This window comes from Puma concolor, chromosome B2, assembly GCF_028749965.1.
Source record: "Puma concolor isolate L17-30 chromosome B2, mPumCon1.1.hap2, whole genome shotgun sequence".
NCBI lineage: Eukaryota > Metazoa > Chordata > Mammalia > Carnivora > Felidae > Puma > Puma concolor.
Window position 1 is genome coordinate 41,954,692 of NC_141671.1, and position 258,087 is coordinate 42,212,778.

The window sequence follows — 258,087 nt, forward strand, 5'->3', positions numbered from 1 at the left end:
GTGCGGTACTCGGTGCTAAGCTAGGGCTTCCCCTTTTCCCCACCTCCTTCGTTAAGCTCGACCCACTTTAGGGCGGGACCTCCCACTCAGCCAATTCTGGGAGACGAACCCTGGCGGTTTGTACTCTTCCTTTCCAATGAGAAAAAAAGGAAGCAGCTTGGCCCCAATAACCAATCCAAGGAGGCGGCGCCTGGTTGTCAGGCAGGTTTGTAAGAGTTTGGGCCAATTGGAGGCGCAGACACCGCTCGACCCGGGCGCAGCGCGCAGGCGGTGGCGAAGAGACGCCGAGCGGGCCGAGTGCGGCCGAGCAAAGCCGGAGCCGGAGCGGGGCCGCAGGAGCCGGGCTGGGTCCGGACGGGCCGAGATGCCCTATAAACTGAAGAAGGAGAAGGTGAGCGTGGCCCTTTTCTTCGCGCCTCCGCCTTGGGGCCTGCGCGGAGCACTGGGAGAGGCCGAGCCAGGCCCGGGACAGCCCCAGACTGACCCTCCCGTCCGGCCCCCGCAGGACTCCCGGGGCCAGCCCTCCGCCCCCGCCGCTAGCCGCACCCCCAGCCTGTGCCGCAGCTGGAAAAGCTCCCTCACCTTGCCTGGGATAGAGTCCCCCGCGTACACCTCCCTCCTTTCCTCCCCTCACCTACCCCCCGGCCCAGGGTAACCACCTCCCTCCAGATCTGCTCCACTCCCAGGTCACTCCCCTGCTTTTTCTTCCCGCCCCCACCCCACTCTCCCCACTCCCCACCCGGTTACCCGTTTGGGACAGCCCCTCATCTGAGACCGCACCTCCTTCCAGCCCACCTCCCCCCGCCCCCCATTGAGCGCAGCCCCTTCCCTTTTCTTACGCGCCGGGCCTGGGCCTGGGCCGGCCTTCTCCACCGTCCCCTACAGCCCCTTCTCCCTCCCCGCCAAGCACCTTGACCTAGAACTGCTCTGCTTTCTCTCTCCTCCACCAAATCTGGCCTAGGCCCCTCCCTCTAGTTCTTCCTTCACACACAAACTTGTAAGCCAGGACTGAGCCCTTCCTTCTGTTGATGGAACCTCAGAACGTCAATGTTGGAAGGGACCACTGAGCGCATTCAGCGTAATCCTTAGTGATACAGATGAGGAGACTGAGGCCCCGACAGGGGAAGGGACTTGGCCAAGGTCACACAGCCTGTTTGGAGGCCCAGCTGCAATATCAGGTCTCTTGACTTAAAGGCCTCCTTTGTACCAAAGCCCCCCTAACAGGCATCAACCGACTTGCAGTTTCATCCTAAATCAGTTACCTTTCCTAATCTGAGCAAGGTCCTCTCCTTTTCCTAATCTTAGGGTAACCTTTGCATTTTTCCAGTTTTGCAGTGCTGGATTCCTGCCTTTCCTGGGCTACACTATCCTCAAATTGGGAATCTGCCCTTACTATCAGATTAATTTTCCTTCTTACCCCAAAGGCCAGCCAACCCCTGGGCACCCTTGACTTTGTCATGGTGTCCTGATACAGGCTTGTTTCTTGATGTTGCCTTCTTTCACCTTCCTCTTCTATTTCCATATTGCCTTCTTGCCCCTGTTCTTCATCCCTGCCTTTCTCTACCTTCTATTTCCTGCTGTTGCTGAGGTCTGACTCAGAGGTGTGGTTCCTTTGAGGTACAGACTCACACAGAGGATGCTAGGATACCAGTTCCAGCCTCCCCCAGCTTCTCCTTTCCTGGGGCTGGCCCCTCGTGGTGGGGCTGGCTCTGGCCTGGTGCTCTGCTCAGCCACTTTATGACCCCAGAGGTGTCTTACTTTCATTTGCCCTCTGATTGGCTGGTTGCTGGGTTGCCATCTCTGACCTTATCAATTCAACTCTTTATCCTGGGGCTTTTGGAGATTTCCCAGGCAGCTCTGATTCTGGGTTGTCTCCATAACTTCACAGGGCCAGAGGTTCTGAGTGTAGGGTTGGTGATGGTGTACTAGGCACTGAACCTCCTGGGGTCCTGGGTTGGCAGGTTTGTGTTCCCCACCCAGGCCCTGTGTCCTTGGGGAGTGGGTCTGCTGAAGTGGTTTGGGCAGCTTAGCTGTGAATGATGCACACACAATTCAGCCACACCAGAGGCTAAGGGGGTTCCTTCAAGGAGCGTGGAGGGGCATGAAATTCAGGGGAAGCTGGTGAAGTCCCCACCCATCTGTAGTTTTTAGTCTGATACTAAAATGGGACAGACACTGTCCCATCTACAGTAAGCCTTCCTCTTCTAGGTGATTGAGAAGAAAAATTCTTAGACTTGCTGGAACCATAGATATTTGACCATAGTATTTGGCTGGGAAACAACATTGGAAGAATTGGGTTGCACAGAACCAGGCATCTCTGATTCCTTTCAAGGTTTAACTTTCTGCTTTTGATTTCCAGTTGCATTTGGCCTCCTTCAATGGTTAACAAGCCCTGAGGGAGAGGTCGGTGACAGTGTGACTGAGCTTTGCCCAGATGGGGTGGGGACAGAGAGGAGGATCTTTATTGCACATCCATCACCTCTCTCCTTTCTCCTTCATCTCTGCTGGTCCCAGTCTTGGCCATCCTTCACAACCTTCTCCCTGAAGCCTTTCCTGAACCCTCACTTCCCAGTGAGCTCTCCCCTCCTCGGGATTTGTGGAACACTTGATAGGTCACGTATGGTCCTTTTTGCTCCCTTGGACTGTAATTAATTGTGGATAAGTCTTTTCTTCCCCCTTGAGATAATAACTCCATTTTGGTTTGGCCTCTTCCTTGCACACAGTAGGCCCTCAATAGATGGGTGCTGAGTCAGTCCCTTGGGGGATTTGCTTCCCTCCTCTTCCCTCATGTTCTGATCTAGGACTGAATCTCTTTTAGGTTCCCAGGTGGCATGCCCCTGCTCCTTTCCACTTTCTTCTTGTTTTTAATAATAGTAATAACGGGCTAACATTGGGATTTTTATGTGCTGGACACTGTGCTAAAGGGAATTAGGTAGTGTGATTGTTGTCACTTAAAAGAGGAGGACTGAGGCTCAGAGAGGCTAGTTAACCTGCCTACAATTCCAGAGCTAGTAAGAGTTGGGCCCCAAACACAGTGTGGGCTCCAAACCCCGGTTCCAGGCCGCAAGTGACGGTTGGGCTGCACTGTGTTGTGTGCACTTGACCTGTTCTGCAGGAGCCGGGGAGCAAGAGTGGTGGGCGTGGTTTCCCCATGCCCCCACACACGCCCACATAACCAGGCAGCTGGGATTCTCACGGCACACTCCCTGTTAGGTATGCTTAAGTGCTGTAGGGCTGGCGGAGAAGGAGCTTGTGGTCAAGTAGAGAGATGTGACATGTATAAAGGTGGGTCAGCTTTGTCCATGAGGCCCACGTCCGAGGTATGTGCGGTCACCTCAGTGACTCCTGCCTGCGCCCCTCATCCTTTACCTCTACACGCCATGCTCTGAGCCACACTCCCTGGCCCTTTGGCAAGGGGTCGGTATGCCTGCCAGCCTGGTCAGTGGGCAGCTGGGAGAGTGCTCAGCCCAAAGGAGCGCCTTCCTGCTGGCTGACACCTGGAGCTGCTCCCCACCTGGGAAAGGCTCTCATCCTCCCTGCCCCCTCCTCCAGCCCACGCAGAGCTCTGTTCTCCCAGAAATCCTTGTGCCCCCATAGTCAGTGTGACTTAACACTTGTCACTGAAGGGGCGCAGTTGCCATCAAGTGTCAGAATCTCAGAGCCGAAAGTGACTTCCAAGGTCCTCTGACAGTCTTCATTTAGGGCTCAAACCCCTCCTGCCCGTGCATTAGAAGAGTCACGAATGCTCCTTTGCTTGAATGCTCTCAGGACTGGGGAGCTTGCACACAGCCGGTTTCTGTGCAGCTGCTTCAGGAGAAGATCCTTCCTATTCGGAGCCTCAGCCTGTCTTCCTGCCACTTCAGCCCATGCCTCTTGGGCTCCTGGATCCACATAGAGCAAGTTGCATCTTTAGTCCACATGGCAGCCCTTCATTTATTCGTAAAACCCCCTCCTGCTCGCCTACCGCTGGGACTCCTCCCCTCCATCATTAGCCATCCCAGCCTTGCAGCTGTTGCTCTCAGGACAGGCTTTTGAATCTACTCCCAGTATGGGTTGTATTTCGCCAGAAGAAAACCTAGGATTTGTCTTTGTCCCTCCCAAAGTCGGATGCTCACGACGGAACCAGATCCTCCTGAACAGCTCCATCAAGTGCCAAGCACAGGGACACTTCCATGTCCCCTCCCCATGCCAAGAGCTCTGCACTCCGTTTGCTAACTGGACAGAAGGTCATGGGGTGCTGGGGCAACCCTGGCACATGAAGGATTTGTGTGGAGCTTGCAATCAGACCTAAATCCCCAAGTCTTTTTCACATTTTCCCCATCCTGTCCCTGTGCAGTTGCTTTTTTTGGCCTGAGGCAGAGGAAGAGACGCCAGGCAGGCCAGGGCTCTGAGCCAGTGGCCCGGTTCCCAAGGGAGACTTCGGACTAGCGCTCATCCTTGTAGCAGTTCAGGGTCTTACCCCCATCCCTGTCCCCGTGCTTGTCCACCAAGGCACTCTTAGGGATAATTCCTATACCTGATCATGCCAATATCACCCTCTAGTCTGGATGTTATTTGTAATTTACAAAAAAAGGCCTCCAGGTCTTTGCAGATGGCCTTGGGGGAGAGTGGTGACTCTGTCTCCTCCAGCATGAGAACCTTAGGCACCCCCCCTGCCCGCTCTAGCCAGAAGCCAGACAGAATAGCTTGTTCCTTAAAGCTCCACACCCTGGTTCTTCCTTGACAGAGGCTCTCCGGGGCCCTTACTCATACAGCAGCCATGTGAGGGGACGGATCATTATTATCATGCTTCATTACTATGTCTTAGCAATGTCTTCCTCACCACATTCCAAACTCTTTGGAGGGACTCCCTTTGTGTATCCCAAGTCCTCCTCCCCTGGGCTAGGTACAGGGTAGATGCTCAGTGGTTCTGACTGATTACTTCCGTTGGACAGAGGATAATTACAACACAGACCTAAGCAGTCCAGATGAGGCCTCTCCCTTCTCCTGGCATCTGCTGACTACCTCCATCTTCCCCCTTCAGGAGACCCCCAAGCTTGCCAAAGGCACGACCAAGCCCAGCAGCTCGGGCAAGGATGGTGGCGGCGAGAGCGCCGAGGAGGTAATGAAAGTGGGCACGGCTCTAGTTACGGTGCAGGCACCAGCTTGAACTGCTCGACGGCTAGTGGGGTGAGGGATCCCAGGGGGCCAGATGTGATCCAGGCAGAAGGGAAGGGGCCTTCCACAGCCTGGGAGGAGCTTGGACAGCCCAGCCAGGTAGCTGCCTTCAGTCAGGCAGCCTGCCCCTTCGGCTGGTATAGAGCAACTACGCTCTGCAGTTCTTCAGACTCCCCAGCAATTCTTGTGAAAGTTATTTCTCTGTCTGCCAACCTTGCGTGGTAAGAATTCCTTTTTCCTTAGAATGAAAAGCTAGGGGTAGCAGGTGCTGGGGGGGAAGGGAAAAAGTACAAGGGTGCTCAGTGGGGAATGAGTGGCTTTGGCATGGCTTGGGGTGGGGAAGGGGTGGGAGTGGCTGGTGTCCTTGAGCCGGCCAGGGCTGGGCCCACTGCCCTTGGTTCTGATCCAATGGGAACCTGCTAAAGGACAGTGATGAGCAGAGGTCAGCACAGCTTGGAAGTCTAGGGCTGTAAAGCAATAAATGGCAAGCAGAGAGAGCACTGGAGGGTGGAGAGACTTAAGTCCAGAGTATGTCCAGGAGAGTTTGGGAGTGTGCTCAATGCGATGCTCAAGATGGTGGCCGGTCCTGTGAACATGTTGAGCAAGTAAGTACCCATCTTACTCAGAAACTGGTGATCCTTGGTTTCTCTGCTTTTTTGTTTGTTTGTTTGTTTGTTTATTTTGAGAGGGAGAGAGCGTGAGCGTGTGAGTGAGCGGGGGAGGGGCAGAGAGAGAGAGAGGGGGGGAGAGAGAATCCCAAGCAGGCTCCATGCGGTCAATGTGGAGGGGCTCAGTCTCATGAACCGTGAGATCATGACCTGAGCCAAAATCAAGAGCAGACACTTAACTGGCTGAGCCACCCAGGTGCCCCTCTGCTTCTTCTCTCCTGTTCTCAACTGTTTAGAGCCATAGAGGACAACAGGAAACATCTCTGTGATTATGGGCAGGGCTTGTGGATATGGGGGGGAGAAGAAATCGATTAGCAAGTATTGGAGTTAATCCTGGATTTAGACTTTTCTATGTACTTCTGGTCCCTGTCACCTCTAAAGAGATCTGAGCACTTCCCACACCCCTGACCTTCATTTTAGGCCTCATTTGAGTAATCAGAAGAAGCAGGGCAGGTGTTCCCCATTTTACAGACATGGGAGTTGAGGACCACAGAAGATGAATTCCTCCTTCCTTTGCCCTTAAACAGTAATTTGAACATGTCTCCAGGATAGACCTTATCACTTTTTGTTTAACTATTTTTCCAACGTGGGTTTCTCTCCACCAGACTGTGGACTCTGAGGGAGGGGAGCTGGGTATGCTGCTTGAAAGCAGCCGGCACCTTGTTTCTTCCCCACGTCTGTATGCTCATGTGTTTTGTTCTTTGGGTGGGGGGGGGGGGGAGGGGAGAAGGCAGGGCGGGCATTTTTATTTTTTATTTTTTTAAGTAATCTCTACGCCCAATGTGGGGCTTGAACTCACAACCCTCAGGTCAAGAGTCACCTGCTTCACCAACTGAGCCAGCCAGGTGCCCCTTATGCACTTGGTTCTTAATAACTCATCAGTCAGCGCTCCTGGGAAACACTCCCTCTGGGCCCAGTCTCCCCTTTAGGAATGGTGACATCTGTGGGACCCACAGGGAAGGTGGCTGGGAGCTGGCAAGTGACATTCAAAGCAGCAAGAGAGACATAGAAATGGGATTTAAAGGGACAGAAAGGAATAGTTAGGGGGCTGTTCTCATCTTTTGCCTAACTCCTACTTGTTCAGTTACTAGATAGATTGGATGTCTTGTCCTAAAAGCAGCCTTCCTTGACTGCCTCCCCCTCCCTCCCCACCAGGACATGGTCAGGGCTCCGGCTATTTGCTCTACTAGCTTCAGTACCGCCCCACAACAGCATTTACACGGCTGTAATTAAACAATTTGGTGTGAATTCATTGTTTATCCATTTTAACTTTTGTGTTATTAGCACGTGAGTGAGCTCCTTGAGGTTTCCCTTTGCTTCCCTTTGAGCCGCCCAAGGGCTTGGCACATTACAGGTGCCAGGATTTGAATGCATTAGTGGCTAAATAAGTAAACCTAAGTGTTGGAAGTAACCTTGGAGTCTAACCCTCTCCTTTCCCAGATAGGAAAATGAAAGCTCAAACAAGTTAGGAAATAGGCTGAGACCAACTGCTAGGATTTCTCCACTGTCTTTCTGGACACATCTATTTGAAAAAGGAGAGTGTTGAGTTCACCTGGGGCTCTGTTTTGTGAAATGGTGCTCAGGGCTTACCTGTACAAGGCAGATGCAGAAATGCTGCATGATTTTCCAGACATGTACCCATGTGGCCCCAGGCAGAGGGACGGTGGAAAAGTTGGGGGCCAGGCTATGAGGCTCAGGTCATCCAAAGCTGTTTGGCACAGTCCTTCCCTTGCTGTTTTTCTAGTCCAGAATTTGGGGCTATTCTAGCCAAATTTACCCTGTGTCATGCATTTGCCAGAGCCTTCCCAATTGATGTAATAATTCCGGCAGCCACCATTTAGTTTATTGAGCAGTTACTTGTGTGTTAGGTTCCTAGGGCAGCCATAACAAATGACCACAAACTAGGTGGCTTAAAATAACAGAGATTTATTCTCTTACAGTCCTAGAGGCCAGAAATCTGAAATCGAGGCATCAGTAGGCCATGTCCCTCTGAGGTTCTAGGGAAGAATCTCTTCTGTACCTCTCCCTAGATTCTGGTGGTTTTTAACAGTCCTCAGTGTTCCTTGGCTTATGGATGCATCACTCCAGTCTCCTCCTCCACCTTCACCTTCACATGGGGTTCTGCCCTGAGTGTCTCTGTGTTCACATTTTCTTCCTTCCTCTTTTTTTGTTTTTGTTTAATTTATTTTTGAGAGAGAGAGAGACAGAGTATGAGCGGGGGAGGGGCAGAGAGAAAGGGAGACAGAATCCGAAACAGGCTCCAGGTTCCGAGCTGTGAGCTGTCAGCTCGGAGCTGGACATGGGGCTTGAACTCGTGAGCCCTGAGATCATGACCTGAGCCGAAGTCAGATGCTTAACTCACTGAGCCACCCAGGCGCCCCGTGTCCACATTTTCTTCTTATGAAGACACTAGTCACATTGGATTTAGGGCCCACCCCAACTTGTTTATGTCTACAAAGACCCTATTTCCAAGTTACGTCACGTTCACAGATGTTGGGTTGACACTGTTCAACTTCCCAGGTGCTGTCTTAAGACCTTTGCTTGCATTTAACCTTTTAATCTCATTTAATCTTCACAACACTCCCCTGAGGTCATTCTGTTATCAGTCATCATCCCCATTTTACAGATGAAACTGAGGCTTAGTGACGTTAAATAGCTCTTACTCAGCTGGTAAACAGCAGAGCTGGAATTCAACCCAGTGTGCTGTGGCTCACGAGCCGATTCTGTGTGTTTTTGTTTTTGTTTTTTGTTTAGACTTCATTATTTATTTTTAAAGTAGACTTCACACCCAGCGTGGAGCCCAGTGTGGCCTTGAACTCACAACCCTGACTGACATCAAGACCTGAGCTGAGATCAAGAGTTGGGAGCTTAACCGACTGAACCACCCAGGCACCCCTCCTGTGTTCTTAATGACGTGATACCCTGTGTCTAAGATTCTGGAAGAGTCTTAGAACGGAAAGGAGCCTTGAGAGATTGGATAAGACTCACTGTTGACCTATCGCTGCAGGCAAGGGTCTTTCCTGCTCTGTCTCTGGAGACAGCAGTTCACTGCCCTGGACTCCACTCGGTGGTGTGCCCTGTCCTGAGTTCTGGGAGCAGGAACAGAGGGAGGAAGAAATTATCTCAGTCCCTCCATGTCAGCCTGTCCTCCCAGTAGCCAAAATTGTTGCCCTAAAAACATTCTTCTGTCTTATCAGCCCTCTACTTAAAAAGCTCTGTTGGGGGGCGCCTGGGTGGCGCAGTCGGTTAAGCGTCCGACTTCAGCCAGGTCACGATCTCGCGGCCCGTGAGTTCGAGCCCCGCGTCAGGCTCTGGGCTGATGGCTCAGAGCCTGGAGCCTGTTTCCGATTCTGTGTCTCCCTCTCTCTCTGCCCCTCCCCCGTTCATGCTCTGTCTCTCTCTGTCCCAAAAATAAATAAATAAAAAAAAAAAAAAAAAAAAAGCTCTGTTGGTTTGGGGCGCCTGGGTGGCTCAGTCCATTAAGTGTCCGACTCCGGCTTAGGTCATGATCTCATGTTTTGTGAGTTTGAGCCCTGCATCCGGCTCTGTGCTGACAGCTGAGAGCCTGAAGCCTGCTTCGGGTTCTGTGTCTCCCTCTCTCTGCCCCTCCCCCACTCATGCTCTGTCTCTCTCAAAAATAAATAAAACGTTAAAAAAATAAAAAGAAAAAGCTCTGTTGGCATCTCATTGCTTTTAAGTTAAAATTCAAATTCACACTCTGGACCCCTCTGAGGGGGCCCTGCCTTATTTTTCTAGCACCCATCCTGGTTTCTCGCTCTGCTGGACTTCCCATCTCCTGATACAAGCCCTTTTATAACTCTGGGTCCTTATTGATGAGATTCCATTGGCATGGACTACTTTATTTTTCTGCTTTGTTCCTTTTTTTTTTTTTTTAATGTTTATTTTTGAGAGAGAGACAGAGCGTGAGCGGGGGGAAAGGCAGAGAGAGAGGGAGACACAGAATCCGAAGCAGGCTGCAGGCTCCGAGCTGTCAGCACAGAGCCCGATGCGGGGCTCAAATCCACAAACTGTAAGATCATGACCTGAGCCGAAGTAGGAGGCTCGACCCACTGAGCCACCCTGGAGCCCCCCCGCCCCCCGCTGCTTTGTTCTTTTGCCCACTGAGCTCATGTTTGTCCTTTGAGAGCAAATCAAAAGTCACCTCTTCAGGAACAGCTTCACTCATTCTTCTGGCAGAGTTTGTGTTCCTGTATCCTTGGTGGCACTCTGTTTTTTCATTTCCCTGGTACCAAGAGCTGCCCGTGTGTTGGTCTCACCCACTGGACTGTGAGCTCTTTGAGGGCAGGGGCTACCCTTTAATCTCTAAGGCTTAGCATGATGGTCATTGAATAAATGCAGGAAGGAAATAATTTAGTTCAGCTAGATAGAGCTCTAGGTGTCAGGATAGGAGAGAATGCCTCTGCGATTTTTTGGGGTTTTAAACTAAAATGATCTTTATTTGACTAGGTGATTGATTATGCAAAAGCTGTGACATTGTGAGTTTTCCACTGTTTTACCTTTCATCTTTTTCTGACAACACTTTTTAAAAATTAAAAAATTTATTTAGAGAGGGAAATAGAAAGTGCATGTGCGAGCAGGGGAGGGGCAGAGAGATAAGGGGGAGAGAGGATCCCAAGCAGGCTGCACGCTGCCAGCGCAGAGCCCGACATGGGGCTTGAATCCATGAATGTGAGATCATGACCTGAGCTGAAAACAAGAGTTGGACGCTTAACTGACCCAGGTGCCCCAATACGTCTCTCTTTCTTTTCTTTTCTTTTCTTTTCTTTTCTTTTCTTTTCTTTTCTTTTCTTTTCTTTTCTTTCCTTTCCTTTCCTTTCCTTTCCTTTCCTTTCCTTTTCTTTCTTTCTTTCTTACTTTCTTTCTTTCTCTCTCTCTCTCTCTCTCTCTCTCTCTCTCTCTCTTTCTCTTTCTCTCTCTCTCTCTCTCTCTCTCTTTCTTTCTTTCTTTCAAGTTAGCTCTACACCCAATGTGGGACTTCAACTCAGGACCCTGAGATCAAGAGTCTCATGCTCTACCAACCGAACTAGCCAGGTGCCCCTTTACAATACTTTCTATAGTACTTAATTTATATTTCTTTTTTTTCTTTAATTTAATTTAATTTTTAAAAACATGTCTTGAGAGAGAGCTGGTGTGAGCGGGAGGAAGGGTGGAGAGAGAGAATTCCAAGTAACAATAACAGTGCAGGGCTCAATCCCATGAACCGTGAGATCATGACCTGAGCCCAAATCAAGAGTTGGATGCCCATTTGAGCCTCTCAGTCGCCCCCTTAATTTATATTTCTATCTCTTATTTTAGGTTTAAATATTTGGGTTTGATTATTAATGGTGATTGTGTTAGGACCAAATTGGACTAGGGTTGGTTCAGAATGGGCAAGTTTAGTTGCAGTCTCTTGAGTGCGAGTGTGGTGCATAAATTCCAAGTACCACTTGACTGCTGGAGGCCCAAATCTAGGAAGGCTTCTTGGAGGTGGGAGGAGAAGGCACTTCAGGCAGAGGAAATGGCCAGGTTGGCTGGGTTGCCTTCGGTCAGCGTTCACCAGTGATGGTGATAGTTGTGGAAGGTTCCTCAGGGGACTCACCTGCCTCCCACCTGCAGCCCAGGTCAGTAGAAAAGTTAAAAGCTGAAGCTTTTACTGGGTGCCTGGCTGGCTCAGTCGGGGGAGCATGTGACTCTTGATCTCGAGATTATAAATTCGAGCCCAAAGTTGGGTGTAGAGATTACTAAAAGATAAAATCTTTTAAAAAAATGATAAAAAAAAAAGGCTGAAGTTTTTAGAGGAAAGAGTTGGACATGAAGTGAGTCACTGGCATAGCCCCATGCCTCATGCTGACAAGCATGTTTCCTATTGAAGAGTGAATAGACCAGGGGATGCCTCATTGAGGCTTGGCAGCCAGGCGCTTTGCTGACTGGACCAGCTGTCTCTCAGATGCTTCTTGTGTGTGGGGCCTGGGAGCCAATGGTCCTTATAAAACCAGGTGGCCCAGTGGGGTGAGGTGGGACAAGCTAAGCTCAGCAGCTCTCCAGCCACCCCTGCCTTCAATGATGCATTCCTAGTGGAGAAGGGACCTCAGGCATCAACCTATTGGTTTTTATTTTTATTTTATTTTTTAATTTTTTTTAGAGAGAGCATGAGCAGGGGAGGAGCAGAAGGAGAGGGGGAGAGGGAATCCCAAGCAGGCTCCACGCCCAATACGGACTTGACATGGGGCTCGATCTCAGGACCGAGAGATCATGACCTGAGTCGAAATCCAGCTCAGCCACCCAGGTGCCCCTCTACTGGTTTTTAAACTTTGATTTTTAGCCATGTGACCCTCTGTTCTCTTAACCTGACTTGGAGAATAGATGGGAAACCACAGATTTGCCCATTTCTCTGTTAGCAGAGAAAATTGAGGCCTGGCTTCTCTCCTTCTGGGGCGAATGCCTCTTTCCCTAGACATCCCCTCAGTGTGCGGTTTGTGGAGGTGCAAAGTGTCTTTCTTATCTGGGACGATGGAGAAGGACATGCTCTTCCTCAGAGTTTTGTTCGTTAGCTGCCACTGAGCCCCTTGCCCTGGTATAACTAATGTTTCTCCCTCCTACTCTGCTCCTGACACCATATAGTGCTCTGTTCTGATGGTTCCGGGCTTGGGACAGGAAAGGTCTGGCCCCCTGTCAATCAACCAATCAAACCTTCATTGAATGCCTGTTAGGTGCCAGTGCTTGAGGGGACCCAGAACAGTACAAACCAGGGTCCTGGCTTTCAGGGGACTTGCTATCTAGTTGGACATGTGAACACACCGAGCCAAGAGGCATCACTGGGGATGATCACAGAGCCAGTGAAACAGACAAAGAAGAGGGTGGGGCTTAAACTGGATCTTGAAAGATGAAATGCTTTCTTGGGTTCCCCCGTTTTAGACCAAGGAAGATAATGGACCCATGGGAACATTTGAGGCATGCTAATTTCAGGAATTTCCAGGTTGCATTTTTAAAGTCTAGGGATGGGAAATAATCGTGATAACAGTAGAAGACACTTCTTACAAAGCACTTCTGTCAGCTATATAACGTTCACTTAAATCGTTATTACAAACTTATGAGCTAGGTACTATTGTCATCCCCACTTTACAGATGAGGAAATGGAGGTAGACAGACTAGTTGACTTTCTGGAGGTTACTTGGCTAATAAATGGCAGAGCAGGAGTCAAACCCAGGCAGTCTAGTGGGAGTCTGTGCTCGTGACCACCAAGCTCCACAGATAAGGATTTGGTTTTCCCCGCAACCGGGAAATGAAGGCACAGGGCAGGGGTGGGTCTGGTTCCCCACGCTTCTGCCTCTCTCTCCTATCCCTCACCAAGGTATGAGCCATCTGCCATGTGCAGGAAGAGAGACCCCAGGACACCTTGTACAGTCTAACCAGAATCACACCGGCTGAGTGCTGGTCATGGCAGGAGAGGTGTGTGGCGGCTAATCTTGCCCCATTTCCTTGTGCTCCCTTAGGTTAGTGTCTGGGGTGATCATTTCAGGTGGGGGAGAGGGCCAGATGGCCAAGAAGGTAATGAGCTACACTGGACCCACAGGCCAGCCCCAGGCTGGATGCAGTGTGTCTCTCCTCTCCTCTGATCCCCAGATAGGTCACAAGCTTGACATAGTTGTTTCTATAAAAAATTCAGAGCCTACAAAGCATAACATTTCTGTCTTCCTCCCTTCCCCCATCCCAGATGATTTCATATTCTCCCATTCTTTTTTTCTTTTTTTAATTTAATTATTTTGAGAGAGAGAGAGAGAGAGAGAGCACAAGCCGGGGAGGAGCAGAGAGAAAGGGAGAGAGAGAATCCCAAACAGACTCTGTGCCATCAGCACAGAGCCCGATGTGGGGCTTAAACTCACGAACTGTGAGATCATGACCTGAGCTGAAGTTAGCCACTTAACCCACTGAGCCACCCAGTCTCCTGTGGTGTGGGTACCCAGCTGGACATGGCCTCCGTCCTCTGATCCTGCTGCAGTCTCTGGGGGCAAGGGTTGTCCTGCGGCCCAGCTTCTCCCCTCTACCGGCAGGTGGTTACCTGACAGTACCTGTGGGTGGACAGCGTTGCAAACACCTGTGTGTATACTTCTGACAGTGACCTTCGTGGGGCCCCAACACCCGTGTCTGGGATGGAGTAAAGAGATAGCTTTAAAAAAATTAGCTGTGTTTCTCCCATTATATAAATGTGTCAGCTTGTAGAAAATCGAGAAAAGTAGAGAAAAGTCATCTGTCATTCTGCTACAATGGGAGACAGTCATAAAAACAGTGGTGGCTTGCTGTTGTTTTTTCCTTCTCTTCACTGGGCTTTGGGTTCTGTGCACGTGTTGTAATGTGGGTGAGCTCATTTTGCACATACAGTTTTGTGTTATCCTTATTTAACTTTGCATAGGAAGCAATTTTCTGTCATTACATAGTTTTAGGTTTTGTTTTATTTTGAAATTTATCAACATGACAACATGTACATTGTTCAGAAAGTCACACAGTAAGTACCCTTGGCCTTGTAATGAAAGGAGCAGCTCCCGCCTAGCCCCCTATTCTGTTGCTTTGTGGTGACCGCTTTCAACCCACCTTTCCTTGGAAATTGACTTCTGTGCTTCCAAATAAGAGTCTTTTTTTTTTTAAATTTTTTAATGTTTATTTATTTTTGAGAGAGACAGAGACAGAATGTGAGTGGGTTAGGGGCAGAGGGAGAGGGAGACACAGAACCCGAAGCAGGCTTCAGGCTCCCGAGCTGTCAGCACCAGAGCCCGACGCAGGGCTCGAACTCTGAGATCATGACCTGAGCTGAAGTCAGACACTCAACCGACTGAGCCACCCTGGCGCCCCAAGTCTTTTTTCTTTTTAATTTATTTACTTTAGAGAGAGAGCACAAACAGGGAAAAGGCAGAGAGAGAGGGAGACACAGAATCCGAGGCAGGCTTTAGGTTCTGAGCTGTCCGCATAGAGGCTGATGCGGGGCTGGAACCCATGAACATGAGATCATGACCTGAGCTGAAGTCAGACACTTAACCAACTGAGCCACCCAGGCGCCCCAATTAAGAGTCTTTTGCTGCTTTTTAAAAAATTCTTTTGTCAAAAAAAATTTTTTTTAATGTTTATTTATTTTTGAGAGAGGGAGAGAGAGAGTGCAAACTAGGGAGGGGCAGAGAGAGAGAGGGAGACAGAGAATCCGAAGCACGCTCCAGGCTCCGACCTGTCAGCACAGAGCCCGACGTGGGGCTCAAACTCGTGAACCATGAGATCATGACCTGAGCCCGAGTCGGACACTCAACTGACTGAGCCACCCAGGCGCCTCTAAAATTCTTTCATTTTTGAGCATTAGATATAATCTATTGACTTCCTACTATGGAAAAGTAAGGTCTTAGCATCTTATATCCAATATAGACCTTTCCCATCCTCCCAAAGTACTTATCACCAATTTTGGGTAACTTACTATGGCTGTGTAAATATTTTCTACAGTCGAACCATGTATGATTGCATGTAGTACATAGTTTTCATGAACATAATTTTAACTCCATGATTGATTGATTATTTATTTATTTATTTGCTGTTATAAATAGGGCACAAAGCCCTATATATATATTTATACATATATATACATATATATATGTATATATATATATAAAGTGTGCACAAAGTCTTTTGTATGTAGTATGGAGAATCCCAAGCAGGCTCCACGTTCAGAGCAGATCCTGGTGCAGGGACTCCATCTCATGACTGTGAGATCATGACCTGATTGGAAATCAAGAGTTGGATGCTTAACGTACTGAGCCACCCAGGCGCCCCTCTTTTAACTTTTGACCAAGAATGTGATGCATTCAGTGAAGTGGGAAAGTACGATAATCTCAAGTATGCTACCTAATGAATTTTTTTTTCTGCTTAATGAATTTTTACATATGTTTATGCTTCGAACCACCTGCCAGATCCAGTCAAGATATAGAACATTTCCATTACTCAGAAGATTCCTCAGATCCCTTCTCAATCAATCCCACACCCCTGCCAGCCCTGGCAAGATAGCCACTTTTCTGACATCCATCACCATCAATCCATCAATTAGATTTGCCTGTTCGTGAACTAGAACAAACATTTTGAAGGCTCTCGATGCACAGGCAGTGGGCACCATTTTGGGAGACACGGCTTCTTGACCACCCCCTTCTGGGGATAATAAACCTTAGTCATCTCTGACCCTGACTGGAGCTGCTCCAGGGTAGGAGATGGCTGCTTGGCTGCCCAGGCCTGTGCAGGCATGGATGGACTGCAGGATGGGCTGCGGCCCCGGGTGGGAGCTGTACCTTGGGGAGCAGACTTCAACAAATCACTTATTTGACTAGGCCCAGCCCCAGCCTCAGCCCCAGCCCCAGCCGCAGCCGCAGCCCCAGCCCCCATCGTCCAACAAGCGTCCCAGCAACAGCACACCGCCCCCAACGCAGCTCAGCAAAATCAAGTACTCTGGAGGGCCCCAGATTGTCAAGAAGGAGCGACGGCAAAGCTCCTCCCGCTTCAATCTCAGCAAGAACCGGGAGTTGCAGAAGCTTCCTGCCCTGAAAGGTACTTGGAAAAGGTCATGGGGGCTGGTGCACCAGGCCTAGGGGGCCACTGGGCATTGGCTGTATGGAGGTTTGGGAGTATTTGAGGGGGATGGAAGTTCTAGACAATGTGAGAGGGAGGTCCACCAGGGCTGGGGTGCCAGGGGAGCAGGATGGCAGCAGGATGGGGTAGGGGAAGGCCCTGTAAGGCAAGTAGCGCATGGCAGTGAAGGGCTAGGGAGGAGAGACTGACTGTTGCCTCCCCCTACAGATTCACCAACCCAGGAGCGGGAGGAGCTTTTTATCCAGAAGCTGCGCCAGTGCTGTGTCCTCTTTGACTTTGTATCAGATCCACTCAGTGACCTCAAATTCAAGGAGGTGAAGCGGGCAGGACTCAACGAAATGGTGGAGTACATCACCCATAGCCGTGATGTTGTCACTGAGGCCATTTACCCCGAGGCTGTCACCATGGTGGGCAAAGGGAAAAGGGGAAAGCAGGCAGGGACGGGGGCTGTGGAGAAGCCTGCATGGAGCTCTCACCTGGGTCCTCCCCCTCAGTTTTCAGTGAACCTCTTCCGGACGCTGCCACCTTCATCGAACCCCACCGGGGCCGAGTTTGACCCAGAAGAGGATGAGCCCACCCTGGAAGCTGCCTGGCCACATCTCCAGGTACCACAGTGAGGGGGCATGCTGGCCCTGGCTTCAGGGAATGGGGCACTCTGAGACAGCAAGGGGTATGTCTCAGTCCTTGGGGAATACCCCCTAAGTGGATGCTTATTGCTCCCGACAGCTCGTGTATGAGTTTTTCTTACGTTTCCTCGAGTCTCCTGATTTCCAGCCAAACATAGCCAAGAAGTATATCGACCAGAAGTTTGTCCTTGCTGTGAGTCCCTGAAGTTCCTGTCCTTTCCTCCTTCCAGCCCATGAACTCTAGCCCCACAGCTCCTCAGTGAGGTCCCCACCCTTTCTCCATCTGTTGAATATATGGGCTTTCAACTGTGTCTGCTGCAAAGGACTGGTGGTGGGGGAGGGATAAGCAAATCCCTCTGCTCTTAACAAGCTCCTAGCATAATTGAAGGAAATTAGCAAGAGTTACCTCTTCCCCATCAGTGGGGCATGCAGACACGCATACCCAGACATCACACTGGGGAAAGCTATGTAAAGGAATCACTCTGCTCTCCAGAGACTTGCCCCCATACCCCCCCCCCCCGCCCCCATCCAGAGAACCTCTGGGTGTCCCCTGGCTAGGAATCCATGTCACCCCAGCCCTGACCTTCCCAGGCTCCTGCCTCATTCACCACCTTTTCCTCCCACCTGCTCCCAGCTCCTGGACCTGTTTGACAGTGAGGATCCTCGAGAGCGGGACTTCCTCAAGACCATCTTGCATCGCATCTATGGCAAGTTTTTGGGGCTCCGGGCTTATATCCGTAGGCAGATCAACCACATCTTCTACAGGTGAGGCCGGGAGCCAGCTTAGGAGCATAGCAAGCCCTGCTAAGTTGGGATGGGAGAAGGGAGGTAGGGGGACTCTGCAGAGTGCTGGAGGAACATTGGGGATTGTCACGAGAGCCTTTCTTTCCTCCCTCAGGTTCATCTATGAGACAGAACATCACAACGGGATTGCTGAGCTCTTAGAGATCCTCGGCAGGTAAGCGGTGGGGTGGGGCACACGTGCCTGCAGAAGGTTGGAGGGACGGGAGCACTGAGCTTGGATGGCCCTTTGGTCCTAACAAACCTCCTATAACTCCTAGCATCATCAACGGCTTTGCCTTGCCCCTTAAGGAAGAGCACAAGATGTTCCTCATCCGTGTCCTGCTTCCCCTTCACAAGGTCAAGTCCCTGAGTGTCTATCACCCGCAGGTGAGCTGCCTTCCTCCTGATGATCCCTGACACTGGCAGCAGAGAAAAGAGAGGGAGGGGAAGATATTCCATCTGGGATGGGGGTGGCAGAAGGAGTGGGTGGGATAATTCCTCTTTACACCTCTTCTTCCATTCTGGGCTCTTGCTTCTGTCCCTGATCCCTCTGAGACCCGGACCCTACGCCTCACCTCCTTTCTACCTCAACCTTTTGCAGCTGGCTTACTGTGTGGTACAGTTCCTGGAGAAGGAGAGCAGTCTCACAGAGCCGGTAATTCCCCTTCCCAGCCCCAGGACACCTCTTCCTGTCAATTAAACTTCCCAGTCTGCCTATTGAATAATGCCATAAGCAGGTGCTCAGGAGGGATGTGGCCCAACAGGTGACATGGATTCCTCTCTGAAGGAAAAGTAAAACCTATATATAGGAAACAGAATCAGGCCAGTTAGCGGAGGCCACCTGAGCTGTGCCCATCAGGGTGGGGAGAGAGGCCAGGAAGGCTTCCTGTGGAAGCAGGCAGGTGTTGAGTGAGAATTTTATCCCCGTGTCCTCCTCTTCTCACAGGTGATTGTAGGACTCCTCAAGTTCTGGCCCAAAACCCACAGCCCCAAGGAGGTCATGTTCCTGAATGAGCTAGAGGAGATTCTAGATGTCATTGAACCTTCAGAGTTCAGCAAAGTGATGGAACCACTCTTCCGCCAGCTTGCCAAGTGTGTCTCCAGCCCTCATTTCCAGGTGAGACTCAGACCAGCATATCCCGTCTCCAGGCCTCCTAGAAACTGAGGAGGGTTTTCAGCAGAGTGAACCATACCCCTGCTGAGTCCCACCTGTCCCCACCAGGTGGCAGAGCGTGCTCTCTATTACTGGAACAATGAGTACATCATGAGCCTGATCAGTGACAATGCTGCCCGAGTCCTCCCCATCATGTTCCCTGCACTCTACAGGAACTCCAAGAGCCACTGGAACAAGTAGGCGGCTGGGGTAGGGCTGGGTGGTGGGGCTCTGGTTTGGGAACCTGTGAGGGGGTGGAAGAACTGAAGAGCCAGCGGTCTCATCGGGTCACTGAGCACAGGGGCTAGTGCCCACTGCACACTGACAGGCCCTTGAGGAACTGACCAGGGAGAAGACAGCAATGTGAGAGATGTCTGCAATACCTACAGTAGAGTGTGGCTTGTATCCTATCTTCTCCCCGTCAGAGATAGTCTGCAGCTTTGGAGACTTCATTCTGTGCTGTGAGAAGCTGATGTGATCTTTTTTAGCATTTGCTGAATCCCACTGTCGTAGAGACTTTCCAGCCAAAAGCAAGTGCACTGTGGTGCAGGTGCTGTCCGTTAAGCTGCTGGGAGGCCATTAGGATAGGCCAGGGCATAGAAGTAGTGTGAAGAAGGTAGGTCTTAGAGCACGGGGTGAGGCAAAGGAGGGACAAACAGACCAAGGCCTATAAAGAACCTGAAATGCCAATCTCAAGTCACGTGATTTGGCTAGAATGATAAGCTTACACTGCAGGGGTCTATGAAAGCTCTTAGCAGAGACCCCTCCTGGGAGAGAGCAAATTGGGGTCCTGGCACTGCCCTTAGTATAAGTAAGGCCTCCTGTACCTGATCCTTCTTCCCGGTGGCAGGACAATCCATGGACTGATCTACAATGCCCTAAAGCTGTTTATGGAGATGAATCAGAAGCTGTTTGATGACTGCACACAACAGTACAAGGCAGAGAAACAGAAGTGAGTATCTCTTGACTTGGGGGCTTCCATCTTCACCCCAGGTTCCCTCTGCTTCTCTTTCTTTTTTTATTTTTTTTTTTCTTCAATGTTTTTATTTATTTTTGGGACAGAGAGAGACAGAGCATGAACGGGGGAGGGGCAGAGAGAGAGGGAGACACAGAATCGGAAACAGGCTCCAGGCTCCGAGCCACCAGCCCAGAGCCCGACGTGGGGCTTGAACTCACGGACCGCGAGATCGTGACCTGGCTGAAGTCGGACGCTTAACCGACTGCGCCACCCAGGCGCCCCCTTCTGCTTCTCTTTCAAGCCCACCGCCTATCCCATCTTTGCTCCCTCAGGGGCCGGTTCCGAATGAAGGAAAGAGAAGAGATGTGGCAAAAGATCGAGGAGCTGGCCCGACTCAATCCCCAGGTGAGCTTTTCCTGCCGCTGCCCCGACCTGAGGGGCCCAGTTTGGCCTGGGGGAGGGTTTGTTTCAAGACAGGTCCACAGACTTCTGAAGCGGCTCTCACCACCTGCCCGTGCCTCCTCTCCTTCTCAGTATCCCATGTTCCGAGCTCCTCCACCACTGCCTCCTGTGTACTCGATGGAGACAGAGACCCCCACGGCAGAGGACATCCAACTTCTGAAGAGGACGGTGGAGACAGAGGCTGTGCAGGTGGGAAGGCATAGAGGGAATGGGGAGCAGAAATAAAAGCTCTGAAAGGGAGAGGAGACAGAAGCGGCAGATCCGAGGAATAAGGGGAGGAAGCCATAAAATTTATTGGGAATCGGTTACCATTCCTCGCCTTCTCTGTACCTACACGTAGATGCTAAAGGACATCAAGAAGGAGAAGGTACTGCTTCGGCGGAAGTCCGAGCTGCCCCAGGACGTGTATACCATCAAGGCGCTGGAGGCACACAAGCGGGCGGAAGAATTCCTAACTGCCAGCCAGGAGGCTCTCTGACCCCCTCACCGTCCTACCACAGGGCCACAGCCCACTCAGCCCTGGGACGCTGCCCTAGCCCTCCACCCTCTGCTCCCCACTGGCTGACTTGGGGCAAGGCAGTGCCTCTCTAGCTACTCTAGGGAGGGGATGTGGCACTTGAAGCAGGGGACCCCCCCCCCCCCAGAGTGGTCCCTTTTCTTCCCAAAATGTGTTCATGCCTCCCTGTGGCTAGTACAGACAGGCTGAGCACTGAGATCCTCAGTGCCCAGACAACTTGGGGATGCCTGTCCCCCTCCTCTCCAACCCCACAGCTACCTGAGGCTGCTCTGAGAAATACACACAGGAATACATATGCTCCTCTCCCCTTCCCTTAATCCTCATTTCAACTCCAGGTGTCTTTCCTGCATATAGGGAGCAGCAGGAGATTATTCTCACCAAAGTTATGTCAAGCCCCATTGGCCCCTGGAGTGAGTAGCTGGAGGGGAGCCAACCCCCAACAGGCACAATTAGGCCCCCAGCCCCAGCAGTGTGCAGGCTGATGGGGTTGAATTATTTTCTCTTATCCCCTGCCTGACCAAGACAACATGGGGAGGTCAGAAGGAGAAAAGCATACGCTATGGACCATAGGTGATGGAATATAGGGCCCAGATGGACCAAGAGAAGGGGGTGAACAAACACCCTACCCTGTGCCCCCTCTTTGGTGAGCAGCAGCCCTGGGATCACAGACATGGAAGGGACCACCCTGGGGCTGACTGCTTTCCTATGTTGTTGGTTCCCAAAGCTAGGAGGAAGCAGGGAGCAGTGCCCTAAGCATGGCTCCCCCAACACCTATTTATTTCCTTTGTGCTGATGCTGGGCAGGCCCCCACTTGTCCCTTTCAGACACCCTGAAGGGGCAAGGGGCTGAAGAGGGCCAGACCCAGGTTCCAGGGGCACAGGCAGTGCAGCTTTTGGCTGTGTACATAGGGTGCTTTATTCTCCACAGTGATACATGCTGAGATGGGTTGGGCTTGGGCCAATGTCCCCATATGTACAGAACTGAATAAAGTGGGTCTCTGAGAAGAAGTCTGATTTGCCTTGATGTGGAAAGGGAGATGGAGAATATGAAGATGGACATTACAACCAGGGATGTGTTCAGTCCTATGCTAGTTCTGGCCTGGAATGCAGGGAGATAAGGCAGCTCTCAGGGTAGTCACTTCCAGGCTGGGGTCGTCCCCTGCCGGGCTTGGAGGGCCTTCTGTACCACATCTTCCCACTGGGCATCTGATATCTCCCGAGCCCAGGCAGGAACCCCTGGCGCAGGCAGGCTTACTCCAGCCATTGTCCTTTTCACCAACTCCACATGTTCTGAAATCACAAAAAACAGGATAACAGAAACGATGGGACCAGCTCCACTCCCCATTCTTTGAATTAACCCATAACCCTTGGGCTACCAGGGAGGCCAAATCCATCTTGTTATTTCCAGGCAAGCCCACCTACAACCCAAGTCTAACACAATAGACTTTCACCTGGATTCTGAAGTCTGTAAAATCTTAGATGACAAACTGTTGTTTTAGGAACGGGGTGTTCCTCTATGACTTCCCTTTCTTTACTGGTTCTGACCAGTCCCTTTCCTCCAACATTATTCCAAAATGAAAGCATGCTCCCTTTACCCGGGTCCATGGGAATAGAGCTGTGGTTGCTCAATCCTGTGGCTCCTTCCTCCTCTTCATCCTCGCTCTCTAATGGCGGGTCTGGCAAATGAAGCCCCAGGGCCTAAAGAGCCAGAGAGAAGACAGTTCAGGTCCAGCACTTCAGGAATCCCAGCTTCACCTGGCCAGAACAGTGCCGCCTCCACCATACCTGGATCCGATCCTGAATATCAGCAACTACATCTTCTCCATCCCCCACCGGTGCCAGCTCCACCTCCTCTGGTTCAGGATCTTGGTTCAGGGGTTGGTAGGAGTAGCCAGCTGGGCCTGCCCCCGTTTCCTCCTGCTCTTCCTCAGGCTCCTCGCTGCTCCAATCCCCAGTGCCTTCCGTAGGGCCCTGGTGCGGCCCTAATTCCTCAGTCTGATTGGGGAAGATACGCTCGGGGCCCATGGTGTCTCTCCCTAGAACTACTGCTGCCATCCGGGCAGGGGCTGCAAGAACAGGGAGGGCGGGAGGGTAGGGATCGGATGAAATCAGGTCCACCTATAGCCACTCATCCAGTTCCTTGTGGTCTCTTGCGTCCGCAAACCATTTAACCGCTTCCAAGCTTCCTGCATCCCACCCTCTCCTGGGCACTCCACCATTTAAACCGACTCGTATCTTGAACCGAGGCCCACCGAACTTGCTCTGCCAATTCTTAAATAACAGCCCAACCCGAGACCATACCACTTCCCAAAAGACACTCCGTCCAGAACCCCGCCCGCCCCTACTCCCCTACTTGGGAACTCCGGATCGCCAAACGAGCTCCCCTAGACAGGGCGTACCCGCCCCCTTCTTCCCTCTCCAAAGGGTTCCCCTCTGTACCGCCTGACAAATGCCCTTCAGGCCCCAGGGGCTCCCCTCAAATGGCCCCAGCAGCGGCGTCCGCCACCCGCCCCCACCGATTCTCGGCGCCGGTGTTTCCGCGCGCCTCACCCGCTCAGAGCCCGCGGCTGAACCCGCACCTCCACTTCCGGCGGAGCAGGACGTACCGGGGCGCCTGGTCCTCCAGCCCCTCCCCGTGCTCATGATTGACGCGAACGAGAGACAAGCCGTACGCCTCTTGCCCCGCCTCCGCCATCTCCTGCTCCGACAACAAAGGACTACATTACCCAGTGATGCCCAGGGTTTTTTGGGTTTTTTTTTTTTTTTTTTTTTGACACATATATGCACAGGCGCACAACCTCCCTCGGCTCCTGGCCACTCCTCAGCCCCTCACGTCCCTCTGGAAACCCGTGGACTACAAGTCCCGGTAGGCTTCGGGCACTTAGCTCTGACTGCACGTGCGCACACGGCTGCCCGCCGGAAGGACCGAGTCTGGCTGTGTTTATCTCGTTGGGGAGCTAGCCGTCGGTTGGCGCGCAACGGGTTCTAGACTGCAGGCAGCGCGAGGATCCGCGGCCCCGCCCCGGCCCGGCCTGGCAGGTAGCCCGGGATGGGTTGAAGAACAAGGAAAATTGGAGGGGCTGGGGTCGCCCATACCTGGAGCTGGCGTCGTGGGGGAGGGGCCTGAGAGTGATGAGGTGGGGGTGGGGAGGGAACTAGGGGGATGATGGGAAAGGAGAGTGTTAATGGGGAAAGAAGGACTGGGGGAGGATGGTGAGGAAATGAGTGGGGGGGACCTGGTGGCTGGCAGAGGCACTGAAGGGAATTGGAAGGAAGACGGGCTATGAGGAGAACGGGGAAGCTGAGGATAATGTAAAAAAAGGAGGGGAGGGTCTGGCATTGTGGGGGAGGGGAGTGTTGGGATGACTGGAAGAAGACAGGGATAGCGTCATAGGCAGGGAGGAATATCCCTGGCCGAAAGGGGTCAGTGAATATTCGCCTTTTTCCCCTTAGTGGAAGAGGGAAAATGGAGGGCTGTCGGGGTGGAGCTTGGTGCGGTGGGAGAAGGAAAAAGGAGAAAACTGCAAAGCTCACAGATCAAGAAGGGCCAGAAATGGGGAGTGGACATTGCAAGAGACCAGGGAGGGGGATAGGTACATGAAGGGTATGCAGGAAGCTTGAGAATGCAGCAATGATCCAGGAGACCCAGAGACAAATGGGGCCCCTGAGACAGTAGGGGCTTATCTCCATGAGTTTGAGTTGTCATTGTGAAGCAGCTAAGAATCTGTCCACTTTTGGATGGAATTGCTTCTCTCTTCCCCTGTGAATTTTTTACCTTGACATAGCTGAAGGGGGGAGTAGAAGTTATGAGGGAAGACAAAAGACTCACATTCTTAAACTGTTCAACCTCCTATCTGTCCCCACAAGTCCAGATCCAAGATCTTTTGGATTGAGAACAGGAGTAATGAAGTGAGAGTGGTTTCCTGCCGGGGCTATTTCAGGTTTGGCAGGCTGGCTATTTAAAGCATGGGATGGGGGGTTGAGGGAGGTTGAAGGGGGAGGGGGGCTGGCAAGCCAGCTGAAAACCGTGTCTCTTTCTTATGAGGGGCCTCCCTTACTTGCTTTCTCTATGCCTGAGGTTCTGCCAGGTTCTTCGCTCTGCCAGGGCTTCTTGAGCAGGGAGCAGATGATCCACTCAAACCCAGCAGGTGCCTGCCAACGAAGGCAATACCCATTGGAGGAACATTTGTCTGACAGAGCCTTCAAATGTACCCATTATCACTAGGTTGGCAGGTCATGCTTGAGTCTATTTCTTATCCTGCCCAAGGGCTCCCCCACACCCCGCCCCTTCCTCTCTCTTTTCTAACACACACCCCTACCCCATTCCCCTTTCAGGGATCTAAGTGGGAGAAGAGCTGCTGAAACAGCTTGTTCTTTATTACAATAGCGGGGTTGGAGAAGTAGCAGGAGGGGAAAATTCCTCCTCTCCACCCCCACCCCCTCAGTCCCCAGCAGACACATACCTTTCTGGCTTAAGTTCCTAGTCTTGGCAGTATACCAGGCACAGCTGTTAAAGGAACTCCTCGTGCCTGTGAGGGGCCCTGGATGACCCTGATGACAACAGCTTAGCTTGACGAGAGCTCCCCTTGAGGGGCTTACCATCCGTGGAGCCCCCTGTCCTGGATCATTCCTACCCTATCCACTCTGCCCTGGATGGGGGGACTGTTTCACTCCAAAAGCCAAAAGCTTTTCTCCTTTGAAGCACCCATGCCAGCTTTCAATGGACCGATTGGGGTTGGCTGCACTATTAATAGCCCTGAGTATTTTGAGATCCCTTTCCCCACCTTAAAGAGCACAGATTCTTAGAGAGGTGGCAGTAAGCGGAGCAGAGCCAGAGAGACAAGAGAATGCACTGCCCTGGGAAGGGCAGACGGTGCTTGCAGCTTGTGCCAGGCCAGCGACACGGTGAAGCCTCCATGAGTAAGGGATGACCATGCTGAACCTTTGATCAGCAAATTCTGAGCTGTCAATCAGGTCAGAGCCGCCCCGCCCTTCACTGTGGGAGAACACAGGACCAGGGCTAGCTCCCTGACCTCTACCTGAGCTTTGGAAAGGTGGTGTGGGAGGGCCACCAGGGTGACGCTTGGAGGCAAGGGCTGGTCCTGGGCAGAGTCCTGGTGAGCCAGATAAAGACCTTGCCTGAGGAGCCCATGGCCATAACTTGTGTGCAGGTAGCAGAGGCAGCAGGCCGTGCCGGGGGGGCATGTTGCTGTAACCAGTGACCCAGGGGATGTTACGGTGGACAGTGCACCTGGAGGGCGGGCCCCGCAGGGTGAACCATGCTGCAGTGGCTGTTGGGCACCGGGTATACTCCTTCGGGGGTTACTGCTCTGGTGAAGACTATGAAACACTGCGGCAGATTGATGTGCACATTTTCAACGCAGGTAAGCTAATGCTGGGACCATCCCTGGGTACCCATGTCAGGGAGGGGAACGGGCAGCTGAATGAGGTTTGGTGGCAGTCCCCATGGCCAAAGGGGATGGGGGAATGAATGTCTGGTTTGGGAAAAGGTGAACAGCCTGGAAGGAGGTTTCCAGGGCTGAGCAGAACTGTGCCCACAGTGTCCTTGCGTTGGACAAAGCTGCCCCCAGTGAGGCCTGCCATCCGTGGGCAGGCTCCTGTGGTACCCTACATGCGGTATGGACACTCGACCGTCCTCATCGATGACATGGTCTTCCTTTGGGGCGGGCGGAATGACACCGAAGGAGCCTGCAATGTACTTTATGCCTTTGACGTCAGTGAGTATGGATCTCAGAGAGGCTCTGTTCTGCCAAATGATGCCTCCGGGGAATGGGCTGGGAAAGGTGTGGGCTGAGGGCATTCTAGAGTCTAGGAGGGAGTGGTGTCAGAGGTTGCTTACTGACCCAGCCTCTCCTCTCTTTCAGATACTCACAAGTGGTCCACACCGCGAGTGTCAGGAACAGTTCCTGGGGCCCGGGATGGACATTCAGCTTGTGTCCTGGGCAAAACCATGTACATTTTCGGGGGCTACGAGCAGCTGGTATGTCTGGGAGCAAACTAGAGCTTTAGGGTGAGAATAAGAAAAAGGGAAATTAAGGGTGGTGGAATGGGAGGCTTTGGCTTGTTTGCGGGTTTTGACGGGAGAGGCCAAGAGTCAGAGGGTCACCACGGATATCCTCTTTGATTCCTTTCTTCACTTCCTTTCTCTTCCCACTCAGGCGGACTGCTTTTCCAATGACATTCACAAGCTGGATACCAGTACCATGACATGGACCCTTATTTGTACAAAGGTCTGCCTTTTCTTCTTCCTCCCAGGTCCTTACTTTCAATTGAAGAAATCATAGGAAGCTCAGTGAGAGCAGATCCCCTCCTAGCCTCTGTGCTGACTCCCACTCTTTTATCTCTCTGCTCCTGTCCAGGGCAACCCTGCACGCTGGAGGGACTTTCACTCAGCTACAATGCTGGGCAGTCACATGTATGTCTTTGGGGGCCGTGCCGACCGCTTTGGGCCATTCCATTCCAACAATGAGATTTACTGCAACCGCATCCGTGTCTTTGACACCAGGACTGAGGCCTGGCTGGACTGTCCACCCACTCCAGTGCTGCCTGAGGGCCGCCGGAGCCACTCAGCCTGTGAGTGTCTGTCGGTCTCTGTGGGGGTCCCCTTTCCCACCTGTTGCCCTCACACTCTTCACGTTTCTCTTTCCTTCCAGTTGGTTATAATGGGGAGCTGTACATCTTTGGTGGCTATAATGCAAGGCTGAACCGGCATTTCCATGACCTCTGGAAGTTTAACCCTGGTACAGAGCGCTGCCTTTAAATTTTTTTTTTTTTTAATGTTTACTTATTTTTGAGAGAGAGAGAGAGTGTGAACTGGGGAGGGGCATAGAGAGAGGGAGACCCAGAATCCGAAGCAGGCTCCAGGCTCTGAGCTGTCAGCACAGACCCCGACGTGGGGCTAGAACTCACAAACCAAGAGATCATGACCTGAGCTGAAGTCACATGCTTAACCGACTGAGCCACCCAGGCGCCCCCAGAGCACTGCCTTTAAGGGGAGGGAGAACAAGGAGCAATTGGGGGAGGGGAAAAAATAATCCTAAGTAGGTGAGGGTGAGCATGGGGGTAGGGAGGATGTCTGGACTGGGCAGGTATTAAACCTCCATATAAACTTCTCTTCAGTGTCCTTTACCTGGAAAAAGATTGAACCGAAGGGGAAGGGGCCATGTCCCCGCCGGCGCCAGTGCTGCTGTATTGTTGGTGACAAGATTGTTCTCTTTGGGGGTACCAGGTTAGGAGGAAAGTGGGAGGGCTTGGGGAAGGGCCCAATCTGACTGCATGGGAGGCATTTGAGGAGGAGGGTCTCATGGGTAATCTTTCCTCCTTCCTTAATCTCTTTTTTGATCCCTATAGTCCATCTCCTGAGGAAGGCCTGGGAGATGAATTTGACCTCATAGATCATTCTGATTTACACATTTTGGACTTTAGTAAGTACACATATTTCCAGATATGTGTCCCTGTCTTTGGGTGGTGACATTGAGGAGTGGACCCTTTCCTTGGTTCTGAGCGTATCCCTCTCTCTGACTTCTCCTTCAAAGGCCCTAGTCTGAAGACTCTGTGTAAACTGGCCGTGATTCAGTATAACCTGGACCAGTCGTGTTTGCCCCATGACATCAGGTACAGTGAGTGGTTGGAAAGGAGGGATTGGTTGAGAGTGTGTGATCAGATGAACTTGTTTCTCAGTATAGAGGGGACAGAAGTTTTTGTTCTGCTGGAGATGTAATGTACTTGAGAGTGAGAGCAAAGGAGATACAGGATTATCAGCGGGGTAAATCATATGAAGAAAAAAAAAATCCGGTGTTTCGAACCAAGCTCAGAAGCATCACTTCCTAAGACCCGAGCCTGTATGGTTGTTTTTATTTTTTTTTAATTTTTTTTTTCAACGTTTATTTATTTTTGGGACAGAGAGAGACAGAGCATGAACGGGGGAGGGGCAGAGAGAGAGGGAGACACAGAATCGGAAACAGGCCCCAGGCTCTGAGCCATCAGCCCAGAGCCCGACGCGGGGCTCGAACTCACGGACTGCGAGATCGTGACCTGGCTGAAGTCGGACGCTTAACCGACTGCGCCACCCAGGCGCCCCTGTATGGTTGTTTTTAACATGCTGAGAAAGTTCAATTAAATCTTTGAAGTTAGCTGCAAAGTAAAGACAAGTATAGGAATCTTTGGATCACATTAGTTCCAGAGTTAAGGGAGGTCCTTCCTAGCTACTTCCCTTTGAATTCCATTCTTAGGTCCAAATCAAGCACCAAAAGTTATTTGGTATATACTTGTGTCCTTCAGGGTCATTATGGACACTTCCCTCTCCTGTATCAGTTCAGTTTAACTCTTACTTGCCTGGGGGAGGGGGGTGGTGGTGTTCAGTATTTGGTGACACGAAGTATACAAGGCTGAACTGATGGCTCATGGGCTTGCTCAGGATTGACACATGTGCAAGTATTTCATACCAAGTAGACTGTAGTGAGGGTCTTGGCATAAAGGGGGTACTTGGCAAATCTTTGTAGGATGACAGAATTGTCAAAAAGAAAGGGAGAAAAAAGGGATTTAATTTTAATGTGGTGGGAGGGCTGGGGAAGTCTGTACAAGCCTAGGAGAGGGGAGTCAGGGCCTTTAAAGGGTTGGGAGTTGAGAGTAAAAACAGGCATTCCTGGTTGGATCTGAGCAGAGGGGGAAAGGTAGGGTGGGAACTTTACTGAGGTGTGTATACAGATGGTTTTTTCCAGGAGTTGGGCATAAGCACACATATATAAACATAGATAGGAAGTCTACATGAGCTGGCAGGTGGATGAGTGGGTGATACCAGAGTTGGTGGTGGGTGGGGCCATGATTGTTAACAATCATGTCAAACAGTAAGGCTATAAGAAAGAGGTGGCTGTGGGTGGTTGAGCTTTAGGATGTTGAAGGGACTGGTGTGTTCATAGCTTTGTTTGAGCAATTCTGGGCTTGAGGGTGGAGGCTCCACTCTTCTGCCCTTTCTGCCTGTCATTGTTGGCCTTCCAGGTGGGAGCTGAATGCCATGACCACCAACAGCAATATCAGTCGCCCCATCGTCTCCTCCCATGGGTAGGAGAAAGTTGCTGCCGCCTCCCTTCCTGAGCCTGCTATTATCTTCACTGCCCATCCCCATCCCTCACCTGCCTGCCCCTTTGGTCCCTGGACTCGGTATACCTCTGCGTGGAGTTGTTGGACTAGAGGTGTTTCCTGTGCTGTGAACTCAGTGGGGAGCTGTAGGGGGGAGGGCTAGTTCCCTACCCCCTTGGGCCGAGGGCCCCTTCCCCTTGGTGCTCTGTCCCATACACCTCCTTCCAACTGCTCCTGGGCCTCTGCTCTGCCCCAGGCCAGCCAGGCTCTGTTGGGAAGTGAAGGGAATGGGGATTAGGGAGAAGCAAGCAGTGCCTGAGCCTCAGGAGCTTCCCCCACCCTTGTTTCCACCCCCTCCCCCTGCTTGAGTCAAGAGCATTGATTGGGAGCTGAGAGGAGTTGCAACTGTTGCCATGAAACCCTCATTCTCCCTGACCTGGGGAGGCGAGGACCAGCAGATAATCCCACCCTTCCCTGAGCTGTTGCTGTTCCCTGACGCTCCCAGCCAGCTCAGATTTTATAAAAATGGATTAAAAATCTCCAAACGTGTGATCTGTTTTTGTGGAATACGATGGGGGTGGATGGCAGAAGCTTGCGAAAGGACAGGGTGCTTCTCTGCCAGGTTCTGGCTTCTCTGCCAAGAGCAAAAGGAAACCAAATACCACCAAGGCCTGGCCCTGGCTTTTCTAGAACGCGGGGTCCAGCGCCATGTGACCAAAAGGTGGCGACGGCATACCGAGTGCGTGCATCCCGCCGGAGTATTCTGGCCACCACCGGCTTGCGCAGACGCGTCTCCCGGAGAAGCCGGAAGAGGCGGGGCGGGAGGCACAAGGGCGGAAGTGGCGCCATTCGCTCCCGGCGTGTCCCACAAGCCAATGCCGAGAGAGCGTTCTCGTATCGCGGTGGCCCTCGGGTCTCCCCGCAGGGCGAGTAGAGGCGAGGAGGATGGCGAGGGCGTGGGGCCCGGGGTCCTGCGGAAGGGTGAGGGCCTCGTGCCGGGCCGAGGGGCAGCGCGGGGCGGGGGGAAGGGTAGGTGGCGGCGCAGTGACCGTGAAACTGCCTAGTTCTCTGTAAGAGGCCACCGCGGGGAGCGCCGCCGACGAAATGGGACAGTGGGGTGTGAGGAGGCGCTTCCTGGGTTAGGACAGCCTGGGCAGTTTCTGAAAGGGAGGATGAGAGTTTTGCGCAGAGAGAAAACGCGTGTGTAAAAGTACAGTCTGGGGAGGCATTGGTTGCTGGGGGTTAGTAGGTCAGGATTGAACACATTTCGCAAATCTTTGTTGAGCATCTATCCTGTGCGGGCTGTTCTAGATGCCATTCTAGATGCTGTAGATACAGTAGTGAATAGAAGCCGTCAAAAACTCCTGTTCTGGGGTGACTGGCTGGCTCAGTCAGTAGAGCATGTGACTCTTGATCTGGGAGGTGTGGGTTCAAGCTCACATTGGGTGTATAGATAAGTTAAACATAAAATCTTAAAAATCGTGTTCTCATGGAACTTATCTTTCAGAAAGTATGACTAAAAAAAAGTAAATTAATACAGTAAAAGGTAAAGCAGAGGAATGTGTATTTTTAAGGGTGAATTTTGATATGTGAATTATACCTCAGTTTTTCAAAAAGATTATAATGGCTATGGAGAGAAAACAAGGGAGGGGTTGCAATTTTAGGTAGTTACAGTCACTGAGTAGGTGACATTTGAGCAACCGTTTGAAGGAGGTGAGGAAACAGTAAATACATCTGGATAAAGATTCCAAGCAGAGGCAACATCTAATGCAAAGGAACTGAGGCAGGATCATAGATCTTCTTGCTCAGTAAGTGCTAGACTAGTTGAGAGGAGTGGGAAAGAGATTATAGGACTCAAGATTAGAGACCAGGGGTGAGGTCACATGGGGGGTTTCAAACCACTATAAGGCCTGTAGCTTTTACTCTGATCAAGATGAAGCTATTAGGGAGTCTTGAGTTCTGAAGTGATGTGATCTGAAGCATGTGTGTATGGAAAAGGGGTAGGAATGAGATCAGCTTTGCATTTTAGATGCCCCTGTCCAGCCTGTCCAGCATAACTTTGGGAGGAGATGGAGGTTGGAAGACCAGTTAGGAGGCTAGAGCACTGGCTGAGGTGAGAGGTGCTGAGAGCACTGGCAGTGGTAACTGAGCAAGGAAGACATGCCCTGTGGGGAAGACCATGAAGGCAGGATTCAAAAGAAAATGAAAAAGAATGGACCGTGGCTTGGCCTACCCCCAACCGTACATTTGTATACCTTCCTTAGCAGGTAGTGGGAATGGTTGGGAAGTTAGGTGTCAGTGTAGCACTCTTGCAACCTGCGCTGCCTAAAGCCTGTTGTGATTGGCCTGATGGGGATATTGGAAAGGGTCAGTTACTTAAGGAATGAGGGTGGGATGATGTCTCTGCTGGGAGATGCTGTGCTGAGTTGTGTCCCCACCCCTCCTTCCACAGACACATCTGACATGTCATTTGAAGAGCTGTTGGAATTGCAGAACGAAGTGGGGACTAAGACATACAAACAGTTGGTAGCTGGAAACAATACTAAGAAGCCAAGTTCTAGACCACCTGTCCAAAATGCATGTGTTGCAGATAAGCACAGGTGAGGAGCAAGGCCTGCCCCAGGAATTTGAGAATACCTGGGACTTTGAGTGGGTGTCTGCATTCCTAGATGGGAGGCCTTTGATCAAGACTGGAGAGCCAGGGAGGGTGCCTGGGTGGCCCTTTCAGTTAAGGGGCCGACTTTGGCTCAGGTCATGACCTTGCAGTTTGTGAGTTCAAGCCCCACGTCAGGCTCTGTGCTGACAGGTTGGAACCTGGAGCCTGCTTCAGATTCTGTGTCTCCCTCTCTCTCTGCCCTACTCCCACTGGCACTCTGTCTCTCTCAAAAATAAACGTTAAAAACCAAACAACAACAAAAAACAACACTGGAGAGCCAGGGCATCTGGCTGGCTCAGCCAGTGGAGTGTGCACCTCTTTTTTTTTTTTTTTTTTAATGTTTTTATTTTTGAGAGAGAGAGACTGAGCACTCACAATTGGGGGAAGGGCAGAGAGAGAAAGAGAGGGACGGAGGATCCCAGGCAGGCTCCAGGCTGACAGCGGAGAGCCCATGTGGGGCTGAGACTCATGAACCGTGAGATCATGACCTGAGCTGAAGTCAGACATTCAACTGACTAAGCCACCCAGGTGCCCCTCTTGATCTTGGGGTTGTGAGTTTCAGCCCCACGTTGGGTATAAAGATTACTTAAAAATAAAATCTTTAAAAAAAACAAAAAAGGACTGGAGACCCTGGACATGTCTTTTAATTTCTCTGTAGGCCTCTGGAAATGTCAGCCAAGGTTCGGGTGCCATTTTTGCGTCAAGTTGTTCCAATCAGTAAGAAGGTGAGGAGGAAGCAGGAAGGGCTGTCTTAGTGAGGGGAGATTGAACAGTTCATTTATAGTCTCTCTGTTCTTTCCAAAGGTAGCCCGGGACCCCCGCTTTGACGATCTGTCAGGGGAATATAATCCTGAGGTGTTTGACAAAACGTATCAATTCCTGAATGACATCCGAGCCAAAGAGAAAGAGGTTTGGAACATTAGACCAGCTCATGGGGATTCCAGGGGTGGGAAACTCGGGTACAGGTTATTGAGTTGGGCAGAGGGGAACAGGGAACATAGTGGTGGGCAGATTTATTTCTCCTTAATTGATTTAACTCTTCCCAAATGTGCTTCTATTCAAATCTTGGCTCATTAGTTTACCAGCCGTGTGACCATTGGCAGGTTCCTTAACTTCTCACTTTTCTTTTTTTTTTTTTTAATTTTTTTTTTTTTAACATTTATTTATTTTTGAGACAGAGAGAGACAGAGCATGAACGAGGGAGGGACAGAGAGAGGGAGACACAGAATCTGAAACAGGCTCCAGGCTCTGAGCTGTCAGCACAGAGCCCGACGCGGGGCTCTAACCCACGGACCGTGAGATCATGACCTGAGCCGAAGTCGGCCGCTTAACCGACTGAGCCACCCAGGCGCCCCTCTCACTTTTCTAATCATAAAGAGATAATAAATAATTCATATCTCTTAGTGTTACTGCATTAACAAATGTGAACCTCTTAATATAATGCTTGGCACAACATTTTGGTTGACGTTTGCGGACTGCTAACCGTCATATTCATTTTATAATGTGGAGCTTGTGAAAAAGCAGTTGAAGAAGCACCGTTCAGGGCAAGAGCACGAGAAACTGCAGCAGCTGCTCCAGAGAATGGTGAGTGGGTCAGAATCGCAGGTGGGCGGGGAAAACAGTTCAGGGCACACGGGAGGTGGTTCACAGTCCCTCCTACTCACCCATCTCACCCACCTCGTCTTTGCTTCTCAGGAGCAGCAAGAACTGGCACAGCAGGAACGCAAGCGGCAGCAGGAGCTGCGCCTGGCCCTGAAGCAGGAGAGGCGGGCTCAGGCCCAGCAGGGCCATCGGCCATACTTCCTGAAGAAATGTAAGTGGGGCACAGCTGTCACAGGCTGGTTACAGGGACAGGCTTGGGTGGCCATAGAGGTAGCATGCTGTATTGGGGGTCCGTGAGCTCCCTAACGAAGTCATGAAGGCTGGATCCCATGGGAAGTTGGAGGAAAATAGAAATGGTAGGGAGGAGTTAATTTGTAACTATTCTTGTATCCCTAATTATAGATTATGGGCAAGGAGTGTTGCTTTTATCTCTCCCGCCTCCCCTACATATGCTGGGCCAGGCACATAGAAGGAGCTCATAGTTGGTTTAATGGAGAAAGCAGGGAATGGTAGAAAAAATCTGCTTGCTGCACACACCAGTGAACTCCAACCAAGTCATGTATCCCAGCATCGAGGTTGAGAAGTACAGACCTGGGGAAAGGAAAAGAGGAGTGCCTCCTCCCTTGCTTATCTGCTTTCTTTCTCTTTGTTCTCTAGCTGAGCAGCGCCAGTTGGTCCTAGCTGAGAAGTTCAAGGAGTTGAAACGTAGTAAGAAGTTAGAGAGCTTCTTGAGTCGAAAGAGGCGCCGAAATGCAGGCAAGGACCGGAGACATCTCCCTTTGAACAAAGAGTAATGAGGAACGGTTCTCAGCTCTGCCACTGCCCCAGTGAGAAACGGATCTATGGGGACAGACTTGGGCTTGGCCTCTTCTAGTTGTTTTTCATGAAAGGGCAAGGATCATAGCTGCCCTTGAGCTAGATTGGCTCAAAGATGACCAGAGGGCTCTTGGACAAGAAGAGCAGCCCAGCCTTCTGTCCTGGCACACTTTCTCTGCTTGGATCTGGTTCATCACGTCCTCATGTTCTCCCATCCTTGCTTTAAACCAGTGATCGTGGTGTAGAAGAAAAAGGGCCAGTGAGTGAGTGAGTGATCTTGAGGCTAGTGAAGGCTGTAAAGTCTGTTGATAGCTCCTAGTGCTGGGACTTTATGTAAGAGCCAAATTGTAAACATTCCTGTTATTCTTCTTTTTATTATTCTTTTTTGGTGGGTTTTTCGAGCGGCCTAGAACTACTGTTTCAGTGGGCCATCTGTGGGGGCTGGCAGCAAACTTAAGGCTCCCATAAAGTGGGAAATCAGACCAGAGACCCCTCCTACTTAAACCTCAAAGAAGACACGATCATTGAAAGGGTAAACCACTCTCACAGCTCACCTACGTAGTTTTGGTTTTGGATACAGAGGGAGAGAGGAGGTGAGGACAGAAAGTTTCCCCAGTAATGTAGAAGCACAGCTGGTTGTCGGTACTGTTTGGATCTACAGTTCCTACTCCCATGTGGACTAGAGAATCCTCAAGCTAATTAATGATTCAGTTTGAAGTGGTCTCAGGTTGGTAGTGCTTCCAGGCACCTGGCAGAAGCAAATGTAATCTTCACTTGGAGGGTTGTACTTGAAACTCAAGCCTCAAGGAGTTCCTTTAGATAAAATTTGAAGGAATGTGAGCTTTCAGTGAAAATACGAAGCACACAAGGGAAGAAATCACCATGAGCAAGAGTCATCGGGGACAATAGAAAACAGACTCAGACCAGCAAAGACAGATGTTAGAAATATAAAATACAAAACAAAATATCTTGCTTATATTTAAAGAGAGACTATGACTAAAGAAAAGAATATCTAAAAGGACCAAACTGGTTTGATAAAAAGTAGAGCTTTTAAAAATGAACAATATACTATTTGAAGTTAGAAACTTTAAGGTTGGGGTGCCTGGCTTGCTCAGTTGGTGGAGTGTGCGACCCTTGGTCTTGGTCTTGGGGTTGTGAATTTGAGCCCCACGTTGGGTGTAGAGATTACTTAAAAATCTTTAAAAAAAAAAAAAGAAAAGAAAGAAAGAAAGAAACTTTATGGGGCACCTGGGTGACTCGGTTAAGCATCTGACTCTTGACTTCGGCTCAGGTCATGATCTCATGGTTCGTGGAATGGAGCCCCATGTTGGACTCTATGCTGACAGTGCGGAGCCTACTTGGGATTCTCTCTCTCTCTCTCTCTCTCTCTCTCTCTCTCTCTCTCTCTCATGGTTCGTGGGATTGAGCCCCACTTTGGGCTCTATGCTGACAGTGCGGAGCCTGCTTAGGATTCTCTCTCTCTCTCTCTCTCTCTCTCTCTCTCTCTCTCATGAGCGTGCACTCTCCCTATCTTGCTGTCTCTCAAAATAAATAAACATTTAAAAAAGAAAGAAACTTTATGGTTAAGCAACAGATTAGACACATCTAAAAGGAGAATGAACCGGAAGTAGATTTGAGGTTACAAAGATGGAACACAGGGATACAGAGAAATAGAAACTGAGGAAAGGATTAAAATACATAGGAAGAACAAAACATGGAAGATAGATTAAGAAGGTATAATACATATAATCTGAAATCCAGAGAAGAGAATATTTTAAAGAGGCTGAGAATTTTCTAGAATTGAAATTTATAAGCAGTAAGATTCAGAAAGCCCTATTAATTCCAAGCAGGAAACAAATTGATGGCTGGCTCAGTCAGTAGAGCATGCAACTCTTGATCTTGCCCCACCTTGGGCATAGTTTTTTGTTTTTTGTTTTTTAATGTGATAAATCATGAAATTACTACGTTTTAAAGACTAACATCTAAAAAACAGTCATAAGGAAAAGGAAGAGAGGTAGAATTAGAAGCTAGGATATCTAATGCTTTATGCTTCTGGAATGGAGGAGTAGATGTAATTCTGATGACTGAACTATGAAATGAGCATAAAGTGTTTGTCCCCCAAGTGATTGTAAGCTGAGGGCTAAAGCTACCAGGATATTTTATCTTGCCCAGAGGGATCCAGTGCTCCAGGGTCCCTGATGCCACATAGATCAATCCTAAGAACAGATTCTGACAGATAAAAGAAAAAGACTATTGAACTATTGGGCTCAAAAAACACTAAGAAGGTAATAGAAAAGCTCAAAAAAAAAAAAAAAAATCTGGTTGGCAGCTAAGTCTGAGCAGTTAAAAAAGCACTCTAAATGCTATCTTGGAACGAGAGTGTTGTGAAGATGCCCCTGTTGCCACCAGTGGTATTCCACTTTCCTTCTTGTTTTGCTCTAGATTCAGAAATTCCTGGCAGAGGCATTTGATTAGCTAAACCTTGGTTATATGGCTGCAAGGGGAATGCTGGGAAAGCAAGTATCTGGTCTTTTATATGGTGAGGGGTGGGCTTTATCTTCAACTTCAATTTGTGTGAGGTTTCCAAGCATAAGAAGGGGGTTTAGGGGTGCCTGAGGGGCTCACTTGGTTAAGTGTCTGACTTTGGCTCAAGTTACAATCTCGTGGTTCATGAGTTCCAGCCCCGGAGCATTGGGCTCTCTGCTGTCCTTGCAGAGCCTGCTTCAGATCTTCTGTCTCCCCACTCTCTCTGTGCCCCTCCCCTGCTCGCTCACTCTCTCTCAAAAATAAATATTAAAAAAAAAAAAAAAAAGAGGGGGGTTCAGATGAAAGGTAGTCAAGAACATACCTGCATGTCCATCACAAGGCTGTATTGGCCCCACCACGCCTTCAGCCTGCTACTCTTCCCCTTCATCAAGGGCCCACAGGAGTCATTGGAGAGCTCTGAGCTTCAGCGATGGGTTAGTCGGTCTACTTGCTTTTTGATTTTTATTGGGAATATATTGAGTTGAGATATAATTGATATTACACACTTGACTTCCTCCACCCATTTAACTTGTACAATGTGATGGTTTTTAGTATATTCGGAGTTGTGTAACCATCCCAATTTTGTAACATTTTTGACACCCCAAAAAGAAACCCCATATCCTCTAGCAGACACTCCCCCATTTCTTCCCAGTCTCCCCAGCTCTAGGCAGCCACTAAACCACTTTCTGGCTCTAGATTTGCCTGTTTTGGAGCATTTCACATAAGTGGAATTAATATGTGATCCTTTATGTGCAAACCAGATCTGGGATAAAGAAATAGAGGCTATGAGAATGGTCTCACAAAAGGGTCAGGGTAGCAAACTTCTGTCCCAAGTCACGCAGGAAGTGTGTGCCTTGTAGGGATTGAAAGTCCTGAGGGCAGGGGAAGAGGCTTAGGTCTTTACTGGCCCAGTGCCTGTTGCCTGTCTTCTGCCTCATAGAAGAACATGGACCAACCAGGTGGTTCTGCTCTGAGAACCACCAACAGCATCATGGGGCCACCATACTGCAAAGTAAAGCAATCATGGGCCTTCTGTGGCTACCCTGTTTGCCCTCTTTTGCTGTCTTGTCCTGGGCATCCTTACTCTCCTGAGCCCTGGCCTGTTTCCCTTACAGATTCTATTCCAAATCTCAGTCCTGGGTGGCACACAGTTCCCTGTCTGGCCTCTGTGCCCTCTCTTACCACCTGACTCTTCCTCACTCCTCCCCACCTCCTTTCTTCTGTAGCCTTCTCCCTTATCTCTTGGCTGCAATAACCTTGGACTCAGGATGCCTGGGTCACTCCTTCCTCACTCCCTTAATCACCCCTGCCAGGATGCAGAACTTCACCCCTGGCACTGGGTTCCCTGGCCTGACCTGCCCTCCTCGTGTGGGTGGGGCCAGGGGAGTCCATTCTAGCAGCACAGAGCAAACCTCCGTGACAGTGGCCTGTTGCTGCTACTAGTGGGAGTCTGGCTTCGGCGACCATATGGCTCTGCATGACCAGAAGCTTGTGGGAGCTGCAGTTCCTCCTAGTTCTGCTTCCAGCCCAGATCCTGAAGCTTAGAGACAGAATACACTCTCAGGCTCCTGGGTACCTACAGTAGCCACAAACGTCCTTTGTCACTTTCACCCTGTCAGCCTTACCTAGGGAAGATGCCCTGTATTATCCTAACTGCTGGGTGTGGGAGCCAAGAGAGGGCCTCATTAGCATGTCAAATGCTCCCATACCTGGTGCTCATCAGAACCCAGAGTGACTCTGGTCCAATTCTACAAATGAAAGAAGATGGAGCCGTGCTTAACAGTCTGCCCAAGTTACAAGCCATCCAGTGCATGGCAAGGGGAACTCGGGTCTCCAACCTGCCAGGTGAAAACACTTCTGGCCACATACTGAGAAGGGGTTGGGGGGGGGGTCTATCCCTGTTCACTTAATTCCCCTCCTGAGAGGGGCTGCTAAGTCACACCTGACTCCCTCCACCTTTCTCCCCAGGCTGCCATCCTCACCCTAATAGTGACTCCTGGCATGGGACGACAGTGTCAGAGCCAGAGGGCTGGCTCCTTTCCCCTTTTAGCCAGGAAAGTCCCTGCTGCCCCTGTCAGATCCTTAGCAGTCACCACGCCAGCCATGTAACCAAACTCCTGCATTTTATTTCTGTAGAAAGCCCTGATCCCATCTCCAGGACTACCGGAAGGTAGAGAAGCTCTGGGTGCCTGTGCAGGAGGCATAAGGCACGCCCCGGGAGCGAATCTGCAGGGTATGGAAGGTGAGGGGTGGGTTGGGGCCCGAGGAGCCTGGGTTCAGGGACTCGGTGTGAGGCTCCATCACAGTCACAGGGACTGCATAGGACAGCGTCTGGGGCCGGTCATCATGGCGCCTCACTGTGCCCTTGCTCAGGAGGTGCAGGATGCAGGAGAGGACATCGGTACTGTTGCAGGCAGATCCCCTACCGAGGCTGCTGACCAAACCCCTGGGAGGACATGGGCCCTTCTGCCAAGCGTCCAGGACCTGGGAAGGAGAGGGAAGGGCGAACAGCAGGTTGGAGAGACCCAGCTCACTCCACCTCTAGCTTCCACTCCAGGCACAAGCCTCAGCCAGCGAGCTCTAAGGACATCAGGCACGCCCCAACCCCACCCCTTACACACGTACAGGCTCCGTAGTGAACCAGAGGCTTCAAACATGGACCCACCTCCCCCTGCTCCCGCCCACCCCCACCCGAAAGTTCCTTCCCCCACTGCCCAGCCCCACCAACCCGGCAGACAAGCTGGTCAATATGCAGCCCCTCATCCCCATGGGCCTTGAGGATTCGGACAACGAGGCAATTCAAAAGGTTCCGCCTCTTCTCCAAGTTCCGGCCCTCTTCATCCTCTGCTTTCAGGTATGTCTGAGGTGGGATGAGCCACACATTGCCCCTCCTTGGCCTGGGCTCCTCGCTGCCATCTCGAATCTTGAGCACCCCTGAAATAAGCACTGGTCTTCAGTGGGGGGCCCACAAGGAGGCTGAGAGCAGAGGCCCCTCTGCCCCAGGTACACACCTCCTGGGACATCCTTTTGCTCTTGAAGGTCCAGGGGGCCTCTTGAAGAGGTAAGAGGCCCAATCGCCTGATTGAGCATGTCTGGAGAGAGCCCGGAGAGTGCCAGCAGACTCTCCACAGAGACAGCCTTAAAGAAGAGGAGGGAAACATTCTAGTCTTCCCTAAGGGGTGGAGCAGAGAAGGTACAGGGAGGGAGGATAGGGAGTCGAGGTTTAGGGAGGAAGGGTGAGGGACAAGGTACAGAGAGCACAGATGCATAGAGGAGCAGGGCCACCTTCAGGTCATTGAGATACAGCAGCAGCCACATCTGCACGGTGGACACATGCAGGGTCTGGTCCCCAAACTGCAGCTCAGCCCGACCCAGCCATGTCCACTGCAGTCGCCTCTGAGGGCCCCGCTCCAGGGCAGGGTAACTCTGGCCTGAGAAGGATCAGGGAAAAAAGGAGTCAGGGCTGGTGAGGGGGTACTGTGGGTTGAGCTCTGCCCCTGCTAATGTCTGCAGAGTGTGTGTCCCAGTGTTTATGGATACCGTGGTTCCTGGTCTGAACTTCTAGAGCTTAGCCTTCCCCGTATCTGCCTCCTGGGTAAGCCTCAGGAATCCGGGAGCCCACTCTGTGCCTAGCCTTGTGCAAGGGGACTCCCATCAGTGACTTCCAGGAGTTCCCCATTTTTTTAAGGGAGACCAAAACCACAAAATGAGGAAGGACTGGGGCTCTCATCAAACTGGAATATCCACAAGAAATGAGTTCTCCCTGGTTAGTCTGGGAGCCCCCTGAGGGCAGTGTCTGAGTCTCTTCCCCCTCCTGTGTTGCTGCCCAGGCCAGGATCAGCCCCCAATGGGAAGCTTAGGTTATGGTGACTGACCAGGAGCCAGAGCCCTGCCAATGAGGGAGGTCCCTTCTGGTGACCTCAGGTGCGCTTGACTCCATCCTCCCCACCTCCCACTCTCTAAAGAGAGTCCTATGTCTGTTTTAAGCATGGAAAAGGCAACAGTCTGGGGATCTGGTGCTTGACAACCCCACCCCCTCACCCCAAACCTAAGCTCCTCACTTTCTTCACTGAGGCTCCTACCCCGGGGCCCAGCCCCACCCACAGGCCCTTTCCCTGAATCCCATCCTCTTCCAGCCATTCCCCCCCACCGGCCCCCGCCCGCCCTCTGCCCAGCTCCTCACTCTTGTTGTAGAAGTTGGAATATCGGTTCAAAGTGCCCCTGAGATAGGCCGGCAGGCAGGTTCTGGGGGTCAGCGTGTGGCAGATGGAGGCAGTGGGCCAGCAGCGTGGTGACAGGACCAGCACGGACACTTCTGGCATCGCCCCTTCATAGTAGAGATCCTCATCTTCCTCCTCGTCCTCCTCCTCTTCCCCTGCCACATCTGTGGCCGCTGCTGCCCCCGCTCCTTCTGCCTCCTCTGCCTTCTCTCTCTTGTGCTCCCTGTCACTGGCCTCGTGGCCCCCCTGCAGAAGAGACGGGGTTCCCGACAGCCGGTAGGCCTCCTCTGGTCTACTCCTCTCCTCTCTTCCTCCTACCTCCCCACGTGCTAATCCCTTTACCGCCATCCACCTGTATCTTCTTCTCAGTGTCCTCCAGCTTCAGGAGCTCCTGATCCAGCCGCTGGAGCTGGTAGACGTGGAACTGGCGCTGCAGCTCCTCGGACATGCTCAGGCTCCGCAGCATCTGCTGGGGGAGGCGGTTGGGGAAGCAGGGACCGATCTGCTCCAGCACGGCCCCCTCCAGCCAGCTCGAGCCCACGCCCAGGAGACGGTCTGCCATGTAGTGCCTGCGGTGTCACACACAGGCCAGGCCGAGCCTCAGTGTGGGCACTCGGCCTGGCCCAGCTGCCTGCGCCAGGACTCCAGCCTGCCCCAACCCCAGACTCCCAGGTGCTCCCCCGGCACCTGCCCCTGTCATCCGCTCCCCAGGTCCACACTCACTGGTAGTAATGCTCGAAGGTGGTGGCTATCTCCAGGCCAGAGAAAATTAGGACTGTCTCCAGGCATCGCTGCAGCTGCACTAGCATCTCCATCCCCCGGGCTCCGCCAATCCGACTGCCCTGGATCCGCTGGTCAATGTGCCGGGCAAACTGCTCACTCACCTGGGCAATGGGGAGGACACAGGAAAACCCTGAACGCGTGACTGGAGGAGGTGAGTGGGAGCAGAGAGGAAGGTCTGAGGAAGTAGATATGAACAGCTAAGCTGCCTCGTAAGTTGGTCAACACTTTTGCTAAACTTAAAAAAAAAATTTTTTTTTAATGTTTTATTTATTTTTGAGAGAGAGAGAGAGACAGAGTATGAGCAGGGGAGGGGCAGAGAGAGAGGGAGACACAGAATCCGAAGCAGGCTCCAGGCTCTGAGCTGTCAGCACAGATCTCAACATGGGGCTCGAACTCATGAACTGCAAGATCATGACCTGAGCTGAAGTCGGATGCTTAATCGACCGAGCCACCCAGACGCCCCACTTACCAAACTTTTATAAAATGGTTAACAGTTGTGCAAATTAATTAGGAAGTGTTTTTGCACACCGAACATGTCTAAAAATTAAACTAATGACAATAATTTACTGGGAGTTAATAATTTATGTGGACAAAGATGGTCACACTGCAGTGTTACTGATACAACAGAATGACCAGGAGCACCTCATGGAGTCACTGCTTCAGCTCCCCCTGCACTACTGTCGGCTTGCCAGGGTGCTTAGCCTGTCTTAGTGTGCTTAGTGTCTTAGTCTGCTTAAGTGTGCGCCTTCCCGAGAAGACAATAAACTTTGAGGACAGGGAACTTGCTCTTATCACAGTGCCTGACACATTTTAAGTACTTACTAAATATTTAAGGAATGCTGGAGTAAATTATAGTACATCCATTAGATGGAATTTATACAAAAATAAAAAATCATGATCTCATGGCTCGTAAGTTTGAGCCCCGTGTCGGGCTCTGTGCTGGCAGCCTGGAGCCTGCTTTCAGATTCTGTCTCTGTCTCTGTCTCTCTGCCCCTCCCCCGCTCACACTCTGTCTCTCTCTCAAAAATGAATAAATGTTAAAAAAAATTTTTTTAAATAAAAAATAAGGACAAATAGCAACTCTGAAATAAGGCTTTTAAGGTAACGGTCAAAAAACAACAGGCTAAAGCATTTTAGCTACTCGTGAGTAAACTTAAATCATGCACGCAGACTGAAGAAAGTACATCAAGATATGTTAGCACAGCATGCTTCAGGTCACTATGTGTTTCTTTCACTTTTTATTTAAATTTTTTAAATGTTTATTTTTGAGAGAGAGCGAGCAAGCAGGCGTGAGTGGGGGAGGGGCAGAGAGAAAGGGAGACATGGAATCTAAAGCAGGCTCCAAGCTCTGAGCTTTCAGCACAGAGCTGGACGCAGGGCTCGAACTCACAAACCCAAAGATCATGACCTGAGCCGAAGTCGGACGCTCAACCGACTGAGCCACCCAGGCGCCCCTCTCTGAATCTTTAAAACATGGTTATATACCCATACATGTTCCTTGCTGAATGGGAACGGAAGGGTGGTCGTTTTGAGAAGGTGGGGAATGGGGGGTTTGCAGGGAGAGGTCCAGGGCAGAGGCAAGGGCGGGAGGCTTACGTGGGCAGCTTTGAGAAATGAGAGCTTCAGCAAGGCACCAGCACAGCCGTTCTGCAGCGCCAGCAGGAAGGCTGCCCGTGGCCCAAACAGCTCCGAGCTCGACTTCTGCAGATTATGGAAGTGTTCACAGTAACGCGGTACAAAGTCACCATCCCGCCAGCGTGAGGTCAGAAAGTTGTTCACCTGGAGGAGAGCGGCTGCAGTGTGAAGGGACAGCCCAGCATGCCACCAGACAGTTGTACCCTCCCTCCCCGGCACCCGCCCCTGCCCACCTGCTCCTCCACCACGGCCCGCCAGCAGCGGGTCAGGTTTCTCACGATGCTGCTGGGAAGCCCCCGGGTAGCCAGGGAGCTCCAGTCATGGCTTCTGTTTCTGCCCTCTGTGGAGACAGGGGAGGGGGCAGAGGCAAGGTGGGAGCAGCCCCTCAGCTCAGCGTGAGCCCCAGGGCTGTTCCTGACCTCCTGCCACCCCAGAACGATGCTCCTGAGCGGGGGTGAAACAAACAGGTGAACAGGCTTAGTGGGTAGGGAGGGAAAGCGGGAGGAGGGACAGAAGGCCATCCTAACCGAGCTCCCACCTGAATCTCAGGTACTCACTGGGCCGGGGAGTGGCCACCGCTGGAGGGGGCGCCTCACAGGGCTCCACGTGCACCAGCAGGTGGGTGAGGCGGCGCACCCGTGAGGAGAAAGCAGCTGCGCGGCTCTGGGGATTGTGGGCAGCCTCCCGACACTCCAGGTACTGGTCCAGCAGCCAGCCCAGGGGGCTGATGCCATCCTCATCTGGAGATTGGGAAAAACAAGCCATGGTGGGCCATGTCTCTAGGGCAGGGGAAGAGGACGAAAGCACCAAGAAAGGGATTGGACAGAACATATGGGGTTGGCACAGGTAGCAAGGCCCACCTGTCCTTATGGTGTCAGCTGACACCTGGGAGATGTAGGAAAGGAGGTGGTTAGGAGAAGGGGGGCACTGGGCTACCAAACAAACATAGGTACCAAAAGGGCCAAGGGCATAATATAGGTGGCTCTGGGGCAGAACAAGAAGGGGCCGGTTAGTGGGGCCAGGGGTCGCAATGGTTACCAGGGGAGGTGATGTTCTGCACCAGGGGGCTGACCAGGGCCTCCCAGCAGGTCTTGCCCAGCGCTTGGGCGGCCTCATCGTCAGGGAGGAAGCGATCAGCAAAATTCTGCTCCTGACGCAGAGCCCCATTGAGCCTGGGGGTGAGGATGGGGGAGGCAGGTGTCAGAGGCTCAAGATGTAAGTTATCCTAGCATCTTCCCAGCCTAATGGTGGGGTAGCCCCTACCAACCAGACCAAATCCCCACCCAGTACTTTGAAGTTGTCCCATGTTAACAGACACATCCCACTCCCAATCCACCAAAGAAATCTTTCTTTCCTTCCCCAAACTGTAGAGCACGCCAGCCCCTTTCCCAAACATGTTAGCTCTCCATCTATACCTTCCACAGAAGGGCCAGGGCCACCCATAATAGTCTTACCTGCCACACACACACAGCCACACACACATGCTCGCACACACCTAGAACTCAGGTGCAGGAGGCTCCTGCGGTCCTCTGCTATGTCCTGGCTCCAAGCCTGTGCCCGAACCATGTAGAAGAGGCGTGTGTGACGACACAGCTGCTCCCGAAACACTGGCCAGAATGTGGGCTTAGGGCCTAGGACCTCCAACCCCCGAATGCGTGTGTCGATGCCGCCCTGCAATGTGCACATGCCTATTTTCACCTGCTCTGATCCTCCTCAGAGCGGGCTGGGGTCAGCCACACCTTTGGGCCTTATTCCTGGAGCTGCCCAGGGCCTAGCCTGGAGCTCTGGCTCACGATCTGCAACAGTTACACAACCCAGAGCTCTGTGTCCCCGGACCACACCCCATACTCCTGCCAAACCTGCTGGCAGCGCTTTATGCGGATCTGGATGATGGGCCAGAAGTGGGTCAGGTTCTCCAGGAGGATCACCCGGCTGGCTGAGGGCATCACGTTCACCTGGTTGGGGGCAGAGAGTGCTGTCACCTCCATGTGTGTGGATGGGAATGCTGAGGACACTCAAGCCTGCTCCTGTTCTGTCCTTCCCTTAGCCCGGGGGGGGGGGGGGGGGTAAGGGGTCCTGACAAAGGGGTCCCGATGCCATCCTCACTGCTCAGGGCCTGATGCCATTACATAGGCACAGGGAGAAAGGACTCTACATTCTAGGGGGTGCAAGACGGAAGAATTTAGGAGTTTAGGAGTCTGGGCAGGAGGGCGGACCCTGTGAAGGTGGTCTCATGGTATAGGGGTCCCTACCGAGTTGAGCTCTGTGTTAAGAGAGTTGGTGCTGTCGCCCCCAAACACCACCACCCTGGCCGGCATATAGCTCGAGTCTTCACTAGCCACCAGGAGAGTCAGCTGCCTGGGAGCAGGGAAAAGGAAACAATCAGAACTGGAACCAGTAGGGTCCTTGTAGACAGAGGCAAGGGGACTCTTTGGTCATGTTTGTGTTGGGCGGGGGGAGCAGTGCTTCCCCCAAACAAACAAAGGGAAGTCACAAAAAAAGTATATGTGTGTCGCTGAGCACATACATGGGGCCTGTTACCTGACGAGGATGCCCTGGTGCATGTGCAAGGTGATGTAGTGGGAGCCGGCGCTGCCATTGGACTCCCAATAGGTCTTGGGGTTTCGATCCGTCAGCTTGCTGGCCCGGTGCGGGTTGGAAGACACCTCCACCTTCTCCCAGCACTTGTCCTCCTTCATTTCCACGCTGGAGCCTGGGGGCAAGTGGGAAGGGGTGGCCGTCACAGCCTGGTAGGTGTGGAGGGAAAACAGGGGCGGAGGGGTGTGGAGTAACGTGGGGACAGGCACAGACCCTGGCACAGATATCTGAGGAACACGTCAAAGAAGGGGATGTTGATGGGTCGGTGGGTTCGTCTGTGGTCTTCGATCTGGCCCAACACCATCTGCAGCCGGAACATTGGAGAGAAGGGGTGCGGGGAGGAGGGAGGGCACACATGGAGGACACATGGGAACACATATGAAGGAAAGACCCAGCAGCAATGGGACTTCCTCCAGAACCCTGGCAGAGGCAGAGTGGGAGATGCGGAAGGTGGTGCAGAGAACAAATGCCCACAGGCTCATCAGACTCTCCTGTCTTTCCCAAATTCAGGAACACGGCCCCTTCCTCCGGTCCCACTCAGGTTTCATATTCTTACCCAGCTGCGAACCCACAGCCTCCCTCTGCCCTCTTTCCTGACCTGGATGCAGCCTCCCAGGATGTTGGTGGTGAGTTTCCGGTAGAGGTGGGCATGCTTCTCACACTTGAACACCATGTCCCGCAGCTCCTGAGCCAGATCCAGTTTTCCCAGGTGCTTTTCCAGTGCCTTGGAGATGGCATCTCGGGCTCCCAGCTGATTCAGCACCACGGCATAGTCCCTGCTCACAGAGGCCAGGCGGTGCAGGAAGAAGATGAGTTCCTGGAGCACCTGACATGGGGACAGGGTGGGTGCATAAAGGGCACAAGGCACAGGCCACAGGGCATCTTCAGTAGTATTTACTCTACACCCGCTGGGTGCCGGGGCAACTGCAGTGAAAAGACAGAGTGAGGAAGTAAAAAGGCAGGAAGCGGGGAGACACGAGGGCTGAGTGGAGTTAGAGAACCTAAGGCAAACAGATAAGGAAAAGCTAAGAGATGCTCTGCCATCCTGGGGTTCTCAACCACTGATTTTGTTGGCAATGGGTGCAGAGAGCTTCCCAGGTTCCCTTTTAGGCTGTGTCCCAAGAACCAGTTGTGGGGCTGCATTTTGAGATGCTCAGGCCCTAAGCACAGGCAGGGAGGGGGCACAGAGGGACACCCAATGAGCCTACCTCTGAAACGAAAACCTGGGTAACAGCCCAAAGGTGTGCACTGCAGACACCCACTGCCAAGCCTTGCAAGCCCAGGACCTCCCTGTGGCAGGAGACTCTGAGATGTGATGTCCTCTCTACCTCCTTCATCCACCTTATCCCCACAGGCCCAGCCAAACAGGAGGTACCGAGGCTTTTACTGTAATACAGACATAACCTTTTGTGTAAGAAAGGAGATGGCATGTAAGATCACACACTTGGGTTTGCTTATATTTGCATTTGCATAAGGATACACCAGAAGGACACATAAATTAATACAAATGGTAACCAATAAGGTACATACGGAGAAGCACTGGGAAAATTGGGTGGAAGTGAGAAGAGGTAGAAGTGGGAATTCTCAGTGTATACCTTGTTGTACTGTTTTGATTTGTGACCTGTATGAATGTATTACCTATCTGAAAAAATAAAATTCAGTTTTAAAAACAAATTCCAAACCAAGAGCGCAAAGGCTCCATTGTGCCCTCCCAAGCCTCGCCCAGGGAGGGGGTCTGCCTCATCAGAGGCTGCCCTACGCCCTCTCCCTCTAGCGTCTCCCCGGAGCAGGGCAGGGGTACCTCTCGGTCAGTGTCTGGTGACCGCAGGCAGGCCATGCAGGCATCCATGGCCTCATGCCAGGGGAGCAGCAGCGCCTCGGGGAAGTCCACCAGCTGCATCAGGATCCTGGGGAGCAGGCGGCAGCAGCAGAGAGATGTGTAGCCAGCCTCAAAGACCCCTTTGCCAAATGCCCCTCCCCACCCCCTCACCTCAGAACGGTCAGGTGCAGGGCCTTGTTGGCCGCTGGGGTGTCGAGGCCCCGCATCAGGGTGAGGAAGGGCTGGGGCTGCCTCTGCAGCTGCAGCAGGAGTGGCTTGATCTCCATCTCCCGAGGCCCCTCTGAGCTGAGGGCTCGCTCCAGGTCCAGGAAGATTCTGCCAGGCAGACCGCAGCCCTCCATCAGTCGCCTCAGAGGAGTGTCAGGACACTGAGTTGGGGGTTCTTTTCCTATGGGAAGATGGAAGTTACAAAGGTTGGCCATTGTCGGTGATGTTAGGATGAGAAAAGGACAGATTCATAATTCCTAGTGCCTCCTAAAAACGTTTTTTTTTTGGCCCCCCTAAAAGTTAGGTTTGGGGATCTTAGGGCATCTCTGAATGCATTTATAAGACAATTTTGTGACAGACGTTATGTTTTATATTCTTAAAATAGCAAAGGAGCTTCCTGTCTGCAAACAGCAGAGCATTTCCCTGTATCTAAAAGCATGCAATAATTTGGCTTTCTCTACACTAGAAAAAGTCCAATGTGGGGACTTTTTTTTTTTTTTTTTGGGAGAGAGAGAGAGGACAGGGGAAGGGCAGAGAGAGAATCTTAAGTAGGCTTCGCACTGGGCGTGGGGCTCGATCTCATGACTCTTGGATCATGACCTGAGTGGAAATCAAGAGTTGAACAACGAACCAACTGAGCCGCCCACAGGCGCCCCCAAACGTGGGGGCTTTTAAAGGCTCAAATCTCTTGCAATTTTCTGACTTTCCATCCTCCCTCACTCATTGGAGGGAGCGACTCTAAGCTTCAGATTCTTCCTAAGATGCCACCTGTTCCAGACGGGATTGCACAAAAACCGCACAGATGCCTCTCCTGGGCTAGCACTCTCCTAGAGCCAGTCTGCAGAGCTGCAGGGTCTTTTTGGCATCCCACCTTCCACTCTGGATGCATCTGCTGATTCCTGAGGCTGGGCCTGGGCTTCCGGCAGGGTTGGGTAAGCTGGCTGCCCTGCCAGGGCCTCAGGCCCATATTTCCTGTAGACACGGCAGTTGAGCAGGTCCCTGAGAGCGCTGTCATCGAGTCGCTGTGGCAGAGCCAGCAGTAGGTGCTGGGCCAACTCCATGGGCACAGCCAGCTCAGCCAGGATCTCGTCATCCAGAATCTGTCATCGGGGAGAAGCTCTCACTGTAGGTAGCCCTGCTGGCACAGAGGCTCCAGGGGCAGTTGGTAGGGGTGGGGATCTCTACACACATCCTCTCCTTGAGGAACCTCTCATGGCTGGCAGCTGCCTTTTCTCACACAGCTTGCCAATGCCTCTGAACATTCTAGATCTCTTCCCTGCAGCTCCTTACAACTGTGGACCTCCACTCCCCATCCTCAGCCTTCAAATGCTCTGTCACAGTCCAGCCCTTGCAGTGAGCCCTCCAACTTCTGGGTGTCCGGACTGGCTCTACCTCCCCATCCAGGTTCTCCTGAAGGATCTGGAGAACCTCCTGATGATCGGGTCCATCCAGCTTCTTGATGAAGAAGAGGAGCTCCCACCATTCCGCCTGGGTCAAGTGTTCACTTTCTTCAGCATCCTCATCCTCAGGCAGCACGTAGGGCACCGCATAGAGCTCTGTCATGGGCTTCCACCGCCAGGAGGGCAAGGCTGTGGCTACAGGTCACAGGGCACGGGGATGTCACTGCCCACCCAGCCAGACCACTGTTCCTTTGCTCAGCGCTGACCCTGTTTTCTCCCAGGGCTCACCTATACCCAGGGCTCCACTGGCCACAGCCCCATGGTTCTCATCAGCCTCAACCACATCTTCAATGTCTTCCTCAAAGCCCAGAATTTCCAGCATGTGCCAGTGTACCCAGTAGGTGCGGCCTGTCGACTCCCACAACACCTGGAGGATATGGGAAAAAAGAGAAGGGGAAGAGAAGGCTCACTCAACAACTGGCTGTGGCCCAATGATGAGGACATACAGCCCTCAGGCTGACCACCTGACCAGGTCTGGAACAACCTCCAAATAACAACGCTGGCATATGGAGAACATGAACACACACACAAAGGATGCCTTCTCCTCTGGGGATGGGCTCTGCTTCTCCTCCCACCCTATCCTTTGATGGCTCATGCTCCCCGCACTTCCTCCTGGCCTCACCTACTCTCTCCCTGACCCTGACCTTTAGGAAAGTCTTGCTATATCAATATGTTTCTTCCTGGGAGTGAGTCTTCCTGACCTGATAGCTCCCTCAACTCCAACTTTCTCAGCTCTCCAATGGCTCCCTTCTCAACTGTTGATCCCCTTTAACCATTCCAGTCCCCATGGGGGCTTTCTCAGTGGGTGGCCTGCCAGAGCCCCCTGCACAGAACCCCAGTTATACTTCCCCAGCTAAATCCCCAACAGTGTCCCACACGCACCCTCACTCACCTGCACGGGGGGCACGCCGTTGTTGCTCTGCCGGAACTCACCCTCGTCCCCAGCGCTGACCTCCTCGTAGTCATCCAGCATGCGAACTCGCATCCCGGCCTGCAGCGTCTCTCGCACGTACAAGGCATAAGTATTGCCACTTGCAAACTCAGAGCGAGGGCGGAACCTCCTTGACCTCCTAATGGAGGGCCGGACCCGGGCGGGTGGCAGCCCTGGGCCGGCCTCTGCCAGCTGGGGCTGGAAGATGGAGCACGAAGACCGTGCCGAGGGCCCCTGTTTGCTCGAGGCCCAGTCCCAGCGCATGGCCTGCACAAGCTCTGAGATGAGGGTGCCCATGGCCATGCTGAACTCCAGCTCCAGTCGACCCCTCTCCCCACTCAACTCCTCGGGAGCAGAGTTGTTCTGGGCTCCTGGTTCTGCAGCACTGTCATTCAGCTGGTCCAGAAGAGAAGTGACATGCAAATAGCGCTTCACCAGGGAGAAGAGAAGCCTTCCTGGGACCTGTAGGATGCAACCTTTGGCCTATGTCCACCTTGTCCCAGCTCTAGCTCCCCTTTCCACACCACCCTTCAAGGGTGGGTGCAAAGGTCTGGTCCCTAGATCTTGTCCACAGGCCCCCCCCCCACCTCCCCACAGAATACCTGTGGCAGCTGGATACCCTCAAAAGACATGGGGTGTTCAGAGAGTGTGGCCTGTGCAAACAGAGCTAGCAGAGCACAGCGGCTGTCAAAATCTAGGTGTTTCTCAATGGCTTCTTGCTGGCTCAGCGACAGAAGAATCTGGGTCCGGGTCCCTGAAACCCACACCCCAGTCAGTAACTGCTCCCTAACATTGCCCTTCCCAGGCATCCCTCCTAGATCCTCTACTGTCTTAGTCCGATCCCTTGTTGCCACACACAGGATCGATAGCTCTACCTACTTACCTACCTACCTACCTACCTATATCTGCAATATCTATATCTGTAATTGTCTAATAACTCTTTCTTGGCATAGAGATCCAATTAATAGGAGGTTCTTGAAGACTCAGTCCTCTTTCTTTTATTATTTTTTAGAGTAATCTCTACACCTAACATGGGGCTTGAACTCATGACCCCAAGATCAAGAGTACCGTGCTCCACTGACTGACCCAGCCAGGCATCCCCCCAGCTAGGCATCCTTCCTCTTCCTGCAGAGATGCCCCCACCACCTTCCTACCCCCTTTTCTCCCAACTCAAAGAGAAAGGCAACAGAATCATTCAGGCACTGATGAGGCAGAGGCTCTTGCCACAGTGTCCTGTGAGGCCCTGAGCTGACCTACCTTCCCCTTCCTTTCTCCCCACACTGCTTCTCACCAGCATCATGAGAGGCCAGGGCTTGTATCATCCGGCCCGCGCTCCAGCGAATCTGGTAATCAGGACTACTCAACATGTGCATGAGCAAGTCCAGGACCCTTGGGTCTTTGAATACACCAGTGAGGGGCTCGATGCTGGCGTAGGCGCTGAGTACGTGGACAGTGTGAAGCAAAGGAGCAGGAGGGATGGTGCCCACACACTCCTCCAGCTGCCGGAGGGCCCTCTGAATCAAAGACTTCACATCGGTTTCCATTTCCCCCAGCACAGATTTGTCCAGGGCCCCAGCTTCCCCTGCAATCTCCTGAGAAGGTCCGATGACCTGGCCGTCCTCGCCCAGCATCTTGTGGCAGTTGGCATAGATCTCGTCGTTGGACATCCACAGCAGGATGTGTTCGGCCTTGCAGTCCACTTGGCTAGAGCCCCCTTCCCCATCATCCCCACGCCTGAGGATGAGCCAGCGGATCTGGTACTCAGGATGCCCATCATGGCCCACCCGCTGGCGGATCAGCTCATCTGGATAGGCATGCAAGCCCGGCCCCAGGGGCACTCTGAATTCCCTGTAGCGGAGTTCCCCCACCATCCTGGCACCTGAGACACAGAAGGAAAAGAGAACAGTCATGCTAAAATGAGAGGGGGAGTTCCAAAAATCAAGGACATCCAGGAGTTGGGGAAGCAAGTGTGGCAACAGCTGTCAGGTTGGCTGGGGTAAAGAAGGGCCCAGGAGTTGCCTGCTGCAGGCTGGGTGGGGCCAGGCCTAAGCAGGGGAACACTAGGGTGTTTGTTCTAAGAACACAAAATTTGGTTGAAAGGAGGGTCGAAGGCCCTGCAGCCTGGAGTGGGTTGGTTTGGAGCAGTGGGAAGGGGACAGTGGGGGCAGGGGAGCCTTGCCATAATTAATCCCAAAGCACTGCCATAGGCAGCAGCCCTGAGAAGGGGATCCATGAAGCCCCGAGGGGTGTGTGTTGGGGAGTGGGGGTGGGGAGTGAGATCCCGAGTGTGTCTGGGAAGGGATGCTAGCTCCAATGGTTGAAGCGCAGGAGTGTGTCACAGAGGCAAGAGATTTGGTGGGGGAGAATTGGTGGGATGGGGGGGGCAAGGCGCGAGGGGCTGGGAGGAAAGCCTGGTGGGCTGCAGGCGCGCAGGACTGGAGACACTGGAGCAGCAAGGACGGTGGGGGCGACAGGAGATCCGGTGGGTTGAACGGCGGGAGGCTAGGTGGACCCTAGAAGCCGGGGGCCCGCGGCAAGGTGCGGGGGAGGGGGCTAGGCCAGATAAACGAGAATCCCACGGCACTGTGGAACTGGGGTGGGGGACGCGAAATCGGGTGCGCGCGCGGCTCGGTGGGCGAGAGTGCGGGGGAAAATCCAGGGTAGGGGCGGGGGGGCTCTGGCCACCTCAGAAGGCGATGGGGGTCCGGCGCGAGGCCTCTCCTTCGCTGAGCTAGGGACGCGGCGCAGACGATGGCGGCGATGCTGGCGGAGATTTGGGCCCCGCCTGGGCCCCCGAGGGGGGTCGAGGCGGAGAGGCGGGAGGGGGCGTGCCTCCGAAGGACAAGCGGGCAGGCAGGGGGCGTGGCGTGCAGGCACAGAGCACCTCGGGCGGCCACTGTCACCGCCCAGCGTGCAGGTCAGCGGCAGTCTGGGTAGGGCGGGGCAGGGCGGAGACGGGGCCCAGCCTGCGGCGCCGCCCGCCCAGTTCTGGGGGCTCCGCCGCCTGCCCGCCTGACCGGAGTCGTGGCTCATTTCCGCCAGACCCAGCGGAAAGCTAGGGGCCTTAGGAGAGCTCCGGGGCGGAGTCGTCAGTGCCACCTCGGCGACGCGCGGCACCTCCTCCTCCTCCGTGCCGCCCTTTCCTCTTCCTTTTCATTCCCCTTCCTTCCACCGGAAGTGCTCTCCCCGACTCCCGAAGTCAGAACAGGAGACCTTGGAGGTCATTTATTCTCCCCTCTACCATTACATAGAAAAAAACTGGCACAGGGTGGGGGTTGGGGGGGGGCGCGGCTGGAAATGAGCAGCTCCAGTCTTTGCCCCATATCGTCCTTTCTCCTCTCCCGTCCTTGTTTGCTCTGGTGTTTTTTTCCGGGTCTAGTATGTGCAATCCTCCCTCCCCCAAAAAACAGTAACTGCTAAAAATGAGGGGTGATTTTATTAGAATCCAGGGATCTCAGCTTTGGGCAGCAGCCGAGGGCAGCTTCACGTAACTCTTCATAGGGGGCAGTGGCCGAATCTTGCGGCCAGCCCAGCCCCCCTTGCGGTGCCACAGCCCGCTGGAAGGCCTCTTGCCTAGCCAGCGGTTCCGCCCAGCCTTGCCGATGACCCTTTTGTTATGATCAACGTTGGATACCCGGCCTACTGTTGCCATGCACGTTTCCAGAACCTGACAGAGAAAACAGATGGAGGAGAATGCATCATGGGGAAAGAGCCTGACATTGTCGACTGCATGACTCTGAGGCTTCTTACACTCACTGAGAGAAGGGAGAGGACAGGAGAAAACCACAGCATAATTGAACCTGACGGCAGGTCCTATGGTAGTTGAAAACAAGAGGCATTGTTCCCTGTCTATTACAGTGTCAAACTGACAGGACATGCCTAGTCACATGGCAGAAAAGGACACACCTAGCTCATGGTAGTTCCCAACATAAAACACCTGGGAACTATCCTGGACAAGAAGGGTACATTCCAAAACTTCCTCCTTTGCTGGTCCTCCCACCTGTACCCACACACACACACCTGCATCTGTCTCTTGGAAGGCAGCTGGATGATGGCCGTCCCATTCACCTTCCGTAGCAGCACACCACATGTCCCTGGGTAAGGGAGAAGGAGCTTTGCCACCCTCCAAAAAGGAAAAGGTAGGAGCAGATTTACAGGGGGACATACCCCATACCCTGCCCTTGCTTTGCCCTTTAGGAGCAGATACAATGAAGCAGGATGCATGCAATGTTTTAAGTCAAGACACATGCACCTCTCCATTCTCATTTTCCTTGTTTTTCCTTCTTTTTCTCTGCCAGTGGACCACATAAGAGTCCAAGGGTTCAGAGAATTGTGACCTCAGGTACTCTTTGGCCTTCCAAATTGTAAGACCCCCAAGCAGCTCATTTCCTCATACCTGCAGCTCGGATATACTGGGCCCCCCGGCCTGGCTCACTCTCCACGTTGTTGATGAGAGTCCCCACAGGCAAGGCCCCAAGAGGATGTGCATCCCCTTCCCGAGCAGCAACTAAAAGACATAATTTCATCAGCACCAGACCCCTTGCATCCTTTGAGCCCATACACGTCTGGTGGCCGTCTCTTACCTGCCATTCGGCCTATGTGATCAGAGTTCAGGATTATATCTCCAGCCTGCATGTTTTCTGTGGCAATGATCCAGCGTTTCCGGCTGCCCCCAGCAACCAGAGCTATGTCTGCTGATCTGTTCAGGGTGAGGGACATATGAGCAGATCATCTAGGCAGCCCTATATCTTCTGAAAAGCCACAGAACAGTCATTCAGCTACACTATCATCATCTCACATCCCAAACTTGCCTACAGGGATCATAGCGGACCACGATGACCTTCTCCTCAAAGGGTCCTGGCTTTGCTTCCAGCTCAGGCCGGAACCGCAGAAAATCAATCATGCGATAACGTTGCTTGTGGCCCCCGCCAATACCATGCACTTGGATTCGGCCTGTGGTCAGGAAAGTGCAGAGACATGAGCCAGGTCAGATGATCAGTTCCTAGCAGTGGGAACAGGCCCATTCTGGGCAGAGAGCAATGCTTCCCAACATTATGAGATGAGCAGAAAATGACAAAAAATTTGCATAGCAAATGGTAAACGGGGGTGGGGAAACACCTACATGGAACTTGATAAGAACATAATTATAAGATATTGAAATTACATAAAACTTCCAGACAAAATCTCTACAAATTATTGAATGCTAAAAGTTTATTGAGTGGTGTAAATAGTGCTCAGCTATTGTAAATTTTTTTCATTTTTTTTAATTTTTAAAAATAAAATATTTATTTATTTTTGAGGTGGGGGGGGCGATATGAGTGGGGGAGGGGCAGAGAGAGCCGGAGACACAGAATCCGAAGCAGGCTGCAGGCTCTGTGCTGTCAGCACAGGGCCCAATGCAGGGCTCGAACTCACAAGCCATGAGATCATGACCTGAGCCAAAGTTGGACACTTAACTGACTGAACCACCCAGGCACCCCATAAATTTTTGAAAGGCATGAAGAAAAATATAATTAACTTCATGTATATGTCTGGTTTTCTTTAATTACCTAGATAGTCTTTAGGAGCACAGACTACCTTCATGTTGCTTTGTGTTATACTCTTTGTTTCTTACACACCTACTACATGCAAAAGGAGTCCAATAAATTTTTGAATAAATAGGCCTAGGATCCTAACATGTTTTTCAATAAATTCCTCTGCTTTTCAATAAATAGACCTGGGATCCTAACATGTTTTTCCCCTTTAATGCTTAAATCCTTTTTCCCTTGGTCTCACCTGTGTGGTTTCGGCCCCCAGACTTCCTCATCTTCACTGGTGTGATGGTATACTTGGTACGACTCTTCCAGGACACAAAATTGGCACTAAGGGCCACAGATGTAAGCACTGGGCGGCAGAGGAGCAACAATGAGGAAGAGGGCAGCTGGAGGAGGGTACTGCTTGTCACCTAGAGATAAACAAATCTCTTTACCTTAAAAGGTAACTGAAGAAGCATCGGAGAACCAAGGGTAAAGGAATAGACCAAGTAGCCTACTTCCTTCTAAGAATGTCCCAGACCAGCTGTCCAAAAGCTCCACCCTTTACCCTTGTACAAATACCAGGGTGGAATGTTTATACAGGTGTATGTGTATTGATTATCTCTCCTCATTTGAGGTACTTCTTCAATGGAATATTCTCCCCCTTGGTGCATCTCCTTCCAAATTTGGCTCAAACCTCTCCTTCTGTGGGAAACTCTTCCTTCCCTAAACAACTCCCTTCTCCAAAGCTGGTAACTTTCCCATATCCATATGCCACCATCAGCACCAATGCCTTTTGCCCCTCTGAATTTATGTTTCTGGGAGTATTTCAGATGTGAATGGAGGGGAAGGGTCATTTCTGTCTTGTTCCCTGCTGTATCCCCAGCATTTCACAGAGTAGGTTGGTTTGGTTTTGATTTTTAGTATGCATCTGCCAAACTCTACCATCACCCAGAAAGGTCCAGAGGAACAAGACTTACAACTTCTCTTTTCTGTGACTCACCAATTGCCCACCAGGAACTTTGAGGATACCTTTACCTTAGCCTCCTAATATTGCTATCTTGCCCTGCATTCTCTGATCTCAGCAATAACTCCTCTTTAATGGTTTAAGAGACCAGGCTTTGAAGCCAGACTGTGTAGCTCCAACAGTTGATGTATGATTTTGGACTGCTGATCAATTTTCTCATACGTAAAATGGTAATGATAATTACCTTATACAGTGGTTGCAAGGAGTTATTTTTGAGAGAGAGGGAGAGTGCGCACAAGCAGGGGAGGGGCAGAGAGACAGAGATCCCAAGCGGGCTCCACGCTGTCAGCAGCGAGCCCCATGAGATCACGACCGGAGCCGAATTCGGATGCTTAACAGACTGAGCCACTCAGGCGCCCTAGGAGTTCATTTATTTAAAACATCTATTACTTATGCTTGGCTTATGACTGACACTCAACGTCAGTTATTATTGAAATCTGTACAGTTATCTGTAAGATACTTTCACCTCCAATATCTCGTCTGAGGAATTCCGTGACCCTGTGGAACAGCCACAATTAGAGAAGAGAAAGCTGAGGCTGAGCGTGACTTATCCAACGTCCCAGGCTGGCGTGACTCCTGACCAGACTCGCATTCTCCGTCTCCCATCCCAGGGTGCCCACTCCGGCGGCCCGAATAGGAACAGCCTCATTCCGAGATAGGGTGGATTACCTGGGCGGCCGGGAGCAGGCTCGAGCTGAGGGGGGCGACGGCCGGGGGCGTCAGGCTCAGTGAGCCCATAGCGCGAGTCAGTACCCTCAGGGCCATGACGATAGCCAAGCTCCGCGGGGTTCAGCACACCACCGTTTCTTTTAGCCAGGCCGCCTGGCGCCTTTAGATGACGCTAACAAATCCCTGTGCCGTCGCTCTCATGACGTAATGAGGTGGGCAGACAACCCGAGACCAAGGTGAATACACACCTCCTTTCCTCCATGCGCGTGGTCGAAGCCAATCCACGGGCGACCCTTAGGTCGCGTGACTGAGAAGCCCGCTCCGCCCCCGGGAGCCGTCAAAACAATTACCTCGAGCGGCAGCCATGATGAATTTAAAGGGGCAGTACCGGCAAGGGCGGCAGCCAGACCGACAGACTGCGGGTGAGTCCGTGAGGGTACCCCCGGGACTGAGGGTTGAGGTCCCGCTACTTCTTTTCCGCACTCCACGACAGATGAACAACCCCCCACCAGCAGATCTCACACAAGTCCAGACAGACTGAAAAACTCCGCCCCCCCCGCGATTCTTCCCGCCCCTCGGCGTCCAGACAGACAGACAGACGGCCTGCCCCGCCCCCTGCTCTACCGACGGACTCATCGACCTCGGGATTCTCAGGTCCATGGGTCCTCGCTCGTGACGCGGACCTCCGCCGCCCACCCGCACCTCTCCCCTGCGCCCCCGCCCATCTCATTCTGTCCCCACCCTGGGCCCCAGGGCAGGTCGACAGGCTGGGTCACTTCTCCGACCGCTTTCCCAGGCGGGGAGATCAACTCCCAGCGCAGTGTTTCCCTGTAACCCTGCAGCCGCTCTGTAGACCTGCCATTCTTCCCTGCATCATCAGGCGTCTGAGAGGCACCCTAAGGTGACTTCTCTCAGAGCCTGTTAGTAGGTGGTCATCACAGAGACAAAGCCATGAAAGTGAATGGGTCAGGAGTGACCAGGTCTTTCTCCTCACCCTTTCCCAGACACGCCCCTTGCCGCAGATCTCAGATCAAGTCCCACTCCCTTCTTGGGAGAAAATAGCTCCCCAGGCCTAGGGTGGGACGTTGGCTCCGGGAAGGAAGAGGGACACACTGGTCGCCTTTGAAGGCCTGTAGGTAGAGAGAGGGAGGGTGCTTGCCCTGAATAGGGCTCTGTGCCAGGTCCTCTGGGTGGCTGTGAGGTAGTGAGAGAAGGGGTGGGAACGCTGGAGTTCTGGACTTTGGGCAGGGCAGATCCTTGTGAGTCCCTGGCTACTGAAAGAGTTTCTTCCGGGCTCTGGCCTGAGCGCCACAGCTGAGGGCTCTGCTCTGTGTACCTACCGGTAAGAGGACTTCAAAGATGAGAAACAAGGCTCTTTTGAGGAAGTAGGAAAAGAGCCCGACACCTGGAGGGTGGGAAGTATGGGCTGAAGGCCTAGTGGGGAAAGAGGCAGAGTTTACCGGGTTTGGAGATGCTGGCCTTAGCTCTGTGGGTGGCGCAGTCTGAAGACCTGGAGCTTTCTGGGTCCCTCTCATCTGGGTCGTGCAATGAAGGTGCCTTTTTTCCCTCTTCTCTCTCTTCCCTGTAACTTTGAAACCTGTATAGTTTCTATTTTTTGAAACCTCTGCACCATTTTCTTTATATCTCCTGTTTGCTTTAACCCTGTTTCCTTTGCAGCTTTCTCCAGACACCCTCTGTGTTTCCTATAATGCCGTCTCTCATCTGATTCCTTTTCCTATTCCTGACCCAAGCTCTCTCTCCAACACTTCCTATTCTCTTCCTAATTTCTAAATCTGCCTGCTAGTTGTCAGTACTTTTGTTCCTTTCGTTGTCTTTCTTCGTTCAAATCGATTCCTCTCCCTCTCTCTTTCCCACCTTAGCTTTGTGTTTAGTGTTGTAGGCTCCTTTCCCACTTGATCACTCTCTCTCCAATTAAACCAGAAGGTCACCCATACTCTCTCTTGTCTCTTCCCTCTAACCAAGGTACTCAACCTCTCTTTCTCATCTTTACCCCCAATGAGCTCTGTTGTTTCTCCTCAGCCCAGGCAAGGTCCCCGTGGCCAAGATGTCAGGCCTGGTGTTGGGGCAGCGGGATGAGCCTGCGGGGCACAGGCTCAGCCAGGAGGAGATCCTGGGAAGTACCCGGCTGGTGAGCCAAGGGCTGGAGGCCCTACACAGTGAACATCAGGCTGTCCTGCAAAGTCTGTCCCATACCATCGAGTGTCTGCAGCAAGGAGGCCATGAAGAAGGACTGGTGCATGAGAAGGCTCGGCAGCTGCGACGTTCCATGGAGAACATCGAGCTGGGGCTGAGTGAGGCCCAGGTGAGAGGGAGGAGGTGGTGCCAAGTGGCCTTGGGGTCTGATTGGAGTTTTGGGGTCATTTAGGATCTCCTTGTCCTAGATGCTTGCCTTCATTCATTCAGTAAACATGTATTAAGTCCCTTCTTTGTGCCGGGCACAACTCTTCTGGGCACTGGAGACACATCACTGAACTCAACAGTCAAAAATCTTTGCCATCTCAGAGCTTACATTCTAGCTGGGGGAGGCAGACAATACACAAATAAGTAAATCGTTCTGTATGTCAGAGTGATAACTGCTAAGAAAGAGGGGTAAGAATAAAACAGAGAAGAGGGTTGGGGGATATGGAGAGAAGATACACCTTTAGATAGCATGGTCAAAGAAAGCCTTCCTGAAAAGGTGGCATTTGAGCAAAGATTTGAAGATAAGGGAATGAGTCATACAATAAATGGGGGAAAATCATCTTAAGCAGAGTGGACAGTACATACAAAGGTCCTAAACTGGGGCCTTCTCGACAAGTTCAATGAGGGACCAGTGTGGCTGCAGGAGAGTGGATGAGGTGAAGCAAAATAGAAATTGAAGTACCAGAGGTAGAATGGTTGGGAGAGAAAGGGACAGATCATGTGAAACTTGAAGGTCATCATAAGGACTTTGTTTTTACTTTGAATGAGATGAAAGCTATTGGAATATATTGAGCAGAGGAGTGATGTGGTCTAGCTTAACATTTTTTATTTATTTTTTTATTTATTTAGAGAGAGAGAGAAAGCATGCAAGTAGGGAAGGGGCAGAGAGAGTGAGAGAGAGAGAGAATCCCAAGCAGGCTCTGCACCACTAGGGCAAAGCCTGATATGGGACTTGAACTCACGAACTGTGAGATCATGACCCGAGTTGAAGTTGGACGCTTAACCGACTGAGCCACCCAAGTGTCCCAAGTCTAGCTTAACATTTAAAAGGTTCGGCTTGGGGCACCTGGGTGGTTCAGTCGGTTAAGCATTGACTCTTGATTTCAGGTCATGATCTCATGGTTTGTGAGATCTCCACTATCAGCACAGAGACTGTTTGGGAAATTCTCTCTCTGTCTCTCTCCCTCTCTCAAAATAAATAAAGCAATATTAAAAAAAATAAAAGGATCATCTGGCTGCTGGGTTGAGAACAGAGACTAAGTGAAAAGGGCAGAAACAGAGGCTTGTGAGGAGGCTATTGTCATCCAGATGGGAACTGATGGTGGCCTGGCCCAGGGTGGTGGCTATGGAGGTGGTGAGAGATTGGATTCAGGGTATATTTTGAGGGTAGAGCTATTGCTACTCAATCCTGCCTCCTGGCTCCTGCCAGTTTTGCTGCCTCCCAGTAGGCTCCCCTTCCACTTATCCCCGACATTCCGATCCAGAGTCGGCACTTACAGGATGTGTCCATCTAGGTGATGCTGGCTTTGGCCAGCCACCTGAGCACAGTGGAGTCGGAGAAACAGAAACTGCGGGCTCAGGTACGGCGGCTGTGTCAGGAGAACCAGTGGCTCCGGGACGAGCTGGCGGGCACCCAGCAGCGGCTGCAGCGTAGCGAACAGGCTGTGGCTCAGCTGGAGGAGGAAAAGAAGCACCTGGAGTTCCTGGGGCAGCTGCGACAGTATGACGAGGACGGACACACCGCGGTAAGCATGCACAGGCAAGGCTGGCTTCGGGGCAGACAGCTGGGAGTCACTATGGACCTGGGGGGCGGTTGCTCCATCTGGTGTAGGGGCCAACAGTGCTGCACAGCCTGCCCCCACCTGGCAGGATGCAGGTCCTGACACCAACTCCAGACAACAGCAAGGTGGAAACAGTATTCACTCATTCAATCGACATTTAATTACATGACAGCTATGTATGCCAGGCACTGTGTGCTCTGCTGGGGTGCAGCAGTGAACAAGGCAGACAGAGTTCTTGCTCTCACAGTTACAGGTTTGGGTGGGGGAAAGGCAGATAAGCACCTGGACAATTCCAATCCAGAATCCTAAGTGCTACAATGAGGGAAAGCATAGCAGAGTCAAGGAAGACCCTCCTAAAATTTGCTCTCAAAATGTGTGAAATTTAACCCTCACTCAACAGTCATTTATTTATCCTTCTGCCTTAGGCAGTGTGAGAGGATGTGTGTAAGGGAGATGTAAAGAACTATAAAAGAGGGGCGCCTGGATGGCTTAGTGGTGGTTAAGTGTCTGGCTTCAGCTCAGGTCATGATCTCAAGGTTCATGAGTTCAAGCCCCACATTGAGCTCTCTGAGGTTAGTGCAGAGCCTGCTTCAGATCCTCTGTTTCACTCTCTCTCTGTGCCACCCCTCCACCCCACCACACTCTCTCTTTCTCAAAAATAGACAAACATTAATAATTTAAAAAAAATTTATGTTTATTTATTTTTGAAGGAGAGAGAGAGACAGCACGAATGGGGGAGGGGCAGAGAGAGAGGGAGACACAGAATCCGAAGTCCGAAGCAGGCTCCAGGCTCTGAGCCATCAGTACAGACCCTGATGCAGGGCTTGAACTCACGAGCTATAAGATGATGACCTAAGCCGAAGTTGCACGCTTAACCAACTGAACCACCCAGGCGCCCCTAAATAAACACTTTTTAAAAAAAGATTGGAAAAAAAAGAACTGTAAGAGAGAGTTTCTGCCTTCTTAAGCCTGTAATATAGCTGTAGGGTCAAGGCTTACACATGAGAAAACGTATGTGACAACATAAAGGAGCAAATGCTCAGTGCTGGGTGAATGGTTGTCAGTATGGGAAGAATTCCAAGATTGGTTTGTGGGGGCTGGAATGGCCTGAGAAGGATTCACAGATGGGGTACAGGGATGGATAGGTAAGATTAAGGTTGGATTTTTTAGCTGAACAGGTTAGGAGTTGGGCTGGATTTTGATGGATGATGATGAGGGGGAGGGAGGAGCTTTCTAGACTAAGGTTGGGTATGTGTCATATATAAGACTCCAGGGCTAGAAAGCTGGCCTGTCCCAGGGAAGTAGGATGATTTGCAAGGGACAGACACATTGGTGAGTCTGGGTGGGAGGGTTGGAGGTGTTTGTACAAGGCTAACATGCCTGGTGGGGCAAAGCAAATTTGCCCATGTGGAAGTAGGTGAGACACTGACGGTTGAGCACTAAGTCCAGAGTGAGTGGTAGCAGTTGAAGGGCACAAGGCTGAGCTCGACCCTTTGAGTACGTGTCAATAAGATCAGACACACTCCCTGCCCTCAGGAAAGACAGGACAGACATATAATCAGTGTAAACACACAGGGATCAGCACTGGGCTATAATTACAAGAGTTGAGGAGGAGAGGGGTGGAGGCTAAAGAATGAGGATACTTAGAAAGCTCTTACTGTGAAGAAAGGAGATTTACAGACAAGAGCAGTATGAGATTGGCGGACAGATGCTGGCCTTCCCAGGGGCAGAGACATGAACAAGGGTCTTCTCACCTGTCAGTGATTTCATGGGTTAGAGAGGCCCTGAAGAGGCTGCTTGGGGATATCTTGGCCTAGACATGTTGCTTCTTCCCTTCCAGGAAGAGAAGGAGGGTGATGCCACCAAGGATTCCCTGGATGATCTCTTCCCCAATGAGGAGGAAGAAGACCCCAGCAATGGCTGTGAGTCTGCCTCTGGAGCTGGAGGGTGAAGGGGGGCAGCAGAGGGCTGGTCCCAGCTGTGGCCTGCCTTGCATACAGGATGCTCACCTTCCAGAAATAGTTTCTGCACTTTCCCTGGATATAGGGCAGGGACTGGGCTAGTGCTTTGATTTCCTCAGCCTCCCCATTATTCATCAACACTTAAACACTTCATGTGTACTGGGCACTATGGTAGGCACTAGGGATACCAAGTTGAGAGTGATGGAGTTCTCGCCAGTAAGGAGCTCATAGTCTAATGGGATAATGACCCTGGAGTCATGGAAGAGCATGAACTCCTCAAGGGAAAGAACCAGGTCTTATTTTTGTATCCCTGACACAGCCCCTGGCTTATCCTGGTTGAGTAAGTTTTTTCGAATGAATGAATTAGTGGGTGAACAAGTTGGTTTGTGAGGGACCCAGGTAGAAAGGAGTGGGCAAAGGAATAGCAGGTTGAGGTGGGTCTTAGGGGAAGGCCTGGTGAGGGGTGGGCACAGGCACGCAACAAGACATGGAGAGGACAGACGGCAAAGGGGAGAAGAAGAGTGCCCTGAGGAAGTCTCCTGTTCAATGTCTGCGATGGTTAGTGTCCCGTGGCCAGGGTGCCCAGCACAGCGGATATGAGATCCCGGCGAGGTTACGGACACTGCACAACTTGGTGATCCAGTATGCTGCCCAGGGTCGCTATGAGGTGGCTGTGCCTCTCTGCAAGCAGGCACTGGAGGACTTGGAGCGCACATCTGGCCGCGGCCACCCTGATGTCGCGACCATGCTCAACATCCTTGCTTTGGTGTATCGGTGAGTCCTGGCCTCTTCCTCTCCCAAATCAGCCTCCAGATTCACGTGTTGAGCCACCTTTGGCTCCCATTCCTCCTCTCCACAGGTACCTCTTCTCACTGCTGGGTCTCCTAAGTGACCCATTAGGGGCCTTCTCTTGCACCAGCACTCTTGTTCTTTCTGTACCTGAGCCCTTGACCTCAGAGACACTCATCTCTCAGGCTCTTTGCTTCTCCATTCTCTCCTTTGGGGAGGGTCTCTTTCCCTCTCTGTTTCCATCTCTTGCATCCGATAGCTTGTCTCCACTTGGTGTGGCAGTGTTCTGCATCCAAGGATAGGTGTGTTGGTGAGCTCTCGCTGCTTACCCCAGGCTTCCTGTCTCCTTGTGGGGGCCCCAATCCCTAAACGTACCTCCATATTCCTAAAGGGAAGGAAGGAAGAAGATGGCTTGGGTCAGAGTTCAGGGTAACCCCTTGTTACTTCTCTCCTCTTCCAGGGACCAGAATAAGTATAAGGAAGCTGCCCACCTGCTGAATGATGCCCTCAGCATCCGGGAGAGCACCCTGGGCCGGGACCACCCTGCAGTCAGTATTCCTTGTCCTCCTTGCTCCATGCTATTTTGGCTTCCCTTAGTTTGTTTATCTGTTGCCCTCAGCCCACTCACTAGGGGTGCTCAGGGAAGAGGCATGAGGGCTCCATTCTTCCAGGACTCTCTGCTAAGGCCAGTGGTTCTCAACTCTCTGAGACCCAATGACTTGATCTTTTTTTTTTTTAATTTTTTTAATGTTTATTTATTTTTGAGAGAGTGAGATAGAGTGTGAGCAGGGGAGGGGCAGAGAGAGGGGGAGATACAGAATCGGAAGCAGACTCCAGGCTCTGAGCCATCAGCACAGAGCCTGACGTGGGGCTCGAACCACAAACTGTGAGATCATGACCTGAGCCAAAGTCAGATGCTCAACAGACTGAGCCACCCAGGCGCCCCCCAATGACTCCATCTTATAACAAGTATTTTCCTGAAGCATAATTCATAGATGCTATAACTGACCTACACATACAATTCCAAAAAGTATTGAGTGAGATTGGGCCACATAGGGCTCTATGCGGAGCCTGCTTGGGATTCTCCCTTTCTCTCTCTCTGTCCCTCTCCCACATGTGCACATGTGCTCTTTCTCTCTCTCTCTCAAAAGAAAGAAATAAACTTAAAAAAAAATAGAATGAGGAAAGTAACTTACAATAAAATAATATATAGTATATGTCACAATGAAATGAAAATGTAACATGGTAACAGTTTTACTGAGTGCAACCATGCAAGAAAATATACTATATGATTTACCTATAATTTAATATAATGTATAACTTTAGATTTAGAAAACGTATAAGACCAGTAAGACATTTTATATAAGAAGTACTAAAAAAATGACAGAGCAGGGGTGCCTGGCTGGCTCAGTCAGAAAAGCATGCAACTCTTGATCTTGAGGCCTATGCCCCACATTGGGTGTAGAGATTACTAAAAACATAGATAAATAAAATTTTTAAAAAATAACAGAGCAGAAGTATTGGTGGGTACGAGACTAAGATCCAGTGTTAGACTAACAACAGGCCAGATTTATTCGTACCTGATAAGAAAAAGAGAGAAATAACCTTAAGTAGGGATAACATGCCAAGACAAATGATCAATTGTAACAGTGGAGAAAATGAGAAGGTATTTTTGCAAATGCGCTGTGTGAAAATAATTGCCTATGTTACAACATGTGATAGGCACAGATGATGTCACTCGGAAAACATAGCTCCTATCTTGGTATCTCGCTAAGTGTCAACAGCTTACAGCGTTTGACTGTCTGGGAGGACATTCCAAAGTTAACAGAGCTGTCCTACACGCGCTGAACATCCTTGGCTTCCCACAGATAATAGTGCCCCCAATCTTTATGGCAACCAAAAACCCTACAAAACCTCACCTACAGAAATATCTAAAAATCCCCCTAGAGGGCGATACCACTCCCAGAGAGGACCTCAGAACCTCCAGTTCAGTTGCTTCTCCCCGCTGTCGCCTCTGGCTAGGACAGCAGAGTCCAATTCTTTTGGGAGTTGTGCAGTGTGGGGCCCTGTGGTGTGGGAGGAGGAGGAACTCCAATGTTCCAGGTCCCTGAAAGCACCGATGCTGAGAGGACGGGCCTGTCTTCCTAGGTGGCTGCCACACTCAACAATCTGGCTGTGCTCTATGGCAAGAGGGGCAAATACAAGGAGGCGGAGCCACTGTGCCAACGTGCACTGGAGATTCGAGAAAAGGTGCCTGTGCTCGCTCACTGTTCCCTGCTGCGGTGACCCTTCCTCCATCATCTCTCTTCCAGATTACCCTCCTCAGTCACTCCTTTTCTCAACCCCCCATCTCTGCCTCTTCCCTCCTGTCATTTCCTCCCCCTTGCTCCCCACGTAGGCATGTGCACACACGGTTATACACCCCCCCCCCCCCACAGTCATTAGCCATCTTTCACTCCTTTACTCCCCTCCAGGTCCTAGGCACTGACCACCCAGATGTGGCAAAGCAGCTGAACAACCTGGCCCTGTTGTGCCAAAACCAGGGCAAGTACGAGGCCGTGGAGCGCTATTACCGGCGGGCACTGGCCATCTATGAGGGGCAGCTGGGGCCGGACAACCCTAACGTAGCCCGGACCAAGAACAACCTGGTGAGGGAGGAAGGGATGAAGTCCTTGGAGAGAGGGGAAGGGAGAGCACCATACTGTGGTACATGAACCTTGTCATCTTTGTGTGTCTGGGGCTGACTTTGGGCTGAGGGATCTGCCTCATTCCAGTGGGAAGGCGAAGTCCCCTAACCTCCTGGGAGTGGAATGAGAACACCCTTGACCCTGCAGCTAGAAAAGGAAGTGTGAAGAGGATCTCTGGGGAAGGTCATAAAGAGACCAAGAAGTGGAAATCCCTGAGCCCTGCTGAGACTTTGTCTCTGTCCTGTGTTTTTGCCTTTCTGCCTGCAGGCTTCCTGTTACTTGAAACAGGGCAAATATGCTGAGGCTGAGACGCTCTACAAAGAGATCCTGACCCGGGCCCACCTGCAGGAGTTTGGGTCTGTGGACGGTGAGTGGGTTGGCCCCGGGGAGAGGGGGAGCTGAAGGGTGGAAAAGAAATGCAGACCACAGGTGGGGGGTTAGGCCCTAGTGGTTCCCAGGCAGAGCCAAACCCCTTTAGTCCAGCTTTAGTCCAGCTGCTGGGTGTCTGGGTCCTGGCTCCCCCCCATACTGTCTAGCTCTGTTCTCTAACCTTACCACTCCATCCTGTGTACCCCTAGATGACCACAAGCCCATCTGGATGCATGCAGAGGAGCGGGAGGAAATGAGCAAAGTGAGTGCGGGGCCCATCCTGGGGAGCCCGAGGCTGCCAGGGCCTCTGGCTTACTCCTTGCACTAGCCCAGCGCCTGACTTACTTCCCACCTGAGCACCAGCCACAGATGCAGGGTGCCTTCCCCAGCCCAGCCTGCACCCGAGCTGCTTGCACCCCAGCATCCCTGTGCTTTCATCTCTGGCTTCCCCTCCCCTCTGTTCTGCAGAGCCGGCACCGAGAGGGCGGCACACCCTATACTGAGTACGGAGGCTGGTACAAGGCCTGCAAAGTGAGCAGGTGAGCTGCCACGGAGAAGCTGTCTTGGCCTCTGACACTCTCCATCCGAGACCTGATCCTGGCCTCTGGGGCCTTTTCCCTTCTTCCCTTTGACCTTCCCTTGGCCTGAGCTCCGCCCCTTCTCTCTCTCTCTCTCTCTCTCTCTCTCTCATTTCTTTTCTGAATCCATCTTTACTTCCTTCCCACAGCCCCACAGTAAACACCACTCTGAGAAACCTAGGAGCTCTGTACAGGCGCCAGGGAAAGCTGGAGGCAGCCGAGACCCTAGAAGAATGTGCCCTGCGCTCCCAGAAACAGGTCAGTGACCAGGAGGAGATAGGGGAAGGAGGTCCGGAAGGTAAGCCCTGGGGATGGGGGACCACTGACACTTCTTGTGAATCTCAGAAGATTAAGAGGAGAGGCTGAGGAGGAAGCCGAGGAAAGGAAGGTGAGACACTCTGTGGTTGTGGTTGTTTTTTAAGTGTGTTCTCACCCTTTCACCTGCCCTTTATAGTCAGGACTCCAACTTCGAGGTTCATATCACCAAATGGGACTATTGTGAGGGAAGCTGTGTGGGGCGCCTGGGTGGCTCAGTTGGTTGAGTGTCTAACTCTTGGTTTTGGCTCAGGTCATGATCTCACAGTTCATATGATCGAGCCCTGCATTGGGCTCTGTGTTGACAGCACAGAGTCTATTTGGGAAAAAAAGCAGACTTAGGAAAAAAAAAAAAAGGAAACCACGTCCTTTCACAATTTGAAGAATCTACTGAGGAGGGGCATAGGTGGTGTGAGTGAGGGAGTTGAGGTTGAGGGGAGCCCAAAGTCAGAGTTTCTCAAATTGTGCGTTGTGACTCATTAGTGTGTTTTTTAAAAAAATTTTTTAGTGTTTATTTTTGAGAATGAGAGAGACAGAGTGCAAGCAGGGGAGGGGCAGAGAGAGAGGGAGACACAGAATCTGAAGCAGGCTCCAGCCTCCAAGCTGTCAGCACAGAGCCCCAGGTGGGGCTTGAACTCACAGAGCGTGAGATCATGACCTGAGCTGATGTCGACCTGAGATCACAACTGACTGAGCCACCCAGGCACCCCTCATGTGTTTTTTTTCTTTTAAAGTTTATTTATTTATTTTGAGGGGGGGGGAGGGGCAGAGAGAGAAAGAGAATCCCAAGCAGGCTCTGCACTGTCAGCATGGAAACAAATGTGGGGTTTGAACCCATGAACCATGAGATCACGACCCAAGCCAAAATCAAGAGTCACTCAGTCAACTGAGCTACCCAGGTGCCCCTCATTAGTGGGTTTTGAAATCAATTCAGTGTGGGCCATAGTTAAAATACGTACGTATCTCTATGTAGGAATGCATTACAAAGAGAAAAGGTGAGTATCTTTCCAGTATGTGTATACTAGGACATCACAAGGGAAAATGTTTTCTTTATTGGGGCCAATGGTGAAAAAAGTTTGAAAGCCCCATCCTGAGTAGTTAAGGAGTTCAGAGTCCCAGCTCCTTCCTTTTCCTTCCAGGGTACTGACCCGATCAGTCAGACCAAGGTGGCTGAGCTACTTGGGGAAGGTGACAGTGGAAGGACCTCCCAGGAGGGCTCTGGGGGCAGTGTGAAATATGAAGGAGGTGAAGATGCTTCTGTGGCTGTGGAGTGGTCAGGGGTGAGTCTCATTATTGCCCCTTGATTTCTCCTGCTCCCTCCTGCTGGTGGTGGTGAGAGGCTCTGGGCCTGCCCATGTAGGACATGAGCACACGTTGTCCACATTCAAGTTCAGTTAACCAATCCCTTTCATGGGTATCTGCAAGCCATCTATGATGAGGCTCTTGTTTTCAATCACTAGGCTTTTGGGGGAGGCGGGATGCGTGCTGAATAAATGGCGGCAGTAGACTCAGAAGCCAGTCTGCATAGGATCTCCTTAGCTTCTGTTCCCCAACCCCTCTCTGCCAGGATGGCAGTGGGACCCTGCAGAGGAGTGGTTCTCTGGGCAAGATCCGGGATGTGCTTCGTAGAAGCAGTGAACTCCTGGTGAGGAAGCTCCAGGGGACTGAGCCTCGGCCCTCCAGGTACACAGAGAGACTGAGAAACGGTAAAGCAGGCCAGTAAGCCCTTGCCTCCAGCTCCTCTTGGCCCCTTGTCTCTGGAGAAGTGTCTTGAAGAGAAACATGGAGGAGGTCAATGGGATGGCCATGGAGAAAGAGTTTGGGAAAAATGGGTGCCCCAGTATTCGGGAAAAGTGTCTGAGGAGATGCTGGTTATGGATAAAGATAAGAGAGTGTGTATGCGTGTGTGTGTGGGGGGTGTCAAATGGTGGGGAGGCAGTGATTTGACATGTGTGGCAGTACCCAAGAGGCCCACAGTGTTAGGGCCACTAATGGGGAAGAGAAGAGGCCAAGAGGCCTCAGTTCTTTCTTTTTGCATTGTAGCAGCAACATGAAGCGGGCAGCCTCCTTAAATTATCTGAATCAACCCAGTGCAGCACCCCTCCAGGTGAGAGCAGCACTCGTGAGCATATTGGTGGATAAGCACGAAAGGGTAGCCATGGATCAAGGGAGCAGAAGTTAGAGAAGAGGAGAGAATCCTTTGGGGTGAAGACTCCAGCCAGGGAATTGGAGTTGGGCCGATGAGAATCAAGCAGACAGCTTGTAGAGGGTGGTGACCACCAAGGGACAGTTTGGGGCCAGAAATGGCAGCAAATAAATTAATCAGGAAAGGAACAGGAAGTGATGTCCTCTAAACTGGTACTTTGGAATTATTAATAATTCAAGAATGATTTGGGGATACTAATTGCTTTTCCTCCTGCAGCCACCATATTCTTCACCTTGGGGACTCACTAGCAGATGAGAAGGGAAAAAGAAAAAAAGTATTAAATTATCTACATTTGAGACAGCAATAATGACTTTTTTTTTTTTTTTTTTTTTTTTTGAGAGACAGAGAGAGACAGAGCACAGGTTGGGGAGGAACAGAGAGAGAGGGAGACACAGAATCTGAAGCAGGCTCCAGGCTCCGAGCCGTCAGCACAGAGCCCGATGCGGGGCTTGAACTCACAAGCAGTGAGATCATGACCTGAGCTGAAGTCGGACAGACGCCTAACTGACTGAGCCACTCAGGCACCCCAATAATGACATTTTAATGGGAAGAGACTATTTGTATCAACACATTCAAAGTATATGCTGATGTTCATGTGGCTCTTCCCAGTGTTTTCTCCACCAGATTGTGGCCTTTTTGAAAATCCTAGAAAAGGCTAAAACTAAACAGAGTCACGGAGCTTGGGACTGAGGTTACAGGCTCCGTCCTAGGTCTACAGATACACTGCAGCCATAAAATGGATAGACTCCAGGGGACAGTCTTTGTGAGGCTGAGGTCCCTGGGCTGATGGCATGGTGTTGTCTGTTTCAGGTCTCCCGGGGCCTCAGTGCCAGCACCACCGACCTCTCTTCAAGCAGCTGACATTCAACCCACCCACCAGGTCTGCTGGGTCTCCCCCCAGACAGCCCTCTCAGCATTCCCTATTGCTCCTGGCTCTTCCAGCCCCAAGGTGGGACAGTGAAGGGAGAGCAGTTAACCAGAAGATTGCTGCTGCCCTAGGGTCTTGGCTCCCTCCTCAGGAATCTGCCTCAGGAAGGACCCTCAGGACATCCTCTCCCCATAGTCCTCTAGAGTAGCTAGCTCTGAGGCCCCCAAGATGCATAAGGAGCAGGTATGCATCTCAGAGATGGAGCCTGCTGCTGGCTTTTCTGTCAGAGGGATGGGGCTGGCCAGCCAGGCTGCCTTGATCTGGCCTCTCTTGTTCCCTCTGCTGCCTCACTTCAGGTCCGTGTATTTCACTTTTCTTAAATAAAAGAATCAGGTAACCATTTTGCCACTTGAGTCCTGACCGAAGAGAGTATGGAGCAAGGGTTGTGTGGGGGCCCTTCACAGAAGGGCAACGGGCAGTGATGGATGGGGCAACACAAGAAGTGTTGATTCTTGGATCTCTCCTCTCTTCTCTTCCCTTGTTTGTATCCTCTCCAGCAGGGCCTGCAGGAAGGCATCTGGGGGATGGGGGAGGAGGCCCACAACCCAAGGAGAAGGTGCTATGGACTGGGTTGTCAGGGACATGTGGTGGCCATGTGGCAGGACCCTGGAGTCCTGGCGCCACTGCTCCGGGCCTGTGAGGCCCTCTGTGGCTGCCCCTCCTCCTCCCAGCTGCTTGGGGGAAGGGAGGTCTAAGCAGGCCTGGGGGGCCCTCCCGAGCCAGAGGGGGATGAAGCACTCACTATCCATCCCCTCTCAGCATATCCTGGAGGCCTGAGCAGCAGCTGGGGCCCATCTTCTAAAGCTTGACTCTTCCTGACCCGCCTCCTACACCCCTTGCTGCTTTCACAACAAAGAAAGAATGTGGGGGTGGTGGCGCTGGGGGTGGGGGGTGCCTGGAACAAGGGCTGCACTGGGCCTCCCCACAGCTGGAGACTTGGCCATGCCCTGCAGCCCAGACTGCCCGGAGATGGACTTGGGATAAATTTGTCAGTTTAACGGCCTTCAGCCAGGCTGAAGTCGAGCCTGTTTGTACCTTTGGGCTCAGATTGGTCCAGAGCCAAACCAGAACCCAGCCATGCACTGGTCCCTCACTTCTTCAGGGGTTCTGCAGTATCTCCGGGCTACCTTGCTTGGGGACATCAAAGACACCCTTCTGTTCTAGGTCTTCCTCAGGATTTCTGGTTGCTGAGAAGTGAGTCAGAGCCCACATTTCCCCACTCCTACCCAGAGAATTTGGGGGAACCGTTGGTCAGAGCCCCCAGGAAGGCCCAGAACTGACAATCCTCCCCAGGGGCCACAAAAGTCACTTTGGTTCTCTGAGTCCCTGCAGACTGAGCGGGCGGTAGGCACAGCCGACGCCCCCCTACCTCGTCAGGTCCCCCGCACTCCCCGGGGCCTCCCTTCTTCAGTCCCCCGTCCATCTCCAGACCCCTCCCCCAACTGCGAGCTCCTCCCCCGCCACGGCGGGGTGGGGGCGTCGAAGGGGCGGGGCGCCGCGCGGCGGCCGGCGGGGAGGGGGCGTCGCGGGGCGGGGCTTGGAGGCGGTGGCTGCGGCGGCGGCGCGCGAGGGTTCGGAGGTACCAGCAGCGCGCGGCTCCGGCTCGGGACGCTTCGGGCTCGGGCTCCGGCTGCGGCTACTGCAGCGGCGCCCGCGCTCCGGTGCGCTCCGCCTCCCGGGCCCGCCGCGGAGCGCAGTTCGCGCGCCCGCCGTGTGCCGGCCGGCTCCTCTCCCCGAACCCGCCGCCGCGATGGGAGCTGCGCCGGGAACCCCGAGCAGCCTCCGCCGGCTGCCTCTGCTCAGCGTCCTGCTGCTGCCGCTGCTGGGCGGTGAGTCGCGGCGAGCTGCGGGAGCGGGACGCGAGAAGCGCGGGAGCCCCGCGGGCAAAAGGGGACACCGGGGAGGTGGCTTTGGGTGGCTGGGCCAGGCAAGACACTCTGGAGTGGTGGCGAGGTCTCGGCGGCCGGTTTGGCTAACCCCCCACGGACTCGCTCGGGCCCCTCTCCCTTCGCGCCCGTGAGGACACGTTTCCAGCCGCCACAGAGTTTTCCCGGTCTGAGCGGAGAGTTTGCTCGGGAACTGCCGGGAGTTGCCGGCTCCCGGGCCCCGGTGGCGAGTTTCTTTTCGGGAGGGAAACGACTCCCTTCTACTTGGGGGGGCGCGATGAGGTGGCTGGCGGCGGGGGAGACGGAGTTCCCCCAGCAGTCTCAGCCTAGGTGAGGGGGGCCGGCCTGGGGCCGGATGCGGGACCGACCTGCGACGCGCAGAGCGCGGAGCTTTGTTACCTACGCCGGCCAGACGCTCCCGGCTTCCCTCCTCCAAGTTCCCGGGCCAGGCTGGGACTCCTGATGGCCCTGCTGGTGCTGGCGGAAGAAGGGGAGAATTAGAGGCCGCCCCGTCTCCTCCAGTTCCTGGGCCCGAGCCCTGAGCCCACTCCCAGCCGGGTCGAATCTGGGGAGCGGAGAGTCCGAGGCTGTCGCGGTGACTAATGTGTGAAGGCCGCTGCCAAAATCGGGCATGGCCGTCCTGCAAAGGTGCGGACGGGGTTTGTTCTGCTCCTTCCTGGATTTCCATCCTGTCTCTCCGCACCGAGAAAAGAAAATCTCTCATTCTACGGACAGAAAGGCAAAAAGAGTTCATTCTGCCCTTTCTTGGAGGGCCTCAGCGTTTTGATGAGGGTGTGGCCGGTATCTACAGGGCAGACAGGACCCGACACCCCCGCTCCCCCCCCCCCCCCCAGCCTTTATTTCCTGACTTGGTCACACCTGAGAGTCACCAATGAGGTGTTGAAGTGCTTTACAGGAAAGCACCAAGCTACCTGCACACCCCCAACGGCCTGGACTGGAAATATGTCCCCCACAACACACACACACACACACACACACACACACACATATTCTCCTCTCTCTCTCTCTCTCTCTCTCTCTCTCTCTCTCTCTCTCTTTAGTAATGATCCTGGCAGCAGCCCTTTCTGGAGGAACTCTGCCCAGGACACCTGGTCCTAGCTTATCACTTTCCTCTTTCTTGGAAGAGTGGCCATAGAGAGGGTGGGGGTAGAGAATAGCCTTTTCTGACATCTCCCTTGGCTTGCCAGCTGTTGAGAGGTTCTGGTGCTTATGGAATCAACATCTCCCCCACCCCTAGTTAAATGGAGAGGTAATTGTAACTCAAGACGGAGAGGTAGGAACAGGCTCCAGGGATTCGTAGGAGGTGTTTCTGGAGCTGCCCTGTGTTCCTTGTGATGTGTAGGGTGGTTATTGCTCATGGCAGAACCCACATCTGCTCCCAGAGGAAGTATGGAAGTTTTTTTGCTCAGCCAGGATCGGGGGCCCAGCCATATGGGTGAGCAGCTCCAGCTCCCAGGCTTCCTAGGTCGGTGGCTGGGTTTGGGTGTGTGCGTCGCCTGATTTGGCTGTCTTCCCTGCTGATGTTTAGAGTTCTGGAGTCAAGGGGAGATTCTGGTGGGGACTGGGCCCTTGTTCGTTCAACAAATGCTAAATTCCTAAATTCCTTGTGTGAGAAGATGACTCTGATGTTAATCGATGTTAATCCGGTGACGGGTGTTTAGCATAGAGGGGGGGTCTTGGGGGAAGTTAGGGCAGGCAGGCTGAGGGCTTGGGACTGGAGGTCTGGAATCTCCTCGGGGGGTGGGGAGATGTCTTGTGCTCAACAAAGGAACATTTTAATGAGAGCCTTAAATCAGTTCCACCAAGTGTGCCTTGGTGTGGAACCTGTCCATGTGCTGTAAACAATTTCAGCCGAGGCTAAGGCGCCTGCTGTCTTCTGGTGAAATCCGGGGACTCAACCCACCCCCAGACGGCATGACTTCAGGGGGCAACGATTTTTTAATAGATTATAGTAGATTTTTCCATCTTACTGTTTAACTATGTAATTAACTGGAGTTTTAGTGAGACCCTGCTGTTAATAAGGCCGGAGTGAGGGACCTACTCTGGCTAGGTTTGTGGATTAGACCATTTTGAAGTTTGGGCAATTATGCTGTAAATGGCTGAGTAGCTTTCCAAACTTTGAGATCCCTGTTGTGATAAATATGGCGGAGGGGGGAAGAGAGGGCTTGGTGTTGAAAATCTGGGAGTCTTATCACCAGCTGTTTGAGTGGTCAGTTGTGGTCACTACCTATCACCATTCCCATCTCCCCTCTCCGGGTTCTTCCTTCCAGGCTCTTGTGTCTTTTGGGCAGATTGAGTTGTCACATTCAGAGATAGGCTGTCCTGCGGATTCCTTGAGGCTCTGCAGCCTGTAATTCAGGCCTAGGAGTTGCTTTTATCAGTGATGGGTTTCCTCAGTTGTTGGGAAGTACCTGCTGTGGGAGGGCAAGGGTAGTCTGTGCACATCACTTGCTGAGGGATCTGATCACACTCCTGGCGTTCAGAGTGGGGCTGAATGGTGGAGAGAGCTGTGCAGGCTGTGTATTTGGCAAAACAGCAACTTGAAGTCTTTGACAGGCCTGGTGGCCCTGGGCAAATTTCTTGACCTCACAGTTTGCCTCCTCTGTAAAGGGACTTAACTTTCTGGAGTTGTGCAGAGGATTAAATGTCATGAAGTCTATACAGGGCCCCTTTCTTGTTCTTCCCTCTCCTGGGGTATGCTTCCCACATACCTTTCCAGCCTCACAAGTCACCCCCAACCAGAAACATTTTCCACCTACTGGACCTTCCATTCCAGCCCAGCTAGTCCATTTACCATCCCCTAAGACGTGTGGTTTCTCAGACCTTTCTTTCCTCTCAGGCCAGTCCTTGGTATGTGTTGCCTCCCCCATCTCTCTCTTGCCCGGCCCCACTTTCACTTTTGTCCCCAAAGCTGTCCCATTCTCCTGCCAGAAAGACGCCTGTAGAACTTTTGGACTCTGTCATTCTTAGGACATGTCCATATTTTTGTCCCATTTGAGTTTTAACTTTCTTTTGTTTGTTTATTTACTTTGAGAGAGAAAGGGAGAAAGCCATTAGGGAAAGGGCAGAGAGAGAGGGAGAGTGAGAGAATCCCAAGCAGGCTCTGCGCTGACAGCAGCGAGCCCATCGCGGGGCTCGAACTCATGACTCGTGAGATCGTGAACTGAGTTGAGGTGGGACGCTCAACTGACTGAGCCACCCAGGTGCCCCTCAAGTTTTAACTTTCTAAAGTGCCCCCCCCCTTGTCAAATTCTTTACAGTATCATTTAAAATGAGTCCTTTTCTAGGCTTATTAAAAATGAACCTTTTGGGTACAAGGCAGAGCAATCAAGGGCAGAAGTAAGCATCCCCTTTACCTCCGAGGTGTTGGGGGTCCTGTACCCTTTCCACCTTCTCTGGGTTGGGGCTGCCTGTTGTTCCTCCTTGTACCTGCTCTGCCAGGACTGAATCAAGGGGTCAGACCATTGTTCCCTGTTTCTGGGCTGTCCATTCTTTGTTGATGTGCTAGGGCTTCTGGCTTTCCCCAGACATTCTGGGCAGGGGCAACCACTTCTACATGTGAAGCTGGCCTGCCTCAGAGTCAAAAACTGGGAGCTGTCTAGGGGCCACTCAAAATAAGGCCCACAGAAAAGTGGCACCAACACTCCCTGGGAGCACAAGTCAGAATTCCAGTCTGCATTTAATAAGCTCCCCAAGGTGGGGCACCTGGGTGGCTCAGTCAGTTAAGCATCCGACTTCAGCTCAGGTCATGATCTCCTAATTCGCGGGTTTGAGCCCCTCTTCGGGCCCTGTGCTGACAGCTCAGAGCCTGGAGCCTGCTTTGGATTCTTTGTCTCCCTCTCTCTCTGCCTCTCCCCTTCTCTCTCTCTCTCTCTCTCTCTCTTTCTCAAATAAACATTAAAAAAAATTAAAAATAAGCTCCCCAAGGTGACTGTACCCCAAAGTTCCAGAAGCCCAGAAGCTTTCAAATTAGGGACCCCGAATCTTGAACAGTATTTGAACATTTACCTTAAATAACTTTTAATTCATGTGAACTCTGGTGTGACATGTGCACTTAAAAATTACCTCACCAAAAAAAGAAAAAAAAAATTACCTCACTTTGGGTTGAATTTGAGTTAGATTTTGTCAGGAAACCTGTCCATTAAACGTGTGACTCCAGAAGGTGTGCGGCGGTAAGTGTGATATTCAATTCCTCCTGGAGCCTCAGCTTTTCCTCGAGGAGCATATGTCTCATTTTATAATGAAAGTCAGCGGAGAGATTGGATTTGTTAGGCAGAAATTTCGTCGGTGGATGACTTTTCAGGAATACATTTGATTCATAAAGGGAGGCGGCGTCTCTGTTGGGCTTTGGCGATGGTTGTTGAATCTTTGGAAGACTTCATGTTTTGGAGTGAAGGGGTTAGTGTGTTTGTGTCTAAGCCAGTGGGGCTTCTGTGAGACTCATCTGGGATGGACGTTGGCCGGTTCCGACTCTAATATTTGAGCCAAGAGCAGTTTGGGGCCAGGGATTCAGTCTTCGGTGTTTTCCTGATGGAAGAAAGGGTCATGAAACAGGGCTGGGTGTCCTTGGCCTGCATCCCTCAGCCTCCTCTGCCCTTCCTAGCCTCAGTAGCATGCTTTTCTGCTCTGTGCCCCTGGCACTACCCGTGGCAGAGCCACATGGAGGGGTTACAGGTTCAGGGCCAGGCTTGCTGGGGGGCGGGGAGGGCGGGCTCTAGCCTTGCCTTCGAGCTGGCTGCCTGCCTCTCTTTTGGATTCCTGCTCTGGCCCCCCCATCGCCTGGTCCTTTTGTCCCCAAAGCTGCCATGGTGACTGGGTTAGAGTCCTGTCTTGGGGTTCTCTGAGTTCATCGCTGAGTGCACATGTGGCCCTGCTGAGCCCCTTGGCGCTTTGGTGGAGCTGGCACAGAAGCTGCTACAGCTAGTCAGTGGTTTGAGGAAGCCCTCTGCAGTGTGTCACTTTTTCCATCCTCTTCTCTGCGTTCAGGCCTTTTCCCTCCCAGTAATGCTACACAGGCGGCAGTGGGGCAGGGAGGAAGCTTTGCTGGAAGGGCTGACGCGCGCAGGCGCCTTTCCCCTCTTGCAGCTTGGATTGGGGTCACCAAGCTCCGGTGTCCCTTTGTGTGATGACACTGACTGAATACACAGGTGAGTGGAACGCAGTCTACTGGGTGTCCTGTGGATCCCAAGTTCCTGCCAGAAGCTTAGACCCCGATGAGCAAGGCTATGCAGTTGCTGGGTTAGGTGGGTATTCAATGGCTGGAAACTAGGTCTGGAGTTATGGGGGTAGGGACTGTGAATCACACGTTAGGAAGATGTAGATTTGTGGTCCAGAGACCACCAGGTAATACAGAAGGAGGGCAGGTAACCAGAGGACCTATTTAAACTTTGAGCTGTCTGGGCCTTACGGTCGACCTGGTCCTGGCTCAATTGCTGCCCATCCGAATCATCAGGGAAGGAGTCAGAAAAGGCATTTTCCTTCCTTATTTGTTAGATTCTGTTGTAATTTTTGAATAGCCAATCCAGGCATGGCTCACATCTCAAAAGGAAATGGCATCTTAAAATTGCTTCCCAGGAAAAGTAAAATAAAATTGTTTCCCAGGAGATTCTTACCTACATTCAGGTTTGAGAACCACTGGGTTGCCATAAGGAGTTTGTCCGTCCAAAGTGGAGGTGTGGTGATGAGAAAGGTTGGTATTGATATTGAGGGGCTTAGGATGGGGTCTGTTCCAAATGTATTTGAGTGTTTTCTGTGGGTGAAGCTGTCTCAGGTGGGGTGGGAGGCAGGAAGGAGACACGATAGAGAGATGTGAATCACGTCAACTGCAGTAAAAGACAACACTTGGTAAAATGCTGAATAGAAGACCATTCTAGAATGTGTAGGAGAGTAAGTCCATGATGCAGGCGCAAAAGGGTAGTAGAAGGGCTTCAGAGAAGAGAGAGCATTGAATTGCTAGTAGATGTAGGCTGTGGTGACCGATCAGAATGACAAAAAGGCATCGTACCAGGAGTCTGAAAACTTAGGTGGTTCTTGTCTAACATCACACACATCAATGTACGATAAAGGAAGAGAAGTGACATCTGTGGTCCTGTGACACCTGCTTTTCTATATTCTGGTCCAGGCTCAATTGCCGCCTAGCCACATGACCTCGAGCTGGTGAATTAACCTTTCCGAGACTCAGTTTCCTCATCTGCAAAGTACAAGTGCTGAGGAAGTTATGATGTAGTACTCCCACCGGAGGTGGTTGACCCAGGGGTGCAGTCCCTCTGGTCAGCTCTGATGTCTGTTCCCAGAGACTGTCCTGACCCTTTGTCTCCTCTTAATGTGTCAGCCTTTGTTTCCAGTCCTCGATCCCTAGCGTGGTTTGCAAGGCTCGACAAAGTTGCTCTTGACGGGCAGCTTTAGAAATGGTTTCCTCATTTGAGAGCACAGATTGTCTAAATGGGTCTCAGTATTCCAACAGCAGCTCAGAAATGTGAGCACGGCCACTTTGCATTTTCTGGTGGGAACTCTTCCCCCTCCGTCCTAGTACCAGATTCTCCCCAGGGTGCTCAGTGCTGGTGTGGGGTCACCATCTCCCTCGGCATGCTAATGTTCTTCTGGGGAGAGCGGAGTAAGCTGTGCTTCTTGCAGCTTAGGCAGACTTTTATAATACCCAAGGGAGGGGCTTTGGTCATCACAGAATGGCTGTGGGGTTTCCCCAGTCAGTTGCTCTGGGTCGCTTGGGTGAACTTCTACCAAATACCATGGGAGGTTCCCAAGGTACGATGTGGTCAGGGTTGGAGGGCTCTCCCCTGTGGGTGGTTAAGGAGGTCAGAGTAGGCAGTAGCATGCACTGCTTTCCCCCCAGGAGACACACTGGCTCTTTTTTGCCCCTTCTGGGGCGCCGTTGGTGAGGCAGTGAGGAGAATGATTGTTTCTTTGGGGCATGGATGGCTGAGATGTCCCAGCAGCTAGCTCATAGAGTGCCCTTGTGCAAATTAGAAATAGGCCCCTTTCTCCAAGTGAATGCAGCCCTGCATCAGGACGCAGGGCAGCCAAGTCAGGCTGTGTGCTGACAGCTCAGAGCCTGGAACCTGCTTTGGATTCTGTGTCTCCCTGTCTCTTGGCCCCTCCTCTGCTCACTCTCTGTGTCTTTCTGTCTCTCAAAAATGAATAAACATTAAAAAAAAAAAAAAGGACACAGGGCAGTATTTCGGTATTAACACCTTGGCTGGGCATCTTGAGCAGTGCACAACCTGAATAGTCATATGTGGCTGTCCCATTGGAATGAGTGGGTCTTTGCTTCTCAGCTGGTGGTCCAAGATGATTTTGGTGACCTCTAGTCTAATACTATGTTTTAGTTGAGCCATTTTCACTACTATTTGCCTCCCTTCTGTGGTGGTGGGGTGGGACACTGCTGCTCTCATCCCACACTGTAGGAGAAACCTGGGAGGTGGGGGCCCCAGTGCTGTACCCACTCCATATTATATGTCTGTAGCTGCTGGGGTCTTGGTCTGTTTCTAGGCTCCTCCCCTAACCCAAGGATTTTACTGCCTTGCACATGCAGGCTTCTAAAGCCTTATGTAATAATAAAGAAGGCTGGCTGAATCTTCAGGGAAGAGGGCCTGCTCAGGCCACATCTCATTAAGAAGTATCAGGCTTGCCTCTCTCCTGTGTCCTCTTTCCCTGGGCACACTGGGGGCCTCCAGTGGCTCCAGGTAAAGTGTGTAGGCTTGCCTGTTTTAGAGGAAATCCTGCAAGAGTGGTGGTATCACTTTAGTAGCAAAGATGGGTGTTGGTGGGCTCGAGTTCTGGGTACCTGGAGGTGTGAGGTGTACATTCCTCCTGAGGAGGGACTGGGAGGGAGACATGGGCCCTGCTCCCACATTTGCCACAGACTTCTCATGTGATGTTGGGCAAGTCCCACCTTCCGCTCTGGCCTCAACTTGAGGACACAAGACCTTGGAAGACCCTTAAGGTGGTTGTCTTTGGGGCTCACCCAGCGTTGCCATATACAACGTCCAGCTGTGTTTATTTTTTAAAAAAATTTTTTAATGTTTTATTTATTTTCGAGAGAGAGAGAGAGAGCGCGCGAGAACATGTAGGGGAGGGGCAGAAAGAGAGATAGGGAGACGCAGAATCGAAGCAGGCTCCATGCTCTGAGCTGTCAGCACAGAGCCTGATGTGGGGCTCGAACTCATGAACCATGAGATCATGACCTGAGTCGAAGTTGGACTTAAGTGACTGAGCCATCCAGGTGCCCCCAACTGTGTTTCTGTTACACGTTACACGCCCTCCTCCTCACCCTTGGTTTGAGAGAGAGGACTTTAAGGGCTGCATTTTGTTCTGGAGTCTCTAGTGCGTGCGCACAGATGTGTTTAGACTCGATCAACTGGTGATGTGGGCATTAGGGTTTAATTCTTGGATGTGAAGGGGAATGGAGAAGTTTGAGTAAATTTTGGAAAGGTTTGGGAAAGAATTCTTACGAAGGAAAAAAAAAAAGGAAGAGTTTTTATTTGAGTAAAAGAAGGCAGAAACTTACCTGGTTGGTCCTCAAAGTACTGGAGGGACTAGTGCCTTGGTGAGGAACACCTTTTCGTTTGTACAGAAGGGGGAACAACTGAAGGGAGGCTTTAAGCTGGAAGGAGGGGCTGGGTGTGCTTTGGGAGAGCCTCCTCTGTAATCCCAACAAGCGGACCTACCTTTGCAGTTGACAGAATGCTTTTGCTCACACTGATGTTTGATCCTGTTCCCAAGGCTCACAGGTATGCAGGATGAGGGTGGTTGTTTTTTTTTGTTTTTTGTTTTTTGTTTTTTTTGGTGGGGGGAGGCGGGGTAAAAGGATGGGAGGCATTTGACAGGGAAACTGAGGTACAAAGTATGATCCACTCAGGACTGCAGAGTTGGTAAACGGGAGAGCTGATTCTGTGCTCTCATATATCCTAGAGGCTATGAAGTGTTACACACACACATGCCTTGGAGTGGGGTGAACTCAGAGTGGGCTGAATGTGGGGGAGTGGATTTGGCAGGTGACATAACTGTCTGGGTGGGGTTTAGGAGCAGTCCTGTTAGAGGATCCGGAGCCTTTGCTCTTTCTGCGTAAGGAGTTGTATCAGTAACTTATGCATGCAGAGATCTTTTGGGCCACAGCATTCAAGATTGCCAATTTTTCTTGCTCTTATAAATTTTTGTTGTTGTTGTTCTTACAAAACAGCAAGGTTGAGGTTTTCAATGGCCCATTCAGAGGCTTGTGTACATGTTAAAGTTTTTAGTTATGGTCAGGCTATGTAATCTAGAAGTCCAGAACACCGTGCCCGAATCCCCACGATTTGAGCTTTTCTCATGAACCTCTGAGCCCTCATGAACCATCTCTTCCGCCTGGTGCTTCTGGAAGGTCACGGGCAGTTACAGGCCCTGGCTTGCAGGTGTATTGCCACATTCCAGACCAGTGTGCCTGCTGGGAGTTGCACACTAAGGTTACGCTGTGGTGGAGACCACGTAGGTGGTAACAGAGTCATCACTGCTGTGGATAATAGAGTTGCTGCCTCTAACTACTTTTGTACAGATGGATGAGCCCACACTTGGTGGTACAGGCCCTGGCACATAGTAGGGACATGATGGATGTAGGTTTCCCTTTCATGTTTGACTTTGGAGGCAGGTCTTTTAATTTTCAAGAGATTTCAGAATTGCTTGGACAATGACCAATGACAGTCGAGGAGATGTACGTTTTTTAGTGCCAGGTACATCTCCGTTTAGCTGAGCTGTGAACCGCTCTTGGCAATCCTGCTAAGTTTGTTCTTCTGCTTCTGAAATTCTAGGATTCCAACATGGGAACCTGTATCCTATCATTGAAGGGGACAAAGTGGTATTTGGCGTTCTGATTCTGTTGTAGCTCGTCTGTTCAAAAACAAGAGAAGGTTCCTTTAGGTCAGCAGGTCCTTAAAGAGGGGATGTGCTCGGATAGCATGTGAGATCCCAAGGTCATTTCCAGCTACCTGAAAAACAAAATTCACAAACAAAGAAAATGGTTGTCTTGTAGCCTTAGAGGGGGAAAAAACCAAACCAAAACAAAAAACCAGTAAGAAGTGCTGTTGGTCTCACAGCGCCAGCTACAAAGAGCAAACCATCCTATCTGTTTGGTTAATTTAGCAGATTAACCCGTTGTTAAACTGACCAATTTAGAAAATGCCCAACTTGCAAGCAGCTTTGTGCCTGTGATCCAGCCTGTGATCCGGCCTGTGATCTGAGCTCCTCCTCCACCGCAGGGGTCCGGGCCTCCTGCGGGAGGAGCTTCCAGGGGGAGGAGGGGCTGCTGGGCCCAGGAACAGCCCCGGGGGGCCTGGAGGAGGATCTCTGTCTGCTCCTTACCACTCCCCTCTTTCTGAAAACTCCTTAAAACAAAAGACTTTTTATTTAGTAAACACACACCCTGCCTCGTTGAAGTGTTTTGAGTTTGTTGGTGCAGTACAGGCTGAGGGGTGGCGAGTTTTACCTTCATTGTAAGGGGCTGGGGTGCTTCTCTGGCCTCGCATGCCTTTTTTTCCCTCTCTTTACCTTTGTTTCCGGGGCCATTTGAACAGGGTCTGAGAGGTCCTGCAGAGCTGGCCTGCTGTGTCTCTCTACTTGAGCCTCCCTGTGAGACTCACTTTCCCGGGCCCCCCTGGAGCTTTGCCGGCAACCCAGAAAGGAGGCAGGGGAGCTTGGGCCAGCTGGGGGCGGGCTTGGGTGGCACCCCTCTCTGTCCCCTTCCCACCCAGCCCAGATCAAAGGAGCCCTCCTCAGGGAGCGGGGAAATACCTCTCCCAATAGCCCCACCAGTGAGTAAACAGCCAGGGCCTCTTGTAGCTTTTGAAGCGGGGTGCTGCAGGCCCGGAGGAATGCAGAACATTTCATTTTAGGAGTGGACTTAGGTTTCCACTGCTTTCGGTATTTGCAAATTTGAAACAAATGCCCTCATTTAGCAGCAGGCAGGCTGGGCAGTAAACGGGGGCTGTTTAAGGGCGTTTATGGCGGTCACAGGTATTTGTGGGTAGAGGGACCCCAGCAGGTTTGGAAAAGGACAGAAGGTTTATGGTTAGGTGGGTTGTACAAAGACCTCAGCCAGGTCTCTGGTGGAGGGTTGTTGTTAGGTGGGCTTTGTCATAAAAAGCATTGCTGCCTCCTGCCCCCCCAGGAAGTATCTCTTTCTGGCAAACAAAGAGGGTTGGGATGGTGTTTATCCCCCTGAGGCTGATGCTAAGGGCCTTGTCCCTCTCCCCTCTAGTTTGGCTGCCAAAGTATCAGATTTCCAGTGAACCCTTCCTTCTTCCACCCCCGCAGCTTGAAAGGCTCATTAAATGTGCTTTATATATAACAAGTTGGCTGAGAGGTTCCCCCTCACTTCCAGCCAGTTTTGTGAGGAAGGAGCTAGGAAAACCTGTTTTCCTTTTGTTGTTGTTTCTGGAAGTAGATCTGTGAAGGAGCAATTGCAAAAAGACCCGGATTTTAGCAATCAGCCAAGCAAGTGTTACTTGCCTTTGATGGGACTGCTTAGCTGGGGATGGTCTGCCTGAAGCCTGCTGGGTGCCACCGCCCCCCTCCCCGGGAAATTCAGAAATTATTTAAGAACTGAGTTCTGGCTTCACAACTTGCTCCTGAGAGACCCTAGGTCTGTTCACCTCTTTGAGCCACAATTTCCCCTTTTGTAGGAGGATAAAGGTAATAATACCAATCCCATGAGGGTGCTTGTAAAAATTAGGTGAGATAGTACTGTCTTTCATCAAAACTCTAAGGTGCTTATTTTTCAGTTTCACATCTTTGAAACCGGATGGTAACACGATTGTGTGGTATTGTGTCCTAGTTTAACTGGGACCATTTCCTTTTCGTGTAACACAAAAAACCGTGCATCTTAATGTCAGTGGCATCTTTGAAATTCATGTGTATGTGAAGGACTTAGTCTGTCTTAGAGTGAATGCTCAATCAAAGATAGTTATAACGTGATGACAGTGATTTATTTACAGGGCTGCTTTTGTTTGCCACCCACCAGTAACTTTCAGTAGAAACTATTTTCCTTTTAGTCTGGCACATAAATAACAAATGATGCTTAAGGCATAAGGCATCATGCTAGGTTGTGTATGCGTGTGAGGGTGTGTGTGTGTATGTGTGGTGGGTACTATAAGTCCTTAGAAGGCAAGAGATGTCTAGAAAAGGAGGTGGATGTCCCTAGGAGGGCAAACAGTCTATTATGGAAAGAAAATGCCTCTCTGATGGTCGAGTCTCCATTTAAAAAGGCTGAGCTATTCCTGGGGGAGACTAGAGACTCACTCCAGGAACGGATTGTCTGGTAGGCAAGTTGAGACTGAACCAGAAGAGAGTAATTGACAAGGCAAGGGTGCAGAGAAGCACCAAAGAGGAGGACACAGTAAATGCCAGGCACTCAGAGGATGGAGACGTGAGTGGGGCAGGCAGGAGACAGACAGTGCTGGTAGCATTTTCTTCGCCTCCCAGGCTGCACAGTTGTGTGGGGTTGATCCAAGCTTTGTGGAGACAGCGCTGCTGTTCGTTCTGCTTTGTGCTACCCAGGCACTTACTCAGTGGCACCTTTTCCCTTCAGGATGGAAGTGGCCCAGAGGCTGAGGAGCTCATCCCTTGGTTTAGTTCTGGTTAATTTGATGGTAGCATGGATTAGGTGTGGGGTTGGGGTTTAGACTGTAGACAAAAAGAGAAAGATATGTCTGTTTTATACGTATTCGTGAATGTCAAGAGCAAACCCCCCCGCCCCCTTTTTAATAGATTGCTGTGTAGATTTGTGTTCCAAGCCTTCCAGATGTTCACTTCTCTAGGCTTAGCCATTCTACCTTATAGGGGTTTCAGAATGCATTCTTTTGGTGTTTTCTAGAAGTTTAACTCTTGGTAGCTGTGCCCAACTAGGAAAGGGGCTGGTTAATGGATCACTTTCGGGAGGCAAGAACTCAGAAGTCGCAGGGTCTAGGAGACCCAGCCCTTCTATGCGCTTTTTTTTTTTTTTCACTTCTGTTGGCTTCCTTTGGGAGTGTTTTGAAGAAGAATAAGCTATTGTAGCTGATGTGTCTTGAACAATCAGGAGGAATGGTGTTGAGGTTAAGAAAATTCCAGTGCTCTTTTCCTAAAAGCCTTTGATGTGCCCGTAAAGGCATTTTTGATGATAAAAACTTATTTGAGAGGCCCTTTGAAACTCAGTGTGAATTTTCTTCTGGGGAAGCCAATCTTCCCATCTTCTCTGTCCTGTGAGGATTGAGAGAGGCAGTGGTTCTTTTCAAACCAGGTCAACAAATACTTTGAAGCCTTTTTATATCCAAGGCACTCAGAGAGATACCTATGGGCCCTCAGTTGACCTGAGTTTAGCCAGTTGCCCAGTTTGGGTCTAACACTGCCCGTTCCTTATTTACATCCATGAGCAGAAGAGCCGAGGAGGACTTGGATGGACCTATTTGGGTCTCTTGCCAGCTGCTGGCCTTGGGGGTGATGGCTCTGGCAGCTGAATTAACAGCTGCTTGTTCTGGTCCAGGCGGCTGCCTCAGCCCTGGGGAGAGGTGTTGATTAGGCTGATGATCAGGCTGACCGGGCAGCAAATCCCCCTGAGCCCTAGGTTGGAAGTAAATGAGTTAAAAGTTGCTCTTAGACTCCTGACAACTAGTTTTCAGTTTTTGCAGCCAACAGAGAACTCTGAAAACAGGGTGTAAATTGGGTTATTTACACTGCCTCAGTTTTTGTTGCTTCCATGAAGTTGGTGAAGGAGGGCATGAATCCAAGTGAGCTTTTCAGGTTCTTGGTCGCCCAGTTTGGCAGGTACCTGGCATCAGGTGAAGAGGAGGTGTGGGGGTGGGCGTGTCAGGGTGTAATGCCCTTGAATGCAGGATGTGTGGTGACCGGACAAGCCTTTGAGGTGCCTGGGACCAGCCCCTTTCATTAGATCAAAGAAATACCTTTTGTTTTCCCCGCTCACACTTTCCTCTGCCCCGGAGCCAGAGTTGTAAAGAGGTGGAGTTGTGAGGGTCTGCATCTGGTTGCTGGGGTGGTGAGTGGAGTAGGGGGCAAAGGGGATGGGTCTTCCCTCATGCTGAGCACTTCCTGCCCTCTGCTCCCGCTGCCCTGGGTGTGCAGGGGTCTGCCTGGGCTAGCCTGGGCACCTCAGGCTCTGCTGGGCCACTGCCCGGTAAGGCCCTGCCTGAGCTGGGCTGTAAGCTGGTGAAACCAGCCACACAAAGACGGATTTCACTCCAGGCTAAGTGTTTTGTTGCTGAATCATTTGCATTCATTAAAAGTAGTGAAGGGCGAGTGATATTTAAGGCAACACGACGGGTTTGCTGGAGGCCTATGCCTTAGAACCTCATTAAGAATTCTTGGGGCGGGGGAGAGGATGGGTGCAGCTCATTCAAAGCTTACTTAACTTCTGGCTGCTTTGGGCATAGGCCAGCTACTAAAATATGAAAAATGTTTGCCCAGCAGCCCCCAGAGCTTGGCCACACTGCCCTGGCCAAAGAAAACACACACTTACAATTCATTATTTAGCCTCCTCCTGCGAGCTTGCTCGTGTCTCTTCCTCCCATGGGACCTTGCTGAGTAGGGGGCACAGGGGGGCGGGGAGTGCAGGAAGACTCCTACCTATTTTTAAGGGGAAGTTTGGCCGAAAGCAAGCACTGTCTATCTGCCCCCCCCCCCAGCCCGCCCTCCCTCCCCCCTCCCTTCCCTAGGTTATTTCTCTCATTCCCTACAGACAGATTTTAGGATGTTTCTGAGGATTTGCTATTTGAAACAGCACCGTCACAAATGTCCTTGTACCCACCTTTACCCTTATGCTTGTGTGTCTGTAGGATAAATTCCCAGAAGTGGAGCTGCTCTGTCAAAAGATATGGACATATCAAAGTGGCATGCAACATTTCGCATTTCTGTAATTTTTCTCAGGAGGGAGTTCATAGCTTTCATCAAGTTTCTGAATCACCACTGTGCAGTAGGCCTGTGAAAATCACACGGGGTAATGTGTGAAAACTGGTAAGCGTGGCTCAGGTGTGGAGCATTGCCAGGGGGAACCAGAGAATTTACTGGCTAGGCTGGGACATTATTAATAGCTATGCCAAGAGAGCCACGTAAGTCAAGGTTGTTCTAGGTAACTTGGGAGTGTGGTAGCCCATTGCCCACCCAGCTTCCCATTCCCTCATTTCTGAGGCCACATATGGCCTTTCTTCTACACCATGCTGCTCTAAATTACCCGCTCCTCTCTATTTTCCATTCTGTCAGATGTGTTCTGTGGCCCCCCCAGCTTGACAATGAGCTTAGTAGGGTGGCTGGAGTTTCTGTCGTCTGTTTTTCCCCAAGCCCAGTGACCCTATCCCAGATGGTTGCTCAAGAAGTTGGATTCTGCAGATCATAATCCTAGTCTTGGAAGCAGTTTCACTTTTCTGGACTCCATCTCTTCATCTGTAGGATGAGAATGATAATGTCCACCTCATATGGCTATGATGAGAAGGTCTTTGCTGTAAAGTCTGTGTGGGGGCGGGGGTGGGAGGGGTGTTGTGCTGTTGCCATTGTTTTGTGGCGGTGAGCTTCAGGGACACTTACAACTTCTCACTGACATATATTTGGGAGCCTTTAGGCTCTGCAAGCTGTCTGGTTTTTTTTCCCCCCGCCTCTCCCTTTGTTACTCTCCCCTTAATTGCTCTCCTATCTGTTCCCTTCCCTTCTATCCCATGCCCGTGGCTTAGTTCAGCCCTTGTCATTCCTCCCTTGGAAGACTGCTGGAGAAAAAGAAGTGATTTTTTTTGAAGGCAACCTCTCTCCCCCCTCTCAAAAACATCACGAAGATACGTACTTTATGCAATCTGAGATTAAAAAAAAAAAAAAAATCAGATGAGAAGCAACAGACCAAGATGAAAAGGAAGCCGACCAAGAAGGGTGAGGAAATAGGGGACTGGCTGAGATAACAAATAAGTACAAGGAAACAAAAATGCAATAGCAGAATTAAGTTCCCAGCGTAATCTTTAAAGGGCCTCATGGGCACTATGATTAACCTAATCAATGCCATGTTGTTGGTAGCTCTCAGAATTCAGAGGAAAAAGTATAGGGAGATGAAAATGATGACAAAAATAAAAAATGTGATAATTACAGAAATAGATTCAAGATGCTAAAAAACAATGAACAAGGGCACCTGGGTGATTCTGTTGGTTATGCATCTGACTCTTGATTTCGGCTCAGGTCATGATCTCATGGTTTGTGGGTTCGAGCCCCATGTTGGGCTCTGTGCTGACAGCTCAGAGCCTGCTTGGGATTCTCTCTCTCTCTGCCTCTCCCCCTTCTCTTTCTCAAAATAAATTTAAAAGTTTTAAAAAAGTTTCATGCTTTTTTTCCTGAGACAGACCTAAAATAGTGACAAAGTTTGTTTTCTTGTTCTTTTTCTAACTTGAGATGAATAGCCTAATTTATTTCATTATTTAGGAAATGATTTAAGATTATTAATTTTCTTCGAAACACAGCTTTGAAATTAATTTGAAATGAAAACGTGTAGAATTGATAAGTTAAGTCCTTGCCTGGAAAAAAACAAAACGAAACAGTAAAAAAAGCTTCAGCAAGTTCAATCAAGAAAAAGAAAAGGTCAATATTAGGTAAACCAAGAAAGGAAAAAGAGGCTTTAGCCTCATTCTTGGCTTTACAGCAATTTCTTGAGCACCTACTAGGCACCTGGTAGACACTGGGGACAGGCAGCAGGGAATGAGCTGGATCTCACTGTTCAGTGAAGAGGACGTACGGAAATGTGCAGTGATAATCACACCTGTGATCATCGCGATGGAAAGATTAAAAAAATTTATCATGGGTTACCATGCCATGCTAAGAAGTCTATGCGAGGAAAACAAAAATTACGGAATTTTATTCAGAAACCAATAGAATGACTAAATAGGCCAGTATCTATTGAAAACAATTGAAAGATAATAAAAACAGCTAAACAAAACCCAAAACTGTTATATCTGAAGGCGCTGACAGGAAATTTCAAAAATTGTGGAGGATGGGGCACCTGGCTGGCTCAGTTGCTATAGCATGTGACTCTTGATCTCGGGATCGTGAGTTCGAGTCCCACATTAGGTGTAGCAATTACTTTAAAATCTTTTTTTTTTTTTTTAAATGCTGAGGATATAGAGCCTTATGATGCAAAGATTGTCATCCAGCCAAGGAACAGATGGATGGTCACCCCCCACCTGTCACAACATTGATATAACCTTGCTTCTAAATGCTGACTGACAGTGCAGAAAAGAAAAGCAGACTACTCAGAGAAATATCGATGTAAAAGTAATATAAAATACTGTCAAATTGAATCTTATAATATGTTACAGGATAACATACTATAAACAACTAACCGATTTATTCCAAAAATGCATGGGTAATTTAATCAAACACAATTCATTAAAATAAGTCACACAGTGATGCAGTTGTGTCAATAGATTCAAAAGTGACATTAGATACAAATTAACAAGGGGTCTTGATTTTTTAAAAATTTATTGTATTTTAAAAGTTTATTGAGAGTGCTCGCTTCGGCAGCACATATACTAAAAGTTTATTGAGAGAGAAAAGCAGGGGAGGAGCAGAGAGAGAGACAGACAGACAGACGCAGTCACTGCAGAGCCCCACGTGGGGCATGATCTCACAGTTTGTGGGTTTGAGATCTGTATGAGGCTCTGCGCTGACAGCTCAGAACTTGCTTGGGATTCTCTCTTTCCTGCTCTCTCTCTCATTCTCTCAAAATAAATAAATAAATATAAAAAATTCAAACCGCAGTCAACATTATACTTAAAAATGAAACTGTAGGTGGGTGATGGGTATTGAAGAGGGCGTCTTTTGGGGTGAGCACTGGGTGTCATATGGAAACCATTTTGACAATAAATCTCATATTAAAAAAAAAATGAAACTGTAATGCTGTTCTCGTTAAAATAAAGAAGGCAGGGGTGCCTGGGTGGCTCAGTCGGTTAAGTGTCCAACTTCAGCTCAGGTCATGATCTTGTGGTTTGTGGGTTCAAGCCCCATGTAGGGCTCTGTGCTGATAGCTTGGAGTCTGGAGCCTGCTTTGGATTCTGTGTCTCCCTCTCTCTCTGCCCCTCCCCTGCTCACGCTCTGTCTCACTCTCTCTCTCAAAAATAAATAAACATTAAAAAAATTAAAAATAAAGAAGGCATTACACCAAAAAATAAAATCACTATTTTAACATTATTCTGGAAATTCTAGTTGAATTAATACTGTAAGAAATATGAAAGTCAAAATAAAGTTAATGTCTTTTGCAGATGGCATCATTTTTTTTAAGTAGGCTCCACACCCAACATGGGGCTCAAACTCATGACCCTGAGACCAAGAGTCACATGCTCTACCAACTGAGCCAGCCAACTGCCTTGATTTTTACATGTAAAGCTCAACTACCAACTGAGAACCATTAGAATCAACAAGAGAGTTGGCTCATTTGGCCAAATACAAAACTACACAAGACCCAGAAATTTTGCTACTTATCAGCAAGTAACCTTTTAGAAAATACAAAGAAAACAATCACACTAAAAAAATCAACAAAAATATAATGCTCCAGGCATAAAGCAATATCATGGAAACTATACGTTGATGGGGTCAGTAAATTTCATCTGTCTCCCCTCTGAATTTGGAACCAGTGGAGGCAGGGATGGGGAAGACAAGACAGACACAGGAATTGGACAGATGGAAATCAATGTATTATCTTTATTATTGATAAAGGCTAGGTTGAGGAACAAGATTTAAATCTGAAGAGGATAACCTTGTCTGATTCATCCCTGAATGTGTGTGTGTGTGTGTGTGTGTGTGTGTGTGTGTGCGTGCGCGCGTGTGTGCGTGTGTGTATGGTGTAGGCCTATACAAAATGTGTCTTCCCTGCAGGGGGCGGGTCCCCTAAGTGGGTGGGGGAGGAAGGGTTAGAGCCAACATGGAACAGGGCAGGGTTGGAGCCTAGAGCCTAAGTGAGTGGGGGAAGAAAGGAGCCTACCTGCCCAATCAGACTCCCTGAGGTTTATAGGAGTGGCGTACCACTGGCACCCTCTGTAATGCAATAGAGAGGAGTTATTCCTTCTTAAGTCTTCCTCCTTTTGCTCTCTGAAGTCACTGGAGCTTAAAGGCCCTGTCCCTATATGCCTGGGGATGTGAGCACCTGGGAGTGTGGCTCTTCCCTCCAGGGAATGGGCAAAGCTCTAGGTCAGTGATTCCTGCTTCCACTTCACTGACCACCCTACTCCTTTGTGGATCCTTCTAGGACACCTGGAGAGCGGGATAGATTTCTCCCTAGAAGGCTCTCAAATGGATCAAAACAGGATAGTATTTAAATGAATTCTGAGGAACTCTGTACCCAGGGGTGAAAATTCATTTCCTATCTATTTCCTAACCCAAATCATATGCAAACACCTTTTCTTCTGAGAATTTACCAGCTGAGAACAGGAACTTTTTTTTTTTAATGTTTATTCATTTTTGAGAGAGAGAGCATGAGCGGGAGAGGGGCTGAGAGAGGGAGACACAGAATCCGAAGCAGGCTCCAGTCTCTGAGCTGTAGCACAGAGCCTGACATGGGGCTCAAACCCACAGACCGCGAGATCATGACCTGAGCCGAAGTTGGATGCTTAACCGAAGGAGCCACCCAGGTGCCCTGAGAATAGCAACTTTCATTGCTTTGTTCACTGCTGTATTCCCAGCACTTAGAACAATGCCTGGCACGTGGTAGGCATTAAGTAACTTAATGCCCGTTCTTAGGAGGGAAAAGTATAACATGTAATGCAGGAAAGGCCTTATAGTCTTGATCTTATTGTTTATAAGTAAATAAGGAAAAAGGTAGACAACCAAGTTGAATAGGAAATGGACAATCAAAAATTCAGCCAACCAATAAATACATGAAAGATTGCCTTATCTTGTTAAGGATGAACTAAATGTCTCCAGTGAATTGCAGATTGCAACAAAGCATTATTTCATGTCTCTCAAATTGGCAAAGATTAATAAGTATCAGGGTGGTAAGGCTGCATAAATTGGCACAACCTTTAGAGTCATTTGTCATTTATCAAAAACTTGAAATTGTATTCTCTTTGGTCCAAGCTGGGCGGGGGTGGGGGGTGGGGGTGGGGGTGGGGGCTCTGTTTCTAGGAAGTATCCTGCAAGCACTCGCATTATCAGTGTGCTTAGGTGCCTGTACAGAGAAGTTTAGTTGGAGCATTGTTTGTAATGGCAAAATATTAAGCCATCTGAATGTTCATGATTAGGATGCTGGACAAATAGATCATGGGTCGTTGACACAGTGAAATAATACACAGTAGTTGAAATGAGTGAACTAGAACCCTTTAAACAGACATGGGAAGATATCTGTAACTGTAAGGCAAAAAAAGCAAGTTATAGAATAGCCGGTGTTAGGCATTGCATTATGTCCCCCCAAAGGTTATGTTCAAGTCCCAAGTCCCAGTATCTGTGAATTTGACCTTATTTGGAAATAGGTACTTTGCAGATGTAATCAAGCTAAGGTGAAGTCATTAAGGTAAATTCTAATCCCCTCTGACTGGAGATACCCTTATGAGAAGAGAAGAGACACGGAGACACACGAAGAGAGGAAAGACGGCCGTATGAAGGAGGCAGAGACTGGAGTGAAGTGTCTCTAAGCCGAGGAGCACCAAGGGTTGCCAGCAACAGCAGAAGCTAGGAGAGAGGCATGGAGTAGACTCTCCAGAGCCTCCAAGGAACCAATCTTGCCAACACCTTGTTTTCACCCCTCGGCCTCCAAAACCGTGAGAGAATAAACTGCTGTTTTAAGCCACCCGGTTGTGGTTATTTGGCACAGCAGCCCTAGGAAACAAATGAGACCGGTATGGCCATTATCCCATAATCATGCATTCTGTGGGTGCACCTGTTGCCCTGTCCATGACAAAGCGCTGCTTTAGTCCGTCTTGTACACTAACAACCACTTTCTCAGAAGCAGGAACCCACTAGCGTGGTGATTTTTTTTTTTTTTTTTTTTTTTTTTTTGGTCAGGGGATGGCATGAGCAGGGTAAATTTGTATCTCATCTCCTTTGCCGCCTCCTCCAGTCCTTGCCTGCTGTGTTCCTCCTCATTCGTCTCTGGTAATTCTGCATCCTGAATTACCCAGAGTTCTCTGACCACACTTTGTCTTTGTGTTTTAGTCTTGTTCTATTTGCCAAGCCCCATTCTTTGTTAAAAGTTTGATGAGCCTTCTTCCAGAATTCTTCTCACTCCCCTGTCCCCCCACTTTGAGTTAGAAAGCTTATGCATCCACCCCACCATGCTGTGGTGATAATGTGGTAAAGCCTTGATTATGGTAGGGTGTCCTTTGCAGCCAGATGACCTGAGATTTGAATCCTGCATTTGGCACTCACCTTGCTGCGTGACCTTGAGCAAGTTGTTTTACCACTCTGTGCCTCAGTTTCCCCATCTGTGCAACGGGGATCAAAGTATCTACTTTTACAACGGGCGGCTGTAAGCATTAACAAGCTAATATGGTTAAAGTGCCTGGCACATAGTAAGCGGTCAGTAGGTGTTAGCTATTACTGTAATTATATGTTTACTTGTCTGACTCCCCCACTAAACTGAGATACTTAAAGGCAGTAATTGTGTGTTTTTCTCTCTCATCCCCAGTGTCTTGCAGAGTACTTGGCACATGGTAGGCTCTTGATAAGTGTTTGTTGAATTAATAATGATAATTAACATAATTGCCTACGAGGATCCCATATTGGGCCTTGACCGTCTACTTATTCCACAACATGCCGGGATAATGGCGCTAAATATGGCTCAGTAAAACCAGCACAGATCAGTTGGTGTTTCCTGAGCACCTCCAACGGGGAAGGCACCTGCAGTGGAGGGGACAGATGAGTGTGAGGCCAGCCCTGTGCTCAGGGAGCTTAGAATCTAATGGGGAAGACAGGTGGTAAGCGCAGGAGATATTAAGTGACAATATGAGGTTGTAATAAGCATTTGTGAGAGCAATAGAAGACACAGGATGTACATTCACAGTTATTGTTTCACTTGGTGGCACGTTGTTATCTAACTTCCTCCTTGTTTTCCAAGTTCATCCTAGAAAGGTTCTTAAACGTTTTAATGATGAAACTTAGGTCTAGAGGTTGCATCAGGTTCAGATTCGATTTTTTTTTTCATGTGTACTTTCCTTAAATTTTTTTTTAATGTTTATTTATTTTTGAGAGAGACAGAGACAGAATGTGAGTGGGTTAGGGGCAGAGAGAGAGGGAGACACAGAATCTGAAGCAGGCTCCAGGCTCTGAGCTGTCAGCACAGAGCCCGACGTGGGGCTCGAACTCACGAGCCAAGAGATCATGACCTGAGCCGAAGTCGGGCGCTCAGCCAACTGAGCCACCCAGGCACCTGTCATGTGTACTTCCCTTAGTAGACACATAACATCTGGTTGTCTCTCTGGAATTAGCAGCCATCAATAATCATTGCTAGAGCCATTATTTCATTAGGGGTTGTAAAATGGTGATATTATATTTATCATCTGGAGACTGCTGTAAAAACAAACCTCCCCTCATTGACTGTTATCCTGAAGTATAGCTGTTCAGAAAGGGAAAATAAAGCTTGATGCTTAACCAGTTTTTAAAATAATGACTTGGTTTTCTAGCATCCTTCAGAGGTGATCAAGGGAAGGCTTTAGGCTTTTTTTTTTTTTTTAAGATTTTATTTCTGAGTAATCTCTATACCCAACGTGGGACTTGAACTTACAACCCTGAGATCAAGAGTTATATGCTCTACTGACTGAGCCAGCCAGCTGCCCAATTTGGGGCTTAAAAAAAATTTTTTTTTAATGTTTATTTATTTTTGAGAGAGAGAGAGCAAGCTGGGGAAGAGCAGAGAGAGAGAGAGGGAGACACAGAATCCGAAGCAGGATCTAGGCTCTGAGCTGTTAGCACAGAGCCTGATGTGGGGCTCCATCCCACGAACTGTGAGATCCTGACCTGAGCTGAAGTCGGACGCTTAACTGACTGAGCCACCCAGGTGCCCCTGGGCTTTTTTAAAAACGTCATTGAGGGGCCCCTGGGTGGCGCAGTCGGTTAAGCGTCCGACTTCAGCCAGGTCACGATCTCGCGGTCCGTGAGTTCGAGCCCCGCGTCGGGCTCTGGGCTGATGGCTCAGAGCCTGGAGCCTGTTTCCAATTCTGTGTCTCCCTCTCTCTCTGCCCCTCCCCTGTTCATGCTCTGTCTCTCTCTGTCCCAAAAATAAATAAACGTTGAAAAAAAAAAAATTAAAAAAAAAAAAAGTCATTGTGAAACATCATTATGAATTTTAAGTTATTCGGTGTGTGTAAGTCCATGTGGTTCTTACCCTTATGGTTGTTTAGACCCATCTTTGGCTGGTGGTGGGAGCCTCTTCAGGCGGGCCTTGAACTTTTTGATGTGACCTTACTAGTCTTTGCTCGTTCCCTTGTATGTGATGATGTTCCAGGCTTGTCTTGTGCATTTCCTGCCCTGGACCTGGAATCAGGCTTTTCTCCAAAGAGGAAGGGCATGAATTTTTTAAGATATTGGTCCAATTTCCGTAGAAGGGAATTATTATAATTTACACTCCCTTCAGCAAAGCATGAAGCCATTTTATCCATATACTTACTACTGTTGAGTGCTATTTTAAAAATCTTGGTGTTCGTTTGATGGGCAGAATAACTCGTTCTAATTGCATTTCTTAGATTCTTAGTGCATTGCAATGTTTTCTTATATTAATATTTGCTTTGAGAACTCTTTATGATTTTACCATGTTAGAATTTTAGTAGTTATTATAGTTGATTTGTAACTCTATATTTCAAGACCTCTTCTGTCAATTGCTGGAAATATTCCTAATTTGTTGTTTGCCGTTGAGAGTCATTTACAACTTCTATTTTATGTAGTCGAGTATTTTCATTTATAAAGCATAGAATTGTCCAGGCTTCTCTTGTTGGGGCCTTACGGGATCAGAAAGCTGAAGCCTAATAGTTATCGCCGGGCATTAGCTGGCGCATAAACATTGACTCTGCCTTCCTCACCTGACTGCAGTTGTGTTCCTTGAGGCCAGAGACCTGCCTCCTACCAAGATGGTCTGGATCGTTTCTCACCCTGACAGACTCGCTCCAATTCTTGTTCGTATTGAAGGTGCCTCTGATTTGAGCAGCTTTGGGAGGGGAGGCCATGAAACTCTAAGCCACTGCTGATCTGGTCACTGCCTGGATGCCCCTAGGGCAGTGGGCAAAACAATGCAAAGCCCCCAACAATTGGCAGCCACCTTGTGGTGCTTCACCCACTCAGGGCGACACCCCTTGAACCACAGAGCCCCACATGTTTGTATCCCGTGCCAAGGTGGCTCTGAGGCTCTGTCAGGCGGCAGTGGGACAAAGTTTCAGAGCTCAGGGTCTGTTCAGAGAGAATCGCTGCTCTCAAGATGGCAGAGATGGGGTGAGTGGCACTTGGCAAGTCCATGTGGCCTGTGTGAGGGATGCCAGCAAAGACCCTGCACCAGGTAGGAGATGTCTGGGATGGCCCGTAGATCCTAAAAGAGAAAAAAATAGCTCGAACTTAATAATGACAATAAATGACTGCTAAGAGTCCAGACTCACATAGTGCTTAACTTAATACGTGCTAGGCACTCTTCCAAACAAGCCAAATTTATTAACATGTGACTTTACTTTTCACAAGCCTGTGAGGTAGATACTGTTATTAGCACCATTTTACACAAAAGCGGAGGCACCGAGGGGGTCGACAACTTGGACAACTTGCCTGAGGTCATACGCTCGGTGAGTGGGAGAGTAGAAATTGAATGCAGGCAGCCTGGCTCCAGATTCTGAGCTCTGGCCCTATCCTCAGCCTGCCTGTATGTGGTAGGCCAGGGCCTTAACATTGTGTAGCTCTTCAGACATCCTGGAGGGCGCTGCATCTTTGTAAAGCCTTGCACGCCAAAGAGCAGCCAGCTCATTTTGCATATGGGGAAATGAAGGCCTGAAGAACACAGTGACTTTTTCAGAGCCAAGTCTAGGATGCAGGACCTTGAGCATTTGGTAGTTGACACTCGTTTGGCACCAAAGTCAAACTCTTTGAACCTTCTATGAACAGAATGGCCCTTAGACAGATACAAGCAAAGTGGTTGCCTTTTCCCTTTGAAAGAGGCCAAAATCTTTGCGGTCTGGTGAACATGGGAATTTTATGACTTTTCTGGGTATACCTCAGACCTTGCAGTGGGCTCTTGAGGGCTGTGTGGAGGCCTGCTCTTGGGATGTCATGGTCCGAACCCAGGCCTGGCCCCTTGTGGAGGTCAAATGCTTTGCCCTTGTGTGAGGAGCAGCACACAGAGTTCCAGAACCACCGGGACTGCTGGGTCAGGGGTTCTGGAAAGGTTGGGTAAAAATTGCCCTGCTGTCTTATTGCTCCTGGCCTAATGGCTCAGACCATTTTTAGATGTCAGGAAGTATAACAATATGGTACATTTATCTTGGTGAATAATGGATGAGCCCTGGGAAGGTACTGTGCTTTTCCTGGTGAATTATTTACCAGGAGCCTCTAATTTGAGGGCTCTCCATTATAAATGTCCTGAATATGGTATATAGACAGCCCCTCCTCCTACTCTCCCTCCCCCAGGTCTCCCACGTACAGGAGAGCTGTAACCTTTCGTGTCTAGTGATATATTGGGTAGCCCTGTGGCCGAGCTGGGGACTTGCTGAGTTTGGAGCCCCTGAGGCTGCTGGGAGGGGTGGGGAGGACCTCCCTACTAGAGACACAGGGACAGACCTGCCAAGGGAAGCTGGGGTAAATGTGGGGCTGGGCGCTGCTCTACAGGTGTGAGGAACCCTAGGTATGCCTACATGTGGGTATATTCGTGTGCTGTATGTCTTTGTTTTACTTGTCCCTTTCTCTGGACCTCTGTGACTGTTATTCTGTCTCTCAGTTTGTTTGTGTCCATGTCTCTCTACCTGTTGACTCTCCTCTTCTCCTCTCTCAGGGCCTGGGTCTCTCTCTCTCTCTCTCTCTTCTCTCTATGTCTCTTCCTCTCTAAGTCTGCCCATTGCCCTCTGTCTCTCTGTTAGTTGTTAGTCTCCCTCTGTCCATCTGTTTGTCTCTCTCTGTTTCCTTCCCTTTTTCTCTCTCTGTCAGTCTCCCTCCAGCCCCCTTCATCTCATCTCCCTGTCTCTCTCCATCAGTGTCTTCGTGCCTCCCCCTTTCCCTCTCTCCTGCTTCCCCTCCTCCCTCCCTCCCTCCCTCTCTCTCCCCCCCTTTTCCCATTCTTCCTCTCTTCTTCCCCCATTTTCCCCTCCCCCTCTGTCCCTCTCTGTTTTCCTCCGTCTCACTCACTCACTCTCTTGCTGTCTCTCTCTGTCTCGCTGTCTTGCTCTGTGACTTTAGAGGTCTGTAAGAGGCACCTCCTGGAATGGAGGGACAGCTAATTCCAGACTTAAGTGAAGCCAGATCTTGGTGCCTTCCAGACCCTGACTCAAAGATTGACAGAGTAGGCATGAAATAAACTTTAGGTCTTTGTCATTTTTTTGGCTATTCAATTCGGTTATTGCATCAGCCACCCTTAGGGGCTTTTTTTTTCTTCAGCTATTTGTGAGTGCTTTGTGTTTTATAATGTTTTCTCCCCAACAATCCCTAGGCTTTAAGCATCTGGTGATGAGTTGCAAGTTTTTGCTGCTTTTAAAAATAACTTACAAGGGATTGTTTCTATTATTCATCAGTTTGTGTTTTTTCATCTGTTGTTACTGATTTGGAGATCGAAATACTCATTTTGCCATCTTTCGCCAGAATGCCTTCTCTAAACAGCTGATTTTTTTAAATGACTCTTTTTTGGGTTATTTTCCTTAAAAAATAAGGGAGCAAATCACCAGCAGAGACTTGCAGTTAAGAGATTAAATGAAAGAGTAAAATTGTCTGTTAGAAAGTTTATATTTTAAGCAGTAAAATAAGGTTTATAAGGAGTCTAGGAAGTATGCTATGGTTTGATTCTAACTCAGCAGCTGGCCGGCCTTCCGCTTCGTACCCTGTCCATGGCTCCGCCTCACCTTGCGACACCAGGCCAGACCCCGTCACATCCGAGTAATATTTGAGCAATATGTTCATGGCTGCTGGATTTGGTCCTCACTACAAGATAGCCTTCCCGCCCAAGGTTTTCTCCAGCCATACATGCTACCAGAGGTGGGTAAGAGGAGAACTTTTGATGGCAGGGGCTGATCTGTCTTCACAAGGAGAGCAGTGGGCACTGTGGACAGACCTGCCCCCACACCTGTCACCAGCAGCCTGGACTCCAGGAGGGCACCCTTGCCTCCTCAAGCCAGTGGTTCTTTCAAGCGTGCTCCCTCAATCTGGATCCTTTGTGTCTCAGGTTGAAGCCTAAAGCCTAAAGCCTGCAGCATCCCTTTAGAGGACTCTCCCTCCCTGGAGAGAAGGGCTGGTTTCCAGAAACAGCTGTTGGCCGGACAGGTGGAGGAGGAAAAAAGAAAAGGCTGGGGGAGGGGCACTTCGAGGATGGTTTCTGCTTCTGACTCCTGAGCCCTGCCTTGTGCCCTGGCCCTGAGGGGACAGCCAGGCTGCCGTGGGTGTTGTCCAACAGGGTCTCCTGCAGGCTGCCTAGGGGCACATTCGTTTCCTGCACATGTGTTAGGCATCGCCGCGTGTCAACGGGTGTGTGGCAAATGCAGCCCACTGCCGCAGGCCCTGAGTGGCTCGTGCTTTCCACATCACACATAGCAAAGCGATTTCCTCACATTCCCCACTCTTGTCTGCTCCGGGAAGTGGTTTGCAGAGTGCTTCTAAATATAAAAAGTATGAGACCGACTCTTTTTCTTATCCCTTTGAAACCAGCTGAAAGTCCAGCCTCTTTAGTGATTTTTTGGGTTTATAGGGAGAAGAAAGGGAAGCAGGGGTATGTGTGTGTGTCACCAGGCTCTGAGGGCACCCAGCAGACAGTGGGACTAGGTGCAGTGATAGAGGCCAGGGTGCTGGAGGCACACAGGGAGGAGGAGGGTAGAGGCTTGAAGACCGATCTTCAAACTATGGACAGCTATGTTCAGCCACTTACTTGTTCAGAAAAAAAAATCTTCACTTCATCCCTCCCTGAACCCAACTGTATGTTTACCTATTGGGAGAACGGTAGGAAGGAGGTAGGAGATGACCACAGGGAAGGATCTTCAAAACACATTGCTAAATGGAAAAAAAGTAAGAAGCAGAGTGAGAGATAATGCAAGACCACTTACGTAAGTTAAAAATACCCGCCCTTGGGGCGCCTGGGTGGCGCAGTCGGTTAAGTGTCCAACTTCAGCCAGGTCACGATCTCACGGTCCGTGAGTTCGAGCCCCGCATCGGGCTCTGGGCTGATGGCTCAGAGCCTGGAGCCTGTTTCCGATTCTGTGTCTCCCTCTCTCTCTGCCCCTCCCCTGTTCATGCTCTGTCTCTCTCTGTCCCAAAAATAAATAAACGTTGAAAAAAAAAATTAAAAAAAAAAAATACCCGCCCTTGAAACAGCAATCACATTTTCCCAGAGCACATGGAGAGAAAAGGATTTACATTAAACACGATAGAATGGGTGGGGGAGGGTGTGGATCAAAAGGAATAAGTGAAAGAAGAGAAGCAGCCAGCGTGGCATCGTGGAAAAAAACGCAGGCAGACAGACGTAGGGGCAGGACAGATCTGGGGGTAGTTTAGACTCTGCCATTTACTGGGATAGGTTTGACTTCAGTTTCCTCCTCGGTACAATGAGGCTGACTCGTGTTAAGGATTCCCCCCCCCCTTTTTTTTTTTTTTTTGAGCTCATTTATTTTGAAAGAGAGTGTGTGCAAGTGGGGAAGGGGCAGAGAGAGAAAGAGAGAAGGAGAGACAGAATCCCAGTGCAGAGCCCAATGCAGGTCTCGAACTCCTGAACCTCGAGATCATGACCTGTAGCTGAAGTCAGATGCTTAACTGACTGAGCCACTGAGGCACCCCAAGGGCTCTTTAGATTAGAAATGAGCCTGTGCATGGGGCCAGCAAGAAGCACACAAAGGAGCTAAAGCAGTGATGTCTAATGGAGCTTTTTGTGGGGACAGAATGGTTTTATATCTGCACTGTTCAATACAGTGACCTCTAGCTACACGCAGCGCCTGAGCACTGGAAATGTGCCTGTTGCTGCAAAGGAAATTAATTTTCAATTTTGTTTCATTATAATTAAGTGACATTTAAATAGCCCCATGTGGCCAGTGGCTACCATATTGGACAGAGCAGGTCTAAGGGATATTTCAACTTCTTTAGGGGCAAGGAAGGATTTTCTTCGTTGAATGGAGTTGAGACCACTCTACCCAAAGGGCAGGGAATTGTGCCTCCCTTCCACAGGGAATTTGGGGTGAACTGCTGTTGGTCACTCTGGTTAGGTCTAAGATTTGTGCTCACTGCTTCATCAGCCTCCCAGGGCTGAGGCAGAGATGGGTAAAAAGAGCTCAAAAAACAGACTCACAGGGGCGCCCGGGTGGCTCAGTTGGTTAAGCCTCTGACTTCAGGTCAGGTCATGATCTCACAGTTCTTGGGTTCAAGCCCCGCGCTGGGCTCTGTGCTGACAGCTCAGAGCCTGGAACCTGCTTCGGATTCTGTGTCTCCCTCTCTGCCCCTCCCCTGCTCGTGCTCTGTCTCCCTCTGTCTCTCAAAGCTAAATAAATGTTTAAAACAAAAACAAAAAAGAAAACCGACTCACAGAGTTTTCTGAGCCTGCCTTGAAAATTAATATAAACTAAGGCTAGGTCTCACCAGTTGCAAGGCTGTAGTCCCCGGACTGTCACTTAGTTCACTCCCTGCCTCCACAAGAAAGATCACAGGATGCTCACCAGGCTTACCTGGGGCCATTCTTGCTGTGGTCCCCGAGTGCCCTCGCCACGACACCCGGGAGTCTAATGAATGGTTGTGGAGCCTGCCGCCAGAGGCTGGGCTCTCTGTCCCCTCTGGAGCCCTGAGTGCACTTGCTGAGCACCCCTGAAGTCTTCCTGGGACTGAGCCCTGGCTCATTTCCCAGTGCCCTGGTCCAGCAGCTCTGTCGCCTTGCCTGCAATGTATATTATTTCTGCAGGCCTCTGACTGGTGTCTTCAGGAGACACCTGGCTGCTGTCTCTCCTCTTTCCTTGGGGCTGAGAATACATCTGTCCCCAGGCACAGGGGGTGGAGAGAGCTCCTGATGCTCTCTGGTAGTTCTCCTTCTCCCTTTCCCTCTGCCATCCTGGCTCTCCCTCCCAGACCCCCCCCCCCCCCCATTTAGCAGGCCTTTGGACTCCCCAGAGATCACCTTATCTCCAAGGACATTTTAATCTGGGGTCCATGGTTCCCTAGAGCTTCTGGGGTTTTTTAGTTCCCTGAAACATACGCAGACTTTTGTGTGTCTGTACCTAATATGTATTTCATTTGACTATCATTGACTATCCCAGGAATCCAAAAGAATCACTAAAATTGGTTTCAAGGCTGCCATTTTCCAGGAGAGGAAACTGAGACTTGGGGAAGAAAATTAAGTTGGCCACGATTGGATAAAGGTAGATGTAGGACAAGATTTCAGGTTAGATAGACTCTTCAGTGACTTCATTCCCCTCTAAATGCTTGTGCGGTATTTATGGTGCCCAGGCACTGTGAGGGGGCACAGCCATATCCCGTTGGGCACGAATGTCTGCCCTCCCCTCAAGTGTACAGTCTAGCTTGGGGGTACAGCTCTCAGTCACAGCACAGATGGCAATATCAGGGGTGTCCCAGGCAGTGAGCTATCAGTGAGAGTGTGTGGCCAAGGCAGAGGCGGCATCTCTTGGGGAGCCCAGCCTTAGGAATGGGAGCTGCTTGTCAGAAGTGGTGCTGGGCCCCCGTTCTCAAGCCCCAGCTGCCTCCGACCTGCACACCTGCCATACACAGCATCTCTCATAATCCTCCTGGGCCCTGCCCTACCCTTATCTCCCTGGGCTTTGGGAGCTTGTGCTGGGGGCGGGGGGTGGGGGGTGGGGAGGGGACTCTGTGGAGTGAACCCTTTGTTTCTGTAGCTGCCTTTGAGGCTCTCTGCAGCGAATCCAGTGTGAGGTCTTGGGGGCTGTCCAGGGCATCCTCTTGTATTTTTAATTTTACAGATAATAAATCTGCCTGGGAGGGAGTACTGATTGGCTCGGGCTACTCTGCTTGTTAGTGGTTGTATGGAGACCAGAACCCAGGTCTCCCCACCCAGTGTTCCTTCAGCCTGAGCACATCACCTCATGTGGCTGGGTGTTTAATTTGTTGCTGCTTCCTTGAAGACATCACAGCCATTTAAGGGTTACCAAGGGTGAGAGAGGTGTCCCAGATATGGCCCTCCCAGCCCCAGCAGAAAACAGGCTAGTTCCAGGGACCAACAGTGTGGCCGCTGGCTGGGGAGCATTTTAAGCCTCATTTGTTGGTGTATTTGTCCCTCTGGCTCAGATGCCACATGATGCTGGACACAAGGACCTGCTTCTGCCATCAGAGGTTGATCTTCCCCCTCCAGGGCCTCCCAGAAGCTGGCAGGACAGGTCTGAGTTGTATTTTTCATCTAAGGTAGGCAAGTTGGCCTGTTAGGTTGTTTCTGCCCTAATCCCTGGTGATTGTGTTCTGTTCCTCTAATCCGGATGTGGGAGCCTCTCCAGACATTTACAGTTAAATCCCAGGATGGGAAAACTCAGCTGGGTCCCTGGCTCTGCTCCCTCCTACACTGTTCAGAACAGGGACTGTGATGGCTTGCAGAGGGCTGCAAGGCTCCTGTCCGTGAACCTAGGGTCTTTTGTAGACCCTGGAAAGACAGAAGCGGGTAGAAACTCTGTGCTCTGCCTCTGGGTCTCGGAATGCGCTATGATCGATTTTCAGTGACCCTCTAAATCCTTATTTTCCATCACAGAGTCTGGGTTGCTGGTGCTGCAACCACATACAGTATCTTGGTGGTACACTGGTGGTAGAGAAGGACATTCCAGATACCCAGATTCACAAATACCACTGTAGCATTCATGTTTCTGCTGGCCTGGGTGAGTGGGATCGGGGATAGGGTAACTGAGCTCGCTGTTCATCCAAGTGACTCACTCCTACAGCAGTTGACATTTGTTCTTCAAAAAAAAATTACAAATGTGTATGCGCTGTGGACCTCTGGAGTGGTTCCAGAGCAGGGGAGAGTATGCTAGTTAAATGCCGGATGGTCAAGTGTCTCCGGTACAGTGCATTGACCCCTTGGGGAGGAGGTGTGGTGCAGGGACTCTTGCTTGGTGCCCTTAGAGTTTCTGGATGGAAGGGACTTGTGAGGAGGGCTGTCCTTGTGGATGAGGGGACCTGGAGCTGCTCTGGTTCCTGGAGCATTTGTGGCTCTTGGATTGAGGGTTTCCTCTGCTGGCCTGTGTCCTAATGCTGTTTTCCAGACAGGGCACAGAGTGTTGTCAGCCTCTGCCTCACGGGTTTATGTGCCCTGACAGGAGCCACTTCAGCCTGGTCACTGGGAGCTACCTGGGAGTCCGGATGTCCCCCAGCAGGGACCTAGGCTCTGAAGCCAGAGACTCGGTCTTGGGTGTGGAGGAGTGGGCCACTTCTGTATGGCTGATTGGATTTGGGGGTGATCACTCATATGGTCACACACTGCTGTGCAAAATGCCCATGCCAGGGCCAACCAGGGTCTTGGTGTCACAGCCCGGTCCTGAGGCATCTGCCTGAAAGATGGAATTTTCTTTAGTAAGAGAGGACAGAGGTAGAATCAGCTGGTCAGGTTTGGCAGGTTCTGAGGCCTGTACAGGTCCTGGGGTGTATTTCCTAGGTCAGGAGGACCAGCCCCTGTGAGGTGGATAGTTGAGTGGCCCAGATGGATGCTTGGACCAAAGTAGCTGAAATTACTTCAGAGCAGAAAAACTTCCTGCTGCTCTCTGCTCTCCAGAAAAATCATGTTTACACATATGTGTGTGCACCCATGCACACTTGGACACACATGGATTTACTGGGCCCGGAGCCCAGAGAGCAGCAAGGAGGGCAGGCAGCAGACCAGACGCTTGCTGGGGGGTGGGGAGCAGAGTTGGTCTGCTGCCCACACAGCCTTTCTCTGGGGGCTGAGGCCAAGGCGCAGGCAGAGCGAGTGTCTGCATAGAGATGGCTGTTGGGGAGCCAAGGAAATGGCTTGGAAAATGTCCTTATTGGGTATTTGCAGTTCCAGCTTTGTTGGGGTCGGCACCTGGTGTGGGGCAGATGGTTCTGCCTGCTTGTTGTTGTTGGGGGGGGGTGGCTTTTGAGCCCTCTATGCCCAGCAGGGCAGCCTCATACCCTCATATGCTTCGTGCTGTGCTACGGTCTTTGTATAATGTGAACCCACTTAACTTCATGCAGCCTGAGTGGTAGGGGCGGGGTCTCCATTTCACAGCTCGGGGAAGCGGGCAGAGAGGCCAGGCTGAGGTGGCATGGCTGGGAGGGCAGGAGCGGGGCTGTTGGGCAGCGCTGAAGCGGGTAGCCTCAGGGGCCACGCTGGCCGTGTGTTCTGTGAGGGCCTGAGTAGGAGGCATGATGCGTGGTGTGGCTGGACGGTGAAAGAGAGGGTGGCTTGGGGAAGCCCAGGGCCAGTATGAGAAGGCCTTCCTCGGACCACAGCCCTGGGGGCATCCTCAAGTCAGAGGTGGTACAGGGACAGGAATGTGCGGGTGACTGTGCCACCTTGGGGGCAGGTACCATCCCAGTCCCCAAAAGCCTTCCACTCTCTGTCACTGCTGTCCTCCCTTTCATGTTGTTGGTGCCAGCCGAAGCTTCTGAAGAGTTCCTCACTTCCCAGCCTCTCCTTTCTCCTGGAGTCTGACATTTCTGCCAGGGACTCCTCAATCTGCCCCGGAGCCTCCTGCCCATTCCCCGACAGCCCTCCCCTCCGCCCGCGCCCCGCTCCCCAGCAACACAACAGACCAAGCTCTCATGCAAACTGTGCAGAATGGGCACACCTCCGACTGCCTTCTCAGCAAATGCGGGTGCCACGGCGCTGGGCCAGCCTCCCGATGGCAGCTCAGAGCAGGGGCTGGGGGCTTGGAGTGGCTTGGTGGCTGTTCTCCCTGCCTTTTATAACATCTAAAGTCTGCCCCAGCCAAGCACTAACCAGGACCTGCTGTGAGCTGACGTCAGGACAGAGGGCCCCGAGGGGCCAGCTTTGATGTTTCCCAGGCCCTGTCGTGGGGGCGCAGGAGGCTCTGAGTGGCAGTCTGGGAATGCAACATCTCTCACCACAGCTACAGAGCAGCCCTAGCCCCAGGAGGGGATGCTGGAGGCTGAGCTGGGGTCCCTCTGAGTCATGCCATCTTTTCTTCCAGCTCAGGTTTCTGTGGCCAGTGCTCTGTGGTTCCTGCAAGCCTGCGGCCCCTTTCCCTCCATCCCACCCCCACCTGGTTATTCCCCTCAAACTTGTCTGTTGTGGAGGTTCCTCCCCCATCCAGGGGCTGGGAGTGGTCCTGGGCCTCTCGAGGGGGAGCTTTCTAATGTTCTTAAAATGGGAGTCCTTGGGCAGGAAGGGTGATAATGGAAATAGTAACAGTAGCTACCATTCACCGGAGTAGCTCTGTCCGAGGCTTTTCACACGAATTACAGCATTTGTGACTCATGACAACCTCATGAGAGAGGCCGAGGGAGCTGAGGCATAGACCATCTGCGTTCCTTGCCCAAGGTCAAACACTAAGCATGATGGGCAGGATTTGAGCCAGACCTGTCTGATTCCACACCCTTAACTAATACTCCTCTGCATGGGTGAGGCTCCTCGATCCCCATGTTCTGGAGAAGCTGAGCGGGGAAGTGAGGACTCACCTGCACTTGGATGACAGGTGATCTCTCTTTGGCCTTTAACAAGCATCCTGGAGTTCTGGGTCAAGAGTCCCAAGAATTTGGTGAGTTGCATTTGCAGAGGTCCACCAGGGCATCAGTCTGAGTCTGCCCATCTGTATCATGAGAGGTGGTCCGGAAGTGTTCCAGATGCCTCCATGTTCACCAGCTCTTGCCCCACACTTCCTTTAAGGTGACCTCAGTCAGCCAGTTAGCCGAGTGCCTTTGTGTGTCTGGCATGGTCTGCAAGAGGGGTGTCTACCTCTCTACCTGGCCTCAGGAATGGAGGCCCATTGTGGGATCAGCTGTTTCCAGGGTTTGTTTTGAGTTCGTGGGTGGGGCTGGGAAGAATTTGGGGCTAGAAGCTGGCTTCCTTGGATCATGGTCAAATTAGCTGTTTGATTTTGAGCAAACAGCTTAATTTTTCTGGACCTCAGTTTACCTATCTGTTCTACAAAGGCGTTGTACCAAGTTGCCGGTGGGGGGGGGGTGGTGGATGGTGCACAGGGCCACGTTCCTGTGTGGTGATTAGAAGTGAATGGGGTGTTTGGGATGTTAGGGTAGCTGGGGGTACTTAGCAGTGCCCAGAGGACAGATTAGTTAACTTGCACAGTGGGTGGGACAACCCAGCATTGAGGGCAGTTATCACACCTAGAGAGCCAGCAGTGCCTGACTGAGCAGTAATGGGGTGCTCTGAGCACCTTCCAGCTCCCTGACTGTCCTGTGGGCTGGCATCTCTGGGAACATTGGTGGACCTCCTCATCTGGACCTCACTCTGAGAGATCCTGGACTTGTCTTAATGCTGACTTTAGGAGGACACTGGTTCTCATGGCCCTAAAGAGCCAAACTCCACCTTCAGGGACTTGAATCAGCAGTCTTTGGGCCACAGTCTCCATCGCTTTGGGAGGGGATGGCAGGACCCCCTCAGCCTCTTCTTGCCCTTACCAGGCTCAGTTTGATCAGAGGCAGAGGCTGCTTCTTCATGTAGCCGCCGCAGGTGGCCTATTTCTTCTTCCCGGAGGGGCTGCACGTCCTCTTCCATGTCGTCACCCACCCCTGGCAGGCGGGCTGGTGTTCCAGACCCAGTGGCTCAGGGCCTCTGCAGGGCACCCACGTGGGCCAGGAACAAAGCCCAGTGTGTTACTCCTGCTGTAGCCCTGCCACCTGCCCAGCCCTGCCCTCCGCCTCCTCGACCCATCTGCTCCTCAGCACAGGTTTCTCACTTTCCTTTGTTCCCACTGGCTATGGCTCCCCCTTAGTTTCTGGGGCCCCCCTTCCCTGTGGGTGCTCCTTCAGCCCCAGACAGAGCTGAAATGTTGTGGTGCAGGAGGGGGTTCAGATGAAAACTTGGAACCACTTGGCTTACCTCTCAACTTGGCATAGAAAAGTCAGCCCTGCCACACAGATTCTTAGAGATAGAGGGTAGGACGTGGGGGTGGCCCTGGCATGTCTTTGGCAATAGCTGCAGATCTAGGGAATATTGGCTTCTCCTGTGATGGGGCGAATTTTCCCAAGGAAGTCCATGGTGGGGGTGCAGGGGCATCTGGGTGGCTTAGTCAGTTAAGCGACCAACTCTTGATTTTGGCTTAGGTCAGTATCTTACGGTTTATGGGTTCGAGCCCTGAGTCAGGCTCAGCGCTGACAGTGCAGAGACTGCTTGGGATTTTCTCTCTCACACTGGTACTTTGTCCCTCTCCTACTCACATGCACACTCACTCTCTCAAAATAAATAAACTTAAAAAAAAAACAGTATAAAAAAAACCCAAAGAAGCCCCGGTGGACAGGGGGTGGGGTGGGGCTAAGGGCTACAGAGCACCTGTGGGTGGGATTCAAAGCCACCTCTGATGCGGAACACTCAGTGGGACTGTGAGTGGGAGTAATCCTTCCAAGATGCTCTTTGGGTCATGACTTAACTCTGCTCAACATCCTGGATTTTGAAGATTGATGGGGAGGGTTGCCTGCTAATGTCCCTTGCTCCTCTGCCCAGCATCAGGACCTGCAGGTCTGAACCTTCCTTTAGGGAGCCTCCCTGGTGTCCCCAGCCCTTGGAACTCCCTCTTCTTTCTGTGCTCTAGAGGCACTGACTACTCACACTGTTCATTGGGCACGAGCCTTGCCTTGTTGTGTATGATTGCGCTGTGCCCCCTACTGACTGGTGTGTCATGTCTTTGTATCCTGCAGAGCACACGGCACAATTGAAGAGTTTTTCAGTGGACACTTGGCACTTCCAGTCTCATGATCCTTCTCTCCTGCACTTACTGGCCACCTCCTGTGTGCATAGCCCCTTTCGTCCTGTGCACAGTGATGGGTGATCTGTGTTAGGACAGTGACTGTAGCTCCTCCTGACTGTACCTCTCTCATGTCCCCATCCGCAGGTGCCCAGGCAGTCATCGTCTTCATCAAGGAGCCTTCCTCCCAGGATGCACTGCAGGGGCGCCGGGCACTGCTCCGCTGTGAAGTCGAGACCCCAGGCCCAGTACACGTGTACTGGCTGCTGGATGGGGCCCCTGTCCAAGACACTGAGAGGCGTTTTGCCCAAGGCAGCAGCTTGAGCTTTGCAGCTGTGGACCGGCTGCAGGACTCTGGAGCCTTCCAGTGTGTGGCTCGGGATAATGCCACTGGAGAGGAGGCCCGCAGTGCCAACGCCTCCTTCAACATCAAATGTGAGAGCCAGGGCGCTGTGCTCACTCCCTATAGACCTTCAACTACTGAGCCCTGCAGGACCCCTCCTTTCCCTCAGCTTCTCCCGTTTCCAGTTAAATGGGGGCAGGCAGAGAGCAGTTGTGGTCAGTTCTTTGAGTGGATAAGAAAAGTTTTATTTTTTCCAGAAGATTTTTTTTCCTTCAAGTCTAGAACCCTTTATGTGTTGGATGCTTTTGCAAATGGCAAGGGCAGTGAGGGCCAGTGTGGCCAGGCATCAGAGTTGTCTGCCACAGACTGGATGGGCCCTCTGTTTCTGGCCCCTCACCCCACTCCGTCTGTAGCTGCAGCCTCGTCTTTGCAGGGCTTCCTTGCACTGTCTCTCATCTCCAGAGCCTGCAGGTTGTGTCCTTTTCTGCTTGTCTTCCTTCCCCTCTGCCTTCCCACACTTGCTCTGCTCTGCCCCTCACTCTGCAACCATGGCCTCTGCTACAGGGATTGAGACTGGTCCCGTGGTCCTGAAACATCCAGCCTCAGAAGCTGAGATCCAGCCACAGACCCAGGTCACACTGCGTTGTCACATTGATGGGCATCCTCGGTAAGGAGATGACTTTGAGGGTGGGGATGGAGAGGGTTATTCTAGACAAGTAGGGATATCTTCCCAAATCCTGGACTCTATTCATTCTATAACCACCCCTGCCCATATGCTGCCCCACACAAGCCCCTAGTGACCTGAGGAGAGGCGGCATTGTCCTGCGGAATGATCCTGGATTCTGGGAGCTGAGGGCTGTAGAATCTCAACCTGATTATGCCCCTGAATTGTTGTGTGCCTTGTGCAAGTCACTTCTCCTCCCAGGCCTCAGTTTCCCCATTTGCAAACTGAGGGGTCTAGCCTCTAGTCCTGTATTTTGTCCACTGGTCACCTGAGTACCCTCTGCCTCCCTGCTGCTGATCCCCTTGGCCTGCAGGCCTACCTACCAGTGGTTCCGAGATGGGAGCCCCCTCTCTGATGGTCAGAGCAATCACACGGTCAGCAGCAAGGAGCGAAACCTGACCCTCCGGCCGGCCAGCCCTGAGCATAGTGGCGTCTACTCCTGCTGTGCCCAAAATGCCTTTGGCCAGACCTGTAGCAGCCAGAACTTCACCTTGAGCATTGCTGGTGAGCCTGGGGTGGGGGTGGAGAGGGCGCAGCAGGGATGCGAGGGGCTTCCCCACTCTGTCTGCTCATGCACCTGTGCTTCTCCCACCCCAGACGAGAGCTTTGCCAGGGTAGTGCTGGCGCCTCGGGACATGGTAGTGGCGAGGAATGAAGAGGCCATGTTCCACTGTCAGTTCTCAGCCCAGCCACCCCCTAGCCTGCAGTGGGTCTTTGAAGATGAGACTCCTATCACTAACCGCAGTCGGTAAGGCAATTGGGAAGGGGCCTTCAGGTAAGGTGTTACAGGTTGTGTACTGTCCCAGTGCATTCTCTAAAAGAAAGTCATTAGTATTGCAGACATCCTAGATCTATATGTGTGTTACTTCGAATTTCCAGCAGATGGCAGTAGAATGTTTTGCTATTACAAAATGAGTCCAACAAAGGGAAGAGTCTCCGGGAAGGGCATCTTCTTCCCGTTTGCACCACGGCACTGTATGAGCTAGTGGTGGCTCCGTTCTCTTCTCTCCCCTCCTGCCTATATGGATCTTCTGGGATGGGGAGTAGAGACCCAGGGTTGGAGGGACACAGGGGACCTAGGTAACCATAGTCTGGATGGGAAGGTCCTGAATGGTAAGGATACCTTACCCCCCCCCCCAACACACACACACATGCACTTTTTGGAGGAAGCAGTCCCTTCCAGAATATGCTGGAAGGTCCAGCTCCTTTGTGGACTTTTGTCCTTACCCAGGCACTATGAGAGCGCAGAGCACCTTTGCAGTGCCGAGTGTGGCTGTGGTCCTAGGTGAGGGGCTTGGATCCCACCTAGCTTCAGCCCTGAGGAAATCATCAGTAGTTTTGATCTGGTGTGGCCCAGGGGCTTCTGACTACTCGGGCTGGGTGCCCTAGTGGCAGGCTTGTCTTAACCCTGCGGGAAGGTGGGCCTCTGTCTCTCCAGGTGCATGCTGTTGATGACTCACTGTCTCTCCCTGACACTGTTGCTCACCTTGCCACCCGGAGAGCTGAGTCTCCTGTAGGTGGAGCACACCCACACACACACGTGAGTGCACGCATGCACGTGTACACACACGTACACACACACACACACACACACACACACACACACACACACACGCAGAGCGGTGTAACATGTTGGCTTCCTTATCCCTGTCCTCTTCCTGGCTGATTCCTTCCTACATCTCTGACCATTGCAGCATGGGGTTCCATCTCATTCCCTTCCAGAAGGATGCCTATGGGGCCACTTCTTCCAAATAGCATTCTCTCCTCTTTGTAGTCCCCCACACCTCCGCAGAGCCACGGTGTTTGCCAACGGGTCCCTGCTGCTGACCCAGGTCCGGCCCCGCAACGCAGGGGTCTACCGCTGCATTGGCCAGGGGCAGAGGGGCCCTCCTGTCGTCCTTGAGGCCACGCTTCACCTGGCAGGTAGGTCCCCGGGTCTAGGGTGCTGAGGTGGGGGCCGCCTTCAACCTCGTTGGCACGTAGAGATTTAGGCTCCTGATTCCACCCAGAGTGCAGAGAGAGAAAGAGGATGCTGGGGGCAGGAAGAGGAGACGCAGTGTTTTAGGGGAGGGTTTGAGCTGGAAAGGGCCAAAAGCTTGCCCTGGGACCACATGAGGTACCCTGAGACCCACAGTAATCGGGTTGTTTGCCTCCTGCTCCCATCCCTGCAGAGATTGAAGACATGCCACCATTTGAGCCACGGGTGTTCACAGCTGGCAGCGAGGAGCGTGTGGCCTGCTTGCCCCCCCAGGGTCTGCCAGAGCCCAGTGTGTGGTGGGAGCATGCAGGAGTCCGGCTACCCACCCGTGGCAGGGTCTTCCAGGAGGGCCATGAGCTGGTGTTTGCCAGTACCACGGAGAGTGATGCTGGTGTCTACACCTGCCACGCAGCCAACCTGGCCGGGCAGCGGCGACAGGATGTCAACATCACTGTGGCCAGTGAGCATTTTGCCCTGAGGGGTGAGGCGAGGTGGAGGGGAGCCCAGGTCCCCTGAGGCCTTGCTCTCTGGGTGCGATGTACAGAGGCTTCCCTGGTGCTCACCTGTGGCCCTCTCAACTCTGGACCTTGCTTGCTTGGGATTCCGTTGGCTGCTGGGAGGTGACAGTGGAGAGCCAGGCACAGAAGTCGGGGTGACAGCCCACACAAAAAAACAACCCTTGGGCTGGAAAGGAGGAGCAAAGGATTGGGAGTCTAGAGACCCAGGTCCCACTCTTTCCCCTGTGCACAGAGCAGCGATGGGTAGCAAGCCACCTGCTTTGCCAGGGCTCAGGCTCCTCATCCATAAAATGGGATTGATAACCCACTACTTACCCTACAAGGTGGTCAGAAAGATCAGATGTACTTGCAGTCAGCTGATAGGTTGGCTGGTGGCTGGCTGGTCCCCGGTGGCTTCATTCGCATGTTTTGAAGTTGACGGAGGATATATCTACCAGAGTGCCTTGGTTGTCTCCCCCGTGGCGGCTCCAGCAGGCCAGCTCCAGCCTCTTCACATGGTGGCTGGGGTTCAAGAGGCCAGTAGTGGAACCTGGAAGACTTCTCAAGGCATCAGCTTAGCAGTTGCTCAGTGTTTCTTCCACCGTGTTCTGTGTTGGGCCAGGCAAGTCACCGGCCACATAGACTCTAGGCAGTAGAGAAATAGACTGTCTCTCTCTCTCTCTTTTTTTTAAGTTTACTTATTTATTTTGAGAGAGACAGTGCAATCAAGGGGGGCAGAGAGAGAGAGAGGGAGAGAGAGAGAGAATCCCAGGCAGGCTCTGCTCTGTCAGTGCAGAGCCCACGCGGGGCTTGAACCCACAAAACCGTGAGATCGTGACCTGAGCTGAAATAAAAAGTTGGACGCTCAACCAGCTGAGCTACCCAGGCGCCCCTAGACTGGCTCTTGGTGGGGAAAGTGGCAGCAACACATTACAAAGAAGCAAGGGATGGAAGAACTGTTTACAGTCATCTTTGCAAACAGTCTGCCACAAGTCAGACAGGAAGTCCTTATAGAGTTTTGAGTCGGAGCGTGACATTCTCAAAAAATCACTCTAGCCGTTCTGAGAATACCAGAATGTTAGGGGCAGGAGTCAAAACAGGGAGCCCAGTTAGTGGATGAATGTAATCATCCAGGGGCAGTGTTGAAGGGCCTGGAACAGAAGTGGTAGCAGTGGAGGTGAGAGAGATGGTCAAATTCAGGAGTTTCTGGAGCCAAAGTCGATAGGGTTTGTGTAGAATGGATGTGACGGGAGGCTGTGGAGAGGGAAGTCAAGGCTAGGTTTTGGCTTCTACTGTTGGCTGCATAGTGGCAATGTTGACCAAGACAGGGGAAACTGGGATGAGCAGGTTCTGGGGGAAATGATTTGTTCACTTTTGTACATAGAAAACCCAAGAGGCTTGTTGGATATCCAGTCAGAGATGGCAGTAGGCAGTTGGATTTGCAAGTCTGAAGCTTGTATGGGGGGAGGTCAGGAGTCAAGGTACAGGTTTGGGAATCATCAGCTCATATGGCATTGAAGGCCACAGATTGGCTGAGATCATTCAGGGGACAAGTATGGCTAAAACAGACCAGGGGGGCACCTGGGTAACTCAGAGAGTTAAGCGTCCCACTTTGGCTCAGGTCATGATCTCGCAGTCTGTGGGTTCGAGCCCCGCATCGGGCTCTGTGCTGACAGCTCAGAGCCTGGAGCCTGCTTCGGATTCTGTGTCTCCCTCTCTCTCTTCCCCTCCCCTGCTTGTTCTCTGTCTCTGTCTCTCTCTGAAAAATAAATAAACATTAAAAAAAATTTAGAACACACCAGGGATCCGAGGACCAGGCCTTGGAGTGTTCCAGTGTAATAAAAAGAGCAAGGGTGTTGGAGTCCTGTAGACCAGGGATTTGAATCCTATCTCTATCAGGTATTAGCACATCACTGTTACTTCTTTAAACCTCCGTCTTTTCAGCTGTAAAATGGGTATAGGAATACATACTGAGGGGATTTATTGTGACTGTTAACTAAGACGATGTTCAAAAGGTGCTGCCCATAGACCTTCCCTAAGGAGTAGTTGATGCAGTTTTCACCAGAGCAGGTGGGCTTCTGAGCTCAGGGTTGAGTGTGCTATTAGAGTTTTCAAGGATTGGATCCTTTGGTTGTGCAAACATGTTAACTGGTCTTCTGTTTTTTCCTTGTACCTCTAGCTGTGCCCACATGGCTAAAGAAGCCCCAAGACAGCCAGCTGGAGGAGGGCAAGCCAGGGTATTTGCATTGCCTGACCCAGGCCACACCAAAACCCACAGTCGTCTGGTATAGAAACCAGATGCTCATCTCAGAGGTGAGAACGCGGTTTGCTGCTGGTGGGAGAGGGCACTGTGGTCACCTGGCTAGCACTCCTTCCCCTGAAACTGCCCTCGGGGAGACGCTTGTGGGGCCGTGGGCAGAGTCATAGTCACATAATGCGTGCCGTAGGACTCGCGGTTCGAAGTCTCCAAGAACGGGACCCTGCGTATCAACAGCGTGGAGGTGTACGATGGAACGTGGTACCGCTGTGTGAGCAGCACCCCAGCTGGCAGCGTCGAGGCCCAAGCCCGTGTGCAAGTGCTGGGTGAGTGCACGTGAGTGAAGAGAGCTCCCGGCCCAGTGGGCAGGAGAGCAAAGGGGAAGGAAGGAGCAACAGGGGCTCGGATCTTCAGGCCTGCCCTGGCCTCTCCAGCTGCCTCAGTTCCAACTCTTTCCACTCACCCACCCTCCCTCTACTGACACAGAAAAACTCAAGTTCACACCGCCACCCCGGCCGCAGCAGTGCATGGAGTTTGACAAGGAGGCCACGGTGCCCTGCTCAGCCACAGGCCGAGAAAAGCCCACTATTAAATGGATACGGGCAGGTGGGTACCAGGTGGGCATGGGGTGGGGGCAGGTAGGACAGCCTACTGTCAGATGTGTGCATGTCTGAGGACCAGCCGAGAATCCAGCACCGTGCCAGGCATTGTGGGAAAAACCAGAAAAGTGGGACCAATTTTAGGCCAGTTAGGAAGAAAGGAGCCAGACACACCCGAGGTCGGGTTATGGCCTTAGACAAGTCCTCCTTCTCACTTTCAAAAGTGAGACTTTGTGTTACTTTGGGGCATAAAAGTAACAAGACAAGGGTCCCTTTAGAAAATTTCGGAGTGGGGGGTGCCTGGGTGGTTCAGTCATTTAAGCATCTGACTCTTGATTTTAGCTCAGGTCATGATCTCAAAGTTGTAGGATCAAGCCCCATGTTGGGCTCTGTGCCTAACGTGGAGCCCACTTAAGATTCTCTCTCTTCCTCTCCTTCTGCCCCTCCCCCACATGCATTCTCTCTAAAAAAACAAAAAAAAAAAAAGAAAAGAAAAAAAAATTTGGGAGGAAAAATGCAGGATCCCATCATCCATAATCTTTGGGTGTGTTCCCCTTTCTTTTTCTATGTGTATCTTTGTGTTTGTACATAGCAATTTTATTAAACATACAATTTTCACTTATTAAACTTACATGAGTAAGTTTTGCTCACTATAGAAAAAGAAGACCCACTTAATTATAGAATTTTATACCCTTTTTTACTTAATGTTATCAAGCATTTCCACATACTTATATACATAAACATTGGTTTTGATGATTGTAATAATATTCTGATGATTGGAATCACTGTAATTTACTTAAATATTCCCTAAACATTGGAGATTTGGGTTGTTAACCATCCTCCCTCTTCCCCTCTCTCCTTCTCTGTCTGCTTTCGCTCTCTGTCTTTTTATTGCTGCAATAAACATCTTTAAGCCAAAGTTTTTTCTGGATTTGGGTTTATTTCCTTTGGGAGAGATTCCCAGAAATGGAATAATTACGTATAAAAGGGTATGCACATTTTTGCAGCCCTTACCATGGATTGTTAAACTGTCAAAGGGCTGAACCAGCTTTTACATCTCCATGAGTAGTGTGAATGAGAGGGTAAGACTGTAGCTTTCGAGGAGGAAGTGGGCTCTCCCTGCTCAGGTGGTCTGGTGGAAGCTTTCTGTGGGAAGTGGGGTTCTAAGTGGATCTGAAGCCTGGATGGTGGCAAAGAGCAGGAAAGGGTTCTAGGAGTGAGAAGTGGCAAGCAGTGAGGATGAGAGCAGGGCAGAGTTGGGGCCCAATCAGAAGTCAATTTTGCAAAAGTGAAATGTTGTATAGGGCAGTGGAAGGAGGTAGCACTGAAAAATTGGGGAAGGAGTAAGTAACGGGGGCTTCCCAACGCCTGGTTCAGGAGTTTGGACTTTGTGGGTAGTCAGGAGCAATGGCATGATTTTGAGCGCATTGCCAGTCACCCACGTGACTCTGGCCAAGCCTGTGATTTTCCCTTTGTTGCAGATGGAAGCAGCCTCCCGGAGTGGGTGACAGACAATGCAGGCACCTTGCACTTCTCCAGGGTGACCCGTGATGACGCCGGCAACTACACTTGCATCGCCTCCAATGGGCTGCAGGGCCAGATCCGTGCCCATGTCCAGCTTACTGTGGCAGGTGCGACCGTGGCAGGGCCCTGGGGCTGGGACTGGCAGGCCCCATGGGGCAGCCCACACCCCACCAGCCCCATTGCTCACTGCTCCCTACACCTTTTTGGGCTCTTCCCATCTAGTTTTCATCACCTTCAAGGTGGAACCAGAGCGCACGACTGTGTACCAGGGCCACACAGCCCTGCTACGGTGTGAGGCCCAAGGAGACCCCAAGCCACTCATCCAGTGGAAGGGCAAAGACCGCATCCTGGATCCCACCAAGCTGGGACCTAGGTAGGGCCGTCTCCCTCCCCTACCTACTGCACCTCTCCTGCGGCCGGTCTGCCCAGGAGCTGGCGAGGTGTGCAGTGCTGTGGCTTCTCTCCTGGCAGAATGCACATCTTCCAGAATGGCTCCTTGGTGATCCATGACGTGGCCCCTGAGGACTCAGGCCGCTACACCTGCATCGCAGGCAACAGCTGCAACATCAAACACACGGAGGCTCCCCTCTATGTTGTGGGTATGTGCTGGGGAGGGATGTCCTGCACAGGAAGTTGTGGGGCCAGACTTCTTTCTCTTTATTTTCATTGTCATCCCCTGTATATGGAAGACACTTAAACCATTTTTGTGTTGGGGGCTGGGATTCAGTGGTGTCCCCTCCACCATGCCATGGCATAGTGTCAGCTTCCTTGCTTAGAGCTGGGCCGTTGTTGATTTCACATGCCGCAGCTGGTGTTTGTGTGTTTGTGTATGTGTGTGTGTGCGTGCACACACACGCAACTTGGGGAGAGGCATGGGGGTGGTACTCTTGTCCTAAAATGCTTCTTCCTAGGTCTCCTGCAGCAGCCGCACGTATATCTGGGTGGGCAGGGAGGGGAACAGGCCAGGGGACAGCAGGAAAGGGTTCCTTTGCTCTGGAGGCCCAGAGAGGATGATGTGTCAGGTAAAAGGTTCTGCCTAGAGTCAGGAACTCTTGGGGTTCAGATCTGGCCTCTCCTGCTAACCAGCTCTATGCCCTTAGAGGTGTTACTTCCTCTCTAGGGGCTTGTTTCTGTATCTGTAAGATGAGAGTGGTTTCAACAAGAAGTTCTTAAACTTTTGTGGTTTAGCGGCAGAACTGTTTTTCTAGACAAAATATTCTGTGGAACTTACATGGGAAATAGTGAAGTGATAAGGCCCGTTGGTAGAAACATTAGGTGTGAGGCAGGAGTCAGGGGATCTTGCATCGTCTCCCCCACAGCCCTCTCTCCCTCAGTTTCCCTAACGATTCCTGGCTTCTCTTTCACTGGAATAGAAGATCCTTTCCACAAACACATTTCTTTAAGAACTTGCTCTGTGTCAGGCAGTGTCTCAAACTAGAAATTCCCAAATGCTGCTCTTCAGGGCCTGGCTCAAGATGTCAAGTCACGTAGGAAGCTTATTAGCAATAGTGCAGGTTTGTGTTGACATCTTGACAGATGTGTTTTTTTTAATGTGTGTTCCTAGCCTCATGTTCAGATGCACACCAGCTTGGGAATCACTGGCCTCATGTCCTTCAGAACTCTTTATGACCTTGGTAGGGCCCAAGGACCCAGCCCTGGCTAAAGCCAGTGACAGTGGTGACCCCTCCTGGTTTTCTGGTTTGGCCAGACCATCGAGGTCGTGGGTTGTCTCTGCGTAGGGTGGGGAAGGGCTAGTCGAGAAGTAGGGCCGGGTTTGCTTCACAGGCCCCTGCCCAGACCCTTCTTTGTGTCTCTCAGACAAGCCGGTGCTGGAGGAGTCAGAGGGCCTGGGCAGCCCTCCCCCGTACAAGATGATCCAGACCATTGGGCTGTCCGTGGGCGCTGCTGTGGCCTACATCATTGCCGTGCTGGGTCTCATGTTCTACTGCAAGAAGCGTTGCAAGGCCAAGCGCCTTCAGAAGCAGCCCGAGGGCGAGGAGCCCGAGATGGAGTGCCTCAATGGTGAGGGGCGGTGGTGTGGAGGTGGTGCCAGTGTGCAGGTGCTGAGCGCCCTCCTGCGGCCACAGAGAGAGCTGCAGCGCTGGGCAGCCTGGGTCCTAGCCAAGCTGCCCCACCCCTAGCTGGAAGCCTGGAGTTGGCCCATTCCCAGGGCCTCGGTGTCTGAGCAACCTGGCTCAAGACTTCCTCACTGGAGCTTCCGGGCCAGCTTCTGTGTTTCCCTGCCTTCTCCGTGCACTACTAAACCGCAGATGCAATTAGTATACGCATTCATGTTTCTGTTGCACATCCTGTCTCCCAGTCTGTCTGTTTCCCTTCTCCTGGGTTTCCCCCATCAGTTTAGGTGTTCAGGAGCAGGGCCTGGGGCTCCCTCACTCTGATTTCCCCTTTGTGCCTGTTTAGGGCTTTGCATGGAGGAGGCCCTACGAAAGCAAAAACGCTTCTGTCAACATAGTGTCCAGGGACCAGTGGTTCAGATGAGACTTGTACCCTTTGTTCTGGTTCCGAGGTTGTGATCAGCTGCCTCAACACGTGGTTATGATTTAAGGGATGCCTGCTCGCCCCTTCCCCATCAGTTAGTTCATCAGTTGGACTGGCCTTTTTGTGTGGGACACCATGATTGGACCCACTCTGACGGAAGTGGAGGTTTGGGGGAGAGGAGTGAGGTCCCCATGGTGGCCAGAGTGGTCTCATCCTGATACCCCCTCCCCCTGCCCCCCCGCCCCCCCCGCCCCCCCATGCTCCTTCTCCTCAGGTGGGCCTTTGCAGAATGGGCAGCCCTCAGCGGAGATCCAAGAGGAAGTGGCCTTGACTAGCTTGGGCTCTGGCCCTGCGGCCACCAACAAACGCCATAGCACCAGTGATAAGATGCACTTCCCGAGGACGAGCCTACAGCCCATCACCACACTGGGTGCGTTGCCTTGGTCACAACTATCCTTGCTTCTGTCTTGAGGTTAGGTTAGGGCTGGCGGCTCTGAAGTCCCTAAAACTTAGGACATTGGAGCAGGGGGCGAGAGGCACAGGGGAGATAAGTGCAGTGTGTCCCCAGTGCCTGTACGTGCCTCACGTCCACAGTTGTGGTCATTCCTGTACATTAATTACTTGACATTTCCTTTAGATTAACTGATTTAAAACAAAAAAAAACTTAACAGGAGTTAGTTTTGTTCTAGGAGAAAATGTGAGAAATTACAGATCTGTGGGAGTTAAATTTTTTCTGAGTGTACATTAAAACATGTACCTGTTGACCTGTTTATCAAGAGCCACCTAAAATTCTCAGATGAGCCTTCCTTTGGAAAATGCTGGTTATGAATTCCACCCTTCATTTTACACATTTTACACAGTCTCATTGGAGACCGTGAAGCCCAGCGTGAGGTAGGGAGGGGTTTGCTCAGGGTCACGCGGCACAAGTAGGGCCAGCGCCCCATCCAGCCAGGTGGGGCACAGCAAAGGCTTCCCTCTGTGAGAGGCAAGGCACCTCCCCAAGTCAGAGGCTCCTCTGCTTGGGCGAAAGCAGCTGATGGATTCGGACCTGCACCCACAGGGAAAAGTGAGTTTGGAGAGGTGTTCCTGGCCAAGGCCCAGGGCTTGGAGGAGGGGGTGGCGGAGACCCTGGTGCTTGTGAAGAGCCTGCAGAGCCGGGACGAGCAGCAGCAGCTGGACTTCCGGAGGGAGTTCGAGATGTTTGGGAAGCTGAACCACGCCAACGTGGTGCGGCTCCTGGGGCTGTGCCGGGAGGCCGAACCCCACTACATGGTGCTGGAGTACGTGGACCTGGTACGCTGGGCTGCGGGGGGAGGGGACCTGGGAGTCTAGGGCTCTGGCTGGGGGTGGGGCACCACGGGAGCCTCCTCTCACCTGGTCTCCGTCTGCCTGCCCTTGCCTCCTTGAGACACTCAGCCTCCGGTCCCTGCCAGCTCTCTGACACCTGCCTGTCCATCTTTCCTGTCCTCCAGCCCCGTGCCTGGGGGTCTGGTCCCCGGTTCTTCCCAGCTTCTCCCTCTGTGCACCACATGGATGCATTCCAGGCCTTCTTCCTTGACTTGGGTTTTCTTTGGTTTGTCTTTTTTCCTTCTCTCCAGGGCTCATGACCCTTTAGGAATAAACTTAGCAGGACTGGTTTTCCTTCCTGGCATCCCGTACCATCTGGGGCACCGGTGTGAGCCCAGTTGCCAGACTTCTCTTCCCACCTTAGTTGCCATGTCCCATTATGCCTCTTACTGTGCATCCCTCCCCCCCGACCGATCTAAGCCTTATTCCCTTGGTCCTCAAGCTGCTGCTTGTCACACCCTCGCCCAGCTCACAGGAAGGGGAGGAGCAATTCTCTTTCCATTGGCAGCTGCTTATGAGTACTTTATGGATGTTTCTGCTGCTGCTGTTCCTTCCCTCCTCCCTATGTTTATCAGATAATAACCCCCTGGGGGACAGGGGTTCCCTCTCAGGTCTGTGAGGCTCCCTGAGGGCAGGGGCTTTGTCACCCACCTGTTTGCAGCTCCCCTGAGGGTAGGAATGGCAGTCCCCCAGTCTTTCTGACTGAGAGAGCTTCTAAGAGCCATTTTCTATATATTTTTAAATTCCCACTGGACTTCCTGCAAGGGAGTGGGGGTGGAGGTTGAGGTCAGGGCTTCTCACCTGCACAGGCAGGCACTCTGTGAGCACCTGCTTGGTTTGATGCTTTGGAGATAATAGTTGGCCTCTGACCTGACAGCGATGCTTGGCTTTTCCCTCAGGGAGACCTCAAACAATTCCTGAGGATTTCCCAGAGCAAGGATGAAAAACTGAAGTCACAGCCCCTCAGCACTAAGCAGAAGGTGAGGACAGGGCGGGAGAGGTCCCCAAGGGTGGGCCAGCATCATGGGCAGTCATCATAACAGAGGTGCCACTGACGGAATGCTCCCTGTGGACCAGGCAGGACTTTACATGTGTTATCTCTGTGATCACAACTGTCCTCTGAAACAGGTGTCATTTTGTAGATAAAGAACCTGGGGCTTGGAGAGGTTAAGTGACTTGTCCCAGATCACATGGCCACCAAATGCCTGTGTGTTGCTGTGGTGCGTTCATCTCGAAGGGCTGCTCTTGGCCCTTGCTGCTGGAGCAGTATGTCTGCCCCCTGCAGTGAACACTGAGCTGGAGGAGCCGCAAAGGGGACAGGCAGGGCAGGGTGTGGCCCCGAGAGTGTTTCATCAGCCTCTGAGTGTGGAAGTCTCTTCTGTGAAAGGGCTGCCCGTGTTTCACTCCCTGTGGTTTTCACACTCTCGCTCTCACTTGGGTTGTGGGCTCCCAGCCTTTCCTTCCTGTTCTCTTCCTGCCTTCTGGGCACAGATCCCTGGCTGGGGCCCCATGGTGGAGCAGACCTGGCTTGAAACAGTGAAGCAGGGAAAGCTTGCCTACTGCCCCCTGCCCTCCTCAGACGATACCTTGATACCTTCTGTGGCCCAGCTCTTCCTGCCCACAGCCTCCTTCCTTCCCCTCTGAAATGGATCCGCCTCCTTCCCTGGGACTGGGCATTCTGCTACTAAGCTGATGGCAAAGTCACCTCATAAACCAGTCACAGTGCAGGGCAGGTAGGCAGTGACTGCTAGGGCCCTCCCTCCCAGGTGACCATTCCTTGCCTTGTAGGTTGACCCAGGTCACAGATTCAGGGGCAAGAAAGAAAGGTATGGCTGGTTGATCTGTAAGGGGAATGGGACCCTGGCCACTCCTGGGGAAGTGGCTCTGCACCCTTCAGGCTGGCTTCCTCATAATTTGCCGAGGCCCACATAGGACAAGTGACCTGGCCCCAGGTCACCCAGAGCTGACCTCCTGATACCAGGCCCCTGTCTCCACCTCTCAAGCTGCAGGAACTGTCTCCAGTGGCTGTAGATGGAAAGCCACAGGACAGGATGTGCTATTCCGCCTAAGTAGGATGTCAGGGCCCCAGAGTTCACAAATCAGGACATGCAAGGAGCCAATGAGTCTTTACTGAGCCAGTCATGGCCCTAAGGGCCCTTGGGGCTGCAAAATTGAAACTGCCAGGCGTCCTTGGGGCATTTAGGATCTAGTAAGGGAGCTTGGGAAAATGAATATGGCATGTGCCTTACAGACTTCAGGTACTACACGGGAAGTGAATGACAGACATAAATTAAGAGACATCGAAGACATGCATCCTTTAGGTGGACAGACGGTGTGGTTAACAAAGAAGGTTTCCTGGTAGAAAAGTAACTTGAGTTCAGTTCTCAAGGAGAGGAAGTAGTTGAATGGCAGGAAGGGAATGGCTTCAGGAAAGAGGGGAGTCAGGTAGGTTTGTTTGGGATAGGGATGTAGGCAAGCGGACAGGAAGTCAGTTACCTCTGTCACATGACCTGAGGGACTCTCTTTGGTTGAAAGTCCTCACAGCCTGTGCTAAAGATCTGTCCCCCACTTTTCCTCCCTAGCATCTTAAATGTGATGGAGAGCTTTAATAAGTTGGGTTCCACACTCTTCAAGGACAATATTCTGCGTCGTATGGGAGATGGGTTTTGCGTAAAATAAAAATTGTAGGTTTCTTGACCATACCTCAGACCGAGAGAATAGGAATATCTGAGGATGGGGTCTGAGGACCTGCATTTTTCAAACAGGCTCTCCAGCAAATTCTTAAGCTCATTAAAGTTCAAGGAGTCCTGGTATATAGGATACTGGCTTTGAAATGTTTGTCAGGATTCCCTATAAGAAATGCATTTTAGGGGCGCCTGGGCGGTTCAGTCAGTTGTGCTTCTGACTCTTGGTTGTGGCTCAGGTCATGATCCCAGGGTCATGGAATCGAGCCCTGGGTTGGGCATTGGGCTCCGTGCTGAGTGTGGAACCTGCTTAAGATTCTCTCCCTCTTCCCTCTCTCCTGCTCGTGCACACGTGCACGTGCTCGCTCTCTAGCTCTCTCTCTTTCTCTCAAAAGAAAGAAATGCATTTTACATCATGCCCCAAATAGCATGCACACACATAGGGGCGCCTGGGTGGCTCAGCTGGTTAAGTGTCTGACTCTTGGTTTCAACTCAGATCATGATCTCATGCATGGTTCATGGGTTTGAGCCCTGCATCGGGCTCTGCACTGGCAGCTGGTATGGAGCCTGCTTGGGATTCTCTCTCTCTTTGCCCATCTCCCTTTCCCCACCTCAAAATAGATAAATTTTTTTTAAAAAGAACATACACACACAACTCAAGTTAAACTTTCCAAACATTGTATTTGATGCACTTGATATTTTCTATCCTATTTTTTTTAACCTACTAAATTGATTTTGAGACCCATGTGGGGCTTGATCAGTAGTTTGAAAAATACTGCTTTTTGGGGATTCCAGGAAAATGAAAATTTTTAAGAAAGGTATACTAAAACTTGTAGAGGGGCGCCTGGGTGGCGTAGTCGGTTAAGCGTCCGACTTCAGCCAGGTCACGATCTCGCGGTCCGTGAGTTCGAGCCCCGTGTCAGGCTCTGGGCTGATGGCTCAGAGCCTGGAGCCTGTTTCCGATTCTGTGTCTCCCTCTCTCTCTGCCCCTCCCCCGTTCATGCTCTGTCTCTCTCTGTCCCCCAAAAAATAAATAAACGTTGAAAAAAAATTTTTTTTAACTTGTAGACACTTTCTTGTGCTAATAATAATCTATTGAACCGCTGCATCACTTTATATTCCTAGGGTTCTAGGGGAATGGAAGGAGGAAGAGTTAAGTTTTTAAAGAGAGGTGGAATGGTAGGCAGGTGCTCCCACGTCCAGGTAGAATTGGAACGGGAGTGTCTAGTTGGTGTGGGGGGGGCTGGGGAGAACCCCAGGAGAATTTCAGGATATCAGTGAAGCACTGACAGAAATCAGACACGGGCCCTGAGTGTTGGCATAATTATAGGTAATGCTTGTTCGAGTAGCTGATGAGATGATGGAGATTTTGAAGTCAGGGAACTGTAACCTGTGACTTCTCTTTGGGTCCCTGCAGGCTAATGACAGGATGAGGAACAGGGTCGACTTAGCACACCTCGAGGACAACAGTATAGGCAATCAGATGCTGTAGCATGAGAATGGCACAATGCTGTCATGAAGAGTTAGCCAGAACCTGAGCAAGCCCTGAGACTGTCATGTTGGAAAGGAAGGAGTGGGTCTGGTCTTTACCAAAGAGCAGGCCTTTATAACAGTATTTGGAAATCAATCTTGTGGCCATCTGATGGCATCTTGCCCAGCAGTAAGGAAACACTTAATTGGCTTGGGCCTAACAGAATTCCCTTTTACTGTCCTCACTTAGCCAGCATTTCCAGAAGCACTGCCGCTCTGGAAAGATAGCAAGTTAGTCACCATGCCAAGTCCACTGTCTTGTGTTTCCCTTGACTAGTAGCAGATTATTTAGCTATTGAGCCAGATCAGAGAGAGCAGGCTGGGGGGAATGCTTAGTCTGATGAAGTCACATTACAGAAGGCTTTGTCCCTGGGCGCCTGGGTGGCTCAGTCAGTTAAGTGTCTGACTTCGGCTCAGGTCATGATCTCACAGTTCTTTTTTTAATTTATTTTTTTTAATGTTTATTTATTTTTGAGAGAGAGAGAGAGAGAGAGACAGTGCAAGTCAGGGAGGGGCAGAGAGAGAGGGAGACACAGAATCTGAAGCAGACTCCAGGCTCCAAGCTGACTCTCAGCACAGAGCCTGACGCAGGGCTCGAACCCACGAACTGTGAGATCATGACCTGAGCCAAAGTCGGACGTTCAACCGACTGAGCCACCCAGGTGCCTCTTTGATCTCACAGTTCTGCACTGACAGTGCGAAGCCTGCTTGGGATTCCCTCTCCCTCTCTCTGCCCCTCCCCCACTGTGCTTGCTCTCTCTAAGTAAGTAAGAAAGTAGAAACAAAAGCCTTTGTCCCGTACAGATAACCTGGCAAGGCTGGACAATGCCCTGCAGTTTTGAAGCCTGAGATAGAGTCTGGTTGTTAATGACACGACCACTTCAGTTGTCATCTTGCCCTTTTACCACCAGTGGCACTTGGGGCATTCTGAGGATGGCAGTCTGGGGGCAACTTTGGGAGTGTGTGGTGGCCTCTACTTTTCCTTGAAGACACAGGGGGGCTGTGCACCCAGGGGGGACTCCATCATCCTGGGGACCTGTTCACATGACTTCTTCAACTCTCCTTACTGGTTATACGTGTTTGGTTGACGCTATCTGGAGATTTTGTGTCTTTATTTTGTTAAGGGAAATACACCAAAAAGATGAGATTTTTCCCAACTCTTTTTTTTTTAATTTTTATTTTTTTTAGTGTTTATTTTTGAGAGAGAGGGAGCACGAGCAGGGGAGGTGGGGGGAGAGAGAGAGAGAGACAGACAGACAGACAGAGAGGCAGAGAGAGACAGACACAGAATCCAAAGCAGGCTCCAGGCTCTGAGCTGTCAGCATAGAGCCCGACACGAGGCTCGAACTCATGAAACGCGTGATCATGACTTGAGCCGAAGTCAGATGCTTAACTGATTGAGCCACCCAGGTACCCTGAGATTTTTCCCAGCTCTTGATGGTATCCCTGATTCAGCACCTCTGCATATGCAGTGTCAGCTAATATATTGGATATATAGATCAGTCCAGTCTGGTGCTGGTTTGAATCAGTGCTGTCTACCAAACTTCCTGCAGTGATGGAAATATTTTCTGTCTAGTGCTGTCCGACTCTAGTGAGTCGCTAACCTCACGTGGCCACTGAGCATTTATAATGTGGCGAGAGCTCCTGAGGAACTGAATTTTTAATTTTGTTAGGTTTTAACTAGCTTACATAATCACACAGGGCTAGGGGCTACTGTTTGGGGCAGCACAGGTTTAAACCATTTTTTCATTGTGTTTTTTCCTGATGTTAACAAAGTATAGTTTTATTTAACAGGTTCTATATTCCGTTTGCTTTTCCCCAAACCATTTCTTATGTGTGACTTTTAAATTTTTTGTTTTCTAAAATTGATTTAAGTAATCTTTATTTTAAAAAAAAATTTTTTTTTTCAACGTTTATTTAGTTTTGAGACAGAGAGAGACAGAGCATGAACAGGGGAGGGGCAGAGAGAGAGGGAGACACAGAATCGGAAACAGGCTCCAGGCTCTGAGCCATCAGCCCAGAACCTGGCGCGGGGCTCGAACTCCCAGACCGTGAGATCGTGACCTGGCTGAAGTCGGACGCTTAACCGACTGCACCACCCAGGCGCCCCTGATTTAAGTAATCTTTATACCCAACTTGGGGCTTGAACTCATGACCCCAAGATCAAGAGTCGCACGCTCTTCCCACGAAGCCAGCCAGGTGCCCCTAAATTAAAAAATTTTAATTGAAGTATAGTTGACATACTATGTTCGTTTTAGGTGTACAACCTAGTGTTGTTGTTATATACGTTGTATTTTATGTATTCTATTTTGTATTTGTATTTATGTATTTGTATGTGTATTTATATATTCTATTTTGCCATCCCCCCACCCCTCTCCCCTCTGGCAACCTCCAGTTTGTTCTCTGTATTTATGAGTCTGTTTTTCCTTCATTGTTGTTATTGTTGTTTGTTTGTTTTGTTTTTTAGACTCCACACATAAGTGAAGTCATATGGTATTTGTCTTTCTCTGTCTGACTTTTTCCACTGAACGTATCGCCCTCTAGGTCCATCCATGTTGTCACAAATGGCAAGATCCCATTGTTTTTTTTTTTTTTTTTTTTTAATTTTTTTTTTCTACGTTTTTATTTATTTTTGGGACAGAGAGAGACAGAGCATGAACGGGGGAGGGGCAGAGAGAGAGGGAGACACAGAATCGGAAACAGGCTGCAGGCTCTGAGCCGTCAACCCAGAGCCCGACGCGGGGCTCGAACTCACGGACCGCGAGATCGTGACCTGGCTGAAGTCGGACGCTCAACCGACTGCGCCACCCAGGCGCCCCGGCAAGATCCCATTCTTATGGCTGAATAATATTCAACTGTACATTTATGCCACCTCTTCTTTATTCGTTCATCTATCAGTGGACACTTAGGCTGCTTTCATTTTTGGCTGCTGCAAATAGTGCTGCAGTAAACATAGGGGTGCGTGTATTTCTTCAAATTAATGTTTTTGTTTCTTTAGGTAAATACCCACAAGTGGAATTACTGGATTGTATGGTACTTCTACTTTTAGTTGTTGTTTTTTTTTATTAGGATGTTTTAGGTTTTATTTATTTGTTTGTTTGTTTTAAGTAATCTTTATGCCCAATATGGGGCTTGAATTTACAACCCTAAGATCAAGAGTTGCATGCTCTGGGGGGCATCTCAGTGGCTCAGTTGTTTGGGCCTCTGGCTAAGGCCTGGGTTTGGCTGGGACTTCGGCTGAGGTCATGATCTCATGGTTCGTGGGTTCAACTCCCACGTCAGCCCCTGCGCTGGCAGTGTGGGACCTGCTTGGGATTCTCTCTTCCCCTCCCCCGCTCCCCCCCTCCCCCGGGCTCTCTCTCTGCCCCTCCCCCACTGCCCCCTCCCCGCTCTTTCTCTGCCCCTCCCCTGCTCGTGTGCTTGTTTTCTCTCTCTCTCTCTCTCTCTCTCTCTCTCTCTCTCTCAAATAAACTTAAAAAAAAAAAAAATGAGGGGCACCTGGGTGGCTTAGTCGGTTGAGCGTCCGACTTCGGCTCAGGTCATGATCTCACGGTCTGTGAGTTCGAGCCCCGCATCGGGCTCTGTGCTGTCAGCTCAGAGCCTGGAGCCTGCTTTTGATTCTGTGTCTCCCTCTCTCTCTGCCCCTCCCCTGCTCATGCTCCGTCTCTCTCTCTCTCTCTCTCTCTGTCAAAAATAAATAAACATTAAAAAAAAAATGAGTCGCCTGCTCTACCAACAGAGCCAACCAGGCGTCCCTATTTTTAGTTTTTTGAGGAACCTCTATACTATATTCCAGAATGGCTGCACTAATTTACATTCCCACCAACAGTGCATGAGGGTTCCTTTTTTCCCACACTCTTGCCAACACTTGTTATTTCTTGTCTTTTTGATACTAGCCGTTCTGATTGGTGTGAGGTAATATCTTGTGTGTTTTGTAGGATTTATTTGTTTATTTAGAGAGAGAGAATGAGAAAAGCACAAGTCGGGGAGAGGGGTAGAGGGGTAGAGAGAGAGAGAGAGAGATTGAAAGGGAGAATCCCAAGCAGGCTTCACATTTGGTGCAGAGCCCGGCACCGGGCTCAATCCCACGACCCTGGGATCACAACCCCAGCTGAAATCAAGAGTCAGACGCTCAACTGACTGAGCCACCCAAGTGCTCCTCATTGTGGTTTTGATTTGCATTTCTCTGATGATGAGTGATATGGAGCATCTTTTCATGTGTCTATTGGCCATCTGTATATAGACCATTGTTTTTAAAACTTTTGACTGAGACTTACAGTAGCAAATAGCACATTTGTATCACAAGCCAACACACGCATGTGTATGTACTTTTTTAATGAAAAAAGTTTTATGAATGATACTTACCTTTACTAAGTGTTATATATACTCTGATATTTTTCATTCCATTTAAAAATTTTTATTGCCCATTATGATTCACTCAATTGGTTTCATGACCTACTAATAGGTTGTCACTACAGTTAGCAAACCACCAGAGGAGGCAGTGGGGCCCACAGGGATGTCACTCACCAGTGCACACAGATTGAGATCTGTCTTTGGAGTGACCCCCTCTTGGTGCTTAGGCTTCGTCCTCTGCCGGCCTTTCTGTGACCTGGGAGTCAGGCCAGTGAGACCGCTTGGAGCCACAGGGATGCTAAAGGGTCAGTTTGTAGCCAGCACCCCACCCCTGGGCTTGCTGATGGGTAGACAGCCCTTCCCGTGCCCGCATTACCAGTGATATGAGCCAGGAGAGGCAGCTGTATTGTTGGGGAGAGAGCTGGGCTCTGGCATTAGACTGGGTACAGAGCCTTGCAGGGGACCACGGGTAAAGCTGAGGATGAGCCCCACACTACAGGGTGTACACTGGAGAGGCGGCTTGGCATACAGCAGGCGCTCAGCATGTTCCCGGGCCCTTCTCTCCGGCTCGGTGGTTTCCTTCTTGCACCAGCAGCCCCTCTACCGCTCCCATTCGCTTGTTTTCGTTTCCGAACTTCAGGAACATAGACGCTGATTGACCATGGTCTTTGGTTAAGACATACTGTCATCATTGGTCCACACACGGGCTGCTTTTACTTAGTGTTATTTTTCATTTGTGTGCATGTGTATGTGTGTATATGTTTGGTAAGTTTTGATATTTCAGACTTAAGAGGATAAGAATAGTTCAAGGAACCCCTACAAACCATTTGCCCAGGTTCAGCTATTTGCATTTTGCCCCATTTGCTTTATCAATCTCTTGCTATAGGTACGTGGATTTTTTTTTTTAAGTTTTTTTTCATGTTTATTTTTGAGAGAGATGGAGTGTGAATGGGAGAGGGGCAGAGAGAGAGGGAGACACAGAATCCGAAGCAGGCTCCAGGCTCAGAGCTGTCAGCACAGGCCTGACACGTGGCTCGAACCCACGAACTGTGAGATCATGACCTGAGCCGAAGTCGGACGCTTAACTGGCTGAGCCACCCAGGCGCCCCATACACGGATATTATTTTTATGTATTTTATGTATTTTTATGTATTTTTTTTCCTGAACAATTTGAAATAAGTGGCAGACTTTCGACCTTTTGCAGTCAGATACATGTAAAACGGTATCACCAGGCCGTGATTTTTATTTCCTTAATAAGATTGGTTACTGGCAGCATTCTTATCTTCATTTCTTCTGATTGTATTACATGGTAGGTGACTTCTCCCTTATGAATCCTGAGAGTGAGCCTGTATGCCAGGAGAAACACACAGCTGGCCAGTAACTTGTTAAATAAGCTCCCCCAGGGACCTCTTTTCATTTGTTTGCTTTGTTTTTATATACAAGGAAATGCTACAGGTCATACGCATCCCCAGTGGGTGCTCCCAGGGTTTGAATATAAGGTGACAGAGTGAAGGGGCCTTGGGACTTTACAAGCACTCCCCTGATACTCTGCTTTTTCCTGCTTGGCATGGGCCACCCTCTCCCTGGTGGTGGCAGCCTCCTGCAGGTACACTTCTCATCTCCTTTCTAGACTGCTCTCTCACCGGGACCCCTGCCCTGCTATGCCTGTTCTGTTCCACCAACACCCAGCTGTGTGTGGTGTCCAGTGCTCCACGTGCTCCATACTTGTCCAGTCCATCGATACATACTTTTTAAATGTTAATATAATTTAATTGTGATTCCATTTAATATGTTAAGTAATGTATTATATACAATAATGATAGTAATAGCAATAATAATAATACACATGACTTGACATTTTATTTATTTTAAATTTCTTTTTAATGTTTCTTTTTGAGAGAGAGAGAGAGACAGAGCATGAGTGGGGGAGGGGCAGAGAGAGAGGCAGACACAGAATCCGAAGCAGGCTCCAGGCTCCAAGCTGTCAGCACAGAGCTGACACAGGACTCGAACCCGTGAGCTGTGAGATCATGACCTGAGCCGAAGTCGGAAGTTCAACTGACTGAGCCACCCAGGCGCCCCCATGGCTCGACATTTTAAAAAGGAGATCAGCGAAAAATATCCCCAACTCTCTTATACTTTGGAAAATACTTTGGCATTATTTTGTAGAGCTAGAGATACTCCTAATCCGTGACCAGTGTCTCAGTATTTTAAATTTTTTTTTTTTTTCAACGTTTATTTATTTTTGGGACAGAGAGAGACAGAGCATGAACGGGGGAGGGGCAGAGAGAGAGGGGGACACAGAATCGGAAACAGGCTCCAGGCTCTGAGCCATCAGCCCAGAGCCTGACGCGGGGCTAGAACTCACGGACCGCGAGATTGTGACCTGGCTGAAGTCGGACGCTTAACCGACTGCGCCACCCAGGCGCCCCAATGTCTCAGTATTTTAAAGAAACTCAAGCATGTATACCCATCAGAACAATTATAGCAGCACTGTTGTTTTTAGAGAGAGACAGAGAAAGAGCACACACCTGAGCAGGGAAGGGGCAGAGGGAGAGGGAGAGCAAATCTTAAGCAGGCATCATGCTCAGCGCAGAGCCCGATGCGGGGCTCAATCTCGGGACCGTGAGATCATGAGCTGAGCCGAAATCAAGAGTTAGATGCTTAACCCACTGAGCCACCCAGATGTCCTGCAGCAGTTTTTAATAGCCAAAAACTGGAGAAAAACAAATATCCATTGGCAGTAGAATGAATTGTGGTGTATTTATGGTGAAAAAGGACTAAGTACAGTGATCCCCGCAAACAAACACACACAAAAACGGATGGATCTCACAATATTGAGTGAAAGAATCAAGACCCAAAAGTACTTCCAACTTTATCTGGTTCAGCGGGACTGAATTCTGTGGTTTAGGAATGAATGTATGTGTAAGTGGGAAAACTATATAAAGAACAGCCAAGAGATTATTATTGTAAAAGGCAGGATAGGGGTTACCTCTTGAGAGGGAGAATATATGATTAAAAAGGAGTCCTTGGGGTTTCTGGGATGCTAGCATGTCGGGTTTTGTTTTTGTTTTTACTTAGTGACAGTTACCTGAGTGTGAGTTTTTTTTTTTTTTTTTTTTTTATTTAAAAAAAAATTTTTTTTTCAACGTTTATTTATTTTTGGGACAGAGAGAGACAGAGCATGAATGGGGGAGGGTCAGAGAGAGGGAGACACAGAATCGGAAACAGGCTCCAGGCTCCGAGCCATCAGCCCAGAGCCTGACGCGGGGCTCGAACTCACGGACTGCGAGATCGTGACCTGGCTGAAGTCGGACGCCTAACCGACTGCGCCACCCAGGCGCCCCTGAGTGTGAGCTTTTTAATTTGTGGGAGTATATGTATATTTTATGAAGTTTTCTTATGCAATTCACAATTTAAAAATATTTAGATTGCCCGGCTTTTCTACTCTCTAGTCCCCAGCTCCTCTGCTTGGAGGCAGCCAGTCCCATGTGTATGTTCATTCACACACATGCACAGAAAACACACACACACGCATATTTCTTGTTTTGTTTGTTTTAAGCACAACTAGCAGAAATTATGTAATTTTGAAGTAAAAAAGGAACAACCCACAAACATGTAAGCTGTGATTACTGTCCAGTTATGTTTCACTCAACAGGTGGTTAATATGGATGTGTTCTCCCTGCCCCATGTGCCACTTAACCTAATCTAACAGCTGCTCTGTGCAGAGTGGTTCCAAGAGCTTAATTTCATTTAACGCAGTTCTTCTAACAGACCAGTGAGACAGGCGCTGTTATTATCCCCATTTTATAGAGAGGGAAATCGAGGCTGTTGCGTCTGTGCTTCAGGGCTCCCTACATGTCGCAGTGATGGCGTTGAGACCTCACCAAGGGTTGTGTCGGGGATGGTCGCCTTGATCTCTAGTCCTGGGCTGTTCTGACAGGCCCCTTTCTCGCTGCAGGTGTCACTGTGCACCCAGGTGGCCCTGGGCATGGAGCACCTGTCCAACAATCGCTTTGTGCACAAGGACCTGGCCGCTCGGAACTGCCTGGTCAGCGCCCAGAGACAGGTGAAGGTGTCGGCCCTGGGACTCAGCAAGGATGTGTACAACAGGTAGAAGGACACCGGTCGGGGTGGTGAGGGCCAGAGGGCAGGTGAGGCTTGGGGGTATGTGGGAAAGCGCTTAGTGTCTGCTTGATCCAAAGCTGGAGGGCTTGGGAGGGGACAGAGTTTCCCCATCCTTTCTCCAAAGGTGTAACAGGCTTCTTAGCCAGTGGGCCACAGGTCCCTGATGCTTGTAAGTTTTCTCTCTATAAAACATTATGAACCTTTTTTATAGCTTTATAACAGTTTATATGTAATTTCACTGTCTGTATGGTTCCCTCTGTAACTTCCTAAGTTCAGTAACTGCTATCTTGAAGCCTAAGACTTGGAGCTCAGCAGCCACAGCCAGAGATTGCTCTGGAATGTGCACTCACTCTATAGCCTCTCCAGGGAACTTCCCCCTGGCTCTGAGTCACCACAGTTCCGTCTGGCTGTTCCTTTAGTCGTGATTGGTTTATCACTAGTAAAGCTCTTAAACTTTTCTTTTCATGTAATATGTTGTTTTTCACATTTTCTTTTAAACAGAAAATGCATATGATTGTTAGCTTTTATTATTTATTTTTTAATTTTTAAAATAATGTTTATTTTTGAGAGAGAGAGAGAGAGACAGAGCATGAGTCGGGGGAGGGGCAGAGAGAGAGGGAGACACAGAATCCGAAGCAGGCTCCAGGCTGTTGGCACAGAGCCCGACGCAGGGCTTGAACCCACAAACCTTAAGATCACGGTCTGAGCCAAAGTCAGATACTTAACCGACTGAGCCGCCCAGGCACCCCCGATTGTTAGCTTTTAAAAACATTAACATTTAGGCAAATTTTGATTCTTAACCAAATTTTTACCCTCAGACCCCACGTGGATGCCTCCAAATTTCATCCAGCACACCCCCCATGCTTTGCATAAATGTTAACCAATTTCTCTGAGGGCCTTGCCTTGATGTAGAAAAATAGGGTTCTAGCCTGGGTATGAGACCCAGACGTGGGCTGAGGTTGGGATCCCAGGCCGTGTTCCCCATTCTACCCAGTGAGCCGGGGAGGCCCCACCCCACCCCTGTGTATGCTTCTTTCCCACAGTGAGTACTACCACTTCCGCCAGGCCTGGGTGCCGCTGCGTTGGATGTCCCCCGAGGCCATCCTGGAGGGCGATTTCTCCACGAAGTCCGACGTTTGGGCCTTTGGCGTGCTGATGTGGGAAGTGTTCACCCATGGAGAGATGCCCCATGGTGGACAGGCAGATGATGAAGTGCTGGCAGGTAGGCAGTTGTGTTTCCAGAGGTTGATTGCAGATGTTCTCCAGGTGGAGAGTTTGCTCAGGGTCCTGGGGCTGACTAAGCCTGCCTCACCTCTCAGGGCTGGTGTTAGCAGGTATACAGGCATGGCCACTCCAGCTGAAAGACTAATTAATATTTATATACTGGTTGGTAAATAGTCTTTGACCCCAGTGCCCAGTCCAGCTACTCTGATGCCTGCCCATTGACCCCACTTCAGTCCTCGTGCATTGCCTGCCTCCCGTGCGGCATGGACCCTCTCCCCACCAGTCAGAGAGACCCGGGGCCAGCGCCAGGGGAATCATCACCTTTGATTGCAAGATACTTCCTGCACACTCCTTGAGTCAGTGCCCACCCACCACTGGCAAGCGCCCCTGACCCTGAGTTGCCCTCATGTGGCTGCTTATGGGAACTGCAGGCCTCGCAGAGTCAGGTGGTTAAACGTTTCGACTAATGCTCCACCGGCCATCTTCCCTACAGACTTGCAGGCTGGGAAGGCGAGACTCCCTCAGCCTGAGGGCTGCCCTTCCAAGCTCTATCGGCTGATGCAGCGCTGCTGGGCCCTCAGCCCCAAGGACCGGCCCTCCTTCAGTGAGATCGCCAACACCTTGGGAGACAACCCGGCAGACAGCAAGCCTTGAGGAAGGAGCCCAGGCAGGCCGTGCCTCAGGATGGTGTGGGCAGGGGAGGACCTCTTGAGGGGCACCCACAGCATGATGGGCAAGATCCCTGTCTTCCTTGTCCCTAGGGGCCCTGCCCTGGGACCACAGGCACTATTAAGGTCTGGGCAGGGCCTGGGCTTTCCTCCTCTTCCTCATCCTCAGCCCTTGGGGAGGCTGATTCAGACCCAGACTGAGTGACCAGGGCCTTGAGCTGGGCAGCGTTCTCTGCCCCCCCCCCCTTCTCCCATCAGGGACAGTATGGGTGCCTCAGGTAACCCCAGTTTCTGGCCTGGGTCTCCTTCCCTTAACCAGGTTCAGTTCTGCCAGTCACCTGCCAACTTGGCCCAGGGAGGGCTAAGCTGGATCTGAGGGGAGTTCTTTAATATACTCAAGTTTCCTGGCTTGTTCTAGTCCACGGGGCCTACCTTGGGGTCTGTGCCAGGATTGTGGAAGATGCACCAGTGAGTCCTCAGCCCGTGGACTTGTGCACGCTGACCCAGACCCATGCCTCCCCCGCACCCTTCTCTCCTTTCCTCATCCTAAGTGCCTGGCAGATGAAGGAGTTTCAGGAGCTTTTGACACTATATAACCCGCCCTTTTTGTATGCACCATGGGCGGCTTTTGTATGTTACTTGCAGCGTGGGGTGGGGGGCATGGGAGGGAGGGGTGGGCCCTGGAGGAGGTGGGGAGGATGGGCCACCCCTGCCTCACACCTGTGTTGTTGTTGTTGTTGTTGTTTGTTTATTTGTTGTTGTTTTTTTTTAACACTCGCTGCTCTCAATAAAGAAGCCTTTTTTACAACCTGCTTCCGATGCTCATTCCATGCCGTTGTCCATGGATGGTGTCCCTTCTTCCGTCACTTATCAGAAGCGGCCACATGCCTTCATGAAGTCTAGTGGGGTTTGGACAGGAATAACCAGTAAACACAGGTCTTTGTCTCTGTTTCGCAGAGCAGTTTAGAATACGGGTTGAGGATGCAAGGCCACCTCTTGTCTGTGTGACCCTGTGTTGCCCTCTGACTGCCAACTACTTATTCTTTGCTGGCTGGCTTAATCCTCATGCTCAGGTGGGGAGGGTAGGAGGCAGGGTGGGGGGACAAGTTAGAACAGGATTGGAGAAGGAATTAATAACAGATTCAGGTCTCTGAGTCCCTTTAAGATTCTAGGGGGGAGATAGAGCAGGTGGAACAGAGCAAAGAACTGGTGCTCGGTGTCTCATTGATGCCCTTGTTGAGGGCCCTCAACTGGTTTCTTGCTCCTTTGTTATTTAGACCTGGTGTCATCAATTTTATTATTATTATTATTATTATTATTATTATTATTATTATTATTCCAATAGCTTCAGCCTGGTTCCACATCCCAAAGAAATGAGTCCGTAACTCATTCTTTTTTATTTTTATAATTTGTTTTTTAAGTTTATTTATTTTGAGCGTGAGAGAAAGCAAAGAGGGGAGGGGCAGAGAGAGAGAGAGAGAGAATGCCAAGCAGGCTCCATGCTGTCCACACAGAGCCCCATGCGGGACTCGAACTCACAAACTGTGAGATGATGACCTGAGCCGAAACCAAGAGTCAGATGTTGAACCGACTGAGCCACTCAGGTGCCCTGTAACTCATTCTTAACTCTGAAATGGTCTGGTTCCTTCTGTTTCTCACCAAACTTCTCAATAATGGAAATAATAGCTAATATTTATTGAATACCTGCTTTATACCAATGACTTTGCTAAACACTTAACATGCGTCATTCTCATTTAATCTCTGCAACTACTCTATAGTTGTTGTACTCTATTATCATTCCCCTTTCTCAGATTAGGAAACTGAAGCTCGGGGTGGTCAGGTAGTTTCCCAGAGGTTGCACAGCTAGTGAGTGAGCCACTTATTTGTTGTTATACAGTGTGTCATATCCCTGAGATGTGTTGGAGTAAAAAAAATCTGAGAACAACTTTTCTAGAAGAGTGTTTTTTTTAATGTGGGTTGCAGCCAGCGTTTTAAAAAAAAGTAACAATAGAAATTATTAGAGTACATTGTATATACCTTAAGGGTAAGTATTCTTTTACAAAATTTTGTTGGTAATATTTGATACATGTTTCTACATATTGGATTATGTCACCTTTGGGGTGGTGGTGCTGTACAATAAGCCCCAAATCTCAGTTGCTTACAATTTATTTTTCTTGCTCATGGATCTGCAGGTTGGTGAGGTTTGGCTGACCTTGGCTGGACCTAGCCCAGTTGGGCTGGGCTTGGCTCTGGGCTGAAGGTCTGGTGTGGGTCTCCTCTGCTGGCCCTAGAGCAGGCTATCCTGCAGTGACTGGAGCACAAGGGGTCAAGCCAGATCATGCATGCACCTATATCCATGAGTCTGTTAGTGTTTCATCAGCCAAAGCAAGTCACGTGTCAAAACCCAACATCAATCCCAGTAAGAGGTACTGCAAAGTCACGTGGCAAAGGATGTTGGATATCTAATTCCACCACAGGGTGTGAAGAATTGGGAGCAACGATCTAACTCACCACAGGTTATGATGTAAAAATGATTTCTTACTATGGGTTGCACTCCAAAGAACTAGGAAGGTACTACTCTAGAAGGTCAATCACAAACTCCTGGTATCCCTTGACCGCTCGGCTGTGGCTACACTGCTGGCTACGTCTGCCTCTTCAAACTCTCCTCTCTTGACTTTGATGATGGTACTTTAGCTCCACCTTCTCTGACCAGCCTTCTCCAGCTCTGGCTGAGGCTTCCTTCTGTCTGCCCCAGAGCTAGCTGTTCTGGATTCTGTCCTTGGCTTTGCTCTCTTCATGTGCTTACCCTTAGGAATCTCCTCTCACGTCACATGGCTTTAATCAGCCCTTCAGGGCGGACAGTTCTCAGAGCATTAGCTCCAATTCTAGCTTCTGCCTCAAGCTGCAGACACACGCTGTCCATTTCCTACAGGACATTTCCCACTGCCTGCTTCCCTGGGCCCTAACTGAACTTCTCTCTCTCACAAACCTGCTTCTTCAGCCAAGTTCTCTTTTTCCATCAATGGTACCAATGTTTGGAGAATAGTCACCCTTACTCAGTCCATTGTGAGCCCTCCTCTATATGGACCCCCTTCTCTGTCCAAGATCCATTTATTCTACCTCTACCCGGTTTTCTTTCTTCACTTAATTGTAAGAGAAAAAAAATTATTAAAAAATAATACTTGTCATGGAAGAAGGCAAATGGTACAGACTTGTATAAAGCAAAAAACACTCCTCTCTCTCCAACCCTGCTCTCCAGTGGTGAGTACCAGTAGTCTCTGGAGTGTGGCTTTCCAGACTTTTCCTGGGCACACTGAGTCACAACCTCTTTTCCATTCAATTCTCTCTAATGCTGCAATCACAACTGAGACTTGTTCTCCGTGAAGAGCCCTTGCATAAAGGTTAATTCCAAATGCAAACACTTTCAGAGTGGTAATTTTTTTTTTCTTCTGGTGATAGTAATTGTTTAAAATACTTATTTAGAGAGAAAGAGCATGAGCAGGGGAGGGGCAGAGAGAGAGAATCCCAAGCAGGCTCTGCACTGACAGCAGTGATGTGGGGCTCAATCTCATGATTTGTGAGATCATGACCTGAGCCAAAATCAAGAGTTGGACACATGAGGTGCCTGGGTGGGTCAGTTGGTTGAGTGTTCAACTTTGGCTCAGGTCATGATCTCATGGTCTGTGGGTTCCAGCCCCACATTGGGCTCTGTGCTGACAGCTCAGAGCCTGGAGCCTGCTTCAGATTCTGTGTCTCCCTCTCTGCCCCTCCACCACTCTCTCTCTCTCTCTCTCTCTCTCTCTCTCTCTCTCTCAAAAATAAACATTAAAAAAAAATTAAGAGTCAGGCACTTAATCAACTGAGACACCTGGGCACCTCTGGTGATAATAATTTTTAAAAGATATCCTTAATTTTTGTTCTGATATTTGGGTGATAAAAATCAGGAGAACGAAATAAAGGTCAATGTGGGAATGGTGTGGTAAGTGGGGCATCTGGCTGGAATTCTGATGCCCCTCTGGAGGTCCTTCATGGTCAGGGGTAGACATGAGCGCCCATATTCCAAGGGGTTACTGTGATACAGGCCTTATCAGAGAAGCACCAAACTCACATTCCAGAGAGGCCAGGCGGGGCACTTATCTGAGCTCAGTGAGCTGTGTGGAGTCTATAGTGAGCCTGACAGCAGAAGCCTCTGCTGTGGCCACCACTCAATTCAGCTCCAGACTATAGTGCTCTTGTGAGTGCATAGACTAGGAGTTGCTAAAAATTCTAATTGAGAGAATGCAGATTTTTATGTAAAATGAAGCCATCCCAATCAGGCAAAGGAGCTGGGGCACTAATGCTCGTGTGCAATGGCCCAGGGATTGGGTGAAGTGGGAGAGGTCAATCTATTTGAAGGGAAGCTAAGAACTGTGCTCATTCCACACCATACCCCATGGATGTGGCAGACAGTAGTTGTCCTCTGGAGTGCCACTGCTAAGGGTTATCAACCATGCGTGTGTCTAAACTAGGGGTCTCAAACACAAAAGTCTTTAGAAGTCAGGCAAGAATGAAAGCCCAGGGCTGTGGTTCTATGACTGTACTGCTCAGGCAAATCACAGGCCCAAGCACCGTTAGTGGCCCCTAAAGCTCTTCTGGAACCTATTTATGTATTTGACCTGTTCTTCCTCTTGAACTAACACATTCCATATGTTAAACTACCTGTTATGTAGAGTAAATTAGGGGGGAAAAAAACCTCTTTGAAACTATTGGGAAATGGGGAAGAGTAGGAGCTCTTAATTCCTTCCTGTAGTTAGGGGTTTGATGAGTGTGTGTATACGCACACACAATTAGGTCTCACAGATCACTTGAACATACTTTGTTTCAGTATTCTCAGTCTTTGGACTGTGACTCACAGTAAGACATGCAATTGACATCATCACCAAGTACACGCACATATTGAGCCATATGAAATCGACAATATGCTACCCTCTTGATCTATAAAATGGCAGTTTTACATGGTTCAACCTAACAATAATGCAAACAAAAGTTTCATGCAAAAATATTTGCCCTTGCTTTTTGTGGTACTCATTTATTATTTTAAATGCTGGTTGCAGTACACTAAATTCATTTCATTACCACTACCACTAATGGATCAAACAAAACCAACCACTTTATTTAGTCTTCACAAAAATTTTTAAGGAAAGGAAATATCACTCTCCCATCCCCTTCAAAACAACCCGATGTTTATTCCAGGGAGGAATCGATTACCCCAGGAGCTCCTATTAACTGACCACTTACTCTATGCTTTAGCCTTTATCTCATGTAATTTGCATTAAGAACCTCAGCGGATGGGTACCAACAATGAGGAATATGATGGAGTTTGGAGAGGTCGAACCCTTATTTCCAGGCGCAGGCTAGAAAGGGGCTGATTCCAGATTTGAGTAATTTCTGTAACTGCAAAGCCCAAGCAAGATATTTTCACGGCCTTGGAGCTGAGATCCAGACCCAAACCCTGAACCTGGGCTTTGCAGCGCTGCAGTTCTAACCGCCCACCCCTTCATGGGCTTTCCATAGAAGGGGTAAGGGTGTGTGTGTGTGTGTGTGTGTGTGTGTGTGTGTGTGCGCGCGCGCGCGTGTGCGTTTGTGTGCGCGGGCGCGTGTGTGTGCGCGAGCGCATGCTGCCTGGCTGGCTTATTTGCTGAAACTTTCTGTCTGGCTCTACTTTTTCCCAGGCCTTTGCACTGGCGGTAGGGTGGGCTTTATCCCCGGGACAACCCCCTCCCCCAGCCCAGCCCGCAGCTGGAAGTCTTCACTGATCTTCATCTCGTCTCCCTGCCCCCTTCGGGGACTGGGAGGCCAACTGTCTCCCCCCGGTCTTTTCCAGATGTATGTCTGCCAAAGATCCCTCCAGTATAGAGGATGATGAATGAGGACCGGGGAGCCGGCCTGGTGGGAAAGTGTCGTTGCCTGGAAAAGAGAGGGAAAGGGAAAGGAAGTCGGGGGGAGGGGAAGGGTTGGAGCGGCGGGGAAGCGACAAGTCTGGACGCCAGGGACCCAAGCCTCCTCGGCTCAGCCAGTAAAGTTTGCCTCCCTGAGGAAGGCGTGGGGAAGTGCTCCTATCCCTGCACTCCCTTGGAATTTGGGCTGCATTGTATCATTTACTGCAACACGCACAATCCACTCAGGAACTACCCCAGTGTTTGCTTCCAGCCCTTCTAATGCCGGGTTGCTAGTGCTGCTCGCATTTCTCCGTGGGACTGAACTCCGGTCCACTCCCAGGCTTCCCCTCAGCAGGTTCCTCCCAATTCTCTCCACCATTCTCCGGTCAGGGGGGCGGAGTCGTACCTCCTCTCCTGTTCCTTTAAGAGGCGTCGGCTCCTCCCCTTTCGGAGTCGCCGTCTGACGCGGGATGACAGCAGCGAGTTCGGTATGTCTATGCAAATAAGCGCTCCCTGTGGGCCAATGGGGAGCGGAGGTGCCGGAACCACGGACCAATGCGGCGGGGGCGCAGGGGCTCACCATATAAGGAGCGGCCTCGCCATAAAAGGAAACATTGTATCTCTTTATATGGGGGGAAGGGTCGGGGGATCCCTCCGCCGCCAGCGCGTGGTCCCGGCCCCCTCCACCCGCCGTCTCGGCCGCGGCCAGCAGCCCCTGCCCCCCGGGGGACGCTGACGGCCGCCGGGCGCGCCGCCCTAGCATACGGACAGGGGGCGCTCCGAGCGGCCTGGGGCAACCCGGGCCACAGGGGCAGGAAAGTGAGGGCCCAGGTCTGCCCGGGCGTGCAGGGGCCCCGGGTTCGCAGCGGCGGCGGCGGCGGCAGCGATAGAGGCTCTAGCAGCAGCGGGAGTGCCGGGTTGAGCCGGGAAGCCGATGGCGGCGGCGGCGGCGGCTCCGATTCCTCGCTGACTGCCCGTCCGCCCTCCTGCATTGAGCGCCATGTTACCGAGCCAAGCTGGGGCCGCGGCGGCGCTGGGCCGGGGCTCGGCCCTGGGGGGCAGCCTGAACCGGACCCCGACGGGGCGGCCGGGAGGTGGCGGCGGCGGCGGCGGCGGGACTCGCGGGGCTAACGGGGGCCGGGTTCCCGGGAACGGCGCGGGGCTCGGGCCGGGCCGCCTCGAGAGGGAGGCTGCAGCAGCAGCGACAACCACCCCGGCGCCCACCGCGGGGGCCCTCTACAGCGGCAGCGAGGGCGACTCGGAGTCGGGTGAGGAGGAGGAGCTGGGCGCGGAGCGGCGCGGCCTGAAGCGGAGCCTGAGCGAGATGGAGCTCGGCGTGGTGGTCGGTGGGCCCGAGGCGGCGGCGGCGGCCACCGGCGGCTATGGGCCGGTGAGCGGCGCGGTGAGCGGGGCCAAGCCGGGTAAGAAGACTCGGGGCCGCGTGAAGATCAAGATGGAGTTCATCGACAACAAACTGCGGCGCTACACGACCTTCAGCAAGAGGAAGACGGGCATCATGAAGAAGGTACCGGGCCGGGAGGCTGGCCGGCCACAGGGGACACGGAGGGTGGGGACGCGCAGGGGGAGCCCGGGAGGAAGGCAGAGCCGAGGCGGAGGTGAGAGGCGGCGAGTCTGCAGGAGCTGTGTGGGAGGGTATAGCTGTTACCCCAGGAGGGCGAGAGGGGAGGGGCGCTAAGGAAATGTGGGGAGAGGGGGAGATGCCGCGAACGTCCAGAGAAGAGGGGAAAGGCGCCGAGGTGGGAGTGACGGGCGCGAGAGAGGAACGGGGCCCTTGCGGAGTGAAGGGGTGAAGAGTGGTTGTGGGAAGCTTGGAGGCTGCTTGGAAGGTGGTTAATGAGACGCGGGGGTCACTAGATCCAATGCCTTCTGGTGTTCGGGGGAGGGTGCTGGAAAAGCAGGGGGCCAAGGGAAGGTATGGAGGTGAAGAGGCTGAAGCTCTGTAACAACAATGAGCCAGCATGTGTGGGAAGAAGGTGGGCACCACAAGAGTAGTGCTGGCTGGAAGGACTGACAGGTATGATGACCCAATGGGGCTTAAGAGCCCCAGGTAAGGGAGCAAAGCAGGAGAACTGATGCTGCCCTGAGCAGCAGGGACTGAGTCGAGCGATGGCCATGTGTCTTCCTTTGCATCCACTGGAAACCTGCACACTCCCTGCAGGACAGACTTCAGAACCATCTGCCTTTGGGACAAGTGGTGTTTCCAGCCCTAGGGAGAATCTGTGCATGGAGTTTGGGGGAAGGCAGGGAGGTTTGCAGAGGTACCTAGAAATTCTTCCTCTTCCAGCCAGCAATCCAGTCAATAGGGATGAGGAAAGGAACCGTCTTGAGGTGTAGAAGATATGGGAAGGGATGGAAGCAGGTGAACTGGGAAACAAGCTAGAACCCTGGGGACATTGGATAGTGTTTATTTCTGTCCCCTATAGAAACCAGAGCTGCTTCCAAGGTGGGTTGTGGAACTTTTGGGAGAGTAAGGACACCATTCATGGGGCCACCCTTGGTTTCCTTCCTGGGCTCATGGAAGGGTGGTAGCTGCTAATCTAGCCCCCGTCTCCTCTCGCATCATTCCAGATGCCACTGCATCAAGACAAAGAAAGAAAAACGGGGGTAGCACAGTATTATAGGGCAGAAGGACAAATGGCAACAGGTTAGGGCTTGTGTGGTTTCTGGGAAGAAACATGGGACAGCTTAGAACTTACTTGGCGTGGCCCCTTATCCCTAATGCGACTTACAGTGTGATAGCAACTTCAGTTTGGTTCCTGTGACAGTGAAGAGTGGGTGACAGCGAAGAGTGGGTGACAGCCCTCTCTCCATGAGGCTCTTGGCACTAAGCTGTAGTCAGGAGCAGCTACCTGACCCCTGCCACCCCAAGTCCCCTGAGGTTATATATTCTGTCACTAGGGGGCTGTGACTGTGCCTGAGGTATCTGCAGGTCAGTGGCTGCTCCTCAAAGGAGGAGCATGGTAGTTCTTCTGCTCTCCAGCTCACTTCCAGATATCTTGATAGACCCTTTCCCTGCCCCAGTCGTTGGAGAGGAAGGTCCCTGGGGGGCGGAGGGGGGCAGACAGGGGGTTGAGATCACTGTGTATTTCTTTTCTTCCCTACTTCCCAAGGAAGGTAGAGAGAAATAGTTTGGCTGACCTACCCATCTCCTCCCCCCTACCCCCAGGCCTATGAGCTGTCCACGCTGACAGGGACACAGGTGCTGTTGCTGGTGGCCAGTGAAACAGGCCATGTGTATACCTTTGCCACCCGCAAACTGCAGCCAATGATCACCAGTGAGACTGGCAAGGCACTGATTCAGACCTGCCTCAACTCGCCAGACTCTCCACCCCGTTCAGACCCCACCACAGACCAGAGAATGAGTGCCACGGGCTTTGAAGAGACAGACCTCACCTACCAGGTGTCGGAGTCCGACAGCAGTGGGGAGACCAAGGTGTGTTTGGGTCGCCTATCTGAGGGGAAGGAAGGGGAGGGACTTCACCGGCAGAGAGGGGAGGGGGTCCCCGTCTCTCCCTCACTCAGGATAGGTGCCCACCGAGGTGGGATGGAGCCGGGTTAGTGCCCCTCATCCTAGGGGACAGGTGTCCATCCTCGCCATCCTGACAGGAGGCCGGCCCCCTAGATAAGCGGGCGGCCTCCGTGCCCTTATAAGGCCGGCTCCGGCTCCAGGCCGGCCTCCCGCCTGCAGCCCGCCCGCCTGGCAGGGCCCTTGCATTCCTCCCGCCAGCTGTCTCCCTGCTGGGGGCGGGGGCGTAGCTTAGCCCTGCCCTCGCAGCAGGCTGAGTTGCCAGGGAGTAGGAAGGAAGCACTCGTGGGCTCCAGGGTCCTGGGAACCCAGCACTGTCGACAGGCGGGCTCGTTGACTGGGCTGGAGACTACCTTACTAGCCAGCCGCCTACCTCTTCAGGATGTCCGGGCCTGGGCACGTTTAGGGAGTGTATTCGCTGCTGCTAGGGATGCTGGCCCTAGTTACGCCTCCCCCTTCCTCTTCCCGGTAAGGAGAGGGGGCGGGGCTTCCTCCATTGCTCCTCTGGGGAGCCCCACCTTACGGGTGGCCCTTCACTAAGTGGCCAATCGGAGGAAGCGGCACTGTTTGCCTTAGCAACGCCTTCGCCAATCAGAGGCTTCGAGCTCAGCTGCCTAGCAAACATCCCGCACTGACCCACCCCCAGTGTTTGAACCCCCTCAGTTCTCTGGGCTTGGTTCTCAGTTTGTGGCTTCCTCCTTCCCCTTCTAAGAACAAAGGCTCGCTGAGGGGAGGGTCAGTGCTCCGGGATACCCCCTCTTACTGGCATATCATCTGTAATTGCAAACTCTTGAAGCAGTAGGGCTCATTTATTCCCAGGGAACTTTGTTGGAGGAATAAATTCCTTTGGTAGTTTAATAGGAGCGCCTATTTAATAGGGGCTCAGTCGGTTGAGCATGGGACTCTTAATTTCAGCCCAGGTCACGATCTCCTGGTTAGTGAGATAAAGCTCTGCCTCAGGCTTCGGGCTGACAACCTGCTTGGGATTCTCTCTCTCTGCCCTTCCCCCATGTGCAAACGTGCTCTCTCAAAATAAATAAAAAAACATAAAAATAATAATCAATTATGGATTTAAAAAATTCCATTGATAGTTTAAATCGTTAAGTATTTGGCATGAGTGCTTAATTGCCAAACACCCAAGATCTCTCTGAAACCCTAAATTCCCTGAAAAACTCTTGTCCCTATCTCAGAAGCCTGGCAAATCAGAGCTGGAAAGATTTTTTAAATGACATAGTAGCCCAGCCCCCTCATGTTTACAGAAGAGGAGAACTGAGGCTCGGAAAGAGGAAGTGATTTCCCCAGGGTCACATAGATGATCACTGCCAGAGCCGGGAATAGACCCCTGTGTCCTAGTCCCCCAGCCGATGTGATTTACCACAGTCCACTGGGGCAGAGAATTCAGGGAATTGGGATGGTATCATCAGCAGAGCAGCAAATACTTACTGCTCTTTTTAGGTGTCAGGAACTTTATGTGTGTTAACCTATTCATCTTCACAACACCTATGGGGGTAGGTCTTCTCCTTTTACAGATAGGAAACTGAAGTTCAGCAGCTCAGTAACTTGCCCAGGGGTCACATAGCAGGTAAATGGCAGAGCTGGGGTTTGAACCCAAGTTCACTGGTTCCAGTCTGGGTTGTGTCACGCCACACAAAGCCTCTGCAGGGGCAGGGTCCGGTAGAAGCTCACTGCTGCATCTTTCCTCTGGGTGTAGGACACACCGAAACCCGCGTTCACAGTCACCAACCTGCCGGGTACCACCTCCACCATCCAAACAGCACCCAGCACCTCTACCACCATGCAAGTCAGCAGCGGCCCCTCCTTCCCCATCACGAACTACCTGGCACCAGTGTCTGCTAGCGTCAGCCCCAGCGCTGTCAGCAGTGCCAACGGGACTGTGCTGAAGAGTACAGGCAGTGGCCCTGTCTCCTCCGGAGGCCTCATGCAGCTGCCTACCAGCTTCACCCTCATGCCCGGTGAGTCAAGTCACAAGGGGCAAACTGAGCGTGCCAAGAGTGGGTTTAGGGCTGGCACAAGGAGAACCTCTTTCCCTGCTAGAAGGAGGGTGGGCAGGGGCCAGAGCCTGAGAGAAGCCTCCTATGTCCCACTGGTAGGCACACCCTTCCCCACTGGGACCCCTATTATCCTTGTCAATAAGTTTCAACCATACTCTCTGGCCTTGTCTAGCTAGCCCAGCCCTGTGTCCCCCACTGCCACAGGGACCACAGACATTCCACCACTTCCCTACCTTGAGTGGAGGATAGGTCATGTCCTTGATGGTTCAGTGCTAGCTCCTATGTCAACCAAGGAGGCAGAGGCAAGGCCTGGGGTGGGAGGAGGAGGGAAGGGCATGAGCAGAGGGCAGAAACCCATGGAGACAAGATTCAGGACACAAAGGGCCTCTTTAGTTCCCAGGAAAGATAGCTATGGGAGTTGGGGAGCAGTGTGCCAGACCCTGGGCCTAGGGTTGTTTGTGGGTGCTTGGTGCAGGTGGTGGATGGGTAGGACAGAACATGAGTAAGTCTCTGTGTCTCATAGGTGGGGCAGTGGCCCAGCAGGTCCCAGTGCAGGCCATTCAGGTGCACCAGGCCCCACAGCAAGCGTCTCCCTCTCGCGACAGCAGCACAGACCTCACGCAGACCTCCTCCAGCGGGACAGGTATAGCTCAAAACTCTCACCTCCCTGCCCTGCCTCATTCATGAGGCCTAGCAGCAAAGTGCCCAGCAATATCCCTCTTATAACTAAGGTCTGAGAATTTCTTAATGTGGAGATGGAGGCATTTGGCTTAACCCTTATTCTAATCCTTATGGGAAAGTCAGGTGAGGATGGCTGGGTTTGGAATCCTGCCCTGTGGTTAGGGCTATGGATTCCAGGAAGAAATTAGGGAGCATTGAGGCCACACTTCTCTTCATTCAGATGAGAAGCTAGAGGCCCAGAAAGAAGTTACTTGCCCAAAGACACAAGTTTGCTTAATTATCAGGAAAGATTTATAAAGCAGTTTCCTTGTGGGAGGGTATCCTAGGTTCTGAGTAGCTGTAATTCCTCTTGGTGTCTCTAGTCATTTCAGAAATGATGAGACACTTTCAAAATAAAATTAATTTTAGGTTCTTGTTAGTGACAGTCTTGTTACACAAGGTGTGGTCTATGGACAGAAGCCTAGCATCATCTGGGAGCTTGATAGAAATGCAGACTCTTAAGTCTTACCCCAAACCTACTGAATTAGAATCTGCTTTTTAACAAGATCCCAGGTGACCTTATGCACGTTAACGTTTGATGTTTAAAAGATGAGTTTGTTAGCCACACGTTTAGAAAGAGGGAGAAGTGAGAACAAATAAAAATGGGATGATGGAACCCCCTGAAAAGGGAGTATGTGAGTTTCCTTAGAGTGGGTCAGTCATTGTAATCTTTGTTTTTCCCAGGGCCTTAGGGTCTTGGAACAAAGAATTCAGCAGATAGACAACTGAATGGTACAATGTGATAGGATACAATTAAAGGTTGGTGCTCTTGTGTTCAAGAAAAAAATAAGGCTTTTCTTAGTTGATGAAAGGGAGCAGAGGAATGAGTCTTCTCCCACTTCTGACCTGGGAAGTGGCATGAGGGCTCTGGAGTCCTGGAATTCCTGGGAGTGGGATGGGGGCCAGTGCCAACCTCACAGATGTGTGTCTGTGTTTGCCAGTGACATTGCCCACCACCATCATGACGTCATCCGTGCCCACAACTGTGGGCGGCCACATGATGTACCCTAGTCCCCATGCGGTGATGTATGCACCCACCTCGGGCTTGGCTGATGGCAGCCTCACCGTGCTCAATGCCTTCTCCCAGGCGCCATCCACCATGCAGGTGTCCCACAGCCAGGTCCAGGAACAAGGTGAGTTGTGGGGTGGGGCTGAGAAAAGGAGGACCATTTCCTCCCTTATATACCTACATACTCAAATGGTCCCCCACATATACACCTAGATGTACACATTCACATACACGAACTAGGATGTCCACACATATACCTACACACACACACACACACACACACACACACACACACACGGATGCTTGCACATATATTTTGACACCCATAGCTGTTCACTAGGCTACATGTGCACACTTGAAAACGCATACCTACATGCACACATGGACACGGACACATTTGGACACTCACCTTTGGGCATGTACGTCTGAGACTTACCGGGGCACTTGTGCATTTATCATCACTTCTCCGATAATCTGGAAGTTTCACTTGAGCAGGCGATTTGAGTATCTTTTGTGGTTTCCCACTGCAGGTGGTGTCCCCCAGGTGTTCCTGACGGCACCATCTGGGACAGTGCAGATCCCTGTTTCTGCAGTTCAGCTTCACCAGGTAGGTGGGGGGCACCCTTCACCCCATGCCAGCCAGCCAGCCAGCCATTTCTTTATCTTGACCTTGGGGATTCAATTTACCTATTGGTCAAAGCCAAGATCCCTAGTCAGGAGGCCTGTTTTCCTGGTCAGGCCTGTGGTGGACAGGCAGGCAAGCAGTGGGAGCTTCCCCTGGCTGGTCCCTCTTCCTTACACATCCTTTTCCCTCCAGATGGCTGTGATAGGGCAGCAGGCTGGGAGCAGCAGCAACCTCACCGAGTTACAGGTGGTGAACCTGGACGCCGCCCACAGCACCAAGAGTGACTGATCCGCCCTGCCGCCCTGGACAGATGGCCCAAGGGATGGCACCACTTATTTATTGTTGCCTTTTCACGTTTTCTTTACACACACGTTGACGGGCCGCAGGAGGGAGGCAGGGAGGAGGAGTGGGCAGCCACGGGACTGAGCCCTCTCACTCCAGCCAAAGAAATGGGCCAGCCTGCCCTCCACCCCGTCCTCCCTCACCCTCCCCTCCTAGCTCCACCTCCCATTTTCTGTTGATGGTGGGGCTGTCCTCCCTCCTCAGACTCCCCTTGCCAGCTTGGCTCCATGTTTGCCATGAGTATTAGCTTATCCAATGGGACCGTGCCCCACCTTCCCACACACAGGCCTCTGTGGGACTAGGCACCGTGTTCCCCCCTGAGGAAGCAGTTGGGGTCCTCTCCCAGCCTTGCTGACTCTGTGTCAGCCCTGTGTCTGTCACAGGCTGGACAAAAAGAGCCCTACCCCTGCCCCTCAGGGAGCCACCTGGGGAGATGGGGCTTCTTCCCTCACGCTGCCGCCCCGTTGTCTCTGCAGCTCCTGAGAACTGGGCCTGTGCACAGAGCAGGTTTCTGGGGCCATCTGCCCTGCCCTGCCCTGCCTTGCCAATCCCCTTGGGACTCCAGGGACTCCCAGGTTGGAGGGAACCACCAGTGTTCCCTCTCACCCTGTCTTCCCCCCCTCTCCTCCCAGCTGCTTTACTTAAAGTTGATTTTGAACTTTTTATTTGAGGAGACGAAGTGAAAACAAATCTATAAATATATATTTTTAAAATATTTAAACTTTTTTTTATGGCGTTTTTCTCGTCCCCCTCCCTCCCCAAGCTCCCCTTCCCTGGGGAGCCCTGGGGCTCCCCGGAACTGGCTGGGCCTCTGGGGACAGAGCCACCCCATGAGCTCGGGGCCCACCAGTGTGTAGGGGAGATTCTGGGATTGCCCGGTCCTGGGTTGTTTCCAGGAGAAAACCGGGGGAGGGGCCCTCAGGCCATGCCCCAACGGGGTGGGGAGGGTGACCCACAGCCCTGGGTCTCTTTTTCCCCTTTAGGGCTGTTGCAAGGGAGAGGGAAGAGGGAGACCAAATGTGGGGGCGGGGGTGGGAGGGTGTCAGGTAGAGGCAACTGACTTCATTTGTGCCACACACATGGGCATTGCAGCCTTGCGCTCCCCCAGGCCTGCAGCTGCCTGGGGCCCAAGTTGCAGTGAGCAGGGTGGGGTCTGGGAGGGGGTGAGAGGCAGGAATGGGGGGCAGAAGAAACGGGAGCAGCTCTTGGGCTGAGTATAGAGGTAGGGGAGCTAGAAATGGGCAGCTCTCCCAGGGAGTGAGCAGCTACTGTAACTTTTTTAAATTAAGACAAAAAGCCTTGAAGAAAATGACTTTATTTTTCTAAGTGTAACCTCAGTATTTATGTAATTTGTACAGGGGCCGTGCCCTACCCCACTCTGCCCGCTACGGGGTAGACCTTGAGGATGGGCCAGCATAGGGGGAGGGTCTTTTACCCTGTGTCAGAGCCTACCTTCAACCCCTATATCCAGAAAGGGAGCTTTTTTTCAGAACAGGGCAGCAGTTGGGGTGGAGTTTTATTAACCCCTGTGACTGCCTTCAGGAAGAACAATCCTGCTTCTGTGATTAGGTGAAGGGGTGGGGGAAGTTTTTGTGCACAGCCTAGTTATCAAGGGGATGATTTGCCGACATGTTTGAGAACCCCTGTAACCTCTAACCCCCATTGCTGTCTTGCCCCAGTTTGGGGTACCAAGATGGAAGTCACCATTCTGGGCTTTCTCCTGGAGATAGCTGGGGTTTATGGGTGGCTTACAAGGCTGGGGCATGGCAAATCAGGGGCCAGAGATTGGGGGAGCTTGGGACTCAGGTCTGTAACTGCCCAGCCCCCTTTCTCTGCTCTTGTTTCACTCCACGATCGTTCACTCACTCCCCACTCCCCCACCCAGGGAAGGAGACTGATGAATTCCTCCTCTCCTTCTCACGAAAGACAGACCCAGTGAGTGAATCAGGCAAAGTGCTTATAATGTGTGTTGTGTGAGCGTGGCCTTGGGAGAACATGTGTGCGTCAGGGATGAGGTGGCATTTATATGTGCAGCAACCCTTGGTGTTTCCCTTCCTTGGTGGCTCTGGAGTGCGTGTGTGTATGTGCGTGCGCGTGTGCATGTGTGTGTGCCTGAGTGTGTGTGTGGGTGTGTGTGTGTATGAATGTGGAGTGTGTATGTAAGTGGTTTCTACTTCCCCTGGGATGCTGACCCAGGAATAGTGGACATGGTCACAGTCCTATGTACAGAGCTTTCTTTTGTATTAAAAAAATACTCTTTCAATAAATGTATCATTTTTGTGCACAGACAGTGGGGTCTTTGCCTCCGTTTCTCCGTGTAGGGAGGGAGGGAAGAATGAAAAGGAATCAAACTCTAAACGTTGCTCTGAGATGCAAGCCTGGCTGCTTGATGAGAACAAGGGCAAAGCTAAGGGGAGCTTTGGGCTGTATAACCCTGCGGCTTAATCTAAGGAACATTTCGGGGAGCTGGAGCCTTTATCTTTGTGCATGGTTTTGTTAGGTGTTTAGGCCAACACACAGATGAGCCATATTAATTTATAGGTAAAGTGACTCAACCAAGCCAAACCACTGCTTAAGGAGTTTGGGTTTGGGAAACTCATGGCCACGTGACCTCGTGAAAACTCAAAGGACAGCTCCGGGCTGAAGGTGTAGGTTTCTGGTGGATGGGGAAGCCGACCCACTGTATGCCAATGCTGCTTCCGAGGTGATGGAGGGAAAGCGCTGCGTACTTCTGCAACGAGGAGCAACGCGACAGCGAGCGCCGCCTCTGACTGCAGCGCGCCCCCAACGCAGCGGCGCGGCCACTACGCATGCTCCACTCGCGCGCCCTTCCGCCACGCTCGACTGTGGGCCGCTGGGGGACCCGTAGAAGCCGGGCCGGGCCCTCCCTCGCGGTGTGACCCGGAAGGGAGCTGCTGAAGAGGCGGGGCCAGGACGGCGGGACCGGCCGCTGGCTCCCAGCGAGGGCCAAGCCGGGCGGTGGGAGGTGAGAGGAGGGTCCTGAGGCGACCCAGTCCCTGCCGCGTTCCCTTCCCGCTCCCAGACGCGGTCTCCGTGGGGTTGACGACGGGAGCCAGGTCTTGCTCTCTGAGATTCTCTCGGTCCTGTCAGCCTCCTCGGACCGCGCCCCCCCATCCTCACCCCGCCTCCTAAAAGCCATTCCGCTGCCCTAGTGGCCTCCGCCACCCCATGGTCTGCAAGCTTGGGCCTGACCTTCCTACACGCGTCTACCTGCTGTCTCATCCCCAGGTCCAGACCTCACCCCCACACCTCAGTTTACAGCTTCTGTTCTAGGCCCATGATAGTTCTGCTTCTACCCCCCACTTTAGCCCATCGGTTGTTTTACTTCACCCTGCTTATCGGTTGTCCATCGCTAAGTCACTTCCCTGCCTTGTCCCCCCAACCCCACCCGGCCCCCGCCACACTACTAGGACCCCTGCCCCCATTGAGGTCCACATCCCATGTTTCCCCTCTTCTTCACGCTTTTTCTTCTGTCGTCTTCTATCCCCGCCCCCCCATTCCTACTCTTACCACTCCCCACTGTCCCCATTCTGCTTTATATCACACATACCTTTTCCTGATCACCAGCTTAGTCGTCTTCCCACTCCCATTTATCATCTTTTGGCTTAATGACTAAATTTATCTGAGGACTGCCCCTCCCTTCTCCAGCTAAGAATATTAGATTGTGTTTACTGAGCTCTCACGATGTGCTAGCGGCTGCTCTAGGTGCTTTACATACATGATCTTATTTAGTTTTTACCACAGCTTCATGGGGTGGGTATGAATACTGTTACCATGTTGAAGAGAAGGGAACTGAGGTTCAGGGATGAAGCAACTTGTCCAAAAAATAATCACAGAGTAAGTGAAAGAGCCAGAATTCGAAGTCACTCTTAATCTGACTCTCCTCTGTACCATATTGCGTCTCTAATATCTTCATCATCTCCTGACCTTATTTCCTACCCTTCAACTCCATGATCACCATCTCCATATTTATGAACCTCACCCTACATACAGCTTAAGTGCCAGGTGGGTCCTGGTCTTTTTTCCTATAATATAATCTGGCCCCTTCAGCCCCTCTCCTGCTCACAATACTCTGATACACTTTCCCATCCAGTCATCTGGATGTGGGTGCCCACTGCCCAGCCTCCGTTGTCTGTTTTCTCTATCTGCTATGGCCCACTCGTTTATATCCACATTCCAGCTTTATGCTGTCATTTTTACTCCCTCTCCTACCCCTCCTGCATCCTGACTATCTACATTTGTTCTGCCCCACTGTCTCCCATGCTGCTGTCCTGTCTGCCCACCCATGTTATCCTTCTAAGTCTTGATCTGTAGCCCTCAGCCATACTGCTCTTCTGCTCAGACTGTCCTGCTTAACTGTCATTCTTTTTGTTACCCTTTTCTTCTTATCCTCTCTTGTAACCTCTTCCATCTCTTAAACCCCTTCGTTTCATCCTGTTGTTGTTTCCACTGCATTCTCCTTCCTTATAAATCCCAAAGTATGTTCACGTTATATATTTCATCCTATGCTTGGCTTTTTCTATTTGGCCTGTAACTTCCACCCTGCACCCAATCTATGTCTCAAGGTTCCACCCCGTCGGTGTAGTCTTTTCCTTTGCCCTCATTACCTTTATCTTTCTCCTTCTGTGTCCCAGGAGGTCAGGATGGTGGGGGAACGGCGCGCTGGGGACGTCATGGTGCCCTTGGGGCCCCAGCTGCAGGCATATCCTGAAGAGCTTATTCGACAGCGGCCTGGGCATGATGGGCATCCTGAATACCTCATCCGATGGAGTGTTCTGAAGTGTGGGGAAGTGGGCAGAGTGGGTGTGGAAGAGGGTAGGACAGAGCACATCCTCATGTGGCTGTCAACCCCCGAAGTCTACGCCAACTGCCCCATGCTGTTAGGTGAGCGGGCTCTATCTAAGGGACCTCAGCATGAACAAGCTGGGGGTTCAGGAAGCTTTTCCTGCGATCCCGGAGGTCTGGATGACACAGCAATGGGAGAGATGGAGGCTGATGTGCGGGCACTGGTGCGCAGGGCTGCCAGGCAGCTGGCAGAAGGTGGGACCTCGAGCCTCACAGCTGCTGTGCTCCACACCATCCATGTGCTCAGTGCCTATGCCAGCATTGGGCCCCTCACTGGGGTCTTCAGGGAGACAGGAGCCCTGGACCTGCTTATGCACATGTTATGCAACCCTGAGCCTCAGATCCGTCGGAGTGCTGGCAAGATGCTGCAGGCTCTGGCAGCCCACGATGCTGGTAAGAGACAGTTAGGGGAAGAAGGAAAGTACTGGAGAAATTGGGGCCAGGAGGAGTAAAAACAGAAAGAGGAGGGATTGCCCAACTCTGTAAGAACTCCTAGTTCTTGAATTGCTGAATACCAATTCAATGCAAAAAAAAAAAAAAAAAAAAGGAGTATAAATTAATAAACTATTACAGGTATATAAATAGAAAAAAATAATAGTACCTGGCTTATCTGTCCATTCTCAGTGCAGTGGCAGAGAAGAGACTAGGGTAGGTTTATATTTTTAAGTGGTGGGTTGAAATTTGTTGATTGTGAAATCAGTTTGGTGGGTTACAACCAGCACTTTTTAATGTAGAATAACTAGTAGGTAGCACTTGGCAAGATAAGTTATGTAGCATTAAATATATGTTTCAGTTGTACGTATGTGTATTTATATCAGGTTACCAAGTAAAATGTATATACCTTCCTGGGAGAGTCTCAGTTGCAAAGAAGTTTGAAAGCCCCTGGGGTAGGAGATAGATAGCTTAGGAAAGGCAGGGGAAGTATTGGGGATTGAGAAGATACAGACTGGGTATGGATTACAGGGAGTCGGGCTCACGTCCTTCTGTCACTGAGCCAGCAAGATGGCATCGAGCAGCACATGGATTTTGACAGCCGCTATACTTTGCTGGAGCTGTTTGCAGAGACCACATCCTCTGAGGAACACTGCATGGCCTTTGAGGGCATTCATCTGCCTCAGGTACTCTGGCAGCTATGGGGGAAATGCTGTGTACAAGGCCTAGGACGTCACTTCTGAAAATGTGGTTCGGGATTATGTGTCCGCACCAGAGCCACTTGGGGAGTTGTTAAAATGAAAGTTCGAGCTTGCCTCCCCACTCAGAATTTCTGAGATTAGACCCCAGGAACTCCTTGTGTGTTATATAAATCACAGTTTTAGACCTACAAGTGTGGGGATAAGGCATTTACATTTTTCTGTAGAACATGATATTGTGGGGAAAGGAGAGGGGCTGAAGCTGGGAAAAGATGCACCTACACCACGGACTGTGTCCTACAGATCCCAGGAAAGCTGCTCTTCTCCCTGGTGAAACGTTACCTATGTGTCACCTCCCTGCTGGATCAGCTGAATAACAGTCCAGAGCCAGGGGCTGGAGACCAAGGCTCCCTGTCCCCAAGGGAGTTCAGCCGGGAGAAAAGCCGGGGGCAGCGGGAGCTGGAGTTCAGTATGGCTGTGGGCAGCCTCATCTCAGAGCTGGTGCGGAGCATGGGCTGGGCCCGGAACCTCAGCGAACAGAGCACGTCATCACCGCGGCCAACGCGGTCCATCTTTCAGCCCTGCGTTTCAGGCCCTAGTCTTTTGCTCCCTGCCATGGTTGCCACCCCTAGAAAGCAAGAACGGGCCTTCCGTCAGCGCTCTGAATTCTCGAGTCGCTGTGGCTATGGTGAGTACGTGCGAGAGACGCTGCAGGCTGGGATGCGAGTTCGCATGCTGGATGACTACGAGGAGGTCAGCGCTGGGGACGAGGGCGAGTTCCGGCAAAGCAACAATGGCGTGCCCCCTGTGCAGGTGAGCAAGGGCAGAGGTCATGTGTGGGACACTGTTGGGGATTTAGGTGGAAAGGTATAGGTGGGGCTTCCAAGTAGGGGGCTCTCTGGCAGGCCACCCATGGAGAAAACCCCCAAGGGGATTAGAATGGTTAAAGGGGGTTGGGAAAATTTGGAGGGCTGAGAAAATCTAGTGGGAGTGGGTGGGCTATGAGGCCAAGCAGACTCATACCCGGGAAACACAGCTGATATATAGAGACACCCTCTAGCCCCCACCCATGGAGTTGGCTGGAAGGGAGTGTCAGAGCAGAGGCCATCAAGGTCAGGAGGAGATGAGAGGCAGGGCCCACCCTTTGGAGAGTGGAGTCTTTTGCCATACAGAGGCTTTCTGAAGCTTAGTCAGGTGTGCATCTGAGGACTGTGTGCCCAGCCTTATCCTCTCAAGCCTGCACCGCCCAGGGGTCAGAGGCCAATTCGTCCTTCTTTCTTCTTCCCTCCATACCAGGTCTTCTGGCAGTCAACGGGCCGCACCTACTGGGTGCACTGGCACATGCTGGAGATCTTGGGCCCTGAGGAAGCTGCTGAGGATGCGGCTTCAGGAGCTGTGGAGAAGGGGGCAGGGGCTCCTCTGCTGGGCACAGGTGAGCCTTAGAGGGCACATGGACAGCATGTCTTTGAGCAGAGGAGTAGGACTGGGACAAAGGTACTCCTGACTAGGAGCTGCCCCAGAGATTCAGAAATGCACTCTGTTCCTGTTGGATGACGACACCCCTGTGCCTATATCCTCAGCACTTCCCTCCTGGGACTGGAAACCTGTGGAGGGGCTCTACTCTTTGCCATACCTCCAGCCTGAGCCTCAGAAGAATGAGCGATTGGGATACCTGACTCAGGCTGAGTGGTGGGAGCTGCTCTTCTTCATCAAGAAGCTGGATGCATGTGAGCAGCAGCCAATTCTCCAGAATCTTCGGGAGAACCTGGATGAGGTATCTTAGGCCTGAGATACTTGGTTTGTAGTGGATTTGGAGGTGAGATTCTCTAAGGGAGTTCTAGATAAGGGAGTGCTTAGGGGGAGGCTGGAGCTAGAGATGAGAGAGTATGAGGGGGCCTGCTGGGGAAGGAGACAAATTCCGTGAGGTCTGGTATGTAGAAGTGTGCAAGTCATGGCGGGAGGCGGCCACCCTGTCTATTACTGTCCCCTAGGACCTTTGCGTCTGCCCGTGCCTGAAATGCATACCTCCTTCTGTTGACAGACCCTGGGTGAAAAGGCCTTGGGGGAAATCTCCGTGCCCGTAGAGATGGCTGAGGGTCTGCTGCAGGTGCTCAGTAATCGGTTTGAGGGCAGTACCCTCAGTGACCTGCTCAACTCCCAAATCTACACCAAGTATGCACTGCTGCCTGATGAACTGAGCATCTCGTCTTCTTCACGAAGTCACTCATGTTCTCCAAATCCAGAAGAGGAGTCCAAGTTGGAGGTCAACTTCTCAGAAGAAGAGACTGAGTCTCCCAAAGCAAAAGCTGAGCCCCCAAAGGCAGATGCAGACACTGCCAAGGGAAAAACTGAGCCCCCCATGGCACAGAGTGATTCACAGCTGTTTAATCAACTTCTGGTGACTGAGGGGATGGTTCTTCCCCCTGAGATGAAGGAGGCAGCCAGTGGTGAGTCAGGTGCTGGGAAGGGAGGGTGAAGAAGTTGGAACAAGTCCCGGGCAGTCCCCACAGAAGTAGTTAGGGTAGAGGAAAGCTATGGAGGAAGATTGCTGTTGCATGGGAAAATGCTTTGGAAGCATTCATCCATCTTCCTTCCTTTGACCTTGAGTGTGTGTAACCAATCACTGCTCCCTATCTTCAGTATCCCTGGAAAAGGAGGGTCTGTTTTCTGGAATATCTTCATCTTCTGCGTTTGGCTATTAAATCCCTGGTACAGAATTGGAAAAGTTCAGAATGCAAGCTACAGTAATGAATAATGTATTAAAATGTCAGTAGGGTAACTGGGTTTGACCTTTAAACACTTCCAACTTGGAGCATCCTCAATTTTTTTAAGCCACTACCTTTCCCTCACCAATTTCAGAAATGGCTAGAGGCTTGCGGGGTCCTGGTCCACGCAGCTCCCTGGATCAGCATGTGGCAGCAGTCGTGGCCACCGTGCAGATATCCAGCTTGGACACAGACCTGCAGCTCTCAGGCCTCTATGCCCTCTCTCAGGCTGTGGAGGAGGCCACTGAGCGGGACCACCCTCTGGTCCGTCCTGACAGATCCCTGAGGTTAGAATGGTGGGGAAGGAAGGGGTTTTGGTTTAAGCTGCCATTGGGGGAGGATGGTGGTAGAGAGGGAAGGAGCTATATCAGGAATTTGAAAGGCTGGGACTGAAAGAAGGGTCAGCCTGAGGGAGTAGTCGAGCAGGAGGATGCAATAATATAATGGAATATCATAATATTCTTGGAGCACTTACTCTGTGTCAGGCTCTACATGCATTTTCTCATTAAATCCTTCTCTTTCTTCCTTCCTGAGGAAGAGTTGATACTATGCTTATGGCATTGTATGGGTGAGGAAACTGAACCTTAGAGCATTTAAGAGTTTGCACAGAGTTTGATAGATAGCACAGCCAGGATTCAAATGTAGGTCCTGTTGGCCCTAGAGATTGAGTTCTTTTCTTTTCTTTATTATCCCTTCCTGTTTTCTTTCTATTTTCAAAGGTATTTTTTAAATCACTACTTAATTATACAAATAATACACAAATACATTCTCATTTTGAAAGACCTGAAGGATGTAATAGAACATAGAAGGAAAAGACTAAGTCCTTCTTCACCACTGTTGCCAGTCTGCTGTGGATTCTTCAGACCTTCCATAGATTTACATTTGTTAGTGTGTTTCGAAATAGAACATCTTCTGAGTTTGTGTGTAAATAATTGTAATCGTACTACACGTTTCTGTGCTTTCCCTGCACACTCCTACACACTCAGTGTGTCTAAGAAAGCTCTACATGCCAGTCCACATAGAGCTGCCTCATTATTTTCTCTGATACACAGGATTCTGCACGTGATTATATCCAAGTTCAAGTACAGTGTTCTGATGGGTTCATTTTCCTCACAGCCGCCAACACTGGATACTATTATTTTTTAAATCTATCAGATTGGCAGAATTTTAAACGATTGGTGTCTTTGTTTTCATTTCTTAGTTCTAGTGAAGTCAAGCACATTTGCCCACATTCATTGTGTTTCTTCTATAAATTTGTTCTTATCCTTAGCCCATTTTCTTATTGGGTCTTCATTTTTTTCTTACTGATTTGTAGGCACTCTGGATATGAATTGGTTATTTATGTTTCACATATTTTGCTGGTTATTTTTCAAAATCATGTTAACTATTTTCTGGGTGTAAAATAATATATGCCCACTGTAAAAAAAGAATTAGACGATTATGAAGATAAAAATCATCTGAAGACCTTTTGCAGAGAGAGTCACTGTTAACATTTTGGTAAACATCCTTACTTATATTCCTGTATCCATTCATATATATTGCCCATGTTGTATTAACTTGTTTATAATAAGTCCTGGCTACACAAGGGGATTTATATTTAAAGCATATTTGATTCATGTTGTAGTCATCAAAAAGTTCATGAGAGAAGACAAATAAAGGCAGAACTTTCCCAGGCCACCTCCTCAACATACATCTCTGTCCCTGTGGGGAAGAAATAAATCCAGTTTTATTCTTGTGACACTCAGTGTGATCTAGGAACTCTGGAGCACTTCTTCCTTTCCTTCAAATTAGCATTTCCATAGGACTCTCTCTCTAACTCATATTGCTTATCTCTTAACTTTGTGGACAGTGTCTTTCATTGTGCTGAAGTTTTAGAATTTTATGTTAGAATTAATTAATTAACCTTTAAGTAGGCTCTACGTCCAACATGGGGCTCGAACTCATGACCCTGAGATCAAGAGTCACCTATTCTACTGACCAAGCCAGTCAGTCACCCCTGCGTTAGAATATTTTAATATTTTAAATGTTTATTTTTTTGAGACACAGAGACAGAGCACAAATGGGGGGAGGGGCAGAGAGAGAGAGAGACACAGAATCCAAAGCAGGCCCCAGGCTCCGAGCTGTCAGCACAGAGCCCAATGCAGGGCCTGAACTCACAAACCGCGAGATCATGACCTGTGCTAAAGTCGGATGTTTAACCGACTGAGCCTCTCAGTGCCTCTAGAATACTTTTAAACTTTTTAATGGCTTCTAGGTTTTGAGTGAGTCTGTCCTATTTCAAGATTATAAAAAGTATTTGTCTTTATTTTCTAAGGATAGCTATGGTTTTGTTTTTTACATTTACTTTAAAATCTGTTTGCAGTTTATTTATGCTGATGGAGTGAGGCAGAACCCCAGCTGTAATTGTTTCAGGTGTCTCCACCTCATGTGTCACATGGTCCTTGCTCTTCTCATTGGCTGGGATGCCACCCTTACCTAGCGATCTGTATCTATCCTGCGTCATTTCCAGAATTTTAATTTTTATAAATTTATCTTTTGTTAGCTAGCAGACAAGTCTACCATTATTTCTTTCTAAACATTTCTTGACTATTCTTGCATATTTTCTCATCTTATGCCCAAATCTACCTGCCATATGTTTTGTAAAAAACCTTTCAAACATTGTGATTAGAATTACATTGAATTTATAGATTTATTTGAAAAGGTAAACCAGGGCTGGCTGGGTGGCTTAGTCTGTTAAGTGTCCAACTCTTGATTTTTATTCCAGTCATGATCTCATGGTTGTGAGGTTGAGCCCCACTTTGGGCTCCATACTGGGCATGGAGCCCGCTTACAATTCTCCCTCCCTCTCCCTGTGTCCTTCTCCTACTTGTGTTTGACACGTGCATGTATGCACAGACGTTTTCTCTCTCTTTCTTTCTCTCCCAACAAAAAAAAAAGAAAAGGTGAGCCAGAGTTGGTAACCATTTTGCTCTACTGCCTCCTTCATGAGGTGAGGAGCCAGAGGCAGTTAGCCTGCAGAGGAGAGGGAGGGAAGAGTGGAACTAAGGCAAGAGCAGCTTGGATAATGGTGGGGGTGATGGATCTTGGTGGAGAGGGTTGGAGAGGGAGTCAGGTGTGACTTTTGGGATGGGGAACTCCAATGTCTCTTCTCTCTAAGAGAGAAGCTAGTGAAGACGCTGGTGGAGCTGCTGACCAACCAGGTGGGAGAGAAGATGGTGGTGGTGCTGGCCCTGCGCCTCCTCTACCTGCTCATGACCAAGCATGAGTGGCGCCCACTCTTTGCCAGGGAGGGTGGCATCTACGCTGTGCTGGTTTGCATGCAAGAATATAAGACTTCCGTCCTGGTGCAGCAGGCAGGGCTGGCGGTGAGTGGACTGGGCCTGGTGGGAGAGAGTGATGGGCAGGAGGGGCAGGCCGGGGGACCACTGATCTTGAGGAGGTACTGTGGTGATTTAGACCAGGGAGGAGACATTAGGATGGAAAGATGCAGGTGGGTTGAAGGTTCTAGCGGAACAGCCTTTGCGATTGAATGTGTGTCGGAAGAAAGGGAGAATGTTTTTAAGAATGACTCCCAGGTTTAAAATGGAGCAGCAGAGGGGATGAGGAGGTCATTCACTAAGTGGGGGAATGTGGAAGGAGGAAGAGGTATGGAAAGAAGGTCTGGAATTGAGTTTTTAGGTTTGTTCAGTTTCCCATATCTTTTTAGTTACAGTTAGATATCTGGTTGGAGACTAATTTTCTGCATGTGCCAAAATGATTTTTTACCCTTTGATCTGAGTGGTACCCTTACACAGAAAATACTCCCTCACCAGATGTGGGTGCCTTGCCACCTGGGCCCAGAGGAAGGGGGGCCCTCATCCAGGGGAGCTTATAGAAGAATTAGCTTCCTGACTACTCCAGACACAAGTGCTGGCTGGTAGGAGGTGTGGACAGGGTGTGCTCTGTATAGCTTGGAGTCCCTGAGGGGGGCAGGTAGGCTTCATCCAGATCAGTTCTGAGAATGGATTCTGACAGTATAATGGCAACAACACGGACAGGAGCCCCAGTCCCCTTATGTTAGGCTGTCTCAGAGCGAGGTTGGGAGGCTCTTTTCCTGTGCGGGGCCAGCTAGGTGCTGCTCTGCAGAGCAGCCAAGCATTCATCATCTAGGCCGTGTTTGCTCAGAGAATTCCCCAACCCTTTCAGATTGCATGACCAAAATACAGCATTTGCCCCTAAATTCAAACTCTTTGCCCTGTAGCAAACTGGCATCATCTTATTTATAACTTCAGGTTTATAGAATTCAGCTAACTGGGGAGATTGGGGTAACCAAAGGGAGAAAGCCTCGTTGTGACATGGCGTAATGGTAGTGTGGAGAATTCAGGCCTTAAAAGGGAGAGTGTCCTGAGAATTAGTTCTAATCTTCTCCCTCCCTAGAGGGTTTCTTCTCAAGTGTCCTCCCTTTCACCAGGGAAGAGAGGTATAGCTTTCATCTTAATTTCATTTTCTTTGTAGTACCAGCAGACACGTTCATGCATTCCAAGTATTTTTTCCTAGAATTCCAACCGCTCTTCCTGTGAGACAACCCAAATAGTCTTGTCGAGGAGGGCTGGCTACTGGCTTTAGAGGTCAAGGGACATAGGTTTGAGAGTGTTGGCCTAGTGGTGGTGATTGAAGCGATGGGAGCAGATGAAGTTGTCTAGGGAGGGAGTACAGAGTGAGAAGGGGGCAGGAACTTCCACATTCAAGGATTTGGCAGAGGAATTCCAGGGAGGCAGGACAACCAGGAGTATATGAGATCCTGGCACTCAAGAGAAGGGAGGTTCTACAAAGGGAGGGGTGGTCCAGTGACGTGGAAGACAATGTCAAGGTAAAGCCTTTGAATACAACTAGATGCTATGAAAGGGCCCCATCTTGAGAGGTAGCTACGGGAGGGGGCAGCCATCCCACTCAGTTTGCCTTGGCGCTGGCAGAGAGAAGTTGCTGACTGATTTTATCACTGAGCCTCAGTATTTTCTTTGCTTTCTTCTCTTGTCTTTCTTTTTGTTTTTATCATTGGTATCCCATCACCACCTCTTCCATTTCCATCTCCTACTCGACCTATTTGCCAACAGCTCAGCTGCCCCAAAGTTTGGGGTCAGAGAATGAGGGCCTGGCTCTCCTCTTTCTCTGCATGGCGGCTCTACCCATAACTAATTCTGCTTCCACATCCCCCTTGCAGGCACTGAAGATGCTGGCCGTTGCCAGCTCCTCGGAGATCCCCACTTTTATCACTGGCCGAGATTCTATCCATCCTTTGTTTGATGCCCAGATGACCAGAGAGATCTTCGCCAGCATTGACTCAGCCACCCGCCCAGGCTCTGAGAGCCTGCTTCTTACTGTCCCCGCAGCCGTGATCCTGATGCTGAACACAGAGGGGTCAGGGCATCACCCTCCAAATTCCTGCTAAGCCCCAACCCCCGCTGCTGCTCTGTGCTTCACAGAAATTCCCTTCGTGTTGTTACCTCTGGATGAAACATTGGTGGCCCTCTCTGACTGTTACTGGTAGAGAGGTCAAGTGGTTGGGGGTAGGGAGATCCCCAGAGAGAGCAAGGGCACCCTGGCCTTCCTTCCTGGGGTTGGGAGGAGTGGCTTGAGATCAGGGAGCCAGATGTCCTGGCCTCACAGGAGTCCTGGAGCCCTCTCTTCCCCCAGCTGCGGGCCTCTTCCCCTCTGTGCTTGCTTCCTGCTTCCGTTGCATTCACTCTGTTTCAATTTCTTCCCGGGATTACCTCCCTCCTCCCAGGTGTTCCTCCGCAGTGAGAAACGGTCTGCTCCTGCTCAACCTGCTTCTGTGCAACCACCACACTCTGGGGGACCAGATTATAACCCGGGAGCTGAGAGACACCTTGTTCAGGCACTCTGGGATAGCACCGGGGACAGAACCCATGCCCACCACACGTACCATCCTCATGATGCTTCTCAATCGCTACTCAGAGCCGCCAGGCTGTCCTGAGCACACAGGTACCATTGTGGAGGGGGTGGTTCTGCCGAGGAATCGGGCAGTGCTGGCCTGTGGCCAGAAGGGCTAAGGCTTATGTACTAGTACCTTACTGGAAAGACATGATAAACCTTCAGGAAACGAGTAAGGGTTTTGGCACTCAAGTTAGAGCTTAAGTAAAACTTCCTGACCAAGAGGAGAAGGATACTCTAGACTAGCGTTACCTAGAGTAAAGCCACCATGCAGGGTGCCTGACTGGCTCAGCCAGTAGAGCATGTGACTCTTGATCTCTGGGTTGTAAGTTCCAGCTCCATGTTGGGTGTAGAGATTACTTAAAAATAAAATCTTGGGGCACCTGGGTGGCTGAGTCGATTAGATGTCCAACTTTGGCTCGGGTCATGATGTCTCGGTTTGCGAGTTCGAGCTCCACATCAGGCTCTGTGCTGACAGCTCAGAGCCTGGAGCCTGCTTCAGATTCTGTGTCTCCCTCTCTCTTTGCTCCTCCCCCACTTGCGCTCTGTCCCTCTCTGTCTCCCAAAAAAGAATAAACGGTAAAAAAATAAAAAATAAAATCTTTAGGGGCACCTGGGTGGCTCAGTCGGTTAAGTGTCCGACTCTTGATTTCGGCTCAGGTCATTATCTCATGGTTTGTGAGTTCAAGCCCCATATGGGGCTCCGTCCTGACAGTGCAGAGCCTGCTTGGGATTCTCTCCTTTTCTCTCTGCCCCTCCCCTGTTGTGCACGTGTGCATGCTCTGTCTCTCTCTCTCTCTTTCTTTTAAAATAAATAAATAAAAACTTCAAAAAATTTTTAAAAAAATCTTTAAAGCCACCGTGATAGGTAGTAGAGGGATGTAATTATAATAGCTAATATTTATTGGCTTAGGTAACCACAAAGCTCCCATTTAATGATGAAAAGTAATTGTATGACTATAGAGATTAAAAATTTACGCGTTTAACATGACAGTGTTTGCCGAACTAAACTTTTTTCCAGATGCAGCTAGCTATATACTGGGGCCAGAGAAGAAAATCCCCACAGTTTGGTACAAACTACAGACAGTCCTCCAAATAGGAGGAAAATTTGGGGGTGGTTTTCTGGACTTGTCCAGTTCGTGGTTTGACCACCTTGCATGACTGACTCCTCTTCATACTCATGTTTTTCCTCCCATGCGTCTGGCAGCAGCACTGGAAACCCCTGGCACCCAGGGCCAGGATGGGTCCCCTGAGCATCTGATCCGGTCCCTAGCAGGGGGCCCATCTGCGGAACTCCTACTGGGCTTAGAGCGGGTGCTGTGCCGGGAGGGCGGCCCAGGGGGCGCCGTGAGACCCCTCCTAAAGCGCCTCCAGCAGGAGACTCAGCCCTTCCTCCTGTTGCTGCGGACTCTGGATGCCCCGGGACCCAACAAAACTCTGCTGCTGACTGCATTGAGGTGAGGGCCCTGTTGGGGCACCCGTGCATCGGAGGTAAGGGGAGCTGCGGACTGCAGGGACTTTGCTTGTTTCATCCCGTCACTAGGGTCATGACTCGGCTACTGGATCACCCTGAGGCGATGGTCCTCCCCTGGCATGAGGTCTTGGAGCCCTGCCTCAACTGTCTGAATGGCCCTAGCAGTGACTCTGAGGTACCAGGGCCCCAATAAAGGCAGGGGAGGGAGAGGCAGCCTCTGGGGCGCTGGCTACCTTTGTGAGGCAATGGAAGGCAAAGCACAGCCTTTCTGGATGAGTCTGAACACTGAGAGGGGTGGAGAGGAAGGAATTTCCTCTAAGAATGCTCAGAACTGGGGCCTTTGAAGAATAATCTTTTGCCTGCAGCTGGATTTTAGATTCTGGGTTTAGGAGAAGCCCCCATTCACCAATCCAAACATTCCTCGCTCTCCACCCTCCCCGGTTTGTGGATTGTGGACCAAGGCTCAGGCACCAAGGTGGGCTCTTGAGAGAGCTTCGCCCTGGCAGCAAGAAGCATTGGAAGCTGTGCCCAGACCCTGCTTCTGGCACCTCTGGAGTCCCAGCACCCCCGCTGTTCTGTCCCAACCTTCTTTGGTACTCTCCTTTCCCTGGACTTTCAAACTTCTCCAAAGTCTCAGCCACCACATTCCCTTTTCGAACCCACCCCTCATCCTTTATGTGGCCTGCCCTTTGCGTCCCATACATTAATCTTGTGGCTCCGGGCTCAGATTGTTCAGGAGCTGCTCTGCTTTCTGCATCGCCTGGCCTCAATGCACAAGGACTATGCAGTGGTTCTCTGCTGCCTGGGAGCCAAAGAGGCCCTCTCCAAAGTCCTGGACAAGCACTCGGCTCAGCTGCTGCTGGCCTGTGAGCTTCGGGACCTGGTGACTGAGTGTGAAAAACATGCCCAGCTCTATAGTAACCTCACCTCCAGCATCCTGGCTGGCTGCATTCAGGTGAGGAGGCTTGTGGGTCCAGAGCTTAGGGAGAACATAAGTGAGAAGCAGGGGAAGGGGATTCGGTGTGTGTCCCTGTTTGGTAACCCTACTTGGCACAAGTGGTAGCAAATCTGGGGCACTTGTTTCCCGGCCTTTCTTTACCCCACATGGTCCCGTTCTGCCAAAATTTGTGAAGGGAGAGGTTGAGTGTTTTGTTGCTCCTTGACTTGTTCTCCATACCTGTTTCTGTGTGTTCTTCATGTTCTTCCTTCCTCACCGCGCCCCTTCTCTCTGATGTTCTGGCTGTAGATGGTGCTGGGCCAGATCGAAGACCACAGACGAACCCACCGACCCATCAACATCCCCTTCTTTGACGTGTTCCTCAGGCATCTCTGCCAGGGTCTGTGTCCCAATCTGCTTTCTCCTGGCTCCCACCCCAGTATTTCTTCTCTCTGTCTTTTTACTTTTTTCTCTCTCAACTAACTTCCCACTTGCCCCCAGGCTCCAGTGTGGAAGTGAAGGAGGACAAGTGCTGGGAGAAGGTGGAGGTGTCTTCCAACCCTCACCGGGCCAGCAAGCTGACGGATCGAAACCCCAAGACCTACTGGGAGTCCAATGGCAGCACTGGCTCCCACTACATCACCTTGCACATGCACCGTGGTGTTCTTATTAGGTGTGAACATGCCCATGTGCACCATAGGTGCACACACACGTGTGTGGGAATATTCTGATACACCCCAGCATATATTTTCCAAAGCACCCACATATACGCAACCCTGTCTGTAACCCCTATGTGTGAGACACACTCAAACCCATTTTGTGCAGTAAACAGATAGACACATTGATCTGCATTCCTTGTGCAGTATAGACATCCTCACTCCCTGAGCCTGGTGATGTACTCCGCCCACAGGTATAGATGTCACTATCCTGTGCATGGTGTTGAGGGAGATTGACAACTGCCTTATTCACTCTTCCCATGGGTGCTTGTTTAATGTATACTCTGTGCCAGGCACTGGGCCAGGGTCTGGGGCTATAAGGACAATAAGATATGGTACCCGTCTTCAGGGAACTTGCAGTCTTCTTGGGGAACTAGGCTGGAGAATCAGTAAGAGTAAGAAAAACCACCATGTGCCCTGGACCCTGAGGCCAAGTAAGAGGTGGGAGAAGCCTTCTAGAAGGTGGGGCTAAGTGAGCAGAGCTCCAAAGTAGAAATTAGCTGTGTAAATAGAAGGAAGTGGGAAGTCCAGGCAGAGGGACAGCATATGTGCAAAATGTTAGTAAGAAATGTAATGATGTATTTGGGGGAAACTTAAGTAACTGTGTTTGTCTGGAATGAAGGGTGTTTGTCGTGAAATGGCAGGAGACCGCCATAAAACTAGGCAGAGCCAGACCACAGAGAGTTTTGTGAGCTAAGAAGTTTGAGCTTTATTCTGGAACTTGGGGAGCCATTGAAGGATTTTAAGGAGAGAAGAGACAAAACAAGATTTTTTTTTTTTAATTTAGAAAAGTCACTCTGGCAATCATGGCAGTTTGGGTTGGAGGCCCGAGAAAGATTTGGACGGTTTATGCAGTGATCTAGTTGAGAAATGAATGTCTTCAGTTAGGCACAGGGAGTGGGAATAGTGAGGGGTGGCAGACTGGGAGATCTCAAGGGGCAGAGTCTATAGGACATGCCATTGACATGAGGGAAGCCATGAGTGGGAGAAGTCATAGTGACAGAGTGCTCTGGTAGATGGCAGTTTTCTTTCCCAAGAAGGATGATGGAAGAGGAGCAGGCTTCTGTGGATGGATCATGGTTCCATTTAGGCATGTTGACTTAGAGGTACCTATGCGTTGTGACATGGAAATGTCTGTTGGGTACATGGTATGAAAGCTAAGAGGAGCCGTCTAGTGTAGACATGTGGATTTGGAGTAGAGTATTCGTGTTTTGCTTGAAACTATGGTTTCTAAATAAAGTCATTTTGAAGAAAAAAATTCCTTTTGGGGAAAGATAAGAGGAGAGCAGGGGATCCGGGAACACTGACAGTTAAGGAGGCAGCAGAGAGACAGGAGTCTGAGGAAGAAGTGGTAGGTTGAAGTCACTTTGAACAAAGACCAGGGTCCCTGTTCTAACTGATTGTTTTCTTTTGTCTCAGGCAGCTGACTTTGCTCGTGGCCAGTGAGGACTCAAGTTACATGCCAGCCAGAGTGGTTGTGTTTGGGGGTGACAGTGCCAGCTGCATCAGCACTGAGCTCAACACGGTGAGGACCCTGGTGCCCTCCCCCACCTTGACCTTACTCCATATTCCTTCCCCCAGGCAGGCATTGCCTGCAATCATAAGCAGTGAGGGCAGAGTTCGGGAAGCAGATTTGTGCGGGTTTGTGGGCTCGGTGCAGAAGTAAAGGGCACACACCATCACAAGACTTGTGGCTGCTATCAATAGTCTGTCCGACCCCACTTCCAGAGGTGACAGTTCTCTCTCCTCCCCTGCCCCATCAGGTGAATGTGATGCCCTCTGCCAGCAGGGTGATCCTCCTGGAGAACCTGAACCGCTTCTGGCCCATCATCCAGATCCGCATAAAGCGTTGCCAGCAGGTAGAGTGAGGGAAGAGGCTGGGCTGGGAATCACGGGGTAGTACAGGGTCTCCATAGTGACTGCATTCCCCAGCACTTGGGGGGCCAGGCTCAGGCCACATACCTGCTCCGGGATGGCCCAGAAGCCTGTTGAGTTCCAGAGATGTGAGAATATCTCAAGTGCCTCCAAGGGAATTCAGGGTGTGAGGCCTGGCTTTTTCTTGGTAGTCCTTGGTGGCTGGGTGGCTTAGGTGACAGACAAGTGTGTGCATGTTACAGGGTGGCATTGACACCCGGGTTCGAGGTGTGGAGGTCTTGGGCCCGAAGCCCACTTTCTGGCCACTATTCCGGGAGCAGCTGTGTCGCCGTACCTGTCTCTTCTACACCATTCGGGCGCAAGCCTGGAGCCGGGACATAGCAGAGGACCGCAGGCGCCTCCTCCAGCTCTGTCCCAGGTGGGTGGGGCAGACAGTGGCTGGGGTTGAAGGGAGCGGGGAGAGGTTAATGGATCAGGAGGACACTGCTAAGAAGTAGGTGGTGGGAGACTTCTGCAGAAGTCTGAAAGGTAAAGCAGCGGCCGGGACAAGAGGGGAGGGTGAACACAGGTGAGAAGTGCGTGCTGATGGCTGCGAGCTGGTTAGGGGACTGAGCATGGTGGGATTGGGAGCTGACTGTGCTTGAGTGGAGGCCTCACAAAAACCTGTGCCTTAAATCCTTGACCACACACCTCTTATTCCCAGACTGAACAGGGTTTTGCGCCACGAGCAGAATTTTGCTGATCGCTTCCTCCCTGACGATGAGGCTGCCCAAGCGCTGGGCAAGACCTGCTGGGAGGCCCTGGTCAGCCCCCTGGTGCAGAACATCACCTCCCCCGGTAACCATCGCGACCCCTGGCCCCACTAACCAGTTCCTCATAATTGTTCCCAGGGATCACCTGAGTTAATGCTCTTGGTTATCTTGGTCCCTGTCTTTATCCCCGAAGGCCTGTCACCTCAGTGCTCCTCTCCTTCCTATCCCAGGGACTACTGGGTATTTGAATCTTCTCTACCCCACCCCCAACCTGTTAGCGTACCCCTAGACTCCCAATGAAGTAAGCCTTGGTGATGGGAGGGCTTGACCTGGCTGCCCGCCCCAACCAAGGCTTTTTGTATAATTGGGCCTTTTCTCTCCTCTTCCTGGGCTATCTGTTCCCCTATTTCCCATCAGCTGTTTTTGGTCTGTGTCTTCTTTTAGATGCGGAAGGTGTGAGTTCCCTGGGATGGCTGCTGGATCAGTACTTAGAGCAAAGGGAGAGCTCTCAGAACCCCCTGAGTCGAGCGGCATCCTTTGCCTCTCGAGTTCGTCGCCTTTGTCACTTGCTGGTGCATGTAGAGCCTCCGCCTGGGCCTTCTCCTGAACCATCCACTCGGCCTAGTAAGTCCCAGCCATGGCCTGTTGAGCTGAGAATCTGGCCAGTGGTGATACCTGGCTCCTTCCCCTCTTGGATCTTACTTTTCCTGACTGCTCTGTGCACACCTTTCCAGGGGTCAGTACCCAAGATCCCCTAGATTCACTCAGGGGCTGAGATGAAACCCCTTCCTTTGCCCTCTGTCTCCACAGTCAGCAAGAACAGTAAGGGCCGGGATCGGAGCCCCGGGCCTTCACCAGTTCTTCCAAGCAGCAGCCTGAGGAACATAACCCAATGCTGGCTGAGCGTGGTGCAAGAGCAGGTGAGTGGAAGGAAGTGCAGTGGGAGGCGGGGCAGGGCTGCTAGGCTATTGCATGTGGGACCACACCTTTTATGCTATTTCTCCTCTCTTCTCAGGTCAGCAGGTTCCTGGCTGCAGCCTGGAGGGCTCCCGACTTCGTGCCTCGGTACTGCAAACTCTATGAGCACTTGCAGAGAGCAGGTTCAGAGCTCTTTGGGCCTCGGGCAGCCTTCACGCTGGCTCTGCGCAGTGGCTTCTCCGGCGCGTTGCTACAGCAGTCCTTCCTCACTGCTGCTCACGTGAGTACTACCAGCCTCCTGGTTACCACTGAGAGCTGGCTTCTTTCTCTGCCTTTCGCCTCCTCTCACTGCCCACTCTTCTGCTCCACTCCCTCTTCATGGTTGGCCTGTGCCCTTTCCATTGCCCCCAGATAAGTGAGCAGTTTGCCAGGCACATCGACCAGCAGATCCAGGGCGGCCTGGTTGGTGGAGCCCCTGGAGTGGAAATGCTGGGGAGGCTTCAGCGGCACCTGGAGCCCATCATGGTCCTTTCTGGCCTGGAGCTGGCTACTACTTTTGAGCACTTCTACCAGTGAGTGCAGGTCTGAGAGGTAGGGGAGGGGAGACCTAGAGTCTAGAAAGGGTGAAGATTTGAGTCTTGGAGAGAAGATGGAGGAGGAGGGACTAAGATACAGAGATGGCCATGGCACTGGTGGAAAGGGAGCAGGGAGGAAGAGGGGAAGCAGGGTGGAGTGCCCACACTGAGGCTCGGCCCGGCCTGTGTGTGACACTGCAGGCACTACATGGCAGACCGTCTCCTGAGCTTGGGCTCGAGCTGGCTGGAGGGGGCCGTGCTGGAGCAGATCGGTCTCTGCTTCCCCAACCGCCTCCCCCAGCAGATGCTGCGGAGCCTGAGCATGTCCGAGGAGCTGCAGCACCAGTTCCACCTCTTCCAGCTCCAGCGGCTTGACAAGCTGCTCTTGGAGCAGGAGAATGAGGAAGAACAGGGCCTGGACGAAGAAGAGGTAAGAGGAAGGGAAATGAGAGGGAGAATAGGAGAGCAAAAGACTAGACCAAAGAAGGGAGCCCAAGAGCCCTTGAAATCCTTCTATCTCTCAGGAGGAAGCAGAGGAAGAGGAGGCTGAGAAAGAACTATTTATCGAAGATTCAAGTCCAACAGTTTCCATACTGGTCCTGTCACCACGCTGCTGGCCGGTCTCCCCACTCTGCTACCTGTACCATCCCAGAAAGTGCCTTCCCACTGAATTCTGTGATGCCCTTGACCAGTTCTCCAATTTCTACAGCCAGAGTGAGGAGATAGGGACAGGCAATTGGAGATTGGGGTGAGATTTGGGGTGGCAGGAGAGGAAGTGGAGAGGACCTGTGGACAGAAATGTGTAGATATGAACAAAAATGGTCTCTAGGCAGAGCAGTCTCCTAGGGAAGGGTGAAAAGGTGGGTTAGGTCTTTATTAGTATCTCTCATTATTGCTCTCACGTTTGTATGAATTTGTTCTGTTTTTCTAACTTCAAGTTGCATGCCTACTTAACTTTTAGTCTTTTCAGGCTTCTTTCCAAGTAAAAACATTTAAGGGTATTCATTTCCCTCTCAATATTGCTTTAGCTGCATTCTGTAAGTTTTTTTGGTTTTTGGATTTTTTTTAGATTTGTTTTTATTGTGGTATACTTAGTTTTCAGTACAGTATAGAAATCTTAGCTGTGACTTAATGAATTGTATGTACTTATACACTCCCATAACCACCCCCAGAGCATTTCCTGCACCCCAGAATACTTCTTCACGTATGTCCCTTTCTAGTTAGTATCTTCTTCCAAGAGAAACCTTCTGCCTCCTAGTACCATAGATTTTTGCCTGTATGTGAACATCATATAAATGGAATAATAGGGTATGTATTCTGCTGTGTCCAGTTTCTTTCAGCTTAGTATCTGTGAGAGCTATCCAGGTTGTCAGTTATCACTACTTTTTTCTTTGAGTTACTGATTCATTTCCATTGTATGAATATATTTGCCCTTTCTGCTGTTGATGGACATTTGGGATGTTGCCTAAGTTTTTATTATGTAGGATGTTAGTATTTGGTATTTTTAAGTTCTAAGAATTTTCTAATTTCCATTGTTATTTCTACTTTGGTCTATTCATTTTTTAAAAGCATATTTTAAAATTCCCAAACCAGTTTTTCTTTGCTTAGTTGTCTTTTTATTTTAGATTTTGACCCTCATTCCATTGTAGCTAAAGAACCTGGTTTCTGTGATTCTGAATCTTTGCAATATGTTGAGACTTCCTTTATGGCCTAGTAGATAGTCACATTTTGTAAATGTTCCATGTGTGATTAAGAAGAATATGTATTCTTCAGCTGCTGGCTATAGGCTTATTCATATTCCATTAAATTGACTTAATTACATTGTTCAAATCTTACAAACCTTACTCATTTTTGTCTGCCTGTTCTATTACTGAGAGAGGTGTATTAAGATCTATTATGATAGTGAATTTTTAAACTTCTCATCATGTCAGTTTTGCTATCTATCTATCTATCTATCTATCTATCTATCTATCTATCTAACTAACTAACTAACTATATTTTTAAGTAGGCTTCATGTTCAGCATGGAGCCCCACACAGGGTATGAATAATGACCCTGAGATTGAGGCCTGAACTGAGGTCAGGCATTAGATGCTTAACCAACTGAGACACCCAGGCACCCCACTTTATATATTTTTTGACTATGTTATTAGATAAAAGTTTTAAATCATTCAACAGTACTGTCCAGAACTTTCTGCAGTGATGGAAAAGTTCTTTTCTGCACTGTTTGGTATGATGGCCATTTGTGGCTATTGAAGTGTGACTAGTGCAACTGAGGAATTGAATGTTTAACTTTGTTTAGTTAGCCAGTTTAGCCACATGTGGCTATCATAATGGACTATGCAGGTTTAGAATCTTCATAGTTAATTAAACTTTTTTAAAAGTTTACTTGTTAATTTTGAGAGAGAAAGAGAGCAGGGGAGGGGCAGAGATAGAGGGAGAGAGAATCCCTAGCAGGCTCCTTCCTGTCAGGGAGCCCGATGTGGGGCTCAATCCCATGAACCATGAGATCATGACCTGAGCCAAAATCAGGAGTTGGATGCTTAACCAACTGAGCCACCCAGGTGCCCCTCAACTTTATTATTATGAAATCATCTCCTTTCTTTCTAGTAAAGCTTTTTCTCTCAAAGTCTATTTTTATCTGGTATTATTAAATACCAGCTTTCTTTGGTTAGTGATTTTCCAGAATATCTCTTTCTATCCTTTTACTTTTTAAAGAGGGATTGATAATTCTTTTAGATTTCTTTTACTGTGGTGAAATAGGAATAACATAAAATTGCCATTTTAATTTTTTAAGATCTGATTTTTTTTAACTTTTTAATGTTTTTTGTTTATTTTTGAGAGAGAGAGACAGAGTGCTAGCAGGAGAGGGACAGAGAGAAAGGGAGACACAGAATCAGAAGCAGGCTGCAGGCTCTGAGCTGTCAGCACAGATCCTGACATGGGGCCTGAACCCACGAACCGTGAGATCATGACCTGAGCTGAAGTCAGATGCTTAACTGACTGAGCCACCCAGGCACCCTGAGATTTTATTTTAAGTAGTCCCTACACCCAACTTGGGGCTCAAACTCACAACCCCAAGATCAAGAGTCATATGCTCCACTGACTAAGCCAGCCAGGCACCCCCCCCATTTTTAACCATTTTAGATGGACAATTCAGTTATCCTTTTACTTAAAATTTTTTACTTGGAAATAACTTCAAATTTACAGAAAATAATACAAAGAACACTCATATACTCTTTATCCATGTTCACCTTTTGTTAACATTTTGCCCTATTTGCTTTTATCATTTGCTCTTTGTGTATATATACATTTATAAAATGTGTATTTATGTGTGTGTGCGCACACACACACCCTTTTTTCCCCCAGACCACTGTGAGTAAATTGCATATATGCTGGCCTTTTGCCTCTAAGTACTTTAATATATATTTCCTAAGAATCATGGTGTTCTCTTATATAATAATCATTCATTTATCAGTTTCAAAAATTTAACATTGCTATAATACTTTACCTTCCACATTCCAATTTTGTCAATCGACTCTATAATGTCTTTTTTTAGTTGAAGACAACATTCAATTTAGGATCATCTATTATGTTCAGTTGTCATGTCTCTAGTCTCCTTAATTTGGAACAGTTCCTCAGCTTTTTTTTTGTCTTTTATGACATTGACGCCTTTGGAGAATATAGTCATTTAAAATTTTCTAGGGGCATCTGGGTAGCTCAGTCATTTAAGTGTCCATCTCTTGATTTTGGCCCAGGTCGTGATCTCATGGTATGTGAGATTGAGCCCCATACGAAATCATTCTCTCTCTCCCTTTCTCTCTGCCCCTCCCCTGCTCACACACACTCTCTCTCACAATAAATAAATAAATTTTTAAAAAATAAAAGTAAAGTTTTTTTTCTAAACTTTCTTCATTTTAAGTTTGTATATTTCCTCATAATTAGATTCAGGTTATGCATTCCCAGCCAGAATCCTAAGTAAATGATATTAAGTTCTTCTCCACATTTCATTTGGAAGCATATAGTTTCCATTTGTTTCTCTTTTTTGATGTGAATTTTGACAACCTGGTCAAGAGGTTGTTTGATTTCCCACTGTATAGTTAATATTTTTCCTTTGTGACTATTGATAAGCAGTCTATTGGGGAGGTACAAACCATGCCTATATTCTGCTCTCATCAGAATTTCCCCCAGTATCATTTACTTTTAACTTTGCCATACTCTTATTTTAGGCATGTATCTTACAAATACCTAGAATTTGTTTTGTATTCAACCTAACAATCTCTCCTTTTGGGTTGTCAATTTTATTAGCCTCTTCATAATGATTATGAGTAATGATATATTTGGCTTTTATTGCTAACCTCTTACATTTTAGTTTACTCTTCTTATAATTTGAAATTTTAGTTATTTAATATATAAAAAAGAATATATAAAACATATGTACAGTTGAAAGGAGAATAGTAAATTGAACACCTTTACAGATATGTTTCCACCCTGGGTTTTTGTGCATTTTTTCCCCTCTCCTTTTGTATTTTACCTAATTCCTTTTTTGTGTCTACATATTTTGGACATTCTATTTCTGTAGTTGATTACCCTTATGTTTTTAACCTGTATGTTTGACTTGTACCTGAACAATAAGAGGACCAAGAGAAAATCTTAACTCCAGCTCTCACTCCCATCTTACTCATTACTATTGTTTGATATTTTAGGACTATCTTTTTTTTACTTCCCAAAATTTATTATTATTATTATTGTTTTATTCAGTTGGTGTGTAGATTTGTTATCATACTAGCTGTTTCTGTCACTAATCCTTTTGCATCTTGATCCTTCTGAGTTCAATCTCCTCCCTAAAGTACATCCTTTAGAAGTCTCTTCATTGAGGGAGTATTGATGGACAACTCTATCAGTTTACCTTCACCCTAATTAAAAAAAAATTTATTATTATAAATTTCAGACATACACAAAAGTAGGCAGGATAGACTCCAGTGTACCAACGTGGGTCAATACATGACCAATCTCATTTCTTCTGTACTCCCACCCACTTTCCCCAGCTCTCAAATTTAAAAGATAAGGATTCACTCTCTCTTTTTTTTTTTAAAGTTACCATTAAATTTTTTTTCAAGTTTATTCATTTATTTTGAGGGAGGGAGGGAGGCAGAGAGAGAGAGAGAGAGAGAGAGAGAACAAGTGGGAGAGGGGCAGAGAGAGAGGGAGAGAGAAGATCCCAAGCAGGCTCTGCCAGGGCTCAACAGGGCCCAACACAGGGCTCAAACCTACGAGCCATGAGATCGTGACCTGAGCTGAAATTAAGAGTCAGATGCTCAATCAACTGAGCCACCCAGGCACCGCAGGGATTCTCTTTTTATTTATTTATTTAAAAAAAAATTTTAATGTTTTATTTTATTTTTGAGGGACAGAGAGAGACAGCATGAGTGGGGGAGGAGCAGAGAGAGAGGGAGACATAGAATCCGAAGCAGGCTCCAGGCTCCGAGCTGTCAGCATAGAGCCCAATGCGGGGCTCAAACCCACAAACTGTGAGATCATGACCTGAGCCGAAGTCGGATGCCCAACCTACTGAGCCACCCAGGCACCCCAAGGATTGTCTTTTTAAAAGCAAAGGCACTACAGTGATCAAACTTTGTGAAATTAATAACAATTCTTAATATCAAATGGTGAAGTGTTCATATTCCTCCCGTTTTCTCAAGTTTTCAAAATTAGTTTTTTCTTTATGGAGGATCCAAAGAAAGCCCACACCTTAATTTGATTGAATTCTGTTTTCCGTCTCCATTAATGTATAGGTCCTGCTTTTCCTTTTTTGCTCCCTTATAATTGTGCAGGGAACTGGATTATTTGCCACACAGAGTTGTCTACAGGCCAGATTTCCGCTGACCATATCCACGTGGTGTCCTCTAGCATGTTCCTCTGTTTCTTTCATTTCCTAAAAACAGTTACTTAGATGTAGAAGTTTATTCTGATGTGGGTCTGATTTCTTGGGCAAGAACTCTTTGTAGGTGGTATTGTGTTCTCCCACCAGGAGGCGTGTGACATCTACCTGTCTCTGTGACGTGAAAATGGAGCAGTGAATTTTAGCATTGCAAGTGTGATCTGTGCTTTATATGGTTTCCTGTCAACTTTCCACTAGGCAGTCATTCGTTATCATTGCCTAGCTCTATCATTTCACTAAGGGTTACAAACTAGCACCATTCTAGTCTCACCATTCCTTCATATCTGAGCTGGAATGTTTTGTCTATAAAGAGAAACTTCCTCTCAGTGACTTTTTGGTTATTCTGAAGTACCGTTTATACAGGAAAGGCTTGACTCTCTCTTCCTCCCCCCTTATTTTTAACCAGTTTTCAAAATACTGTTCTCTAGCATCCTCCAAAGATAAACGGTGAAATCTTTTTTTTTTTTTTAAATGTCATTATGAACGCATGGATTTTAAGATATTTCACATGTCTCAGTCCAGCACAGGTGTTATTTTTTTGATGTTCCAATTGTCCCATCTTTGGCCAGAGAGTATCTCTCAGATTGGCTCCTTTCGATATTCTCTTCCTTTGACGGCATTCTTGCTTTCTAGTATGAGCGAATATCCAGGCTCGTCGTGCCTGAGCTGTGACACAGAAGGAGGAAGAGATACAGCCTAGTGGATCTTTGCAACATTTATTTATTTTTGGGACAGAGAGAGACAGAGCATGAACGGGGGAGGGGCAGAGAGAGAGGGAGACACAGAATCGGAAACAGGCTCCAGGCTCCGAGCCATCAGCCCAGAGCCTGACGCGGGGCTCGAACTCACGGACCGCGAGTTCGTGACCTGGCTGAAGTCGGACGCTTAACCGACTGCGGCACCCAGGCGCCCTAGCCTAGTGGATCTTTGAAACTGTCAGCAACTTGAGGGCAAAACTCAGGTCTCTTCTCTCCAGTGTTTCTTCCATGGAGCCAGCCTGGCATAGGGCGAGACACAGGGTGGGCTCCCAGATATGTGTAGCTTGCCAGGGGGGGCAGACATGGAGGAAGCTGAGCTCTGGAAGCTTGACAAGTCACTTCTGTGGGGCCCTCCTCCCCACAGAGATTAGCAGGAACAGAGCTTGACTAATGGTACACCCTTGCCTCAGCCTCTAACCCCCTCATTTCCCCTGCTCTTTATCTCTACTCTTCTCCTTGGCACTTTCCCAGGTCAGAATCACCCAGTCCTGGACATGGGACCACATCGGCGACTGCAGTGGACGTGGCTGGGCCGGGCTGAGCTGAAGTTTGGGGACCAGACCCTGCACGTGTCCACCATGCAGATGTGGCTGCTGTTGCATTTCAATCAGACAGAGGTGCCTCGGCTCCTTAGGCTCTCTCTATCTTCTCTTTTCCTGTCTGTCCCTCCTGTTCTCCTAAACTCTGTTCCTTCTTTCCATCCTTCCCCCGCTGATTCTCTGCTCCTGACTGACTCTGTTTCTCCTCACCAGGAGGTGTCTGTAGAGACCTTGCTGAAGAATTCTGACCTCACCCCAGAGCTACTGCTCCAGGCACTTCTGCCCCTCACCTCTGAGAATGGCCCTTTGACCCTGCATGAGGGTCAGGACTTTCCACACAGGGGTAGGTCACTGGGGGCTGGCCTGTGCCTCTGCTCCTGGAGGGTGGGTCTCTCATGGTGGGCGTGGGGTAGGGAATGAGAATGGGGTTGCCCCCACTCACCTCCCCCTTCCCCTCCTCGGGTGCTAACGGAATGAGTTCCAGGTGTGCTGCGGCTTCGGGCGCCTGAGCCCCAGCGCTGTGGGGAGGCCCTGTGGCTGATACCTCCCCAGACATACCTGAATGTAGAGAAGGATGAGGGCCGAACTCTGGAACAGAAGAGGAACCTCTTGAGCTGTCTTATTGTCCGTATTCTCAAAGTCCACGGGGAAAAGGGCCTCCACATTGATCAGCTGGTTTGTCTGGTAGGCCCAGGGGACCGTGAAGTTAGGGGAGGGAGGGAGTCATGCTCAGGGTCGGGGCTTGGAGCCAGGGATCATCACAAGGGAAGGTAAACTCTGTCAGTATGAGACCTTGTAGAGTGACATTTTTGTCGGAGTTTTCTATTCCTGACAGGGCAGTTTGTTAGCAGGCAGAGGCAAGACATGAGTGTCTACTGTATACTAGGCCTTTTTCCAAGAGTTTGCATGATTAGGTCATTTAATCTGCACAACAGTCTAATGGGGGTGGTGATGGTGGTGGTGGTATTATTATTATTATTATTATTATTATTATTTACTCTTATTCTCATTTGACAGGTAAGAAGAGTGGGGCATGAGAGTTAGTAACTTATCCATAGTCACATAGCTAGTAAGTGAAAGAGCAGAGCATTGAACCCAGGCATGCCGGCCTCTCTGGGTAAATGTGGCCTGCCTGTTTCCTCTCCACCCATCTAGGTGCTGGAGGCCTGGCAGAAGGGTCCAAACCCCCCGGGGAGCCTGGGCCGTGCTGTTGCAGGAGGCGTGGCCTGTACCAGTACAGACGTCCTTTCTTGCATCCTGCACCTCCTGGGCCAGGGCTATGTGGAACGGCGTGACGACCGGCCCCAGATCCTGATGTATGCCACCCCAGAGCCTATGGGGCCTTGCCGGGGTCAGGCAGAGGTCCCCTTCTGTGGCAACGAGACCGCCAAGATCTCCAAGCCTAGGTAGCTGTCCCCAGCCCCGTTCCCTGCTGCTAGGGCTCCAAGCCAGCAGGGAGGGCTGGGCTCCCAGGGACAGACGGCACTGCAGTGACACGGGAGTTTTAGTGCCAAGGCCAGGCTCTTTTGTGAAAAAGCACTTCATTTCTGTCTTTGTGTACCCCATTTTCCCTGCCTCTGTCATTTCTCCCACTTTGCCAGTCCTCATTCCCCCTGTCAGCACCGTCACCCCTTCTTTGCCTTCCTAATCAGGGGCCCTGCTGTCCCCATTCTCCTAGAGTCAGCCCATAGGCAAGGGGCCCAGACACATAAGCTTCTGTATAGATAACTCTCATTCTAAGCAAAAATGCAGTATCATACAACTGTGTATTGAGTGCTGATTATGCTCTGCTCAATGAAATGTACAAACTCTAGTCTTCAAGAAGCCTGTTCTACAGAGGAATTTGTCATAGGATCCCCCTAATTAGCTGGCACCCCTAAAGCTTGTTATATCACATTCAGCTCACTAGAAGTTGTTATGGCACAACTTTTATGCCTGCTGCCTGCACTGTGTATAAAGTGAGTTCTCTAGAGAAATCTTTCTCAAACTTTCACTTGCACACATGTCACCTGGGGATCTTATTAAAATGCAGGTCCTGATTCAGTAGAGCTCCCTGTGATACTAATGGGGATACCCACTGACCATACTTTGAGTGGTAAGGCCACAGACTCCAGTTTCTCCCCAGATGTGTTGCTGCTGTTTTAGGTGGGGCTTATGGTGGGATTATCCCATCCACTGTGGGTCAGTTTGCTTCCCGATGCCTGCCTACCAGATTCCTGGGGTGTTAGAGATCATTGTGACAACCAGCCCCACTCGCCACTTACAAACGCTTCTGTGGAAAGCAGCTCTGACAGTTGGTTTGGGTGGCTACCCTTAGGTTGGTTAGGCAGGCGCAAGCAGGCGTGCGCAAGTGGGGAGCTGAGGGCCATGGTGGGGTTCATTTAGTAGATAAGCAGAGCAGGGACATTGATTGCTGAATCTCCTCTTCCCTCAAGCCCAGAAGCTGTGGCTGCCCTGGCGTCTCTCCAGCTGCCTGCAGGCCGCACCATGAGCCCCCAGGAAGTAGAAGGGTTGATGGAGCAGACGGTGCGGCAGGTGCAAGAGACGCTGAACCTAGAGGCAGATGTGGCTCAGCACCTTTTGGCTCATTCCCACTGGGGTGCTGAACAGCTGCTGCAGAGCTACAGTGATAACCCTGAGCCACTGCTGCTGGCAGCCGGGCTGTGTGTACCCCAGGCCCAGGAGGCCCCCGCACGCCCTGACCACTGCCCTGTCTGTGTCAGCCCCCTGGAGCCTGACGACGACTTGCCCTCTCTCTGCTGCATGCACTACTGCTGCAAGGTGAGGCCCCGCCTGCCCCTCTCCTGCCCCTCTTCTGCCCCTCTTCTGCCCCTCTTCTGCCCCTCTCCTGCCCCTCTCCTGCCCCACACAATTCCTCGTGAACTCTGGGCTTCTAGCCCAGCATTGCCATTTCCTAACCTGGGCAGTGTCGGACAAGGCTCTTCGTCCCTCTGAAACTGGTTTTGTCATCTAAAAGTGGCACCCCTAGCCTCAACACTCTGAAGAGTGGTTGTTGTTAGGATCCAGTGAAATGTATAAGTGGCTCTAAAACTTTGCCACTGGCAAATAGGTGAATATGCTAATAATATGCTAAAATATGCCGGTGGCATATTGTAATCACTGGGAGCTTTTAAAAAGTCCTCATGCTCAAACTGTTAAATTGGAATCTCTGGAGGTGAAACCCAGGGCATCTGAAGTTTTAAAAATTCCTCAGGTGATTCCAGTGTTCAGCCAGGTTTGAGAACTATAGATAGATAGATAGATAGATAGATAGATAGATAGATAGACTGATCGATAGATAGATGGGTAGCACACGCATACATGTAAAATATACATCAAGGCACTTCATAAATGAGAAGTGTTATTACATTGATGATGACTATAGGTTTATGTTTCCTAATTATCATTCAAGTCCCTTTATCTCAGAACATGAGAATAGCACAGAAGTCAAGGGAATTATGGGAAGCCAGATCTTGCTACTGTACAGCTGAGCAGAGGAGGCTGTAGATGGGGGAGTGAGTTGTCTTCAGTGGCGGGGGAGAGGGGCCGAGGTGCAGGGGACCAGAGTGCTGAGTGTCCCATGTTCCCTGCCTCACAGCTCTTAGAACTGATGCCAAGCCCAAACACATCAACTTAACAGGATGAGCGCGCTTGTTGCCCTGAATCTAGCTGCCTCTCCCAACAGCGTCTCCCCAGTGGTGGGTGATCTGGGACGTGTGCATTGGCATGTGTGTGTACGTGTACTTTTCCTCCTTCCTTTTTTGCTCTGCTTCAAGTTACTCTTCTCACACGGTTTCCTGTGCCCCCCTTTTCCTGGTTCTTAATTATTTCCTTCCCACTTTCACTTTTTCATTCAACTAATGTTTGTCATGAACTCACTGTGTGCACAGCACCGGGTGCTATATGAGGGGGTGGGAAAATCCAAGCCAGAAATGACCCAAGGGCTAATAATATCAGCAGCTAATATTTATGGGGGATGCATTCTGGGCCGTTCTGCTGTTATATATGCATTATCTTGCTTAATTCCCATGAAAGTCGTGTGAGGTCAGTATTTTTACCATCCCCATTTTGCTGGTGACAGATGGAGGCGCCTGGAGGAGAAGTCACCTGCCCAAGGTCAGGATTTGGACTTTGGCAGTCTTGCTCCAGGGCCCTCCCTCATGCTTTTATGACAAGTGAGGGGAAGGAAATAACAACAGGGTCATGTCATAGGAAGTGACTGAGGTGAGGAGTGGGGGGAGAGTCCCTGTCAGGGACTTTAGACTGGGGAGGCCAAGGAAGGCTGTCCTTGAAGAGGTGACTATTTGGTGGAAGAGCGTGGCAGACAGAGGGGACAGCAATTGCAAAGAAGCTGAGACTGGTGGCTAAAGCACAGTGATGTGGTGGGACAGTGGAGGGAGAGATTTGGGAGGGAGACGGACCCAGTGGGGTTGGGATTGGCATACAGTGGGCTTGACTTTATGGAAAGCCACGATGGAGTTAAGCAGGGGAGTAATTGGATCTGATTTTCATTTTCTTTTTTTTTTTTTTAATTTTTTCAACGTTTTATTTATTTTTGGGACAGAGAGAGACAGAGCATGAACGGGGGAGGGGCAGAGAAAGAGGGAGACACAGAATCGGAAACAGGCTCCAGGCTCTGAGCCATCAGCCCAGAGCCTGACGCGGGGCTCGAACTCACGGACCGCAAGATCGTGACCTGGCTGAAGTCGGACGCTTAACTGACTGCGCCACCCAGGCGCCCCTGATTTTCATTTTCTAAAAGATCACCATGTGTGGAAGAAAGGCTTGGGCAGATCTTGTGTGGAAGCAGGGGCACCTGTTGGGAGACTGTTGTATAAAGAGGCAGGAAGCGGTGGGTGTTTTCCCAGCATTTGCAGTGAAGAGAGAAGGGGACAGATTGGGGTACATCAGGAGGCAGAGTTGACAGGGCTTGGTGGAGCTGATGGGGGGCTTAGGACAAAGGAATCAAGGGTACTTCCTGGGCTTCTGACCAGAGCATCTGGGTGGATGAGATATGTCATCTTCTACTGAATTTAGCAAGCTGTTGGGGCTGGGGCTGGGTGTGGAGGGCAGGTTTTTGAGGGAAAATTAAGTCTGTTTTGACCATGTGAAGTTTGAGCTTCTTGTTGGATACCTGTGTGGGACTGGACAGCAGAATTTGGAATTAAGTGGAGAGGCCTAGCTGGCATCCTGCAGAGAGACAGAAGCAGGTCCAGAGTGCTGAGCTGTACAGATCCCCCTGTAGAGATGGAACGACAGGGAAAGTGAGAAAAACAGGCTAATTGGAGATGTCCCAGCCAAGGAGGAGCCTATGTTTAAGTCACAGCTGAGCGGCACAGTGAAATGTAAGGGAACTCAGAGAAGGGAAGTCCTGGGTTTGGAGCTGTCGATGGGGGCTGTGGGGGGTGGGGGGGTGTGCCCCGTGTGAGCCTTGAGTGACAGGCAGGGTTGGCAGGTGTGGGAGGGGAGTACAGGCTGGACGGAGACTGCATTCCCGGTGGGCTGGGCAGGGGGGACGGCAGAAGCGGCAGAAGAGAGAGCAAGCCAACAGCAGAGGGGCTCCTTAGGGGAGTGGGATGGGCTCCAAACCCAGCTGCCAGCCTTTGTCCTCTGTGGCTGTAAGGGGCCCTGTTGTGCCCGTATGCCTGCAGGCATGAAGTCTGAATTTGGAGTATTTTCCTGTTTTCTCTCAAAAATGCAGGAATTCTGCACTCAATTTCCCAACTTATCTGGCTTTATTTCACCATAAAAAGGGTTTTGTTTTGTTTAGTACCTTTCTTGGAGGGATCTGGGTAGGAAGACCGTTTATGGGGACAAGCAGTTTAGGGGTCAGGGGATAAAGGCCTGGTTTAGGGTGGTGCAGTGACATGGGAGCTAGAAGAGAATCCAAGAGATATGAGGGTTCCGACACCCGTGACCAGGATGGGTGGGGGGTTCAGTGGGTGAGGCTTTTTTGTGGAGAAGAGGCTGAGTCTGGGAAGATGGGAGCACCAAGGAGCTAGGTGAGCAGATGGAGCTGGGAGGAGAGGCCACAGCGGTGTTTGCAGTGTCCAAGGCCAGCTACCCCACAGGGAAAAGGCACCCTACTGCCCCAGGCCTCCTTCCTCTCTGGCCTTCTTGCTCTCTCCAGATCTTTCTTAGAACTTGAATCATCTCCTTTGTCCTGATTCTCTTACCCATTCCTTCCATGTCCATCTCAACAATAATTAAAATGAGGCCACTACCCTGGCCCACACATCCTCAAAGGCAACTGTGATTTGGGCCAATCCCAGGAAAACCCATAGAAGCCAGAAAGATTAGGGTCAGTTTTGAGGTTGCTCCAGAAGCAGGCTTGTCTCTGGCCTTCCATAGTCAGGAGGGGGGTGCTAGGAAAATTACCAGTCCAAGATGTCCTCCTGTGCTGCTCCCCTACTGTCCCTAAGCAGCCCCTCCTTTCCCCTCCAGTCTTGCTGGAATGAGTATCTGACAACTCGGATTGAGCAGAACCTTGTGCTGAATTGCACCTGTCCCATTGCCGACTGCCCTGCACAGCCCACTGGAGCCTTCATTCGGGCCATTGTCTCCTCCCCAGACGTCATCTCCAAGGTAGTCCCTCCTCTGCAGGAGGATTCGGTGTACAGCCAGAGGGGCAGGCCCTAGGGGGTGGGCCCACATTCCGGGTGCCGGTGGTGGGGGGAGGGTGGGTCTGGAGGTGTGGCATCCTGGAGAGCCATGCCCTCACCTGGTGGCACCTATGCCCCCATAGTACGAGAAGGCCCTCCTGCGTGGCTACGTGGAGAGCTGCTCCAACCTGACGTGGTGCACCAACCCCCAGGGCTGTGACCGCATCCTGTGCCGCCAGGGCTTGGGCTGCGGGACCACCTGCTCTAAATGTGGCTGGGCCTCCTGCTTCAACTGTAGCTTCCCCGAGGTGGGTGCCTGCCCAGCCCTGCCCCTGAGCAAGGCCTGTACCTCTCCTCTGCCAGCACTCCGCTCTGCCACCCCCCCACACACACACACCATGTCTTGTCCTCACATGCTGTCACCTGGCTGAGCTCTGTTCCTCCTCCTGTAGTCCTCCACTTGTGACCTCCCTCCCTCACACACTCGCAGTGCCACCCTTGGTTAGAGCTCAGCCATGTCCTCCCCTCTTGCCCTAGGCGCACTACCCTGCCAGCTGTGGCCACATGTCCCAGTGGGTCGATGATGGCGGCTACTATGATGGCATGAGCGTGGAGGCTCAGAGCAAGCACCTGGCCAAGCTCATCTCCAAGCGCTGTCCCAGCTGCCAGGCTCCCATTGAGAAGAATGAGGGGTGTCTACAGTAAGAGGGGGTACTTTGGTCATTGGTGGGGTCAGAGAGCATGGGAGAGGGTGGGAGGCCTGGTGGTACGGAGGGGCTGTGGGGCTGAACAGAGCTGAACAAAGGAGGCGGCCTCCAGTGATTCCTGCATCTTTTTTTTTTAATTTATTTTGAGAGAGCGAGAGCGTGGACAGGGAAGGGGCAAAGAGAGGGAGAGAGAGAGAATCCCAAGACGGCTCCACGCTGTCAGTGCAGAGCCAGATGCGTGAACCGTGAGATCATGACCTGGGCTGAAATTAAGAGTTGGACGCTTAACCGACGGAGCCACCCGGGTGCCCCCAGTGACTCCTGCATCTTAATGCTCCTTCCCCCGCCTTTTTTTAATTTTTAATTTCTTGAAATGTTTATTCGTTTTTGAGAGAGAGGTGTGTGCACAAGCAGGGGAGGGCAGAGAGAGGGGAACAGAGGATCCAAAGCGGGCTCTGCACTGACAGCAGAGAGCCTGATGCTGAGGGGCTGGAACGCACAAAATGTGAGATCATGACCTGAGCCCAAGTCAGAAACCCAACTGACTGAGCCACCCAGGCACCCCACCCCCGCTTTGAAGTTTGCACTGTAAGGGGCTCAGAAGCAAGGGTGTGCTCAGTAGGCATTGATGAGGTTAAGGAGACTGTAAGGGCATGGAGGGGCCAGGGGCATGTTCCGTGGGGCACCCAAGCCCTTGGTGTTCCTGATGTGGCCCCGGCCAGGAGCTCTCTGACCAGCCAGCTTCCTCCATAGCATGACGTGTGCCAAATGCAACCATGGATTTTGCTGGCGCTGCCTCAAGTCGTGGAAGCCCAGTCACAAAGACTACTACAACTGCTCTGCCATGGTAAGGGCCGGGGCCAGGAGGAGGCCCAAGGGCAGTCAGGATGGGATGCTGCTGCTGGGCCCTGGGTGTCCTGAGCAGCTGAACAGCTGTTGGGACAGAGGCTCAGTGGGAAGACAGAAGCCACCTGGGCCTACAGGTGCTGGAAGTTCTGTCCTGGGAGGTCTATATTCTCAGGAGGCACCAGGCCAGAGCAGAGCAGGTGCCATGCATCAGAGCCTGGCACCACTGCCAGGGCATTTGCCCACACCTCAGCCTCACCTGTACCAGGGGATAATAATGTGACCTGCTTCACAGAGTTAGGATTAAATGATGAGGTCTGGGTGAGGTGTCAGAAGGCCTCCACGCAGGGTACCTAGTGTGTTAACCCCATCCTGCCCAGCAAAGCACCCTAGAGCCCTCTCAACCTGCCCTTACCAGGTAAGCAAAGCAGCTCGCCAGGAGAAGCGGTTTCAGGACTATAACGAGAGGTGTACTTTCCATCACCAGGCCCGGGTGAGCAGGGAGGAAACAGTGGTGTCGGTGAGAAGGTCAGAGGGCTGGGGTGGATGGCCAGGCAGGGGCCAAAGATCCAAATTGGGTGGGTGCTGTTCTGACCGGGTGGGGGAGGGCTGCACGCAGCAGCGCTGATCCGCCTTCGCCTGCACAGGAGTTCGCCGTGAGCTTGCGGAACCGCGTGTCTGCCATCCAGGAGGTGCCCCCACCCAAATCCTTCACCTTCCTCAGTGACGCCTGCCGGGGCCTGGAGCAGGCTCGCAAGGTGGTGGTGGTGCGGGCCGGGGAGGGGGTGCGGGGGATGTGCCAAGGGGTTCTGGTGGGCTGGGCCGCTTTCCTCTAACCTGCCTGGATGGAGGGAATGAGGAAGCAGGGAGGCCCCCTGGCCTGAGCAGGGAAAGGGATGACTCGGGCTCCCACAGGTGCTGGCCTATGCCTGCGTGTACAGCTTCTACAACCAGGACACAGAGCACATGGATATGGTGGAGCAGCAGACCGAGAACCTGGAGCTGCACACCAACGCCCTGCAGATCCTCCTAGGTGAGGCCTGGCCCCCTGCCTGCTCACTCCCACCTCCTGCCCACCTCCCCGCTCTGAGCAGTCCACCCCCACAGACAGTGGGTGAAACAGCACCCCCCTCCCAGCTCCCCACCGTGCTCTGTCCTCTTCCTCCACCTACTTCTTCACAGCCTTACAGATGCAGGTATATCGGCCTTTTAAAGTCAGGTATGAAGGTGTGTGGTTCATGCCATCAGGTGCCTAAGGGCTTCACCTGACCGGTTTGATTACCATCTGTCCCCCTCTGCTACGATGTAGCCCGCCCCCCGCCCCCGCCCCCAGGATAGGTATCTAGGGCTATGCCTGGTAGGTGTTGATAGAACTTGGTAGATGTTCAGTAGGTGTTTGTTGAAGGAAGGAATGGAAGAAGGGAGGGAGCTCCTGTGCCCTGCCCTCTCTGCAGAGGAGACGCTGCTGCGGTGCAGAGACCTGGCCTCGTCCCTGCGCCTCCTGCGGGCAGACTGCCTCAGCACGGGCATGGAGCTGCTCCGGAGGATCCAGGAGAGGCTGCTGGCTATCCTGCAACATTCTACCCAGGTATGTGGCCCGACCCCGGGCCCCCTGGGCCCAGCACAGCCTCTGCCCTAGGGGCATCCAAAAGCAAAGGCAGGGAGGGTGAAATGTGTTTGGAGACATGGGCTTGCGCCCCAGCTCCTAGGCCAGCCTGTTGGATGTGGTTGGACCCTGCCACTTAACCACCTGGTGAGTGCTGCAAGAGAGTTAGCCCCGATCAAGGGTATTTGCCCAGATGCTTATCAAAATCACTTGGGGAACTTTTTCATACTTCTCAGATGTAGACTCAGTATCCCAGGAGTGGGTGCCGGGGGACTGGGATCCACCGAGTAAGGGATCTCTGAGGTTCTTCCCAGCTCTAATACACTGATGTTGCATCTAAACTATGAGTCCTGCCCTCAGGGAGCTTACAGACGAGTAAGTAACTTGGGCAGACAAGACGTGAACATACACTGCCAGCTCCTGAAGCACGGGGGCGGTGTGCCTCACCATCACAACCTGTGTCCCTGGAGACTGCCTGAGTTACGTTTCACAAAGGCATCGGTTTGTGGAGTCCTGGGATGAGGGAGGGACGAGGAGGTGGGAGCATTCTTGCCGGGAGCCTGGCACCTAGAGCAGAGGGAGTAGGCCCTCAGAGAATGTTCATTGAAGGAATGATGGGCAGAGGCCCAATGTCCTCTACTCTCCCACTTCCCACATCTCCCTGTCTCCTTGCCAGGACTTCCAGGTGGGTCTGCAGAGCCCATCATTAGAGGCCCGAGAGGCGAAAGGATCCAATGTGTCCGGCAGTCAGTGAGTAGGGTGGGCAGAGCCATGGCGGGGGAGTGGGGGATGCCAGGCTTCTTCTGGGGCTGAGTGTGGCTCTCTCCCTTGCTAGGCCGCAGAGCTCCTTGGGGCTGGAGGTGGATGAAGAGGAGGAGGAGGAGGAAGATGATGAGGATGATGTGCCCGAGTGGCAGCAGGATGAGTTTGATGAGGAGCTGGACAATGATAGCTTCTCCTATGACGAGTCTGAGAACCTGGACCGAGACGCTTTCTTCTTCGGTGACGAGGAGGATGATGATGAGGCCTATGACTGAGGGCCAAGACGCAGGAACACCTGGAGCCACCTCAGAGTCACGGGGGCCAAGGGGGTGAAGTCACCCCTTCCTGTCATTGTTGAGGGAAGCAATTCCCAGTGTCTGCAGTACCTTCTGTTTACCGAATAAACTTTTTCACATACTTCTCTGGAAGCAGGCTGACACAGGTGCGTCCCCAAAGGCTAGTATCAACTCCCTACTCCCTCCACACACCCACCTCCTCATTGTTCACTTTTTTTTTTTTTTTTTTTTTTACCTCCAGACTCTTGTGTTCTCAGAGAAGGTCCAAAGCAGACCCACTGGACCTAAATTGACAAAGGGAAATGAAAGTCTACGTGGTTCAGGGCAGGCATAGGCCTGCCCGCTTGCCCCAGACCCAGCCTAGCATCAGAGACAGACAAACAGCCACCCCCCACCCCGGCCCAACCTTCCCATACTCTTCAGTGTTCCTGGCAGGAGCTTGACGGCATTAGATAGTACCCTCTCTTGCGGATCTACAGAATGTTTAATGTTCTCTACATCTTGAAGTGAAATGCAGCAGGAAAAGGATATTACTGAGGACTGATCCCATGCCACCACTCATAGACATAAAGTTAGAATTTTAAACATACCTTTTAATTTGGAACTGGGGCTAGGAGGCAGGAAGGGCACTAGGGCAGAGTCTGGGATTAGAACATAACAGAGCAGGGTTAAGTCAAGCGGTTGGGTCAGGGGTGACAGCTGCCTGCTAGAGGAGGGTCGGCCTCAAAGTATCGATCCAGCATGGCCTCCACCTGTCCTTCTTCATAGTCTAACACCTGGAACTTCGAGCCGTCTGCCGCTCCCCGGATCATGGCTGAAAGCACTGAGAAGGGTGGAGGAAAGTAATGGTGGCTCCCATCCACACCACCCCACCTCTGCTCCCCTCCCTGTCCCATTCTGGGGGTAGGCACTGTACCCAGAGCCCCCTCAGGGAAGGAGCTGAGGGCTGGGTCCACAGAAAGCTGGGGTGGAGAAGGGGCCATCCAGGGCTTGAAGTGCTCACCTCGGCCAGATTGTGGACGGAACAGGCACAGAATTCGCTTATTGAGGGCCATGGCCCGGCCCAACTCATAGCCTACCCCCAACGACGGTTGGGTCACTTCTGCCACCACCACTGGAAAGAAAAGAGACTAAGGCTCAATACCCGGGGCTTGTGAGGGAGAAATGACAAGAGTCTGGGTGTGGTGAGAAGAGAACTCTGGGGAGTCCCTTCTAGGTGTGGACGGGATCTAACATCCCAGAGGAGTTTGTGGATAGGAGGTGCGGGGGTGGGGGGAACTGCTCACCATCTGCCTGCTGCAGCCAGGCCAGGTCCCGCTCATGGATGAAACTGTCACCTCCAGCAGCCTCTTCCCCTGTGGATGAGGAAAAGCTGGTCAAGGCCAAGCCCCTGCCTGGTCCTCAGCACTCAGTACCTCTCCTATGCCCTTGCCACTCCCCCATTCACCCTGCCGCATGCTAGGTGACCAGGGACCCACCTAACACTGAGGTTCCATGAAAAGGAGTGAGGAAATGAAATAACCACAAGAAAGATTCAATCCCATGCTAGGAGGGATGTGTGATTAGGGCCAGATGAGTGACACAGCTGAGATTAAGGGAAGGACTATACCTCAGTGTGTGACAGGGATCAGAGATGGAAAGGAGGAGGAATATCCTCCTCCAGTGCGGGATGGAAATGGGCAGTAGCAAGAGACCGCCTGTGCAAAGAAGGATGAACAACTAGGGAGCCTGAGTGGCTCTCGAGCTTTGGTGGGTGCCAGAATCAGCCGAGAGCTCGATATGAGGTTCACAGCTCTTCAGAGGAGTGTGAACCGCACCAAACTTTGAGCACCAGTGCTGTAATACAGCGCATGACCAGTAGGAGGTGGTGGGAAGGAAGGTAGGAGAGGCTCTGACTGGGATCAGTATCTCATTTCCAGCTTGATTAAACGTTACCTCCGGAATCAGAGCAGAATCACTGGAGAGTCCGTTAAAAATGAATTCTAAGCCTTCAACCCAGACTGTGCTATGTGAATCTGCATTTTAAACAAGTTCCCTCAGACTTCCTTTGAGCACACTGAAGTTCCGGAACCAGTAGGTGGGCGTGGACGGGACTAGCGGTGAAACCAAACGAACCTTACGCTTCTGGGTCCTGCACTTGCACAAGCCCTTCCCAACGCCCTAGCAATTTTGTGATTTCACCTTTTTAAAGAGGGCTCCCAGAATTGCATTAGATATTACAAATCCTGGACCCGCTCCTCGGTCGGGCGAGGGGAAAAAAAAGGTTTTCTGAGCAGAAGTTACGAGAGTTTTGGCGCGATTTTCAAAGTAGAAAACTCGCCGAGATTCCAGACCAAATCTGATGAAAGCAATATTTTTGAAAGACCCAGCAGCCAGGAAGTAGCCTGATGAGAGTACGTGAGAGAAGGTGGTGGCAAGAATTGGGGTCCTTCGGGCCCAAGACAGGGCGGATGTCTTGACCGCAAAGGGGGAAAGCAGGGGGATAAGCTTATCTTAGGTAGGGGAGCAGATGCCAGCGGGAAGCTGGGAACTGAAGCAGTCCCATTCACTCCCGTTCTGCTCCTCCCTGCTCAGTCCCTGGAAAGAGGTGAAGTTCTCCAGGAAAGAATCGAGGTCAAGATAACAACTGAATGCGGAGACTGAGCTCCCACCCGCAAGTTCACGGTACCCACGCGGTCCGAACCTCGGCTCCCCTTCCCCGCTGGGCAGGAGGGAGGGCTCCGGGCCGTAGGGACGCGCGGCCGGCCGGTGGTCCGATGGCCGCCGCCGAGCGGAGTGCAATCTCGGTAGCGGGGCGGGACCGGCCCGCTCCCCCGCCGCCCGCGCCCTGGGCCCGGCCGCGCGCGCCCCGCCGCTCGCCTCACCGCGCGCGCTCAGCTCCTTGGCCGCCACGTGCTCCGTGAGCACCGCCCCGAAGCGCCGCAGCCGAGACACGATCCGTTCGTACAGCGCCCAGTCCTCGCGTCCGCCGCGGATGCTCCCGCAGAAGTACAGGGCCTGGCGGCCCCCCTGGCCCGGCTCCCCGCATTCCCGCGCTCCGGCCTCCGCCGCCGCCATCCTCGCCGCGGCCGCCGTCTCTCCGTTTCCCGCGCCAGGGGGCGCCCGCTCGCGGCCACGTGACTCGGCCGGCCCTCCCTGGGTCCGGGGAGGCCCCTCCTGCGACTGGCGGCGGGCTGGGAGCGTGGCATTAGCCTCCAGACGCTGAGGACAGCACGGGCCAGGGGCGGAAACTCACCGCCCCGACTTCGTCACTGCAGCTTGCCTCCCACCCCCACCCGGTCCTGTTGGCCTTGGCCTTCCCCATCTCAGCTAGACGCAAGTGCATCATTCCCTGGTGATTCTTACCTCGCGGACCCCATCTCCTACTACTACCACTCACTTTTCTGCAGCCACGCTGGCTTTCCTGGCTGTTCTTCAAGTATGCCGGCCATGCCCTTGCCTCAGAGCCTTTGCATTTGCTGTTCCCTGGAACTCTTTTTCTCCCAGGTAGTTCCCTGGAGCGTTCCCTCAGCTCTTCCAAGTCTGTTCACGGGTCACCTTCCCTGACCACCCTATTCAACACGGCAGGCTCCTATTCCCAGAACTCCCCATCGCCCTTCCCTGCCTTACCTTTTCTCCTCAAACTCATGAACTGTGTCATCATGATCTGAGCCGAAATCGAGTTAGAGGCTTAATGACGGAGCCACCCAGGCCCCCTTGTTGTATGTCTTTCTATGCCCAGTAGAATATAAGTCCCCAGGAGGGCAGGAACTTTTACAGTTTTGTTTACTGCTATATCCCTGGGTTCTAGAACTGTACTTGGCACATAGGAACGATTTACCAAATATTTGTTAATGCATGAGTGGATTCAAATGAGAAGTTATATTTGCAGCACGTTGTAATCTGCTCCGCCCTGTAGTAGGCTGACAGAAGCAGGAGCTCCAGGGAGGCTGGCAAACACACCATTATTCACTGGTGGAAACAATGGTCTCCCCCTCATTTTACTATGAAAATAACACAAATATAGGACCAAAAAATCAAACGGAACAAGAGAGTACCTGGTGGAAAGTGAGTCCTGAGACCCCAGTCCCATTCCCTAGAGAAAAGCACTGTCGTGCTTCCTTCTGAATTCTTCCTGAATGATAACTGTAAAATACCTAAGTATGGGTTACAGAGCTGACATAATTTTTAAAATGCAAAAGACGCAAGGGTGCCTGGCTGGCTCAGTTGGAAGAGCGTGTGACTCTTGACCTCGGGGTTGTGAGTTCAAGCCCCACATTGGGTGTAGAGATTACTTAAATAAATAAATAACCAAACAAGAAATGCAGGGGCGCCTGGGTGGCTCAGTCCGTTAAGCATCCAACTCTTGATGTTGGCTCAGGTCACCATCTCAGGGTTGATGAGATTCTCTCTTGGGATGCTCTCTCTCCCTTTCTCTCTGTGTCTCCCCCACTTGCGTGCATGCACATGCACTCTCTGTCTCAAGATAAGTGAATAAATAAACACGTTTTTTAAAAATGCAAAGACACAAAGAGAAGGCAAAGAGATTTTAGTATATCTCTGTCCTCTGTGGGCACGGCCACAGATAGCTGGACCGTGGGGCAAACATGTATGTGGAGCCATGCATTAGGGCCCCAGGCTGTCTCTCATACACATTCACATACACCTTTAGGAAAGAAGCTTCGTGTGCCAGCTCTCTGCTGTCAGCTCAGAGCCAGCTGTGGATCCTGTCACCCTCTCTCTCTGCCCCTCCCCCACTTGCATGCGTACCTGTGTGCGCGCTCTCTCTCTCAAAAATAAACATTAAAAAAAAAGGAAGCTTCATGTGCCAGATAACTTGATGGGCAATCTCCTTTCCCTTCCTGATTCTTGCCACACTTTCCCATAGGAGAGGAACCCACGTACACACGTACACACAGAGCATCCTGTCTCTGCCTCTGTGTCTTAAAGAAAATAAACCAGCCTCTCTCTCCTTAGGGTCACACCTGTGATGTGGCTGCCATTCCCCGTTCGACCTCAGGCTGAAGGCGAAAGAGTAGAAGGAATATTTTGTGTTTCTCCAAATGGTAAAACAAAGCCCTGAAATTTGTTCTATATCCACTGTCAGATGGGTGAGGACGCAGACCCAGCTGTGGCTTGCAGCTCAGGCCCTCCCAGCTCAGTGCAGGGAGGCCTGAAGTGGAGGGATGGGGCACTAAGTGGTGGATGGGGGGCCGGGGGAGGGGGGCACTCTAGTGAGACAGCCCGATGGAGGACAGTATCTCACCACATGACAGGAGGCCAGAATCAAGTCCTAATTCAGTTTCTGGCGAGCTCTGTGACCTTGAGCACGTCCCTTAAGCCCTCTGAGCTTCAGTTTCCTCTCTAAGTAGGAAACGTTATGCTGCCTTTACTTATGCATTTTGAGTGTGATGCAATTCCCCTGAAGTATGTGAGAGCACTTTACAAAACACAAATGCTCTACAAATCTAAGTCATTGTTCAGTTCAACAAAACTGTTTCCATTACAGACAATGTCAAACTTATATCCTAGTAGAGAGAAGAGTGGAAGAGTACATAGTGCATAATTCCATTTAAATGATCTGCGTGCTGTCTCTCTAAATAGGGTTTTTCTGGACATGTCATTTACATGGACTCATTTAATAATTTTCACAAAGGATTACTAAATTGTACACTTATAATCGATAGAATGTATTGATGTGTAAATTATACTTCATAAAGCTGTCTTTTAAAAGCAAAACTAGGGGCGCCTGGGTGGCTCAGTTGGTTAAGCATCCAACTCTTGATTTAGGCTCAGATCATGATCCCACGTTCATGGGATTGGTCTCCACATTGGGCTCCATGCTGAGCATGGAGCCTGCTCAAGATTCTCTCCCTCCCTACTGCCATCACTCATGCTTTCTTTCTAAAAAAAAATAAGTAAAACTAGGGGTACCTAGGTGGCTCAGTGGGTTGAGCGTCCGACTTTGGCTTAGGTCATGATCTGGCAGTCCATGAGTTTGAGCCCTGTGTTAGGCTCTGTGCTGAGCGCTCAGAGCCTGAAGCCTGCTTTGGATTCTGTGTCTCCCTCTCTCTCTGCCCCTCCCCCACTCATGCTCTGTCTCTCTGTCTCAAAAAAAATAAATGTTAAAAAATTTTTTTAAATAAAAAAAGTAAGTAAAACTTAAAAAATGATAAATAGGGGCACTTGGGTGGCTCAGTCGGTTAAATGTGCAACTTCAGCTCAGTTCATGATCTTGTGGTTCAGGGTTCAAGCCCTGCGTTGGGCTCACTGCTGTCAGCACAGAGCCTGCTTGGGATCCTGTCTCCCTCTCTCTCTGCCCCTCCCCAGCTCAAGCTTTCTCTCCATCTCAAAAATAAATGAAAACATTTAAAAAATTTTTTAATAAATAAATAAAAAGCAAAACTAAAGTATGGGAAATAAGAAATAATATAATGAGACTCAGCAATTATCGATTTGTGGCCAATCTGGTTTTATCTATATATGCCCATGTCCAATTTCCTTGCTCTACTGTTTTGCTGCAAATTCAAGATTACATTATTTTGGTTGTAAATATATTAATATGTGCTTCTAAAAGATACTCTTTTTTAAAAACACATAACCAAAATATCATTATCCTAGCTAAAATATTTGACAAGATTTTTTAAAGTCATCAAATATTCTACCACTGTTCAAATCTCCAGTTGTCTTAAAAATGTTATAAATGTTTGTGTACAGTTTGTTTAAAAGCAGAAGCCACATAAAATCCACATGTTGTGATTGGTTGATATGTCTTTTAAGACAATTTTAACCAATATGTTGCCCCTCCATATCATCGCCTCCCAGCCCCCTCATTTGTCCTGCAGTTTCCTACAGTCTGGACTTTACTGATTATATCCCTGTGGTGTCATTTAAAGTGTTCCTCTGTCCTATAAGTTGGAGTTGGATGTGGAAGCTTGATCAGATTCATAATTTTGGGCAAGACTATTTCACAGGTTTTCTCCCATCGTGGGGCACATAACGTCTGGATGTCCCTCTTTTGATGTTAGCAGCCAAGGATGCTCAATGCCCTGATTCATCCCTTCATTCATTCATTCATTCATTCATTCCTGGGACATACCAATAAAAATTTTTTATTATGAGATAAAATCCACCTGCAGCAAACTACCTTAAAGCAAATTAATTATTATAAAACAAACACTCTCGTAACCACCATTCACATCAAGAAATGGATCTTTAGCCTCCCAGAAGTTTCCATGTGTCCTATCTCAGTGACAGCCTCTTTATTCCCTCCAAAAGTAGCCACTGCCCTTACTTTTTATAGTAAGGACCAAAAAAGGGCATAAGTAAACTTCCTTATGCTTCTTTATGGTTTTATCACCCAAACGTGCATCCCTAGTCCTATGGTTTAAATGGACTCATTTTTTATATGTTTTTAAAGTCTCTTTTAATCTACAGCTTTGAAGATACATTTTTTTTTTTTTTTTTTTTGAGGTATTTGTTTTGTGTGAGACACTCAGTGGGCACTCAAGGAACTACAAAAAAAGGAGTACAGTCTGAAACTTGAGACTCTGGTCTGAGGAAGGGCCAGCCTTGGCTCAAGAATAGACGTCAACTAGGGGCCTCTGGGTGGCTCAGGCAGTTAAGTGTCTGACTTTGGCTCAGGTCAGGATCTCACAGTTCATGAGTCTGAGCCGCACGTCAGGCTCTGTGCTGACAGCTCAGAGCCTGGAGACTGCTTCGGATTCTGTCTCTCTCTCTCTGTCTCTGCGCTTCTCCTGCTCATGATCTGTCCCTCAAAAATAAATAAACGTTAAAAAAAATTTCTTTTTAAATAATGAAAAAAAAGAATAGAGGTCAGCTTAATGCCAAGCAGCAATGTGCAAAGGGTTGAACAGTTCCAGGAAAGCAGAGATCAAGCACATGGAATGTACTTTCCAATGTATCTCCCACTTCTGCTGGTTAACACCCAGATCAAACAAACACCTGCTTCCCACCAAGAAGGAATAGCAGGGACCAGATTTACCCTCCCATTCTTCATTTTGTGCTCATTTTTTTTTTTAATGTTTATTTATTTCTGAGACAGAGAGAGACAGATCATGTGGGGGGAGGGGCAGAGAGAGAGGGAGACACAGAATCTGAAGCAGGCTCCAGGCTCCGAGGCTCCTAGGCTCCTAGGCTCCCAGCACAGAGCCCGACGCGGGGCTCAAACTCACAAACCGTGAGATCATGACCTGAGCCAAAGTTGGTCGCTTAACCGACTGAGCCATCCAAGCGCCCACCCCATCATTTGTTTGTTTTTCAAATGTGATGTTCCTTTCTCAGATACGTTGTAGAGAAAGCAGGGTTGAGGATCTCTCTCTATATATAGTGTATATATATATTACTATATATATATATACTATCCGCTTTTAGCCGAGCTTGAACTCACGAACCATGAGGTCATGACCTGAAACGAAACCAAGAGTCAAACGCTTAATTGACTGAACCACCCAGGCATCCCTCTTTTTTTTTTTTTTTTTTAAATGCAAAGTCTCCACCCAACATGGGGCTTGAACTCAAGACCCTGAGATTAAGATTTGCGTGCTCTACCCTGTGTCAGGCTCTGTGCTGACAGCTCAGAGCCTGGAGCCTGCTTTAGATTCTGTCTCCCTCTCTCTCTGCCCCTCCCCTGCTTGCAGTCTGTCTCTCTCAAAATTAAATAAACATTAAAAAATAATTAAAAAAAAAAAAGATTTGCATGCTCTACTGACTGAGCCAACCAGGTGCCCCCTGGAGTCTTCCTCACCATCTCAATTGCTAGGATGTTTTCTTGCTAGTGGCATCACTTATGATGGGAATTTTGTGCAAGGAGGGAATACCTAGACTCATACTCCACTCTTCTGTGTTAGGCATCCGTAGAGGCCAAAACAGGGAGTTCAGCCTTAGTGCTCAATTTTAGATTTTTTTTTTGTGAATAATTATTAATTTAAAATTTTATTACAAAATATTTCAAGTATGAGTGAAGTTTGGAGAATGGTATATCAAATATCCTAGTATCCACTACTCAGGTTTTTCAAATCTTAAAATTTTTTTATATCTATTTCATATCTATGTATTATATATATTATAATATCTATTATAAATATTATCTGTTACGTATAGAATAGATATGTATGTATTATAAAATCTAGGTACAATAGATATTTACATATATAACAGATAATATATCTAAAATAGATAATGGATAATAGATAATATATTACCTGCATATAATCGTCTATACACATGTACACTAGATCAAACTTGTTGGTTATATTTTTATTTTTCATTATTTTTCTTTTTTTAATTGTTTATTTATTTTTGAGAGAAAGAGAGACAGAGACTGAGAGAGATAGAGTGCCAGTGGGGGAGGAGCAGAGAAACAGGAAGACACAGAATCTGAAGCAGGCTCCAGGCTCTGAGCTGTCAGCACAGAGCCTGATGTGGCCTCAAACTCATGAGCCACAAGATCATGACCTGAGCCAAAGTTGGACGCTTAACTTACTGAGCCACCCAGGTGCCCCTATATTTTTATTTTTCAAATATTCTATAGCTTTACTTTTTTTTTTTTTGGCCCATTTGATTTATCAATTACTGAGGTAATTTTGTTAAAACATCCCTTTGACAGTCGATTTACATTTTTTTCCATGTAATTTTACCTATTTTTACCCTGTTTTCTGAAACTATTATTAGGTGAGTACAAGTTTAGACTTTTTATATGTTCTTGGTGGTATACTTTTTGTCCTCATGATGTGACCCACTTTTTTCCTGATAAATCCTTTGGACTTGCATATTTTTACATCTTCAGTTTTAACCTTTTTTTAATCCAATGTGTCTCTGTTAAGCAGTTTATATTTGCATTTTTAAGAAACCAGTGCTCTATTAATCAATGAATTTCTTCCATTTATATTTATTGTGATTAATATTTGGATTTTTTCCTCTTATCCTCTTTTGTGCTTTATATTTACCATGCTTCTCCTTGCTCCTTTTGTTGTATGTCATGCTTTCTTTTCTGTGATTAAAAAATTTTTTTGTCACTGCATTAGTTTTAGATGCACAACATAGTGACCTGATATATATATATATATATATATATATATATATATATATATATATACTGTGAAATGTTCACCACAATAGGGTTAGTTAACATTCATTACCACACACAGTTATAAATGCTTTTTCTTGTGATGAGAACTTTTATGATGTACTCTCTTAGCAACCCTCAAATATACAATGCAGTATTATTTTTTGTCAACGTTTATTTATTTTTTGGGACAGAGAGAGACAGAGCATGAACGGGGGAGGGGCAGAGAGAGAGGGAGACACAGAATCGGAAACAGGCTCCAGGCTCTGAGCCATCAGCCCAGAGCCCGACGCGGGGCTCGAACTCACGGACCGCGAGATCGTGACCTGGCTGAAGTCGGACGCTTAACCGACTGCGCCACCCAGGCGCCCCTACAATGCAGTATTATTAACTGTAGTCACCATGCTCTACCTTACTTACCCAGGACTTATTTGTCTTATAACTGGAAGTTCATATCTTTTGATCACTTTCTTCCACTTTACTCAATGTTCCACCTCCCCTGACTCTGGTAACCACCAATTTGTTCTCTGTATCTATGAATTTGTTTTTGTTGTTGGTTCAAGATGGATCATAGCCATTCTAACAAGCATAAGGTGACGTATCATTGTGTTTGGATTTTTTAAAAAAGTAATCTGTACACCCAACATGGGGCTTGAACCTACGACCCTGAGATCAAGAGTTGTACGCTCTACCGACTGAGCCAGCCAGGCATCACAAAGATTTTATTTTTAAGTAATCTCTACACCCAATGTGTATTTTTAAGTAATTTCTACACCCAACTTATAACCCTGATATCAAGAATTGCATGCTTCACCAACTGAGCCAGCCAGGCACCCCTATCGTTGTGGTTTTGATTTGCATTTCCCTAATGATTAGTGATGTTAAGCACATTTTCATGTTCCTGTTGGCCATTTGTATGCCTTCTTTTGAAAAGTATCTATTCAGGCCCCTTGGCCATTTTTAATTAGATCATTTTTTTGTGCTATTGAGTTTTGTGAATTCTTTATATATTTCGGATATTAACCCTTTATCAGATATATTGTTTGTAAATATTTTGTCCCATTCTGTATGTTGTCTTTTCATTTTTCTGACTTTTTTTTGGGGGGGGGAGTGGGTTTTGTTTTTGTTTTTGTTTTTGTTTTCTTGCCATGCAGAAGCTTTTTAGTTTGACGTAGTCCCACTTGTCTATTTATTTTTGTTGTTGCTTATACTTTAGGTGTCATATCAAGAAAAGCCCAGTGCCGATACCCATGCAAAATAGTTTTTTCCCTATGTTTTCTTCTAGGAGTTATATGGTTTCGGGTCTTACATTTAAGTCTTTAATCCAATTCGAGTTAATTTTTTGTGAGTGGTATAAAATAGGTGTTTAGTTTCATTCTTTTTTTAAAGTTTATTTATTTATTTTTGAGAAAGAGAGAGAGAACATGCACACACACGGGGGAGGGGCAGACAGAGGGAGACAGAGAATCCCAAGCAGGTTCCCAGCTGTCTGCACAGAGCCCGAAGTAGGGCTCAAACCCATGAACCGTGAGATCGTGACCTAAGCTGAAATCAAGAGTCAGATACTTAACGGACTGAGCCACCCAGGAGCCCCTCATTTCATTCTTTCACATGTGAATATCAGTTTTCCCAGCACCGTTTATTGGAGAGATTGTCTTGTCCAAAAACAATTTTTTTTTAATTGAAGGATAGTTGACACACAATGTTTCAGGTGTACCACATAGTAGCTTGACAAGTCTAGACATATATTCACCACAAGTATAGCTCCCATCTGACACCATACAACACTATTACAGTACCATTGACTATGTTCCCCATGACTTATTCCATAACTAGAAGCCTGTATCTCCCACTTCCTGTCACCCATTTTGTCCATTCTCCCACCACCTCCCCCCCGGACACCATGTTTGTTCTCTATATTTAGGAGTCTGTGTCTCTTTTGTTGTTATTGCTTTTTGTTTGTTTTAGATTCCACATGTAAGTGAAATCATAGTGTCTTTCTCTGTCTGACGTATTCTACTTAGCGTGATATCCTCTGTGTCCATCCATGTTGTCACAAATGGCAAGATCTTATTCTTTTTTATGGCTGAGTAATATTCCACCGTCTACATATATAACAGCTTCTTTATCCATTCATGTATCGATGAGCATTTAGGTCGCTTCCATATAATGGCTATTGTAAATAATGCTGCAGTGAACTAAGGGGTGCACATATCTTTTTAAAGTAGTGTTTGCAGGGGTGCCTGTGTGGCTCAGTTAAATGTCTGACTTAGGCTCAGGTCATGAGCTCACGGTTCATGAGTTCAAGCCCTGTGTCAGGCTCTGTGCTAACAGCTCAGAGCCTGGAGCCCGCTTCGGATTCCGTGTCTCCCTCTCTCTTTGCCCCTTCCCTGCTCACGCTCTGTCTCTCCCTCTCAAAAATAAATAAACATTAAATAAATAAATAAAATAGTGTTTTCATTTTTCAGTTTCTTCAGATAAATACCCAGAAATGGAGTTACTGGATCATGTGGTACTTCTATTTTTTTTTTTTTATGATTTTTTCCCCAAGTTTTTATTTAATTCCAGTCAGTTAACATACAATGTAATATTAGTTTCAGGTATAAAATTTAGTGATTCAACACTTGCATACAACACCCGGTGCTCATCACAAGTGCCCTCCTTAATCCTCATCTTCTATTTCACACAACCCTTCACCTCCTTCCCCCCTGGTAACCATCAGTTTGTTCCCTACAGTTAAGAGTCTGTTTCTCGATTTTCCTCTCTTTGTCACCCCACCTATGTTCCTTTGTTTTGTTACTTAAATTATGCATATGAGGGAAATCAGATGGTATTTGTCTTTCTCTGACTGACTTATTTCACTTAGCGTAATACTCTAGCTCCATCCACATTGTTGCAAATGGCAAGATTTCATTCTTTTTAACAATTTTATTTTAAAAGTTTATTTATTTTGAGAGAGAGAGTGTGCAAACAGGAGCAGGAGAGGGGCAGAGAGAGAGAGAGAGAGAGAATCCCAAGCAGACTCCACACAGCACAACATGGGGCTCAAACCTCCTGATCATGAGATCATGACCTGAGCCAAATCAAGAGTCGAATGCTTAACCGACTTAGCCACCCAGGCACCCCTAAAATTTTTAAAGTTTGTTTATTTATTTTGAAAGAGAGACAGACAGACAGAGAGGGAGAGACAGAGAATCCCAAGTAGGTTCTGCACTGTTAGCGCAGGGCCCGATGTGGGGCTTGAACTCGTGAACCATAAGACCATGACCTGAGATGAAGTCGGAGGCTTAACCAACTGCCACCCAGGTGCCCCTAAAGATTTTATTTTATTTTATTTTATTTATTTATTTTTTTTAACATTTATTTATTTTTGAGACAGAGAGAGACAGAGCATGAACGGGGGAGGGTCAGAGAGAGAGGGAGACACAGAATCTGAAACAGGCTCCGGGCTCTGAGCAGTCAGCACAGAGCCCGACGCGGGGCTCGAACTCACATACCGCGAGATCGTGACCTGAGCTGAAGTCGGACGCTTAACCGACTGAGCCACCCAGGCGCCCCTAAAGATTTTATTTTTAAGTAATGTCTACACCCACATGGGGCTTGAACTCACAACCCTGAGATCCAGAGTCACATATTCTACCGACTGAGCCATCCAGGTGCCCCTGTTTTTAGTTTTCTGAGGAACCTCCCTACTGTTTTCCACCGTGACTGCACCCACTTACACTCCCACTAACAATGCATGAGTGTTCCCTTTTCTCCACATCCTTGCCAACACTTGTTATTTCTTATCTTTTTGATACTAGCCATTCTGAGGTGTAAGGGGATGCCTCACTGTGGTTTTGATTTGCATTTCCCTGATGATTAGTGATGTTAAGTATCTTTTCATGTGTCTGTTGGCCACATGTATGGAAGAGACTGTCTTTTCTTCACTGAGTATTCTTGGCTCCCTTGTCAAATATTAGTTGGCCATATATTCATGGGCTTATTTCTGGGCTCTCAGTTCTGTTCCATTGGTTATGTGTCTGTCTTTATGCTGGTACCTTACTCTTTTGATTTTGTAGTTTTGTAATGTAGCTTGAAATCAGAAGGTGTGATGCCTCCCACTTTATTCTTCTTTCTCAGGACTACCTTAGTTATTCAGGGTCTTTTCTGGTTCTGCACAACTTTTAAGATTGTTTTTTCTACTTCTGTAAAAAATGTCATTGGATTCTTGATAGGGATTGCTTTCAATCTACAGATGGCTTTGGGTAGTATGGTACATTTTCATGTACCTATTGGCTAGTGCATGTCTTTTTTGGAAAAATGTCTATTTAGATGCTCTGCCCATTTTTTTTTTGAGGGGGGGGCACAAGTGAGCAAGGAGCGGACACAGAATCCCAGGGGGGAAAGAGAGACAGAGAGAGAGAGAGAAAGAGAAGCAGGGCTCACCCAAAGCGGGGCTCACCCAAAGCAGGGCTTGAGCTCACCTGATGTGGGATTCGAACTCACGAGTCGAGAGATCATGACCTGAGCCAAAGTCAGATGCTTAATGACTGAGCCATCCGGGCACCCTGCCCATTTTTTAAAAAAATTTTTTTTTCAACGTTTATTTATTTTTGGGACAGAGAGAGAGACAGAGCATGAACGGGGGAGGGTCAGAGAGAGAGGGAGACACAGAATCGGAAACAGGCTCCAGGCTCTGAGCCATCAGCCCAGAGCCCGACGCGGGGCTCGAACTCACGGACCGCGAGATCGTGACCTGGCTGAAGTCGGACGCTTAACCGACTGCGGCTGCCCATTTTTAAAGTGGATTGTCCTTTCTTCCCCCCTATTGAATTGTATGAGTTCTTTATGTATTTCAGATATTAACCCTTTACCAGATATATGATTTAAGAAAAAAATTTTTTTTACATTTTATTTATTTTTGAGAGAGAGAGAGAGAGAGCACAAGTGGGGGAGAGGCAGAGAGAGGGAAACACAGAATCTGAAGCAGGCTCCAGGCTCTGAACTGTCAGCACAGAGCCCGATGTGGGGCTCGAACTCACAAACCATGAGATCATGACCTGAGCCACCCAGGCACCCCTACCAATATGTGATTTGCAATCATTTTCTCCCTTTCCATAAATTGCCTTTTCATTTTATTGATGGTTTCCTTTGCTGTATAACCTCCCATGTTTAACAAGCAAAACAACTGGACAGGATATATGAAACAATGATGTTTGAACATTGGCCATCAGGCAGTGTAGGACGGCAAAGAGGAAAACAGCTCACCTGAAAACAGCCAGGTGAGCTGTGTGTCCCCCCCTCCCCCATGTTGCCTGCAGGGCTTCCGGGCTTCAGAGGGGAGGAACCAAGCTGAGCCCAGCAGTCTCCTTGAGCTGAGGAGGCCGATTGGGGAATCCACGGAGGCCAAGGCAACTGGTTTGTAGAACAGAGCATAGGATCCAAGAGAGAGCTCTGGAATGTTCAGAGGGCACTCCGTGACAGATCAGCACATGTGTGTGAGGAAACTCTCTGAGGCAGGAAAAGAACCACCTGAAAGTAGCAAAGTGAATCTCCAGAGCTCACACAGCAGTGGAAAAAGTGCCTGTTCCCTCCAGCCGAGGTGGAAAAACCTCATCATGCATGGGGCATGAGGTAAATTATGCTGAAGGCTTGTGCCTCAGTACTGGGGAAAATTATCCCTGGTCTAGAAGCTGTTTAGGTCCCACCTAATAAAGCTTAAAAAGTAAGACTTAGTGGATCAAACTTTCTAAGTAAATGAGTTGCATCCTGGAGCAAAACTCAAGAGTATTTACTGAAATACAAAAATATCCAGGGGTGCCTGGGTGGCCCAGTTGGTTAAGCATTCGACTTTGGCTCAGGTCATGATCTCATGGTTTGTGAGTTTGAGCCCCACATCAGGCTCTGTGCTGATAGTTCAGAGCCTGGAGCCTGCTTCAGATTCTGTGTTTCCCTCTCTCTCTGCCTCTTCCCCACTTGTGCACTCTCTCTCTCTCAAAAATAAATAAACATTAAATTTTTTTTTTTTTTAAAATCCCAAACCCAACAAAGTAAAACTCACACTATTTGGCATCCAATAAAAAATTAGTGTATGGAAAGAAGCAGAAAAACAAGAGTGAAAAGAAAAAGCAACTGAAACTGGTCCAGAAATCATTCAGGTAATAAAATTCATAGGCAAGTACATTAAAATAGTTATTATAACTATTCCATATGCTTAAGAAATTAGAAGGAAAATTGAACATGAAAGATTTTTTAAAGACCCAGATTGAATTTCTAGAGATGCATACTAGAATGAAAAATACATCCAATGGGATTAATACCACCTGCAAAAGGTAAGATTAATGAACTTGAATACACAGCAGCAGAAACTATACAAAACAGGGGTGCCTGGCTGGCTCAGTTGGTAGAGCATGTGAGTCTTGATCTCAGGGTTGTAAGTTCGAGCCCCATGTTGGGTGTAGGGATTACTTAAAAATAAAATCTTAAAAAAAAACACACATACAAAACACAGTGAGAAAAAAAGACTGGGGGAAAAATGAACAAAGCATCAGTGAGCTATGGAAAACTCAAGTGGCCTCATAAACAGGCTAATTGGAGTCTCTGGGAAAAAAGAGAAGGCAGAAAAAATATTTGAGAAAATAATGGCTGAAATTTTCCCAAACCTGATGAAAACTATAAATTCACAGATACAAACCCCAAGCACAAGAAACATGAAAACAAAACAAAAACTATGGCAGGTCACATTATAATCAAATAGGTCTAAAAACAGTGATAAAGAGAAAATCTTAAATGTGGCCAGAAGAGTAACAGACATTACATACAGGGAAACAAAGACAAGGATAAGTGTAGATTTCCCAACAGAAACAATGCAAGCTAGAGGAGAGGAGAGTGACATTTTTATAGGACTGGGGATAAGACTGTCCACCTAGAATCCTAACTCAATACTTGGATCAGACTTGATCTTCAGTGATTTCCTGTGTGAAGGTCCAATTCCCCTGGACATTGACTCTGAGACAGAGAGGATCACGCAGGAGGTTGATAGGGAGGGACTCTGGGGATCAACATCTGTGGAGTAAAGAAAGCAGGGCTGGGCGGAGCTTCAGTGCAGCCTCAATAAAGCTTCGGGTGACCCTCTCAGCAGTTTTGAAAGTGGATGTCCCTTCAGAGCTGTCTTGAGTTGGGGTGAGGGGGCCAGGCCTTTGTCCTCACAGGTTGATCATCAATCAGATATCGGCTGCCCCAGAAAGGGTTCATGATCTTGAGTTGAGGCAGCTCCCTTGGCCAGGGGCAATTTCCAGAAAAAAGAGTCAGCTTAGAGTGCTCAGACTACAGCATCCCAGGCAGGCGGAGGAATGAGTACCTAGATTCTGAAGGCGGATTTGGATGGCTTGTGACATTATCCACTATATTTTCAAAAACTAAGTGGAGAAAATCCAGTCTTCTTGGCATAGTGCACAGTGCCCTTCATGATCTTGTACAGGCCCACCCCCAGATCACCTCATGCCCTCTTCTCAGCCTGGGAGCCTCTCCCACCCTCTGCCCTGGCCCCACTTACCTGTTGGAAAATAACTAATCCTTCAAATTACAGTTGAACGCACCTCTTCCAAGAAGCCTCCTCTGAATGGCCTTGTTGACTCAATGGCCCTTCCATCGTGGTTAGGAGCATGGACTCTGAAGCCAGGGTTTGAATACCAGCTCTGCTGTATTCAAGGTGACTCTGTAACCTAAGGCAAATTACTCAACCTATCTGTATCTCAGTTTCCTCATCTATAAAATGGGTATAACATTAGTACTGCTATGTCACTGGGTTATTATGAGGATTATACGAGTTAATATGTGTAAGTTAGAACAATGTCTGGCAGGAGTAGATAGTTGCTGCTATTATTATTGTTGTTGTTAGTGAAGGCACTCAGTATGCATTTGTTGAAGGCACAAAGGATGGAAGGAAGGACCTGAGAGAGACAAAGTGCAAAGTATGTTCAGGGAATGCTGAGCAATCAAATTTGTCAGAAGGGTGGTAATAATCTCTATACGGTATTATTACCCATGTTGGGAAGACTATTTAATGTCATGGTAAAGAGTGTGCATCCAATTTGTAAGCAATAAGAAATTTGCTTGACAGAATTTGTCAACAGATGGGGGAGAGGGCCAAAGACAGAGAGGGACAGGTTGAGCCAGGAGGTAAGGCCTATGTGTGGAGTGGTGAGTTCTAGGCAAGGGACGTGTGAGAAGAAATGGCGGACGGGAACTGTGGGAGGATGGATACAGGTGAGGGGAGCGGAGTTTAGAAGCAGGTAATATGAACACATGGAAGATGCGGTGCGGAAATCAGTTGAGGCTGATAGGGACAGGCAAGGAGTGACTGGGAGGGGAAAAGATAAGGGGTGATGGAGACAGGTGAGTTTTATGGGGACAAGTAAGGAGTGATGGGGCACTGCAGGGGTGGGGGCTGGGTGGCGGTCAAGTAAATGGCAATAACCAGTGAGGAGAACCGAAGAGCTGAAGCGGGACCATCCGAAGGAGAGCTCTAAGGCTGCCGGCGTGGCGAGAAGAGCGGAGTGGAATGTGATGTCAGAGAGAGGGCGGTGATGTAAGAGCCGGGCGGTGGGGTGGTGATGTCAGGGCTGGTGCTGATGCTGGCGGCGCAGTGCATTGTGGGCAGCTCCCCGCTCCGCCGCTGCCTCCGCCGTCGCCCGAGGAGGATCGGGGCCGGGCCGGGCCGGGCGGGGATGATCCCGGGCGGGAGGCCGCCACCGCCGCCGCCGCCGCCGGAGGGAGCGGGCCGCCCCGCGCCGCACTGAGCCGCCCCCGCCCCTGCCCCGCCCCGGCCCCGGGGGATGCGCCGCCCCGAGCCGCTGCCTCCGCCGCCGCAGCCGCAGCCGCAGCGGGCACAGAGCAGGTGAGGCGGGGCGGGGCCGGCGGCGGGCCGGCGGGGTCGGGGCGGGGGCTCTCCTGCGGGCTCCGCGGGCCTCGGGCCCGGCTCGCCTCCCAGCGCAGCCTTCCCCAGCTCCCCCTCCCCGCGCCGTGTCCGCCCGAGCCGGGACGCCCGCCGCTGGCCTACACAGCCTGGGCCGCATCCCGAGGCCTGGAACGGCTCCCTGCCCCCCCAGCATACGCGCCTGCCTTCGCCAGCCGGCCCCCCAGAGCCTCTGCCCCTCGCTTCTCACCCCTGTCCCCGTCCCCGCGGCTTCACTCGGCTGTCACCCTGACAAGCCCTTCCCAGCTGCCTCCATTACCTCTCCCCCTTGTCCTCAGTCCCTGCGTGCCTCCCTGCCTGCCGCTAGCTGCCTTCCCAACCTCCTTACCCCTTCGGCGGTGCCCAGAAGCCTCTCCCAGGGTCCTGCCGCTTCCTCACCAGTCATTAGGATCGCTCACCTGCCTCTGTCTTACCCAACCCCCTCCTCCGATCCTGTCATCTCCCCCAACCCTTCCCTTTTTCTCTGCCTTCTTCCACACCTCTTTTCACCTGTATCCACCACCCCTCACTGGGCTCCTTCACCTCTCCTTACCTGCGCTCCCAGATCCCCACATACACCTGGCTCACACCTTGCGTAGTTACACATCAACACCTCTACTCACACACCATGATGAGCTCCCTCTCTCTCCCACTCTCCCTGGATGTCTCTCCTTCCCTGTCTCCCCACCCCACACCCACACCCACACCCACACCCACACACACAGTTGGCCTCATACCGTCTGACAGATATCCATAAAAACCTCTTCCACAAGCCCTCTCACACGACACACCCATGCCTCCACACACCCAAAAGGTCCTGAAGGGGCAGTAACGGGGCAGCCAAGTTCCTCGTGGCCTGTTGTCCAACCTAGTCTGACTTGAACGTAGTCCTTTGAGGCAGAGTGAGGATGGTGGACTGGGAGAGGCAGGGAAACCTCATTTATCCTCTGGTCTCCATTCTCCCTTTTCCCATCTCACCTGTTCCTTCTAGGCTGCCCATCTATAAACTGGGAGCTGCACCCAAAATTTTCTCATCAACCTATAGAATCCACCATTACAGGATGGAAGACCCACCGGAGGTCACCAGTTCAATCGCTCCAGGCTCCCTCCCTACTGGTTCAATTGCTTCTTCAGTCTTGTCCTCAACCTGTCTTTACCTTTATTCCAGAAGCCCCCATCCCCTCCCTCTCCCTTTGTCCTGCCATTGCCCTCACTGCCCTCTGAATTCCTGATGCCCCACATGCCACTTTGGCAAAAGGTGGGCAGAGGCCTATTTGACATCCCCACAGCTCTGATACTCTGAAGTTGGGTGGACTGGAGGAAAGAGTCAGCTGAGTCACTTGAACAAGATAGGAAAAGAGTGACAGTGTCACTCCTCTTTTCTACATGTCCCTCACGGTACACCATGACCTGTTGAAGGTTGTTTCTGTGCCTTTTCCTATCCCACACTGCCCCCTGTAGCAGGATGGCTAGACACAGGAGCCTTGGGAAGTATCCTGTCCCAAGGAAAGATTGGTTTATGGAGTTTCTGCCCCATCCATAGATACCTTAGGCATTTTCCTCCTCTCCACCTCCCTTCCACCCCACCCTGTCCCCAGCTGGAGTAACTGCCTTCAGTCTGTGACTCTCCAGGATCATTGTGAGGGTAGAGCAATGTGCTTATACAAAGTGTATATAAGTGGGGGGGGGGGGGGGTGGAGAAGAAAAGATCCTGACTCCAATCCTGTACTGGGTTGCCAGAAATCTCAAAAAGTGGCCCCCTGCCTATACACATGCACATCAAAGACAGACACAAAACCACATAAGCACATGCAGACAGAGGTACAGGCACAGACACAGAGACACACACACACAGACACATAAACACACAGAAAGACACACAAAGACATATATGTGTTCACAGAGCGACACATGCACAGATTCACGTGCAGACACGTATGCGTGCACACACTTACATTTCCCGAGATAACACTGGCTGGCTTTCCCAGCCCTCGCTCACAGTTGGGATACTCTCCTTGATATTCAACTTCTACCTTTGCCAATGCAACCAGAGCTGTCTTCCTTCTTGTTGTTCCTGAGCAGACACAGAAAGGTGTGGTCAGAGCTCTCTCATCACATTCCCACCCAGACCTGCTGCTCCCTGTCATTCCTCCTGCCTCCTGTTAGACCCATCCCACTCCCTGTGGTCCCCAAGCCCCCCCCCCCCTTCCCCAATTCAGCCTGTCTCTCTCCCTTGGAGTAGCTGCAGGGCTGCAGTCCCTCTAAAATCCATGTCATGAGTCCATCACCTTATGTTCACCCCACAGCTCACATCCTTGCTTTGGAACCATTAGCTGTCAGTGGGTTGGACTCTCCCCTGAGAAAGGTGTCTTTCTCACAGCTGCATCCTCCTCACTGGCATTAGCATCATCCTCAAGGGGCTTTCGTGTATCTCATTTTCTTGATTATCCCATGCCCTGGTTGATTAGCAGGTCTCCATCACTCTGGTGTGTGTCTCCCATGGGTCACCCCTTGGTCAGCAGTTCTCCCCTTCCAGACGCACAGCTCCATGGGCATTTGGTGGCACAGGGAAAGTGTGGGTGCCGGGGTCTTAGATCAAGTCACTCAGACTGGTCCTTCTCAGCCTAGGTGTCCCCTACACAAGCATGGGTCCTAGACTAGTATGCACCCCCTCCCCCCACGTCCGCCCCCCACCCTCGGGGTCAGCAAGTTTCCTCCACATTAGTTAGCATATCTCTCTTTGGGAAACGCTTTCCCCATAGCCTGTTCACATGGCATTTTTCTCCTTTTTTCAACATGTGTGTTCTGCTGCTGTTTTTCACATCTCCAGTTTGTAGTTTGTATCTCCCTTCCTGTGGATAGTATTTCTGTCTTCTCCTCTGACCTCCACCTGGGTGTTTACACAATGCTTCCCCCAGTAACCCCTAGAGCATCTGCCCACTGGGCCGAGGAAAGATGCCGGCCAGGAGAATGGAGCTGCCCTCCTCCATATCTGCAAGGTGGTCCTGGTCCCTAGCCTGCCCCACTCACAGTCCCTCCCCACTCCCCCAGGTAGATGGCCCCCCCAGGGCAGGCCCTGCGGACACCCCTCCCTCCGGCTGGCGGATGCAGTGCCTAGCGGCCGCTCTTAAGGACGAAACCAACATGAGTGGGGGAGGGGAGCAGGCCGACATACTGCCGGCCAACTACGTGGTCAAGGATCGCTGGAAGGTGGTGAGTGAGTGACCCGACGGGGCCAAGGGAGGGGTAGGGAGAGGAGGGGAGGAGAGGACCTGGAGACGTGTTAAAACAGTTGCCCCCAACTCTTCTACCCTAAGAGGGAGGTGCCCCTGAGCTCATTTGCATACTGCTTGCAGTCACTATTTTGGCGTACACTGGTGGACAATCGCTTTCTCCCAGAGCCCTCTCTCACCCCCTTCCCCGCTAGGTCACGTTGCTCCGGCCCAGCCTGGAACAACTCTTGGCTGGACGTCGGAGCAGGAGCTGCAGAGCTTAGTGGGGGAGGCGGGCGGGGTGGGGGAGGGGGCTCTTTCGTTGCCGGACCTTGGAGAAGGGCAGTGAGTGAGCATGTGTCCCTCCGCTTCCGCAGAGGACAGAGAGGCCTGGCTTCAGGGAAAGAGGCCCTGCGGGCTGCTCCCACCGCAGCCGCACTCCATCTTCTTCCACCCTCCTCCCCTCACTGGTTCCTGCGGCAGGTGCAACACGCCGAGACTCCATCTCCCAGCGTGCCTTGCTCCTCCAGCCCAGGACTTCAGGCTGTTCGGCCTGCTGGGAGTTGTAGTCCGAGCCTCCTCCGGGTTTGGGCCTGGATGGGAGGGGGACACGTGAGGGGCTTGGGGAAAAGCAGTGTCTGGGGAGCGGGACCTACTGTAAATCAATCCCTGTCCCACCCACCCCCCTCTTTCTTTCCGTCGCTTGAGATTGCGCTGGGGTCCTCTTATTGTGGGGGCAGGATGGTGTAGGGTGGATTGCGGGGCGATGGTGTGTGATCTTGTGGGTCTGCGTGGCAGAGTGGGGAGCCTGGAGGAAGGGAGGGAGAACAGACAGGCCTACACTGAGCCTCTATGTGGGGGTGTGTGGGAGTGGAAGGAGGAGGCTCAGCTCACCTGAGCTGTCAGGCTGAGAGGAGAGTGGGGCCTGCCTGGGTGCTGGCCGGTTTCCATGGCAACAACCACGCTTCGGGCAGATCCCCTAGAGTCCCAGGGATAGGAGCAAAGGTGGCAGCGTTGTCATTGTCTCAGAAGTCTCTGGGACTGGGGAGGGCCAGGAGAGCTGAGGGAAGGCCTGCTTGGTCCCAGAGGAAGACTACCTGAGAGGGAGAGTGACAGGACCGAAATTGGGGGAGGAGGAGCCAGGGCAGTAATCAAGGGAATGAGGGTCTGGCCAACTGAGGAGTATTTCTCCAAGAACCCTCTGGTCCCCTAACATGAGAGCCTAGTTTCTGACAGATTGGAGGCAGAAGGACATTTGCACTGAAGAGGTGAGAAAAAGATGGTGTTCACACCATACTGAGTTTGGATTAGAACTTTGTTGTACTTTTTGAGGGAGGGGATGGGAGATGAGTGGGGAGAGAAATGGCAAGAGGGAGTTGGGGGGGAGGGGCAAGCCCACAATCTTTGCCAGGCTGACCTCTTCAGGTCAGCTGCCAGGCTGACTTCCAAAGAACTAGAGAGGGTGGGGTGCCAGATGGCTCCCCTCAGCCATCTCCCTGTGAGGGGTGGGACGTGAGCATGAGGTAGAGCTCAGGAACCAAGAACAAGCTCCCTGAAGAGAAAAATGAGCTGGCTAGGGGAAATTGAGGGTCAGTGGCACTAGGTGGAGTATTTGGAAATAATAACGTTTCACTCTTCTTGAGGGGTGCTTCTCAGAATCAGAATAGCAAATAATAATAATAATAAATGATAAAAGCAGCATTTGTTTTGAGCCCCCACTGTCGCCAGACACGGTGCATTATCTCAACAAACGATGGAGTAGATATTGTTATTACCCCCTTTTCACAGGTGTGGAAACAGGGGTAGGGATTAGCTAACCTGCCAAGTTCTTAAGACTGGGTGGAACCAGGTCTGTCTGACTGCTGGGTCAGCAGCCACTAAACCATACTGCTTCGAAAGAATTAGCCCACCCAAGAATCAGGAGCACGGAGATGAAGGAGTCTTTCAGACCCGTTCTAGAACAACTCTTTCATTTTACAGAGGAGGAAAAGTGGAAGCACAGAATCTAAGAAACTCACTCCAGGTGACCCAGAGCTAGGCCAAGAAACCAGGTTTCCTTTTTCCTAAGTAAATGTTGGTCCTACTGTGTCATATTGGCCCTCCAGTTTAGGGAGTTCCTTTGACAGGGGAGGGGATCATGAAAACAACTAGGAGAGGAGGAATAGGGTCTGGCAAAGGGAGATTAAGAACATATTTCTGTTAGCAGGCTTGGTCAGGGCTACATTATGACTTTCATGGGCCCTGGGCCCTTTTGCCTTCATGGACCCCTTTCTCTATAATAAAGTAGTAAAAATCATATTTTATGACTGCACTGGTATACAGAGGAATGGATTAATATTATATGCTACAATTTTTTGACCTTCTGATTTGAAATATTGAAATGTTTTTATGGCTCCCTGTAAGTATTATGGGCCACTGTGCCTGCTGTGCCCGATGGTTAAGTGGGCCCAGACTGTAGGGCCTGGGGAGGAGGGGTGTTAGGTGAATGGGTGGGTGCAGATACCCAGCTTGCCTCCCTGGGAGGTTCTGTAATGGGGTGGGCGGCAAGGAAGGGACCAAGGGAGGAGAAGAAATAGCCTCTTTGGAAATGAAGACGGTAGAGAAATACTATTGGCCACCCTTGGAAATTGGGGAGCAGGTACCAGAAATGTCTTGGCTGCCCCGAGCCCTCCTTACCACCTCCAGTGAGGATTTTGGAGTCTGGCAGATCTGGGCTTGAATCCCAGCACTCACACTTTTAATCCCTGTGCTGTCAACAGTTTCCTATGATATCGTGGTTAAGAGCGTGGGTTCTGCATCAGATTGCCTGGGTTCAAATGAAACCTGGCTTTGCTACTTACTAGCAATGTGACCTGGGGCAGAGTACTTAACTCTCTGTGCCTTAGTTTTCCTTCTGTGCAAAATGGTGACTCTTATGACCTTCCCCACGTGTTGTCAGGAACCTCACGGGATGAGCTGAGATGATCTCTGTGGGTCGGGAGCACAAAGCCTGAGATGTGATTATTGTTCCCTCCCCTCCCCGTCTTCCATGTTCACGTACAGCAAACCATAAAGGATTCTAGAAGATACTATCATCTCCCCTGATTTTAAAGTTCCCCAGGGGAAGACATGACGCTGCTTTCCTTGAGTCTGTATCTGTCCCCTCCTTATTCTGAAATTCTTCGATGAGTCTGACTTTCATCTCAAGTAGAGAGAGATTCTGGTTTCAGACTGTTCTTCCCCCTTTCCCTTTTCCTGCGTCCTTTCGGAGCACGAGAGCCTGCAAGATGCAGCCAGACTTCCACTTCTTTTCTGAATCTTCCCTTCTTCCTTCTCTCTCTTCCTAGAGTTGTTTCAACTGTAACCTGCTGGGAACTCCCAGTCCTTGGCTCAGCCCTGCGCCCATCCCCCACTCCGTCCCCTTGCTTCAGCCACCATTAAACATTTAATGGGGTCTGAGTGCTGAATAAATGCTAAGGGGAGGGCTTGGAGATGCTAGAGGCTCAGAGTCCGTTTACAGGCTGGCTGGTCAGAGCAGCCTCCGCCCAATCACTAGCAAGCCCAGCTGTGCTGGTGAGTTAACAAGCCAACCGGAGGCAAGTGAGGGTTCTGGAAGGTGCTCAGCGAGGGCGGGCCACCCATGAGGTGAGCTGTACATCTTTTTTAAACCAAACAGGTCCCGACTTAGAAGTCTGCACCTTCTCCTTGTCCTTTATCATTGCCAGTAGCACACTCCAGGGACCCCAGGGCCTCTGACTTGAAGTGATTTTAATCCCTTCCCATAGCTCAGCTTTGCTCATCCACCCTTGCGAACTCTTCCTCCAACACAATTCTCCCCTCTGCCTTTTCTCACTGCCTGCCCAGGGATGCTGGAGGAGGAGGGCCTAGAGGGTCAGGTCTGTACTGCCCCGTCCCCTGGGGGGATAGACAGACTCTCCAAACCTCCATTCGCACCATGGTCCCACAGTACCCCCTACCCTCAGGGGAGGCTCACCCTGATTTGAGGCATTTGACCAGGGGTCTAGGGAGTGCTGTGAGCTTCAGCAGCAGGATGGGCATTGAATACCCTTTGCTGAGTCCTCTCCCCCAAATACTTCTCCCCCGCATTACTCTCTCCCTCTAATGACACCTGTCAGGACATTGCCAACCCCAGGAAGGGCCAGCTTCCCTGGAGGATCCACCCTGAAGCTGGGAGGTTCTGGAAATTAGTTTTCCTTCTGGATGGTGGTTGTTCAATCTAGTTTGGGGGATGGGGAGAGTGTAATATTTCTTGTCCTTCCAGAAAAAAAAAAAAAAAAGATTTATGGTGGCCCATGATGTCTTCAGAATCCTACACAGGCTCGTCTCCATGTCTACCTGGGGTCAGAGGTCACATACCCTCTCCCACCTCCCAGCCTGACACCTAGCCCTGTGTGTGCATGCACATGCATGCATGGGCTGAGCTGTCTCTGGCACTAGGAGGGGAAGTGGGGACACAGGTGGGTGGGGCAAGGAAGGCAGACATAGGGTCCCCCCCTTCAAAACTGGCCCTACCCCCACCAACGAAGGGTATGACCCAGCAGCGTGTGGGATGAGGAGCTGCTCAGCCTGATCCCTGGGTTTCCTATCCCCCTCTTCCATCTCTGTAGCTGAAAAAGATCGGGGGCGGGGGCTTTGGTGAGATCTACGAGGCCATGGACCTGCTGACCAGGGAGAATGTGGCCCTCAAGGTGGAGTCAGCCCAGCAGCCCAAGCAGGTCCTCAAGATGGAGGTGGCCGTGCTCAAAAAGCTGCAAGGTGCGGGCCCTGGGCAGGAGGATGGGAGGGAGGAGGTGGAGCCAGGGGCTAAGGGAGAGCTGATGGGGATGGTGAGATGGAACCAGAGTCTAAGGGCGGTGATGGGGAGAGGGGCATGGGGAGGTGGTGGCAGAAGTGGTCATGGGACCAGGAATCAAGAGGGCACCAGAGACACCTTGGGATCGGAAGTGAGGAAGAAGGAGTGGGAGTTGGGAGACCCCTGTCTGTGCCCCCACAGGGAAAAGCCACGTGTGCAGGTTCATTGGCTGTGGCCGGAATGAGAAATTTAATTATGTGGTGATGCAGCTCCAGGTGAGTCCCTGTGGGATCCTCCCTCCACTTACCCCCCAAAGCTTGGGTTGTGACCCCTGGGGTTGAGGAGTGGGCACAAGCCTTTGGGGACGAGGCTGGGCAGAGTGTCACGGTGGTGCCGGTTGGCATGACAGCTGAGCCTGGACCTCCCCCCTCCCCCCACCCTCAGGGCCGGAATCTGGCCGACCTGCGCCGCAGCCAGCCGCGAGGCACCTTCACGCTGAGCACCACGCTGCGGCTGGGCAAGCAGATCCTGGAGTCCATTGAGGCCATCCACTCGGTGGGCTTCCTGCACCGTGACATCAAGCCGGTGAGGGCTGCCCCACCTGCCCCCTCTTCCAAAGCACACCCCCTCCCCCACCCTCTCCCTCTGTGGGTCCCATGGTTTCTCCTCCAGAACAGTGGTTTGGGCAGGAGCAGCCTCTCCTACCTGTCCCTTCCTCCTGCTTTCCACCCCAAGCCCCTTCTCCTCGCCTGCCAGGAGAACACACCCCTGCCTGCCCCTTGACCATGTCTCTCCTCTGTTCTTGTCTTCTCCCTTACCCATGCCCTGATTAGTCCTTGAACCTCAAAAGGTGCAGGGGTTGGGAAGGTACAGAGGAATTGATCAAAAGGGGTGGAGGGATGGGGCTCCCAGGTGGCTCCCTCAGTTTAGTGTCCCACTTCGGCTCAGGTCATGATCTCACGGTCCATGGGTTCGAGCCCCGTGTTGGGCTCTGTGCTGACAGCTCAGAGTCTGGAGCCTGCTTCTGATTCTGTGTCTCCCTCTCTCTTTGCCCCTCCCTTGCTCATGCTCTGTCTCTCCCTGTCTCTCAAGAATGAATAAACATTAAAAATTTTTTCTTTTTAAAAAAGGAATGGAGGGGCTGGGCTTGGTAAGAAATTCCAAGTAGCTGACTTTGTGGCATCTTGGATCCCGGCGTTGTAAGAACCTCCAATTGAATAAGGGGTAAAAACTGAGGCCCAGAAAGATTGGTTGAATGACCCAAGGTCAGACAGCAAGAACAATGCAGGTCTCCTGCTGCCTTACAGCAGGGCAGTGACCCTAAGCCACACTGCTCTGCTGGGGAGTTCTAAGGATTGGAACCCCCAGCTGGGTTGTCACTTTGCTTTGTGATCTTGGAGAAGCCCCATAAGCTCTTTGGCTTTCAGTATCCTCATCTGTAAAATGAGGGTGCTCCCACCTGCCCCTCAGATGGGATGCCATGGCCTATGGCGCATGTTGATGTTTTCTCTTTATGTTTATTTTTGAGAGAGACAGAGAGAGCACGGGGGAGGGGGAGGGGAGGCAGAGAGAGAGAGAAGGGGACAGAGGATCTGATGCAGGCTCTGTGCTGACAGCAGAGAGCCCAAAGAAGGACTTGAACTCTGTGAACTGTGAGATCATGACCCGAGCTTAAGTCAGACGCTTAACCCACTGAGCTACCCAGGCTCCCCAAAGCTTACTCTTAAACACGTTTCTTGGCACTCCTTGAGGTGGGCCAAGTGGGGCTGAAGCCCCACGGTCACAGCCACTGTCTTTCCCAGTCAAACTTTGCCATGGGCAGGCTGCCCTCCACCTACAGAAAGTGCTACATGTTGGACTTCGGGCTGGCCCGGCAGTACACCAACACCACGGGGGATGTTCGGCCCGTGAGTATTGCTGTTCGTGGGAAACCCTGGCCCCCTCACCCGGCCCCTGACCTTCACCAATTTTTCCTGCAGCTGCCTAAGCAAGCCCGGCCCGTGTTCAATATGAGTGTCACCCAGCTCAGTCTACGCTTGGCCCGTCTCCTGGCTCCCTGGGCTCTTGGTGGATGCCACATCCACACCTTGTGATCTGGCTGCCTACCTTGGTCAGAGATGGATACAGGGGCAGGGAGCAAGGTCAGGAGGCAGGTGTAGGACTGGGGTTGGTGTGTCAGGCTTGCCCCTGACCAGGCCAGCATGGGGGTTGGTGGAGAGGGAAAGCAGTCAGGGTTAAAGTAGGCAGTTAGGCTCAGTTAGCAGGGCTGAGATGTGGCCCAAATCAGGGGCAGCGGGTGAGTGTCCTGCTGTGTTCTCCCTTCTACAGCCTCGGAATGTGGCCGGGTTTCGAGGGACTGTTCGTTATGCCTCAGTCAATGCCCACAAGAACCGGGTGAGTGGCAGAGCTGTGGGCCTGAGGATGCGGGGGCAGCAGGGCCCAGGTCAGGGCCAGAGGAAGGGGAAGAGGGTCGGGTGGGCAGCTGTTGAGGTGGGGAGAGAAGTATGGGGCAGGGGCCGGAAGCTGCCAAGCCAGAGGCCATGAGTGGAACAAGATTTTGCGGCCATTTCTCCATGACTTTACCTTCTTCCTTGTTTTTCGGGATTCCCTCCTCTCTGCTCCCACCATCAATCTGTGTGGATACAAGTTTTGAGACTCATACTCGATGTGTGTTGGAGGGTCAGGGATAGAGGCAGGGTTTGGCTGTCAGGCCTCCCTGAAGGGTCCCCTCCTTGTGAAGGATCAGCCCACGCTCCCAGGAAGGACCTGAAAGGTGTGGGTGACTCCCCTGTCGTCCCCCCCCCCCCCCAGGAGATGGGCCGCCACGATGACCTGTGGTCCCTTTTCTACATGCTGGTAGAGTTTGCAGTGGGGCAGCTGCCCTGGAGAAAGATCAAGGACAAGGTGAGCCCTGTGCAGGTGGGGCTGAGGAGGTGGAGGGGGCGTGGGGTCGCCGGGGCTCCATTACCCTGTGCCCTGTTGCCTCCAGGAGCAGGTAGGGATGATCAAGGAGAAGTATGAGCACCGGATGCTGCTGAAGCACATGCCCTCTGAGTTCCACCTCTTTCTGGACCACATTGCCAGCCTCGACTACTTCACCAAGCCCGATTACCAGGTGGGAGCCTACCACCTGGTCCCTGCACCCCCAGACGTCTCTCTGGGGGTGACCATCCCCAGCAGCACCCATACTGCTGAGGCCCCACTCCCCTGTTGGCTTAGCCTCGTGTATCTCCCCCCCCCCCCCCCCCGGTCTTCCAACTGCATGAAACCGTTTCGTGCTCCTGTGAACAGTCTTCATGGCTAAGATTTCTTAACAGCTTACTCTGTTCTCAGTGCCTTTCATGCATTAACTCATTTAAGCTTCAAAACGAGCCTTCGGTGATAATGCGTGTTCCTTATGTTACTATTCTAACACTTAACGGTTAATGAAGCCAAGTGCTTTCGAGTACTTTTCACCGAAACTCTGCATTGTCCCCATTTCATAGATGAGGAAACGAAAGCCCGATAGCAAGGCTGCGAGCAGGGCTGAGCTCAGGCACATCTTCTGACTCCAAGTCCAGTGCTTTTTCCAAGGTGCCACCACCACACCCCTAGGGGACCCACTGACCCCGACAGGAGAATGAGGATACATCAGCAGTGTTCTGCCCAGGACCCACTATGTGCCAGGCACAAGTCTGCACACCACAGGGAGCATAGCATCGGGCACACAGTGGGCCCTCAGTGAAGTGGGTCCTGCCAGCAGAGAGAACCTGCCCTGTATTCTGGAGAGAGTTAAGTCAGAAGTGGAATGGTCCGGGGTGCCTGGGTGGCTCAGTCGGTTAAGCATTCAACTTTGGCTCAGGTCATGATTTCACGGTTCATGGGTTCGCGCCCCGCATCAGGCTCTGTGCTGACAGCTCAGAGCCTGGAGCCTGCTTCGGATTCTGTGTCTCCGTCTCTTTCTGTCTCTCCCCTGCTTGCGCTCTGTCTCTCCCTCTCTCTCTCAAGAATAAATAAACATTAAAACAATTTTTTTGAAGAAAGTGGAATGGTCTGGGGGCCTCTGATGTTCTACAGGTGCCCACCGCCTCCAGAGCCTAGAGCCAAGAGGTTGTGGACAGAGATGCCTCACTTGGGCAACAGAAGGCCCTGCCCCCCTCCCCTCGCCCAATCCTCAGCCTCCTGGGGTTCCCCAGACCAGACAGCTGCGAGTGAGCGAGCACACGGTGTGCGGCCCCGTGCTGGCTGCTGAGGAATGTCGAGCTGCAGATCAGGAAATGTGTGGGTGGGGGAATCAGGGAAGGCTTGTTGAGCAGAGAGGATTGGTGGTAAAGGCGGTGTGGGCGGAGGAAGCAACCTGTGCAGAGGCATGACCCCAGGTGGTGGTTTTGGGAAATGACCGGTGCTTCCAGGCTGCGGAGGCTTCCCCCCCACCCCTACCCCCGCCCCCCCCCCCCCCCCATGGTGGAAATGGCAGAGCAGGCTGGGGATGGTGAGCAAGGGACAGATCTCAGAGGGCTTGTGTCCAGCCAGCGGGGCTCAAACCAAGATAGTAATTTGCGTACTGATTTGCATATCATGTGCATGTTTTCATTTAAAATCAATGTGCCCTTCTCCTTCCAGTGCCCCTTCTCGGCCTATCCCTGTCCTGGAAGGCCCCTCTCTTCCCTCTGCAATCCCGGCAACTGTCCTTTCCTCCTGGCTAGCCCCAGGGTCACCTCTCTGTCCTCCCGCCACCCCCACCCCTGCAGTTGATCATGTCGGTGTTTGAGAACAGCATGAAGGAACGGGGCATCGCTGAGAATGAGGCCTTTGACTGGGAGAAGGCGGGCACCGATGCCCTCCTGTCCACAAGCACCTCCACTCCACCCCAGCAGAACACGCGGCAGACGGCAGCCATGTTCGGGTGAGTCTTGGGAGGGATGACGGCCCAGTGGGGGGCCAGGTGACCTCTGCCTAGTGCTGTCACCCAAAAAGCCAGTCCTCTCCTCCTCTTCTCACCTGGACACATCTGGCTGTCTTTCCCATCCAAGGTGCTCAACAGTGGGGTTCTCAAACCCCAGGCGGTCCTGCCCCATCTCCACCTTCAATCTGGGGACAGGGTGCACATCCTCACTTGGAGTTTTTGACTTTACGGGGGAGTGGGGAGCCCTGAGTGAAAATACCTGAGCCCCACCGTCTGTTTCTGTTGCTCACATGCATCCATTTAGTGAACGTGTCTCGAGCCCCAGCACTGGGGCCTGTGGGGGCTCAGAGAAGAAAGTTGCAGCCCCCGCTCTCAGAGTGCTCTTGGTTGGGTCTGGGATATTTGTAACGGATGGGTCAGCGATTCCAGAACCCTGTGGCAAGCACAAAGACAGAGGCACCTGGGGAGGGGCCAGAGTGAGGAGGGACACCCCACCCTGCCGCGGGGGCAGCCAGGGAGAGACAAGGGTAGGGGCTCCAGGAGAGAGACCCGTACTGTAAAGATACCGCTCAAGGAGTTCCAAATGACTCCTCTTTACACCCATTCCTGGTCTAAATGAGGTCAGCCAGTGAACTGCGATGGAAATCTGGCTGGGCCTGGAAAGCAATGGGCCTCTTAAATTAACAGGATGAGGTGGTGCCGTGCCCGTCCCGGGCAGTCACATCTCCTTGCAGCCCTTTGCCGGACTAAGGACAGTCTAGTTGCAGGCTTTGTGAGCCAGGGATGGGGATGGGCCTAGGGACATCCCCACCCCTGCCGAGGCCTCTACTGTGCCTACTCCCATGGGTGGCAGTGATCTCCAGGGCCTGTGCTGGGAGGAGAGAGAACCTCTGCCAGCCTTGCCCATGGCCCCTCCTGGCCTCTCCAGGGTGGTCAACGTGACGCCAGTGCCCGGGGACCTGCTCCGGGAGAACACCGAGGACGTGCTGCAGGGCGAGCACCTGAGTGACCAGGAGAACGCACCCCCAATCTTGCCTGGGCGGCCCCCTGAGGGGCTGGGTCCCAGCCCCCACCTTGCCCCCCACCCCGGGGGTCCTGAGGCTGAAGTCTGGGAGGAGACGGATGTCAACCGGAACAAACTCCGGATCAACATCGGCAAAGTAACTGCAGCCAGAGAGAAGGACGTGGGTGGCCTTCCCCCTCTCCCACCCTGGTTCCCAACCCATGGCCCCCCTCCCGCTCCTCCTGTGTGCCCTCTCCCCAGCCATGTGCCCACCTGCCCTGTCTCCGTGGCCTTGCCCCATGTCAGGATCACCAGCGTCGACCTCCCTCAATCTCCTTCACCCTGGGAAAACCACTTGACCCACAGCCGCCCTGTCAGCCCCAGTTCATGGCACTCCCCTCTCCTGCAGACCCCTTGTGTGGTGGAAGAGGAGCAGAGCCGAGGTGTGGGGGTCCCCAGCTCCCCGGTGCGTGCCCCTCCAGACTCACCGACAACCCCAGTCCGTTCTCTTCGCTACCGGAGGGTCAACAGCCCTGAGTCTGAGAGGCTTTCCACAGCGGATGGGCGGGTGGAACTGCATGAGAGGAGGTAGGTCTGGGGCTAGGGGGACGGCCAAGGGCCTTCTGGCCCCCTCAGCCTTCACGTGGCTGGTCTGTAGGAAAGATTAGATGCAAGGTTGGGGGGGCCCAGGAGTGTTGAGAGGGTTATACTAGGGCCTGGGGTCAGACTTGGTTGGTTGGAGGGGGCCAGATACAGAGGCCCCAGCTCATGCCACAAAGGGATGTAGGGTGGAGGCATGCCATACGAGTGGGAAGCTGGGTCCCTTGGCCCAGGAGGAGGCTGAGGGGTGAGGTGGTAGGTGGGTGTGCTTCCAGAACCTCTCCCTAGAGACTAATTACAGGTGCCTCAGAGCAGCTGACTAGGCTCCCTTCAGCTGTGGGGGAGGGCCCTGGGAGGAGAGCCCAGGGAGTGCTCAACTCCAAGAGTGGTGGATCAGGTTTTGGGGGTCAGGGCTCAGGGATCTGAATGTCACAGGGGGGACCTGGTTGGTGGGAGGAGAGTTTAGAGCCAAAACGATCCTTCAGGATGGAGGGGTGGGGGTGCGAATGTGAGGGTGGTCCATGGCCATCAGGGACCAGAGTCAGAAGCCTGGATGAGCTGTCCAGTGGGTAGGACAGCTCAGGTGGGAGAGGCCTGTGAGGGATGTCCCCACCCTCGCTTGGCTCTGGGCGGGGCTTGACCTCACAGCAGGGCTGAGGTCTTCTCCGCACCAGGAAAGGGGTCTTTTCCCAAGGCCCAGCCTAGGAGGGCCCAGTGTGCCTCATCCCCATCTCATTCATGGCCCCTCCTCTGGCTTGTGCTCCAGACTGCACTCTGCCTCTGGGATGGGGCACGGCGCCCCTTTGGAGCATGGCAGTACTCAAGACAGGGGAGCCCTATACCAGTCCCCACGGCACCCCCAGGACAGAGGGATGTGGGCCCTGTGCTCAGGTGGCCAACAGCCCTCACACATACACTCACACTCACACAGGTTGGCCTCCCTGGGACTGAAGACCACATTTTCAGCCATGGTAGCCCAGAGGGTTCAGGAAACAAGGAGAACTGAGGAACGGCAGTTTGGAAGGGATATCAGTGGAGAAGAGAGGTGGGAATGCCCCGAACAAAGACAGTCCTGAAGAGCAAACTGGTTTGATTCAGAATGAACACCTTGTTTCAGGGATGATGGGAAGAGGAGACGGCTGAGGAGAGATTTTCTGGAAGGGAAGGTTCAGGATCTCGTAGGCAGGGCAGAGGGTTTGGGTGGGCTCTGGGACACCTGGGAGCAGGAAAAAGTATGAAGCAGATGGGATTTGGATTTCCCTCCTTCTCCCCTTTCCTCGCCCCCCTTTTCCCCTTCAGCCCCTCTCTCCTTTGTGTCCATCAAAACAAACCATGCTCTCAGGAAAGGAAGCAACACCAGCCATTCGCATGGGAGCATCAGTGTAGGACCCTGGGTGGCCCACCTCAGGGATGTTTGTATTTAAGGCCTTATTAAATCAATACAAATCTTGTGGAGAGGGAGGAGTTGGTAGGTCCCACAGACCAGGGCAGGGGGGTGTTGAGAAAGCCCCACAGTGGCTCTGAACTGCACCCCTCTGTCTCACAGGCTCAAGGCTGCGGGAGAAAAAAAGTCAGCCCCCTGCCCACAGCCTGAGCATGAGGGTGTGCACAACCCCAGGGGAGCTAAGCCTCCGTGGTCCTCGGTGGGGGCACCCTGGCCTTTGTGTAGCTTCCTGCAGGCAGCAAAATCTTCACCTTGGCACTGGTACCCTCCCCTCCAGTTGAGAACCTCTGGAAGTAATGTGAGGTTCACAGCACAGTGTAAGGTAACAACGGAAGAGGTGTCCCAAGGTAGGATCACTGCCCCAGAGTGAGATGGGACCCAGTCCCTGGCTGGCAGGGCTCACGGCCTCGTGGGGAGACAGGTATGTAAACACACGGGCTCCACTCTGTGAGGACAGGGGCGCACAGACAGTGCTGGGAAGGCAAAGTAGCCCCCCAGGCAGGATGGAAAGGCTCCCCCCACAGGAAGTGACATCCAAGCTGCTTGGGACAGCAAAGGGTGGAAGGTCAGGCCATGTGGAGAGAGTGACATGTGTAATGGCACAGAAATATGAGCACATGCGCAATTTGGGGAAAAGCCAGTGACCCTGACTTGGGTCCGGCTGGGAGAATGGTGATACTGGGCCTTAGTCTGGCTGCTTGAGTGCCATGCTAAGCAACATAGACTTTGTCATCGGGGCTGGGAGCCACTGGAGTTTGCTAGAGGTGGTGTAACCAGCCAGCCAGACCTGGAGGTGGTGGTAGAAGAAGCTAGAAAGCTCATCTGCAAACTGAAGGGCGAGATGGGTGTGTTTGCCCTGGAGGCAGCCTCTGACGGAGTGTGAGCACTGGACCAGCAAGCATAAAGTGGGCCTTAGGGAGATTAAGTTTCCTGGCTGGTCCAGAAGAGAGCGTTCCTTGGGCACAGGAACCAGGTTTTATTTTCTGCATGTTTGTATTCCTGGAACACAGTAAGCATTCAAATACATGTGTTGAAGGGAATAAATGCATGAATGGATGAATGAAATCTGTGGGGAGTGAGGTTAGGGGGTGGTAATCTAGGAGGTGACCGGGCCTGGCCCAGGGTGGGAGAGATGCTGTGGTCAGTAGGTTCTAGGGGTCACATTGCACCTGGCCACCTACTCGAGTTCCTTGGAGATTTGGAGAGGCTTGGCACTGAGCCTCCCGTGGGCTGGCTTTGCAGGTCACGAATGGATCTGCCCGGCTCACCCTCGCGCCAAGCCTGCTCTTCGCAGCCGGCCCAGATGCTCTCAGTGGACACAGGCCACGCCGATCGGCAGGCCAGCGGCCGCATGGACGTGTCAGCCTCCGTGGAGCAGGAGGCCCTTAGCAACGCCTTCCGCTCAGTGCCGCTGGCCGAGGAGGAGGACTTTGACAGCAAGGAGTGGGTCATCATTGACAAGGAGACAGAGCTCAAGGACTTCCCCCCGGGGGCCGAGCCCAGCACATCGGGCACCACGGACGAGGAGCCCGAGGAGCTGCGGCCGCTGCCCGAGGAGGGCGAGGAGCGGCGGCGGCCAGGGGCAGAGCCCGCCGTCAGGCCCCGGGGACGAGGCATGCAGACGCTGGCTGAGGAGGACCCTCGGCAGATTCCAACCCAGCCCCTACCACCCCAGCTGAGCCAAGCTGATGGCCGGTCAGAGACGTCGCAGCCCCCCACGCCCGGCAGCCCTTCCCACTCGCCCCTGCACTCGGGACCCCGGCCTCGACGGAGAGAGTCCGATCCCACAGGCCCGCAGAGACAGGTAAGGCGGCTTGCACCCACTCCCCACCCCTGGATGCCTATAGTTTTTGCCTGGAGCGCTCTTGATGTGCTCCTTGTGTGCTCTATGGGGGTTATTGAATAGCACCCAACAGTTGCAGGCTGTGATGAAGGTAGACAGATTTCAGGGTCCAAAACCATGCTTGGGGGACAGTCAAAGCTTCCAGAGAAGGCACCCTCAACGTTCTGAGTTGAGTTTTGCATTATGAGCAGTGTCAGCCAGGTGACAAAGCAGGAGAAAGGCCTCCCAGGCCAAGCAGACAGTGTGTACAAAGGCCCGGAGGTGGCAGTCAGAAAGCACTGCGCTGATTGCATGTTGCAGCAGATGAAGCTGAGGGGTAGGTCTCTGGCTCCATCCTGGAGGGCCTTGGGGCTGAGCTAAAGGGTTAGAGCTTGATTCTGAGGACTCGGTGAGCCACCCGAGGCTTTGAAACAGGGGTGTGACATATGTTTACCTTGGTCCTCTTGAATGATCCCTCTGGCTGCTGTGTGAAAACGGATTAAAAGGCACAGAACTGCCAGTAGGAAGGCCACACAGCAGGTGCCAGCAAGAGAGTGCCCTGGTGGCTTGGACCAGGGTGGGCGCTCTGGACGTGGGGCAAGGTGGACAGAACCAAGAGGTGTTGGGGAAAGAACTGAGCGGGCTGTGAGCAGAGGGTTCCCGGCTGAGTTCTGGATGGACAGCAGTGCTGTCACTGGTGGTTTTGAAAGGAGCATGTCTCCTCTGAGGGGCTGAGGAGGGCCAAAGAGGTGATGCTGGAGGGCTCTGGGGCTGTGCCGCGTTCCACTCAGTCACCCCACGTTTGGGGTGTGCACCAGGTGGCTCTGGGAAATCCAAGGAGCAGGGCCCAGGGCCGGGGTCAGTTCTGCTGTGTGCTCAGATTGGGAGGCCCGGCCTGGGAGCATGTGGGTGCCCTGGAGAAGGGCAGCTCCAGGCAGGGCTATGTTCAGGCCCCATCCCCACGTCTAGAAGAGAGGGTCTCTGAGCTGAGATCCCAAGGGGTGTGCGTCTTAGCTGTGCCCTGGATTCTGGACTATAAAAGTGGGAACTCTGAGAGAGGTCCTAGCCAACCTAAATTGGAGGCTCAGCCAGGGCAGAGTATGGGCTAGCATGACTGTCGTTGACCTAGACATTGTGCCCACCAGGCCAGCACTGGGTAAGCAGAAGAAGCAAGATCGGTTTGCGATTCCACCTCGCTCCCCTCTCATTTTTTCCTGCGTTCATTCATTTGTTCAATACCTAGTCATTCCACACTTGCTGAGCATGTAGCCTGTGGCAGGTCCCAGAGGCACCAGAGGTCATTTGCACCCACAGGAAGTGCAGAGTCTAGGAGGGGAGACTGACAGTGGTGGTAGAGGGTAGAGAGAGCCCAGAATCCAAGTCAGGAGGCCTAGATTCTGGACCTGGGCTCTCTGCTGGTCCCCTCCTGGTGACTGCAGGCCAGTTGGGTCTCAGAGAGGGAGCTGAGCTATCTGGGAGGTTTTTCTCACCTTCAGATTCCTTCCAGGTCCTGGGAAACACCCTTGCTTTGGGGAATTCCAGCCAAGGGGGTAAGGAGAAAGAGTTGGGGAAGCGGGCGCAGGGGACTTGTTCAGTCTCAGCCTTGGGCTCAGGTCCTGCTCGTGCTGTGGACAGGCAGCATGTGTCTGGAGGGGGCGTTAAGTGGGGACTTGGTTTCCCCATAGTGCACGGCAGCGAAGTTGGTTAGCATTCTTTGGCTGCGTGTGTGCATTTCTGTATCAGCTCAGCTCAGGAGCGCACATGGGTGTGGGTGTGCACACGCAGTGGTGTGTCTGTGGAGCATGCAGCGGGTCTGCAAGAGCGCAGGGAACCCTGGGAGCCGGGATAGCAAAGCTGGAGGGCTGATGATCATCAGAGCAAAAATTCTGGTGACAGTGACCAGAGATGCATTGCTCTTAATGCCTCCGTATTTCACGTGTGTCTTCCTCACAACAATTAACGCAAATAAGGAGACACCCCCCCCCCCCCGCCCGCCTTCAAAAGGTAAGGAAACCAAGGCTGGGAGGGTCTAAGCCTTTAGCCCAAGATCACCAGGGGGCAAGAGGTAGAGCTGGGTGAGCGCTGTCTGAGGCCTGTGAGTTTAGGAGAGGAGCAGACACAGGCCAGAGAGAGCAGCATCGTGTAGGGTCAGAGAGAACCGGAGTACTTATGTGTGTGAATGCACGTGTATGTGTTCACCCGCTGGCTGGGCCACGTCAGCAGGTGTGCCTTGGGCACAGCAGTGTTCACGGTGGCCTGTGTGTGTGTGTGTGCGGCTATGTGTGAGCACACGGGGTGTGACATGTTTTACCGAGTATTTCAGTACAGCACAGTCCAGGTGAAGGAGGCAGAGACCCTCCTTGTCAAGGGCAGAGGAAGACGGAGAAGTGGACTGGCACATTTGTTCCTTCTTTCTTTGGTTTGAAAGGAGTCCTGAGTCCAGGCTATGGGGGGGCTCCCAAGACTGGCTGCACACTGGAACCACCCTGCCACCTTTCTGCAGGGAATCCCCTCCTAGATCTAGCTTGCTCTGCTCAGCATCTGATGTGTGAACTTCCTCATAACAGTAATCCTTAAAGATACAAACACCTGCAACACTGTGGGGAGCAGGGACGAGGATAATGTGGAACCAGGCGCAATTTTAGAGCATCTATTGTTCCTCGGTGTGAATGCCATGATATGTTAAACTTTCTCTTTCCACACACGCACTGCTTTCTTCTGCAGGGAATTTAAGGTGCAAATTAGTCGTGGCTGGAAAGCTAAGGCCGAGGGGAAGGCAGCAGAGGGTGTGTGATTTTGGGGGAGAGATGTTTACCATCCTTTGCCGGTTGTCTCTGGCTGGTAACACAGCAGGCCAGCATTCTCTGAGTGCATGGACATTTGCTTGGCCGCCGCTAGAGCATTTCTCTGCCACGTGCCAGGCAGCGTGCTGGGGGCTGGGGACAAAGCTGAATAAGGCTTCACAGTTCTGCTCTTTCAGAGCCCGCAGTTCTCAGGCGTGGGTGGGGACGCAAAGGTGTGGACATGGGTGTTTATTGGCAAGGGCCATAAAGCGGAGAGCAGAGAACTCTTCTTTGCTAGAAGGGGGGGCCTGCCTGGGAAGCTGGGTGGTCTCGCAAAGGTGGCACTTCAACCGGGCATGGAAGGCAAGTGAAGGGCAGGAGCACGCTGGGATTAAGTCCTTCCGGAAGCTGCCACACTCTGGCTGGGGTGTTACACTCAGACTGCGCACGTGTGCTGCGAGGGGAGCCGTGGGCTGGTGTCTCTATCACTTGGATGGAGGGCCTCGGACCCCTAACCCTCCGTGCAGCCAGGACCGCCAGCTCAGAAGGAGCTGGAAGGAAAAGCAGGGTGGGGCCAAAGACAATCCTATCAGAATCTTCTGTCTCCCCCTCTCTCTGATGGAGGCTCCATGTTGGGTCCCTGTGTCCCCATTTGACATCTATAAGGGGGCACTGGAACTGAGTGTCCTGGGCCCACCCCACCCCACGACTCCTTCAGCTTTCTGGCAGCTGGCCCAGCCCAGTCCTCAGGACCCACCAAAAGCTATTTAAACTGACTTCAGTCACAGGAAGAGCTAGGGGTCAGGATGGGAAAGGTCTGGTGACACCCCAGTCACCATTTCCGTCCCCACGGGCCTGGGATGCACAGGCCCACTTTCCCTTTTCCTTCTCAGGGTATGAGGCCAAGAGGGCACAAACAGGATTCTTCCAGATATCTGTGAGGTGGCCAACCCCCTCCCACCGGCTGCCTTGTGGCTCCGCCTTGGAGAGGACTGGGGGAAAAGCCACTTTGGAGAAATGCTTTCTGTTTGCCTCTCCTACCAGTCCTCTATTCCTTTCCTCATTTTCAAGAGTGACTTAAAGGATACTGGAACAGCTCACATGACACAGCATTTACTCCAAGGCAGTCCTAAGTGCTGTGCATATTATAAACACCTAATCCTTATAACAACCCTATGAGGTGGGAACCATTATTACTCCCATTGACAGGTGAGGAAGCTGAGGCAGGAGAAGTGAAGTAGCTTGCTTGAGGTCACCCAGGTAGTGAGTGGTAGAGCTGGGATTCCAACGTGGATAGCCGGACTCCAGAGTCCTACCATTCTGCTACATTTTGTTCACTGAGACCCTGGCATCCCGCTGTGGTACAGGCAGAGGGTGTGCAGGGAATGTTCTCTGGACCACGTCATGAGGAGTAAGGAGTACAGCTGGGGAGACAGATGGCAGGTAACAGTTGCAGAGGGGCCTTCCTGGGGGGGAGGGCGGAGGACTCCTCAAGCCCAGAGGGAGCTCTGAGCTCCCACCGGCTAAGGCAGGAAGGCTGCCCAGGGGAGGTGAGTGACCAAGGTCTCCGCAAGGAGACAGAGGTGTGAGAAGTGCCAGAGAGGAGGAGGACTGGGAAGGGAGTTGGAGGCCAGAGGCTAGGTTCTGAGGTTGGACGGGGCAGTGTGCACCCCTCCACCTGGCCGACCCTGCCCCCCGCCCTGCCCGGGACGCCAGCGCCGCAGGGGCTGTGAGCGGTGGGTGGCCCCCCGAGACGGAGCTGTCGAGTCTGTGCCTGACGCCTCTTTTCCCTCCACTCTCTTGGTCTCTTTCAGTTGGAGGAGGACAGACTCTCGGGGCACTCCCTCCCGCGGTACAGCCCTCTGCGACGACTGGCGTCCTCCGTGTTCTCCTCCTCCACGCTGGAGACCGAGCATTACCCTCACCCTGGCGGCGGCGGCTCCTCCGGTTCCCTCATTCAGCGCAGCCGCTCGGCGGAGAGCAGCCCCGTGCGGGCGCCCCACCGGCGCCACGCGCCCCTCGCCGCCGGCAACCACAGACTCGTGCCCTCGGTGCTCCGCATCTCGCGGTCCCAGCTGCAGCAGGTGTGGGCCCGCTTCACCCACAAGACCTAGGCTGGGCTCCCCCCCCTCCTGGAGGGGGCAGGTGGGGGGGGTGGGGAGCAGGCAGAGACCATGGTTCCTTCCCAGGTCGCAATAATCACACACTCACACACCCCATCCCATCCCCATCATGCAATACAGCCCCATATAACGTTGGCCCAAGGTACTGTAATGCCCACCCCCACCCCCCAACGTCTCCCTTTGCTTGGTGCCAGCCAAATGGTGCAGGGAGGGGTGGGGCTGTCGGTGCGCCTTCAGGGACAGGATAGAAGCACTGGGCTGGAGCCACTAGTGGGTCCAGAGTCCGGTGGAAAGCAAGGTGTCAGGGAGAAAAGGCATGCTGGGTCAGAGTCGGTCTGGCATGGAGTTCATTCTGTTTAATCGGTGACTTCTTGGCATGGCGGGGCGGTTCAGCCCTGGGGGAGGGGGCAGAAGATTGAGACCCTCTCCTGTAATGTGTCTGTTTATCTGTGTGGGGCAAGGCATGTGGCCCTGTGTATGAGCCGGGGGCCTAGTCAGCCAGATTTGGGGCTCGGTAGAGAGTGCCTCCGTACTCAGTGATGTGAAGGGAAAGCAGGCTTGTGATCCAGCGAGTCTTTCCCATGCCCTTGTCACAGAGGACAGAGCCCCTACCTCCCACATCTGACCCAGGAGGCCTGAAGCTCAGTCCCCTGTAGGCTGCCCTTGGCCCAGGGCATATGTGCCATCACCCCCTGGTGGGACTGGGTTGCCCAGCTCGTTTGGAGCTGAGGATGGACGAATGGGGGCCTGGCGTCTGCCCCTCAGAGGGAGCTGGAGCCTAGGGTGAGGGGGCTCAATCTAGAAGCAGTGGCAGAGAGGGTGGTTGTTAAGGATGAGGCGGCACCTGTGAGCTCAGGACAAATCCCAGACAGCAGCAGCCCCACGAGTGTCCCTCTTAGAGGATGACTACTTCCTGTAAGTGCTCAGCCAAGCCAGTTGGCCCCCAGGGACCATGGTGAAGAGGGAGCACAGGGTAGGCAGATCACACGGGGATCTGGAGATGGGTGCCAGATTGCTATGCCCTTTCCGCTCATTTCTCAGCCCCCAACCTGTCACTGCAGGGACCCCCAAGGTTCCCTTTCCTCATTCCTGCCCCTGTCAGCCAGCACCTCTGTTTCTCTGGGTAATGGAGTAGTGGTGGGGAGGGTGCCAGGAAGGGTAGTGCCTATGCCTATTTAGAAAGGGAAGGAAGGGTTGAGGCCTGAAGGTTTGCAAAATATTTATTGCAGTGAGACTGTGTTGGTGTATATGCTTGTGTGCACACATGTACACTTGTGAGTGTGAGTGTGCTTACATATGAATATTTGGGCATGTGGCAAGGCTGCCATGGACAGGTGCTGAGGCTGTGCACTGCACAATTCCAGGGAGTACCATTTACATAGATCCTAATGTGAATGACACCCACTGAATTTGCAGTGTTGCAGCCCTATGTGTGTGGGTGTGTGTGAGTGTGCATGTGTGTGTGTTAGGGAGTCAGAAAAATATTTGTGCAGTCCTTGATAGTTTCCTATGTACCTGCTCTCATCCTGGCTCCTCTCTCTACCCCCTTTTCCCCTTGACTCTTCTTCCTTCCCAGGTCAACTCCCTTCAACTCTCCAGCTATCTCTGGTTGGAGTAGAGGCCTCAGCATCCTTGCCCCAACTTGGGGGTGTCATAAGTGGGTGGGCAGTGCTGTTTGGCTGAAATGTCCTCACGGCTGGCTGGCACTGTGTATAGCTCATTCACATGAGCTATACCCACACTCACTACGTTCTTTTCTCCAAAATCTGTTCTTATCTGAGGATGTCTGGGCCAAGAGCACCTTCCTAATCTAGGAATGAAAGCCAGACTCCTGCCCTAGTACTTGTGCCCCACTCCCACCTCATCCCAGCTGCTTACTTTTGAACCTCCCCAAGTTCAAGCCTCTGTTGCCCTCCAGTGTTTTGGGTGGCTCTACATCCTGCTGTGGCAGAGGGGAGAGGAGCGGCAGGGTAGACCCTTTGAAGAGAAAGGACAGAGAACACAAAGCACAAAGGTTAGGGGGTGGGATGGACAGTAGCCCCACTCCCGCCTTCCACATTCTGGCACTGCCCCCTTCCCTTCCCCCTCTGGCCCTCTTCCCATCTTCCCTAGCTAGTGGCAGAGGGTGAAATGAAGGGGAGTCTGTCCACCAGCAGCTCTGAAAGTCAGCAGCGGTGGGGGCAGGGCCCCTGCTATCCGGGGTTAGATGAAACCAAGCACTCTGTTATCCGGCATTCCCTTCCAGAGGGTTCTGCTACCTGACCCTGAGCACAGCTCCCACTCGGTGACCAGAACCCTGAGGTACTCTAAGATCCCAAAGTGCCTTGTGACTTATCAAAGATGATGGCACTAGCTTCAGTCTCTGTTTTAGCATTAAATATTTCTGTTTCCAAAGCTTTTGGAGGTGGGGAATCCTGTTAAGCATTCCAAAGGTGGCTGAATTTTCACAGACACCCCTCCCCTCCCAAACTGATACCTGTGGGAGAGGATGTGTCCTTTAAAGTAAGATCGTGATTCAAACATTCTGTCCTTTAGGGGACCACCTTCTGTGGTGATGGGGAGAGTATTTTGTAAGCCATAACGCTCTGAGCCAACAGGAGGTGATCCTGATAACATTATTATCTTTTGAGGGTGGCTCTGATTTCTGGAAAGAGCGAAGGCCATTTGGAACTATGTGTATTGGGTCAAGTTTATGTGCAGCTCGGTAGAGCCATGCATGCTTTGCGTGTACGAGTATAGTCGCTTGTCTGTAAGGGCCCAGGCTGGGTAGGGAAGTTGTGAGTCTGCGGTGTTGTTGGGCTCTTTTTCTGCAGGGTTTCCCAAAGAGGAGGTCACACACAGCTTCCCCAGGGGCAGCTTTGAAAAGAGGCAGCATTCTTTGCTGTACTTCCAAAATGGTGTCTTTGTACTTTATAGTCACACCCTGCATATAGTGATGGCTTCCAATTATTATTTTTAAATTTTATTTAATGACCAGTGGCACATAGTACTTTATTATGTGCCAGGCAGTGATCTAAGCAGTTCACAAAATTAACTCATTGAATCCTCATAATAGCCTAGGAGGTAGATCCCAGTATTACCTGCATTTACTAGATTATTCAGAATATTTAAGTTACCAAACATTAAAACACTCACCAATGCCGAATAACTGAGGTCTTGTTTGATAGGCATTTTAGAGCATTTTAGTCTGTGTAGTGGTCTATTTACTGTCCTTTCTGCTTGGCTCCTCCTTGCTCTACCTAAGAGGCAGGGAGTTGTCTAGAAGCCAGACTCTCCTCCCTTCTCCATTCCCACTTCGGTGTGGGATGGTGTCCAGGTGGGGATCACTCCAGAGTACCGGGGTCGGTTGCAGTGGCCGACCCAATCTCTCCAGAGACCCCACCCTCTCCATCCCACAACCCCAGGCATCCCAAAGCAGCTCTGGAGATTCAGAGGGTGGAGTAAGAGCTACAGTGAGAAGGCAGGTACTCAGAACCATGACCTTGGAGTATTTTGGACTGGGGTGGGGCGGGGGGAGGGGGTGTTCCTGGGCTTCAGGCTCACAGGGAAGGTACTGGCATTGGTTACCACTGGCCATGGGGATTTGAGCTGTCACCAACTCACACCTCAACAGGAGCCAAGCAGTGTCAGAGAGAGGGCAGGTTTGGGGACTGTGATAAATGGGAGAACCATCCCCCCATCCTCAGCTCAGCCAATTGTTGCCACTATCTTCCAGTTTTTTTGTGTGTGAAATCTCCCAACTTTTAATTATTGGCATCTAATTAAAAAAAAAAAAACTTTTTAAAGAAAAATCACTGTGAGCCAAACAAAACTGGCTTAAGGGCAGAGACTCTGAACACAATTTGCATCCTCTGTGAGCCTGAGGACTCCCTACCCATCTCTTCTGTCCAAGGCTGCAGAACTTCAAGGGGGATGATGTTCCAGGAACCCAAAAATCAAGTGGGCTTCTAAAAGGAAGCAGCTCACGGCCAACCAGCGGGGAATGTGTGGCGTGTGCTGTGTGTGCATGTCGGTGACCTCATGGTGTGTGTGCCTGAATGTGTGTGTGGTCCAGTGGGCTTGGGGTAAGTGGGGTCCTCCTGATAGGACCAGTATTTTCTCTGATGGCACAGGACGCTAGGTCAGTGAAAAATACTCTAGTAAATTCTCAGTAATGAGTAAACACCCCCACACACTCAAGGCAGCTTGGGTCACAGCAATAACCACTGATCATTCATCCCAACCACTAGCATCCTGAATCCATCAATCTCCCTCTGCATTTTCCAGTTTGGGGGGAAATGGGCATAGCCGTGCCCAGCATGTGGGGGAATGATGGGACCTTTGAGCCATGCGTGTACATTAACCCTTGCTTCCCCAGCCGAGGGGGTTGGGTAGACCCCTCCAATCCCAGGAAAAAGTAGGGGTCCTCTCTGTAGAGGGTCCCGGGACCCTCCTTTTCTCTCCTCTGCCCTGCCTAGATCCCTTTTTCTGAGGAGGGGGTGGTGCTGTCTGCCCAGGTAGTGGTGATGGGGAGCCTGGGCCACTGGATGGCAGAGGAACTGTGGCAGATGTGTCTATATTGGATGGCCAGGGAAGACCATGCGTAGGGAGTGTGGGGGGGCCCCTGGCTGTGGGAGGATGCAGTATCCTCTGTTCTCTTTGGGTTGCTTGGATGCCTGAGAATGGACCCCTAAGGAGAGCCTGAACACCACCCACCCTACCCCAAACTCCACTAAGATTCCACCCAAAGGGCAGGAATCTGCCCACTGCCATAGGCAGTCCTTGGTAACAAGGAGTGTGGCAAATCACTCTCCTTTTTCTTTTATGTTTACTTTTGAGAGAGATAAGAGTGTGAGCAGGGACAGGGCAGAGAGAGAGGGGGACAGAGGAGGATCCCAAGTGGGCTCTGTGCTCACAGCACAGAGCCCACCATGGGGCTCTATCCCACCAACCTCGAGTTCATGACCTGAGCCAAAGTCGGATGCTTAACCGACTGAGCCACCCAGGCGCCCTGCAAATCACTCTCCTTAAGTTGGAGGGCATGTCCCCAAAGTTTGCATTATTCCTATTAGGTACAGAGGTGCCTCCTGGGACTTGTGGGTCAGCCTCTGAAAATTTTAAAGCATCCTTCTCCCTAAGGGAGAGGCTCCCAGCCTGAGGACCACATCCCTCAAATATCCCCAATGGCTCCCCATACCATCCAGTGGGCTTCCTAGCTCAGGGCGCCCCGGAGCCTGAGTGGACCCCTTCCCCCCATGTAAAGAGTTGAGAAGCAGTAGGGGAGGAGAGGCAATGAAGCCCAGAGGACTATGGGAACCTTTCTAGACCTCTCCTTTCACTTGGCTCCGCCGTCAGTCCCGTAACATACCGTCCCTTCTACCTGCACAGGCTTTGCGGGTGCGGGGGGTGGGGTTCACCTTGCCACAACTAACTGGCCCGCGCACACACGCACACTCCATTGCTGCGCGCACATTTCATCCACTCTCCGGACAGCAAACTAGTAGCCCCCGGCCGGGAGAGCACAAAGATCGCGTTTCCGGGCACCCCTCGCAGGTTTATAACTACTGTAACGGGACCCTAACCACCACTTCCACTCTGTCCCCGCCCCCGGGACCCGCCCCCACACGCCCGTTCCCGCGGCCAGCGCGCCACGAATGTATGGTCCGTCTTTTTAGCTGCTACGCGCGCGACCAGGGTACCGCCCGACACCCCCCCCCCAGCCCCGCCTTCCACGTCGCCCCGCCTCCGCGCGCGCCCTCGGGACCTTCGACCCCTGGCCCCCCGCCGAGCTGCCTGCTGCTAAAGTACCCCTTCTCGCGGGTTAGCCCTCCCCGCCGCCCCGCCCTCGCGCCAAGTTTGTGTTTGCTTTCCCCTCCGCCGGCTCGCGGCCACTGGGTCCCCGACCCTGGGGCGGGGGCTCGCCCCTCAGTGCTTCCAGGGCTGGGGTGCAGACGAAGGGCTGGGAGGGGGAGCTGGCCAGTTCTCCCGGCTCGAAGGGCCCCCGTCGCCCCACCCCAGATTCCTGTTACCTCAACTGCCCACAGCCACCCCCCCCCCCATAATTGGCCTTGCAATTGGATGCCAAAGAGCCCAGAGTTGAGGGGGAGACAAGCTTTGAGCCTAGGTCTCTCAGAGCCACCCAACACCCCCTTTTTACCCACGCCTCCACGTCTGTGTCTCCTGCCCCACCCCACTCCACACTGCGGGCCCTGGGGGTCCCCAAACATGCCCCCACTTCCAGCTCTTCTCCCTCCCCACCCCCGAAAATAAAACTCAGGGACCAACATCTGCTTCCTTTGCACTTGCTCTGTCGACCCCTCCCCTCACCCACACTTGGAGGGGCTTCCGTGGGGGAGCAGGCGGGGTTCGGGGCCCTAATGTTTGCCAGTATTTAGCAAGGAGAGGGCTGGCCCCTGCCCCCTGAGAGGTGGGACTGGTGGGATGGGGGAAGTTCAGCCCCGGGCCCAGCTGAGCCTCTTCCTTCCAGGGACCCAAGGATCCCCTCCCAGCGTTGGGAGCTGCTTCCTAATCGTGGTGGGGAGGGGAGTGAGGGATGGGACGGGGGTTGGGGAGAGGACCCTTCCGGAGGTCCCGAATTCCAGCCAGTTTATTCCTAAGCCTCCCCCCTCCCATCACATCCCCCCCCCTTTTGTACTGCAATAATACTGTATTATAAGCTTGCACTGTTCCCCAACCCTAGCCGCGTAAGCATGCACGAGAAACTCAAGACCACATACACACACACACACACACACACACACACACACACGAAGATGGGACGCTTTTTTTTTTCTTCCTCTTTCTCTCCGGGGTGCGTCCTCAGTGTACATAGCGGCGTCGGGGGGGCCCCGGGCCCGGGTGGAAAAGCATGCACTGAGCCCCCGCCCCTAGACTGCGAGTACTGTACAAATCCAACACTTGAAACCGACACGCACACGCGCGGCGCCGCCACGGGGGTGGGACACGGACACGCACCCACGCGCACACGGCCGCGCAAGGGCGGGGGTGGGGGGCGCCCCGCCGTCACGCGTCGCTGTGCGAGGGATCTTGTGCCTTTTTAAGTCCCTGTATGTTAATGCAGACAATCCGGAGAGCTTGTGTACTACCAAAACCTGATTAAAGACGCCTTCCAGGAACCTGCGCCTCGCTTGCTTTCTTTGATACTTCTCCTTCCTAACCCACCCCTCGATGCAGACCCCAACTCCGGGGGTGCCTGGCTGAGCAGAGGGCAGGAGCTGATCTTGCTGATTCTGGGATTGGGTGGGGGCAAATTCCAGATCAAGGGATCCAGCCCCACCCCTACCTCAGCCACCCCTAAGACAAGGACCAATGGAGAGGGGGAGGGGGACCGCAGGAGGTTTGGGGCCTAGTTGGACTCTAGCAACCCTCACCCTGTCTTCTTTCATCTGGAGGAGTGGTTTGGGGACGGACCCTGGTCTCTGGGGCCTGAAACCAAATTGCCAACTTACAGGAAGAGGGATGGGAAGTAGGTGGGTGGGCACCTAAATCTGTTCTCTGTGGATCAGACTATTGAGGCCAAGCACCTGTGCCTGCCTGCAGTGGGAAGGAGGCCAGGAAGCCAGCGAGCTCTGTGAAGGGGCCATAGGAGCCTTCCCCTGCCCCTCTGCTCTGATGGGGGATCTGAGATGGGCCTGGCCTGGGGGAGAATGGTCTGTCCAGGGGGATCAGTGAAAGAGTGGATTGTGCAGAGCCTGGGGCGGGGGTGGGAGGCTGACGGATAGAATGTGGGTTGAGGGAAGACCAGGTCCATGAGAGGAGTGGGACTGGAAGAAGGAGGATTGCTGCAGAGAGAGAGAGAGAGAGAGAGAGAGAGAGTGCGTGTAAGAGGGGAGGCTCTCCCTCCGTCGTCCTGCACCCAGCTCCTGCAGGTCTGCTGTCACAGTGCCACACTTCACTCCTTGGGGCCTAAAGCAAGTGTGGGGGCAGAAGGGTAAGCTAGAGCTGCATTTCTTGCCCCTGAAGCATTTAGAATGTCCTCATGCTGTGAGCTCCGGGGCAGGCAAGGATGGGTTGGGAGCACTGAGACCTGGGATTCAAGTGTGCGGGGATCTGCTTAGACCCAGGGTAGGCAGCCACCTTCTCAGGTCTTCTTACCCCTCCCCGCCCCCAGATGAGCATGAATGGCCAGTGTGTCCAGGTGGGTGGCCCTGGGGTGGAGGAGTGCAGGGAGGGCCGTGGCTTGGCAGGTGTGGTTTGAGAGTGGAAACTTGGATAGGTAGCTGAAAGGTCTGGGAAAGGCAATGGTGGTCAGAGTGCTACACTGCCCACTTCTCATCTCTGGTTCCAGGTGGGGGAGTTACGGCAATGGGGGCTCCCTGGGAGGAAGAGAGATGCGGGGCAATTATGGCAATGGGGGCTCCCCAGGAGGATGAGAGATGGGAGGTGTGCGCCAGCCTTGTGGGGGAGGGGTGGGATGTCCGGGTCCATCCTACAGCTTTGGTCACTCACCAGCCCCCCTTCTTTGACCTTGGGACTGTGGGCTGAAGTGCAGTGTGCAATGTCTGGGTTTGGCCAGGGTCCAGGCAGAGCTGCTCTCTGCACTCCATCTAGGGAATGGAGGTATGTAACCCATCCAGTCCCCGGCGTGGGGGGTCACCAGTGTCAAAGGCTGAGGAGAGCCTCGGCAGCAGGGAAAGATCAGAGGCTGGTCCATCCCTCCACTTTTCCTGTTGACTGGAGTAAACATGGATTAGGGCTGGGCTCTGAAGCTGGGGAGGCCACAGCCTTGGGGTCTGGGCTCAGACCCCAGCAAGGGGAGGGCTGGGACTTTCATTCTCTCTGAGGGTCTTAGCTCCAGTGGCCTGCCTCACCTTCTCCATGATTCACCCTTACAGTAGCAGCCTTTTGCCAAACTCCATCAGAACCACCAGGGAGATTTAAAATAGAGAGATTTCTGGGCCTCGTCTCTGACCTACAGACTAGGGGTGGGGGGTAGGGAATAGGACTCAGGGCTCTTTAGGTTTAAAAAGCACCCCGAGAGACTCCAGTGCCAAGCCAGTGTGGAGAGCCACAATAAGTAAATTGGAATCATAAAGGGTCGCTGACCTAGGAAGGGAGTAGGAAGGTGTGAGTCCTCCCAGATGCTGAGTTCCCCTTGCTGACACCCAGCACACTTGCTGCCCTCTGAGCTGGAATGGGAGAGTGTCACTGCTGTCCCCCTCCCACGGTATCCACAAATCTACATGGCCAAGCACACAGAGGCTGTCTAGTGAACTCTGGCTGAATGAATGAGCACAGGATGGCATGGGCAAGTGGATGAATATTCACTGGGCTCAGGCATTCAGGAGAGGGTGGGGGAGGGTGAAGGGGACCTCCCACTCTCTGAGGAAGGAGGAACTTGAGCCCAGGCCTGTCCTTCCCAACATGGAGCCAGATGGGGAGAGGTGGAGGGACTCTGAAATGGAAAATCCAGTATGCCCAGGCCCTGGGTGGGCTTGTCAGTGATCCTTAGGGCAAGTCTGTCCCCGTTCTGAGGTTAAGGTTCTTCCTGCTAAAGGGCAGAAGGTCCCAGGTTTCCCTGCATGGGAGGGTGGGAGGCCAGTGAGGCGATGGAAAGAGTTTGGGGTTCTGGGCCAAGTTGGTTGATGTGCTTTGTGAAGTGGGCTTGCCAGTGCCTCTCTCCAGGCCTCAGTTTCTCAATCTGACATTGTCACTGATGCCTGATTTCAGTTCTCATCCCTCCTCCCTCCCATGTAACAGAAGGGGAGGGCTTTGAGATGGAAGGAGAAGGTTCCACCTGTGATCATCTAACATGGACATTGTGAACAGAGGGTCTGTCCTATGGATGGGTCTTTTCTAAAGGCTAGAGGGAAAGGTAGTTGTGCCACGGACACTCAAAGTGTCAAAGATGGGACAGGGAAAATAGGCAGAGGTTCTGCTGGGTGGGTGAGTTCTGAGCTAGACAGTAGGGAGACATGATCAGAGCGCCGTGTCTGTCTATAGGTACCTAGCACTCAGTACGGGCATCTACACCACGGTGGCAACTCACCCAGGGTCTCACAGCATCCCCCTCACCTCTGCCCAGTCTTTAGCCTTACTGTTGGTAACTAAACATGACAAAGGGCCCCCAGCACAAGGCCTGGCACAGAACTAGGGCTTAATATTTGCTGAATGAATGAATGAATGAATGAATGAATGAATGAGAATAGTGCAGAAAAAGAAAACAATTGCTGAGGACTTCCAGCCTGGATGTGAAGGAGAAAAAGCTCTAAGGCCATCTGGTGCCTGGCTCAGACAGGGTGTGCAGGGGTCCTGCCTGGGGTCGGATGCTACCCCATCTTGCATGCCCCCAACCCTCATTACATCCTCATGGATGGTCTGATCATGCAAAAGATTATGGCAGTTGAGGAGAGGAAAAGTCACAGCCTTGGGCAGATCCTCAGACTTAGGGATTCCCACCTTCCCCTCCACCAGCCTCTGGCTATTTGCAGAAACCTCAGCTAGGAGAGGCCCTCCTTTTCTCACCACCCTATCTCCCATAGGTGTGGCATCCAGGCATTTCTGGGCTTACAGAGGGAGGCAGTGATCTCCAAACCAGAGAAGCAGGGCAGGGGGCAGGAGGTGGGGGTGGGAGGGAGCTGATATTTATTGAGCAACTGCTATACGCCAGACCCATTGCTTATCTGATCTCATTTATGATCACAATCTCTGTGGAGTATGCATTATCCCAATTTCATTTCCTAATAGAGAGATTGCACACTCTGTGAAAACAAGGACCATATCTATCTTGTTCAATACCTGATGCACAGATGCATAGGCTCTAACATGGTGGCCAGGACAACAGACATTCTAGGACTTCTTCTTGAAGGAAGGAAGGGAGGAAGGAAAGGAGGAAGGAGGGGGGAGGGAGGAAGGGAAGAAGGGAGGAAGGGAGGAAGAAAGGAGGGGGGAGGGAGGGAGGAAGGAAGGAAGGGAGGGAGGAAGAAGAGAAAAACCCTCAGGGAAAACAAGTAGAAGGGAGGGTGATGATGCCTGCTTGGTGGGTGGACAGGAAGGTGTTTTGGAAGGTTGTTTTAAGCTCAGTCCTGGAGGAAGAATAGGTATTTGTCATGTGCCCAGAGGAAGTGACAGGGACTCAGGCAGAGGGAACTGCCAGAGGGAAAGACAGCAGTGTGAGAACCATGATACATTTGGGGAACTTCTGGTGGCATCAGCATGGCTGGAGCACAAGGTGGGGATCAGAGGGCGCTGATGGAAGTGAGGCTAGAACTGAAGGTAGGAGCCAGACCAAGGAGTGAGAAACAGGATTGTCATGTGCCAAGCCAAGAACTGGAACTGTTTTCTGAGGACTGTGGGGGCTCCTGTAGGTTTGTGCAGGTTTGAAGTGGAGAGAGAGAGGATCAGATTCAAGTTTCAGGAAGATTACTGTAGCAGCTGTCGGAAGGATGGGTGGGCAGTGCGGGAGGGACAAAACAGGCCACCGGCTGGGGAACCACCAGGCAGATGTGCCCATGTGCTCTGCAGCTGCTGAGGTCCTGAGAAGGTGGTCAGGTCTTTCCAGTCCAGAAGGGAGGAGGCTAAGGGGAGATGTGGCAAGAGCCTAGAAAACCAAGAACAGGCCATCACATTGCCAAGCTGGACAAAGCTTCAAAAGGGAAAACTTAATCAACTGGAAAGAAACTGCCCTTTGTAAGCTGGCTGTGAATTCCCGAAGGAAGTATGGACTCAAAACACACCTGTAGAGGGCTGGAAAGTTCTTGACTGACAGGAGGGTAGGGGGGCTGGAGCTCCAGGGGCCCAGCCTGCATTTTGGGGTGTGGAAGACTGCCGAACTTTGCCCTTGTCCTCCACAGCTCTGATGGCCCTGGTGGCCAGCTCCCTGGCTGCAGAGAAACTGTGCCCTACAAGGAGCAGTGAGGGCTGACCCAGACACTTGCTGCCCCCCTCCAGACCTGATTTCCTCATCTGTCAAAGGGAGTGTTGATCTACATGGCGGCTACGATGCCTTGCAGCTGTCATTGTCTTCTACTGACTGAACCAGAGCTGGCCCTGGGTTTTGGAGGCAGGGAGAAGAGTGAGGGAGATGGAATATGGGAGACAGAGAAACTGCCAGGATCAGGGCCGGGGGTCCTCAGGGGAACTGGAGCATGCACACAATCCTTCATCAGAGATTTACTGAGCACTTACTAGGTGCCAGGGACCATTCTAGGCCTTGGGGGACAGAGCAATGAACAAAACAGACCCAGTGCCTACCCTCATGGAGCACACACTCTGGTGCACATGGCTGGGCACGTGGGCCTCCTAGCTTGTGGGCACAGCCCAGGTCTCCTTGGGCCCGGCAGGGTGGGTGACCTCAGCCAGTCCCTGTATGTGCCTCTTGCAGGTGTTCTCCGTGGCATCCCCGTTTGAGGTCAATGGTCTCCCACGAGCTGTGCCTCTGAGCCTGCCCTACCAGGACTTCAAGAAAGACCTCTCTGATTACCGAGAACGGGCTCGGTTGCTCAACAGGGTCCGGAGGGTGGGATTCTCCCACATGCTGCTCACCACCTCCCAGGTCCCACTGGCTCCTGTTCAGCCTCAAGCTAATGGGAAGGAGGAGGAGGAGGAGGAGGAGGAGGAGGAAGAGGAGGAAGAGGAGGAGGAAGAGGAGGAGGAGGAAGAAGAGGAGGAGGAGGAGGAGGAAGAGGAGGAGGAGGAGGAAGAAGAGGAGGAGGAGGAGGAGGAGGAGGAAGAGGAGGAGGAGGCAGTGGCTCTAGGGGAGGTGCTGGGGCCTCGCAGTGGCTCCAGCAGTGATGGGAGTGAGAGGAGCACTGACCGGAGCCAAGAGGGTGCCCCTTCCACGCTGCTGGCTGATGACCAGAAGGAGTCCAGGGGCCGGGCCTCCATGGCCGACGGGGACCTGGAGCCTGAGGAGGGCTCCAAAACGCTGGTGCTCGTCTCCCCTGGCGACATGAAGAAGTCGCCCGTCACTGCCGACCTGGCCCCTGACCCTGACCTGGGGACTCTGGCTGCCCTCACTCCTCAGCAAGAGCGGCCCCAGCCCACCGGCAGCCAGCTGGACGTGTCTGAGCCAGGCACCCTGTCCTCTGTCCTCAAGTCTGAGCCCAAGCCCCCTGGGCTGGGAACAGGGCCAGGGGCTGGGGCAGTGACCACAGGGGCAGGAGGAGTGGCAGTCACCTCCTCACCCTTCACCAAAGTTGAGAGGACCTTTGTGCACATTGCAGAGAAAACCCACCTCAATGTCATGTCTTCCGGTGGACAAGCCTCCCGGTCTGAGGAGCTGGGTGCTGGGGGTGAGCTGGGCCTGGAGGCACCCTCTGACGGGAGGGTTGTGGAGGAGGGGGCCTCCGTGCCCCTGGAGAATGGCATCGCCCAGTCAGGGCTGGAGAGCTGTGTTCTGTCCGGACCCCCGATGGATAGCCCCTTGGAGGTGGCCACAGACTCACTGCCCAATGGCCCAGCCCTTGTTAACGGGCCAGCTCCAGCATCCCCGCTGGAGCCAGGCCCAGAGAAACTGGCCACTGTCTCCCCCAGCCGCCATGCCATGCCAGGCCCTCGCCCCAGGAGCCGGATCCCTGTCCTGCTGTCTGAGGAGGACACAGGTTCGGAGCCCTCGGGCTCACTGTCGGCCAAAGAGCGGTGGGGCAAGAGGGCCCGACCACAGCAGGACCTGGCACGGCTGGTGATGGAGAAGAGGCAGGGCCGCCTGCTGCTGCGGCTGGCCTCTGGGGCCTCGTCCTCCTCCAGTGAGGAGCAGCGCCGTGCCTCTGAGACGCTCTCAGGCACGGGCTCAGAGGAGGACACGCCTGCCTCGGAGCCTGCCGCCCCCAGGAAGGCAGGGCGGGCAGCTACCACCCGGAGCCGGATTCCCCGCCCCATCAGCATCCGCATGCCCACGCCTGCTGCAGCCCAGCAGTCCCCTGGCAGACCCCACAGCGCTGCCCCCGCATCTGACACAGCCATCACCAGCAGGTGAGAAACCTCTGCCAGCCCCAGGGTGGGCAGAGGGTGACCACAGAAGGCCTCCACCAGCAGGGGCCTCCCCAGAGCCAAGGTCAGGGCCTAGTGAGGATGCAGCTACACCTGTTCACCACCTTCCCCATTAAGTGTCTCTTCTGACTCAGGTCCCAGCCCTGTCACTGGGCTCAAGGGAGGGGCTACAGTGAACATGTCTAGAAGGGTGCCAAGGAGGCCAAACTTGGGAAAGGTTAATAGGGGCCAGTGGAGCTCACATCACAGCCTCAGGTATGTCATGAGGCATTTGAAGCCAAAGGATAAAGGGCAGAGTAGTTGGGAAAAAACACGATTCATATCAATGTAAACACGGGTACATTATAGAGTAGAATGTAAAATCCATGAGAATTTCAGAGATGAAACAGTGACGTCCAAGAAAGCCTGCAGCAAGCTCTTGGGGAGCAGCCTGGGAGAGGGTGGACTCTAGAGGTCCCACCCTGGAGGATGAAGCACCAGGCCTCAGTTTATTCACCTGTGCCATGATCTCCTCAGCCTCATCCAGCTCTGAAGACGCAGGACTCTAGGGCTCAGTGCCCAGAGATTCTGAAAATGTCTCTCCTTTTTTGTTTCTTTGCCCTCTTCTTTTCTCTTGCCTTCTGCACCCCTCCATCCCCCTCCTCCCGCAGGCTCCAGCTGCAGAAGCCCCCAGGGTCGGCCGTTGCTGCTGACCTCCGCCCCAAACAGCCCCCCGGCCGTGGCCCGGGCCCAGGGCGAGCCCCAGCCGGCACCAGGCCCCCCGCCCCGCGAAGTCCAGGCCCCTCCACCTCCGCCGCGCCACGCCAGCCCAGCGCGTCCCCCCGGAGCCAGTCCCTGTCCCGCAAAGAGAGCTCCTCTCCCTCGCACCAGGCCCGACCCGCAGGTCCCCCGCCCCGGGGCGCCCCGCAGGCCCGGGCCCAGCCTGATGGTACCCCCTCCCCGGGGGGCCCCAAGAAAGGACCCAGAGGGAAACTCCAGACTCAGCGCGCAGCAACCAAAGGCCGGGCGGGGGTCGCGGAGGGCCGGGCCGGGGCCAGATAATGACGCGCGAGGCTCTCCGCGGCCCCCCACCCTCACCCCGGCCCCCCATCCGCAGCCGGCCACACTGAAACAGCTCCCAGCACAGCCTTACGCGCCTGACGCGCGCCACCCGCGGCCCCAGCTTCCCGCCTGCACCCGCGAGGACGCGCGCCAGCATTCGCCGCGCCCGCCCGCCGGCCCGGCCGGAGGCGGACGCCTCGCCGCGGGGTTGGGGAGGGGGGGGGAGCGCCAGCCTCCCGGTACTCCGCCCCCTCCCCGTGACCCCTGCCATCCCCCTGCCGCCCTTCGGGTGGGGCAGGCTCACCCTCCGCCCCGGGGAAGGCTCAGCCACTTTTTCACTGAGGACTCCACTAATGGGGACGCCCCCTCACCCGCCAGGCCTCTGCTGCTCTTCGTGCTCCCACAGGGACCTCTGCTTACACCTCCTGCGGCGCCTTTTCCTCCTCCCGGCCTTCTTCCAGCCCAAGCCCACCCACCTCCACTTTGAGAAAGGCAGCCTCAAATTCCGGAAGTGGAAGTTCCAGCCTCCCCACCAGGGACCAATACCACAATCTCCTGGAAGCTGTGGTGGTCCAAAAGGCCTCCTCTTCTCAGCTGCTAGGCTGGGGTTGGGGAGCTGGGATCCAGGGGCCATTGGTCTACTCAGGTGTGAGGGGGCAGATCTGACCAGCCCCAAAGTCCGCTCCATTCTGGACACCCCTGTGGAAGATGGTGGGCAGGTGACTGGGGGGGGGGGGGGGGGCTGCTCTTCTGCACCCCTAGGGTGCAAAGTCCTTCTCCCCATAAATTTGGGTGGGTCCTCAATGGGAACCAGAGAGCGTGTGTGGGCTGCCTTCCTGGGCACATGTTTCCCAATGGGAAGTTGGAGGGGGGCTTTAAAAAAGGTTTCACCCCCTCCCTTGGCCTCCTGATCTAGTGCTCAGGACCCCTCACCATCAGGAACTCCTTGCCATCTAACCTCAATCCTGCCTGCTGCAGTTTCAGCCAACTTCCCTCTCTCCTGAGTTCAGTGGAGGTGGAGAATGGCTGTTTTTCATCTTCTCTGCACTGGCCCTTTAGAGATTCATGGACTCAGTTCTGGCCGGGTCACCCTGTCTGTCCTCCTGGGGTGGAGAGTGGGCTGGATCGGACCATCATCTGGCCTGACAGCTGGCCCCTGGACTCAAGACAGAAAGGCCCTTCTAAGTCCAGATGGTATGCTTGTGTGATGGGTCCAGCCTAAGTCCCCTCCTCCCCCAGCTAACCCTTCAGCCTGTCTCCTCTTGTCTTAACCCCAACCCATGCAGCTGAGCTGTCCCTGCAGAGGGTGAGGGCTGTGCTGCTCCATGAATGGATATGGGGCTTCCTCCTGGGTCTGGCTCCTGCATAGCTCATCCCACCTCATCATGAGCCTCAACTGCCTACATCTTGGCCAAGCAGCACACGGGCTGCAGAAGGGACAGCCGACCCTGTCTATCTGGGACAGGTCCCCTGCAGGCCTTCTCCATCCTCAGCACCCTCAGCCTCTGTCCCCTGGCCTGGCCCCTCTGTTCTGTGAGTCACAGAGAACAAGGCTAGGCAACCAGGGGAAGAGGAAGAAAGGCCCCAGCAAGCCCCAGTGGTCTGGCAGCATCCAGCCACCATCGCTTAGAAGGATGCCCATGAGCAAGTTGGCCCTGGAAGCAGCCTGGTGGTGCCAGCTGAAGCCCCTCTTGGAGAGTCAGCAGGCTTGGGCAGCTGTTTCCACACCAAGGTGGTGGCTTCTCTGCAAACCAGCCCAGGGGAGGACTCCAGGGTGGACGGCCTTTGAGGTCCATCCCATGCTGACGCAGAAGCTCCCAGAACACTCAGGAAACCTCTCCGGACAGAGCCCTCTTTGTCAACCCAAGACCCTCCCAAGGCCTCTACTGCCCTCTGGGTCCAACAGAGGGGGTGGAAGAGGGGCCACTCCCTGCCACCTAGAGCTTCTCCGAATGACAATCAGCTCGTGCCAGGTGGGGACCAGGGCATGACCCCCGGTGCCCAGGTCCTGGGCCTGCTCCTTGCCACCAACCGAACCATGAATGTAGGGCCCCCAGCTTCACCTCTGCCCCAGGACCAACAACACCCTGGTTTGGTGTTGGGAAGAAAAGGGGGCGGCCTGAGAGAGCCCCAGGCCCATCTGACCCCTAGCTTCACCCAGCACTGGAGCTGGGCAGAGACGCAAAACCCTGTCTGCTCTCGGGATTCCAGACCTCCCTAGGGCTCCCAACTGACCTCAGGCCTCTGTGTCATGGAATGTCACCAAGGTGGGGGAGGAGGGGTAGGGGTGAGTGTGGGAGGGGACTAGGGAACTGACTCTGCTCTTCTCCCCAGGAAGGATCCAGGGCAGAGGACACCACACCTCCCAGTGTCCCCACCCCCAGCTGCAGCCTCTTCCCCCTTGAGCATCCATCCCCTCCACCAAGCCCTCCTGGGCCTGAGCCCTTTCTCTATAAGAGTGCCACACCACCACCACCACTACCACCACCTCACCCCTCGAGCACTTCCCCATTATGACAAACCTGTGTCATTGGCTCAGACACAGGTCTGCTCACCCCAGAACATGCCTCCCCTCCCAAGCCACACTGTGCACGAAGCGGGTGCAGGAGAAGGGCCATGTCCCATTCATGTGGGCACCCCCCTTCCGGGCTCCTCGCGGGGGCCTAGCTCAGTCTTCTCAGCTCCGGGGATCAGCCCTGGTGGGCATGGAGTGGGGGGCAGGGAGGTGCCCTCCCCCTCCCCCAGGGAAGCCACTGAAGAATGTTTACATGCCAAACAGAATGTAACACCCTCCCCCACCTCTTCCCAGTCACTGCATGGCCTCTGCCCACCCTGCACCTGTCCACCCCCACCCCAACACCCTGGAAGCCGCTGTCATGATTAGATCGGGTCTTGGAAGGGAAGTAGCCATCACACCATTAAAAAGCCTGTGGACCTTTCGTTCTGTTGGCCTGGACTCTTCTTCCTTTGGGGAAGAGGGAAAAGCCTAGGCACTGTGGCTGGGAATGGGCAGGGGAGAAGAGTGCAAGTTGGTGGGCAAGTGGGAATGGACTGCCATGGAAGCAGATTAGATTGTCTCTATGGAGATGGAAACAGACGCTCAGGACAGGAACAGATAAAGGGTCACACAGGTGGAAGAGGGCTACTGTCTGTCTCTGATAGCAAAGCCTCTGCTCTCTCAGCTCCCCTGGTTGTCTCTCCAAGGAGGCTCAGAGTCTAGCTTTGTGCAGGGAGGAAGAATTTGCATTGCCCCAAAGTTAACAGACACAAGTGAGTTTGGAAAACCATATAGCTAAAAAGCTCACAGGCAAGGAGAAACAATGGTCATTATTCTAGAAAAATCTATGAAAAATTATAAATGAATGCAGCCTATGACCTAGCATTGCCACTGACAGAATCGTATTATGGATTCGTAAACTTGTGAAATTCCATGTGTCCAAAGTTACTCACTGCAGCATTTTCCATGGAGCTCCCCAAACCTCATCTGCTATCTCACACTCAAAACATTCTGGAAATGGGAGTTTTTTCACTAGATTCACACAAACTCATGTGGTATCAAAACTTGACAAGACCATTTATAGTCTTCATTAATTCCACTTATCATACATGTTTGCAATGGAAATATAAAGGTGTTGGATCCTATTAGGGTATTTCATAATATATGGAATACGCACTAAGTATTATGTGTGTATACACACACACACACACACACACACACACATATATATATATACATATACATAATTTTTTAAATGTGAATTCCAAAAGAATTCTCATCCCAATGGTTTGGATAAGAGACTGTGGACTTGTAAAGGCAAAAGTTCAGAAGCAATCTAAATGTCCACTAGTTGGGGCTGATCAGTACAGCATGGCCAGCCATATGATGGGGACCCTATCACAGTGTACTGGGAGGCTCTACAGTGAAGGAGGTGTAGACACTTTGTATACACTTAAGGACTGGTCTCCAAGACTAAGAATAGGTAAAAGAACCATGTGTATGAGGTACAGCTATTTATAGATGAGTGAGGGATCTCTGGTTGCTTCAGGGAGGAAGGCTGTGGAGAAAGGGAGGCTTCACTGCAGTGTACTTGCGGTACCTTTTGTAGTTTGGACCCTATGTTCACCAGGTGTACAATTTTCCCCTAGGCAATACATAAACAATTTCTGTCTCAGGACAGGCTTCTGGCTGTGCCTGGGATCAGTGGTAAAAGAGACAGGTTCTGAAGTTCTACTTTATGACTCAGATGCAGCTCTGACATTCCAAAACCTGTGTAACCATTTCCTATTCCCCACCCTTGCCTCCTGGGATCCCCTTTCCTCTGACATGCATGCCAGGGGGCCCTAGGTCCTAATTTACCAGACTTCAGTGGGGCCCCCACATGCTTTCACCTTCCTTCTTGTTTAAAAATGTCAAAAGCAGGGGCGCCTGGGTGGCTCAGTCGGTTGAGCGTCTGACTTCGGCTCAGGTCGTGATCGTGCGGTCTGTGAGTTCGAGCCCCGTGTCGGGCTCTGTGCTGACAGCTCAGAGCCTGGAGCCTGTTTCAGATTCTGTGTCTCCCTCTCTCTCTCTGACTCTCCCCCGTTCATGCTCTGTCTCTCTCTGCCTCGAAAATAAATAAACGTTAAAAAAAATTTTTTTTAAATAAAAATGTCAAAAGCAGGTCATATTTGTAGTATAAAAGTGAATGTTATCAGCATATAGAATAAAACAGGAAAGCCCCCTGTCCATGAATCTGATCATCTAGAGGTAACTCCTATAAATGGATTTTTTTAAATGTTTGTGTGTGTGTGTGTGTGTGTGTGTGTGAGAGAGAGAGAGAGAGAGAGAGAGAGAGGCAGAGAGAGAGAGCGGGACAGATCATCCCAAGTGAGCTCTGCGCTGACAGCTTTGGTGCTGACAACAGTGAGCCCGATGAGAGGTCAAACTCAAGAACCGCAAGATCACGACCTGAACCAAAGCTGGAAGTTGGACACTCGACCCACTGAACCACCCAGGCACCCAATGGATCATTTAAAAAAAAAAATTTTTTTTTAATCTCTACACCCAACGTGGGGCTCAAATTCACAATCCCAAGATCGAGAGTCACATGCTCTAACCACTGAGCCACCCAGGTGCCCCAATGGCTTTTTCCTTATGTTTATAATAACTCTCTCCCTCCCTCTCCCTCTCTCTCCCCCCTCATAAATAGAAGAGCATATTATACTTGCTATTCTGAAATGATTTTTATGCCCAGCGATATCTTAAAATACAGTTTTTAGTGTATTCACAGAGTCGTGCAACCATCACCACAATCAATTTTAGAACATTTTGATCACCCCAAAAAGAAATTCCTTATCCATTAACAGTCACTCCCAAATCTCCCCAACACCTCCAGCTCTTAGGCAACCACTAATCTACTTTCTTTTTCTGTATAGATTTGCCTATTTTGAACATTTCCTATAATACATGAAATACATTTCATACAATATGTGGCTCTTTGTGACTTCCTTCTTTCACTTAGCATTGTTTTCAAGGTCCATCCATTTCATGGCTGAATGATATTCCATTCTGTGAATAGACCATATTTTGTGTATCCATTTATCAGTTGATGGGCTTTGGGTTGTTTCTACCTTTTGGCTGCTGTGAATAATGCTGCTATTAGTATTTGTTTACAAGTGTTTGTGTGGACATATGTCTTCATTTCTCTTGGGTGTATGCCTAGAAGTAGAATTGCTGGGTCATCTGGTAATTCTATGTTGTTTTTTAAATCAATTTTTTAAAATGTTTATTTATTGTGTGTGAGAGAGAGTACAAGCAGGGGAGGGTCAGAGAGAGAGAGAGAGAATCCCAAGCAGGCTCCATGCTGTCAGTGCAGAGCCTGACACAGGGCTGGACTTTATGAACCATGAGATCATGACCTGATCCAAAACGAAGAGTCAGATGCTTAACCAACTGAGCCACCCAGGTGCCCCTGGCAATTCTATCTTTAACATTTTGAGGAATTGCCAAACATTGCACCATTTTACATTCCTACCAGTAATATATGAGGATGTTCTTTTTAATGGCTACATAGTAGTCCATGGCATGAATGATCCATAATCTATTTAACCTACTCCTTGTTGATTTTTCATTAGATTCTCTCTAACTTTTCACTCTTTCAAGTAGTATCAAAGTTAACATACTGGCTCCAATCTTTGCTTATCTCTGCAAGTCTAGTGCTAGGAAAAATTCCCAGAATAATCAAATAGATGAAAAATGGTATCTTGCCCAATTTTTTATTTCTCTTACTATTACTGAGAAGGAAGGAAGGAATGCCATGATTACTCATTCATTATTTAACATTCTTTCAATCATTCATTCATTCATTCATTCAACTAATTCTTCAGGCCATTGCTGAGCTCCACATGTACCAGAAGCTATGCCAGACATGGGACATTGTCTGAGAATTGAGGCAAAGCATAGAGGGCTCTCAAGAAGGTGGTTGTAAATTAACTTTCACTTGACATGTGCTATATGCACTCAGGCAGAGACTCCTAGCCCAGACTGGGCCCTTCAAGGAAGGGCCTCAGATGGATATGATTCTTAGACTGAATTTTGAAGGACAAACTGAAGTTGGCCACATGACGAGGAAAGGACATTCCTGGCAGAGGGAGTAGCATGGGCCAGTTTTGGAGGAGTGAGAACTACATGTCATTCAGTGTGGTGGTTATAGGTGTGAACTGAGGGATAGAGAGAGGAGTGAAAGGTGGTGGGACCGTGCCAAGGAGGACAGCTTTATAGGGTTGTAGAGAATCCCTGCTTTCCCCATTCTCCAAGCCTGAGATCTGCTGGGCACACTCACCTCCTGAGACCCAACATGACTGCCACAGCCTACATGATGCTCCATGGGTGAGGAGCTATGAGAGCTCTGAGGACATGGGCACAGAGAAATAAGTGGCTTCATGGAGGCTGTTCAGTCAGGGGCTAGAGAGGGGCCATAAGATCAAGGACATTGGAGGTACATTTGTTAGTAGAGAGAGGTCCCTTGGGTATACCTGGAGAAAAGAGACAGGGTAGGAGTAGGGTGGGTGGTGCCATGCCTCTGATCATCGGACACTGGGGTCTGCTGAGACTTTCCCACTGGCTACTCAGGAGTCAAGGCCAAGCCAAGACTGAAGGACGGTCAGGATAACCTTCTGAGTCCTCAGAAGATGTCATTGTTCATGGTGATGAGGTGATGGGGAGGGGAGGCTACATGGTCATAGGAATGTGGCTATAGGTTAAAAGGGACACATGACACAAGTTCATGTTCATCACTCCAGGTGGCATTTTCTGCATTCCTTCTCATCCCATGTACCATTAAACCCAAAGTGGCATAACATTACCCATTACCACCACCATCAAATTTACCACAATTAATACCTCTATCTCCATTACCCACCTCTAACTCTATTACCAGCCCCATCATTACTCAAATCACAGATACCCTTCTCCCACACTAGGCTCTGTCACCACCATTACCATCAACATTACCAGCCTCTGATGACAGAATGATTAACAAGAGAGATAAGATTCTTGCTCTCAGGGATCCTGTACGTCTTCATCATGACCACCACCACCACTTTCACCACCACAATACCATCACCATAGCCACGCCCACCATCACCTCCTCCACCATTAATACCACCACCACCACCATCAGTATCATCTACAATATAACCCTTGTAACCACCACTGCCTTCATAACCACATCAGTATTACTATTATCCTAGCCCCATACCCCTCACCCCTACTCCAACCATCCCCATCACCACCATTTTACCATCAGTATTCCCATCCCATTACCATACTTATCACTAAATTGGGATTCCATCAGTTGGAATTCCACCGTCATTACCACCATCGTCAATGTAGGAAATAATTACATGGGTTGCAGTTTAATGGTGCTTTAATAATGCTTTAAGGGAAACCCCTACTAAGAAGGGAAGGTCATCTGAGGTCACTCAATGTAGAGAGGGGAAAAGAGTAATAAGTCTTAAAGTGTAAGAAATCTGTATTGCAAACAATCCCAAATGGGAACTTATTCTTCCCCAAATCCTCTAACAATTCTAGCAATAATTTCAACAAAGGAGTTGCTATTTTTCCAGTGCACAAGTCTCCTTCTCCTCTAGTTTGGTATAAATGAATGTTTCCTCCATCTTGGCCTCTGAGCTCAAGTTTGGATTCCCAGGTTGGAGAGGGATGAGAATGGTTAAAAATTTAATCAAAACCAGCTCTTAACTAGTGGGTTAGAGCTGATCTGCCCTCTGGTTAGACCCTTGGCATTTCAAACCTTGCCTGTCTATTTCCATCATCTGCCTCCACACATCATGGTCACTGTCACCACCACTCCTTGATGACATGAGAGAGGAGAGTTGCCATACAGGGTGGAAGCAGGAAATAAAATGAAGACAGGAGTACAATTAATACCAAATCATTCTCTGTAGAAAGTGGCTACATATTTAGATCTGAGTTTCCTAGGAGTCAATGCAAAGAGGGGAAGGTAACCACTACCCGACTATCCGCTGTTTCTCATATTAAGGCAGGAGAGAAATTCCCATGGTGGAGAAAAAAAAAAAAAAGCCACCGCAGCCATGCCCAGACTTGGCCTCATTGGCTGTTTCCTTTGGCTATGAAAACTTCAGACTATTTCCTATGAACCACGGGGGTGAGATGCCTGCAAAACTTAGCTCTTGGAGCTGCAAATGGTTGTGGTTATTTATTTGTTTGTATGTATGTATGTGTTTGTTTGTTTGTTTGTTTGTTTTTAAAGTAGGCTCCGTGCCCTCACCATCCTGAGATCAAGAGTTGCATGCTCCACCAACTGAGCCAGCCAGGTGCCTCGATATTTTATATTTTTATATAAATAATATGATTATGAGGGAGGAACCAACAGGGTAGAAGTCACATGTAGGTGAGAGCAAGAGGGGCAGGGCTGTGTCACTCGTAAGCTGGTCTCCAGGGCAGCTTGGGCATTCACCAAGTGAATAAAAGCAAGGCCAGTGCTGCCCAGGGGACTGCAAGGAGGTGTGAGGTGCCAACAGGCTGGTGTATTGGGGGAACTGGAGGGAAGGGGGCATGGTAGGGAAGGGCCAGCATGGGGCTAAGGGAGAGGGGCAATCCTGGCGGGGGGAGGGGAGGAATCACATGGGTCAAATGGAGAAGCTGGACTTTCACCCTCCAGCAGTGGGAGCTTTGCCCTGGGACGCTGCCCTGTTAGCTTTGTGTTTCTAAATGTCCACTGTGGCAGGTGTGCAGAGGTGAGAGGGGTGAGAGGGGTGAGACTGGAGGCAGGAAGCCTTGTTCAGCTTGTTCTAACCCTCTTGCTAGACTGTGTGCTCCCTGAGGGCAGGGGCTGTGACAGGCATCTTTGTACTCTGCAGAATGCTTAGGTTATCTTACTGTTATCACCTCCTGTCATGGCCATTAGATCACTGTCCTCCTCTCATGCTGCCACGTTATTAGCACCACCCTTACCACACATCATGTCAGTGGGTTAGTTCTTCTCCCAGAGCTTTCTCGGGGAGCCCAGCCTAGTGCATACAGAACATCCTCAGTGCAGCAGCAGGTCAAAGGCCTGGGCAGAGGCAGGGATCCTGGTCCTCTTTCCAGTTCTGCTGCTGAGTCACTGTGTGGCCCCAGCAATGCCCCCGCCCCACCCCCCATCACCGTTTCCTTAGCTGTTCAAAATGAGGGCTACATTAAAT

General features: G+C 51.3%; 11 protein-coding genes and 1 long non-coding RNA gene across 34 annotated transcripts; 7 read left to right on the forward strand and 5 right to left on the reverse strand.

Annotated features, from left to right (window-relative positions):
• Positions 1-233: 233 nt before the first annotated feature.
• On the forward strand, positions 234-21,942 carry PPP2R5D (protein phosphatase 2 regulatory subunit B'delta). Its single transcript, XM_086706884.1, has 16 exons — positions 234-391; positions 5,024-5,101; positions 16,178-16,394; positions 16,644-16,843; positions 16,931-17,041; positions 17,163-17,255; positions 17,697-17,827; positions 17,961-18,020; positions 18,124-18,232; positions 18,447-18,500; positions 18,792-18,962; positions 19,068-19,195; positions 19,849-19,950; positions 20,289-20,361; positions 20,491-20,607; positions 20,759-21,942. The coding sequence occupies exons 1-16, from the start codon at positions 365-367 to the stop codon at positions 20,894-20,896; spliced, it is 1,809 nt and encodes a 602-aa protein (XP_086563010.1). The 5' UTR covers positions 234-364; the 3' UTR covers positions 20,897-21,942.
• On the reverse strand, positions 21,826-25,551 carry MEA1 (male-enhanced antigen 1). Of its 5 annotated transcripts, none has more exons than XM_086706900.1 (4): positions 25,398-25,551; positions 22,720-23,000; positions 22,530-22,632; positions 21,826-22,224 (listed from the first exon to the last, which is right to left on the reverse strand). In XM_086706900.1, exons 1-4 carry the CDS (start codon positions 25,534-25,536, stop codon positions 22,070-22,072), a joined length of 678 nt encoding a protein of 225 aa, XP_086563026.1. In that variant the 5' UTR covers positions 25,537-25,551; the 3' UTR covers positions 21,826-22,069. The 5 variants fall into 5 exon arrangements, with proteins under 5 accessions (XP_086563026.1, XP_086563022.1, XP_086563024.1 ...); XM_086706896.1 differs by lacking the exon at positions 25,398-25,551 and adding an exon at positions 23,514-23,632; XM_086706898.1 differs by lacking the exon at positions 25,398-25,551 and adding an exon at positions 23,485-23,626.
• LOC112862072 (kelch domain-containing protein 3) lies at positions 23,811-35,482 on the forward strand. 6 transcript variants are annotated; one of them, XM_025925300.2, is made up of 15 exons: positions 23,811-23,973; positions 26,106-26,318; positions 26,496-26,672; positions 26,820-26,935; positions 27,114-27,185; positions 27,315-27,528; positions 27,609-27,695; positions 28,075-28,183; positions 28,306-28,379; positions 32,486-32,633; positions 33,348-33,414; positions 33,494-33,598; positions 34,199-34,273; positions 34,385-34,502; positions 34,949-35,482. In XM_025925300.2, the coding sequence occupies exons 2-15, from the start codon at positions 26,165-26,167 to the stop codon at positions 35,083-35,085; spliced, it is 1,653 nt and encodes a 550-aa protein (XP_025781085.2). In that variant the 5' UTR covers positions 23,811-23,973; positions 26,106-26,164; the 3' UTR covers positions 35,086-35,482. The 6 variants fall into 6 exon arrangements, with proteins under 6 accessions (XP_025781085.2, XP_025781086.1, XP_086563016.1 ...); XM_086706890.1 differs by lacking the exons at positions 32,486-32,633; positions 33,348-33,414; positions 33,494-33,598; ... (1 more) ...; positions 34,385-34,502; positions 34,949-35,482 and adding exons at positions 24,802-24,875; positions 28,491-28,569; positions 29,953-30,572 and having other exon boundaries at positions 23,822-23,973; XM_086706892.1 differs by lacking the exons at positions 32,486-32,633; positions 33,348-33,414; positions 33,494-33,598; ... (1 more) ...; positions 34,385-34,502; positions 34,949-35,482 and adding exons at positions 24,802-24,843; positions 28,491-28,569; positions 29,953-30,572 and having other exon boundaries at positions 23,822-23,973.
• A 4,257-nt stretch (positions 35,483-39,739) lies between these two features.
• CUL7 (cullin 7) lies at positions 39,740-54,547 on the reverse strand. Its single transcript, XM_086706874.1, has 26 exons — positions 53,993-54,547; positions 52,599-53,186; positions 51,910-52,061; positions 51,269-51,769; positions 50,605-50,743; positions 50,309-50,511; positions 49,788-50,016; positions 48,860-49,097; positions 48,671-48,776; positions 47,468-47,695; positions 47,083-47,173; positions 46,813-46,984; positions 46,524-46,629; positions 46,131-46,226; positions 45,767-45,942; positions 45,310-45,443; positions 44,829-45,011; positions 44,505-44,611; positions 44,233-44,415; positions 42,577-42,737; positions 42,206-42,422; positions 41,817-42,099; positions 40,919-41,064; positions 40,645-40,771; positions 40,362-40,567; positions 39,740-40,117 (listed from the first exon to the last, which is right to left on the reverse strand). Exons 2-26 carry the CDS (start codon positions 53,176-53,178, stop codon positions 39,794-39,796), a joined length of 5,088 nt encoding a protein of 1,695 aa, XP_086563000.1. The 5' UTR covers positions 53,179-53,186; positions 53,993-54,547; the 3' UTR covers positions 39,740-39,793.
• Positions 54,548-54,724: 177 nt separating this feature from the next.
• Positions 54,725-58,804, reverse strand: MRPL2 (mitochondrial ribosomal protein L2). Its single transcript, XM_025925801.2, has 7 exons — positions 58,517-58,804; positions 57,083-57,251; positions 56,119-56,260; positions 55,891-56,006; positions 55,704-55,814; positions 55,328-55,401; positions 54,725-54,974 (listed from the first exon to the last, which is right to left on the reverse strand). Exons 1-7 carry the CDS (start codon positions 58,610-58,612, stop codon positions 54,762-54,764), a joined length of 921 nt encoding a protein of 306 aa, XP_025781586.1. The 5' UTR covers positions 58,613-58,804; the 3' UTR covers positions 54,725-54,761.
• A 48-nt stretch (positions 58,805-58,852) lies between these two features.
• Positions 58,853-72,672, forward strand: KLC4 (kinesin light chain 4). 4 transcript variants are annotated; one of them, XM_086706889.1, is made up of 16 exons: positions 58,853-58,938; positions 60,557-60,839; positions 62,233-62,463; positions 64,340-64,421; positions 65,024-65,234; positions 65,710-65,797; positions 67,398-67,499; positions 67,724-67,897; positions 68,204-68,303; positions 68,515-68,567; positions 68,774-68,844; positions 69,033-69,141; positions 70,338-70,478; positions 70,766-70,881; positions 71,242-71,305; positions 72,215-72,672. In XM_086706889.1, exons 2-16 carry the CDS (start codon positions 60,582-60,584, stop codon positions 72,263-72,265), a joined length of 1,851 nt encoding a protein of 616 aa, XP_086563015.1. In that variant the 5' UTR covers positions 58,853-58,938; positions 60,557-60,581; the 3' UTR covers positions 72,266-72,672. The 4 variants fall into 4 exon arrangements, with proteins under 4 accessions (XP_086563015.1, XP_086563013.1, XP_086563011.1 ...); XM_086706887.1 differs by having other exon boundaries at positions 58,857-58,938; positions 59,032-60,839; XM_086706885.1 differs by having other exon boundaries at positions 58,875-59,858.
• A 1,209-nt stretch (positions 72,673-73,881) lies between these two features.
• PTK7 (protein tyrosine kinase 7 (inactive)) lies at positions 73,882-138,385 on the forward strand. The gene is made up of 20 exons (XM_086706902.1): positions 73,882-74,161; positions 111,370-111,657; positions 112,130-112,232; positions 112,603-112,793; positions 112,887-113,037; positions 114,064-114,212; positions 114,461-114,727; positions 116,944-117,077; positions 117,212-117,347; positions 117,508-117,627; positions 119,102-119,251; positions 119,367-119,517; positions 119,616-119,743; positions 120,963-121,166; positions 121,918-122,073; positions 122,704-122,936; positions 123,890-123,970; positions 135,519-135,670; positions 136,729-136,907; positions 137,403-138,385. Exons 1-20 carry the CDS (start codon positions 74,083-74,085, stop codon positions 137,561-137,563), a joined length of 3,213 nt encoding a protein of 1,070 aa, XP_086563028.1. The 5' UTR covers positions 73,882-74,082; the 3' UTR covers positions 137,564-138,385.
• Positions 138,386-142,625: 4,240 nt separating this feature from the next.
• Positions 142,626-147,676, reverse strand: LOC147580957 (uncharacterized). The gene is made up of 2 exons (XR_015251243.1): positions 147,416-147,676; positions 142,626-143,523 (listed from the first exon to the last, which is right to left on the reverse strand). It is a non-coding gene; the product is annotated as an uncharacterized LOC147580957 (long non-coding RNA).
• Positions 144,118-154,040, forward strand: SRF (serum response factor). Its single transcript, XM_025925774.2, has 8 exons — positions 144,118-145,020; positions 146,683-146,949; positions 148,754-149,015; positions 149,578-149,697; positions 150,716-150,907; positions 151,314-151,390; positions 151,601-152,901; positions 152,941-154,040. Exons 1-7 carry the CDS (start codon positions 144,496-144,498, stop codon positions 151,694-151,696), a joined length of 1,539 nt encoding a protein of 512 aa, XP_025781559.2. The 5' UTR covers positions 144,118-144,495; the 3' UTR covers positions 151,697-152,901; positions 152,941-154,040.
• A 706-nt stretch (positions 154,041-154,746) lies between these two features.
• CUL9 (cullin 9) lies at positions 154,747-191,876 on the forward strand. Of its 3 annotated transcripts, XM_086706903.1 has the most exons (42): positions 154,747-155,608; positions 156,406-157,009; positions 157,580-157,734; positions 158,050-158,559; positions 159,043-159,178; positions 159,327-159,520; positions 159,788-160,193; positions 160,606-160,798; positions 163,669-163,876; positions 165,712-165,908; positions 166,276-166,493; positions 167,650-167,899; positions 167,986-168,091; positions 168,644-168,871; positions 169,163-169,253; positions 169,355-169,526; positions 170,989-171,094; positions 171,333-171,428; positions 171,687-171,862; positions 172,148-172,281; positions 172,641-172,820; positions 173,007-173,116; positions 173,212-173,394; positions 173,526-173,686; positions 173,891-174,119; positions 174,214-174,403; positions 180,858-181,003; positions 181,139-181,268; positions 181,410-181,609; positions 182,081-182,331; positions 183,361-183,706; positions 187,370-187,510; positions 187,671-187,835; positions 188,065-188,228; positions 188,988-189,081; positions 189,499-189,573; positions 189,728-189,838; positions 189,996-190,113; positions 190,535-190,668; positions 191,047-191,187; positions 191,363-191,436; positions 191,522-191,876. In XM_086706903.1, the coding sequence occupies exons 1-42, from the start codon at positions 155,531-155,533 to the stop codon at positions 191,721-191,723; spliced, it is 7,803 nt and encodes a 2,600-aa protein (XP_086563029.1). In that variant the 5' UTR covers positions 154,747-155,530; the 3' UTR covers positions 191,724-191,876. The 3 variants fall into 3 exon arrangements, with proteins under 3 accessions (XP_086563029.1, XP_086563030.1, XP_086563031.1); XM_086706904.1 differs by lacking the exon at positions 191,047-191,187; XM_086706905.1 differs by lacking the exon at positions 191,047-191,187 and having other exon boundaries at positions 167,653-167,899.
• A 440-nt stretch (positions 191,877-192,316) lies between these two features.
• Positions 192,317-194,846, reverse strand: DNPH1 (2'-deoxynucleoside 5'-phosphate N-hydrolase 1). The gene is given in 5 exon segments (XM_086706906.1): positions 192,317-192,450; positions 192,452-192,567; positions 192,748-192,858; positions 193,031-193,099; positions 194,609-194,846. Coding segments are annotated over 5 exon segments (522 nt in total). The 5' UTR covers positions 194,802-194,846; the 3' UTR covers positions 192,317-192,417.
• A 15,759-nt stretch (positions 194,847-210,605) lies between these two features.
• TTBK1 (tau tubulin kinase 1) lies at positions 210,606-251,321 on the forward strand. Of its 9 annotated transcripts, none has more exons than XR_015251245.1 (17): positions 210,606-210,691; positions 213,800-213,961; positions 218,568-218,715; positions 218,954-219,027; positions 219,197-219,337; positions 220,555-220,659; positions 221,081-221,146; positions 221,564-221,656; positions 221,742-221,867; positions 223,483-223,637; positions 224,566-224,821; positions 225,050-225,228; positions 226,172-226,285; positions 227,927-228,488; positions 245,735-247,323; positions 247,992-250,355; positions 250,717-251,321. XR_015251245.1 is itself a non-coding variant. In XM_086706912.1 (17 exons), exons 2-17 carry the CDS (start codon positions 213,854-213,856, stop codon positions 248,479-248,481), a joined length of 3,993 nt encoding a protein of 1,330 aa, XP_086563038.1. In that variant the 5' UTR covers positions 210,606-210,691; positions 213,800-213,853; the 3' UTR covers positions 248,482-251,321. The 9 variants fall into 9 exon arrangements, 8 of the variants coding, with proteins under 8 accessions (XP_086563038.1, XP_086563033.1, XP_086563040.1 ...); XM_086706912.1 differs by having other exon boundaries at positions 247,992-248,224; positions 248,438-251,321; XM_086706907.1 differs by having other exon boundaries at positions 247,992-251,321.
• Positions 251,322-258,087: the final 6,766 nt, after the last annotated feature.

Bases quoted from the DNA above. Each gene is read 5' to 3' on its own strand.
- PPP2R5D (XM_086706884.1), top strand. From the start codon at position 365: ATGCCCTATAAACTGAAGAAGGAGAAG. The intron at 18,233-18,446 runs GTGAGCTGCCTT...AACCTTTTGCAG, and splicing joins TGAGTGTCTATCACCCGCAG to CTGGCTTACTGTGTGGTACA. The intron at 18,501-18,791 runs GTAATTCCCCTT...CTCTTCTCACAG, and splicing joins AGAGCAGTCTCACAGAGCCG to GTGATTGTAGGACTCCTCAA.
- MEA1 (XM_086706900.1), bottom strand. From the start codon at position 25,536: ATGGTAAGCCCCTCAAGGGGAGCTCTCGTCAAGCTAAGCTGTTGTCAT. The intron at 23,001-25,397 runs GTATGTGTCTGC...CTGTTCTTGCAG, and splicing joins TAGGAACTTAAGCCAGAAAG to CCCCTGCCCGGATGGCAGCA. The intron at 22,633-22,719 runs GTATGGTGGAGG...CTGGCTCTTTAG, and splicing joins ATATTCAGGATCGGATCCAG to GCCCTGGGGCTTCATTTGCC.
- LOC112862072 (XM_025925300.2), top strand. From the start codon at position 26,165: ATGTTACGGTGGACAGTGCACCTGGAGGGCGGGCCCCGCAGGGTGAAC. The intron at 26,319-26,495 runs GTAAGCTAATGC...CTGTGCCCACAG, and splicing joins TGTGCACATTTTCAACGCAG to TGTCCTTGCGTTGGACAAAG. The intron at 28,380-32,485 runs GTAAGTACACAT...CTCCTTCCACAG, and splicing joins TTTACACATTTTGGACTTTA to ACACATCTGACATGTCATTT.
- CUL7 (XM_086706874.1), bottom strand. From the start codon at position 53,178: ATGGTGGGGGAACTCCGCTACAGGGAATTCAGAGTGCCCCTGGGGCCG. The intron at 42,738-44,232 runs GTAAGCCTCCCG...CCCATTGCCCAG, and splicing joins CATTTCTCAAAGCTGCCCAC to GTGAGTGAGCAGTTTGCCCG. The intron at 42,100-42,205 runs GTGGATGGCGGT...TCTCTTCTGCAG, and splicing joins ACACTGAGAAGAAGATACAG to GGGGGCCACGAGGCCAGTGA.
- MRPL2 (XM_025925801.2), bottom strand. From the start codon at position 58,612: ATGGCCCTGAGGGTACTGACTCGCGCTATGGGCTCACTGAGCCTGACG. The intron at 56,261-57,082 runs GTGAGACCAAGG...TCCTGACCACAG, and splicing joins TGGGGGCCGAAACCACACAG to GCCGAATCCAAGTGCATGGT. The intron at 56,007-56,118 runs GCAAGTTTGGGA...CACCCTGAACAG, and splicing joins GTCCGCTATGATCCCTGTAG to ATCAGCAGACATAGCTCTGG.
- KLC4 (XM_086706889.1), top strand. From the start codon at position 60,582: ATGTCAGGCCTGGTGTTGGGGCAGCGGGATGAGCCTGCGGGGCACAGG. The intron at 67,898-68,203 runs GTGAGGGAGGAA...TTCTGCCTGCAG, and splicing joins CCCGGACCAAGAACAACCTG to GCTTCCTGTTACTTGAAACA. The intron at 70,882-71,241 runs GTACACAGAGAG...TTTGCATTGTAG, and splicing joins ACTGAGCCTCGGCCCTCCAG to CAGCAACATGAAGCGGGCAG.
- PTK7 (XM_086706902.1), top strand. From the start codon at position 74,083: ATGGGAGCTGCGCCGGGAACCCCGAGCAGCCTCCGCCGGCTGCCTCTG. The intron at 112,794-112,886 runs GTGAGCCTGGGG...CTCCCACCCCAG, and splicing joins CTTCACCTTGAGCATTGCTG to ACGAGAGCTTTGCCAGGGTA. The intron at 135,671-136,728 runs GTAGAAGGACAC...TCTTTCCCACAG, and splicing joins AGCAAGGATGTGTACAACAG to TGAGTACTACCACTTCCGCC.
- SRF (XM_025925774.2), top strand. From the start codon at position 144,496: ATGTTACCGAGCCAAGCTGGGGCCGCGGCGGCGCTGGGCCGGGGCTCG. The intron at 145,021-146,682 runs GTACCGGGCCGG...CCCTACCCCCAG, and splicing joins AGACGGGCATCATGAAGAAG to GCCTATGAGCTGTCCACGCT. The intron at 151,391-151,600 runs GTAGGTGGGGGG...TTTTCCCTCCAG, and splicing joins CTGCAGTTCAGCTTCACCAG to ATGGCTGTGATAGGGCAGCA.
- CUL9 (XM_086706903.1), top strand. From the start codon at position 155,531: ATGAATACTGTTACCATGTTGAAGAGAAGGGAACTGAGGTTCAGGGAT. The intron at 165,909-166,275 runs GTCAGGGCATCA...CCCTCCTCCCAG, and splicing joins CTGATGCTGAACACAGAGGG to GTGTTCCTCCGCAGTGAGAA. The intron at 181,610-182,080 runs GTAGGCCCAGGG...CCACCCATCTAG, and splicing joins TTGATCAGCTGGTTTGTCTG to GTGCTGGAGGCCTGGCAGAA.
- TTBK1 (XM_086706914.1), top strand. From the start codon at position 213,854: ATGCAGTGCCTAGCGGCCGCTCTTAAGGACGAAACCAACATGAGTGGG. The intron at 221,868-223,482 runs GTGGGAGCCTAC...CCACCCCTGCAG, and splicing joins TCACCAAGCCCGATTACCAG to TTGATCATGTCGGTGTTTGA. The intron at 233,374-245,734 runs GTGTGGGCCCGC...TGCCTCTTGCAG, and splicing joins CGCGGTCCCAGCTGCAGCAG to GTGTTCTCCGTGGCATCCCC.